We start from the raw sequence: 237948 nt of genomic DNA, 5'->3' as shown, positions 1-237948 counted from the left end.
TGGCAGCCCCCCCCCCCGGGGGGCTCCCCCGGCGCGGCGTGGGCACGGGGTGGCACCCCCGGGGCTCCGGCCCCCGCCGCGCCGCCTGCTCGCCAGGGGCCCGGGCCTGCGGGCGGGGATCAAACAGAGCAGGGAGGCAGCTGGTTGAAATTTAACCACAATATTCTCGCTCCCCATTGTTTCCAGGGAGGCCCGATATTTCCACAACAGGATTATGGCATCTGATTAACTCGCTGAGACAACAATGAGGGGCTGGGATGGGCTTCCCCTTCTAGCTGCCAAAAGGGGAAAGTAAATACAACACCCTGATTTCAGGAGCGAGGCTTCGCGGGGCCCCCCCCGGTTCTCCCCAAGCTGTGCGCTGGGGAGGGGTCCGGCAGGGCTCTGCGGGCACCCTGCTGGTTCCCCAGGCTGTCCCCAGGTGAGGTGGTGACCTCGGGACATCCCTGCACATGCAGCCCTTGCGGGGATGCCCCCTCACCACCGTGCCCTTTGGTGGGCACGGGGCGCGGGGTGCTCCGAGGGGTACCCGGGCAGGCCAGGTTGGAGCAGCCCAGCCAGCAGCCCGGCTCTGCCCTCAGGTCTGCGCTGGCCTCATCGGCACCAAGAGATCTGGGTAAGAGGGATGCAGCCCGCAGCACCCGTGTGCTTGGGATGCTGCAGCCCAGCAGCCCCAAAAGCCCATTTCCCTTGCGGGAGCAAAGCTGGCCGGGGGTTTCTCCATCTGGGTTTTGTGCTCGGTAGCCACGCAGCCAAAAGCTGTGCCCAGAGCTCTGCGAAGCCCGGCCGCCTCGCATGTCCTGCTGCTGCAATCACAGGTGATGGAGCAGTGAGGGCTGGCCAGCAGCCCCCAGAGCCACAACACTTGCACATCCAACACTTGCACATCTCCTCCTCGGCTGGCTCCTCCAGCAGAGCATCCTCAGGCAGCCAACAGGCAGAGCAGAGACCTGTCCCGGCACCACTCCCCATCCCCGCCTCTGCCTTCCCTGGGGCTGCAGCAAGGGCACAGCTCTCCGTGCACCACAGGCAGGGGACAAGCAGAGCCTGGGTTAAGTCTGCAAGGTCCCCGGGCTGCTTTGCTCACCCATGAGATGAGAAATGAGCCCAGCTCCCCGCCGTGCTCACCCTCACGGGTACCCTCTCCCCACAGGGACTCAGGGCTGTTTCTTCCAGACCTGACACAGCCAAATTCGGACGGGGAGCTGACTTGGCTTGCAACCACGGCTGCTGCCCATGCAGGGCAGCATCCTGCATCTGGCCGTGGTGAGCAGTGGCAGTCCCCTGGATGCAGAGCCCGCTGTGTCCCCATGCAGCAGGGACTGCAGGGCTCCTGCATGGGGACACCCAAAATCACTCTTCCCCATTGACCCTCTGGTCCTGGCAGGGGTTTGGCAGCTGCAGCCCTGGTGTATGGGGAGGAATCACCTTCCAGCAGAGGTGTGAGGGATGCAGGCTCCATCCCTGCAACCCCCAGCACCTCCAGCATCCCTCGGCCACTCTCAGACACCACCAGGACACCCGGTCCCCACACACCGCTCCCGGCTGCGTCCTCACCTTGCCCAAGCCCCTCTCTCCCTGACCCACAAGGGTCCCCATCCCCAAACCCTTCTCCCCCAACCCCACAAAGCCCCATCCCCGCACCCCTCAGGCTGGCCAAGGCCCCGCAGGGCTGCCGGGAGCCGGGCGCAGCGCGGGGCGGGCGCGGAGCGGGGTGCTGCAGGCAGTCTAGGTGGTGCTATTTCTCTATTTTTGCACCAAACGAGTTTGGGATTTTCCTCTCCCTATTCGCTGCCTTGGTCGTCTTCTTCTCCCCTCTCTCTCTCTCTCTCTCTCTTTTTTTTTTTTTTCTTTTCCTTTTCTAAAAATACTTGACAGCGATTGAAAGGTCCCTTTAATCGAGGCCACAGAGCCCTTATTAAGGGCACGGGTCGGGGTGCTGGGCCGTGCCCGGCATAACGGCTTCATTAAACCCTGCGAAAACTAATATTTATGGAATCAAATTTATGGAGGCCGAGGCCGAACTTGTGGCCTTTAATGTGTGTCGGGAGCTCAAATCCAGCCGGCTCCAGGGAGGAGGAGGGGTGGGGACAGGGCAGGAGACCCCAGCGGGACGGGATGGGACAATGAGCGGTGACGCTCCCCGGGGCCGGCGGCAACCTGGGCCAGGCAGGCACCGGTGGGCTCCGTGCTGGAGCCACGGGGGCTGGGGTCCTTGCCCTGCCCTGGCTGGGGGCTGGGGGGCATCAGCAGAGCTCTTTTTCCCCGCTGACAGCTCCAATCTCCTGCTTTCCCCACCCTCATCCCCGCTCCTGCAGCCCGTCCCTCCCCTGGGGGAGCGGGGCAGGATCTGTCCCTGCAGCAGGTCCGTGCCCCAAGCCCCAAACCAAAGGTTGTCCAAGGGGGGGGGGGGGGCAGCTCCTGGGTGCTTTTTTGCCCACGTAAGATGCTGGCAGATGACACAAGCTGGTTACGGCTGTCAGCACAAGCTCCCCATCCCGCAGCTTCCCCTTCCCACCACCCACCCTGCCCCGCACGCTGCTCCCTCGGAGAGGAAATATAAAAACCTCTCGCCCTGGGACTGGCCGGCTGCGGCCCTGCAAAGGCCCTTTCATTCCCCTGCCACAGACACGGGGGCTGCTCCGGATGTTTTTGTTTCCCCCTCGCCGCCCGTGAGAGCAGGCAGCGAGGCTGCGGCCAGCCCAGCCCCGGGGAGTTGGGGGCAGGCAGGGGCAGGGGTCCCTGTGGTGCGCGGCGCTGCCCGTTTTTGGCTGGCTATTTTGGGACCTGGTTGGGCACAGGAGTGGCATCCCGGCTCCAAAGGATGCGTGTGGACACAAGGGCTGGAAGAGGAGAGCAAGGGTTAGAGGGTGGGTGGGTGGGTGGGTGGATGGATGGATGGATGGATGGATGGATGGATGGATGGATGGATGGATGGATGGGGTATGGAGGGGCAGGACTCAGCGATCTCCTTCACGAGCACCCCTGTCTGGATACTGCTGGCTGAAGGACAGAGCAGGAGGGGAGGACACGTCACCCAGACACAGCCCTTTAATGCAAACAGCACGGGAGCAAGCTGCGTAGTCTCCTTGCCCTGCTGGCACCCCCGCAGCAGCACCCTCCCGCTCCCCTCACGTCCAGCGTGGGCAGTCTGGGAGCTGCACCCAAGGAGAGGCACCAAAAAATTGTCCTGAGACATCATCGGGGGGACGAGGTGCCCACGTCCCCATCTGGAGGCAGCTCGGGAGCGGGGAGCGGCCCCGGCAGCGTCCCCGGGGAGGTGCGGACGAGGCGGAGGATGCGCCGTGCTCTGCTCTGCCTCTCGCAGGTGTTCTCGCGTGGTGGCAGCGACCTCTCAGCCGAAGAGCCCCTTCGCTTTCTTCGGCTTGGCCTTGGCCGCGGGCAGCCGGGGCTTCTGCGCCGGGGAGGAGGTCAGCTGGGGGCAGAGGGGAGGCAGCGTCAGTGACGCCCCCCCACCCCCATGCGGTGGATGTGCACCGTCACACACGTGTGCGCAACCAGGGTGCAGGGGGGAGGACGTGGTAAGAAGCGAGCTGAGCCCCCCAGCCTGCCCTGCACGGGCACGGGGCTGGGATGCACGGTGGGGGGGGCGAAAGCTGGGTGTTGGGACCAGCAGGAGCGCACAGGGTGGCTTTTTCCATGCCAACCTGGCGGCCCCTGGCACGGCCAGGCTGTTCCTAGCACCGTGCTCACCGTGGTTCCCTCGCTCGCAGGCGCTGTTTCATCCTCCGGGGACTGCGGTGGCAGGTCGGGGTGCCCTGAGGTTTCTGCAGCGGGTGCCGAGCCCTCGGCGTCCTCTGGTGCCAGGAGCAAAGAGATGCAATTTGGGGTTGAGACGAGGGAGCACGTGGCGGTGCCCAAACCCACACCGGGAGCTTGGGGAGCTCGGCCCAAAGCAAAGGGGGACACGTGCAAGGGGCGGGCTGCCCCCAACCCAGCTCCCAGCTCCCGTTCTCCGGGGATGGGGGCTCGCCCAAAGGGTGCCCCACGCGCCCCCGCCTCGCATCCAGGAGCTCCTCACCTGAGTGGTGCCGTTTCCGAGCCTGCTTGGCCTCCTGCAGCATCACCGCCGCGTAGAGCTGCCGCAGGGCCGAGGCGAACGCCTGCCCGTCCCCCGCACCGCAGATCTGGGGCAGGCTCTGCGGGGACAAAGCGAGGGGGACACCGTCACCAGCCGCCAGCGCCGGGCTGGGAAACGACCCACACACACACCTGCGGCTTTCCCGTTAGGAGGAGGCCAGCACGGCCACAGCCTGCAAGCCATTCATGAAACGCCGCCGGAGATAAGATCGCACGGGAAGGGCTGTGGCTTCCCCAGCGGGGATAAGCCGATAAGGACCACAAGCCTCGGGCACGGGCAGGACCCCGGGCACGTGGTGGTGACCAGGAGGCCCTGCCTCACCACAGCCATCCCCTATACATGCAGCACAAGCCTCCCCGGTGGCTCCAGCAGCTGCCCCAGCTCGTGCAGGTGATGGTGATGGAGAGGTGCTGGGCGCCCACTGCGCACTGCAGGGAGGGCTCGGGGGAGGGATGTGCACGGGCAGCTGTGCAAGGGAGTGAGCGAGTGTGCACAGGGATGCGTGTGCAGCCGGGCTCCCTGGCGAGCGTGGTTACTGGTGTGTGTTTGTGCGTGTTTGTGCGTGTCAAAGGTCTGGCACTAATCTCTGCCGGGCTCCACACCCAGACAGCAGGAGAACAAAGTGTAACAGATAAGGCCGGTTCCTCTCCCGGCCAGGGGAGCGGGGAGGGGATGGGGACGCTCAGACCCACTCAAGGCCAGAGTCCAAAGCGTGCGCCCGGCTTCCCAAGGGCAGAAAGGGCAGGCTGAGACCCCCCCGGTGCTCCCCGCCGGGCAGGGAGCTGATGCCAGTGCTGGTGGCCAGAAAGGCACCATCCCCGCAGGTCTCAGCCCTGCTGCTGGGAGCAGAGGCACAAAAAACGCTCTGCATCAGGCCACAAATGCCGCTGGGGTCTGCTTTTTTGGCCAGCCTCTCCACATGGACCTCCTGTGGCCCTGCCCGCTGCCACAGGAGGGAGCGATGCTCTGGTGCGAGCGCCCTGCCAGCATCCCTGGGATTGCCAGCCAGAGGGCAAACCTCCCGATTCGGCTTTGCCCGGCCTCCGAGCTGCGAGCAGCACAAGGTGCCGGGGAGGAGGAGGGATGCCGAGCACCTCGGACACCCCTGGGACGCGCCAGCCCTGATGGCTCAGCCCCACGGTGCCAAACTTGCACCCGCGGGTGCAAAAGCAGGCGCCCGGTGCTGGGAAGGCGACTGCACTTCAAAGGCAGCAGAGGGGCTGGCATCGGGTGGCCGACACAGCCCAGATCAAAGGCAGGAGCCATAATTCAGAGAAAAGCAAACAGCAGCTCCCAGGAAAAGCCGGGACCGGCGGCGGGGCGAGCAAAGCGTCCCAGATAGCACCGCACGGGTCAGTGCCCCCGGGCACCACTGCCCTGCCGAGGGGTCCCTGGGTGGGAAACGGGGCCGCAGGTGCAGGGCACCCCCTGCCCATGCCTCCGGGAAGGGCTCGGCTCTAAATGTGGCTACCACAAGCCCGGGGTGGAATTTGGGAGTCACTGGCCAGCTCCGAGCCATCGGGCTGCCGGAGCTCGCCCGCGTTGGCGCAGACCCCAAGGGAAAAGGGTTTGTGAGCGGGGCTGGAAGAGCTCCCCTGCAAAGCCCTGACTCGGCAGGGAGCAGAGCGTGCTGTGCCAGCCACCGGCCGCCTGATGGCCCCGGAGGCTGAGAGGGACAAGGAGGTGTCCCCAAAGCAAGGGGACAAGCCCTGGGGACGGGCACCTGCCCTCCCTTTTTACCCCACAGCCCCAGAGCATCCCTGGAGCAAACCCTGCTGCAGCAACTCGTCCCCGCTGCGCCTTCAGCCCTGGCTGCCGGCGCCTTGTTTTCCTCCCATCCCTTCTCTGCAGGATAAACACAACGCCCGAGGCAGGGAAGAGGCAGGAGCGGGGTGCCTGCAGGGTTTTCCCCCCGCGGAGACGGTGGGGGGCACGGCAGCAGCTCGACCTCTGGTGGTGTTATGACTGCCTGGCCGCAAGGCCGAGCGCCGTGCCCGCTATCAGGAGCCACTCAAGGCTGAGACACCGGCACGGGAGGCTCGGCAGCACGGGCTGAACCGCGATTAGCCGAGCCAGGGGGGGCTGCCCCGAGCTGGGAATGGGATGTGCATCGGGCTGCGCTCGTGGGGAGATGAACCCAACCTCGCGTGGTGCCCCCAGCCCAAGGCTCTGCTCCGGGGAGGTGGTGGGGCGAGGTGGAAGCAGCAGGCAGGGTGCCAAACCCATCCCCAGCCGTCCTGCTTCGCCCACCCTGCCCCGACTCCCTTCTCCGGGGAGCTGGGGCTTCGGATGCGCCCCCGACAGCGTGGCCGAGGGGCTCACGGCCCCCAGCCCCGCGCCGTGCCCCCGGTGCAGGAGCAGCACCGACCCCTGGCACGGGGCTGCAGGCTGGCTGGGCCCCCCCTCCCCGTGCTGGTGCCAAGCAGCAGAGTCTAAATCGGTCGTGCTCAAAGCCGGGGCCTGACCCTTTCATTATCACACCAGACGTTCGAAGCGGTTACCAACATTCTTTGCTCCCAACCCCACATTCCTATTTTTTAATATATTTTTAACTGGAAAACAGAGCGAACGGGGCCCGCTTGGAAATTACAGCCTGGCTGCTGTGGCTTGTATGTCAGATCTGCCCACATTCCCGTGGCCAGCCTCAGCACATGCTCCACAGGGGCACACTTAATAATTCCTGCCGGGGCCGGGAGCCAAGGGGTGTGGGCCTGGGGGGGGGGGGGCACGGCTTCCCCGGGCTGGCGGTGCCGTGGAGCAGTGGGTTGGGAGCAGCACGCTGGCTCTCCGCTGATGGGCACGGCCACTGCTGCCCTGCTGGCACATATGCAGGGGCTGGTGATGCTGCAGCAGCCCCTGGAGGGCAGGGGGATGGCTCCAGGGCTGGGGTTTTGCTGTGCCTGGTGGCCACGCTGCTGTCACCTTCCCTTGCCGCAGGCTTTGTGCGCTCCTGTGGCGCGCTGGGCATCGCCGCCCGTGATCCTCTAAATGTCCTGCAGACTGGGCAGGGAGGGATCCACCCTGGGATCCACGCTGGGATGCAGAGAGATGAGCAGCGAGCTCTGCTAGCCGCTTGCCCAGCCCGTGCCAACACCGAGGGATCCCACCTGCGGGAGGACACAGCTGGAGGGCGGGGGGCTGGATGCTGATACCCCTTTCCACCTCCAACCCTCCTCCCTGCCTCAGAGCCACCTGCAGCACGCCCCGGGCACCGCACAACCCGGTGGGGGACATCTGAGGGACCTGCCCAAGGGTTGTCCCCGCAGCCCCCAGCACCTCGTGCCATGCCAGCCCTTGGGGACGCGGCGCAGCAGCCAGCAGCGCGTCCCTCCTGCAGCGCAGGCAGGGGCAGGATGGCCAGGGCTTCCCAGGCACGGAGCCAGCACCTCGCACACCTGGCAGGAAGCGGCTGTGCCGGCTGGGGAAGGCAGCCCGGAGCTGCCGAGAGGTGACGGGGTCACCCCGGGGAAGAGCGGGCGGCGAAGCCGGGGCAGCCCGGCAGCACGGCACGGCACGGCCCGGCACAGCCCCGGCACGGCCCCGGAGCTCCTCCCGGAGCTGCTCGGGCCCTGCCGCGGGTGATGTTTTCCTTTCCCCCGATTTTCGGGGCCTTTCCAGCGAGCAAATGTCAGGCGCATAAAGAGCGGCACTGTGAGCGGAAGATGGAGCGAGGATGCCTGCCCGCGTCCCTCCGTAAGTGCCGGCTCACACTTCATCAAGGCAGCCTTTGCAAGCGAGGCACCCGCTTAACAACCGGCGGTCTATGCTGGCCGGCGACCGCAGCAGCCTGCCGCTCAATACCCTTTTCTTTCCCCCTCTCGTGCTGCTTTCACGGCTTGGGTTACAGCCTTTCTCGCAGACCCCGCGCCCAGGGGGCTCCGCATTGTGCCGCCGCCGCCGCGCCGGGGAGGCCGCGGGGATGCTGGGGGTCCTGCCCCTGCCCTGCCCTCCCCTCCCGCTGCTCTTCCAGCTCCCAGGGACAAATCTGGGAGAAAAGGAGGGTTGGTGGCAGCGCAGGGGTAGGGTATAGGCACTGCTGCAGCTCCTCCCCGAGCGGCACGACGCTGCGCTCTCCTCGGAGAGGAGCCACGGTGTGCACCAGGGGCACCCAGCCCGTGAGTTGGGTGCTTGCCTGGCAAGGAGGTGCCTAAATCAGGTCCTGGCGGGGCAGGAGGACTTGGGAGGACTCGAAGCAGGACGCATGGAGAGCTGCTGGCCGGGCACCCCCAGTTTTTCCCAGGGGACAGCTCAGGGACCCCTCTCTGCGAGGGAGCCGGGTGGCTCGCGCCAGCTTGTTGCCGGAGGGTTGCTCAACAAAGGTGGACACATCACCCGGGCTTATTGTGGTCGGGTTCCTCGGCGAAGCACGCCAGCTCACGCCGGTTTATTATTGTCTGTCCAGGAAAGCTGGACACGCTGCGCTGGTTTGTTATTGTAGGGTTTCTCAGGAAGGCTGGCCAGCTCATCCTGCCTTGTTGTTGCTCAGGGCGCACGGGGGAACTGGCCAGGAAACTTCCTGCAAAGTGGGGTGATGGAAACGGAGCCACACCTGATGAATCACATGGGTGCCACACGGCGATAAGGGACGGCCACGGGTGGGATCCTGCACCCCAGCTCCACCCGGCAAAGACAGGCAACAAACACTCACAGCTCCCCCAGGGGCTGCGAGGCTGCCCAAGGGGCAGGGGGAGCACAGCCACAGCTCGGTGCCGGCAGCAGGGGGACGGGCACAGCAGCCCCCAGACCCCTTGGAAAGCCAAACCTGGGGGTGGCGAGGGGGACCCAGGGGGACCTTGCACCCAGCGTGGCCCCGAACTCGGCACGCAGGGGATTAGGTGTGATAGCAGGGCTCGGAGAGGAAGCAGCCTGGGGCTGAGCCAAGCGAGATTAGGGGCTTTGGGGGGAATCTGGGCGCGTTCGGGACCGGGCTGAGCTGCAGGGCAGGGGCTGCCCTGCCCCGGTGGCTTCGCAGTTCCTCCCAGGTGCGGGCGCACCCGGCCGGAGGGGCAACCCCTGGGGACGCTGCCCCGTCCTCACCCGAAACCGCAGCAGGAAACGCAGGGGGAGCAGCAGGGCGAATACCCCGGGCTGACTCAGGCGGCTCACCGGGCACACAGGGCCGGCAGGACTGGGTCTGGCGCGCCCCGGCAGCCCTGGCACCGCTGCTGGCACCGCCACTGAGTCACTGCCACCTCCCCCTGCCTGGTGGCAGCCTCAATTTCCCTCCTGTGCAGCCAGCAGCGTGCCCGGCACGGCACCACGGGGCCCGGGGAGGGGACAAGGGGGTAGGTGTCCCCTCCAGACAGTGCCCCGGTGAGGAAGGTGCCCCTTCTGCATGGTGACCACACGGGGCTGGAAGGCGATGCCCCTACAGGTGGGGACAGTGCCCGTGTGTCCCCACGGGCAGCGCTGAGCTGTGCAGGTGCCCAGATGTCCCCGTGGTGCCCAGGTGTCCCCGTGGTGCCCAGGTGTCCCCGCGGTGCCCAGCTGCTCAGCGCAGATGTTGGTCCCCGGCCAGGCAGCAGGATTGAGTGTCGGGCTCGCTCTCGGCGCAGCGGCAGGAGGCCAGGCTGCCCGGCGAGCACACAGCCCCTTCATTCATGGCAAAAAATAGCCCCCCGGGGTGTGGTCCAGCCTGGAAAAGCCCCCTCCAGCCCCGGCCAGCCCATGTTTATTCAGCGAGGGGGACGCGCTGCCCTCCCCCTGCCCGTGTGCCGTCTCCGTGCCAGAGCGGCCGTTCTTGGACACGGTTCCCCGGGTCCCCCCCTGGCCAAAACACACAGGCCGGGGCCAGGGGGGTGGGTAGAGGGGGCGGCAAACCCCTAAAAAGCACCGGGTTTGTCTCCGGGAGGAGCAGCCCCCGGTGATGTCATGAGAGTTTGCGAGCGGCCACATGAAAGGGACTCGCTGCCCAGGAAATCCACGGGCCCGCGCTCCGCCAGACAAGCCAGCAATTCTTCACTGGGCCGCGAAGGAAACCTCGGGGAGCCCGAGCCAAGGCCGATTTTCCCTCGGGGACAGAGCCTGCCCCCTGCCCCACAACCCTCGGGGACCCCAGCCCTGCTCTGCAGTCCCCCCGTACCCAAATCTCAGCCCCACAGACCCCAGCATCCCAAGCCCTGCTCCCAAATCCCTCTGGGTACCGATCCCTGTCCTGCAGTCCCCAGAGCACCAGAACTCACCCCATAGCCTCCCGGCATCCCAATCTCTCACACACAGTCCCTGGGGGCCCCAAGCCCTGCCCCACAGAGGCCAGACCCTCCCTCTGCTCTGTCCTGGGGGACGGCACCCCCATTTCCATGGCGGGAGCATCCCTCAGGCTGGGAGCAGCGGGTGATTTAGGGCCAGGCAGCACTGCTGGCAGACCAGGGGGATGCAGCAGGGCAGGGGATTCTCTTTCGGGAGGGATTAAACCAGGGACAGCTGGGAACACACAGACAGAGACTCCCCGAGAGCCGCCCAGGATCCCGACCCGCTGCGGCGGGCACCGCAGACACGGGCTCTGAAACCGAATCTGCTGCCAGCCCCCTCCCCATTTCCCAGAGCTGCAGGTCCCCGGATGGGCAGGGGAGGCTCTGCCTTCCTCCTCCTCCTCCTCCTCCTCCCCGTGTGGGACATCTCAGCCCCCTGCTCCAGCACCGTGGACCTTGGAGAAGGCTGTGGGGCACCTTCTGCCGGTGCCCACATCCAGCCTCTGCAGCACAGTGCCCGTGGACGGGACAGGGCCAGCAGGGAGGTGACAGCAGCAGGCTCGTGGGGCCGTCCCCTCTCCCCAGCAGGACCAGGGGGTGATGTTTGCCCCTTTCTGTACCTGTCCCGGTGAAGGAGGGGCTCAGGCTCTGGGGCTGCCCATCAGGCACCGCTCGCCAGAGCTAAAAATGCACTCCCGGCAGGAAAACAAAATAAAAACACCAAGCGAAGCAGCGAGGTGAAAAATTCCTTGACATTTCTCTTCTGCGAGTCCCCAGGGCCAGCAGAGAGGCGAGAGCCCCCGGAGTTTGTCAAGCAAACACTTTCACACCCTGGGCCGCGCTCGGCACGCTGCCGCTGGAATGCCAAATATATATTTAAGCCCCGCTCATCAAAGGAGCCTGTTCGGAGTCGGTCTCGGGCAACGTGCGTGTGGGTTTGGCCCGGGGCGAAAGCTCCGGGGATGCTGAGAACATTTCTCGGGGCCGGGAGACGGCGCGCACGCGGGAGATAAATGCCAGCCTCCAAGGCCGTGTGGCTGTAAGGTCGCGGGCTGGGCACGAGATACCTGCCCGCTCGCAGCGCTCGCCCTTATCAGCTCGTGTCGCACAACGGGGTGGGGATGTTTAGGCTGGAGGGAGGCCAGCAGCAGCCCTGCATTCCAGCCCGCCGTAAACTTAAGTCAAAGCTGCAGGAGCCCAGCCAACAAGCGCCAGGGTCCAGGGAGACGAGCAGGAAGCGACGCTGGGAGAGGACAGGGCTGCGGGGACACGGCGCGAGGGCGGAGGGGAAAGGAGGGCTGCCCGGGGGCTGGATATGTGGCACGGGGGGGTGACGAGTGGCCCCCGTGGGCAGGATGCCCTCAGCTGCCTCCTTTCAGCATCGCCTCGATTTGCTGCAGGCAGCCCGGGGAGCTGTGCTGGTCCTGCCGCGCACCGCAGGTGCTGGGCTGGGCTTTCCCATCCCCGGCATCGCTCCAGCCAGCAGCAAAGGGCTCTCAGCCTAAATCTTGCCCCTAATCCCAGCTGACAGAGCCGGGAGCGGGGGAGATCATGGCCCCAGGCGAGCCCGGCACGGTGCTGCTGTGAAATCACGCATTACGCGCCTGTCGCCCGCGGCAGGAGCAGCCCGTCAGGCTGCCGGCACCGCTCTGCTTCCTGGGGGGAACCCTTCCCGGCCGGGGGGAGCTGGCCCCGTGCAGCCGTGCCCCCCGCCCGGGTTCATCCCCAGGTGAGAGGAGGGAGCGCGGGGCCGCGGGTTGGGTTTCAGGCACCTGCTGCTAATAAAACAGCCTGTCAGGGCACCTTCGCCCTCCGGGAGAGGGATGGGGACCCGGCGGGGCTGTCGAGGGGCACAAGGGGGTTTGGGGAGCTGCGAGCCGGGTCCCCGAGCATGTCCCCACTCCTCTTAGCGACCGGGGGGCCCAGACTTTCGCCCCCGGGGCCAGCAGCATCCTTCTGCTGCGCAATCCTCGCGACGCATGAAAGGAGCGCGGAGGAAATCACACCCACCCCGGCATCAGGCCTGGAGCGCTGCCAGCCTTTCTTCCTCCTGCCGCGCGGACGTTTCCTCCCTGCTCCTCTCTCCCGGCTTGTCCCGGTGCCCGGGGCTGCCGAGGCTCCCTGCTTTCTGTTCTCGACCCCATTCCCATCCCTGCTCTCCGGCCCCTGCCCGCTCCGCGCGCCGCTCTCTGCGCTCCGCATTGCCTTGCCCCTGCCATCTCCGGACAGCAAAACCGTGCTGGTTGCCCAAATATCTCTATTTTTTTAAAAAGCCTTGCCATTTTCAGCTGGTTTTCTACCCTGATTTTCGCTCACTGCAGCGTTATTTGTCAGCAGCAGTGCTGCAGAACAGGGCCGTGGGGAGCATCCAGGGCGCCTGCTCGCAGCTCCCCGTGCTTGGGTGACTCTCCCCGCCATCACCACCTTCCAACCTGATAACTGGTTTATCTTTAACCTTATCCTTAACATGCCACAGCATTTACTATCTCCTACCAAGCGCCAGGCTAGGAAGTCCTCCTCCACAGCTCAAAACCCCACCTTCCCCGTGGCCCTGATCTTTGCCAGCTGGGCAAGGCAAAGGTCCCCCCCGGATCCCATGAGCCAAGGCTGGGAGAAGAACCTCTCCGAACGCCTCGAGACTCAAAACACGGCTCCAAAAGCGGATGCCTGCACATCCACGGCCCCAGCCCGAGCAGGAGAGCAGGAATCAATTACAGGGCTGGCAGAGGCAGGGCTGCTTTGGGGCTGGCGAGCGGCACGATGCCGGCGCGCACGTGGCACCGCACCGGGGGCTGCCCGCGGGCTGAGCGCTGCCCACCTCCCCGCCGGCACGCCCTGCGGCCCCCCCAGGAGAGCAGATGTGCAAATGGCTGGCGGGGAAGATGCATGGGAACCACTTGAAAGGCCTGGTATGAACGCCCTGGTAAACCAGGGCCACTCCTCGCTCTGCTCCTCCGGCTCCGCGCGTTATTTATAGCGCTCCGGGTGCCCACCCCGGGGGAGTTCAATCCCCGGGGTGCAAATTCTGCCAAGCCAGCTGTCCTCTCTGCCTTGCGGCTCCCAGGAGCCACAGCAAGGCCTGCAAAGTGCCACCTAGGAGCTCGGATGCTCTCAGGAGGGCTCTCCCTGCTGCACCTGGGACCCAGCACCCAGCACCGGTGCCAGGAACAGAGCCCTCCCGGACTGTCTCCTCGGCACCTGCGAGTCCTGACGAGTGGCCCCAAAGCGGACCCGAGTCCTTCCTCCCCCGACCACAGAAGGGAAAGTTTCCAAATTAAAAACCTAAAAGTGGCAACAAGGTGCCCATGGCAGGAACCTCTTAAACCGGCCATTAAGGTTTATAAGTTAGGGACGGGCACCGGGAGCGCGCGGCGGAGCTGCAGGAAAACAGCCGCCCCTCCTTGGGCAGCCTAACCACGGCTGTCCCCAAAGCCACAGGGCTGACGTCAGGGCATGAGCTCACCTCCGTCACCCGCCGCCTGGCCGGCCCCAGCCCCGTGTTTACCCCTGCCCCGTCCCTCGCAGCCCGCTCTCCCTTCGAGGTTGGCAGCCCCGGGGCCTGGCGAGGAAGAGGAAAAGAGCAGAAAGGAGGAAACCAAACCTCAGCGCCCACAAGGCGGGCTGCAAAACACAGAGCCCCAGCAGCTCCCTCCCGGCCCTGCTGCCTCTCCCGGCCATGTCCCCCCTTTCCTGCCCCAAAATCGTGGGTGCCGAAGGCTGAGAGGCGAGAGGGGGAGACGCACAGCCTTTCCCCAAGCCCTGCTGGTCCCAGCTGGGGACATGGAGACAGCTTCGTGGCACCAGATTTTGGCTAGAAGGGCAGGCACACGAGCTCCCTGCCTTTTTTTTTTGGAGCATGGGAGCGGTGCTGGGACCCCCAGCCCTGCGCGAAGCCAGTGCCGGCCTGACCGACGCGCTCAGCTCAGGGCTGCCAGAAAAATGGGCGAGAGCCACAAAAGCCACAGGGGCTCACGAGGGGACGGCGAGGGGAAGGCCAGGGGCCGTGCAGCTGCCCAGCTGCACCAAGCCTGCGGCACCGGGCAGGACGGGCTGGGAAGCCACCGTCCCCATCTGCTGCCGTGCCGAAAGCCACACGGGGCACATTTTTGCCCGCCGCCACCTCCAGCAGAGGTCTGTGGGTTGCATTTATAGCCCTGGCCACAGCCCCCTGTCCCCACAGTGCCCGTGAGCTGCTCTCCCCCAGCCCGGAGCCTCCCCGTGCGCCGTGAGCGGGTGCACGCACGCACGCACGCCCCTTGCACGCCTCCCCGCCAGCATCGATCCGCGGGGAAGCACAGAAGGAAAACACACACACACACACACACACACGCACACACAAACAGGGCAGCCTCTGCAAACAACTGCTTGTTAAGTTAAAATTAAACTCTGCACAAATATTGACCTTTGGAGGGGACACAAACCCTGCCGATATATTTACCAGCTTTATAAATGGGCCTGACCACAGCGCCCTATATGCCGAGCTGGAGGAGACGAGGGCTGCCGAGGTACCCAGACCTTGTCCCCCCCTCTATCTGGGGGCTCTGCCCGGGGGCTGCCCCCTCTCCCAGTGCGCTGTGCCGGGTGGCAGAGCCCTCCCTGCGACGGTGACGTTGGCACCAGGTATTGAGGTGCCCAAGGGAGCCAGCTCGGTGGCCCCAGCAGCTATGGGGCCAGCGGGGTGTTGGAGCAGAGCTGCCCCTGGGAAGCAGAGTTGGGCTTTGAGCCCCTGGGAAGGAAGAAGGGGAGCTGAGAAATGAGGGGCAGGGATAGAAACGGCACCGTGGGGTGCGCTGCGGTGAGGATTCACACCCCACAGAGCCCTGAAAGGGGTCCTTACGCCCAGCCCAGCGCACTGGGGGACGGCAGCGGGACCGGGAAGGGAGCTGGGGCAAAGTTTGCCCCCAGGGATGGATGAAGCAGCTTGGCTGGGAGAAGAGGCGAGCTCTTCTGATGGGAATAGGGCCGAGCGCAGGAGGCCAGCTGGAAGAAATGGTGGGGCTTCGCAGCCCCGGGGCGCACGCAGATCTCCCCTAGGACCCACCTCGGTCAGCAGGAGGCAACACCACCCCCCCGTGATGTTACACCGCTCGGGGGGCTCTGCAAAACCACCGAGTGCCAAGAGCCCCCAGCGGCCGCCTGGTCCCCGGCCCCGGGGGGCAGGACGAGAGGGAGGGGAGAGCCCGGCACATGCAGCAGGGGATGCCCGAGCTCCAGCTCTCGGAAACAGTGAATAGAGTCTTATTCAGGCTGATGTAAAACACTGTTAAAACACACAAAAATCCTTTGAGTAATGGGCGAGCGGGAAAGAGGCATCTATAATTAACAGTAACTGTTCGAGACGGTCGCTGCCCAGAGACGTGTACTGTGCAAAACCACTTGAAAAGGCCCCGTCTGAAAGGCGAAGCCTGGGGTTTTTCAAGAAGCCCGTCATGTAACGATCCTGGCCCTTCCAAAATAATTCTGCCATATTAAAAAAAAAAAAAAAAAACACCAAACCTCAGCCTAATCGCCCTGCAGCGCTGGGACTGGAGAGCTCTGAGGAGAGGGGAAGGGAAGCGCAACCGGCTTCCAATTAGAGCCTCGTTAGAAAGGAAAGCTGGGGAGCTATTAGGGAGCGGGCCAGGGGCGAGCCCAGCCGAGCTGGCTGCTGCTGGAGTGGGAGGGCTGTCCCCACACACAGCCCTGCCCCTCGTCCCCCTCGGTGGGCACAGGGGGCTGAGCAGAAGGACGAGAGGTGGGCGCGCTCGTCGGAGCCCCCCGGGACGTCCCGGTGCCGCGGGGGGATTTGGGGATGCTCGTGGAGCCGCCAGGAGCTCTGGGATGGGAGAACAGGGAGCTGGATAGGGGATGGGAAATAGGGTCTGGGGGCTTTGGTGCCGCTTGGCGTGGGTGCCTGCAGCACAGGTTCGGCCGCAGCATCCTCTGGCTTCATCAGCTGGGGCTCTAATTGCCCCCCGTGGCTGCAGCCTGGCCCCGGGGGCCGGGCAGGAGGCACAGTGCCCGGAGCAGCCTCCCCTTCCCATCCCACGGCCTGGGACCCATCCAACACAAAGTTAATTTCTAACCATGGGTAACCACCGATGCCCGAGCGGGGATGATTTATCCCCTATCTGCCTGGGTCGGATTTATGAGCCACACATCCCTTAGGCTGCGATAAAGGCCATGTCTGTGCTCCTCGGGCTCCCCCCCCATGCCCGTAGCCCCTCCGTGCGGACTCGCCGCCCCCCCTCACCCCATTGACAAGCCTTCCCCCAGTGCGGAAACCTGACAGCCCACAGAAGAACAGTAAACAGCAGAGAAAATAACACCCGCTGGAGGCCAAGCTGAGACGCGCCGGCCGGGGAAGCCACAAATGGTTCCTGCTTTCGGGACCTGCTGAGGAAAACAGAGTGGGACGGACCCCGGGCTGCCGGCAGATTTGGGAAGGGGCGAGGGGAGCTGCTATTAATAGGAGAGGCAGGGCAGAGCCGGGCTGGACGATGCCACGGCTGTGCCGAGGATGGGCGCGCGGCGAGGACAGGTCCCCGCGGCACCAGGCAGGGAGAGCCAAGAGGGATTCACCCAGGTGGTGGAAAATTCCTCGGCACAGCGTGAAGCTGGGGGACTCGGGGACCAAAAGCAGGGCCCGGTGCTGCCACACTTCCCCGCGCTGATAGCGGCAGCCCCGGTGAGGGAGAGAAGAGAGCCTTGTTCTGGGGCCAAGACTAAGGCGATTCAGTGCGCTGCTCCCCTGAGGTTTCTCGGGTGAAACCTGGCTCTGTAATGGCTGTGTCTGTAAAACGTATGGAAATGCCCATAAAAACCGGTATCAAATGCTGTATGGATATATGTGGATGTATGAAATGAGGGGCACGGAGGGGGGGGGGAATCGGGGCAGGCCGGCTCCCTGCGAGCCGTAAACACGCCCCGGTGAGAGGCAGAGAGGGCAGCAGCCCCCAGGAGCCTGCAGACGGGTCGGCGCTGCCCGGAGCCAGGGGAAGGGTCCCACGGCTCCGGCTGGGGCACAGCACCGTGGGGCACGGCCACCTGCACCACGGGGTGCCACCGGGACACGGGGACCTCGCTGCGGGGACAGAGCCCCTCGTCAGGACCCCCCGGCACCCCAGAGCCTCGCTGAAGGGTGCGGGGCAGGCTGGAGAGGGGAGATGCACAACGGGCTCCACGGTGGGGAGAGCAAGGCAGGGCAGCACCACGCAAAGATTTGGGGGTTGAAAGGCTGGGGAAGGGGATGTGTCAGGGAAATGTGGGCACAAGAAGATGGCACGGCACCACTTAGAGCAAGCAACTTCTAGTTTTAGTCCGAGGGCACCCGCACCAAATACAAAGCACGTGTGCAACCCCAAATGGGCAGAGCTCGAGAGGTGTGCCTGCAGCACAAGGAGCTCTCGGGGTCTCTGCTTGGCATTCACAGCCCCACTGCCATCGGCACCCTGCTGTGGGAAGCTGCCAGGAGCCAGGTGAGACCCCACGACCCTCTACAGCCGGTTCGCCTTTTCCCACAACCCCATGACTCCGAGAGCTGAGGTGGATACAAAAACACCAAATATCAACAGGCTTCGCAGCAAGATGATAAATAAATAGGCAAAGAGCGACCCTTGCCAGGGATTAAGCAATAAATCACGGGAGCAGCTGAGCTGTGGCAGGTTGCTGTCACCACTGATGTTTGCTCCCTGCACAGCACTGAGCAGCACCCCGCAGGCTCTGCTCCTTCATCCCTTGCCCCAGGCACGTCCCTGCTCCAAACCCACGCCGGCAGGGGACAGACAGCATCTCAGGGGACAAGGGCTGATGCTCAGTGATGGGGGAAAGCTCCCCTTTCACCCCACTGCGTGACAGCTGCAACGTGCCTCTGGCTGTGCCGCTGATGGGCACAAAGCGCCTCCGCACGGCACGGCGCTGGCATCTGCCCTGCTGCTCGGGAGCATCCCCGCCACGGAGGCTGCAGCCAGGGCGAAGCAGGGGCAGGGGCAGCGGGGCTGCAGTGCCTGGGACGCAGAGATGCAGCGCACGGGTGCAGAAATGCAGCACGTGCAGGCAGGCGCAGCGCACGGACGCGGAGACGCAGCGCACGGATGCAAAGGGGCAACACAGGGATGCAAATGCAGCACGGGGATGCAGATGCAGCCCAGAAGCCACCCCGCAGCCCCACGCAAGCAGCTCTGCAGGCCACCAGCCTCGTGCTAGGCGATGGCAGGGCGCCATCTGCCGCGTCCCTGTCACACGCCGTGCACCCTGCGTCCCCAGAGCCAGCAGCAGAACCCAGCTGAGCCCGGCTGCATCGCACGGGGGACGCGCAGCATGGGTGGATTTGCCGTCAGCCACCTCCCCGCAGCTCGCTGGCACCCTGGCACCCGCTTCCCAGCAGCGTGATGAGGACACGAATGCCAGCAGCCTGCCTCCTTTGGGCTCCAAGCCCCCAGCTCCGAGCTGGGGGTGCCCCGGGCCACTTGTGGCCCCCTGGTGAGGCCGGTGGCCCCGGTGGCCACAACGCAGCGGTCCCCGGGCACGGCAGCAGGCTCCTGCACCCAGCCGGTGCAGCGCGAGGTCACACCCAGGCCTGTGAACCCCGGGCAGGCACAGGAGGAACCTTCTAGTCGCACAATTACTATATTATGTAGCACTAATAAAAATAAAAATAAAAAAAAATAAATAAAAAAAGAAGAAGGGGGGTGGGTAGGGGGAGGGCTTGAAGTTTTTCTTAGTGCCACATAGTAAAGTATTTATAGAAATCCAGGCGTGAATGGGCCGCTCACAGGCCACACTCCTCCTCGGCGTCAGGATCTCCAGGAATTATTCAGTGCAGTCACATTGTTGTATTCACCCCGAGATTGAGCTTAATTACAGACACGCGGGCGAACAGGCTGTCAGTGTTCCAGCCTCGCCGGCACAAGGGCGACTGAGCTGCCTTTAATGGACCCATTTTTAAAAGGCCCAGGGTTGAAATAGCGGCGGGGGGAGGTGGGCAGGGGGGCTGCGGGGATGCGGGGGGGACGCGGGGCTCTGGGAGAGGCACGGGGAGAGAGGGGGGACGAGGGGACGGGGCTGGGATGCTGGGGAGAGGATGGGGCGGTGGGCACGGGGTTGGAGCATCCGCTGCGAGCGGGGTGGCTGATCCCTTTGGAGACCCAGAGGAGCTTCCCGAAGGAAAAAAAAAAAAATAAATAAATAAAATAAAATAAAAAAGGGGGCCGGGGAGGGCTCCCAACTTATTACAGAGCAGGGTATAAACAGAACAAATAAATATAGAGCTGCTTTATTACAAGGCTGGCCAGCTCTGGTGGCTGGCTGATTACAGGGCAGGCTGCTCCAGCGCTCCCCGAGCCCAGACCTCAATAAAGGCCAGATTGGAGCTGCCTTTTTGCCCCTTTACAAGCTCGGCGCGCTCCCGCCCGTGCCGCTCAGCTCCTGCGCGCCGCCGGCCGCCCCCGGGGCCCGCTGGCAGGGCGCAGTGGACGCGGCAGCGGGGGAGAAGCAAAGTTTAAACAAATAGTGAGTAAGCGATGAGCAGGGGCAGGCGGGATCGGCGGCCTGGCGGGCAGGCACTAAAAATACAGCTTATTTTCCGAGGGAGCCTGCGACGTCCCAAATTGGCGATCGAAAAAAAAAAAAAAAAAGAAAAAAAAAGCCATAAGCGTTATAGATCCATCACGGGGGCGGCGGGGGGGAAAGACCCAAGAACAAGGAAAGAAAAACACCCTGATGAGTAAGACGCACAGCGTGACGTACGCAGACACCCCGGGACGGAAAGGCGTGAGCCTCCTGCGCACCGGTGCTCGGCGGGGATGGATGCTGCCAGCCCTGCTCGCCTCTGCTCTCCTCTTTTCCCCCCCCGGGGCCGAGGGCACTAACCTCCACACGCACACCTCTTCCCAGGGCTCAAAGGGCGCTTTGTCTCCCCACCCGGGCTCCCAAGCCAGCGGCGCAGCCCCGAGGGCTCCCGCGACCACCTCGGTGCTGAAGCCCTGGCGCCCGGCGCCAAGCCCCCGGCGTGCCCACAGCTGCTGAGGGAGGGACGGGGAGCAGCACGCCCGTGGGGCTGTGGGCCGGGAGGCTTCAAAGGAGCTGATTTAGTATTGTTCCACCTGCCCTGAAACGGGCGCTTGAGCGAGGGATGGAGGTTGCCTGGGGTCACCCTGGCGCTGAACAGAGCCCTCATAGGATGGGGAAGGAGAACGGGGCTGCTTTGGGATGAGGCGGCACCGCTTGGGCACCCCAACCACCGAGGTCCCCACGGTGCCTTGGTCCCAGGGTGTGAGTTTGGGAGAAAAGGCAGAGCTGGCAGGGAAAGCAGGCACTGCTCCTGGCTCTTTGGTGGTTTGTGAGGCTCCCCTCCACAGAAGCATCACGGTTTCCTCAGGGACCCCAGCCCCACACCCTGCCCAGCAGCACGGCTCAGCCACGGGGCTCGGAGTGCCTCCAGCCAGCCCCCTCCTCACGACACCAGCCGCCCCAAAATCCCCAGGGAGATGGGATGGAGCCTGATCCCAACCCCGTGGGGTTGACAGGGACAGCGGGGAAGCTCCACGGGGCGAAGCAGGAGGCAGCAGAGCCCCACATCTCCCACGGGGTGGCACCCACCGTGCACACCGAGGCACCTGCCACCCTTGGGTTTCTTCTGCCGCCCTCCGCCTTCACCTGCACCGACGGCGCTGCCCGGGGCCGGGGCTATCGCAGGGCGAGCCCGGGGCAGCCGGGGCCATCACGGCACCCCCCCTGCTGCCTCCCCACCCGGAGAGAGGAAAACGTCCCCCCGCGAAGGGCAGCTCGTGCGGAAGCTGTTCGCATCCCGTAGCGCGAGCCCGGCGGGTGAGGAGCAGGGCAGCCCCCGGGTCGCCGGGTTATCGGATGATAACAAGGCAGCACAGCCCGAGCACGCGACTTCCAGCAATGCAAGGCTGCTTCCTTTGTTTTGGGAAAACAAGAGGGGGGCCAGACCTTCTCTGGCACGTTCTTGCCCGGCCTGAAGCTGCCCCCCACTTGCACCGGCTCCCATCCCAGCGCGGTGGCCGGAGGAGGAGGGGGCCGGGGCCAATCTTCGCCCTTTCCACCTTTCCCACTGCTCGTGCTGAGGCTCGGGGAGGCCGGGATGGCCACGGGGGACCCTACCAGCATGGGGTCATCTCCCCAAAATCCCAAATGCAGGGCGAGCCCGTTACCAGCACCGGGAACAGGACAGGGCACGGGGACCCTCTCCGTACCCCTCGCTCCCCAGACAGCTCCATGGGGCTACGGGAGCCCCCCACACACCCCTTCCCCAGCGGAGGAGGAGGAAACATAATAAGCAAAATAAAATTTATAAGCCAGGCGGTAATTACAGCGTGGCTACAAAAGGCTGCCTCCTCAGGGCCATCATTATGTGGCTAAATTTAACGCCCCGCGTCCCAGGGCTCTGAGCATCCACACAGACGCCGGCTCCTGCTACCTTCCCTCCGTGCCGGCCAGGGCAGCTCAGCTGAACGGCAGCCAAGAAAGCCATAAAGCAGGTCAGAACTTTTTTAATAGTCTATTTACCAAGATGCTGTTTTTACTGCCGAGGTTTCTCTCGTTTTATCTCTGGCTTTTTTTTTTTTTTTTTTTTTTTTTTTTTTCCCTTCTCTCCCTCTTTTTCCCCTGACTCCCGAACAGACTGGGCTGTATTTTCTGTTTTAGGTTCCTCTCTCTCACTTGCTCTGAATACTATTTTCAGAACTCTAATTTTATATGGCAAGTCCCTTTTTTTTTTTTTTTTTTCTTTCCCTTTTTTTTTTTTTTTTTTTTTCTTTTTGGTAAATATTTGCCATGACTAAGCCAGGACACATCCCGTTTAAAAGGCTCCCATCCCACAAAACATCAGCCCCTTTAATGACATGAATCTCATTAGCTCTCCCCATGAAAAGAGGTATAGAAAGGGAGCATCCCTCAGCCCCTCTGAGTTCCTGTATCTGCACAGACGTATATTTAGCCATGTGTACCCTACAGTCACAGGAGGGGACAGTCTGGGCACACGCACACCACCCCATTCAGACAGAGGGACCGAAAGCGGGGGCCCCTGGGGCAGGCTCTGCGGCCAGTGGGTTTTGGGATATCCGTCTGTCTGGGATGGGGCTGGGAAGGCTCTGGGCCCCGCAGGGGTTGAGCCGGGCCCTGGGAGCCCGTGGCCAGGCACAGGGGAGCCTCAGAGCCCCTCCAGGTTGGGCTCTGGGCACCTTTGGGGGCCCTTTATGTGCCCAAGAGGCAGGTCCCAGCGGAGCCCAGGTCCTCAGCCCATGGGCTGGGTCTAGCAGCGGCCTGTAGGTGTTGCAGCAAGCAGAGTCCCCAAGAGCTCGGGCTCTTCCAGCCTTCCTCCCAGCGCACACAGCCTCGATCTTAATTAATCCGAGCCTCCTTCCATAGCAGCGTCCTCAGCTGGCGGTCCCGTGCCCCCCACTGCCCCTTGGGCGTCTTCAACTCTACCCGGGCATGGGCACCTCTACTTAACGGGGTCATTCCTTCCTCAGCACGGCCAGCCCTTCCTCGGGGTGGGCATCCCTCCCTGGGGTGGGCATCCCTCCCTCAGCACGGTCACGTTTCCTCTCGGCTCATGCTCTCGACGGCTGCCTGGTGCCAGAGGGGGAACCCCCAGGAGGTGCCCACGGCTGCCATCTCCCCCCCAGAGTCTGAAAGCAGCAGGAGGCATCCGTGGAGAAGAATGGGGACGTCCATGGAGGATAACGGAGACCTTCATGGAAAGGAATTTGCTCTCTCTTCCCCAAGGCTCTGCTTTCTCCCCATTCCTAGCTCACCCAGGTTACGGTGCTGCTCCTCCCTGCCCTGCCGGTGCCAGGAGTGTCCCAGCACGGTCTCCTCCTCCTCCTCCCACCAGACCAGGTGTGCAAGCTGTGCAAACACATCTTTGAGCCCCACAGCTGGGCTCTCACCTCCCCATGGGTGCTCCTCCATATTTTGGGGGAGATTAGCAAGAGGAACAACCCCCGGCGGGCTGCAGAGAGCAGCGCCGGGCAGCGGCCGGCATCGCTGCAGGCACCACGCCGATGGCACAGCACCCGCTTCCCAGCCCAGAAATAAACCAGCTGCAATTCCACTTTCCCCTTCTTTTCCTTCAGATGGACTTAAAGATTCAGTTGAGGCATTGCCAACACCACCAAGCGCAGCCGAGCCCGGCAGCCGAACGGTAACAGAGCCACACCGGCTGCGCGCTTTGGGGTCCTCTCCGCCCCACGGGGCCACGACCCCAAACTTCTCCACGATCCGGAGCACTGGAAGAGCCAAGACACGTGGGAAGAGTCCCACCTGCCCGAGCACATGGCTCCCAGAGCCGGGGCTCTTTCTGGCAAAGCACAGCCGTGCCGAGCGCGGAGCTGCACCAGGCTGGAGCACGTGTGCCGCGAAGGGCTCCGCGCTCCCCCCTCCCCGCACACGGCAGCCAACATTAATTCATTAACAGTCCCATTAACACCCAGCTGTGGTTTCCCCCCAAACTCAGGCAGGGACCCGCTCCCCTGTGACAGCTGCTGACAGGCCAAGTTTCCACGTTCAGCCCTTCTGGAGTTCTGTATAAAAATAAGTGGTGCTTTTTTAAAAAGGAAAACTCTATTTCCCCTCTACGCACACCCGCACGCGCGCGCACACGTGCAGAGCTCACGGCAGGAATTTGCTCAAATTTCCCCCACCCACAAACACATCTCCTTTGGCCGGAGACCAAACGTGGGCATTCGGAGCCCAAAATAGCCCTTTTTTTCAGCACCCAGGACGCAAGGAGCTGGCGTTAGCCTGAGCAGGGCCAAACGGCGCTCCCGCTCCCCGCCGCCCCCGGCACTGCCGGGCTTTGCCATGCCACACGGGGCCTGATCCTGCCCCACCAGCCCACGCCAGCCTCTGCACCCTTCCCGTTGTCACCCCTTCGGGTTCTGACTTTTGGCCAGGGCCTCATCCAGCATCCCCAGCGCTTTCCGAGGAGATGCCCTCCCGGGCTGTGCGCGTCCTGTTTGGTACCCAGTTTTGGCACCCGGTTGCTCTTTTCTCCTTTCCTGCTTCTCCTCATCTCCCCAGGCAGCCGTGAGCACCAAGGAGATGCCCGGATGAGCACCCCAAAATCCCGCTGCCTATTGTCCCCGTTGCTCATCCTCATCTTTCCCAGAGCACCGTGAGCACCAGCTGATGCTCAGGGGGCAACCCCGGCCCCTCCAGGAGCCCTGGACCACGCAGTGCTTCCAAAGAGCCCAAATCCGTGCCCTAACTCACCCGGCTGCACCCTGGGCACCCCACTGGGGTACTGGGGGAACTGGAACCAACCCCCTGGGGCTGCCACTGGGAAATCATGGGACGGACACCTCCAGGAAACACAGCCCCGGGCTGCGATCAGAGCAATGGGTGTGCTGCCTCGGGTGTGCTGCTAGCAGGGCAGCTCCAGCTCCCCGGAGAGGGCAGGGCAAGGGCCATATATCTCCCAAATACCTGGCCGCTAGCAAAACGCCCCGCATCCCTTTGATACAGAGGTGTTGGGCTCGCCGAGAGCCCTATAACTCCTCGTGCCTTTAAATAGCAAAGCTCACAAACGCCCCACAGGGCCCGGTGTCTATAAGTTGTCTATATATTTGTGTACACACACACACACACACAACACACAGAGATTTATTCGTGTTTTCAGAGCGGTTCAGGAGACATTCCAGGACGAAATTCCAGCCGGCGCTGGAGCCAAGAACATCAGTCGCCCCGGCGCACGCTGCCCCCTCTGCCTGCGCACACACTAAATACGGAAAGGGAGAGGTATAAATAGGCAGAGAAATACATGAATGGCCCTGTTTCCTCACGCAGATAAATAGTACACAAAGGTCCGAGCCGAGAGGGAGCAGGCAGCCTCAGGAATGCTCTGGCTTTGCCGGGGCGTGCGCCCTTGGGGGCAGGATGTGCCCCTAGGGGCACAACGGCCCCAGGTGCTGCTGGCACCACTGGCACAGAGCACAGGGGCATCAGATAGGCAAGGAGCAGCTCCCCAAATGCCAAAATAAAAGGCCACCTTGTTCTCCTCCCCAGATGGTCCTTTGCTCCTCGGTGCCGCTGCCACCTCCTGAGCTGCGGGGCTGGGAACGGAGCTGCCACGACGGAGCACAAGGGCAGGCGATGCCCACGCAGCATCCCCCCACCAGCAGCCCCCTTCTTTTCCCAAATCTGCCCTTAATTCGGCCGCGGTGAGCTCGGTCGGGATGCGGGGCCAGGAGCAACCACGGGGCCGAGAGCCCCAGCACGTGGCAGCGGGGCCGGGGGCCGCCGGGGCGGGGGGCTCGCCCCTCACAAGGCGCTGCAGTCGCTCCGCTTTCCGGAGGGGGAAGGGGCTCTCCCCCTTCAATGCCGCCGTTTGAGCTGGGGCCTGGCACGGGCTCAAACCACCGCTGGCTGACACGAGATCAATCATCCCCCGCGCGCTCGGTGCCCACGCACGGGCTGGGGCCGCTGCCGCACCGGAGGGGCTTTTGGGCCCCTCTGCCTGGTTGCGGCGACGCACGGCACGGCACGATGGCACGCGGTGGCACTGCGTGGCATGGCGAGGCACGGCACGGCACGGCGGAGCATCGTGCGGCACTTCACAGCGTGCCATAACACGGCACAGAGCAGATGAGGAAGCCCCCATCACGCCAAGGAGGGCCTGGCGGTGCTGGCCGGACCCTCCACCCCCCAAACAAGCCACCAGGTGATGCCCATCCCCGGGGCAGGACGGGCAGATGGAGCAATCGGCCCCGCTGCAGGGGGGGGGTTTGTTCCTTGCCCACGGTCTGGGCGCTATTTCGGGCAGCCCGCTGCCCCGGGGCGCCCGTTGCCAGGCTGGTTTTAGCAGCGTGCAGCTCCACTGACTCACTGCTTGTGTAAGCGGGCTGTGGTTGCCGGCGGCAGCCCAGAAAGCGCGCCCTGGCCGCAGCCCCCCTCACCTGCTTGTGCCTAAGCAAAGAAATAAATAAAGCCACACCGCCGCCCGCCACGTGCCTCCGCGGCAAACACGTGGGGAGGGCCCGGTGCCCACGCAGCGGCCGGCCCCCAGGCAGCACTGGGTGCCCGCAATCACCCCAAAATGCTGCTCTGCCCAGCGCCTGGGAAGTGGGATGCTGCGCTCTGTCCCCGTGCACCCCTCGGTGCCGGCTTTTGCACGATGACGAGCGCGGTGCCGAGGTTTGGCTGCGCCCGTGGGCTTCCAAGCATCATCCCAAGAGCCAGCCCCGTGCTCCCAGCTCTGCTCCCAGCCCAGCCTGCCTGGCTTTTGCAGAGCCGTGGCCACCACCAGCCCCTTCCCACCCCGTGCCCTGCACCACGCGCGCGAGCCCCGTCCCCGCGCCCCCACACCGCGCCCGTGCCGCCAGCTTTGCTCTAGCCCGGTGGCAGCCGCGGAGCCGCAGCTACCTTGCGCTAATTAAAACCATCCCTGGCTGGAAGGAGCCAAAAGGCCGCTTCCCCCGCCGCCGCCCCACCGCACGGGGCTGGCGTGGGTTTGCGGGATGGACGCCGTCCCCGCCCTGCCCACCGCGCGCGGCCCACCGCTGCCGTCACCCGCGGGCAGACGGCGGCTGCTCCTCTCCCCGGGCTTATTTTTAGCTCCCGTTAAAAGGGAGAGGCAGCACCGTGCGGGCAGGCAGAGCGCAGGCAGGTGCCGGGCTGCACCCAGCGGCACCGGGCAGGAGGGAGCCGGTGGCCCCTTTGGGCACCCACCTGCGCCCCTGTCCCCTGCGGGATGGGGACGGGCGCCCGGCTCCCCCCAGCCCCGGGAGGGAACAATGAGCCGGGGGCGCTGACCCCCCGCTCCCTGACGTCAGCCCCGCCGCCCCGCCAGCCCCAACCCCGGGGCTCCTGCTCGCCCTCGGGCGCGCTGGAAGCCGGTGTTTGTTTGTCTTCCTCTCCAGCGTGGCTTGTTTTGATGGCACATCCTCCTCCTCGCCGGGCCAGGCCGACCCGTGAACCTTCCACGTCCTGTTTGCCGGGGCCCCGAGCTGCAAGCCAAGTGCACGGGGCGGCCGGAGGTGCGGGGAGCATCCACCCCGGTGCGCACAGGCCACGGGAGATAAAAATACACGGGGTGAAGCATCCTGGGGCGAGGGGGCTATATTTGAACCGATCGTATCTGCGAGGTTATCCCAGAGGTTTCGATTGCCGCACGGCCGGGCCAAAGCAGCCGACACATCTGGTTCAGCGGCGGATGTGCTGGGGAACCCGTGCTGCTCCTGGGCATCTTGAGGGTCACAGCTCACAGGGATATCCAGGGACAAATTGGCCTGGAGGTGCTGGGAGGCGCTGAGCCCTCTCTGGCTGCCTGCTCTTCCCCTCCCGCACGAGCCCCCCGGGCTTGCCAATAAAAGCTGCCGGCTTCGCCTCGCCTCGCGCGCGGCCGCCGCTCTCCCTCCAGCGCTGCCCGAGCCCAGGCAGCTGCTCAGAAGTGAAGCCTTGCCAAAAAAACGGCGTGTGTGAAAGCGCCGTTTCCTAAACATATAAATATTCCCAGGGCTTTGCTGGAAAACTCCCCGCGATTAGTTAAAACGCCCTGGACGGGAGAGCGACGGCAGGCCCCGCGAAAGGGCATGTGGAAGGCGAGCGGGAGGGCTCCCGGCGCACGGCCTTTCCTCTCTCCACGGGGGATGAGAGCTCGGTTTGGGAAGCGGAGCCTTCCCGAGCTGGGAGCGAAGCAGCAGAGCCCGATCCTGCATCCCGCCAGCCTCGTGCTCGCTGCTCCTGTCATCCAACATCTGCAGCTTGCATGGCGGGGAGGGAAGGGCTGGGAGGACGAGCCGAGCTCTCCTCTGACCTCCCGGCCGCGGCTGTCTAACCACACGCACCCCAATATCTTGGTTCTCTTCCCAGCGGGCTCCCGGCCCGCTTTCGGAGACATCAAGGGATGGAGAGGCAACCGCTGCCCTTGGGAGCGCGTCCCAGTCGCTAATCGCCCTCGGAAGCAGAACCATGTGCCTGCGACCTCGCTGGAAATTGCCTGGCTCCGGCTCGCAGCGCCTGGCTCGCCTCCTGCCGCTCTCCGCCAGATGAAAGGCAGCCCTTCGCTCCCCGGCGTTTTCTCCTCGCACACCACAAGCGGGGCGCCTCTCGGTTTTCCTTCTGATAAGCCAGACGCAGCTCTTCCCTTCCAAGCCCTCCCCGCTGCCGGGCTCTCAGCTCATTGCTGTGACTCCGCGCTCGTTGCCCGGCGTCTTTTTGAGGACCCAGGCACGGGAAGGGGGTGGCAGCCTTCCCAGCGCCCCGCTCAGAGGGACCCCTGCCCCTCCAGCCCCTCTTGCAGCTCGCCAACCGAGTAGAAAATGGCACAGCGGCCCCAAAACACCTGCCCGTTTCACAGAGCTAATTAGATCATCTAATCAAATCTTCCACGGGAGCCACCCTCATCCTTCCAGCACCAGCACGGGAACATTTACCCAGCACTTCTGCCGCGTCTGCTTCAGTATCCATCATCTCACCACCTCCAGCTGCTAATGGGCTTAGCCCTTCCCCGCACTTTGGGGTTTTTCTCCTAACGCACGCAACGAAACCCTTTCCTCCCATCCTTCGCCGTGATGTTTCCCCGCCGCCTTTAGCTTCTGTTATCCATTTTCTACACTTCATAATTTCTAATTTATATTGATTGCTATCTGCTCCCGCTCTCCCATTTGTTATAAACTGCTCTTTTATTTCTAATTGCTACCTTCACTTCGCCGCTGAACCAGAACGGGCTTTCGGCCAGCGCTGCCCTCTTTCTTGATTGTGGAATTGTGGCTTTTTGTGGCTTCTGAGATTCTTCTCAAAGAGCTCACAATTTTCATTCACATTTTTCTATCTAAACGTTTCCTCCTAGCTGATTTCACTCATAATTTCCCCCTGCTTTGGGAAATTAGCCCTTTCAAAGCACGGAGGATATAAATTACTGTTTAGGAATGTCCTTTCTTTGCCCAGGGTGAATGTAATCTGGTCGTGATCATCGGTCCCTAGGCAACCTCCCAGTTCCAGGCCAGCAATGAATTCATCTCTACCCATCATAACCAAGGGGGGAGCGAAAGCTGCCCGTGCTGGACGCCTCTCCTGTAAGAGTGGGACCATCTCTGGTTTTCAGAAGCCCTGCAGGCAGCTGGCTGTGCACGACCAGTGAGCATTGCCCCTCTCCAGCCGAGTCCAGCCACCCCCCAGTGCTCCCCATCCAGCCCAGCACGGCACGCACTGGGGCTACTGGTGCCGGCTCTCCTTACCCTGGCCATGAAGCTCTGCAGAAACAGCTCCTCCTGGAAGGGCTCTGTCCTCAGGCGGTCTGCAAGGGAGAGCGGGGATCAGTCCATGCAGGGCTGGCCAGACCCCCCAGCCCACCCTCACCTTCCCCAGCCCACAGGGACTCCCTTCAAGCTGCTCCTCCAGCGCAGCCCTGCATCCCCAGAGCCTGGTTTCTGCCCTGGCAGAGGGTGGTGATCAGATTTTGGTGGCTTCTCCCAGCTTCTGGAGCAGGACAAGGCCCAACCACTGTTACCCCTCGCTCTGCCTCATTCAGAGCATCACTTTTACCCCGTCACTGCAAAGATGCTGTCTGGAGAAGCACCTGGCCAGCAAAGGGATGAGAGAAACGTGAGATGCCCACCAGCATCACTGGGGCATCTCCAGTGCCTCTGGCCACCCTCGGGGATGGGGGACACCTGGGGGACGGCAGGACCACATCCTACAGCAGGGGGGCTTCTGCCTGCCCATCCCTGCTGGCAGCACGGGGCTGTGAGCTGGACGGGGGCCCGCGCACACAGCTGTGCTTCCCACAGCACGGAGCTGGGAGCCTCTGGTTGCTCTCCAGGAGCTGCTGCCTGCGGGAAGGAGCCTGACTCGGCTCCAGGGCCAGCCCCCGCTGGCATCGGCGCAGGCTCCTGGGGAGCAGCCAGGTGCTCTCAGCAAAGCGGAGAGCCCCTTGGCGACTCCCCAAATCCTCCGGCTACCGGTCAAGGGCCGCTCCTCCCCGTGCTCTCCCCCCCCAGGGGCTGCTCCCCAGCCTCCTGGCTACCGGAGCAGCTGGAGATGAAACACAAGCCCGGCTGGGTGATAGCCAGGGGGAGCAGCGCATGCCAGCTCGCTGCTGGCTCCGCGCTTGGCCCGGGCGTCCTTCCTCACCTCTGCTCAGGGCGGCCCCGCTCTCCCTGTAGTCCTCGATCTCAGCATCCTTCTGGAGCAGCAGGGAGCTCAGCTCCTGCACCTGGTGCTGCAGCGCCAGGCTCATCCGAATCAGGGGCCGCACGAGGTGGCGGGACACCTAGGGGGGGGTCCAAAGGTGTGAGGAGGGAGGCAGGAGGCTGCAGGACACGTCCCTCCGTCCCCAGCTTCACAGCCAGGGGCTGCAAAAGTGGAAGAGCCCAGCAGGGACAGGGTGCGGTGGCAATGCCCCACAGACCCCTTGGGATGCAGCAGGAGGCAGAAAGCCCCCCTATACATCCCCCAACCCTCGGCAGGCCCGCCCAAATCCTCCCCACGGCTCTGTGCACCCCAAGCCACGTTCCTACCCAGGGAACAGGCAAGGCCGGGGGAGAAACCAGGACCCGAGACGCCCCACTGCAGCTGGAGGGAGAGGAGAAACCCTCCCAAGGAGCTGAAACCAAAAGCAGAAGGGGGTCCCCCGCTAGGGCTCAGGCAAGATACAGCCCCCCATTGCAGCCCACCTCCTCCCAGACCCCACAGCCGCCCCCTGCCCGCTCCCCCCGGCCCGGGAGCCCCGCGGAGCCCTGGTTTTGGCTGCGGGGCCGGGACGCGGCGCGTTACGGCGGGTGCCGGGCGCCCTCTGGTGCGCGCAGGGCGCACGGCCCCGGGGGGCCCGGAGCTCTCCCGGGGAGGGTCTCGGGGGGCCGGGAACCCTCCCGGGGATGGGCCCCGGGTCTGCAGGCTCGGTCCTGGCCACCCTGGGGTGCAGCCCGGTGGGGTGCTCCTAGGGGGGGTGGCTCTCCTGCTGGGGCACCAGCGAGCGGAGCTGGCAGCGGGCACCTTCCCCAAGCCCCCGCAGGGGAAGGTGCCCTCATCTCACCATCTCCACGGGCGCAGGGCAGCAGTGGAAGTCCCAGTAGAAGGGCAGGCCCGAGAGCTCGCTCTTCAACCTCAGGCTGAGCCCGCCGGCGGTGCGCTGGCAGGAGAAGGAGGTGGCGGGGTCGGGCTGGCCGGCCAGCAAGGGGGACATGAGGTTGGCCAAGCGGTGCAGGAAGGAGGAGACGTGGGCCGTCAGCCGCTTGTTCAGCTCCTGGGAAAGGCAAAGCGAGGCGTTTAGCGGGGCCCTGGGGAGCTGAACCCTGGCAAACCCCGAGGTCTGGGTGGTGGGCAGGGTGTGGAGGTCCCCGCTAGCAGGGGAGCCGAGGCAGCCTTGTTGTGACCTCCTGCTGGAGCTGGGAAAGCTGCTTCCCATCCAGCCCACGAGTGAAAGGAGCCCGCAGGGCACGCACAACAGCCCGGCCGTGCTGCAAGGAGGAGGGCGCAGGGGGACGGTGCTGGGGCGCAGCCACACGGGGCCTGCCCGTGAGGGGTGCGTGCACCCCAATCCGACAGGACCCGAGGGTCGCTGTGCCAGCAAGCAGTTTGGGCCGGGCCGCCAGCTGGCGTGAGGAGGAAAGGAGGTCCCTGGACGTCCCAGACACTCACCTTGGACCTTTGCCCCACGGCCTCCGCGTCGGCACTCTCGTACCAGACGCTGCTGAGGTCGGAGAGCAGCAGGACGTAGCCAGTGTCCCCGAAGCAAGCTTTGGCAATCAAAGCGGACTCGCCAAAGCAAACAGAAGCCCAGGGCTGGGTCAGGAGCCTGCTCTCCAGCTCCTCGGAGCCCTCCATCTGCAAGAGATCAAACAGGTCTCTGCCTCACCCCCCGCCCCCTCTGTGGCGTGGCCTCACGGGGACCCTCGGTCCCCGTGGCCCCCTCTGTGATGCCAGCCCCCCTCCCCACAGCCCGGGGCCACGCAGCTCTGCTGGGACAGGCGTTTCGGGGAGCAGGGTGCAGGCAGCTCCCAGCCCAGCTCAGCACAAGCCCCCCTGCAGCCCGCAGCACCCTGCTCTGCCTGGGGGGAGCGGGTTCCCCGGAGGGCTTTTTGGGCACCGGGGCTCCGCGGGTGCCATTACCCGAGGAGAAGAGGAGCAGGCAGCCCGGAGCCGTGGGGAGACGGCTTTGCAGAGCCGAGCGAGGCCGTGCCGGAGGCGAGGGGCAGACTACAGCTCCCAGCAGGCTGCTCTCTTCCGCGCCGAGAGCGGCCGGGGCACGCCGGGACGCGCAGCGCCACGCTGCTCACCGGCACGGGGAAATGGGAACGGCTCCCCGGGACGGTCAGGGCCTGGATGCGTGGCCGTGGGGCAGGAGAGGGGCCTGTGGCAGCTCTAAAGCTGCCCAAAAAGATGTGGGGAGCAGCCCTTCCCCGCTTTGGCTTGAGCTGCTGCTGTTAAGGAAGGGCTTGGGGGGTGCACGGGGAGCTCCATCCCTCCTGGGGTGGACACGGTGCTCCTGGCTGAGCGGCCAAATCTGGGAGCAGGCTGGGGGGTGTGGGGGATGAGTAGCAAAACCCTGTGCCCCCCCCACGCCAGATCCCAGCACCCTGGCACGGGTTTTGGAGGGGCAACGTAGGGTGACAGCATCCACGGGGTGAGGACGGATCCCTGGCTGGAAAAGAAAGCCCCAGGGCAAAGCTGGTTGAAGTTTTTTTTTTTTTTTATAGCTCCCCTCCGAAGCAGGGAAATGAGGTCCGTGACGGGAGTGTGAAAGTGCAGGGCTCTCCTGAGGCTTCCGAAATCGAGCGGAGAGGTTTTCGAGCTGCCTTGGAGGGACAACCCTCCAGGGGTCCCCCCCACCCAACAAGTCAGGCCCCCGTGTGCCATGCAAGCATCTCCTCCTGGCCTGGCTGCCTGTCCTGCGCCTCCCCGCTGCCGGGCTTCAGCAGCAGCCGTGTCCCTTCCCCTGCAGCAGCAGTCCCCTCCTCGGCCGCACGGCAGCCATCCTCTTCATCTTCCTCCTCCTTCTCCTCTTCCTCCTCCTCCTCCTCCTCCTCACGCCCCGGGCAGAGGAAGCAGCAGGGGAAGGCTTTGCAGGAGGGCAGCAGCCTCCTCAGCCCAGCGGGCAGCCCGTAGACGGAGCTGGCTTTGCCCCTCTCTCCGTCGCCAGCCCCGGTTTTCTGCAGCAGCCCTCGCTCCTCCGGGGTTCCTGCAAGCAGGGCCGTGGGAGCCCTTCCCCGCTGCACCCTCCCTGCCCATCCCCATCAGAGGCAGAGGGCACCCAGAGCACCCCCTCACCTGAGACCGTGTTCTCCAGGAAGAAGGACAAGAAGCCGGTTAAAAAGACGGGAACCATGAGCAGGGAGAGGAAGAGGAGGTCCAGGGGCACCCAGCCTGCAGGGACACGGCCAGAATGAGCAGCGGGGAAGGGACAGGAGAGGTCAGGGGCTCAACGCACACTGGAGACGTGTGGCTGCCATCCCCGGGGGGCTGAGGTTTTGCCCTCCCTGGGGAACGCCCCCAATACCTGTGGCCAAGTGTGCTGGAGCTGTGCCAAGCCACCGCGGCACCAGCAGGGCCATGAACATGGCAAAGCCGACGATGAAGATGTTCCTCCCCGAGTCGATGTCGGCGTACTGGAAGTAGGAGATCCCCGTGCCCACGGCCACTGCGTAGGTGACGCAGAGCACCCCACCTGCACGGGGGCAGGGGTCAGGATGGGGTTGTGGGAACGCTCCAGTGCTCTATAGGGTAGCGGGAGGAGGGGACACGCACCGTGCACCGCCAGCGGGATGCGGGTGAGGAGCGCCGCCAGCCTCGGGGACGTGCCCAGCGCCACGCACGCCAGCGCGCTGACCTGCACCGAGAGCCGAGAGCCGTCCTGGCACCGAGGAGAGAGGGTGAGGATGGGGAGCACACCCTGCCCTACACCTCCCCGTCCATCCTGAGGGCTGGATGGGGGTGCGGCAGCGACCGAACCCCCTCCATCCTCATCTCTGTCCCCCTACAGCCTCCCTACCTGCGTGAGGCCGCCGGCGCAGGCGTTGGCGACGCTGGCGGCCGTGCCCCCCGCGGCGCCCAGCAGCCCGGCCAGGAGGCTGCCCAGCCCCTCGGCGCACAGCCCCCGGTTGCAGGCATCCCGGGGCGGCCGGGGAGCCCTCAGCAGCCTCCCGCAGAGCACGTAGCAGCCCGCCGAGTTCACGCTGCAGCCCACGGCCATGGCGATGCCCACCGCCAGCGCCCGGGGGGTGAGCAGCGGCCACTCGCCTGCGGCGGAGGAGAGGGGACAGGTGACGTTGCCAAGGTGAAACGGCCTCGCCCGGCCCGGCCTCCACCCCACCTGAATAGGGCAGCTGGAGCCAAGGGGGCTGGAAGGTGCTGTTGGCCCAGGGGAAGCGTGCTGTGGTCGGGTCCGGAGAGTCCCAGGGGACGCGGAGGTGCTGGAGGATGGCGCAGACGCCGCAGACGGCAGCAAAGGGGAGCAGTACCTGCGAGGCAGCGAGGAGAAGCTCAGACACCCCGTTCTGCTCCACTGGGTGCCACCCAACCCTTACGGGATCAGAAAGGAGCCTGCGGACAGAGGGAGGAGCAGGGCTCCAGGCAGCCGTACCGAGAGCGTGCGCAGGGTGGGGACGGGCGGCTCCACGGAGCCCCCCGGGGCACGGGGCCAGGCGCAGAAGGGCAGGCGGCAGGACCCCAGGTGCTGCGAGAAGGTGACGGTGAGGAGCATGAGCCTAGGAGGAGAAGAAGAGCGGTGCCACAGAGACGGGGCCCCAAATTCGTGCCTTTGCACCACGGGGACGCCCCGTTCCCACGGAGAAAGGATGCGCCCCCGGGGGTGACCTACAGCAGGGCTACCCCCCAGCTGGAGGAGCAGAGGGAGGCGGCGTCCTTGTAGGCGCTCAGCCCGATGACGGAGAGGCTGGGGGCCAGCACCATGGGCCCGCAGCGCCGCGCTGCCCAGCCGCACACGCCCGACATCCCCAGAGCCAGCTGGATCAGCCCCGACACCACCACAGCTCCGGAGACCTGCAGGGGGAAAGGATGAGACCCAGGGGGGTGGCAGATTCGCCTCGCTGTTCGCAGCAACCCCGTGGCAGGGGTTGGACAGGGAGGAATTGGGGTGCAGGGGGAGCGGGATGGGTTCCCAGCAGCACCCACCTCTCGCAGCGAGGCCGCAGCCGTACCTGGAAGGGAATTTGGGATGGATGCGAGGTGTGCAGGCACTGGGAGCACGCCTGGCACAAAGCCTGCGGAGCACGCAGCACGGCAGGATGGGGATTGCAGCACAGCATCCCCATCCCTGCAAGCCCGTACCCTGGGAGGGTGGCTCCAGGCCCCTAATCTTGCATTTGTGGCCCCAAAAAGGTTGTGGATGTGATTAGGGGGGAGTAGCCCAGGGTGCTTGCCCAGCTGGTGGCACGTTGTTGGCACTGCGGTGCCACGGGCACGGCCCAGGGCCCTGCAGGGTGTGGGGAGAAGGCCCCGGGGCTGCACTCACCGTTCCCGTTCCCGTCCGTGCGGGACAGGTGGGAGCTCAGCACCACGGCTGGGACCAGGTACTCAAACGATGGGATTTGAACCAGCGGCAGGCTGGGGAGGGGGACAGCAAGGACACGTCAGGGAAGGAAGGGGGACTTCGGGGTCTCCCCAAACTCTGGGTGCTGGAGGATCTCCGTGCCCCGGCATCGAGGGCTGCGTCCCCGTCACCCCGTTTTCTCACCGGCTCCCCAGGGAGGTCTGCAGCAGCGCGGAGACGCCGCAGGCGAAGAGGCTGCGTGCCAGCAGCTCGCCGGCGGCCGGGGTGCGGGGCTGCCCCTCGGGCAGGGCAGGCAGCAGGAGCAGGTGGAAGGTGCAGAGCAGGGAGGCCTGCACGGCGAGGTGCTGCGCGGGGAAGAGGACGGGCGGCCGTGACACCCCGTGCCACAGCACCCTGCGGGCGCACAGCCCGCCCCGCCGTCCCTTTTTCCACCCAGAACGCCAGGACCGGATCCCCCGAGCGATCTGGGATCCTCGTCCTGCCCCCAGCCCTCTCCCCTCACCCCGTCTCCTCGCTGCTGCCCCCCTCACCTGCAGGGCCAAGCAGCAGCTCAGCACCCAGGAGCACATCTTCAGCAGGGAGCAGGCCGGGAGAGCGGGGCTGCCGGCCCCAGGCGCTCGCTGGCCGCCCCCATTCATGCTGCTGCCACCCCCCTGCTGCCTCCCCCACCTTGTGGGGCAGGGGCCCACACCCCCGAGGACTCCACGCAGCCCGGACGGGGCTGAACTTCCACCTCCTGCGGGAGCTGCTCCGGGCTTAGCCATTAACCTGAGTTGGTGAGTAACCTGCCCCGGCGGCCAGGAATGCGAGTGTCACACTGGGATGGGACCAGGTGACAGCCACACCGGACGCTGCCCCTCTGCATCCATCCCTGCTCGCAGCATCCCCCAAACCATCCTCCAGCTCCAGCCCGCGCTGGCCCTCCCAGCACAGCGTTCCCGGCCCTCCTGCTCTGCCCTTTCCTTGCCACCACGCCCTGTGGGGCTGTTAAAATCCTCACGGGCACCCCCAGCTTCCACCATTCCCCTCCGTGGGGCCCCAGGAAAGCTCTGGTGCGCGTCCAGCACGTGCCCCGTGCTGGCAGGAGCTCCCGGGAGGGCACCGAATCGCGGGGCCGGGAGGGCTCCCCAGGGATGCCCGTGTTTTGTCACAGGGCAGCGACCACGGCAGTGACAAACCACGGAGCCCTCGCTGCTCGTGGCTCACTCATTAACCGCGGGGCTGGCGGAGAGCAAAGAGCAGCGCAGCCCATGCGCTCCCACGGCCGGGGAACCTCCTCTGCCACCTCCCCAAGGTCCCTCCTGTCCCCCTGTCACCAAAACCCGGGCCCTCTGGGGCCCCGCAGGACAGGGCTCGGCTCTCCCGAGCAGTTCGGACCCGCCTGGTGCGACACAGAAGGAGGCAGAGGGGTTTGGGACGCGACGGGTGCACAGCAAGAACTACTTTTATTGGAAGAGATCCGCACCTACAAAAAGAGTGAAAAACAGGTGTAAAAGCCCCAGTAAAAAGAAGGGGCTGCTCGGCGAGCGGGCGCCGTCTCCCCGCCCCGAGGAGCGGTCAGGCACTGCTGCTCGCAGCCAGCTGGGATTTGGGATGGGGTCGCGGCGCACCCCCGCTGTCCAAGTGGCCCATAGGAAAGGACAAAGCCCAGCCCCACAGCTCCGAGCCCGGCGGGGCACATCCTAAACCTGGGGCTCAGCTTTTTGGGGGCTGCCTCTCGCTGTGACCCCTGAGAATTTGCCCGGCAGCCCCAAGGAGCTGTAGGGCTGCTCAGCTCCCCCTCTTCCTGCCTCCTCTCCCCTCACCTCCTCCCAGAGCCCTCACCGGGGTCCCCACCCCGACCCCTCCACCCCACACACGCAGCCCCAGCATCCTACATGCCACACACCAACCTCTGCCCCGTGCCACACCACCAAGGGCCACTCCCCTGCTATAAGAAGAGGTCCAGCGCCCCTATAACCACATCCCAGCCCCAGGGCACCCCGCTCCTACCCTCCAGCACCCCAACTCTGCCCCATCCCGTCCCAACAACCCCAAAGCTCCGCAGCACCCCAAGTGAAGGACGCCCCCTGCCCTGGGCGGGGGAGGAGGGGACACACAAATTGCTGGTTTGGAATTAACGCAGGGACAGCGAGCCCCGCGCAGCCCCCGGGGATCGGGGATCCCAGAAGTGCAAGAAAGTGAGAGTTGTGCCACGCTAGGAGGGGAGGGGAACGGGGCCGCCCCGCGCTCCTAGCTGGGAAAAATAAAGCTCTTGATTCTGCCGAGATCCAGGGCTGTGTGCAAGGAGCACTGCCTCAGCCCCAGGGGGTCCAGCCAGTCCTCACGGTTGGGGGATTTGGCCCACGCAGGGCCCGCGGGGGCCGAGCAGGAGCGGCAGTGCAGGGCCGGAGGGGCCGGCAGAGCGTCGAGTCCGAAGGGGCCGTGTTGGCGGGGGGCAGCGGCGGGGGCGGTGCGGTTGGATCTCTCGCAGGCGTTGGGCACTTTCCGAAGAGGGGCGTGCGGAGGGCTCCGCTGCGGGGCGAGGTCGGGGGCTTTGGGGTAGGACAGAGCCGTCATCACGCTGCCCCACAGGTAGAGAGCGGTGGCCGTGACGCCGCCGCGGCGCCGCTGCTCCTCGGCCGTCTCGTTGTCCCCCAAGCAGCGGCTGCTGCTGCCGCCGCCGCCACCCGGGGGGACGTCGGCGGGCAGCTGGGGCTGCTCCCGTTCGGGGTTTGGGGCCGGCCGAGCGCCCAGCTGGCAGCCAGCCCCCACGGGGAACGGGGCGGGGCGGAGGGCTGCGGGGCTGGAGCTCCTGGTGCAGACAGCGCGGTGCACGACGGCGACGGAGGCGAAGAGGGAGGCGAAGCCGGTGAGGTACAGCACGCCCAGCAGGCAGGCCAGCTGCAGAGAGGCCCAGGGTTAGCCCCGCAGCCCCCCCAGCAGGCTAAAACCAAACTAAAAAGTTGAAAAAAAAAGAGTCCTGCCCCGTACCCAGCGCCTCCCGGGCCCTACGCCCCTATTACCTTCAGCACTTGCTGGTAGAACTGGCCCAAGGCTTGCTGCCACGCCGACTGCTCCATGAGGACGCAGAGATCCGTGTAGGTGAACCAGCCGCGCCACGTGCCCTGCTTCTCCGCCACGCTGCAGGGAAAAAGGGAACGCTGGATGCGGCACCAAGCTCCCTTCCTGAAGGAGCTGCAGCCCAGCTGGGCTTGGAGAAGACCCCGCTCGAGGCAGCACGGCTGTGGGAGGCTGCGGAGCCCAGCGCAGGCTCGTGGGCACCCCGAGCTCTTCTTATTTCGCTGCAGCAGGGATAGCTCCGAGCAGCCAGGGGCTCAGGGCTACACCTACCGTCCTTCCAGCCAGCTCAGCACTTCAAACAGCTCCCGGGGGTCTGTGTAGAGGCTCCAGTCCTGTGGGGACAGCAGTGACAGGTCAGCACAATCAGCACCCGGCCACAGCCTTCTCCAGCCCCTCGCGGGGCTGAGGGAGAAGCAGAAATCCTGCCCCCTCCCCGCGACACCGAGGGGACGCAGCGACGGCCCCGCTTACGATGGCGCTCAGGAAGTTCATCTCCAGCGTGTTCATGGTCTGGACGTCCACCTTCCCCGCTGCTCCCCACTCGTCGTTGAACACCTCCTCCTCCTCCCCCTCGTCGTACAGGTACTTGCTGGCAACCATCTAAAAACAGAGAGGATTTCAGCCCCCCCTGCACTCCCGCAGGCCTCCCCCCAACCCGCCGACACCCTGGCCCACGCTGCTCACCATGGAGATCAGGAAGAGGTCTGAAGACGAGATCTGCTGGAGGTATTCGGGGTTCCTGTGCCGGAGTCTCTCAATATAAACCAGGGCCAGCATCATGGAGCAGGGCGAGATGCAAGCTTCCCTGCGGGGACAAGGCAGGCCCCATCCCCGAAGTTATTTCCAGGCTGCAAAGGTCCCAGCCACCGCGGCACAACCTGACTGCTCCCTCCCCACGGAGCTGCACGGAGCTGCAGCAAACACAGAGTTAAGCCCACGTGGCTGCGGCACGTCCCGGCCTTGCCTGCTCCATGCCAGCTGTCCTCAGCTGCAGCAAGAGGGTGTAAGCACAGAGCCAGCGCCGGCCCGGGGGACAGAAGCAAGTCACGGTGAAACCAGAGCTGCCACGGGACAGCAAGGGCCAGGTTCTGCTTCTTACCGAGACACGTGGGACACGTATTTCTTCTGGAGCCTGCGGATAGGGCTGGGAGCCACTTTCTGCAGCAGCTCCACCGCGATATCTAGGACGGAGGAAGAGCACAGAGGGTTAGCCCCGCGGGGCTCAGCCCACCCGCACCCCTCCCCGTTTCCCCCGCACGCCCATCGTGTCTCAGTGCTTCCCTCTACGAGGAACAATTTATCCGTGAGTGCAACGGGACTCCCAGGGCACGGAGGCGGGGATGTGGGGTGCCTGCACACCCCACTGCCTCCCGTTTGCCACGTCAGAGCTCGCTCCAGGCAGGACGGCGTGGTTTGGGCACACCTCATTTCCCGTGCGGCTTCCCAGGTACCAATCAGCCAAACAGGCTGCTGCAGGAGCTGGCTCCCCTCTGTGACAAGGAACCACGGAGGGCAGGCTTTGAGGCACGTTTTTGTGCCTCAACCCATCGTGCTCTCCACAAAAGGGACTCCCCTCGCCGCAGCTCCTCCTCTCAGCCTGTTTTTGCACCGCCTGTGGATGCGCCTCAGCGCTCCGGCACCCAACAGGCTGGAGATTGACAGCTGCTGGCAGACGGCGTCAGCAACTCCTGTCTGGCTTCCCGCTGCGACAGGACCAGCTGGGAGCAGCCCCAACAGCACCACGGGGCTGCTGCTTGGCAGGGAGCGCTCCTGACAGGCAGCTCCAGCTCCGTTTTGCTGCTGGGAACAGAGCTTTTTCCAGCAGCCCAGCATTTCCAGCTCCTAAGGGAAGCGCCGCACCGCACCTCTCCTTTCTGCATCACTCCGGCAGCTGAGGGGACGGCACGGGGCTGAAAGGGACCTTCCCGGGGCAGTCAAGCCCCACGACTGCTGGCAGCCACCACCAAGCAGACACAGCTCCGACCCCAACGTCAGCAGCTTCCTGCCTTTGAAGCGTCACGCCACAGAGAGCAGCTGATCGCTGCCCCATCCCACAGCCGGAGCATGCTGAGGGAGATTGAGCTGTGCCCTAAACTCCCCAGGTAGCAGCAGCACAGCAGACCCGGTACCCCTGCATCCTATTTTTTGACAGCAGCTAGCAGAGGATGGCTGAAAGCCCGTGTTGATGTTCCCTGCATGCCTTCCCCACCCCCAGCTGCCGCAGCTGAGGCATTTCCTGGGCTAGAGGCAATCTTGAGAGCTAACAGCCCTTAACACAGCCTGCCGGGAATGCGCCCTTTGAACTTCCAACACTGGCAGCGTCCCTGGAGTGGTCCCGTCCTGCACCGGGGCATGAAGTCAGCCCCGGGGAAAGGCCTCGTGCCCTTGTGTCAGCCACTGTGACTCCCAGCAGTGCCCAGGCAGCTGACAGGAACAGCAACACCCCTTGGTGGCCCCTCTCCCCCATCACCTGAGCCTCAACCCAGCAGCCTCCTTCCGCTCCCTCAAGCACCGCTGGAGCAACAGGAGGAAAGCCAACCACACAGCAGGCACCCCTCATCCCTCTGCTGCCCCAATATTTTGGGAGCACGAGGACGTGCTGAAGGGACAGGGATTAGGGGCAGGGACACAGCACTCATTGCCAAGTGACCCAAAGGACTCTGCACGCCAGCGAGCTGCCAAACACGCAGCAGCGGGCCAGACAGAGCAATAAAACAGAGAACGAGGGCCGTGAGGCCCTGGCACCCTTCCTGCTGTGCTGCCTGCAGCCGGGGGGGAGGGGATTTGGCAGAGGGGAGGCAGCGGGTGCCTGGCGCTCCCGTCTCCTGGGCTGCCTCAGCGCTCCCGCCTGGCACTCACCCGCCACGGGGCTGGAGAGGTTGTCCAGGCTGCAGTCCTTCTCCCAGCCATAGTAGAGCCGCTTGCGCACCCTCTCGCTCAGCTGCTGGTGCCGGGGCAGGAACTGGAAGAGAAAAAAAAAAAAAAAAGAGGGAGAAAAAAGAGATGAGAACGATGAGGAAAGCCTCGAGAAGAGAAACAAGGGGGGGGGGGAGAGGCGTGAGGCGAACACGGCGTGAGGCGAACACCCCTGAGGCCCAGCCCCCCCCCCCCATGAGGCCTACACGGCCGGGGGGCCGCCCCCACCCCGGTGAGGCCCCCAGAGCCCCCACTGAGCCCCAAATCCCCACCGCCAGCCCTCACCGTGAACTCCTGGAAGCCGCTGAGCGAGAAGGCGCCCTCCTCATCCAGCAGCAGCCCGCCCAGCTCCATCCCAGCGCCGCCACCTTCCTCCTCCTCCTCCTCCTCCTCCTCCTCCTCCCTTCCCCTTCCGCCGCCCTCACTGCGCATGCGCACACCCCCCCCCCGCCACCGCCCGCCTCAGCGCCTCAGCGGGGGCTGCGCATGCGCGCGGCGCCCGCGGCCGCCGGTCCCGCTGAGGCGGCGCCGCCCGCTCCCGCCGCCCGCCGCCATGGCGAGCGCCCGGGCTGACGAAGGGCAGGAGGCGGCGGCGGCAGCGGCAGCGGTGGCTGAGGGAGAAGAGGAGGAAGAGGAGGAGGAGGAGGAGGAAGAGGAGGAAGAGGCGGCCGTGGAGCGCTTGGCGGCGGCGCTGCGGCAGCGGCTGCGGGGCTGGGAGGCGGCGCTGGCGGCGGCGCAGCGGCTGCTGGTGTGGGAGAGGCCCCTGCACAGCCTGCTCAGCGCCGCCGCGCTCGGAGGGGGCCTCTGGTGAGATGGGGGGGGCACCGGGAGGCACCGGGACACCCCCGGCTATCCTCAGGGCACCCCCGGGGCTCCCATGGTTACCGCCGGGACGCCTCCGGTTACCCCCGAGACCCCCTCCCCAGGTTGCCCCCGGACACCCCCAGGTAGCCCCAAGGCACCCCCGGGACCCCCCCCCGATACCTCTGGATATCCCCGGGACCCCCCCCTGGATATCCCCAGGACCCTCTGAGACCCCCCCCAATATCCCGGGGGAGCCCCCAGATATCCCCAGGACCCCCCCGAGATTCCCCCTAGTTACCCCCAGGACCCCCTAGGACCCCCCCAATACCCCCAGGGAGCCCCCAGATATCTCCAGGACCCCCCCCAATACCCCCTGGGGTACCCCCGGATATCCCCAAGACCCCCCTGAGATCCCCCCAGTTACCCCTAGGAACCCCCCCAATACCCCTGGGGAACCCCCAGATATCCCCAGGACCCCCTGGGACCACCCCCAATACCCCCAGGGAACCCCCAGATATCTCCAGGACCCCCCCAATACCCACTGGGGGAGCCCTGGATACCCCCAGGACCCCCTGAGACCACCCCCAATACCCCTGGGGCACCCCCAGATATCTCCAGGACCCCCCCGAGAGCCCCCCAGTTACCCCCAGGACTCCCCCCGCCACCCCCGGTGCACCCCTGGTACCCCCAAAGCATCCCTGGATACCCCCAGGGCCCCCCAGGGGCCTGTTTCTGCTTCGATTCGCTCTTTATTTTAAAAAATGAATCCTTTCTTTTGGCTTCGTTTTGCCCCCAAACGGGGCTTCGGTCAGTGTTGTCCATCCACCCTGTCGGATGGAGGCTGCGGAGGGGGGAGGATGGGGACCCCCCCGTGGAAACGGGCCAGGGAAGGAGCTGGAGGGCTGTGAGGAAGGGGCTGTTTCTGCTCTGCCCCTTCCTCCCTGCGGTTTTCTGGTGCTGAACCAGGAGGCTGGAAGGGAGCGGAGGCTTCGAAGCTGTCAGGAGGGGGAGATGATGCGAACAGCGGTGGCTAAAGGGTTTGGGAGAGAAATTTGTAGCGCCCAGAATAATTGACGGAGGACAGAGGTTTGAAAATCGTGGCTGGGGAGGAATTATTTTCAGTCCCATGGAGGATTCGGCCGGTGTCCTTCATCTGAAACCCATAAACAGAGGAACAGGAGGAAATTGTCCCGGAGCTGCTGTCCCATGAGAAAGGATGAAACCTTTGCCGTTCGGGTCACGGCGTGTGGGTGTCCTCGGTGGCCCGGAGCCCCCTGCAGCTGGCTGTGCCTTGTGGAGCACAGCCCTGCACCCCCGTGCTCTCCAGTTCTGGGTGTTTTTGGTGGTGTTTTGAGACGTGTGCTGGTTGGAGAGGGGGAAGATGAAGCAGTGGGGCTGCCCTTCCTTCCCAGAGAGGGGCTCTTAGCACTGGGCAGAGGGCGAAGGCGTCCCCCTTGGAGAAAAAGGGGAATGCTGATGGCCAGCTGGGACCTCCGCCGCTGAGTTTATGAAGTTAGATGTCCTGGACATATCATAAATTGGGGAGATTAGCTCCTGGGTGATGGGATCGCGTGGCTGCGCGAGTGCTCTGTGCGCTTGGCTCGAGCCAACGTGTTGCTGAGGGCCGTGAGAGGTTTTGCGATAGAGTCAAGTGAGCGGCTAAGCCAGCTAAGTGCTGGGCTCCGGATAAACAGCGAGAGGCTCGTGAGGAAAGAGCAGGTGCAGGGGCTGTTTGGGTGCTGTTTGGGTGGTGCTGGGCCTGGCGAGGGGAAGCAGGCCGCGAATTTGCAGAGGAGAGGCCGATTCTCAGCCTCAGGGCCTGCCCCGGCGCTTCGTGCTGCCGTTATCTGCAGCCTCCACCTTGAGGATTTGGGAGGCACTCGTACTACGGAGCCTTGGCCGTGTTTTACAACCGGAGGAGGAGCTCGGCAGCAGGGGAGGAGAGCGCTGGGGGCTGGCAGGCGGCTGTCTGCTCGTGGGCAAAGGCGCCATTTGACAGCGCCCGGGGGCGGGGGGGTGCCTGCAGCGCTCGCTGCGTCGCTCCGTGGCCGTCGGATGCGTCTGCTCTGCCGGATCTGCTCACTTTCCCCCCCCCCTCTCCCCGCTAACCATTTCTCCTTTGATTTCCAGGTTGTTTTCCTCCACCTCCCTGAGACCCCTCTTTCTCCTCAGCATGTCGCTCCTCGGCGTCCTCTTGCTGGAGAGGTGGAAGCCCAGGTTCCTGTTTGACTTCTCAGGTGGGTAGCGCTGGAGCTAGCGACACGGTTCACGGTTCACTTGGCCACAGCCACCTCTCCTAGAGCCCCAATCCTGCTGCAACCTCAGGCTTTGGCGCTGCTGCCTCTTGCCTGTTTGTGTCAAAGCACCAGCAGGCACCCCCTGGGCAAGCCTTTGCCTGTGGGAAGCAGCGTGCCGGGTCCTTGAGGACGGAAAGAATTGCTCGCAGTTCCTGGTGAGCGTGACTCAGGGTGCCCGGGCTGCAGGCGGGGATGATGCGGTGTTTCTGCTGCATCCTTCCTCTCCCGCAGGTGGCACAGGGCGCGAGCGTTTTGGCCCTGAGCTGGGGGAAGGAAACAGGGGGTTGAATTCCTCCGGTGCTAGCTGAGTGCAGCGTGGGCTCGCGCCCTGGAAGAGGCAGAGCAGCTGAGAGCCCTGGCGGCAGGTAGCAGAGCGGGCGGTGAGGTCAGGGCAGCCCCTCTCGGGCTTATCTCCCCCTTTTATCCAAGGCTCTTTGCCAACATCGGGCACAAAAGCAATGAGAGGAGCGGTCTCACAGCGCTGACAGGCATGGCAGGCCGCTGTCTGCTTCGAGTGCCTCCTTCACCAGAGTTTCTTTTTCAACAACTGGACTCAGACCTGCCTACGGCTGCTGTTCAAAGGCAGCTTGGGGCCCTCCATCCTCAGCCCTCTGCTCCGGGGAGGGTTTCTGAATGAAAGCCCCTCTATACGCGTGTTTGTAAGGTGCCCTTTATTTGACCTAGAGGGGTACTGACTTAAAGGGTGCTTTCACAGAAGCCCTGATAAGATTAGATACGTTTCAGCTGTCGTCTCAATACTGTTTGCTTTGTGCGGTTGAGGTAACCAGGCAGCCAAACTGGAATGGCCAATTTAATTTCCTGCTTATTCACATTGTTTTTTTAAGGGAATGGTTTAAAGCCAACCCAAAACATCTCGCTTGAAACGTGGCCAGAAATGCAAAGGCTTGGTGTCCAGCAGAGAATGGTGTTATTGAGGCAGGTAAGGGGTAGAAGCACTCCAGAAAGCACCAGGCCTGTGAAAGTTGTGCTGTCACAGAGGGAATAGGAAATCCGCACTGAAATCCGTTTGTGTGATACAGAGCAGCGAGGAATGGAAACAACAACAAAACAAAAACATCAAAGGCACAGAAACAAAAGCAAGGCACAAAGCCGGGGGTTCCACCAGCAGTTCCTGTGACACCGGCTCTGTAAGAAGGCAGCGCACGGCCTGCTGAACGCACTCAGTGCTGCTCTTCCCTGCGTTTCACTCCCTTCTGGCTCCTTGCTGCTTCCCAGCTGCTGGAAGCAAAGACCGGGGACAGTTTTCTGGTGTACCTGGTGAGCTCACAGCCCCAGATTTGACAGAGTCCCCAGATTTGAGCCCGTTTCCCCAGCCTCCACAAGGAAGGAGCAGTGCTCTGCGTTCCTGAGGGGCCTCAGGAGCTGACCCCGCTAAATACTTAGGGGTTTTTGTGCGCCGCCCGCTGCAGCAGGGCTGTAGCGTTGTGGCTTTCCTCCTCGGTGCTTCCTGAAAGCCTTTCCAGGAGCATTTTGGAAGTAGGTCAGCACCACACCTTGGAGAACTGGCACGTATATACACAAACCTCAGCTTGTGGCAGGTCTGCGTGTCTCGGGTGACTGCTTATAACATCGCTTCTGAAGGAATGCTAAAACCTCAGCATTTATTTGCCACTTACTCACGCTTTGTGAGCGGGGGCACGCTAATGGCACTGAGACGCACAACCTTTACAGGTCCTGTCGGACAGGACTGCGTGTTTCCAGCTGGAATGCAGGGTGTTTTCTCCATATGTAGTCACGAGATTTCCTAAATACTGTTCAGGGACTCGGGAAGCGCCTCCTGTTTTCTCCTGGGATAGCAACCAAGCAGGGCTGGCTCTCACAGCCTTGTCGTTCAGCAGCCGTGGTTCAGGGAGAGTTTAGTGCAGCAGAGCTCCGGCGATGGCTGCGTTGCAGCTGAACGCTGGCACTCCTTAAAAAGGGCCCCTGCCTTCTAGCTGAAGCGTACACACGGATGAAGAATGCTGCCTGGGGAAGCGCTGAAAACCTGTGAGGGCCAAGGAATCCATCCATCAGCGAGGATTTGTCAGTACCACCGTGTGGCTGCGACTCCTGCGTGGCTGACTGCTCTCTCCCAGCGGGGTCTGGAGTGTGTCAAGCGGTTTGCATTAATCCACAGCCCGGTGCGAAGCGCTGCCAGCGAGGTTTCGGCTCGGGCTTTACGGTGGTTGGAGCGTTCCTCCGGCTGGTGCAAGGCCCCGGTGCGCTGAGCCGGGCAGGTCACGCTCTTGCAGGAAGGAGGATGCTGCTGGCTTTAATGACAGGCTGCGTTTTGCCAGGGAGGCGAAATCACGTGAGCACTGCGGCCCGCTGAAACGCTCTGCAGCTCCCAAAAGTCTCTCGGAAGCCTTCGGAAGCGGTCGAGAACCGTTTCGCTCCCTCTGCTGGCATATTTTGGATGGCTCGGACTAAAGCAGGCAGGCAGAGGAGAGGAGAGGAGCTCTGTGGCACCCAGCAGGGAGCAGCCAGCGTCCCCGCACCTCGTCCGGTACAACCAGGAGCTGGTACAACCAGTGTGGCCGGCAGCCCCAGCTGGGCCGAGGCCAAAAGTGATTTCTTTGGTGCTTTATCCCAGCTAAAAGACGAGGCTTTGAGATACAGCCGGGTTGCTGCGTGCTGCCAGTAAGCAGCTTTAGATTCCCACAACAGCGGCGGTTGGGAGAGGGAAGCGAGTGCCCCGGGGGGGGTGCAGCTGCATCCCTGACGCCCTTTTCTCACGTGAGCCTGAGGTCCTGATGCGCCCAGCGGGCAGGGGAGCGGCTGGGAGCGCTTGGCTCCTCTTGTCAGGCCCGATTACTGGAAATCTGGGTCACGCTCTCAAAGAACTGCCTCCTCCCCTCTGCGGATGGCCTCCCGCTCCACTGCTCTGCTGCAGTGCCTGCGGCGCTCGGAGGAGGCTGGCATACTTGGCCCGGCGTCCCCTGCCTTGGGAAAATGGTGACGGGGCCGCTTTCCTTGGGGAAGTCGCTGCTGTTCTCGCCCTCTGATGGCTCCAGGGAGGCTCCAAACCCCTTTTTGCTCATCTTGCGTTTTTAAGCCCTTGTTGTGTAGACCTTGAGAAGCCTTCACGACATCACCGAGGCCTCGCTGTGGGCATCCTCACAAAGATTCTGCTGCTGGAAGGACTCCGGGCCCTGTACATCCTCAGGCACCACTCCGCAGGACACCCGCATCCGTGGGCAGCCAGGCTGGGAGTCCCAGCTGTCATAGAAATATTTGGGATTTTTTTTTTCCCCCTGTACATCTAAAAGCAGAGCATGATTGCGTGTGGCCTGTGCCACTGAAGCACCGCTCCTCCCTTCAGCTCTGGGTTGGGTGCAGAGGGAAATGGGAGAAGCTTTCTTACCCAGGCTTAGCAGGGTAGTTATATCCATGCCTTGCTGGCACGGAGGGCTGTCAGGAGACAAAAGAGCCCTAAAATTAGCTAATTATGCATGAGGCTGCTATTCGGTGCTTAATTCCACGGGAAAGGGCAGAGGCAGCAGGGAGATCTCTGGCATTTGGACGCCGCATCCTGCCAGGGACTGTGGGCTGGGCAGAGGGGAACGCAGCTCCACATGGAGCTCCGGGGAGGGAGCTGACACGCTGCCCAGCTCAGGGACGGTGCCGGCAGTCCTGGGGGAATGACAAGGGCTGGGCAGCTGCGATTGTCTTCAGGGGTGGCTCCGCATCCCAAGGGGATGCCCAAACGTGTGGGGCTTCAGACTTGAGTGAAGCCTGCGCGGTGCAGACTCCAAGCCAGCGATTCCTGCTTGCTTGAGAGCACGGAGAAGGTCCCCAGGGTGCGTCCCTGGCTGAAGGCGATGTGTTTCCAGCTGTGCTCTGCTCGAGTGGTAAAAACGTCAGGTTTTATTTCTCACTTGGCTGACCGATCTCTGTTCTCCCTACAGCGCAGCCATCGGAGGAGCCAGGAGGGGACAGGTAAGCTCAGCGACGTGCTCCCTTGGTGGAAGGGGAGAGTGGAGATGCCTTAACTCAGCGTGGTGATCTCACCTGCCCTCTTTGCTCTTGTCAGGAGACTGCATGGCTCCCGTGAAACCCTGGTAGTGGTTTCTCCTAAACTGTTTAGCAGCTCCGGAGCCACAGTTGGAGACTCAGGGGAAAGTTAATGCTGGTGAAGCAGCAATAAAGCTCAGGTGCTGCTGATGTTAGGACCTCTCGGGTTTCTTTCCTGGATCTATCCTGGGCTATTTTAAGAATCCTCCAGAGCGGAGGAGATCCCTGAGGCTGACTTTTGCAGGCTCTAAGCGCTGCCTGTGGCAGCGGAGCTTGCAGCCTGTGCTTGGCCGTGGTTACAGGTCTGAGCGCTGCACTTCCCTCCCCTCGAAGTGGTGCCAGAGACGGCCACGTAACCGGTGCCACCTCCAGCGCTTCTGTCTGTGTGGCTCGGAGCAAAACCTGCCGTGCATCTTGGGCCTGGGGCACGGGAATGCTGTGGCACGGTGTCTGCTGCTTGGCTCAGCTGCCTCCTGGCTCCCTTCCTGGTTAAAAAGCAAAACACGTCTACAAATCAAGCATCCTCCAGCCTTCAGCTGCAGGTGCAGTCAGTGTGGCCAAGCCTGGGGCAGGGATCTCCACTTCCCCGCGCAGCTGTACCCCGGCACCAAGCAGCCCGTGTTCAAAGGTTCTCTTCTTGCTCTTGTCTGTCTCTAGCGAGGGGGTGACTTCAGGGGCACAGCCTCACCTGCTCAGTGTCCCTGAGCTGTGCCACTGCCTGGCAGAGAGCTGGGTCACCTTCAGGCTGTACCTGCAGGAACTGCTACAGTACAAGAGGCAAAATCCTGCCAAGGTAAGCTGGAGATACCTACTCTTCTGTGCAGGGGCTGTTCTTTCCATTGCCTAGGAGGTGGAGGAATGTCAAATCACTGTTTTTACGGTTGCTATCCCTGCTTAACGTTTGCTGTTCCTTCCTTTCAGACTCTGTGCCACGGGAAGCTTAAATAATGAGTAGTTGGCTCCCAGTGTTTGTAAACTGGAGCAGAACTCGGTGCCTTCTGTGAATGGCTAACTGTAGGTGTTTTTACTCCTTAGTGTGCAGAGAAAGCTCTTAGATTGGGAGTAGGAAGAAGAAAGGGGCTCCTTCTCCAGGCTCTGCCCCTCTCGTAGGCTCCACTCAACCCTTTAGGCTGCTCCTACCTATTTGGCAGGTTGTAGCTAGCCAAGCCCACGTGCAGCAGTGCTCCTGAGTGCACGGAAACTCGTCATGAGCTCTGGTGGCTGTGACGTGTTGTTTGGAACAGGTTTCTAGACAAGAGTTACCTTAGCCCAGAAATAGGACGGATGAGCCACGAGGATTATGTCGAGCTTACTGGGGTCCGGTGCGCCAGGAGTGGGTTTTTGTCTCTGCTGTTAAAACGCCGTCCCTGCAACAGCTGGCAGGGGACTACGACCACAGGGAGCAAAGCCCTTAGAGGGCCCTAGCTTTTGTAGGGCCTCTCCGTTAGAAACAAACCTCCTTATTGCTGGATGCAGGCAGGATCTTAACCCCTACCCCGGCGTGCAGGGTGCCTGTTCTCCCTTCTCCCCATCCCCAGGAGAGTGCAGGACGAGCTGGCAGGGCTGCAGTGTTAGACTTCTACTTTTTCCAGAGGAGGAAGAGCCAGGCCTGGTGGGAGTGTGGGTTCTGCTGCTGCTTTTCCCAGCATTATTGCATTTTTTTATTGCATATTTTATTGCATAGCAGCGGCACATCGTCTGGTGACTGTAACAGCTTTCTGCCTCTGTCAGGACAGGGTGGGCTTTGCTGAAAATGCTGAAACTCTGCAGAGGAGATGTACTCCAAAATGCCAGTTCGTGATATCCCATCCCAGCCTCGAGGAACACCATTTAGTTCAGAAAGGAGCGCCCAATAAAGTTTTGAATCATTTTACTGGGGTCTGGGGTTACCTTGGTCCTTCTGTGCTTGAACCTCTAATGCTTACAGCTTAACCCAGCCGACCCGTCTGAGTTGTGACGACCAGCCCAGCGTTTGAGTGTACTCTCTGCAAGGCTGGGCAGGAAAACAAACAGTTTTAACTGCTGAGGGGAGGGCGGGCGTGCTGACTTTGTGAGGAGCATCCCTCTCTTTGCTCCAGCTGGGTTTCCTGCGCTGGCTGCCTAGATGTCTCTCTGCCTCTTGTCACTTCTCTTTGTTCCTCTCTTCCTTCAGTTCTGCATGAGCGTCTGTTCGGGCTGCCTGATTCTGGCTGTGGTTGGACACTATGTTCCAGGCATCATGATCTCCTACATCATCTGTGAGTATAAGCAGCTCTCCCTTGTGACTTAAGCTGAAACGTGACCCAGCCGTGCTATTGATTCACCGGTAGAAACACTCGTGTGGTTTTCCTGGGGGCATCTGCGCTAGATGACAAATCAATACGAGCAGGGAGCTCTGGGAAGTCTCCCATGAGGTGTGTGCATGCAGTACAACTGCAAAGGCAGGAGAGGGAGCACCATTAAAACGTTGCTTTCCTCTTCTACCCGTGGGGCTGTGCTGCTGTGGTCCCAGAGGAGCAGAAAGCTGCAGTCTCTCATTTCCTAGAGTGGGCAAATCCAGATTGAGTTATTAAAGAAACTGCATGGTTAGCAATTAGGGCTTTTTTTACCTGCATTATCATTCCCTGCTAAGTGTGAAGATGGCTCAGGTGCTCTGCTGCTAGCGCATTTAGATTTGAGCTCTGTGCTGGCTCCTCTTCTAAAGGTTTCGGTGATTTTTAGTTGTAAACGCCCCGTTTCTGGGCCTTTGTTGCACGTTTGGGCTGCGACACAGTGGCTGAAGTGGAGGGCTTGTGCTTCACCTCAACAAAATTGATTGGTTAAGAAAACCTGTCTAATTAAGCTGCTTTGGAACGAGTAAGAACAGCCAAGGGTGAGGATTTTAGGCGGTCAGATGGAGAGCAGATCCCTTTCGACTGCCCGTCCCTCGATGCAGGGTTGCTGGCGCCCTGTGAATTTGCTGCGTTGTGCTCGGTCTGTTTCCCACTCCCTGCCTCCTGTGTTTGCAGTGCTCAGCATTCTTCTCTGGCCGTTGGTGGTCTATCACGAGCTGATCCAGAGGATGTACACGCGATTGGAGCCTGTCCTGATGAAACTGGACTACAGTATGAAGGCAGAGACGCTGCACCACAAGCACGAGAAGAAGAGTAAGGACTCACCTTCCCTCTGACTCCTGCTGGCCCTGTGCTCCCGGGGTGGAGCCTGAGCAGAGGGCCAAGGGGAGAGCGTGTTTGACTACAGTTTGTGTCAAAAGGCTGTGACAAAGCAGGGGAAAACAGGCTGAAACCTGAGGGTCTGGGGGAGAGTAGCTGGGCGGGTAAGTGCCTGTTGTCCTGGGAACAGCAGACAAGAGCAGCAGATTGTGATTGTTTCTAGGAACTCTTAGATTCTGGGAAAGCTGCGTGGTTTTACAGAGGAGTAGCGGATGAGCGATGTGCAGAAAATTCTTTCAGTCTCCTGGCAAGCCTTTCTTCTTTTCCTCGTAGAGCGCCAAGGGAAGAGTGAGCCTGCAGCAGGTGATGAGCCAACGGCAGAGACGGAGAGTGAGAGCGAGGCAGAGCTCTCGGGCTTCTCCCCAGTGGTAAGAGCACAGCAGAGCTATGCAGGAACCAGCCCCTCCTCTCTGGGCTGTCGTAGCTTGAGGAGCAGGGCGTGGTGCGACTGCAGCCACACTGCTAAAGAGCAGAGCAAGAAATCCCTTTGAAGAATCCCGAGGGAGAAGGGATGCTCTGATGAAGGGCACTGTTTCCACTCGGGGCGTTGAGAATCACGGGGCTGGTGAGGCAGGATGGGGGGAGCAACGCTCCAGGCACCTGCTGAGTTGCCTTGATGCTCGTGCTTCGTGCTCAGAGAAGACAGAAGGCTCCGGAAGAAACCAGTTGCCCTGTGTCATGTGCAGGAGGCTGCCCTTCTGCTCACCACGAGAAAAAGAAGACGAGCAGTGCCAGAGTCTCCTACACAGTCCCCTGCTCTCAGCTCAGACTTGGGGGGGACCCTTCTATGCGTGCACCACAGCCATGGGCCCAGTGCCTGCCTTTGCAGGAGTTCTGGGCTTGGAGCTGGGGCTGTGAGGTGGGAAACTGGCTTCCAAAATGATGCAGATACTTGAGCCACTGCTACATGTGGAAGACTTCTTTGGGCCTAGTGTGAAAGTAAGAGGGAAGGGGGATTTTGCTCTTCGGCATTGGCATGAGAAGGATTTGAGCCTTCTGATACCCCTGCAGGATGATCCCATGTTGTTCTGGCTCTTTCAGGCTCTTCACGGAGAGCCAGCAAAGCTTCAGGCAATGAATTATTGCAGGAAAGCCGGTGATTTAAGGCTAACCTTTGCTGGCAATGCAGTGAGCACTTTGCCCAGATCCCTCCTGCTATCATCCTATCCCTGCACAGTCTCTCTCCAGCAAAAGCCAAAAAAAAAAAAAAACCTGCCTGGAAGCTCTGCGTGGAGTCAGACATCCAGGAACTTCTTCCTCTTTCATCCCATGCAGGTGGATGTGAAGAAAACTGCCCTGGCACTGTCGATCACAGATTCTGAGCTCTCTGACGAGGAGGCTTCCATCCTGGAGAGCGGGGGCTTTTCTGTCTCAAGGGCTACCACCCCACAGCTGACGGATGTTTCCGAAGGTACATGATGGGACATTTTGCTGCCTCCCTTCCCCTGGGTGTCCTGTCCCACAACAGCTGCTCCTCTGAATGGGAGGACAGGGAGAGAACCCAGCTGTTTGCAGGGGGATTTCCCTGAGCCCACGGGTTTTAGTGGAGTGCTCTGGGTGCAGAGCGTGAGCTGGGGAAGCTGGTCTTCTCTGGGCACAGAGCACGTAGATGGGAAAAAAAAGAGAAGGCTGCAGGTGAGTTGTGCCACTAGGAGCAGGGAATAACTGCAGGCGCCTTCCTGCTGGGAAGAAGGCTCAAAAGCAAGCCCTAGCGTGTCAGCAGGGAGAAGGTAGATGGGCAATGTCAGTGCTCTGGGTCAAGGCAAGGTGACCCGTGCCTTAATGCTGATCCTAATGCCGCTGCCTTCCAGACCTGGATCAGCAGAGTCTGCACAGCGAGCCAGAGGAGTCGTTTTCCAAGGACCTGGCAGAGTTTCCCTCCGTGGAAGAATATCATTCCAGAGATCTGGGACCACAGAGCGATGAAGATGCATTCGGTGTGCCTCTGGGTCCCGAGCTTGCCCACGCTGCCCGTGAGCTGGACTCGGCAGAGAAGGAGGCTGCGGACTCTGAGCTCTCCATCCTTCGCCTCGCGTCTCCTCTCCATTTTGTAAATACGCACTTCAACGGGAGCGGGCAAGCGGCAGGAGGCGGCGGGGAGCCCGAGACTGTCCCTGCGCCGGGCCTGGGCATCTGCATCGACACGCTGAGCGAGGAGATCGTCACCACTGCCATTACCACGGCGGTGCAGAACACCCTCTCTGCCCTGCTGCGCTCCTCGGAGGCCAGCGAGGGGCCCTCCCTCTCCGAGTTCCTCCCCACTGAGCCCGAAGAGAAACTGAGCTTCCAAGCGCAGCTGTCGGAGAGCGAAGCGGTGGAGACGGAGACCGCAGCTTCACCGGAGGAGGAGGAGGAAGCGGAAGACTTTGAGCTGCTGGATCAGAGGGAGCTGGAGCAAATGGATGTGGAGCTGGGGCTTGGGGAGGAGCAGGAAGCTGAAGAGTCTCCTGCTGCTCCGGCTCCGGCTTCCCCCTCTCCCGCACCCGCTGAGCTGCCAAAGCAAGGAGACGAGGAGGAGGCAGCGATGCCAGCAGCGTCTACGTCTTAGGTCTCCTTCACGCATCCCCTTTATCTCCGTCGTCACTGGAAAGAAGGAAGAGCTCACGTGGCCAACGCGCAGCGGGTTTTCGGTGTTTTGTGTTGACCGGGCTGGAAACGCGTCAGTGTTAATGTGCTGTGTCTGGAATAACGAATCCTTCCCATCCTTCTAGAGCCCGGCCCCTGCGCTGGCTGAGCGGGAGCCACCCCTGCCCCGCAGCCAGGGGGGGAGCCGGCTCCTAGAAGCCTTACGCCACGATGGAAACACCAACCCCAGCCAACGCTTCCTAGTAATGGTGCAGTATTTTGGTCTGTCTTCTGTTTTGTCTTTTCGTTTTTGCACGCCGAGTACCGAGCTAGCTGTAGCTGCTGCTAACACCCAGATCCCCCGTAGGACATATGCAATCTTTTATTTGATTGGGTTTTTAAATGGCTGAAAGTGTAAATAATTTTAACTCCCGTTGGTTCAGTTTTTGGGGGGGGGAGGGAGGCAGGGAGGGGGAGCACCGTCGGACACGGCTCTCGGGGGCCAGGGGCCAGAAGCAGCTGGGCGCTGTGAAGCAGAAACCCCTCCTGCACCCCGCTGGCACCTTTCACATCGCTGCTGGAGCACGGTGTCGGGCGATCGCTGTTTTTTCCCCGTCGGATCGGAGTTGTGTTACCGGGTGGGTGGCTGTGGAGTTTGGTTGGTTGGTTTTTTGTTGTTATTTTTTTTTTTTTTTGGCAATCAATGAAATTCGCTCCTGGCCCCGTTCCGTTGCTGCAGTTTCTTCCTGCCGCCGCCCCTCTTCTCGTGTGTCCCCCCTGGCCCAGACCCCTGCCCAAGCTCCCCTTTTACCTCCCCAACCCTTCCTCGCTCCCTCGGCCACCTTGGCACCGCACCTGCAGGCTCAGAAGCGCCTGGAAGAGAGCCGGGAGCTGGGTGGGATGAATGGAGGGGGGGTGCAGAGACAGGGGAAGGGAAGGAAAGGGGAAGAAAAGGGGACGGGGGGGAACCCTACAATATTTAAAGCAAGAAGAAGCCCTCCCCGTGGCGCAAACCCCCTCCGGCTGCGGGTTGGGGATGGGTTGGGGATACCCGGCACCGCGCCCCCCAGCCTGGGCAGGACCCCCCCGGCGGGGTCTGGGGGGTTATAGGGGGATGTAAGGGGGTGCCCCCTGCGGCATCCTAGTGGGGTGGGTGTAGGATGACCGCGGGCAGGAGGCAGGGACCCCGTGGGGCCGCCCCGTGACCGCGCGGGGGTGGCGCCGGGCGCGTCCCCGCCCCGAGTGACGCCGGCACGGAAACGGCTCGGGGCCGCCATGGAGTTCCCGGAGCTGGGGGAGCACTGCTCGTGGGCCCCCTGCCAGCGCCTGGGTGAGGATGGAGGGGATGGGAAAGGGTGGAGGGGATGGGAAAAGGGGGGGGGGGACACGGGGCTGGGGGTGGGGGAGCGCAGCGGAGCCCCGGTGGGGGGGGGGGGGGCGCGGTGCCAGCTGAGCGTCCCCGTCCCTCGCCCCCCGCCCCAGATTTCCTGCCCCTCAAGTGCGACGCCTGCCAGCAAATCTTCTGCACCGACCACGTCGCCTACGCCCAGCACGCCTGCACCTCCGCCTACAAGAAGGTGAGCGCAAAAAGGAGGGGGCGACCTTCATTCCCTGACCCCCCCCCAAAAAAAACAACCAGAAGGACACCCGGAGAGGGTTGGTTGCGCGGGGCCGTGCCCGGCACCCTCTTGGGACAAACCAGCGGGACGTGGCCACCCACCTACCCAAAGCTTCGTGCCCCCGACGCCTTTCTCGCCCTGCCCGCAGGACGTTCAGGTCCCCGTGTGCCCGCTCTGCAACACGCCGGTGCCCGTGAGGCGCGGGGAGATGCCCGACGTGCTGGTGGGCGAGCACATCGACCGCCACTGCAAGGCCGACCCCGCGCAGCGCCAGCGCAAGGTGGGAGCGCCGGGGCAGGAGAACACCCCCCCATAGGGCTTCGTGGGGTGAATTCGGGGCTGGGGGAGCTCTTAGGGGGCAACGCGGGGCCGGAGGAAGGGCAGGGTGGGTGTGGGAGTGCACCCTAAAAAAGCGTCTGAGGAAAGCTCCTAGCGGGAGACGCGCCCCACAGACCCCAAAAAGCGGCACCGAGGGGCAGCCCCCCCTCAGCGCCGCCGCCGCCGCCGCTCGCAGATCTTCACCAACAAGTGCTTGAAGCCCGGCTGCAAGCAGAAGGAGATGATGAAGGTGATCTGCGAGCAGTGCCACAAGAACTACTGCCTGAAGCACCGGCACCCCCTGGACCATGACTGCAGCGGGGCCGGCCACTCGCTCTCCAAAGCTGGGTGAGGGCGCGGGGACAACGGGGTGACGGGCGAGAAACCAAGTTCCTCCTGCCCCTGGGCCCTTCTCTGGGACTGCTGCACGTCCCGGAGCTAAACACCAACCTCCAGGGCTGGCTGGGAGGAAGAGGATGCCGGGGAGGGGGTATCACCCACCCAGCATCCTCGCCCTGGGTGCTGAGCACCCAGGGGTGCCCCGCGGTGGCGGGGCGCTCGCTCACAGACCCGCCGTCTGTCCTAGGCACGCCGCGCTCGCTAGGGCTCAGGCGTCCTCCTCCAAAGCAGCGAGCACAGCAAGCAGTGGAGCTGCTCGGCCCGCAGACAGCCCCTCGGCCAGGTAGGTTTGGTGGCAACCCCGCTTGGTGCCGGCTCCCCGCTCCCCGTGCCCGCTCGTGCCGGCGCTGACCCAGCTTCTCCCCCGTCTACAGGGGCAGAGCGGCCGCGTCCCAGGCCCCCAGCACCTCCCCGCCGGCTGCCGTGCTGCAGAACGGCCTGGTGAGTGGGCTGGCTGGGTTTTTGGGGTGTTTTGGGGTGGTTTTTTTTTTCGGGGGGAGGTTCCTGCTGACGGACTGGGTTTTGTTTCAGAGCGAGGAGGAAGCGCTGCAGCGCGCTCTGGAGCTGTCCCTGGCGGAGTCAGCGCGGGGCTCGGCGCAGCCGCCCAGGTACGGCCAGGGACACGCGGTGCTGGACCCGAGTCACGGGGCTGGGGGGGTGACAATGGGGCTGGGGGGGTGACAATGACCCTGCGTGGCCTGGGGGGGGGACACAGGGATGAGTCCAGAGCTGTTGCTGAGCTGAGCTCTGTGCCACGGGTGCTGGGGGGCGGAGATGCGCTCGTGACCGCCGGTCGGCAATGAGCACGGCGAGTCCTGGGGCACGCCGCCTGCTGCTGCCCCGGGGGGAGCACGAGGCCCACGCTGCGCCTCTGCCCCCCCAGCACGCAGGAGGAGGAGGACCTGGCACTGGCACAGGCGCTGTCGGCAAGCGAAGCTGAATACCAGCAGCTGCAGCGGCAGGTGAGTGGGGCCCATCCTGGGATCCCCCCCATCCTCAAACCCTCCAGGTTCTGCTCCGGGGAGGGGGCTCGAGCTCTGCCCGTGCCCCTTGCAGGCTGGAGGAAGACTCCGGTCCTGCCTTCCTCACCCGTGCTCCTTCCCCTCGCAGGCGCACGGCTCGAAGCCCTCCAACTGCAGCATGTCCTAGGAGGTGTGCCCGCGGAGGTGGTGGCACCGGGGGCAGCCGTGGCCTCCCACGGGGATGCGGTGAGGACACCCTGGGTGCTGACAGGAGCCCGGCACCATCTCCTCTCCCCAAACGCACACGGACAGCTCAGCCCCGCGTGCAGGGGGTGCAGCAAACCCCCCCGGTGCTCCCCTGGAGGGGCAGGGTTGGGGAGAGCCCAGGCGCACGCTGGCCGAAGCGAGCGGCGGCGCACGGAGGGTGCTGAGCCCGCAGCTGGCCTTGGGGGGGGGCTTCATCCCCTCCTCTAGCCCCAGCCGTGCTGCAGGGCAGCCCCTCGGGAGCAGCAGCACCCTCTGGCCCCGCAGGCAGGAGCTGATCCCCGGGTTGGGGTCGCGTCCTGGCAGCCCCCTGGGGGAGGTCGGTGCCGCCCCGTGCTGCTTCCTCGCCAGCTTTCCCTGCTCCTGCCCGTGGGGCTGTGCCCGGTGCTGCAGGAGCGCTGAAAAACGCGTCCGAGTGCTGCTCGGGAGAAAATAAAAGGCATAGCACGAGGCGCAGAGTGGCTGTTGGAGCCGGGGCTGCTGGCTCAGAGCTGCGAGCTGGAGGGGGGCAAATGGGGGCACAACGGTGGGGGTGGCAGCACGGGGGGGACAAAGCGGGCACCGGCTGCACTGCTCCCTGCTTCCTGCAGCCCTCAGTGCTGGGATGGGGACAGGGACGGGCTGCTGGGGTCCCCCTGGCACAGGCGGTGCCCCCCCCTTGTCCCCGTCCCTGCCCGCAGCGCAGCCCCCAGCCCCGGGGAGCCTCGCAGGCACCTTGCCCAGAGCACGCAGGCACGGAGCTGGGAGGGACCAGGTTTAAGGAGCTCCACACCAGCAAACCAAACGGGTACAAACGCAGCGGAGTGTCCAAGCCAGTCCCTGCCGCTCCTGGCGCACACACGGAGCCGCAGCCGCCGGCGGGGGTCCCCCGGCACCACGGGGACCCCGAGCCTTGCTTCGGAGTCACAGCGGAGCCCCCGGCCCTCCTCACGGCCCCTTCTTGCTGCCGGGGGGCTTCTCGGTGCGCCGCTCCTTGCTCTCGCCCTCGTCCCCAGCCTGCTGCTGCTGCAGCCACATGCTGGCGTACACGCCGCCCTTCTGCAGCAGCTCCTCGTGCCTGCGGGGACAACGGGGGGGGCTGCAGGCTCCTGAGCCGGCCCCAGAGCCGGGGTCCCCGTGGGTAGGCGGCACCAAGCCCCCCCCGGCTCCCTCACTCACCTCCCACGCTCTGCAATCCGCCCGTCCTTGAGCACCAGGATCTGGTCTGCGCCCACCACGGTGGAGAGCCTGCGGGGAGAGGCCGGGGGGGGGTAAAAAGGGGCTTGCACAGCGCCAGGAGCTGCTGTCCCATGGGGTGGGGGGTGAGGAAAGTCCCTGCTTCTCCTCAGCCAGCCCAAGGAACCCTTGGTGATGCCCCAAGCTGGCCAGGAAAGGTGTCTGAGCACCGGGATGCGCTGCTCCAGAGGATGCTGTGGCACATCTGTGGGGTTGCCCTTCCCCATGCCCTCCGAAATCCTGCCACCCCGCTGCAGGAGGGCTTTGTGAGCTGGATCAGCCCCTTCCCCCCATCCCTACCTGTGTGCCACGACGATGCTGGTGCGGTGGGCGCACACCTTGGCCAGGGAGGCCTGGATGTTCCTCTCCGTCTCCGTGTCCAGCGCGGAGGTGGCCTGGGGGAGAGGGACGTGGCCACGGGAGGCAGCTTGCCAAAAAGGGGGCTGCTGCAGGGCACGGCTGGGACAAAAATAAAGGAGTGGGGGGGGGAGGCTTTGCCCTTACCTCGTCCAGCAGGATGATGCGGGGGCCCTTCAGGATGGTGCGCGCGATGGCCACGCGCTGCTTCTCCCCCCCGCTCAGCTTCAGCCCCCGCTCCCCCACCTGGGTGCTGTACCCTGAGGGCACAAGGGCAGGAATAAAATGTGCTGCTCCCTCCGAGGCAGGGGCAGGACCCAGAAGGATTACAGGGAGAGGCAGAGCAGGGCCAGCAGCGCCCACCCCGTGAGCCACGAGGTGCTCACCGTCGGGGAAGGAAAGGATGCGGTCGTGGATGTCGGCGGCCCGGGCTGCCTCCTGCACCTCCTCGTCGGTGGCCAGGACCCGGCCGTAGCGGATGTTGTTGGCGATGGTGTCGTTGAAGAGCACCGTGTCCTGGGGCACCACCCCGATGTGGGTGCGCAGCGACGCCTGCTTCACCTGGGGAGGTTGTAGGGTGGGGGGGGAAGGCTCGTTCAGACCCCACTCCCGGTGCCCCGCCGCCCCCTTTCCCACCCTGCAGAGCTCACCTGGGAGATGTCCTGCCCGTCGATGCGGATGCAGCCGCCCCGCACGTCGTAGAAGCGGAAGAGCAGGCGGATGATGGTGCTCTTCCCCGAGCCCGAGGGTCCCACCTGCGCTCAAAGGATTTTGGGGACACCAGAGGACCCCCCCCCCCAGCTGCTGGATGCGAGGGGCTGAGCGAGGAAGGACTGTCCCGCTTTAGGGCCGGTCCTTCACCCCCCCCCGTCCCCGCCACCTCCCCGCCCCAAATCCCACGCTCCTGCTCTCACCAGGGCCAGGGTCTGCCCAGGCATCACGGAGAAGGAGACGTCCTGCAGGATTTCCTTCCTGGGAGAGGGAGCAGAGCTCAGGGCCACCTCCCGTCCCCCCACGTCCCCGTGCCAGATCCCATGGCTGGCTTCACCCCCGCCCTGCCCAGCGCCCCGTACCCGTCCACGTAGCTGAAGTGCACGTTCTCAAACTCGATGCGCCCGGCCTCCAGGTGCAGGTCTCCGGCGTTCACCACGTCCTTCACCTGCCGGGCAGAGCGCCCCGACCTCAGCACCAGCCCCAGCACCCGGGGAGGGGGTTTGGGATGCAGCCCCCTCACCTCCTGCTCCTCGTGGAAGAGCTCGAACATGTTCTCCATGTCCACGAAGGAGTTTTGGATCATCCTGGAAAGGGGGGCAAAGAGCGGAGGGGAGGGTTTGGGGAGCTCGCCGTGCGCCGTGCGCTCCCGGGGAGGGGGCAGCAGTACCTGTAGTACGTCCCGAACCAGTTGAGCGGTGTGTAGAGCTGGATGATGTAGGTGCCGAAGAGGACAAAATCCCCCACCTGGAAGGGCCGGGAGGAGACGTGGCCGTCACCCCCAGCGGCAGGACCCCCCTCCCCGGGGCAGGGCTGGCCCCGGCCTCACCTGCAGCTTGTTCTCGGTGACGAAGTAGGCGCAGAGCAGCGACCCCGCCAGCAGCCCCATGCCGATGACCAGGTTCTGGGTCTGGTTGAGGAGGCCCAGCGAGGCGCTCACCTTCCACTCGGAGAGCTGCAAGAGGCGAGGTGCTCCGTGAGCCCCCCCGAACCACGGCAAAGCCCCGTCACCGCCCAAAAATCCCGGCTCATCCCCTCCACCCCAGTGCGGAGCTCCCCGTGCCTGGTACTTGACGATGGCCTCGTTGAAGCGGTTCACCTCGTAGCTCTCGGCGTTGTAATACTTCACCTGCGGGACGCAGGGCAGGGCTCAGCACCCTCCCCAGCGCCGGGGGGGTGATGCTCAGCACCCACCCTCGCCCCTCCGTTGTCACCGTCTCGAAGTTGAGCAGCGAATCCACGGCCCGGGACTTGGCCTCGTTGTCCCGCGTGTTCATGTCCCGCCGGTACTTGGTCCTCCACTCGGTGATGAAGATGGTCAGAGCTGTGGTGGGAAGGGGCCGTGTCGGTGCGGGGTGGCCAGTAGCCCGGCACCCCCCTTTTTTTCTTTCCCCGTCGCACTCACTCAGGTAGAGGCTCATGCACACGAAGATGATGAGGCCGAACCAGGCGCTGAAGACGGAGGTGAAATAAACGATGCCGATGACGATGTCGGCGACGGTGGGGACGATGCTGAAGACGATGTAGCTGCAGGGAGGGGACAGAGGGGACATCAGGCGAGGCCGGTCGGAGAGGTGAGCCCGGCCAGCTCCGCGGGCTGGCTCTGACCTGAGCAGGCTGTTGATGCTGCTGGTGCCCCGGTCCACGCTGCGCAGCACCTCGCCGGTGCGGCGGCCCAGGTGCCAGCGCAGGGACAAGCCGTGGAGGTGGGCGAAGAGCTGCACCTGCACCTGCCGGTTGGTGAACTGCTGCACCCACACCCACAGGAAGGTGCGCAGGTTGCTCACGAAGCCGGTGGAGCCTGCGGGGGGACAACGGGGGCAATGGGTGGGGATGGGGTCCCCCCAACCCGCGGTGTCCCCACGCTGTCTGTCCCCAGCACCCCGTCCTTACCGGCGCCGCCGCCCTGCAGGAACTTCAGCCCCACGTAGATGCAGACGGTCCAGGCCAGGGTGTGCCAGGGGGCACCCTCCGTCAGCTCGTTCACTGGGGACAGTTGGGCACGTGTCGGGGCAGGGAGCACCGCTGGGTGCCCCACGGGAAGCAGCCCCAGCACCCAGCTCCAGCCCCAGCACCCAGCTCCTGCCAGGTCCCTGCACCCTCCCGGGTCACTCGTGTCCCCCCCCAGCACTCGGTGAAGCAGAGGGCGGCCGTCCCAAAATGCAGCATCCCTTGGGGTGTGCCAGAGGAGCTCTGTGATGGCCAAATTGAGGACTCCCCCAAGCCTCCTGACAGCGGGGACAGGGCGTCCCTGAGCCAGGACAACCATCCCCGGGCACCTCACCGATGTTCTTGTAGTAGATGGGGACGAAGACGTTGATGGCCCGCTCCAGCCCCATGAGAGCCATGCAGAAGAGCACCAGCCCCTGCAGCAGGCGGTTGCCTTTCGGCCACATGTACTGCGCCAGCAGCCGCAGCTTCCTCCGAAAATCCTTCCAGGTGGAGCTGCTCCTGCCCGCATCCTGCAGCAGCGGCTGGGGGAGCGCAGAGAAAGAGGGGTCACCGAGCAAGAAAACCGGCCCCCATCTCCCGGGGTCCCGGGACTCACCTGGCTGTTCTCCACGTCCCGCTCCTCCTCGTTGACCAGCAGCATGTAGGGTTTGTGGGGCAGCCCCGGCGCCTTCATGCCCAGGACAAAGAGCAGGAAGGTGCAGACGTAACGCAGCAGCCAGAAGCCAAACTGCACCTGGGGGGGGAGAAGGGTTCGAGACGGGCACGAGACGGGCACGAGACGGGAGAGGTGAGGCCCGGGGGGTGGGCGGGCGCCCACCGACCCCCTTCCCTGCCCTCTTACCTTCTGGTTGGTGTCCCCCAGCGCCCACCACCACAGCGGGCTCCTCCAGCACACCAGCGCCAGGTTCTCGGCGGCGAAGGCCAGCGCCCAGAAGAGGAGGAGGACGGTGCCGTGGCCCCGCGTGCGGTCGTGCGCCAGCACCCGCGTGCGCTCCAGCTGCAGGAGGGCCACGGCGCAGCCCCAGCTGAGGGCCCAGAGGCAGGCGTGCAGCACCATGTACCCGTACAGCCTCCCGGGCCCCCCTACTTGCCACAGCAGCCCCCCGAAGGGCTGCAGGGCCAGCAGCAGGGACAGCAGGACTTGGGCACGGTAGAGGGGCGAGCGAGGGATGTATTTGGGCTCCATGGCGCGGCCGAAACGGAGGTAGCAGGCGTACTGCAGGGCGCCCAGCAGCAGGCAGACGCTGAGCAGCACGGCGGGCACCAGGGTGAAGAAGAAGCAGGGCTGGAAGCCCCCCTGCACCCACGCCTGCGCCACCGAGCCGTTGCCCTCGCAGTAGCCCCAAAGCAGCGCCATCCTCGCCGGGCGGGGGGCTGCGGGGAGAGAAATTGGGGGAGAGAGGGGGCTCAGTGTGGGGGGTGGGGGGCACAGGATGGGTGCCACCAGGGACCCACGGGTGGGCTTGGGGGTGACACGGGGGCGATGTTGGGGTGCCCTTAGGGGACGTCCCCCGGGCTGCGCGCACACCGTGCGCCCTCCCCAACCCCAAGACCCCTCCCCAGCCCCCCGGGCAGCCGCTCCCCGTCCCCTCCCGTCCCCTCCCGTCCCGTCCCCGTTCACCTGCCCCCGGCCCCGCCGCCTCCCGGTGTCCCTCCCGGGCTCGCTGCCTCCTCCAGGCCCTGGCACCGCCTCTCCGCCGCTCCCCGCCCCGCCGGGCCCGGCCCTCCCCTCTCCTTCCCTCCCTTCTTCCCCTCCCCTCGCCCCGTTCCCGTTCCTCCCCCCCCCCTCCACCCTCTTATCTCCTCGGGCAGCCGGGCCCTGGGGCTGCTGATAGCCCCCGGGGAGAGGTCGGGCAGGACGGGGTGCGCCCCCCCCTCCCCTCCCTTCCCCTCCCCTCCCCGGCACAGATGGGGTCGGATATAAATAAATGAATTTATATTTAGCTCCCTCCAGCTGCTCTTGGCAACCACGGCAGGCCCTGCGCACCTCCAGGCTCCCTGTGCGTCCCCCTCTGTCACCCCAAAAGCGCCCCAAAAGCACCCCACAGCATCCCCCCCCCCCCAGGTCCCTGGGCAGCACAAGCCCTGGTGCTGCTGGCACCGCAGCATCCCCCCCCCCGGTGCGGACAGACAGACGGACACGGCTGATAGACCCCTGATAGGCTTTTATTCGTCGTGAGGGCTCCCCGGGCACCCCCATGCCCACGGGGCCGAGGAAACGCGGCTCGCCATGCACACGGGACACCGACCACACAAGCACGACATGCGGCGAGGGGCTCCTGGCCGGCCTCTCCCTCCCTCGAGCCCAGGGAAAGGCACAGGGCTTTCCCCCCCCTTGCCCCAAAAACACAGCCAGCCTCCAGCTGCCCACCTTGGGAAGTGGCAGCAGTGATGCCAGGACACCCAGATGTGGCATCCCACAGCCCTCGGGGCTGAGCTTGCCTTCAAGGCCATCCGTGCCCAGCCTGTGCAATCCCTGGAACATCACCTCGGTCACCTCCCTGCCCGGAGGGAGCCCGGGTGGCACAGGCTGGGAAGGTTTTGCTCCCTCTTTGCTCCCTAGCTCGGCAGAGATCGCCACCACTCGCAGGTCCCAGGGGTGCAGGGAAGCCCAGGGTTGAAGAAGGAGCCCTGATCACCGCCTCCACCCTGTCCTCAGTGCCACAGGAGCAGCAGCTGGCTCAGCACCCTGCGCCTGGCCCGGGCTCAAAGGGCAGGGGGCAATAACCTGGCAGGGGAAGCAAGGTCACCCTCTGCGCTCCAGGAATGGGAGATTGGGAGCTCCAGAGCGCTGCTGGGCACGGCAAAAGCAAGGCATCCCTGCCGGAGCCGAGGGGAGCGAGGTGGAAGCAAAGCCTGGCATTGGGGAGCTGAAATGCAGAGCCTCACGGGCTGCCACTGGGAGAGAGGCGAGGGAAAGCAGAATGATCTCGGGGCCTTGGCCAAGGTCATGCTGCGCAGCCAGGATCCTGATGCCTTCCTCCATCCCTCCCCCAAGGGCTGGGCTAGGGTTTGCCTCTCCCTTTTTGGTTCAGGGCACCCCTCCTTCCCACGCGAGGCACCAGCCAGCTGCTTTGCATGTGGCCTCCACAGCAGCTGAAGCAGAAGGATGGCCTCGGGAAGGAAGGACGGAGCCAGGAGCCCCTGGGGGAAGATGCGAGACACACTGAAGCCTTTGTCTGGGCAGGAGGGAAGGCCGGATACCACAGAAATGGCCACGAGAGGAAAACAGACCCATCACGGACCGGGCATAGCGGGCAGGGAATCGATACACAGAGCACAAGACCTCCACCGTGGGCTCCGAGCAGGCTGCGTGCACTCCCGGGTGACACCGGGCTGCACCACGCCAGGGGCTCCTTGGCACTGCGAGCACATCCCACGGGCACTGCGCAGGGCAGAAAGTGCCACCTTAGCCCCAGGACAGGGCAGGGAAGGACAGCAGAGAGCCAGGACTGCCACCCCAAGGTCCCCTCCTTGTGTGCCTGCACCAGGGCATCCGTCATGGGAGCCGGGGAGGAGCTGCAGCATCCCTGCAGCCCGGAGCTGTTCCCAGCAGCTCTAGGTCCCGGCCCGACACGCAGAGCAGCAGCTGGGGGCATCCTGCTGCAGGGTGCTGGGGCAAACGGGTGGGCGACTGCCCCGCTGCTGTCCTGCTCCAGCCGGAGGGGCGCAACATTGGTCCTCTCTGGGAGGGGGAACGCGGCGCTGGGCACCCCCAGGGCTGCAGGCAGTGCCCCCAGGGGACACCAGCTCCCTGCCTTCATTCGGGAGGCAGCTCCCAGCTCCCCGTGGCCGGCTGGAGCTGGTGCCTTCTCCCCGTCTCTGCCACCAGCAGCCGCCACCTCCGCGCCCGTCGCTGCCAGTCCCGTCCCGTCCGCTGTCCCAGGCTCCGCAGCGATCCTCCGGCACAGACGACACAGACGTGAACACAGACACAGGTTATGTACTCACACACGCGTCCACCCCACGAGAGTCAGAGTGGCGCTGGCTGGACACAAGGCGCCGCCGCCGCAGAGCCGCCGGCCCGGCAGCTTTGTCTCTCTCCGGCAAAAGGATGGCAATAAAACGGAGCCCGCGACCACCCGGTCCCCTCGGGATGGGAGAAGAACCAGGCTGACGCCGCATCCTGCTGCCCAGGTGGCCCCCAGTCTGCATCCCCCACGAGATCCCCAGTCTACAAGGCTATACCTGCAAGACAGAGGAGGGATGTGGCCCTTCCTGGGACCGGCACCCTCACCCCGTATCCGGAGCCAGCAGCCTTCACCCCTACCTTGTGGATCTGCGGTGGAAGCTCATCCTCCGAGCTCTCCTCTGGCACGGGCTCTGGGTGTCTCGCTGCCTGCCCGTCCTCAGCCCAGCCTCCCAAGGGGAGGCGGGAGAAGTGCGACGGGGCTCTGTGCACTGTGCCGGGGTCTGCAGGAGGGACGAGGAGGGGGATCAGTTAGCTGAGGGGGGGGCCGTCAGTCTTCTGGGGCAAGCAGGTCGCTCGTGCCAACCCCGCACAGGGCGTCGGTTGTGGGATTTGGGCCTGGAGCTCAGCCCCCTGCTCTGGCTCTCGTACCTGTGATGCCACCGTAGCGCCGCTGGAAGCCAGTCTGCAGCGTGGCCGTCTCCTCGGCAGGCTGCCGCGGCGAGGAGAAGGGGTAGCTGGCAGAGCGAGGGATGGGGACGGGGGCACCCCGCTGAGCGTCCAGCTCCTCGTGGGCGCTCTCCCCGCTCTCGTCGCTCTCCCGCCGGTGCCAAGTGTGCCGCTCGGGCTCCAGCTGGGCGTGCTGCTTGTGCAGCTGCGGGACCAAAACACGAGCAGGTCAACCACGTGGAGAGAGCCCAAATTCCCCCACAGGCCCTCTCCGCAGCTCACTCCAACCCCCAAGGAAGGACACCCCGGTCCTGCCACCCCTCCGGCCAGCCCAGCTTCAGGCTGCTCACCTCGTGCATGTAGAGCGCGTGGAGACTCATCTCGGTGGAGGCGTACTCTGAGAGAATCATGCTCTGCAGCTGACCCTCCCAGGCACTGCTCCCCGAGCTCACCGTCCTCGCATCAGCACTGCCACGGGAAACACGAGTGAGGTTTGCTGCCCAGGGGGCCCCCATCACCCCTCCAGACCCCTCTCTGCTCTAACGCCAGGCTCTCAGACTCCCATGCTGGATAGGAACAGGAGCTCTGCAGCATCTCCCCAAGTCCCCCACTCCAGGAACACCACCACACTGTGCCTCTGTGCTCAGAGCTCATCAGCCTCTCACTGCCAGAGCAAGCAGCACCCAGCACCAGGGCAGGCCCTATTCCATCCTACCCTTCATCCCAGGAAGGCTGCCTCTTCCCCACCAGGGGTTTCTCAACACCGTGGGCCCTACAGGAGAACACCAGAGCCCCAATGCCACCTCTTGGGGACAACATAACCCTGTGGGCCTAACTCTCCTTGTGTAGATGGCCCTTGCTGTCCCAAGCTACAAGTGCTTGGTCTTCCCACCCTGTTCCAGCCTGCAGCTTACCCAGAGGCCGTCATAGCACTGGCACCCCGAGGCTGGGTGCCCTCTCCGGCCCTTCCTGCTGTCTGGAAGCCACTGGGGGGCTGCTGGGCAGACTGGAGCGGGGAGAAGGAGCGCAGGGCCGAGGCCACTTCGGAGAGGTGGCGAGAAGCCTGCCCATCACGGCCCACGTGGAAGCCCAGCGCCGAGGAGCCCGCTATCACATTGGCAATCAGGCTGTGAGGCTGCAGAGTCAAAACGGAGGGAGAATCACTGCCCTGCGCAGAGACCTGGAGGCCCTTCCCTAGAGAGCCAGAAGCAGTCCCAACGAGTCCTGATCCACCACGTTTCACATCCCAGCACAGCCGAGGGCAAACTTTGCCCAGAAGGTCCGATTATTACAGCTTGTTGGCACCCTAGGAACACCCCACGTCCCCCCCCCATTCCTAGGCACCTCCGACTCCGACTGCAGGGACTGGATGGAGCTGAAGAGGGCATTTTCGGGGAGCACAGCCTGCTGGGCCAGCGCCACGCTGCTGTCGCGGTGCACCCGCTCCTTGAGGAAGCCGATGAAGGCCGTGCTCTCGCGGGGCGGCTGCCACTTGGGGTTGGTGATGGCGAAGTGCATGAGGGACAGCTCTGTCTTGCCGTCCTCTGCCTGCTGGTAAATGGAGGCCTCCGTCTTTCCTGCTGACATCCACTGCGGAGCACAGAGAGGTAAAGAGGGTCAGCATCTGCTTTATGCCCGTGCCGAGCCCAGGAATCCCACAGCTGGTTTGGGCAAAGCAACCAGCACAAGCTGGGCCACGGCTCCGTGCAGAAGGCGAGCGCTGTACCAAAAGCCCTGTATTAGTACAGCCCTTGCAGCCCACCCCAAAATATCCAAGGGAACTAGAGAGATGAGGGCCAGTCACAAAGAACGGAGCTGAAAGCCGCAGCAAGAGCAGCTACAGCCAACAAATAACTTCTTAAAAGCTGCCTGCCACAGAGAGACCACCCCTCCCTAGCTCCTGTCCCTTTCACTAGGGTGTCCCTCCTGATGAGCAACCCACATCCCCAGGCACAGCACACAGACCGATCCTCTTTCACTCCAGAGTAGGTTTTGTCCAAAGGGAAAGGATCTCCCATCTCCCCTAGGCTCCTTGTCTCCCAGGCAAAAGCAGCCCAGCTGCCAGGAGCGGTGCTTTACAGCCTTTTCAGTGCCTGAAGGAGCAGATATGATGTGTGGGGCCCACGCTGCCCTCCTGCTCCCTGCGGGACCTACCGCCGGGTGGCCATGCTGGCGCACGTCCATCTGGGCGAAGGAGCAGGTGTCGCCCACACCCACCACCTCCACCGTGAAGTTGCGGAAGAAGTCGACGATGTCCAGGGACTTGGGCCGCAGGCAGACGATGAGGATCAGGGGGGTAATGATGGGGCTCAGGAGCTCCTCCAGGATGAAGACCTGAGCACAAAGACGGCGGGCTCAGCGCGAGGTTGAGGAGGTCAAGAAAGCTGCCAGCCCCAAAGCCAGCTCCAGCCCGTTTTCTGGGGCTGGGGGTCTCTGAGAAAGCTGCCTCGATCCTCTGCCAGCCCAGGGATGGGAGAGAGTTTCCATCCCAGCCCCTCGCGTGCCAGGCTCACCGCTTTGTACTGGAAGAGCTGGGCAAACTCGTCCCTGGTCTCGTAGCGGTGGGCATTGCCCTGCCAGTGGTCAGGCATGTAGTGGATGTGCGCCAGGATGACACGCAGCAGCTGCTCTGGGCAAAACACCAGGTGCTGGTCGGGGATGAAGGACCTGCAGGGCAGGAAAACGTCAGCGTTCCTGGAAGACCTCGTCCTGGGGTGGCAGGGCGACTGGCCCACATCGCAGCTTCACCTGTGGCCTTCACTCCAACCCAACCCCTCCTGCCTGCCCAGCCCTGGGATGTCACTGTCCAGCTCCAGCAACACCCCCACACCATCACATCATCCCTGAAGGCATCTCCACAGTGTCCAAGCTCCCCCTTTCTCCTGCCTGCCCCACTGCGAGCCCCCAAGCCGTGCCCTTCACTCACACAGGTTCACGTCCACTTGTAACCTAGGAGTCCCTCAGCAACGGGGCAGCCCGGACCCACCTCACCTGCACACCGTGATGCCCACCCCCAGCAGGGTGACCGTGGTCAGGACGTGCTCGACAGCCAGCACGTCTTCGTCGTAGATGGTGAGAGCGATGAGCACCGCCAGGATGGAGCCAGCAAAGAAGGCCACGTTCTTGGCCACGATGGTGAGGAGCGGGGAGATGAAGCAGTTCATGTACTTGGAAGCTGGCTTGTAGCCTTTGCTGAGGCGCGAGTGCAGTTCGTGGTCCAGCTCGTTGAAGTGACGGAGGTAACAGCGGCCGTAGAGAGACCAGCAGCGGGCCCCCAGGCTGCCCGGCTCCCGCTTCAGGATCTCCGTGTAGCTGAAGAAGGCGTAGAGGATCTGCCAGATGAGGATGAGAGGGCAGAGGAGGAAGTTGGCGATGCCAATCCAGAGGATGCGAGTGCTGAGCTTCTCGGCCAGCTCCAGGCGGTTCCCAGCCCGCTTGTACTCGGCCTTCAGGCTCCACTCGTTCTCGAAGAGAGAGCCAGGCCCCCAGAAGAAGATGAGCTCGAAGTTGTACTTGAGCCCCCGCGTGTAGAAGACGGTGTCTCCCAGCAGGGGCAGGCGGAAGCGGATGGGCAGCAGCGACTTGTTCACCATGGCCACCATGTAGTTCTTGAAGCGGAGGATGCGGTGGTAGATGTCCAGCTCTGTCAGCTCCTTCTTGTGGATGCAGATCTGGTGCTCCTTCTGGATCTGCACGATGCGGGCCTGCACCTCCTGCCAGGTGTAGTAGGGCAGGTTGGACTGTAGGGGAAAGCAGCGAGGTTAGGGGCAGGCTGGGCTCACCCAAACAGCGGGTCCCAGCACGCCCCTCAGGGCATGAATGAGCCGAAATCCTGCCATCAGGCACCTCTTCCTGCACTGCCTCAGCCTGCAGCAGCGAGCAAACCCCACGCCTTGCCCCAGTGCCCTTTCCCCCTCGCTTTATGGAGGTGGCTGTTTTCCAGCTGCCGGGGAGGCAGGAGCACAGGCCCAGTCTCATGTGGATCCTCCCAGAGCTCACAGTCCTGTGTTTGGAGTCAGCAGCAAGGCACAGACAGGGGAAGGGACTCAACCAGCACCCCAGACGGAGCCTGTGAAAAAGCTGGGGACAACCCAAGCCTCGTGGCTCCACCCCATCTTTCTCAAGACACAATCTCTCCTCAAAACACGCGCACACACCCTTCAGCGTTGTCTGTCAGAGCAAGGACTCTGGACGAGGATGTACGTGCAAGCCTCAAAGCCCAGCTTTGACACACTGATCAGCCTGTCTTCAGCAGCTAGGTAGCTCCACGCCCCAGTTTCCCCATCACAGTTCCAGTAAACGAGGAAGCTGCTGCTCTCTGCTTCCCAGGGAGGCCTGAGGATGCCCTCACTGATGTCCCTTCTGCTGAAAGGCACCGCAGAAAAGGCCATCACAGGAGAATAAACATACTGGGTGGCAGATGGCAGAAGCTCGTGCCAACACAGAGAGGGGTGGAGAGCTGGGCAGAGGGGTTCACAGGCAGTAAGTTGGCTGCTGGAGGGATTGCCATGCAGTCACATAGGCTGGGATGAGCTGAAGCAGGGGGACAAAAGCTCAGCACAAGCCTCCCGGAGAAGCTGAGCACGGAGAGGAGTGGAGGTGAGCTGCTTCTCGCCACACGCCTCCCGCTTCCCTCAGCAGCACCACGTGCAGCCCTTGGCCCAGCTACTTACTTACCATGGGGATGCGGAGGGCGTTGATGTAGAAAGAGTGAATCTCCCAGTAGCAGCAGATATTGTAAATAAATTTGACAAGCCGGTGGATCCAGAAAACTCCAGCTATCACCAGGATGCAGATGAGGAAGCTGTTTGCCTGGATTCTGCAAGCAGGAAGAGCACAGAGTGGGAATCGAGCCCAGGGAAGGAGATCTTAGTACCTGAAGAAGCAAGAGCAGTGGCTCACGTGCCCCTTGCTAGCGCCTACCTCGCACTGCAGACATTTGGAGGCAGGAAGGCATCAGGTAGAGTCACCTTAATGGGCTCAGTTGGATGCTGGCTGTGATTTACTGCCTTGTTGGCGAAGAGGATGTCATAATCCACGCAGCTGATCAGAAAGGTGGTGAACGCCACCACGAAGATGAACTGCCTGTGAAGAAAGGGAGAAGCCGTGAGGGAATCACACTTCTGCCCCCGCAAAACGTGAAGCAGGCAGGACACAGGGTCACACGTCACGAAGACGCAGGGTCACGCACTGCCACAGCAACAGTTCCCCAAAATGAACCGAAGGTTTCGGCACGGGTAACTCTATCGAGGGGTGGACAAGATGACTGTAAAGGGCATCCTCCTGCCCACCCAACTGCGGTAACCATTCCCCAGCAGCTGTCACAGCCCCAACGGAGGGGCAGCCTGCACTTACATGAGCTCAAAGATCTCCCCGATGAGCATGCAGGTGAAGCCATTCTTCTGGTGCAGGTTATAGACGTGAACGCTACAGTCAAGGAGAAGAATCTGGAGACCCCTTCCCTCTGACACAGGACGGAGAGGCTGCTGTCCCACGGGCGACCACAGGCCCTCAGCCAAATCCCTCTCCATCGCCTACAGGCCTCCCAGCCCTCCTCAGCAGGGAGCTGGTTCCCTCCTGGCATGGAAATGCACAATGCCCTGCTAAAGCTCCCTTGGGACAGCAAGACCAGCCCCAACCCAACCCCATTCTTCCCCCACCTAGCTTTCAGAGGATTATGTCCCAGCACAGGGCACAAACTCAGGAAAGCTCTCAGGTGCAGGACAACACTGGGACACCCACAGACAGAGGGTCTGCCACCCCACAGCCCCTCCAGAGCTATGGGGGACGGGGGCAGCCCCCACCCCAGCTCCAAGCCATGCCCAGCTGGGAAAGGATATCCGAGAGAAGAAGAGGTCCAGGTTCTCTATATGGTGCCACGGAGCTGAAGGGAGAGAGACAGGGTGAGCAAGCAAACCAACACCACCCCGCTGCCCACAACCCCACAACCCCACACCCCCAGTGCCCCCCGACCCCAAACCCCTACCCCTGCTCCCCCAGCAGCCTGCCAACCTCCCATTACAGTCCCCTTGACCCCATAGCCTCCCACCCATGCTCCCCGTAACCCCAAACCCCCACCCCCGTTCCTTCGGGCCCTATACCAGCCCCTTTTTTCCGTTCCCCCCCACTCCCCCCGGTGCCCCCCGATACCCCCCGGTGCCCCCATTCCCCCCGGCTCACACTTGGCTCCCTCGGGGACGTGCACCAGGAGGTCTCCACCGCCGGGTGGGGACTCCGTGGAGGAGCTCTCCAGCCTCTGGTACTGCGTCTCCAGCTGAGCCATGGCCGGGACCCCCGAGGACAACCCCCCCCCCCCCGGCCACCACCACCGCCACCGCTGTCCCCCCCCCTTCGGGGGCCGCCCCACAGCTCCGACCAGTGGATGGCGGCGGCCGGTAGGGGAGGAGAAGGATGTGACGGAGCGGGGCGGAGCGGGGGACGGGGCTTAGGGCTGCCATCACCGCCGGGGGGGACCCCGGAGAGCCTCTGGGGGGGTCCCCGGAGGGTCCCCGTGGGGGTCCCGGGGGGATGGCGGCGCCCCGCAGCCTCTCGGTGTTCGTCGCCGCCCAGGACGCCGCGCTGCTGCACGGGCTGTCCCTTGTCACCCGCTTCGCCTTGGCAGGGCAGGGTGAGTGGGGACCCCCGCGGGGGCTTGCTGCTGCCTGGCAAGCCCCATAAAGGGTCCCCGAGCCCCCCCTACACAGCTGCTTTGTGCTTCTTTCAGGGCAAGCTGCTGCCAGCCCCGGCCAGGAGAAGGGCGGCGGGGTCGCCGATGTCCCCCATGTCCCCCATGTCCCCGATGTCCCCCATGTCCCCGAGGTCCCCGAGGTCCCCGAGGGGCTGTGGTGCTCAGCCTGCGCCCAGCGCTTCAGCAGCCGGGACGAGCAGGTGAGGAGGGGTCCGAGCGCCTCGCAGGGCTGCTGGGACGTGTGGGGTCTCTTGGGGTGGGTGCTGTGGGGCTCCGGGACCCCGCCGGCTGACCCCTTTTATCCCCACAGGTCGAGCACTACCGCCTCGACTGGCACCGCTTCAACCTGAAGCAGCGGCTCCTGGGGCGCCGGACGCTGCCCATGGAGGTGTTTGAGGAGAAAAGCAGCGCAGGTGAGGAATGGGGACGCCTCAGCAGGGCCCAGAGCCCATCAGGGGCCTCTCTGGGGTTGTTCTGCTCAGGGGGGAAGCTTTCAGCTGCCTGGGCTGGTTCACAGCTCTGCTGAGGGCTTCTGGAGGCCTCATCGCTGCTCCTGAGCCCTGCTGGTGCATAGCTGGGGGTCCAGAGCCCCAGACCCCATATCTCCCCTGCCCACAGCCTCCTTGTGATATGTAGGGTATTGCACAAGACATATTAGGGCTGTGGGCAGGTCCGTAGGGCCAAACTTTTGGGGAGGCTGTCTGTTGATCTTTGTCCTGCCCCGCTGTCCTATCTCATCTTCCCCGCAGGTGATATTTCCAGCATCTCGGGGTCTGATTCGGAGAGCTCGGATGCAAGCAGCGAGTCTGAACCACAGCCCCCAGCCAGCAGCAGCCCCGGGCCCCCGCGGCTGCCCCGCTCCCACAAGGTGCTGCTGCGCAACGCGAGCGGGCAGCTCCTCTCCGCCTACCGCTGCGTGCTGAGCACGGGGAAGGCAAGTCACGGCCCTGCTGGCTGGGAGAGGGGACGCAGAGAAGAAGGGGAGCACTGGGGTGTAGCTTTCACCTGCCCGAAAATCCCTGGTGGCCCTTTATGGGAAGGGTGGGTTCTGCTCGCCAGGTCAGAGCCCCAGGCGATGAGACGCTCCCAGGAGTGTGGCTGGGGTGATGCATGTGCCAGCAGGGGGGTGTGCTCTGTCCTGGGGGACAGCAAGGGGATCCCGTAGGTGCTAGCAGCAGTGTCTGTCTCAGGGTGGCAGCGAGGAGCCGGAGGAGCTGGCAGCGTCACTGCAGAGCCTCAGCACAAACACCTGCTGGGTTGTGCTGATGATGGGTGGCGGGCACTTCGCAGGAGCTGTGTTCCGGGGGTGAGTACGGGGGAACGGGGCTGGGGTTGCCCCTCTGGGCAGAGACAAGTGGGTCCAGGTGTTGAAGGGGCTCTTCTTCTCTCCCTGAAGGCCAGCACCTCCTTCCTCCTCCATCGCAGTGCTGCTGGCACCCTGGGCACCAGCAGCTCCTCTTCTCTGGAGGGCTGGCTAACCCCACTTGCACTGCAGGAGAAATGTTGACCTGTGGGGGTCCCAGGGAGCATCAGCTCACCTCCTCTCTGTGCACAGCTCCCATTGCTTACGTCTGCCCCTCTCTGCAGCCCCCAGGTGCAGGAACACAAGACCTTCCACCGCTACACGGTGCGAGCCCGGCGAGGCACAGCCCAGAGCCTCCGGGACGCCCAGACCCCAGGGTCAGCACCCAGGTCTGCCGGAGCCTCCCTGCGGCGTTACAACGAGGCCGCGCTGCTCAAGGTGAGGAAGGACTGCAGCCCTGAGCTTTTGGCAGGGAGAGGTGGTCGTGGCCAGCACTTTGTGAGGGTGCTGTGCTGCTGCCAGAGGTCGTGTGCGGGCTGTGAGCTCCGCAAGGAGGTCAGGGCACAACTGGGGCTTCTCTGTCCTGGGTCCGTGCCTGTTCCAGAGCTGCCTGTGCCCACGCTGTGTGCTCAGGACCCCGCGGTGCCTCCCCTCCCTACACAGGACATTCAGGACCTGCTGACAGCCTGGGCGCAGCACCTGGAGGAGGCTCAGCGCATCTTTCTCCGGGCCCCCCGTCACAACCGGGCGCTGCTCTTTGGCGGCAGGAACCCCCCGCTCAGCCGGGGCGACCCCCGCATCTGCCACATCCCCCTCAGCACCCGCAGGGCCACGCTGCGGGAGGTGCTGCGGGTTCACGCCGCGCTGGCCACCCTACAGGTGTACGGTGAGTCGGCCCGGCCCTGGTGCTCAGAGCAGCTGGGGTGCCACGGTCCCTCTCGTGACCCCGTGTGCGTTACGGGGTGGAGGCGCCAGCTCTCCTGCCCTCCATCCATCCATCCATCCCCGGGGTGCTCCCTGTCCCCGGGCAATGACAGGAGCACCCGTACTGCCTAGGGAAGGACACGCCACTGGAGGACATCCTCGGGTCCCCCCGGAAAGGGTGGCAGAAGCAGCAGCGGGCAGCTGGAGCGGATCCCCTGCAAAAGGACGCAAGCGGTGAGTTGAGCTGCGAAGGGTGGTGTGGCTCTGAGCAAGAGGAAGAGGCTGGTGTTAGGGCCAGCAGGTTTGCATCCTTGCAATGGGTCCTCTGTGGAGAGTGGCCTCGTGCTGGGCAGAAGGGGGAGGTGTGCCTGGCTGGGAGCCCCAAAGGATTCATGCTCGGTGTGGGGCTTCAGCCCGTGTCCTTTCACCTCCCTCAGCCCCAGAGGATGAGGAAGAGGAGGAGGAAGAGAGCCCCGCAGGGGAACTGGAGACTGTGGAAGTGACTCTGGGGACCTTAGACCTCCGGGAGTTCGAAGTGATGCCCAAGCGAAACCGCAAGCGGAGGAAGAAGAGGAACAAGAAAGTGGAGAATGGTGAGGGGGGAGAGCTGTGCCTGGGGTGCAGGCTGGGCTGTGGCCCTTTCCCTCACCCCTCCTCTCCCTGTGCAGGGCTCCACGCCGAAGAGACGGGATGCTCCGATACCCAGGGTGGGCAGCCAGGCCCGGAGCTGGTGGCAGAGCTGCAGGAAGAGGCTGGGGCTGAGCCCCTTCCCTGGGCTGGAGGTGAGCAGGGTCTGGAGCTGGGCACTGTGTGCTGGGGCCTTTGCAGCAGCAGGACGAAAAAGCTGTCACTCTGGGTGCCAGAGAGGCTGCAGTGCAGCCACGTGCCTTCGAGGGAGCAGTGTGAGCAGAGCAGTAGCCGAGCGTGCTGTTTCTGCTGGGGTGAGTGGGATTTAGGGAGCAGCAGGCGGCTGTGCTGTGACAGCAGGCCTGAGAGGTTGCTGGTCAGCTCCTTGCAGAGCCTACAAGCTGATGGCAGAAGGGAAAGTACCCAGGGACACCAGATCCGTTCCCCTGGCTCCTGCTTTGTGAGGCAGGCAGCACCTGGCTAAGGCATGGGCGTGGGGTCGGGGTGGGTTTCATCTCAGCAGAGAGCGTGGCTGCTCTCAGCACTGCCATGGTGCCCCGTCACGGATGCTGAAGGTGTGGAGGTCCTGCAGGGCCCAAATCCAGCCGTCAGGACGATGCCTTAAACAGCACCGTGTTGGTTTTCTGGTCGGACCCGAGCACTGCTCTGCCCTGGCAGCCAAACAGCCCTGTAGCATGACTCTTCTGCTGTTCCTCCCTCACAGGAGACCCTCGGACCCAGCTCCGCGATACCCTGTTCACAGCCTGCAAGACGGGGGACGTGGGGACACTGCAGCACCTCCTTGGCGTGCCGGAGAGCAGGGAGCCCCTGGAGGACAGCGAGGACAAGGAGGACGCACAGCACCTGGATCTGCCCCGCTCCCTGCTCAACCAGCCCTTGGACGAGGACGGCTTCACCCTGCTTCATGTGGCTGCACGTGCTGGGAAGGCTGAGGCTGTGCGCCTGCTGCTGGAAGCTGGGGCTGACCCTGCGCTCAGGTAAGGCCGCAGGGCACAGCGGGGTGGGGATGTGCAGCCTTTCCCCTTCTTGGCTGCGAGACGCCAGCCCGCTGTACCCGTTGGACACCTTCAGGGGCTCGCTGCGCTCACAGCCCGGTGGGCCACGAGGCAAGGAGAGGGCAGGGCTGAGCTGCTCTCCCTGCTTTTGCACAGAGACCGCCAGGAGAGGACCCCCTACTGCGTCTCTGCTGACAAACCCACCCGCAACACCTTCCGCAAGTTCATGGTGGACCATCCGGACAAGTACGACTACGGCCGGGCCAAGGTGCGTGCCTGCCCTCGCCCTCTGGGGGACCCAGAGCAAAGCGTCCTGTTCCTTACCCACTCGTCCTTTTGCTCCTGGGAGCTGCTGACTAGCCCCAACCCGTGCTGCCCTCAGGTGCCGGGGCCCCTGACCCTGGAGATGGAGGCCAAAAAGCTGGAGAAAAAGCGGGCGCAGAAAGCCCAGAGGAAGCAGAGGGAGCAGGCGCAGCGGGAGGAGCGGCAGCGCTGGGAGCAGGAGGAAGGGGAGAAGCAGCGGTTCGCAGCCCTGTCCGACAGGGAGAAGGTGATGCCTGGCACAGGGAACGGGATCCAGCCTGGCTGGGGCAGCGCTGATGCTGTGGGGTCCAGCACAGCGGCTCTTGGGGTGCTGACCTATCTTCTGCTCCCCAGAGGGCCCTGGCTGCTGAGCGGAGGCTGGCTGAACAGAAGCAGGACGGGGCCACAACGATTTCCAACATCAGGTACCAGCCCAGGCAGCTTGGATGTCAAGAGGAGGGTGGTTGCTGTCAGTCCTGGCCAGAAGTGCTCCCTCCAACCAGGCCCTGGCCCTTGCTTTTAGTGTGATGTTGGTCAGCACAGCCGTGCCCTGCCCTTTTTGTTCCAGTTCCTATTCCCAGTCTAAAGCTATCCCTGTCCACTCTATTCCCAGCAGTGCTTTTATAAAAGCTCTCTCACTTTCTTCCCCTGCCCCCTAAAATATTTTACGGACGACAGCTCGCTCTACTTGCAGCCAGGCCCCCAGCCTCCCTTCTGCCCCTCTCTCACCCCACCTGCAAAGTCCCTTCCCTTTGCATGTGCTGCTCTTGGAGGGGGTTTAACAACCCCATAAGGGGCCCAATTCCACCGTGTTCAGCCTGCCTCGAGGTGCCTCGTGGTATTTCCACAGAGCAGTTCCTCCAGGGAGCGTGCCGCATCCAGGCCGCTAGGTGAACCCTGCGCCTGCACACGCTGGTGCTGTGGGACTGCTCCTTCACCTCCCAGTCCCTAGCTCAGCCACTAAATGTCCCTCGTCTGTCCCCCTGCTGTTCTTGCAAGCATCCCCTTCGCTCAGGGCCACCTCTCTCTTTCCTACAGTCGCTGCTGGCACTGCGGGGAGTCCCTGCTGGGCCGGATTCCCTTCCACTACCTCGACTTCTCCTTCTGCTCCACCGCCTGCCTGCAAACCCACCGGCGGGCCCGGGCTGCCCACACGTAAGCCTGGGGCCATCTTCCAAGGACCAAGGCGGTGGAAACACAGCTGAGCGCTGCAGGAGAGCCAGGGAGCAGCGCTGGGCAGGGACTGAGGTGGCCACATCACGCTGCAGCAGCTATGGCAGGAGTGGGTGTGAGTGTTGCTCAAGGGAGGACGCTACAGCAGGGAGGCCGGGCTGGGTTGGTGCGCAGGGACAGGGCTTTTTTGGGGCCTGGACCCGGCCAGGGAGTCCTGCTGCTCTCATGGCTACCTTGCAGCTGCTGCCTGTGGCCAGAGGATGGATGGGGTCCTGAGCCCTCGTGCCTGCAGGCCCCCTCGAGGCTGTGCTTTACCCTTCCCTCTCCTAAACGCCGCTGGACCTCAGCTGCATCATGGTGTTGGTAACTACCTCTTCTGCCTGCGTTGTCAATAAAGAGGTGCCTTGAACCCTGCGTGTGTGTGTGAGGGAAGCTGTTTGGGTTGTGTTGGGGGATTAATGCAAAACACCCTGAGTCTGGGCTCCTTTCCTCCCCAGTGCAGACCCTGTCCGGCCTCAGAGGGCGAGGTGCTTTGAGCTGTGGCTGCCCATGTTCTCCAGGAGCACGTCCAGCATGTCCCCGTCCTTCCAGTCACACGCAGTGGGGTCTGCCTGTCCTGCTCCAGCGTCCCCTGCTACTCCTGCAGCCACAGGGTCAGCACTGCCTGCCTGCACCCCAATCCCAACACCCCAAATGCTGCCAGCACAGCATCCTGCTGCCTTCTCCCCCCAGAGCTGCCTGCTGCCCCCAAAGGGACACAAAGGGGTGCTCCTCAGGGGCTCTCAGCCTGTCCCCAAGGTCCTGGCCCAGCACGTCCCTCCCCAGAGGGACTGCCTCTATCAGCAATTCTGCCAGCGTTGTCCCCTCCTCATGGCTCTGCTCTCTGTAGATTTGATCTATGTCACTCACAGCTTTACTGGAATAAGAGGATGTGATAATAAATCTAGTTCTTTACATAGGCTTAGACGCTCTCTCTTCTTGAGAAATGTCTTCTCCTTCACCCATCAGATATTTGACAAATAACACATTAACTGACTAAATACTAGCTGATGTGACACAACGCGTAAAACAGATGGATGTGCAGTAGGCACTGAGAAATCATCCCAACAAACTCCCTGCCATGCTTGATCCCCTTCAGAAAGGTCAGAAACATTGCACCATACCTAGTCGAGCACATTCGTCTTCAACTGCTTTCCCAGCACCTTCCAGAATTGCTTTAGAAACACCTTAAATGAGAAGAGGCACGTGATTCTTCTGTTACTCCTGCTAAAGCCCTATCTAAGGCAGAACTGGGTACCACTTACTCTCTGTCTTCTGGTAACAGTGCAGGTTACCTGATAAATTCAGCAGAGCCAAGAACTGTTAAAAAGTTGGAGGTGCTGCAGCACTCTGCTTTCTCAGTAGATCTCACACCACCCGATGCTGTTGGAAGTATTTTTTCATTCTATCACCATGCTACAGAGATTATATTGCTCTGATTCATCCCCGCCCCCAATGAAACTCTGAACTTTGGCTTGGTTAATGATTACTTCTTTGAAATAACCCATTTCCTCAAGCCTTATCAAAAAGGCCTTAAACCAACCAAACAAACACACAAACAAACCTCCCCTCCCCTCTTCCAACCCACACACCCCTTGCCTTTCTTTGCCCTGTTCTTTTCTCCTTAAGATCACAGGAAGAGCACTAGAGGCAGTGTACAAGAGCAAGAACACCCTCCTTATATTTATTTTCATGGCTCTTTTAGGCTATACCTAATTAATTAGGGTATTAACCAATTTCTGAAGGGGTTGGGTGAGGTTTACAGAACCTCTTACTGACGTGCCCAGGAGGGCTATCATGTTAAAATCAAGCAACACCGTATTAGAGAATTCAACCCCCAAGTAGCTGCCTGAAAGTGAACTTTTGAAAACCAATGCTAAATATCTCGAGAGATTGTTTTAGGCAAACACAAGCCATTAACTACAATTAGTTCCTTTATTGAAATCCACAGTAAATGACAGTCAGCATTATAATTTCTGATAGAGTATGAGAAGCTACCAGAAATGCAACACCATGCAGTCAGTGGTTGAGAGAATGTCTCTTTCAATCCCCCAGCAGCACTGCCCACTCGTTATTGCAACTAGGATGGCCAGAAGGCTGCATGGAAAGGCCAAGATAGCATGAAGGGGGGTAGACAGTTGTAGGATTTCTACTGAGAACTACTGTTAGGTTACATGTCAAATTGAACTCCTGTTAGATAGGTTCAATGGCTCCAAGTGGAAAAAAGTAGTCTATGGCAGTGCTATCAAAAATTGCCAAAGGTTGATAAATATAAACAAGCTTTAAGAAATTAGTTTGATAAAACTACTTGTTTTCACTGATCTATATATATGTATTTAATGTGCAGGACAGATTTATGAAATGAAGAGACATACAAACTTTGCTGCAATCAAACTGCTCATCTAGTTAAAGTGATAAGGTATTCTGGGTAAGCCTGAATGTCATTAAATATGATAAACATGGATGGGTGGTTTACGTTATCAGTTGAACTATCATACAGTTCCACGGAGTTGCCAGCACTTTTTGCTGCTGGAGTAATTGATCCTTTGGACCCTTGAGAATATTCTCCAACAAGTACTCGGGCCAAGTACATGTACTTCTTTCCGTCCACATCTGGTCTAGAATAGGTGTCGTGGGCAGAATAGCTGGCATGAACAGCAAAGTAAGTTCCATTTCCATAGTTTGCAGCTACAGTCGGAAAAATAAATTGTATTTCATTAATAACACTTATCCGCCAAGAGATTCACAAGTTCTAATGATGGCAATAGGGAGATTTAACAAAACAAAACACTTTGCATGCAAGGCAGGACTACACATGAGTTATTCCTAGCCCTATTCAGGGAAACAAGCAGTTTTGAAATTCACATTACCGTGCATTCCAGCATAGCTCCGATTAAATCCAGTACTGTTAATTAAGGTTAACGACTCTTTACTTGTCCCATGAAACAAAAGCTTCTCATTATCTCCATTGGTATTTTTTTCAGCCATTTGACGCTTTTTCATTTGGTAGGTCTTCCACAAAAATGGGTTCTGTATCCTTTCAATCTGCAAAGTTTGAAAATAAGACGTTTTGAAAATAAAACTTCTTTTTTAAGCTTGTCATCATAAAAAGCATCAGTGTATCAACGATTCAGTGTTCCAAGATTCTACTCCTAGCTACAACACATGTAGGCTACGTTATAAAATAACTTAGGCACATCACTCCAGATTTCAGCACAACAGACAGCAGAACCCAACCCAAAATGCAACAGGGAAATAATATGGGATAGTTTTGTGTATGACCCAGAAACTTGCAAAACACCTACCTGCCAAGCACATATGGGTTAAGGCAGAAAATGCTCTGCTCTACTATAGCAAAAGTGATCTAATGAAACTTTAGAAGCAATTGTTTAAGACTCTCTCCAAATACTTTAGCTTGATGCAACATCAAATTGATGCTGATTAAAGTTGGTAAAACAAATTGTATTACTGCCACTAATTTCTTATTCTTTGGGGAAATGTCCCGAATAACCTCTCGTGCAACTTGACTGCTGAGTAGTAGATGTCTATGTAAGTGACACATACACAGATGTATGTAGCCTTGCCACTTTAGGAGTAGCTAATGCTTGAAGCTAACAGTTTGACTGCAGAAAATTCACTGGATACCGACATAATGTCAAAACTGGCTTCATATAATCAAGCCAGCTCAAGTCAGGGTTACCCTCTTGAGGATTAACACACTGGCAACCAGTCTGTTGCATGCTCCTATGCTACCAGAAGCAGTCAGCCAGCAGTGCTGAAACAGGAAGATTTTAGGAAGAGTATTTGTGTAGACCTAAGCAGTAACAGCTTTCATTAACAAATTGCTTTTCACTTGTTTCTGCATAGGGAATCCCCTCTGCTTACTGAGTTTTGACACTTGAATATGCGGAAGAGTGAAATGCATAGTAGCTACATGAACACAGACCATACACGCTTCCATTAAAATTACCCTACCTGACATGTTTTCAAGCATCAGAAGTCTTGGTGTCAGAAGCAGCAGCTTCTTGAGAGTGGAGATATTTTGCAACAGGCTTGAATGTCATAAACATCACATTAAATACCTGTGCAGGTACTTTTTTGTGCGTCCTCTTCAGATAATTAATTAAAAACATATTTTAAGTCAATTAGGAAAGCAGATGAAACTGTGCCTGTTTCTTTTTCCATAGAATTTTGTCCCACAAGTCCTAACAGAATTTATTTTTCCACTGTTTACTAGTCACTATTCATGAGTTGTTTTCAAAGTATTTATGCTTAGAAATGATGACATGCTTTTACCTTTTCAATTTTTAGATGCTGACAGGTCTTCAGAAACCTTTCTGCCACCTCTTTGTATTCCTTTGTTTCTGGCTTTAGTTCCACTACCCTGACTTGCAGGTTTTGCATATCATCCCACGTTTCAGGGAGCACTGTGGTTTCTTGATCTGCAGAAGAAACACAATCAATTACCCAAATCCCCTACTTAATGAGAAATATGCTCTGCTACAACCCCCTCTGAAAACTTGTACACCTAGCTTATCACTAGTGCCTGTTGGCATTTGTCACCCAAGAATATTTCTTTTAAAACCAACCAAAGGAGTGGGGCGTTTCAGTTCCCAGGTTGTCATTGCATTGGCAGTTGATGTGCCCAAATAGGTAGCTCCTAGATGAACCTGTTCTCCTCCACAACTGAAGAGGAACCATTTGCAGTACACCTTTCGCCAGTAGCCTTCCATGCAAAACAAGTTTTCAAGGACATGGATCAAATTCAAAAATACGGAGTACTTAAAGGGTTTGGGAATGGGCACAACACATCAATCAATCCATTCTTTAGTTGCTTTCTGCTCACATTAGGAAGGAAACAGGTACTGTTAATTCTCAACTAGGAACAAAGCATCTGAACAAGGGAGACTTTAAGTTAAAAACTCCAAGAAAATACTGTCTGTAAGGTAGAATTCTTCCCCTCTCTCATTTCATGAGAGGCCTGGTACTGAGCTCTGTTGTCAAACACTAACGTTGATGCATATGCTAAGAACATCCTGCACATTAGGTTCCATCAAATGAAGAGGGCTTTATCCTTTCAAGAGTGACATTTTTTGGTAATAAAACAAAAATAAATAGATATTTGAAAGAACGTGCAGGCTGAATTATTAAGGCACTGGGAACTGGATGGCTACTTAAACCTGTCAACTTTCATTTTCCAGTGTTGAATGGAAAATAAATTGTTCCTGTGAAGATTAAAAATGTGCCCCTGGAAAACTGAGTGACAGCAGGATGAACCTCTGAAGATATTAACTGTATTTTTAACAGTTTTAAATATCTGCATGATTCTTTTATTTTTGTTTCCCACTAATTCCTATCTACATTCTCCAGAAATTGACCCGCACAAAGCTCCTAGCAGTATTTCACATATTCTTATTTCTTACTCTTACTAGGCTAGACGCAACCTGGTTTCATGTTTGAGTATCAACCTGTCAATCTGCTTTTACTTACCTTCAGATTTATCAATACGCGTAATGGATTTTTGTTGTCCTTGGTCATCAATAGCATATTTACCAGCTATGTTCACTGTGTATTTTTTGTTTTGAATCGTGACTGAAATCTCTTTCTTCTTTTCTTCCAAAGCATTTTCTAAGTGCATATTTGTCAGTCTGTCAAATGGCACATAGGTATCTTTTTCTAAATATTTCCACTCAATTAAGTTTTTTAAAAGTTCTGCTTTGACCTCTTCCTGTTTAGCAGCTTTTACCCTGTGGATCATGTTTTGGATACTTGAATAAGCAAACCAGACGTCTGTACTAACGCCTGAAATTTTAATGATATTGTTTGTCAATGAAAGAACAATATTTAGACTTTCCTGTAGCTCATATAGTTCCTCATACTCTGCTTCACCAAAATCCAAGATAGAGTCATCTTTGATTTCTCTGTGAAACTGTTCCTTTAAAATTGCACTTTTCAACCAGGCTTCTGTTTCTTCCACCTGTTTTTTGTTTTCACCACAAATCTGAACAACAGCCTGATCAATTTTCTTTTCCAAAACTCCTTTGTGTTTTCTCTTTGGGGACTCCTTCTCAGAGCTCAGGAATGCTACAATGAAATACACAAATACTGTAATTAGTACCAGCTGAGAATGGTAAACATTAAAGATTGATCTATAACCTCTATTTAGGAGCGACATCTACTTACATGTTAACTTGGAAAAGAACGATTTGGATTTAGTTTTACCAGGACTTCCTCTTTTCTTCATGCTTGTATGGAACACACTCAGCAGATGTGGCTGAAAGATGACAACTTTAATAGTTTTCACAGATGGAGTGGTGTTACTCTTTGCAAAGTCAATTATTGCATTCATCATCTGATCAGCTGCTACATCTGGAAGACAGCCTGCCTGACCTGGAACAAGTCATAAATATTTTGCCTTTAAAAACAATTAATAACTTACAGCAGACTAAAAGATCTTTAAAAGAAGAGTTACGTTCATACCCACAATCATTTATATCACAAATGACTCACAAGTAACTTTGGGCTGGCAATTTAAAAAAGGTTTCAGTCTATCAGGAAGAGGAAGTTCAAGACCATCTTTCCAGCAAGGGAAAAAATGGAATTTTACTATTATTGACATGGCAACTGATAAGGTTATGATGCAGATTATGTGGCTTGGCTGTGGAAAGGCCAGAGGGCCAGCAGGAAAATCTTTGCTCCAAGAACAGGTCTATTTTCATTCATGCAAGAGATCCACTCAATGCAGAATGGGGATTTTTACTGAACTAACTGAAAACAACATGAAACAAAAAAAGGACAATCTGCCTTTTTTGATAGGTTCACATTCCACCTGTATCAGTCCCACTTTTGCATCAGCTAGAAGGAATTCTATCGTCTATGGGTTTCACCAATGGAGAATTAGTTCCCTGGATGTTCTCTGATGAGCTGCCCACACATATCAGGCTGCTGTGACAAATATTTATGGCTCTCCATAAAAGGATGGACATACCTTTGAACCTCTGTTAGCAAGGGATCAGCTAAGGAAGCATCAGCTCTAGATCACTCATACTTTTCGTGTATGAGCAGACTGCAGAGTGAAGCTTTAAGAGTTCATAATATTCCAGTGACAGTTTTAATGTCTGAATGCTCTCGTTCTTGGCTTTTTGTTTTTAAAAACAAACAACAACCCTTCCAGACAAATCAAACTCATCGCTTGAGTCATGAGATCAACAGAATCGCACGCACTGAACCCGTTCTAAAAGGGAGACACAAACCTGTTCCAATCGCTGGGAAGGTGACAGAGGCATACTGCTGGAGTTCACACTCCCGAAGCACTTTGGAGACTGACACCTTGATGTTATCTTGGCTAACAACATGAATTATTTTTTTGCATGGCAGGCCTCCTGCTTGGGTGGTTATATAACCATTGTTAGGTTGCAAGGCTGAAACAAGGAGGAGAAAGGAAACAATCAACAATTATCTACAATGTAGATGTGTACCAATCCTCATTAGGAGAAAATAAATGATGACAAAGCCCCAGGATAAGCTTCAAGTCTCCTTCCACACACGATCAAGCCCCCTCTCTTTATTTTTACTTTCTAGGAATTCACTTTATATTTAAGAAACGCTTGCCTTGTTAGGCAAATAAGTTTTGTGTGCCTTTATTTGTCAAACTTGCTCTGCAGATGCGAAGGTATTCACACAGACTAGGTACTATACTCAGTATTTACACAAAGAAGCATGCCACCTACCTTCAGGCTGCCTAGCCTGAATTGTCTGCACAACAGGGGTTTAACTCCCATCTCAAACCAGGCTTTCAAACCACATAATTTTTCATCCTTACTCCCCATTCACTGGGTTTGCTGTTCACTAGCTGAATTTGGTCTACAAATAAATGCCCCTTCTGAGGCAAGAATCCTAATTCACTATTTTTCCCTCTTGGTCACACAGAGGATATGGCAGTGGGTTGCTAGTGAAGACAACAGTAAACATTTATTTTCACACTCAGGGAAGAGGAAAGAAGCTGCAGGTGGAGAGTTGCTCCCAGTGAAGAATGACTCCTTCTATCAGCAATTCTGCCAGCATCATCCCCTGCTCATGGCTCTGCTCTCTGTAGGCTTGATTTGCCTACGTCACTCAAAGCTTTACTGGAATAAGAGGATGTGATGATAGATCTAGTTCTTTACTAATGCCTTCCAGCAAACTCCCTGCCATGCTTGAACCCCTCCAGAAAGGTCAGAAACATTGCACCATACCTAGTTGAGCACATTCATCTTCAACCGTTTTCCCAGCACCTTCCAGAATAGCTTTAGAAACACCTTAAAAGAGAAGAGGCACGTGATTCTTCTGTTACTCCTGTTAAAGCCCTATCTAAGGCAGAACTGGGTACCACTTACTCTCTCATTTCTGGTAACAGTACAGGTTATAACTGAGAAGCATTTTTGTCTAAAAGTTAGGCTTATGCTTTTCAATTCAAAATGTCTAGAGCACCAAAAAGCTTCACTGTGATCAAAACCTCAGCGAGGTTAGTCTTCCTTAGTGCAAGAGATGTTCTATAAAAAGATTCTACTGAAATATTAACGTTATTAGTTTCAATTTCCTGCAAGTCTTTATCATGTTATCCTGTAGCACAGGACAACAAAGTTTCAGACACTTCCTAATAGGACTTTTGGACCCTAAGAAGCAAAACTGAAACCACACTGTGAAACAAGAGGTTTTGAAACATTGACAAAATAAATAAATAAAAAGAAACCACGCTCCCTGCTCTCCTTATTCAGCCCTTCCAACCACAAGTACTGTTTCCACGTGTGATACCTGCTTTGAGGCTGAAACTTTGGTTTGTTATGTTTACAATGACGTCTCCCTTTTCCTTGGTAATATCACCAGCAGCCACCTGGAACACGATGGAGCCAATTGTCATTTCATATACATCCTGTGCTGGGGTTGAAATGGGACCAAAGAAAGCTGCAGAAAAGAGATACAGACACTGAGCAGAAGGGAGCAACAAGGTAAAAGACAGGGGACTTGTTCATGGATACAATCCCTACAGACCACAGTTTGGCTTTCTGGAATATTCAAAAGCAAAATAAATAAATAAAACAAGCCACCGTGGACACAATTTCTTTAAAAACAAAAACAAAAAACATTACCTGTGCCTTGACTAGTCTCATCTGGAGCTGTCTTGTCTACACCATTCCCGTATCGGTTCTCATATTCGTTTGAAAATTCCTAGAGAAGGAAACTACAATCAACTGCTGTAGAAGTTTAAGTTACACAGTAGAAACAAGGGCTTGAAAAGTAAAGTGAAAGAGACATTTAGAAAGAGCTTAATGCAAATTACTTCATATCATCTGCCACAATGCTGATGGCAAGTCTGGACACACTGTTGCTCTCAGAGAGCATGGTTATTCTGCGTGAGCAACAGACAGAATTGATAGACAACCAAGTCAAAGCAATACATCAACAAATGTCATCCTTACATTGAGGGACTAATTTACACTCTAACTCAAGTCCTGCAGCTAATTCCATTCTTCTCTGTGCACAATAGCTCAGGCTTTGGCACAGCAGCCTTCAAGTTCAGCCTTTGAAAAAGCGTTAGATACTGCACTAAGTGGCAGAACTCATCAGATACCAAAACATTTACTTGGATGTTACCTCACAGCGTGACTGCTCTCTTTTGAAAGACTGATGTGTTAAATGGGCAACTTGAGCACAGACATCAAAAATCTATACTAACGTGATACTGGAGAAAGAGGGATGCAGAACACTGGTATGTTTTCTATTGGAGAAGTTTACCTGCACACAGTCCTAGCATAATTATTCTTCCTGAAAGACATTAGTTAAACCCACAGAAATCACTCCTTTTTCCCCCCAGAGTGAAGACATCTATGCAGAAGCTGCAGCAAATTTGCCTGTAGGTGAGCCCTATGTGGCTTCACAAGATAAAGAGTAATTACTCTTTCATCTGTATTACTGCCAAGGAATGGGAAAGGACAGCAAACAAGCAGGGCTGTTCAGGACAAGCAGGTGACTACCAGGAGAAGCACCATGAGGAGAACTTTCACTATAGGGTAGAGAGACCGTCAGCAAACTGTGCTCTTCTTTATTCTGTGAGTATGAGAACAAGCAGCCTGAAGATTCTTTGGAGAACACCAGATAGCCACGTGTCGTGAGATAGACCCAAATAAAACAGCATGTAATAGAGAGAGAAAAACATGGTAACTCACCTGAATATTTTCTTTGTCTTTTGGATGCAACAGAAAGTGAACCTCCTTAAGAGAATTTACTTTATTTCTATTACTGAATTCAAACACTTTGTCAAACAGCAATTTAGCAACAACAGACCTTGGGAATCCCAAGTTCCCTGTCCCAATTGCTGGGAAAGTAATCGACTTTAAATACAGATCCTCAGCAGTCTGCAGGCATTCTGTGATGATGTTGCCCAAGACCTGCAAAGCACAATTAGTTTTTTCAGTTACTGAAAGACATTTTTTCCAGAATACGCAATTTAGCACTTTACCTTTTTGCTATCTCTTGGTATTAAACTGCAGTGATTATACACATCGAAAGGAATGTATTAGACAACAAGGGATAAGCTACACAGCTAGAAAAAAAGTATAACCCAAACTCACTCATCTCCCTCATTTCAAAGGAGAGGTTGCATTAAATCCACTACAAAGCCCAGTCAAATTAAGAGTTTCGGCAAATAAAGACTCTCATACCTTCTTTGGAGATGCAGTTTTCTGTGACCATCCAGGTGCGACAGCGTGAAATACAAATTTGCAATCTAGATTGCAACCTTTTGTTGTGAACACAGACCCTTCATCAGCTGTTTTTTGTAGGCCCTCTTCATGTAAGCGCTCCTGAAGCACTGTCCCTGCCTTGCTTAGCAAAGCTTTGCCAAGTGGCCCGTTACTAAGCTGTAGATCTTTGGCAACAGTGACGACGACAGCATCCGTCTGAAAGACACACAAGCAAAATCTCCAGCTCTTAAGTGTCAAGTTAAAAAGTTGTACATTGATTAATTAAACACAGCCTGCCTGCTGATTTACAAGGAAAAGTTTTGGGGCAGCAATTGGAATGAACAAAGCTTTGGAATAAAACAGAAGAGTTGTGCTCAGTTCTAATCCCATGAGCTTACCTGAAACAGCATAACAGATGAGTTAACAGTGAAATTTGTTTCACTGGACAAGGAAAAATTAGAATCAGTAGACCAGGAATGCAGAACTCTACCTCCATTCGAAAGACATTCATGCAGGTTTAGTCCCTAAGAGACTCACAGACCAGAAGACTACATTCAAGTTGCCCTCCTCCCAGCATCACAGAGGTAATGCAGGACAAAGCTCCAGCTCAGCCCCTGTGTCTGCTGAGCCTGGAGCACAGCTGACATGCCTGGTCAGTGCAAAGAAGGAGAAGCTGAGAAAGAACAAGACTGGAGGAAATGTAAGGAGAAAGAGAACTGAGAAAAGCACTCATTTAGAAGGGAGAGAAATAGAAAAGGCATTGTGTCAAGCACTGTATTCAGCTCTTCAGGAAAAGACCTCTCTATGCATTTTAAAATATTTATTCTGCTCTGGACAACTGGAGGAGCTGTATGCACAAGCTGTGGGACGCATCTGCTCCTGGAAGGATCAGCTGACCGCTGCAGAGAGGATTCTGTATCTGTATTTTGATGGCAGTAGAGTAGCTCCCAGGCCACTTAACAGCACATCAATGCTGGAAGTAACTGAATGAATAGCAAAGCTGGTTCTTCACGGGGAAAAAGCAGCCATACACAGCATACCAGCCTTCACCAGTGACATAGTGGGCAGCAGTTCCCCAGATCAATATCCTACAGACACCGGGCAAGCCTGGCTGGCTTTGGGCAGAGGGCTCAGTACAGGCACAGGATGAGATGTGCCTGGCTGCGCTGCCTCGGGGACACGATGGATCCGATGGATCTGAGAGCAGCCAAGCCACTTGGCAGGGCATTTGTGTTAACCAGCACTGAGCACCCCGTTTTGTTTCTGTGTGAGCACCATCTTTTTACTGCAATTTTTTTCATTTGTTTGTTTCTGTTTTATTCTCCCCTCCCTCCCATATTTTAAAATGTGCTTTACTTCAAGCTGGACAAACAGCCTACCACTTAAAATACTTACTGTAGCATCTTCAATGCTTCCTTTTTCCAGCTTGATGTTAAGCCCCTCCTCAGTTGTTACCGATAAGAAGCTCGTGCTGGTCTGAGCTTTCCTTTTGGTAGGCAGACGAACTGCCTTGGTCTCACGCACTGATCTGGAAGAAGGTTCAGAACCCGGAAACGCTTTTTTCAGTGCCTCGGTGAAAGCCTGAACCTTATCCGCTGTGATATCCACAAGATGAATCTCCTTCAAGCTGTTTTCCCCCCTGGATTCTTCCAAGGTTTCCTTGATGGATGACACGATTGTCTCTGCACACTTCTGCAGCGGGAAGCCAAAGATCCCTCCGCTTACAGAAGGGAAAGCTATAGAACGATGGTTGTACGTTTCAGCTAGTCGTAGGCTCTTTTTAACTGCCTCTTTCAACAAATACATGCACTTTCCTGCTTCATCCCCTTTCCACCGGGGCCCAACAGCATGAACGATGTTTTTGCAGGGGAGTTTCCCAGCACCTGTGATAACCGCACAGCCGGGCTGCAGTCGGCCGTAATTCTTCACCAGCTCATCACACCTCGTTTGCAGCTCTGGACCAGCCGCTTGTAAAAGCGCCTCAGCAAGGCCACCGATGTGTTTCAGGTCCTCATTTGATGCGTTCACCACAACATCAACATGATGAGTGCACAGGTTAGCTTGATAAACCCCTATTGAAACTCCATGCATGGTCACCTGCATAAGGGGCTTGCCTACGTTACTGTGTTCTTGTTGTTCTTCCAGCTGTTCTTCTGGCTCTTCTTCCAGCTTGATTAGACAGTTAAAATCTTGCTTCGAACAGGCAACAAAGAAGTGTTCTTTTTCTCTGAAACACGACTTGGCTCCTGGCTCATTAATTACCACACGCTTATAATGCAGGCTGGACAGGATTTGCTCAACTACGGCGGCTCCCTTCTGCACTTCTCTTCTTGACCCACTCAAGGATATAACTCTGCGTTTTGCCTGCATGCCAAAGTCCACTTTCACACCTTTATTCTTTAAGTCATCCCGAACAGAGGTCTTCTCTTTCTCAAAGTACATGATGACTACGGTGGGCTTCCCTCCGATGACCTTTTCTATTTGTGTGTTTTCATCTATGAAGTCAAAGAGTTCCTCATAGGCTTTTCCTACTGCTTGAGAACAACCAGCAACAATGATCTCACTCCCTATCTGCGTGACCACTACAGCTTCATTGGAGTAGTTCTGCTGGGTGAGCATTTTCCATTCCTTCTTCTCAAGGACTGACTCATCCTCCAAAGCAATGCTTTTATAGTCCAGTTCCTTTTTCATTTCTTCCTCTGCTTTTAACAGAGTTTTCGCACCATTCCCTTTCAAGATGACAGCATCTGTGCCAAGCTCATAAAAGGCACTAATTTGTTTTGACATGAACAGGCTCTGTGACAGGGTTTCATTATCAACACTTTGTAAAAACTGGAAAATGTAAGGATGGATACTAATGGTTTTCTTTGCCATTTTGTGCATGTTAACCAGTATTTCCCCTCTGACTTTATAAACTTCCTCGGGCACTCCACACAGGTTAATTATCTTCTGCGTACTATCGTAAGTTACCTGCAGAGCTGGGAATTCCATGTGAATTTTTTCTTCAAGACCAGTACTCTGTAAAATTGCAAAATCCCCTGGATTTAGCACCACTATATCTTCAATTCTTTGCTTTTGTCGTTCGATTTCTCTGGTGGTTTTTTCTATGAGAAACTTCAGTTCCTGTTCAACATCCTTTAGAACATCTTTGTCACCTACTAGGACAAGGATATCCTTGGAAACACATGGGATTAACAAAAGTTCATCGTGGACAAAGCTTTTTTTAATGGCTTCCCACACCTCTGCACTTACTTGGTATTTAATGGCTACATACTTCGATATGCTACGTGAAAATGCTGTGGAAACCGTTTCATTCCATGTCCTGATCAGTCGAGCCACTGATCTCTTTGGTTCAGACAAAGCAGCTGAAGACAACTTCAAGATAACTTCTGGTTCTGCACAACTGGGTTTAGGCCATGTTATCTCACAGTTATAATTTGCCAGTTTGGAACTTATCGCCTCAGTTAGGCCATTTTTTCTCCGTAAGAACTGACAGATGTAGGGATCCAGGGGCACTGAAACCGGATCTGGCATCTTTATTGGTGGCCCTTCCTTTCCATATAGAGCTGTTCCCAGTGACACGTAGTAAGGATAGACAGAGATGGGCGTTTTGTTGAGTAAATGCTGCTTTTCCAAGACATTGTTTACATCTAAAACAAGCAAAACAGACAAAAAAAAAAATAACATTAGCACCTAAAACCAAGGATCTTTGAAAAATAGTAAAGCAACAGTTAAAAAAAAGTTTAATATGTATTAATGTTTATGCATAAGAAGAGTCTTACACGAGTTTTCCTACCTTCCCAGATAAAAAGAATTCCGAATTATTGAAGAGTTACTAGTGTTAAATGCCAAAAACTAAACTAGGGAGAGCCAGTTAAGAACCAACACTGTCCATCTCCAGGAGGAAACAAATATAGCACAGGGCTGTTTTTGTCCCCATCTCTGTTATGCTCTACTCAAAGTGGCCAACTCAATAGTTTTCTGGGCTATTACTCAGCAGTATCAAATCACAGATACTTTTTTTGGGTGAAAATTGAGGAGCTATCTTCTTTTCTTCCACTTCCCTTAGCTCTCCTCTTCTCTGCAACTCCTCCACCTTTCCCCTTCTCCACCTTCCACAGAAGCTCATGTTTCTGGCACTGGCTGGACAAGCCACGTAACTTGTTGTCTAGCCAAAAAAATGTTCAATACATTGTCCTCAGATGAGGCAGACAGCACACACTGCCATTGGGCAACCAGTGATGAAGACTCTGCACTGTGTGGGCTGTGCTTTCCCCAAATGAATTTAAAATGTAACCTGAACTCTGTAAGGGGAGAGATCTGGGTGAAAAACAAACTATATAAGAAGAAGAGTTCTATACATCATACCCAGCTGGTCCAAAACTTTAGTCTGCACTTCTGGGTGGCAGAGATCTGCTTACAAAGCAGCAGATCTGCCGTTTTATGAGGGCAAAGTCGCTATTTCTTCAGCAAATCCGCATTTTGATTGCTAAGGGAGAGGACTACAAGAAATAAGGTTTTTGCATTTCTGCATTACCTTTATGATCGCTGAACGTAATGACAGCTGCTCCTTCGTCGTGCAGTTGCTGAACATCCACCACTTGTGCACCTCCATTCTTTTTGCTTTCAAAGTAGATAGTTATGTAGTCACTGGGTGTGTTAGGGGGTATATTTTCAGCCCTAATACTTTTTGTTAACTCAAGGCAACGTGCAGTAATATTTTGTTTCTTTACTCTTTGGTTTTGGTTTAGCTTCTTAACAATTTCCTCTGTATCTGGAAAGAGAAGAGAGGAAAGAAACAAGATCAAACCCATAGCTCATTCTCTGCTCTGATGTGAGCAGACTATCACTGTATGCACTGGCCACAGAACTGAATTATGAAGCATCTGTCAAAATGGTGGTGCCCACAAAGCTAACTTGCTTGCACACACTCAGCTTCTGTCACCTATTCCTCACCAGAAGGTTGATCACAACTGAGGTACAATGACTGCAGACAGAATTCATCATTAGTTTTCCTAGTGAGTAGCACTTGGTCTCTTTAACCCCAAAAGAAAATAAGATCAGGTTCATTTATACACAATGAATCAGACAGAAGTCAAAAGTCAAAGAATCCAAATTTAAACTCTTAAGATAAATACATCCTATTATTTTGGCCCTTCTCCACCCTGATATCACAATGGTAAGAGACAAACAAGTCACTTTAAGGTGTGCGTTTGCCTGACAGACCTGTATTTGAATGATCTACTTATTCCCTCCAGGCTACACCAGAAATCTGGGACCAGACCACAACGAGAGGCGAATTCTATCCAACTTCTACAGTAGAAAACTCCATGCCTTGTCAAAACTTAAAAGCTTATTTGGTTTAGTTACACCATTGACTAATCCCTTCACAACTTTAAGATTTCTGAGCAACTTCATTCTTATATATTACCAGTACTACAACCGCTCCCACGAGCTTGATTTAAACTGGCACGTAACTTCTTTTCATCACATTCTGCCTTCTAAAGAGACTCCCAGCTTTTCCTCCACAGAAGAAACAGTTCTCTCTTCTTTCCTGTCCCCCCTCCTCACCCAAACTCAAGCGCATGTGAAATCACCTTGTCCCTAAGCGTGCTGAAGCACAGCAGCACTGACAGAAGGCTGCAGCCAGTTTCCTGCTGTCAGTTTAATTCATTTCCCCAGGAAATGAAGCTTTGTTTTCTCGACATCATCAGTTATGGCACTGGCTTACACCCCTTGCTGTTGCCCCTGTCCTGGGATGGGATTTGTTAACGGTGTCACCCAGAAATCTTGGCGGGGACCACTCCATGCAGCCCAATATCCTGCAACAGCCACAGCAGGTATCTCAACAGCTGTAAGATGCTGCTGCTTCCCTAATCCTCGACCAACCTCCAACTATTTCTTAGCACAGAAATTTCCCAAGCATGATGCAATCTATTTAATTACCACAAAAGGGTCTGTTCTAAGCAGTTGTTTGATTTGCCCTTAAACCCATGCAAACTTATTACACGTAGCACCTTTTGGCAAGCAGAACCTTGACCATTGATCTATTTTAAGACACACCATATCTTTTTGTTGCTTTCATACAGTTTATTTTTAGCCCTACCCTTTCTGTTCACTCTCCTCATTTACACAGGCCTTTATACCTTACAGATAAAGGGTATCATCAACATTCCTAGAGCCACTACTCATTTAAAATGACGCAGGATCAGATTTTTTCTCAAGCCAATGACAAAATATTCTTCACTTCCCACTTAGTCTCCCTCCCACAGACAGAAAAGTAGCTCGTGAGAGAAATCTGCAACCCAGACTTCTCCTTACCTGTACTTCCAGTAAAAGCAACTACAGCAGCCTGTATTTCAGGTATCATTTCCACACTGAAGTGCCCATCTTCCTCTGACAAGCCACTGATGTTCTCTACCAGCATAATTAACATATAATCTTTTGTTGTCTCCTGCACATTTTCAAGCACAACGAAGGGGGAATGCAGGGATGCTTCAGAGTTTTCCACTCGGAAAGGCTCCTGGGTAGTCTCCACTTGCCAAGGCTTCACGAACAGATTGATCTTCTTCACTGAGTGATGTTCCCTTTGCAAGACTTCTTGGGCATCTAGTTCCACATGGAAACAAACAAGAAAGATGTGATTTTCATCTTCCTCCTTTCTCCCGAGAGCAGACCAATATTGTAAAGCTATACTCTCAAGTCTGGCCAGCCGTATTTTCCTCATATGAAGAAAAGATAAAAGAAGAAACAGAAATAAGGCCAAAAAAAAAAAAAAAAAGAGGGGGGAATTATTTTTGAGCACTACCTCCTTCCTGTTACTGTCCTCAAGTGCAAAAAAACCTGTTTTCTAGGTATCTGTTTTAGATATAATAGCAAATAAAGAAAGGGGTCTTCATCCTGCTTATCTGTGCATTTAACAGATATGACTATTTCTTCTGCAGAAACAGTTTCATCTTTTTGTACACGTCCTTCACTTGCTAACAAGTAGTCAACACTACGTTAGCCTGGAGCAAAGCATAGGAAAACTACAGATAAATTGAGGCTACTTTAAACTTTATTTATTTATTTATTTTAAACAGAGGTGAGCATTCACCTCTGTTTTACAAATACCTGGAATTTACTGCCTCTTTTCTTCCCAGTCTCCAAAACCCTGGCAACTGAAATTAATACGTAAATACTTTTTCTTTTCTTTCTTATGATCTGCAGTTAACTTATGCACTATGCTTTATCCTGTCTCCTGAGCAAGAAATAAAGCTGACTTGTTCTGCAGTGCTCCTGACATGAGCTTTCCTGTATTATTCTCTGTAAACCTTCATCAGGCATTTGGGACGGGTCTAGAGAACCACTTCTTTCCTTGTAATAACCATTACAAACACTGCCAGAAACCATATCGAAATTGGACAGGCAGGCACACCTACTGCTTTTACATCCTGTCACTCTCCAGAATAACATTTCTATCATAGAAATGCCCACAAAGAAATCCACCACCAGCAGAGGTCTGTTTTTAAAAGGGATCATTATTAATATAACAGCCATAAGATACAACAATACCTTCTTTATCATGAAAAGTGATGAAAATTAGCCGATCCTTTCTGACCAAGGACTTGATGGCCCCCCCACCAGACTTCTTTTTATTTTCAAAGTACATTTCCACAACTTCATCTTCTATTTCTTCCCCAGGGGCAGTGGTTACTACTATGACAGAATTCCTGGAGTCTGTTTCTGCTTCCAGATTCTCACGTGTTTCTAAAATGAAAGATCACACCCTGATGCCTTTAGGCAGAAATGAAGAGAACAAATAACCAGTAATTCAGTTTTGTTACACAACATCCTTTAAAGCCCAAACAAACCCAGTGTATCAGTGCTGTGAGTTTTCCTACCAACATAGCAGGAGAAACGGCTTCCCTTCTCTGGGCAGCGACATCCTTACCCTGAAGGGGTCAGCATCCACTGCGTGCTTCCTGAGGAGCTGAACTTTCTGAGACACTCAGTGAAGTAGGAGAGTTTCTTAAAGAGACTTGAATATATATATATATATTTTTTTTTTGATTTGTGTGAGTCCCTTTAGGAAGTCATCACCTTGGGAGAAGAAGATCTATGTATCTTTATCTTTTAGTCTAAAATAATGATTTCTACACTAGATTAGACAAACACCAGAAGCCATCGAGGTGACCGAGGCACTGCTGCAGCATAAAGCTTGATGAAAACCCCTGAGGTAAGAACACGCTGGTCTTTTGATAGGTGGCATCCTTACCTGTTTTCTCCTGCTGAAGGCACACAGAAGCATCTTCATTCTTGCCAGTGGGAAGAGACGCGCAGGGCTCATTAACTAAATATAAATAGAGATAAATGACAACACTCGGCTACGGTGCTGCTGAACGTGGGACCTGCAAGACCTCCCTCCTCTGGAGGGAAGCGCCTTGAAAACCCAGGCGCTTCGGTAAGGTTTTCCTGGTGAGCTCCCTGCCTGCTGTTTGCTTTAAAACAGCAAGGGATGCAGCCAAAGGAGAAGATAGAGATGGCAACAGACATCAGACCCTCACCCCCACCCTGCGCATTGCCCCACAGAGGAGCATGTCCCAGAGATGGGCGTGCAGCTGAGGAAACCCCATCCTGGAGGAGCTGATCTCGGCCAGAACCTCACCAGCTCCTTCCAGCTATGCCTGGCGAGGAGTTCATGGTTCGGGGCAGCGCTTTGTGACCGAAAATCCCTTCCAAACGCCACCCAGGGGGGACACAAAGCACGGGGGGGGCTCTTACCTCCTCCCGCAGCCCTCCTCGCTGGCTCCTCAGCCGGGCCGGGCTCCTGAGGGCGGAACGAGAGGTTAAGGGGGGGAGGCAGCGGCTGCAGCCCCCCGTGTGTGTCCCCCTCGGTCCCTCCTCACCTGCAGCAGGTCCCCATCCACCGGGGGCTCGGTGACGAGCAGCGACAGCCTCCCCCGAGCCCCGAGGTCCAGCTCATGGCCCGGCCGGTCGAGCACCCGCTGCCTCACTGCCAACACACAGCACACAGTGAGGGTGACGGGGGCGGGCAGCCGCCATCGCGTCCCCACCGCCCCTCAGAGCAAACCCTCACCGTCGGGGTGGGCGAAGCAGACCAGGAGGTGGCCGGGGCCTCCCTGCAGCTCGCACTCGCCGCCTCCCGAGCGTTTGTGGCTCTGGAAATAGAGGAGCAGCTTCTTGCGCAGGGCGGCCGGCGGCTCGCCCGCTCCCCAGTCGCCGCGCACCAGCAGCGGGAAGGCGGCCGCCCGCGGCCCCGCCATGGCCGCCCCGCAGCCTCGTCCCGTCCCTCGGCCCCCGCCGCTTTCGCTTTCATTTCCCCGGCGAGGAAAAAGCCACCGAGCACGGCTCCGCCCCGCCACCGGGGCGAGGGGACGGGACGGGGCGGCCCTGAGGAGAAAGGCGGCTCCCGGGCCCTTTCTCGCCGCGCGGAGGGGTGCGGGGAGCTCCAGAGCCGCTGCGATCGGTGGCTGAGCTTGTAGTGGCCATGGGGTACCGCAGCTCTTCCTCCTCCTGTGAAGTGAAATCCCCTGCTAACCCCATGCTAGGCAGCAGCCTCTCCTTCTCCTGACCCATACACAACACCCACAGATTCACAGAATCATTAGGGTTGGAAGAGACCTCCAGGAGCCACCCCCCTACCACCAATGTCACCCACTGAACCATGTCCCTAAGCACCACGTCCAACCTCTCCTTGAACACCCTGAGGGATAGTGACACCACCACCTCCCTGGGCAACCCGTCCCAACGCCTGGCTGCTCTTTCTGAGAGGAAATGTCTCCTCATTTACAACCTGAACCTCCCCTGGCACAATTTGGGGCCATTCCCTCTGGTCCTATCACTAGTTACTTGTGAGAAGAGGCCAACCCCAGCTCCCCACATCGTCCTTTCAGGCAGCTGTAGAAAGAAAGTCTGCCCTGAGCCTCCTCTTCTCCAGACCAAACACCCCCAGCTCCCTCAGCTACCCCTCACAGGACTTGTGCTCCAGGCCCATCACCAGCTCTGTAGCCCTTCTGGACTACTCCAGGGCCTCGATGTCCTTCTTGTATTAAGGGGCCCAAAACTGAACACAGCACTCAAGCTGCGGCACCCAGTCACAGAGCTTACAGCTAAAGGAAGCTTCTCGCTGTGTATTTTATTGTTGTGCCCAAATATGAGGCACTGAAACAGCAGGTAGGGAATAGAAACACATTCCCTTAATGTCACTGAGGATACATCTAGGAAGTTGCTAAAAACCAAATGTCTTTAAATATGACAAACACAGATGGATGTCAGATACATATAGGTATTGTCACACACACCGCCGAGCAGACCCCATGGGAATTCCCTTGTCTCTCGGTGGGCAAATAATCTTTTGTTTCCTGTCATGCTGGTCTTTCAACAGGTAGCCTGGGTGCATGCTCTCCTCCCTTGCCAGAGCCCAGACAAAATATCTGACTAAATCAGACAGATTTATTCCTCAGCTGCACAGGTATGATTCAAAGATAAAGGTCTTGTGCAGCTCTAATTACAGGATAAAGGCTTGGCAACTTTCCCTGGCAGCTGGCAGGGCTCTTACTCCTCTGTTGGCTCTCAGCCCGTAACACTTTGCCATAGATAAAATGGAGGCAGGTGAATTTTCAGACAGGGGTCTAACGCTGATGAAATGGCTTATTGGGCTCAAAAGTGAAAAGACTGTCCTAATGACAAAACCAAGGAGATCTGAACTTCACAGCTGGTTTCAGTGTGCAGATCCACATGAAAACATGGTCATTTAGAAGCAACTGGTATATTGGTATCTTAGGGCACAGAAAATGGAGAAAGCTTGCAACAGCATTAAATGTGAAACTAAATACAGTAAAACAAAACACAGTGGGAAAGTCATCTCAGCTCACATGGGAACCAAACTGTCCCCACTGCTAGGAAATCTGAAATTCATGGTGGTAAGGTAGTGCTGCCTATTAACCATGGAAAGAATTTACTTACTTTTAAAAAGAGGATGTGTGGGGTCCAAATCACTTTGGAGAAGTTGCTGAGAAACTCCCAAATCAAAAAAAAAAAAAAAAATACAGAACTGTATGTCTCTAAAACAGGAAGAAAAACTTGTACAGAAGAATGCAAAACTGATCAGGTGATAACTATATATTTTATTTATTATATGTAATGTCTTACACAAATAGTTTAACTCATTAAAATTAGGGTACATCAAGTGAAACCTATTTGTTTTCTACCACCACAGAGGTAATTGGCCAGCTATTTGGACTGCTCAAAGCAGTGTGACAAAATTATCTTCATGCTAATATTTAAATCAACGTTGGAAGCAATGGGAAGTATAGTGTTGCATGCAAAACTGACTTAAAAGCAGTATTTTAGCTTCAATACAATGAAAGGCATGGAGCCAGGAACTCATTACCAGAGATGACCACAAACAGTTTCTGTTTGTCCCAGCCAGACTTTCAGCATTCAGCATTTCTGGACAGAGGTGAAAAAATAGCAGCATCCACAAAACCTATCACACAACATTATCCACGCCAATTTCATGTTTAAAACCCAAACCATTAATGCTGTATCTACCTTGAAAAGGAAAAGAAACAAAAGATCATGGCCATATACAGCTGATAATGTAACAGCTGCACAAAAATCCTCCAGCACAGATTACATGATGCTATCCATGACGACTGGTATAAAAACATGAAGCAGAAGTATTTGGTCAAAGAAAAGCTAGTAATGGATTTGCCACTTTGGAGGTCAGACTGAAGACTTGTAGGAACAAGTACAGACAAGATTTATTGGTAAAATGAGAATAAGATACACAAACTGCTATTTGACAAATGCTAGTACAGATGCTGCACTCATGAGACCCAAATTCTGCAAAGAGGAAAGCATATAGGGAAGCATTGTTCACAGAAGCAAATAATGCATGAAAACAACATCTATCTTTTGATCAGAAGAGATTACTTTTCTTAGCTGACTGTGAAATACAAGCGATTTAAGTATAGCAGTTGAACAAATTAACTTTCTTCTTAGAACCTGATTGGTGAATTAACTGCTGCATGTTCAGTTATGACACTTAAAAGATGCCAACTGGTACGTTTCTCTATTCAATTCCTCTTGCTTTCAATTCTGATCGAACCCGCTTCAGATAATCAGGATCAGGGTAGCCAAAACTAGAAGAAGAAGAAAAGACTTGTTTGGGATACTTGTGCAAAGAAGCACTTGACAGTTTTACAGAACCTTCACATCAAAATCTCTTAAAATACTTTACAAATTTCATGCACACACTTCTCACCCTACTGAGAAGGCAGGCCTTGCAAATTATAGGGCACTCAGATATGCATCTTTCTGAAAAACAGACTAGAAGTGTCTCCAAGTGAGCATTCAAAACACGAATATAACAGCATCTCTGAATTTTAAGTAGCATGTCACCGAAAGGATATACACAGCAAGTGGTAAGAAGGGGGCATTCAGCAAAGTGGAGGATAAACCAAAATTAATATTTTTTGCTCTTTTATGATCCTAGTCCTGGAGGGAGTACGTATCTCTAGGCACAGATCTTTAGAGCTTTTTGGAAGATGCCTGACCCTGAGAGGCTTCAACAAGCTTAAAATGAGTGTTCCGAGCTTCCTTCTAAACTCTCAGATAGAGCCTGAGAAGTGAAAGCAAAATACTTTTGTTATCTGTATTACAACATGATTAGAGCTTTGTCAAGCAAGTTTGCATGTTACTACAGAATTAACCAGTAATTAACCAAGATGTTTACTATTGTACACATAAGCTGTGAGTGTTCAGAACAGAAAAAAAAAAAAAAAAAAGAAAAAAAGAAAAAGAAACCCAGCATCCAGTTCTATATTCTGAGCTTTGACAACATTATTTTTGTTTATCTAGTTAGAAGCATTTTGCTTCAGTTGCTAGTTTTCTAATCAAGGTGTCCCTGTACACATATTCAAAGCACCAAAGCCTCTTACTGATGAATGATTCCTTCAACATTGGTCACCAAGAAAAGGTTAAAGACAGGAGGACTTAAAGGCAGAAAGTGTCATCAAAAAATGGGTTCTTCCTGAGACATGCGTGAGGGGTGCAGGATTGTTTAATCTACTTTATTTCATTCTAGAGACAATTCAGTCCTGGGCTTTCATATTACTCACCACGACAACTGCCACATTCAACAGACAGCTGTGCTCCAATGTCTGTTTTCATAGGCAACAGCATTAAAATAACCCAGAAGCATCATATTTTTATTTACAGAGTGATTCTCTTGGGAAGATTCAAAATTTCCTGGGAACACAAGAGAACACCCTGGAGGGCTGTAACTGCCTGCATGACTGAGAATGCATTGGAGGCTGATTTGTAGGTGCAGCAACTCTGACCAGCCAGTGCTGTGTACAAGCCTTGGCCACAGAATTAACTTAGCCAGTTAATTGTAACAGAGGAGCCTGCAGGCAACTCCCCCTCGTTACCAGCAGCCACACCACGTGTGTGTCCTTGCCTTTATCTAGAAGTGCAGCAAGATTTCGTGTGAACATTCTTTCTGTTTTACAGCAGAAGTGCTCAACAGAGTTGCCTTCTTGTAAGAAAATCCTGCAATGGCTTGAAAGACCAAAATGCCATCCCATCTCTGGATGGGGTCTGCGTGGCATGCCGTGCCCTGACTAGAGGCCCAGTCAGTGCTGCACAACTCAGAGTTGTGAAATTTGGTGAAATTTGCATCACAATTGTTGAAGTGGACATGGAATGAGGGGTACGGCCTGATGGCAAAACTTCTTTGTCGGTCCCAGCCCTCCCATCACTGCTACCCTCCACTTATTCTTGCAGTCAGTATTTGTTTTACTTGTCATCTTTCTCGTAGTGTTATTTACAGCAACTGCCTATAAATGTATTGAAAACTAACAATTTTCCAAGTAGCACCAAACAGCTTCCTGATATAATCTCTAATTAGGCACATCTTTAAGAAAGGACAACTGTACGTGCCTCAAGGGGTGGAAGGTCGTGATCCTGACCAGAAGGTCGTTACAGATTGAGGAATTAGTGATCCATGTACCAGTGCTGCACGTACAGCACAGCCTTCAGTTTCTGTTGTGCCATGCACATTCCTCAGCCACAGGATAACCTCAGCCAGCAAACCATAACAGAGGAGCCTGAGGGCAGCTCCCACGCAGAGCCAGCGATTACACCACCTGCGTGGCCTTGCTTTTATCCAGCAGCACAGCAAGACGTTCTCAAGAAATGCTGGAGAGTTGTTTTCCTCTAAGAAAAACCTGTTTTAGCTCAAATGGCTAAAATGGGGAAACCCTTTCTAGAGACAGCCCGCGTGGTGTGCTGTGCCCTGATCAGAAGCCTCCTCGATGCTGCACATCTCAGGGTTTCAAGTATTTAAAGGGGCATGACCTTATCGATACTACTGGCTCTTTCTTTACACCTTTAATTCCAAGTAGAATGTCAAATGATCCTTTACAGAGTCTGAGTGCCTTTCTTTCTGCTGTTGTACTGGACCAGCACCTCCTGGTAACAGCTGGTAGCAGAAGAGGCTGAGATCAGGAGCCAAGCCTTAGCTGCTCTCAGCAGAGTGCTGTCCTGTCCTGTACCACAGATAGTTTCTAATCATAGCAGGCATTAGCTGATTAAGTATCTCACACAACTGACTGGTGAATGAGTGGCCTAAGGGGCAACAGAAAACTAAACTCATCCTTGTTCCAACTGTCAAAATTGTCTCTGTGATGCTTATTGTTGCTGCACGTAGTGCTGGCCGTGCTTTTCCTATCACCAGTTGCACTAGCAGCACTCAAAGGCTGCGAAGGTGGTTCAAGTCTGAATCCACAGAACTTTCCACTATCACTTTTTTTAGCAACAAGCCAGGTCAGATACATCAGATTTGCCCGTGGCTTGCAGCACAATGAAAAATCTGAAAGCTCTAATGTGGAAAGCATACAGGGTAGCCATCCTGCCGCATCTGACTAGCATTATAATTACTTAAAGACCACTTACTTTGTAGGTCCACCATACATGGAGGTTTTGTGGTGAATATCGTTCCATGTGATAACACCTTGTAAGCCAGTAGTGCGTGACTGCCCCACTGTGAAAATCAATTTTTGCTGAAAGGCTCTTTGGAGGAGCTGCAGAATTTCTCGCCCTTCCTTATTATTAGGTAAATACGCTGTCCGAAAAACCGCTTGATAAGGTGCCCCTGGGTTCGGATGGTCCTTCTGTTTTGTAGAAAAACAGAACAAAAATGCATCGTGTTACCATAAATTCTTTCAAAGTGTGGAAATCACACATCCCAGCTTTCGCAGTACATTTTATCTCTCTTTGATCCATTCAGAAGGACACAGCATGACTGATTTTAAATGTTTTTTTCTCATTATACAACTTCTTTTATATACATTTCATTCACATTTTCTTTTCATCACTCATACATCCATCCCATTGCTGTTGTTATTTTTCTCCTCTTTGATTTCCCAAATACTCATCACCCCACCCCTGACTTACTCATTCATCCCATTTTCATTCCTAGTCATGACCCCAAACATGGAACATAAGCTGGTTTCTCAGCTGGAAAATTTAGAAGCCAACCTGCTCTTCAGTTTTGTCAATTGTTGTCATTTGCTAAGAGAATGGCTCAGAAAAGCCTCATTAAACATACCAGATTCTACTTACATGTTACCACTCCATAGATTTGTAGCGAACAAATAGAAAAGATGGAGAACTACAAAATTTTACACTCAACATTGGCTTTGCTGGGGGGACAGTGTATTGTATGGACCTTTAAATATACTTACAGTTTGAATCCCGCCTTTCATATCATAGTGAATCACAATAGTACCACAAGTGGGATATCCAGGAAGATGTGAAGAAATAAATTGAAATGACATTTCTCCCTCGGGTTGATTTCCTTGCATGACCCCATAGACGGTATTACAAACAGGACAAGTTTTCTTGTAAGTCATGGCCTTTGTGATGCAACCTTTGCAAAATGCATGCTTGCACTTTGTCAGTATTACTTTATCATTCATTCCCTCCATGCAAATAGGACATGTACTATCGGTGTCTTCTTCTGTCTTTGCCTTAGCCTCCTCTTTGGAAGAAAAACTACTCTTTTGCCTGTCACCGTATTTCTTCTCAGACACTCCTGTAGCTTCTTTGTTGCCGAGTGGTGTCCTGGTTTTAGTTTCTGCAGAGCCTCCAGCATTAAGAAGTTTCATGATGTGCTTTTCAGCAGCATCGAGATGGTTTGGTAAACCATATAAAATTATTTTGTCTTCCTTCTTCTTAAATTTTACGTGCAGGTCTTCCAATTGTTTTCCATCAAGCATATTTAATCTTTGCTCCTGATACTCTGAAAGTTTACAGCTGATGAGTTTTTCTCTTAACATTGCAAAGGCATTCTGAAATGCACTGATGAAAGCTTCAATAGCATGGGAAAACGTATCAGAAATTTTGGACCTTGGCCTAAATATTATGAGCATCTTCTGGCTATCTGAACTGTGTTTCTTTTCCATTATAGTATCAAAATTTTCTTTAATGTCCTCAATTTCTTTTCTTAATGCTGTTTCCAACAGATTGAACACAGAAGCATCAACTGCAATTTCGTTCCTGTAGGTATACAATTCACATGGTATATCCACATTCTTTTCAGTTTGGCTGTTCTGCATTTCCTCTGCTAGAAATTTTTTGGCATTCAAAATTTCTTTTGTTGGACCACGGAGGAGTAGTTGCTTTTCTTCCTGTTTGGCAAGAAGATTACTGAACCTATTATTTAATTTCATTATTGTCTCATTTAAGTGGTAACTGTTCTTTAGGGAAATTTTTTCCTGTTGCACATCTTTGATATTTTTCTGAAAAGCACTGGTAAAAAAATCCTTAGCTTTTTGCATTGATGCAGAACTTTTAGAACTTTTATTAGAAGTGAAGCATACTATTGTGTACCCATTGTTACAATCTTTATTTCTTAAATGCACCCCAAAACATTCATTCAGTTCCTTAATTTGATCTTTGCAGGTATGACAGAAATATTCATAGAGAGCTGATGGAACTGTAAGCTCATCGCTTTCTTCATTTTTCAGACCATTCCCATCTTCTAAACCATTCTTACTCCCAGTATGTGAAAAATCATGGTGTTGGTCGTAGCCTGCAAGGATATCTTTAAAGTAATGATAAGCTTTTTCAATATCTGTGTAGTCTCCTGTTAATTTCTCATAGCCGTCAACATCAGGATTTCCTTCTCTTTTTAGGTTTGGACACATAAGAGCAATTTTCTCCCTTTGCTGTTTAGTGAACATACTGGTATTCAATATCGCAGATACTGTAAGAAAAATCTAAAGAGAAGACAAGAAGACATTTATTTTTTTTTCCCTAAGGTTCTCAGCTTGGTGCTTCTATAGTTTGAGTAATGAAAACCTTGACACAATTCTGTAGGGCCAGATTAACATAGAGAAATTTGCACAGTGTTTCTTTTATGCCATGTATACAGACACTACATCAGAGTAAAGCAATCTGCTTCTAAATCAGCAGCAAAACTGAAGTTTGTTAATGTCATCAGTTTTATGGGAACAAAGAACAAGGAACTTTGCTACTTAGCGTGAGAGGCTACACATTTCAACAGCACAGACATTACATTACATTGTTTTTTTTTATTACATTAGACTTCCCAGTCATTTTCACTCCTTAAAAAAAAAAAAAATCCAAAAGAAATGATTCAGTAACTCAGGGTTAAGGCACAAAGCAGGATTCTGAACAAACACGTTCACATCTCTACTTTGCACAGAAAGAAGAGAATTTGCATTAAATGCTACAGATATCAAATAACCATTAAGTCAGCACGTGACATACCCCAAAGCTGCATCTATGCTACGATGCAGAACAAGACAAGCTCTCTGGGTCGGGTGTCAATGTCTCAGTTGAGCATCATTCAGCATCATGTAAGTTATAGACTCGCCCTACAGCTTACACCATGGCCCTAAAGCACAGTTGACCTTTTCCATATGACTTTTAGTTCAAAGTGTTAGAAACATTCGTTGCGCTATGCCCCATCAGAGCAAATTTTTGTAAGACTGAGGTATGGGATGGAAGTAATTAGAGCTGTTTGAGGGAAGCAAACCATGCTGAAGTAGTGTTGGAGGTCTGTGTACCAGGAAGAGATCCAAACCTCATGCAATTCTTCCACCTTTTGGCAACAGTCCTTGGTGCATGCTACCCCCTGAAACCCACCAGGGCACCGCTTATGGAACAGCAGTGCCAAAACCATCAAAAGCTGCTCCCTACCCCAGTTTTATTGACTAAGGCAGCATGATTAACATCTGTGTGGTATGAAACACTGGAGTGTGACAGGAAGCAGCGCTGTTTGGCCTTTCCCAAAGGACTCACGGGACCACAAGCAGGGCAGGCTGTGATGCTGCTTTATACCTCTTCCTAGCCTACCTTTTTGGTCACGGTTTCAGCTGCGGTGTCTCGCTGGCCTTCAGCAGCCTGCTTTTCCCCAGACCCCCGAGGCGGTGGGGAGATGTGGTATGGCTGGGAGCAGCTGGCGGTGGCTTGCGACATCGACTGGTCCCCACTCAGGCCCCCTTTCTCGGGCTGGATGCTGACCTTCAGGCACTTGCCACCCATGTCCACGACGTGGTCAGTGCGGGACTCCACATTCTTCTTATCTGCGGGCAGAGGGACGTTTGGGCGATGAACCCCATGCAGCCACAGCCACCCCTCGCCCACCCGCCCCACCACAGTGGGCACAAGATGGTGCCTGGGGGCGGCCATTTCACGCCCCCCACCCCTACCTCGCTCCTGCTGGAAGTACACCAGATAGGTGCCGGGCTCGGGGCCCGCCTGCAGCTCACACTCGCCTCCCCCCGAGCGTTTCCCTGACTGGAAGTAGCTCTGGAGCTTCAGCTTCGCCTTCTCGCCGTCATCAGGCGCTGGGCTCAGCTTCACCAGCAGCGGCGCCGCCATGGTGCCCGCCGCCAGCTTTCGCTTTCGCTTCCCGCTCCGTCGCTCGGGGCTGTCCTTCCCTGGCTCTGAGGTGCTGAGGAGCCGCCGCCTGTGGGGCCGGGACCGGAGCTGAGGGAGAGGCTCTGGGGCACAGCCGGAACAGCCGTGGCGTGAGGTAAAAGCTTGGGGCAGCAGCCGCCTCCTGGCTGCCTTCTCCCGTCCCAGGTCTAAAGGGCGGCCGGCAGCAGCCCCGGCCCCATTTCCAGCACCGAGAGCCTGAGGAGAGCTTCCCTGGCGGGGTCACCAAGTGAGTGCTGGGCGAGTGCCGCTGTCCTCTGGGCTCAGGATGAGCTGGAGTTGGCCTTTCATCACCCACTTCTCTCGGTTTGTGCTAGGCGAAGGTGTGGATGCTTCAGCTGCAGCGGGCCGCTCGTTGTAAGTTCATCCCTTGTAAGTTCCTCTCTGAGTGGCGTTTTAGGTGTTAGGAGGCTTCCTACGTATTTTTTTTAAAGCTGGGGGTGCTGGTTTGGCTTGAAACAGAACCGTTTCTGCAAGAACCCCGCGCATTCAATAGTAATGTGTTGTTTTCTCTTTCCTGTTTTCCCGATAAAGTCATCAGTCGCTGACCCCAGAAGACTCTCAGAGCTCAGGTAAGCCTTGCGTTTCGCTGTCTGGAAAGCAAATTCCTGCATTTTGTTTGCAAGTGCAACTACAACCAGCAAGCTGGAAAACTTTGGCATGGGACAGCTAAAAACAACCCTAAACATATAAGTAGGTCGTAGCCGTGAGTCAACGTTACTGTTCGTTACTTCAGCAGGATTTGCTTGCATCTCTTTTATCAAGCAGAGCTCAGAAGTGCCTTGATGAATTGGTGTGCATGCTGTTAGACTCTTTTTATAAGTAGCATACTCCAATGAAAGTTTAATTAAACTCATACAAATTGATTTACATTAATTAAAATTGCTACTGCACGCAGTTCTGTTGACACCTGCAATCAGGAGACTATATAGCCCTAGGAACAACACAAACACTTACCTACTCTGTTACATTAATTTGTTTCCTAAAAAAAAGTGGTTTTAAAAGCGCTTCTGAATTCCTAAGCTCCTTCCAAAGAAAGAACTCGCTCTCAGGATGTAAGTGCAGACCGCTTGATGACAGAATGAATGGGCTGACAAGCCTTCCTCTGGCAGCGTGGCTGTGGGTCAGACTCTGCAAGGGCCTGAGGTGCTGTACAGACCCTTGGACATTATTGGAAATCAGTAACAAAATGCCACGAACGCCCTGAAGATGGCAGAGAAGGGCCAGCCTTCAAAACAAGCTCAGAGGGGAGAAGTGTTTTCTGCTTGTGCAGGCGTTTTGAAGCCTTGATTATGGCAAGGCTTTTCTCATTTGCTTTTTCAACTGGAGTCTTAGTGGTAAATGCATTGATTCCTTTGCTTAGTTGTGCTTACTCAGCCTCTGAAAAAGGAAGAGAAAAGATCAGACTATAACAAAAATATTAGTAAGCAGTGAGACTAAGATGAAATTCAGAGCTCTAAAACAAACACACACATTATATATATGTGTATATATAATATATAATATATATTATATATATGTGTGTGTGTATATATATAAAAGTTTTTTTCAGAGGTTTCTTGGATTTCACTTTATATTATTCTGTATCCTAGAGCCAAGAATGGACAAGGACAGCTTGATGATCCCAATCAACAAAGATGCTTATGAAGTTCTTAAGAAAAGAGAGCAGTGTCTAAGTAATCTCATTGACAAAAAGTTTGCTTGTACGTTCACCTTTGGAAGTGTAAAATCCACTGCTGAAGTGTACAGAACAATACTAAAGCAGGGAATTCACATATCAGTTTGTAAAGATGATCTTACAAAACACAAAGCCGATGCTTTGGTGAATGCAGCCAATCAATACCTAGCACATGAAGCAGGCCTTGCTCTTGCTCTTTCAAGTGCTGGAGGGCCAGAAATAAAAGAGGAAAGCAGTATTTATATTAATAAATACGGAAAACTCGCAACTGGCAAAATAGCAGTGACAGGTGGAGGGAAGCTTTCATGTAAGAAAATTATTCATGCAGTTGGCCCAAGGTGGTGCATGTTTCAAAAGGCAGAATGTTGTGTCCTGCTTGAGGAAGCTATTGTGAATGTCCTGAAATACGCTAATGCTCCAGAAAATGGTATAAACTCTGTGGCTATCCCAGCAGTGAGTTCAGGTATTTTTGGCTTCCCACTCAATTTGTGTGCTCAAGTGATTGTAATGGCTATAAAGGGATTTTTTGAGAGTAACCCACCAGGAAGTCTCAAGGAAGTCCGTCTGGTGAACATTTGTGACGAAACAGTAGCAGAAATGAAAAAGGCCTGCGAAAAGTTTCTGGGCGATAGCAATTCGCTTCAGGAAACTGCTCCAGCTTCGCTAAGTGATCTTGTACCTGTCATAGTTGGAAACTGTCGCTTGCGTATCTTAAAAGGACACATTGAAGAGCAAGAGGTAAGTCCATCCTGCAATATATTGAATGTGGGGTTGCCTCTGAGTCCCTACGGGCTTTGGGGGCCAAGAGTACAGAACACGTTTTACTGGTCCACGAAATTGCCATCTCATCTTGATGAAAATTTATGAAAGATAAATAAGCTATATCTGCAAGGAGCTAGATTTTTAAATGGGTTAGAAAGCTTTTTTTTTTTTTTGTATACATGCTACTGTGGGATAATAGTAAGTAGCTAAATATTGGATGATAATATAATAAATAATAAGTAATAATATATCCATATGTTTTCTCTTTCTATTGTAATATCATAGGAGTTCACATTTTATCATGCATTCTCTAGAAGTCTACGCTTTGCCTTGTCTTTTTTTTTCCTATAATTTATGTTGTCATAGCTGTCAGCTGACAATAACTTAAACAGTTGGTGTGAACCTTACCTTTCAATGTTGCATCATTAAATGATTAATTGATCAATTACATGATTAAAATCATTACAACTTCTGAATAAAAATATATACCTTTACTGCCACTAGTAGGTGTATACTTTGATGTATTCCAGCACTGTGCTTAGCAGTAGTGAGAGAAACTATCAAAAAGCTGATCTGCTGCAGCTGGGATTTCTTAAAGGAACTGTGCCTGGAAAGAATGCTCACTGTTGTAGCAAAACTTGCAAGTATAAAACTCAAGGTATACTGAAACTTTGAACTCTTTTCTTGCAGACTGTAGCCATTGTTAGCTCCGTGTCTTCAGATGGCATGTTTTACTCTCCAGTTTCATCGCCAATGATGCACAAAGCGGGTCCAGCTCTTCAAGAGGAAATTCTGTCTCAGCTTAGGCATTCTTCTTCTTACAAGGAGCTCATAATAACAAAAGGGTATAACCTACCCTGCCAGCATGTACTGCACATTGTGTGGCAACAATACAGACACGTGGTGTTACTGTGTGAGGTGATGATCAGTTAAACTGGGTTTTAATTGAAGATTTTCATGTTGAGTGATGCGAGGACTAAAACACTTCTTTTTCCTGCAGCAATTAAAAGAAGCAGTTACCAAATGCTTGTATTACATTCAGAATCTGAAATCCCCCTCAGTTTCTTTTCCGGCAAAGGGGATTTGGTCAGTAATGCTACCGGAGGAAACAGTGGCGGAGATCATGATTGAAGAGGTTTCAAATTTTGCCAGGAAATTCCCCGATATGTTAGATGTGCAGTTTGTCCTTTGCCCAGATGACAGTGCTTCCTATCAGGTAATAAATTTGTTAGCTGCCAGTAAGGTGACCCCAAAACAATTGTAAAAAATACTTCAATAGATGACTACAAGTTAAAATAATTTGAATTCCATACTACTTACAGTATTGGTGAGTGGCAGTTTCCCTATCAAACTATTTGTCGTTCATCAACAGGTATTAATCTTTACAAATATTTATTTTTTTCTTCACTAATCCAAAAGTCTTCACCCTGTGATCTGATAGCAATTTACCAGATGCCAAATCCACTGCCTAGCAGAGCAGTGCTTCTGGGGCTTTCCAAGTGAGATCAGGAAGAGGAGCTTTGGGGTAAAGGTAGGGAGATAGTTTTAAAACTTAGTAAAGATTCGTCAACATTAAATTGCAAGTAGTGGACACCTTCATCTACTGAATTTCACATGTACCACAGCCACAAGGTATTGGGAAAGGTGTCATTCAATGTGTAAGGTGTCTTACCTTAGGAGACTTAGAAGAGCAGAAATGCATTTGATAGCCAGGAATAAAATTTTGGCAAAAGCTGATAAATACGAACTGTTAACATGCTATCAGAATTTGTTGCATAATTAGAACTGTAAACTGCTTACCAAACAGAGTTTTGAAGAGACTAATTGCATGTTCGATAACAGAGCTTACAAACTGCTCCTAAACTTTTCTCTTTCAAGGCTTTCCAGAGAAAACTTAATTCGGTAGAAAGAAAAGAGCAAGAAAAGCAGTATAACTATGGAAGCAGTCATCCAAGTAAGTCATGAACAGAAGGGGTGTTGCGAGAGAATGAGTGGTCCTGGTTTGAGGATCTGAAATCACATTTCTTTAAACTTCACTTTGTGTATGTGTCATGGGCAAAGGCAAAAATGCAGGAGAACTTTGCATGTTGATAGTTCTAGTGTTTGGTAAACACTAAAAGGGGTGTAATGATCAAGGGAGAAGGTTACATTTACTCTGAAACTGTATTTTGTAGAAGTTACATGAAGACTTACTAGATTAATAATTTAGTCTGCTTTTTACTATTATTAGGTTACTAAACTTGGCACTTGTAGTTCCTTTGTAAACTCCTCAAACTGCAGTGTTTTGTCTTCTGAAGTTAGATTCAAGATGGGAGATAATTATGTCCGAAATGATGTTTCCTTAGATTTGAAGTTTCCTTAAATTTGAAGAACTTATCTGTGATAGTTACATATTTTCTTCAAAGTAGTCATTTTTCATCACAATTTCCACCATGCCAGGAACCAGTGCGTATCATAAAAATTGAAGGAGGATTGTTTCAAATTAATTTACCAAGCTAGACACAAATTTGTAGATTGCTTCCATCAGCCTGCTCCTCAAGCTGCATCTCTAAGCGATGACTGCCGCTCCTTCCTGCTCTGACAGATGCTTTCAGATACCTGTGGGCAGGCTCAATTCAGTGTCTCCCCTCCGTGTTTGCAGGGATTCATGTAGAGGATGTGAAAGTATCTGTTGTAGATACCTCAAAGTAGTGATTGTCAGGTCTGCTGAGTCTGACTGTGTTTCATGGATTTGCTTGGGATCTGTTTGTTACACATACTCATTTTTTTTTAGTTATTTTGAGAGCAAACATAGCCAAAATGGTATTGCTAAGACAGCTCTAAATGGAAGGTTTTCTATGCCTTTTTACCAGTCTCCTTCTTTTGGGGTTTTAGCATTGGAAACCGTTTGTTTCTATAGATTTTTTTCCAGATTTTTTTTTTCCCAGATATTTACTTCTGGCTAAATTTAAAAAGAAATGCAATAAAATTTAGGCTGGCCCTTGTTGACTACATTTTAGGCTGCACGTATAACTGCGTTCCACACCTTCATCGCATTAAGCAAATGTGATAAGATTTAGTGCCAAGAAGCTCGTCCTTTGTGTTCTTGCTACTGGGTTCCATCGTAGTCTAACTTTTGGCTGGGACCTTGCTGGGAAGGCAGGGGAGTTGAGGATTACACATGATGGAGCTTATGGCTATATTTTTAGTTCAGGGGAGTGGAGTTGTTCCCCTAGGCTTGGAAATAGTTATATATGTTCAGGGTACAAGTCACCAATGTGCCAAGCCTATGCAGAGAAGCCTTGAATAATAACTAAAGTGATTATACCCACTGTAGGAAAAGTTTGAAAAGTTTGAAATCATACTGTCACTTGCAACATAACCATGTAGGATATGCATGAATAAAATATATAATGGCACTGATTTACTTCCTGCTTAGAAAAAAAATCTAAAACGTACCAGGTAACTTTGTTTTCCAGAGCAAAATTTCAGAAGGATATGTTGCCATTGTTACTTTTGACATTACTCGGCCATTTCACTTACAAGATTTGCCATTTTGACATTGATAGGAACGAAACTAGATGCGCCCTTAGAAAATGTGCAGACAACGAAAAATGACAGCCAGTGCTAAACTTACTGGAAATCCTTTAGAGGAAGACACAACAAATCTACTTTTTTTTTTTTTTTTTTTTTTTTTCCTTCCAGTAGAACCTCTGGTATCTAATCTTTTTTTTGGGATGTATCAGAGTAGTAGAATGCTTTTTGCACTGAATGTCTTGGATTATATATGGGAATGTGTAACAGTACTTGAAAGTTCCTCACTCTTCCAATGCACTTACATAAACAATTTGTGTTCCAGGTATAGAGTCAGACAGTCAAAGCATGAAGAAGACTCCCAATAACAAACCGGCTATCGAACTTAAGGGGAGCACACACATTGCACTGAAAGCAGCAGAATCGTGGGTCCAACGCATAATACAAGCTCAGGAGAGTCGCTGTGCTTGTATTGAAAACAACTTCATCTTTAGCCTTGGTAAAAAGGAGCTTGCAGAACTATCTCGAGAGCAGCATTCTGGTGTACGTGTATTAGAAAAAGTGAGAGGTGGGAAGGCAAGCCTGGAATTTCACGGCCCCCCTGATGCTGTCATTGATGCAGTGCTTACAGCTGAGAAATTGCTGCTTCGTGTGCAAGATAAGACTACAGCCAAACAAGAGGAGCTACTGCAGCTAATAGGTGCGTAAAGTAAATTAATGATTAAGTAAATAAGCACATAAATAGGGTCAAGTATGAAGCACCTGGGTATTGCTGAGATGTGCATTCAGTGCACACATAGACTGAGCATTGCTTTAATTACTGGTATTTCTGTACTGCTATCGTACAAGCCCTTGAAAGACCATTTGTTAGCTTACTGCCTTCAGTCACTTGCTTGGCAGTGTTCCCAGCAGGGCACCGTTTATCCAGGGGCTGACCATTGCTGCACAGCCAGCCGTCACACTGGCTTCCTTCAGAACAGCTTAACTTTAAAGCCTGACCACGGGAGACTTACAAAATTCACACTTAATTAACACGTACTTTTTGCTGAGCTCTTTGCTAGCTACAGTTGTACCACTGGGCTGCATCCTTGACTTCCATTAACAGTCGACAGAATTAGTGGAATTACAAAATGCTACCGAGTGATCCATTGTTCCTTGTGTTTGTATAGTAATTTAATAGAGACACCACTGTATGAAAGTTTGGCTGTAGAGAGATGTAATGGAAAAGATAACATTATTTTATTTTGATTCTCTTTTTCTGTTTCTTTTTTTCCTAATAAACACAGCAGTAATATGAATATATATATAATTTCCTCTCGATATTAGCCTCTGGCATTACTTTGGAGACTATCCAACATTCTTTGTTCTTAACTAAACTACCAAAATAATGCATTGGATCCTTCTTCCTTTTCTTTGCTTCAGATATTACGATATATACAAATTTTACTTCCTTATTTGTTTCCAGGCCAACCAAAAGCAGATCAGCTTTCAGAAGGACCCCTTCACAAGACAAATGCTGCTAAATGCTTCCAGATTTCACAGGTAGAATCGCACCTTCAGGAGTTTAGGGACAGACAGAAACAGTTTGAAAAGGCTGGGCTTCACGTTCATAAGGTAAAGAGGGTATTCATGGCAAAATTAAATCTCAACTGATATATTTGAAGTAACTTGTTTAATATGTGCTTTAAAAACTTGAACTATTTCAATATATTGCCTTTAAAATTAAGATCAGCTTGTCCTAATCCTTAAAATAGATGTTGTTTTATTCCCTATAAAAAAATACTTTGAACATACTGCAAATAATCACTGAAAAAAGGTGTGGTTAAGTTTTGAGAAGTCCTTTTAGCTGTTCTGTATGTTCTGTCTCATCTTTCATGCTTCAGATGTTCCTCAAAAGGACTGTAGAGAAATATGAGATTGGAATGTTACATAAGTATAGTATTCCAGGACACCTTAATGCAGTATCTCTGTTTTCTTCCTGTGATCTTGACCTCCAAAATCAGCATTTGAACTTGTCAGAGTTATGATTCAGTGAGTAGTTTGCTGAAGTTGGGATCTTGTTTGGTTATCACTGCTTTACTTCATGGAAGGAGCATGAGGTTGTGCAACACAGGGAAATACGTGAATTTGTGAAGAGTTGTCTAATGATAATAGCAGGTAACTGGAAAGCAGACTGCCACAAGCCTAACTGCCTTTCACATGGGGAAAGTATCAGCATTGAAATCATAGCAACCTGCCTGGAGTTCTTTGTGGTGCTCCTCATGCTGCACGCATGCAGCTGTGCATTCAAGACACGAGCTAACATAAAGGCTGTCTTATCAATGGAACTATTTCCCTGAGAGTCCAATTTACATTAGCTGTAAAGTTCTGATCACTGAGAGCTGAGGTTCTCTGTGTCTGCCAGGACACTTCCAGTTGCCTACAAGATTAGGCTGTAAGCACCCACAAAGCTTATTCTCACGTATGGTTGATACTCAGTCTGCTCAGCACAATGTAACTGCAGGAAATCGGTACAGTAAGATACGTTCCTGCTGATTTCAGTGAGAGGCATTGGATAACAGCATGGCTCCTATGTGGTCAGTGCATGTAACTTAAATCTAAAGTTCTTACATTGAAGAACGTAGCCTGAACAAGAGCTCTTGTGCATGTCATGGATACAGCTCTGTTTGCTTACGCTAGACTTATGTTACAGATTGAAAAAATCCGTAATCCTCTCCTGTCTGCTGCCTTCCAACAAATGAAAAAAAATATAGAAGAAAAAGGAGGTTCCTCCAACGTATCCCACAAGCTGTACCAACGCGTTCCTGCGGAGTTCTGTACCTTGGTATGCCAGACAGGATTTCATAGAATGTATTCGCCACCAACAGGTAATGTAACTTGTACCTTTGATCAAAATGAACAGTGACTTACTGTTGAACTTGGATTGAAATCAGAAAGAATGGCGCTGTCTTACACAAGAAGTGCTTCTTACCAGGGTTTTACGAGATTATTTTTTTATACACATAGCCAAGATTTTAGTGTTTTCCCTTCCTGATACTGTAGTCAGTAAAGCTCTGGGAGGATAAACCTGGATTCCTGTCTAGCCCAGCCGCTGCTGGCAGAATTGTTAATTTACATGTAACACCATGTCCAAGTTTTGTTTTGTTGTATCACTCTGTAAAGGTCCAAGTCCATGTTGACTTGCTGCAAAGTTATCAGCTCAATGCTTTAAAACACGTTCAAAAGTATCACAGAATTGAGGCTGGGAGGTACTGGTGAAGGCCTGGTCTGATGCCCTGCCCAAGGCAGGTGCGATCGGAGGAAGCAGTGACTGAGTGGAGTACCAGGCAAACTAGAGCAGAGGACACTTAGGAAGAAAGTAGGTAAAAACACTCAAACAGAAAGCTCGTTGCCACCGCTTGTATGAAATGGTCTAATAGATGGTGTTCAAGATGACTTCAGAAACAGAAAGAGTAAGCTTTTAGTGCCTCGCCCTGCAATAGATGAAGGGCAGTAGCATGTGATATGTTGCTTGTCAAATGCAGAACTGGGATTTCAGGCAATAAACTAACTAAATAAATGTGTATTTGATTTTCCCTGTCTATGCAACAAAAATAGCACATAGTCACAGTTTCAAAGTAATAAATATGAAGGTCTCATTTATTTCTCTGCATTTTTCCACAACATAGTAGCGTTTTTATGCAGTACTCCCCGTATAAATCCCAAAGCTTTTTTGCAGCTTACATTATTAAAGTCTTACCTTCTTTGGTGCATATCTGAATCCCACTACATGGTGACATAAGTTTTGATACAAATACATTATCCCTTCATGTTTCTATTACCGGCTTACCAGTTAAATCAGAATAGTCATCACTGGAGTAATAGTAAATCAGAATGGCCACCAGCTGTCATTGCTTGTAATTTCAATGGGAATTCAGCGCTAGCCTCAAAAGTCACTTAACATAAATTTACTTCCAAGAGGCTGACATACTGAGCAAAAACATTAAATGCAATACTGAATAAAAAAGCAGTCTTTTAGCACTACCGCCCCAAAAGAACCTATTGTTAATGACCTTTTTCTCAAAATATTTTTCTTTTCCAGATCAAAGGTACGGAGCTGGCATTTACTTTAAAAGGAACCCAAAAAGCCTAATTGAGGATGGAGGGGATTGGGAAAAAGACTCAAAAATGTATGTGTTTGAGGCTGATGTGTTAACAGGCTTATACACTGGAGGCAGGCAGTCTTACATTATCCCACCAGCAGTGGAGGGAGATGCCACTAAGATGTATGACAGCTTAGTAGATGATGAAAGCAATCCTGGCATCTTTGTCATTTGCAACAGTGTTCAGGCCCTTCCACATTACTTGTTGACTTGCTCCCAAGTGAAGTAGAGGCATGTGGACCCCCGCAGAAACCAGCAGCATCCTGAGTAAGCATTAGGCAGAATGCTAGCTGTGGTGAAGTCCCCCTTAGAACAAAGTCTGGTACTTAAGACCTCAAGAGGGTGCCCTACCTAGTAATGCCTTGTGACCAAAGAACCTCTTGACAGCTCTGAACTATCTATGAGGACAAGTAAGCTGGTACCTTAAGGAGCTCAGAACAATCTGAGTTCATCTGTGTATGAAAATAGAATGGAAAGCATCATAAAATAGTTCAACATTTATCTTAATATTCTTAGCACGTGACTACACATGACATGTTTGTATAAGTTGTCTTTTTTTCTACTATACTTTATTAATCTAAGATATTTCATGTAATAGTGAAATCCAAAACACTGAGGTTGATTTGATTCTTAAATCTTCTTTTGACTGAAATGGGCAATGTATCAGGTGAATGCTGTCCTAGGTGAATGCACCTAGGGCTGTGCTGTTAAATACACACGACAAACATGAAGCAACGCTTCAGGATTTCTAACAGTAGTTGCTATTACAGTTTTGGTTAAGAAATTCCAATCATTGTAGATTCTTGTATTCAAAATAAAAATTATGAATGATACTATCAGCTAATATATTTTTTTCCTTATGGTACAGATTTCTCAGTGGCGTTCAATCTCTTTGCAAGGCTACAATGAAAGTAGAGAACTGGTTCAAGTTACAGTTAGAATTGTTCTTTAATAATCTGCCTTTACCGATATCTTTTTAGAGATTACAGCGTCAACATTGTAGCTAGCCATGTCCATACTGCTGCTGCAGTGACCTGAAGACAGTAAGTGGTAAAACCTAAGAACTATGAGACTCATTTCAATTTAGAAAAGGATTTTGTCCAGCTCTCAGGTACTCTAAAACCTTCTGCAGTAAAGCCTGAAATTGTTTTAAACCATCCTGATATCAGACAAATCCATTATCCAAAAGTAAAAGCTACTAGCAGGTTTGTACAATCCAAAGCATTTAGAACCACCATTTACATCCACAATTGAACATTTTAACAGGTTGTAACAGTGATGCAATACATAAATAAGAGCTCAGCTGTCAATGTCAGGTCTGCTTTTAGACTGAGGAGTTACCTGTGGTTAAAAACTGTAATTACCTGGGGAGAAGGGCTTGCACAAAACTATTAAAAAAAAACAAAACACAAAACAAAACAACAAAAAAAAACAACAGTGAAATTATCATACAAAAAGTGTTCCATCTGCCTGTGAAGCACTGTGCTAACTGAGCAGGCTGAACCCTAAAATACAAATGTAATCGGTGTTTAACAATTATTTTCAAATGCTTTGTTTAATGATTTCCCATCTGTACCTGGAATTCCCAAGGTAATATTTCCAATGCTAGGAACAGGTGAAAAGCCCCAAACAAAATAAGTTCTAAAAACCTAATTCTGAACTCTTAAGGCTGCTGCAATTGGAGACATGTTCCTTATGTTTCCTTAGTCACACCTTACTGCCAGAAAAATAGAGCGCTCTAGATTTAAGATTAGACAGCGCACAATAGACTCTTATTTCAGCTTCCTTCAAGAGGTTTCAGTTTTAAAATGTTTCATGGGAGAAAACTTGCTATTGTGTTTTTGTGTGTTTTTTTTTTTTTTTTTTTTTTTTTTTTTTGGTGGTGGTGGTGGTGGTCGTGTGTTTTGTTTTGTTTTTTGAGAAGCTCAGCCCAGAGTTTCTGAACTACTGCAAAAATTTCTAACAAGCATCAGTTTTCAAAAAAAAACTAGTTTTTTTTTTTTTTTTCATAATGTATCATCTTTCCTCTTGCTCTAGATAAACAAGTTTTCATAGCACAATACAACTTGAATACAGTTACGCAAGAACTGGTACCAACCTTTAATAACCTTTTTATTGATTTATGTAACTATTTTTCTAACAGCATCTGAAAAACACTGGAAGTCAGTTTAATAGGAAAAAAAGTAATTACTGAGAGAACTTTAACAGCTCATTCTGATGCTCAGTATGTGCTTTCTCCCTCCAAATACACGTGTTTAAAGGATTGCATCTTATTGAATATTAAGCTTGCTTTTTATTATAGCAATTTATTATAGCAAGGTTTTTTTTCCTAGTATGTAGATTTGCATAACTGTACCTGCCTTCTCTGCACTTAGTGTCACATGTTTTCTCTATATAGCTTTTTTAAAAAAATGGTAATGTAAGAGCTTGTATACAGTTGTGTTCCTCTGGTCCTCAAAAAGATTAATTTCAGGTACAGAACCTAGAAACTAAACCCAGCACCAACTAGGTGTGCCAAGTACTACGCACAGAACAGTTCAGTTGGAAGGGACCTACAACGATCAGCAAGTCCAACTGCCTGACCACTTCAGGGCTAATCAAAAAGTAAAGCATATTAGCGAGGGCATTATCCAAATGCCTCTTATTCAAATAATTACCACAGTAATTGGAAATTCCTGATCTTAGTCCTACAGCCAGCGGTTAAGCAGAGGCTACTCCAAAGCCTCTGGGATTTCTCTGTCATCCACAATAAGAGTATGAATAATTCCTTCCTTTCGTTTTCCACTACTGACAGCCTTAATGTAACAGCTGTGGTCACCAACAGTGAAGTGAGTTTCAGTCCCATCTTCTACAAATTCACCCTGGGAGAAAGGAGACAAGAATAAAAACAGACGTGGTATTTCGGTAAGAATAAAAGCTCAGTGCATCAGACTGTTACCAAGGTCACGACCACTTGTAGCTCCTGTAATTAGAGTAGCCGTAGGTGGTTGCTGAAGAACGCTGCAGAATCGCAGATGCAGCTTTGCCAGTTAAAGATTTGTGAAAATGACAATCAAGATTTCATGTAAGCAGAAATGGAAATGTTTGAGTTTGTGAGCTCTGGTGAGAAAGCACATCCTTCGAGGATGGGGAAGTCTGCACAGAACCATCAGAAAATAAAGGCACCAAATATGTGAAGCCTTTGAACAGCCCATCTGCTCTACACATTAATGCTGGTGTGGCAAGAAGATTTTATTTATTCCAACAAAATTACCTAAGCCCAAAGTGTTAGGGACCATCTCTAGATCGACCAAAATCGGCACCCATAAAAGAATACAGGTGTTCAGCTCCCAGTCACCGCTAACATGAGCGGGTCTGGATGAGGTGGTTCTAGAGTCTGTGACAAACTTGAGTCCCTCCCACTCCCCTCTAAGTGTTCTCCCTAAAAACCTTGGACAACTGGCCCAGAAGATTTGTCTAAAAAGCGTAAAGCATTGTTTATCCTTATACGGCTAGACTTTTGGTATATTAACAGTTAAGTCAGGATATAAAATGTTCTTGGTTATAAAATACAGCAAAGGAAGTTCAGGACAGGCAATAGCACACTGTCTATCTCAATGTATGCTCATACTCCCTGCTGAAGTGCCGTGCTCCTCGCTGGGGCTTAGCTAGCCCGTTACAGATACGTGCTGTGGCTGATTTTGGTCAGCTTTGGTCATACAGCCATAGCCTAGGAAAAGCCTTTGGGAATGATCACGTACCACTGTTTCCATTTTTTTACCGTTGCACCACACGTCCATTGTGTCCTTTTCTGTGAAGGAAAGGAGAACAAAAAGTAAAAAGAACAAGACTCTCCCTCCTCCCCCCGCAGACAGGGAGATCTGAAAATTTTTAAAATTTACTGTACGTTACTCTTAATTCCCCAGAAAAGTTCCTAGTTAACCGCAGTACCTGAGCTACAAGTTTGTTCTAACATCAGAAAGATGGGAGGCTCTGCCATCAATGGGCAAACTATTTTTGCTGTGAATACACATTTTTACCTTTACCTAGCCCTGGCGGTTAGCACTGCATTGCTCTCAATATTGTAAGCTATGTTCTGACATTCTTAAACAGAAAATTTTGAAAACAAAAATGAAGCCATTTGTGCTAATTATTTGAGTACTGCTTATTCGATGAAGCTAACATTTTTTTCCAGATAGGCTTAATTCAAAAGCAGCATTATTGAACATCTATTTGTACTGTTTGTATTTTTAAAATACCTTTGAAAACTGAAGCATCACTTTAAATATGATTCTTATTTTCATTTGAAACAGTACATTTTTACTTTTCCCAGCAGAACCTCCTAAATTACGTTGCTCTGGAACCTCCTAAATTACATTACTGACGCTGTTGTCCACAGACCATCAACAGAGAGTTGAATATTGCTTGCCTTTTAAGTAAGTACAGGGAAATTAAAATGTCTTTGAGGAGACCAGGTTATCTCTGTCATTAAAACTGCCTTTCTCCCCCTCAACATCGTCACCTTGGGGCAGTTCATTCTGTCCTTAGGCTTAGGAAGAAATCAGAGCCCAGTATCTCTTGTATCCAGGTTTAACCATACAGCAATACCCAAGAGGAAGTTCTCCTGATAGATGCCATGGACAAATTCCTCAGTGGATTCCCTCCCACCCATCTTCTTATAATGTATTTTGGAAAGGGGGGTGGAGGAAAACAGATGTACTGCCCTGCTGCTGAGAAAGTGAAAAAGTATTATCTGGAAATTCTAGATTGAATTTGCATTTAAAAAGTGCTGCAGAAAATATCAAGCCAATTAATGTATCAAAAAATGAAGGGTAACACCTTCATACTCCTTCAGTTAAAGACTCTCTGACTTTGGCTTATGGTTTCTGAAAGGAAAGCGTTGTTTACTGGTTACCTAGTTAACAACGGTGCTGCAGAACAGAAAACTAACAGCAGGCTCCCACAGACCTAACGAGACTGCTATTTTTGACTGTCATTGGCATCTAATTCTGAAGTTCCAGACCACCCAGGATTTTTCTCTCCAATAGTGTTAGCCACTGAACTATGCGTTCTCTTAATTTTCAGTTATTTAGTGCACACAAGTTTATTGGAAGGCAGCAACATGAAGTTATTCAGTATTTACTTACCTAGAACAATCCTATAGTCTGTACCACCCAAGCTCAGTACCCACGTATTTGTTGTTTTTGACCTGTTCTCCATATATTTCTTGAGGCTTTTTCCATTGATCTCCAAAGTATATTCATATGCAAAACCACTGACTGCATCAATGTTAATAGTAGCTTTGGTTTTGGCTACTCCGACAGTAAATGTTTCTTTACCCACTAATTTAAACATCCACTCTTTTCGTATTTCCTCCTGGGGAAAAGAAAACAAAGACCATGGGTATTCATGGACAAACCTGGAAACACGTTTTAGTATTAACACAAAACGAACCAGAACTGAGGAAATAGCTCAGTACTCACACCCTAACACTAACTGAAATGATGTAGTTCATTAAATTAGGCAAAGTTAGCCAACTGAATATACCTCACTTGCATGTATTAGTCTTTTTTTGTTTGTTCTGATGGCTTTTGAATGGAAGTGCACTTAGATGATCTGTATCTCAGCGAATTTTGAGCACAGAGCAAGCTCACCTTGCCATCAACATAGACAACACGTTTTCCTGAAGTGGTCCCGTGTTCGAATTCAATCTTATGGACACCATCGCTTAGAGCTACTTCCCAAACAGCCACCAGGTCTGTCATCTTCTCCAAGTGGCTGTACCGAGACCTACGGAAACACAACAAAGTAAATCAGTTGTCACTGAAAGAGTTCTGCTGACTACAGTTCAAAGCTTCACTGCTTCAGGCAAGTCGCCTTTTACAGCTGTGAAATGAGACTTGAAAGACGAAGCTTACACAATTACTTACAATTTCATGTTTTACAAAAATATCACAAAAAACTGGTAAATAAACTCACTTTGACAAACGCCGTACAAAGACATATATCCGTCTAACCTCTAAAACATCCATTTCAGGTGACAGCATAGCTAAAAAGTTGTACTCAGAGCTCAGATGTTCCTTGACAATTATTTCTTGGCAGGCACTAAAATGCAGTATTTTATTTGGTCTCTGAGAAACTGTTTTAGCTTCTAAGCTTGAAAAATAGTTGGGATGACCAGTTTAGCTATTATAATTTACTCTGTTTTAACAAATTTGTCTGTAATCTCTCATATGTATTACCTATATCATTCATAGATACAACTCTGCACACACGAACACACACAGGGGAGAAGATTGGGAAAGATATCCTTCCATTTAAATGATTTTAAAGTTTAGATACAGTCATAAGCAACTGCTGGAACGGTGGATATCTTTCCAAAAGCTGTTCATACTCAGTTCTGATATTTTACCTTACTTCATCTTCATAGACAGTAATCTCCTCGCGGGATGCCATAGTAACCAAAACGGCTTTTAATCCAACTAGCAGCAAGAAAAAAAGAAAAGCAGAATAGCAGCAGGAAAGTGCTGACAGCTAAATTTTCCTTGTTTCTCCAGGTAAGGTCATGGTTATTTTTTAAAGTGTCATGAACTGTCATGCACTACCAGAAATATAAGCAGCAATACACTTTTGGACTAAAAGGCAGATAAAAGTATTAATTTACAAAATCAGTATGTGCAATTAACTCTGCCTTTGGTAGCACATCACAATTTTGTCACTTCTCTGATGGAAAAATGGTTTGCCTGACAAAAGCTTGGAAGGAAACAGCTTGACCAAAGCAGGAACTAAAGCCAGGCCTCCACACCTCAGTCACAAACAGTAACTAGAGGCTACTGCCACCTTGGGACATGAAATAGCAGAGGAGAACAACTTTCACCTGCTGTTTTTTCTAAATCATCGCCGAAGTTTTCAACAATCATTGGTAGCAATCCAACCTGGCAATTCTGTGGTAACAGCTACGTTCATCACAAATAAATCACTTGCTTCTCGCTTAAGGGTTTTGTTTTGACAATGACTGTGGTTTTACAACACTGCTGGCTTATTTCTAATACATTGCTTTGACTAACCAAATCAGTTTGTGCTAGACCTATCCGTGTTAAGGAAAGGACTCAGCTATGCTGCTAATTACACAAGCCATAACGAAACTCCCATGGGTTGTCAGGGAATCGTACTTTCACACTTCACAAGCCGAAGAATACCGTAAGGCACTTCTAAAGCAAGCTCTTTTGCTCTAACCCAATGGAGTTATTAGTTACCAACAGCTATAATTAAAGTGACAACTGATTTTTTGATAACTGTACTTTCTAGTGAAAAAATGAATTAAGGTTGTAAGCTTTAGGGTCTCTTTTCAGCACAATGGTAAGCATGCACTTAAAATTAAACCTCCTTCAGTCTGACTGAAGCATCTATTTTAAAACGTGCGTAACACTGCTGTAGGACTGTTTGTGTTTTTGGCAGTAGTGACAAACGTTTCTGTTTGAAAACGAAAAAAAAATATTTTTTTCTGTTTCAGAGATCATTTATTGTCTTTGATGAGATGAAAGTGCCCTAAGCAAAGGCTGCATCATTCCACGGCATTTCCCGTTGCCCAGGTGAGCAGCCCCCCAAGGGATGCAGTCCTGTACAGGCAGGGGCTTGTTTATTATTTATAAATAAAGCAGAAATAGGGTCTCTGTGAGGAACCCACCCAAAGTGCTGCTGTGAGGTGTGTGGGTACAGCAGGAGGTACTGAGCCCAGGGCACAGGGCTCCCCCACCAGCCACACACACACAGACACAAATCCTCTCCCAGCACCTCCCACATCCCGAGAGCCTGCCTCGTCCTGTAACGTGCCGCGCAGAAGGACAAAAACAAGAATTTATCGCTAAAGATCATTCTTTTGCAGTTAAACCCCGACAGCCGCGTTTCCGCAGCTCCTCCGGCAGCCCGCGGTGCCGCCTCCTGGCAGCCGAATAACGCAGCACGGCAGCAGCCCGGGCTCCGCAGCCGCCCTAACCCACCCCCGGCTGTTGCCCACCCCCTCCACGGCGGTGCTTGAGGGAGAGAAAAGCGGACCCGGATCCGGATCAGAACCAGAACCAGAGCCCGTGCTCGGCCCGGCCCGGCCCCGCTCCTACCTCAGCGGGGCTCCGCTCCCTGCTCCGCCCCGCGCCTCAAAATGGCGGCAGCCCGCCTCCCTGCCCTCCCCTCACGGCCACCGGGCGGGAGAGCGGGCGGGACGTTATCCCCGGCCCCATCCCCATCCCCATCCCCGGCCCCATCGCCTCAGGAGCCCGCCTTCCATCTCGCCGCCATCCCTCCCAGCTGCTCGATCCCTTCCTTCTCTTCCCCTTTTCTCCGCCGTCGCCCCGCTCCCCGCACTCGGAGCGGCCGCTCCTCGCCATGGCTGAGGTACCGGGGTGAGCGCGGGCTGGCCCGGCTGCCGGGCGGTGAAAACCAAATAAAAAATAAAAATAAAACGCGGAGCAAAACGGGTGCACGGCTGCCGAGAAGCTGTGCCCGGCCGGGAGGTAGGGGGTGAGGCAGGGCTGGCCCTGAGGCGCTGCCGCCAGGGGAGAGCCCGAGCTTGGGGCCTGATCTTGTATTTTTCTCTTATAACAGTGATCAAAATAACCTGGATGGTCTGTGTGTTAAGTTTAGCGTTTTTATTTCCCCAATGTTTTTTATGGATCTTACAAATCCACCTAGAGCGACTGTGGCTTTTGTGGCTTGGTGTGACTGTGTGTCCGTTACTTCTAGTGCTTTTGTCGTTGTGCTGGTTTGGGTTTTTATTTGGGGGCATTGGGTGTCTTCCACTGTATGCACAACCAGAGGAATAGGAGGCCACCAGCTTGTCTTCAGGATTCATGTTTCTGCCTCTTCTCCCAACTGTAGCAGGAGAAAGCCGAATGGGAAAACTTAAACAAGCTATTAATGCGGCATGGGTTGAGACCAGTGAGTCTTGCTGCCCCCCAAAACAGCAGAAATGTATCAGGTAAGGAAAAGCCAATTTTACAAGTTCTTGCATACCAAGCCAGAATTCATAAGGTATTTCTAAAGCCATCACTTCCATTTGGTAGTGGTGATACAGTCTTCTTCAGTTATTAAAAGCCTTTTGCTAAGACTTTGCTTATTCTGTATTTTTCCAGATATGATCGTCATAGATACTCAGTCTTCTCTGGGAATAAGGCTTGCATTAACAACACTGGTGGAAGACACTGACCGCCACCAGAGAATGATGCAAGGCCTCATGGAGGCTAATCGTAATCTGAGGTGAGATGTGGCAGAAGGAATTTACTCGCTAATGCAGAGCAAAAGCTCTGCCAGGTGGAGCTTGTCACACCCAAGGCCTGAGACCTTTTCCCTGAGATTTTTGTCCAGTATGCAGCAATGCTGGCCTAGATCTGCTTGAGCTTTTGTCTTAATTAATCTGCTGCTTTGTCTCACAGCAGCATATTTACTATATCTGCTGCCGTAGGCTATTACTGGGTGTTATCAGATAATGTTTGTCGGGCCTGCGCATCCTTCACTGTATTTAGTGAAATGAGTTTAATTTAAATCAAGGATTTATCTTTTTAGAGATGAGATACGACAGGAACGAGGTCGGGCATCTCGACAAGAGCAACGGGCTAATGAGTTGGAAAACGTGGTGAAAAACATTAAATCAAAAATTTGTCAGCTGGAAGATGAGACGATAGCTAAAGTTTGCCAGCAACAGAATCAAGTCAAAGAACTTCAAAAAGATCAGCAGGTCTCACAGGTAATTCACACAGTGCTGTCTGAGGACTCAAACTTTTGACTTCTTTTGAAAGCACTAGAAATATTTAAATAGGTCAAGATAAACACGAGTCTTGTGTCAGAGTTAATATGTTATTCATTGGTAAGATTTTACATTTTTTGAAGCATTTTCTTATAATAAATTGGAAAAAAAATATGAACCCTTCTTCCACTGCCTCTTCAGTATGTCTAAAAAGCAAGTGCTAAGCTTCCTTAGGACCAAGTGCTACTTGGGCTAGTAGAGTGCAAAACTTGGGCTAGTAGGTGTGCAAACTAGAATAATTTCAGAATGCTCCTATAATCTCTTCACAGTCAAAATATCAACAGCAACAGGAAAAGCTGCAAGAACAGGAAGAAATTATTGCCCGTTTGCAGAAGGAGCTGTGCAAAGCTGGGATGGAGGAGCAGCAGCGTGTTGCCACTCAAACCAAAATGTTTTGCCGGTTTTGCAAAAGAGCTCCCAAGTCGCTTCTGGATCAGCAGTAAGAAATTTTCTTGTATTGGCAAATGATCTGTAGCATTAAACGAAGAAACAGATTTTAGAATAATTGTTCTTGATACTTAATACAAAGAAAGTTGGATACCTTAGGAGTGCAAGCTGAAATATGAAGCCTTGTAAAGGTACATTAATGCAATAATTTGTTGTAGCATGATAAATGTGAGCTGGATAAATCCATGGCAAAAAGTAAAACTTCTCAGCCACTGCATACGCTAGGTGTCAGCAAAGAGAGAAGAATGATTCACTGTGGACATTCAGCATCTGCTAGGGTGATTTAATTCTGGGATTTAACGTTTTAAAATGTAAATTTAAGAAACAGTGTGGGAAAGCAGTCTTTGCAACTGCTAACTGCAGGCATGCTGTAAGTTTTCCCAGGTACTTTTGTGCAAGTTATAAAAATATATTCTAAGCATATGTTTCGTGGAATAAAATTTCTACATGTCTACTATAATCAGAGATTAGACAGTTTTTAGGCCTAGTGTACCTGTCACTTAGTTGTGCTGGTGTGGCTGGGTCATCCAAGTCTGACTAGTAATGTTAACCTAGGAAGAATTTCAAAGGGTTTGTCTGTGCTTCTGACATTTTCTTGCTGTGCCCTCACTAAATGAGAAAAAGGATCACTGAATTTGGTTCCCTGGGTCTTCTCACCTGTATCTAAACAGAAAATCACAGAGTGGCTCAAGAGGAAAGGCAGTTTCTCAGCTGTCCAGTTTTCTGTGGCTTTATTTTCTTGCAACCACTTCTTGGAAAGCACTTGCAGTTTTTTGGATATCCCTGTTCTCAGGCTATGTGGGACCCTTCGTTCTGGTCACTGTAGCCCTAGAACTGAGTGTGCCATGCTGTTAAGTGCGCTGGGAAAACAGGCAGAAGGCAAGCAAGCTGTCAGAAGGATTTAGCTTTTGTCTTGTCTTGAGTAATTTTAACACTTTGAGTCTAATATAGGGTTAATGCCTCTACATTTCTTTTTTGGATATGAGGGAGAACCTACTGGTTGATGCAGTCACTTCTGAAACAGTGCAGTTGTGCAAGATGTCCTCTTCCAATGGGCTGGTTATAGTATCTTTAGGACATGATTATTTTTAAAAGATCTGAAAATTATGATAGCATTTTTTCCCTTTTTTTTTTTTTTCAGGTTTCTTTGTCTGATTGATTACTATGAATCACAAATTAATCAAATGAAAAAGGAGCTAAGGTAGGTCTCACGTAATGCCTCGTGGTCCAACTGCTCAAAGTTTTTTCTTTCTGCTTACTGCTCTGAAAACTTGTGTAGGTAAATGTTCTGTGTTCCAGATGTCATCACTAGCATGTAAGAAACAGCAAGGAACTCTAATGGTCTTGGAAGTTTGGATTCATCCCGGGAATAACTGTCAGTTAGTTTAAGCAGCTGCTAGGTCAGGAGGCCAGTGCAGCTAGGAGTGCTGGTGTATTTAGCCGTTTGAGCTACAAGCCTTTGGTTGCTTTTCCTCTTCCCTTCTTGCAGTGGTTTACAGGAAGAACTACTGCATTAGCTGTGCTCACTCAACTGGGGAAAAAAAAAAGTTCCAGATTCTTAGCTCCATCGTGGTGCCTACGTGATACAGAGCAACCAGCAGATACCTGAGAGACGTTGCTGTAATTTGAGATTATTATCTTGAAAGCTGAAATGGGATTTGCTTGTACTGGAATTTCTCTGGAGGAATAAGTGTACTCAATTAGTAGATGAAACAGCTTCACAGAATAAGAGAGGAGGAGAGCAGTGGCTCTTAGGGCAAAATTTCTATTCTGATTATTTTTCAATTTATGGAAACATTATCATACATAACTGCTAACTAAACCAACTTAGAGCTTTGAGGTAATTGAATTGCAATAAACTGTGAGAGTTTATTCTTCCTAATAGGCAATATAAAAAAGATGAAGATCATGCACAGAGAGAAGTAAAAAGCAAGGAAGAGTTTTTAAATCTGGATGCTACTCCTAATTATAGAGCACTGCTGACGGTAAGGAACTGCTAAGAATAAGTCCATGCAGATCTCTAAATGGTAACCCCTGAAGATCCACACAGAAATACATGTGTCTTTGATTTCTATCTGCTTGTTCTTGTCTTCATAGTTTGTAAACTCTCTGGGCAGGGTTCACTGTCTATTTATGCAAAGATTCAGTGCTATATTGTGAGTCGTTGCTGAGCACTGCAAAGACCTCTTTAATCACAGGTTCTCCACCTGTGGTCTCCTGCAGCAAGCTCTTGATCTTAGTTGGCTGTTTCCTCATCCGTGCTGCCTTGCTATGTAAGGCAAATGGGAACCTCTCTTAACACATACATGCTTTAAAGTGCTTGAGCTTGTTATTATGGAACGAGAGAAATAAAAGAAATAATGCAGTCTATGTTGCAGTCTTTCCAGAATCAGCTTGTTGAAGCAAAAGCCAGGAATGAACAGCTTGTGCTTGAAAATGCAAATCTCAAGAAAGATTTGGAAACAAGGTGAGAAAGGATAAATATCGTCCTTTGTAAAGGCACTTCAGTAGACTTTGCTTTATAAAGACAGAAATTGAACGCACCAGCAATTGTAAAAGCGTAGTGTGAAATCTGCCTTTAAAAGCAATTTGTAAAAGAATTCATATTCTAGTAGGCCAGCAACAATCAACCTGCCCTCCTTACGCTAATAATAGTATCAGTTATTACTGTGCAGTGCATTGTGTTGGACAATTGCATCAATATTTGCACTTTATTTAGCAAAAGCAGTAAAAATGTGTACGAGTACAGCCCGGGTTGGTGAGCTGGCTGACCCAGAACACTCACAAAAACGTAGTCTTTCCACTAATAGCATTACTGCTAAGCCTGATTTCCACTTTAAAACCTGCTGGTCAACATAGAGATGCAGACTCCTTTAGTAAGAAAGCCTGATCCAGCAAAAGTGGTTTTTGGTGGCGCACTTTATCTGCATTACAGTTACTGCCACGTGGAAATGTTGTAGAATTTCCTTTCCAGAATGACATGGCACTGGCAGAACTTTCTTACTTTTTTGCTTGGATGAGTTTTATAGATGCCTTCAAGTGCAAGACACATAAATAATATGGACCTTTTTCTTTCCAACAGGCCTACTGCACAGGAATTAAAACTTTACAAGCACCGAGTGAAGAAACTAGAGAAAATTTTAAAGAAAACTATCCAGTAAGTGTTTTTCTTCAGTAACTTCCACGAATCCTCTGAATTTCTAAAGGCAAAGATACTCTGCAATCTGTAATGTAGAAAATACTTTGTAAAGCATGTACCTTATCGCCATTCCCTAGAGCCAGGTTTATGGACAACAAACACTTGTGCATCTCTGAAGACATCCTGTGGATTCAGGAAGTGATGGCGTGGTGCCCAGGTGGGGGCACAGCAGCGTGTCCTTGTAATTTCATTTTGTCTTTTGGGATTTGAGTGTTCCCACAGGCAGTATGGGCAGGACCCAACTGTGGTGTTTGCTGCCTCTGTGAGCTCCAAAGCAAGTTACTGGTTGTGCTGTGGGTTGTGAATGAGGGAGTATTATGAGAGTTGGCAAACCGTTGCAGCTACATGAGGTTATGTCCATATTGCCCTTAGAATTTTTTCTCTTTTTCTTGAACGTTTCAAGAAAGTACATTAAAGGTATTAGACATCTAGTGTTGACAAAGTGTCTTGATCTGGAATTTCACTTAAGCATTCATGCACATGCATACTGAATGTTACATATTTTGTAGCACAATACGTAATCTGAAGAAGATCCTACTTTAAAAATGTTTGGTTCTTCATTTTACATTGTGTATGTCTAAATGATCATTTCTCTCATGCGTTGGGTGTAATTTAGACGGTAGTTTTAGACTGAAAGTCACCTTAGAATTGACAAGAAGGGTAGTGAGTTACATATAGTAAGGCAGGAAAGATGTTCATGCAGAAGTAGATAAAGACTGTGCATAGAATTTCACTATTTTGAGTAAATTTCTGGGTTTCACCTCTAAAGCCACTGTAGAACTTCAAGTAATAACTGCACATCTAGTATTGTCCCCTCTCCATTAGCATGCGGTCTGGAATAACATCAGCCTGGAGACTTTAGATAAATTTCTGATACTTACATTAGCTATTACGTTCTTAAGCTAGCTCAGTTTGAATGAATGGTATTGGCAGGCATTTATAAAATGGAGACTTCACTTTGTAGGTGTAAGTTTGTGCTACATTCCTGGTTCTTTGATCCATTTGAATGTTGTATCTCTGCTAAGGCTATTTGTGTAACCTACTGTATGCATTTGGCATGCAGGTCTTCAGGGAGTGGTATCGGAGAAGGAACAGAAGAAAAGAAAGAGCCTGAGAGTACTGCAGGAGCAGACCAGCTGCAGGCAGTGAGCCAGCAGTACTTACAGGTATGCAAATTTCGTCGTACTGTGTGTATCTAGCACTTTCATAATGAAATATAATGCATTTGTTTTGTTTAGCAATGTAAACTGAAGCTTGCTATTTTGAATCGAAGAGTTTACGTAAAGCCCTGTCCATAACATGTGGAATGTTCTGCATATGGCGGTTAATGTGGGCTTAGTGTAAACTACCTGAAAATACACCAAAAAAGCAGAGGCTAGCTTGGTAAACACCAAATCAATGATTTAGTCCCAAGTCCTTTTAGGAGAGGGTATCTGATCAAGGTCCTGTGTAAATCACATCCTGATGTTACAGTTCTAAAAATGCCTGAGGAGGTGGTATCCTTTATTTCACCTTGAGTAAAGAAAGAGCAAATATAGTAAAACTTAGCAAAATGTAAAGTGGAAGTAACAATGTTGCAAGGAGATGAACATCAAGTATCTCTCGGTGGGAAATCTTATTTGCATTACTTTCACATATCTTTTAGCTACCATATTTTAAAACCTTTGACTCTGTTATGTATTGAATGCATCTATAAAATTCATTGATAGTAACTTTTTGGAGATGTTTATGATTTAATGTTTAGATGATCACGATTCTAATGATGAGATTTTATTATAAAATGTTGTATTTGAGCAATAACTTTTTTTTTTATTGAAGGTGTTGTCCAATATTGATTCTATTATACGAAGTCCAAGAGCTCCTCCATTAATATATAGGCGCAGTAAAGGGCCAGTGCAAAATTATGTCAAAGAGAACGGACAGGAATGTGGATTTGAGCACCTTCCACTCACTATAGAAATGTGGGCAGATCAACTAATGGCCCTAAAGGTAAGGAACCATCACGCTTGGCTTTATATTCTTCCTTTCATCTGCTGACAACCCCTCAGTGCTTCCCTGTACGTAGCTCTTTTTTTTTTTTTTTTTTTTTTTTTTTTTTTTTTTTTGTGTGTGTGTGTGTAACCTTTGTTGTTGTCTTACTTGGTATTAAACGGACAGCAGAAAGTTTTAAAAATGTTCATACCACTGTAAAGCATAGTAAAGTGAAAAACATGCAGGCCAGATGAATTCTTCTGTGTATATTATGTAAATGTTTTCATTCACTGGTTGAGTTCCTACGACCACGTGTAGGCTTTGGAGTTTTTGTATTCGGCACGTAAATGCTGACACATTCTCCTTCCCTTTTGCCTTACCAGAACAGTAACTTTTTGATTTAAATACAATTGAAGTAATCTTGTTTAAAACCAAGCTTTCTGTGACCAACACTTCTTATTTCACCGAGGCAGTAATATATGAAGTATTTTTCACTTTCAGAATATCAGTGTTTGTTTGAATTCAGAGAATGTAAACAAGAAAATGCTTAAATTCCATGAAAACTAAGACCTTGCTGTTTCTAAAACTGAAATACTTCTGCGTATGAGAAACAGAGGATCAGTCTATCTCTGTAGTAAAAGCAACTCTAGGCAGTTACTATAATAAGCTGTCCTCCCTCCCTATCTCCCTCCCTCTTAAAAGGATTTACACAGGTCATTGAGAAAACTGACTCTGGAACTGGTGCCCTGGCACACCACAGATCCACAGGAAAGCAGAGAATCCATACGAGTTCAAGACCTTCAGTTCATTGTAGATACAGTTTTGGAAGAAATAGAAAACAAGGAAAAGGTAATTCTTACCAGAGTCCTATAAACAAAAGTTACCTACTAAAATGCATTCTCCGCATGTTGATCAGACCTGTGTATCTGAAAGCCCTGTGGAGTTTAAGAAATAGGTGTGTGAAGATGTTCAATAGTCAGAGACTATTTTAACATAATGGATAAATTCACCCTGGGGAAGACTGCTTTAATCAAAGTCATTTGGCCAATGATGAATTTGCATTGCCCTGTAGTCTTGGGTATTATCCTGTTATGTCTGTTTCTCTCTGTCAGCATTGAGAATATATAAACAGACATAATAAGCAACAGAAAACTTTCAAAAGAGTATTTTTAAAGAATATTTTTGGTTTGCTGGATATCTGTCTGAAAACCCTCTTCAAAATAACTCTTCGGCTTTAAGAATATTTGAAATGCCTTGGTTTAATAAGGGAAGTTAACACCTGGTTTTCTTCACAGACTACTTTTAAGAATGTTTCGTGGTTTAGAAGAATCCTTGCTAAGCAACAGCACTGCCAACTTACTCTTTCTGCTTACTACAGAACAGCCAGACACCATCCTTACCAGCACTGTATGCAATAATCTCGCACTTCCAGAAGCTGTTTGATGTGAATTCTCTGAACGGCGTTTATCCACGAATGAATGAGGTTTACACAAAACTGGGGGAACTGACCAACGCTATGAGAAATCTCCACGAGCTCCTGGAACTAGGTAAGGGCTTACTGCCTGGCTTTCCTTCAGACTATTTCCAAAGGAAAAAGATGATACGTGAAAGGCCAGCTCTGTACAGAGGATATGTCGAGCTGCTGAGTAATGAGAAAACTAGGTTTATCCTTCACTGAAATATAAAAATGGGCAGTCAGTTATTGGGAGTTGGAAAAAACTTGTAAGCCTTTAGGAGCTACTGAGAAATGCCAGAGAGGAAGGAGAAAGGAACAACATGAGATGTCTTTTTTTTTTTTTTTTTTTTTTGCTGTAGTTTTGTTTCATTTGCACTCACTTAGTAATTCTCCTTTATCATCTTTCACTCTCTACTTGAAAAATAAGTTAAGAATGGTGTGTTGCTTCTTTCAGTAATTTTGGAACAGCTGTTATCTATATAACCTTTGCTATATATTTCTCCTCAGTAATGCATTCAAGGGTAAGTACGTCCAGTCCTCAGGAACTTACCTCTAATGCTCCTAAAGTTTTTGTTTGTTTGTTTTTAAAAAAAACCTTGTGGTGTTGAATGTTGAGACCTAAGTGCCAGTACTCAGAAGCCTGCAGTAGTTACCTCCAGGTGCCCATTCTTTTCTGGTTTTGTAGTTCTGAAGAGCAGCAGCTGTTAATTTTCCCTGAGCTCATGGGTTTAAAGGCTTGGCTGTGCTGCAGGGTGTACAACCAGAGGGCAAGGCTCCTGGACTAAGGTCTTCAGAGCTTCAGTCAAAGAGAGCAGTGAGCTTCCTGCCTGCCACCAGCACAGAACTGAGGAGGCTTCTCATCTCCCTAAAAGTCACAAAGCAATGGAGCTCAGCAGAAATCTCCTCCACAAATAGTTCTGAAACTGAGTGAGAGAAGGAAAAAGAGCCCCTTACCTTTCATCACAGTAGTCAAGGCAGGTTAAAAACAATACCCAAGCAAGTTCTGGCTGTTCACAAAGTGTGGATGAGCAGGTTCCTTGTTGGCCTAGCCCCCTACAGTGCACTTCTGTCATGTTACAGGAACCTAATGAATAACCTCTTTATATTTTTCAGTTGGCTGCTTTCCACTGACAGTGTAGGGAAGACTTTAGGACTATCTCAGTTGTGAGAACGTACGGCTCTGACAAGTGTTTAGCTACTAAAGGATTAATGAGAGATTCCCTCATCCCAGTAACATTAGTTTATTTCTGAGCATAGGCACTTTGCTTTCTGTGAATGATGAAACTCATAGGCCAAGAGGTGTGAAAGCTGAGTAAAATCTGGGTACTTTTAAGAGTTGAATTGTGGCTTATTTTCCTGTTTTTACTGTTACCAGAAACATGAATGTTTGTTTTCCAGATAGTTCAGTTCCACCCACTGTGGTAGTGGATACTGTTGGGAAACTGTGTGACATCATTAACGAGAATGTGAATGAGCAGGTACAGCAGCTTCTGGGGACCCAAGACATTCACAGGTATTTAGGGCTGTTCCATCTACAACAATTCTTCAAACCTCAAACTTGCTAATTGAGAGACCTGTCTAAGTCTGATACTGCAAGTGACTTTAATCACTTGCTTCAAAATCAGTGAGCTGTGACAGTTCAGGACTCACTACTATCCTACATGGAACTGTGTTTCAGGAGGAGACACAGCAACTACTGCATGTTGGTGGGGAGCTGAAAGTGTTTCAAGGCTTCAGGTCTAATACTGACATGTATTAGTTGCTGAGAGAATGTATGCCTCAAACTTCCTACACGTGTATTTTGGGAACTGGACAAATCTTACTCTCATCGTCAACAGCTGGGAACATACACGTGGTAGCAAACTGTGAGAGCTTGCACTGAGAACGTGCTATACAAATGTTCAAAAAGATTAATTGCAGCAGTAAATTTGACACAGTTAACAAGGTGACAGTACTAACTCCCTCAACTTCTCTATGCTTCTCACAATTCTGACTAGAGATGAGCTGCTTGTAAAATATTCCTTGCCTCCACCTCTGAAGCAGTTATATCAGCCACCCCCAAGCAGTATATTTAGCATACAGGGGCTACTGTTCCCATCCAAAAATTACATGGTGCTATGTAAGGAGGAAAGGAAGGATGTATATAGGGCAGAAATAGTGAAATTAGAGACTTTAGTGAAATTAGAAACTCTTTTGACAATTAACAGTTGCTGCCTGCGGTTTTCAGAACTTGAGAATGCATTTTTGGTGTAGATGCATTTACATCCTACGAAGCAGCAGTGTTTTCAGAAAGCAATGACACAGTGTGGCAAGACAGCCAACAGAGTGAGCTTAAAATGGTCTTACATCTTTGATCTGATATTCTTATTTACTAATTTCAGTATAATCAATAAGCTAGAAGAACATGAGTGCTTCTTTCCACCCTTTCAAGCTCTCATTCAAGATTTGCTCCGTCTTCTAGGTGAGTAATATTTGTAGCAGCTGTAATTATCCTCATGCCAAAGCTTCCTCTTAAGACTTTAAATAGCTAACACCTATTTTGTTTACTCCTGGTGTGCAGCAAAACACAAAGTATGACAAAAGGTGCTAACTTTTGCCTCACTCTCACTCTTTCCTGAGAAAGTGGCCAACATAAGTTTGTTTTCATTAAAAATGGGGTTCATTTACATTCAATTGCATTACTCACAAACTATTTTTTTTTCCTAAAATCATTAAAAGGTTTGAGGAGCTTATTCTCTGTATTTTTTGCTCACTAGCTGCATATCTAACATTAAGCTAGAATTTTGGCTGAAGTTGAGGGTGTTCTATGTACGTGTCTTACCATTTTGCTTTTCATTCTGTTCCAGAGATCAGTAACCTGGATGATATTTTACCTACTGTACAAAACTTGAAATTGGCAGCTAGTTAAGAGTTAGTCTGGTCTATTCTAGGAAGACTTATGTAACCCGTGAAGCAGCCTGTTGACGAATACCATTACGGCTACCTCTAATCTCTGTTATCCTAATGAAGTTTCACACTTTTTCACATAAATAAAAACTTGGCTTTGCCGCTGCATTCCTTCATTTCTCTGAATTCTTGTTTCATGGTCAATTTAAGAGAAGTTTAAATAATGACAAACAACTGGTCTGTGCAGTCCCAGAGAGAGAACCAACAGACACTATTGATCTAGGAAACTGAACACAGCACAAAACCAGAAAACAAACACAGTCACTAACTACACCAGCTGCAATCAAAAGGGTAAGCATGAGGTGCAGGTGCTCTAATTGCCTTAGCAGTGACACTTCCATCATTACCTTAGTTGGTTGGAGAGCTCATTTTAAAAATACTGCTTACCTCTTCAGATAAGTTTGGGATTTGAGTTAGTGACTATCCTCTTTTGAAGTACTTCCATAAGTTCAGGTTTCCTGCTTTGTGTTGCAAACCGCTGTTCAGTGAGTGTTGTTTCTGGTTATGGATTAAGACAGGCTGAATTCATGTAATCTACGCTGAAAATATTTTAAACCTGCTTCAGGTGGTGACTTATGTTTTTTTTTGCCTAGCATGCAGTTGAAGTTACCATGTTCATATTCTATAGAAGGGCATAGTTCAATTTCCTTAAGCAAGACATTTCAAAGTTTATTGTAAACAAACAAATACACCAAGCTTCCAAAAATATTTTGGTATATTTTGCTCCAATATTAATAAAGCTTAGTTTTACAAAACTCTGCTGTTCTGCAGGCAGAATGCTTTACTATCAAGGCTTATGAGATGTTGAAATGTAAGAGAGGGATAACAAAGAACAAAACATGTTAAGGCATCACAAACTAAAACCTTAATGATATCTTGGTAACCTAATCTCCCTGCTTTTGGAAGCTCATAGCAGGTTGTGGCTGTGGTTTTGCATAAGATGCTTTTCAGAAGTGGAACATCAATTTTTTAGCTTCTCAAAAACAACTTCTTAATAGTCTTAAACAATTTATTTGAAGGGGTCAGATGAAGGATGCTGTTTAAAAAATTATTCTTCTAAAAGTATAATGATTTCAGATATTGTTAAAAAACATGAATAGGCTCTTGTGGAAATGAAGCTATGAACAAAGTAATCACAGATAGCTGGCAATCTGCTCTAGGTACAGTGCTTCCTTAAGAGCATATTCATATTTACCAGTTCTTTAGGGGGATACACCAGAAACAGCAAAAATAAATAATTTGTTATTTAGAGAGAAGTTATTTCCACAACTCTTTTTTTTTTTTTTTTTTTTACATCACTAAGAACTAGTCTGAGTAGGATCGTTAAATTTACATGTCCTAAACAGCAGCTGGCTTCAAGTTTGCAGTTACTGTTTTAAAACACTTTAATTACAAAATATATATATACAGTCTATATAAATTTTAAAAATTAGTAACTTATGTACATGAGAAGAAATCAGTTTTTCTTGCGTCTACTTCTTGTCAGCTCATACCTGCAAAACAGATAAAATAAGCAAACAGTTTAAGGCTTTGACTTTTTTAAGTGGCAGTGAGAGAATGTGGCTGCTTTACTGCTTGCACTTCATAGGCAGCATGGTGAAGGAGGCTTCAGAGATGGCCTCAAACTTCAGCTCTTTACAGGGAATGTTGAATGAGTCAGTTTTCTCTTATTACCATATGCTTCTGTAAGATGCACACGAGCTGGGCATGGGGAACTTGGTTTTCCTATTCTGCTGCCCACACTAGTGGCAGGCTACTAGACTACACACACCACATTCCTTGGTCTCCTTCACTGATGGATAAAGGAGGAAATGTGACTGGTACTAACTAGAGACTTAGAAGGACGAAGCACTGGTTCTCAATCTTTGCCTCAGACCAATACTTAAGGTTGACGTCTGAACTACAATGACCATATAAGCAGAACTGCAAGTGGCTTATTAAAACAGCTTATATAAGTGCTTTGTAATTAACGTTTTATCATACATACATATTGCTGATCAGAGTGTTAATTTAGTTAAGATCTTTATCCAAGTTATTTGTTGCAGGTTTACTTTAATAAACATAATTCTTACGTGTCCCAGTGGCTTTTATGTAATTTAAAATATGCTGAAGACTGAGAATAATTGACATACAGACCTCTTATTAAAACCGTTTCACAGGGTAGGGATCACACTGCTAACCAGATTAACATAAACTTTAGATAAAACTATCAGATTAGTTCAAGTTAGTCCTGCGTTTGCAGGTAAGCTATAATTGTTGCTCACCAAAACACGCAGCCCTTCCACCACCACACCAACTCTGAGCAAAGCCATTAGCAAGGGCGTAAAGTGTGAAGTTGAACAAACTTACCATTGTGCAAACCCTTTGATTAAGTCCTCCTGTGACAAGTCAATCCGCACCTTTAAAAAACATTTATTTTTTAAAACAATTATATATATATATATTTAATACAAGTTGGTTAGCTAATCTAGCACTCCAACTCAGTTCCACTTTTAAGGTCTAGGGCTGCAGCCCAGGCTCAAGGGAGACGAGCTTCCTGCATTCTCAAGACAGTCATCAGCCAGCCTCACCTCTAAAGCTCAGTTTCCTAATAGCATTTTTTGGAAACGTATCTATCACTGAAGAAAGGATTCATGTTTACTGTTCACAGAAGCAAAGCTGTTCACAGAGAACTTGAAGTGCTGTTGGCAACTTCTCTGTTTTAATCTCATCTTTCTCAGCTTCATGTTTGAACTCCTGGAGCTATTCCCCCAGCAGGCAGCAGGGGATCCCAGGAAACATGTATTTCAGGAACACTCCCAAAGGAAGCAGGGTGGCAGATCAATCACATGAAACCACGTCAGCTTCCAAAGGGATATGGCCTGATATCAGAGAAAAAATTGGCAGGAAGTTGTTTCCAGGTTGCTAGCTCTGTTATTCATAGTAAGTCACCAGAACTGCAGTTCAAGATTACAGGAATGTCTCAAACTCTTGATCTCGTAAACAAGTCGTGCCACTGGTTTAATCTTACCTTCCCCAGCTCCTTTTTTTCTTGTGAAATGAATGGCCTGCTGTTTTTCACTGCAACGTCTAGTGTCCTTTTCTTGACATCTTCCAAAGATTCAAAAAATTCAAACCTAAAAGAAAAAAATTGGAAAGGAATGTTTTAAGTCAAAACTTGAAATCCTGTAAGCATCAGTGGCCAAAATACAATTCCAACAGAGAAGGACTGTAGCTTCAGACAATGACCTTTACAGGAAGCGAATCACGCCTGAAGTTTAAGAAGTCATTACGGCCCAATTGTAAGCCTTGAGAACATTGTTGTCCAGCCACAGCATATTTTAGCACAATTTTGGAGGGCTGATTACAATCTACATGTGAACACAGGTTACTTTCCATGGAACAGAAAAGGTAATTCTATAGTTAGTTTTATCAATATTTAAAAAAATAATAATATATATATATATACACAGATTTATATATATTTCTTCCAAGCCTTACAAAAGACTATGACACTGCTGGTCAGACTGGTCACCGTGCCAGTGGGATGAAGGAAAACGTGCATCCATAATGAAATGCCATGTCCAATCGGTTTTCCCCTTCATGGAAGATGAGCATATTTTCCATGCAACCTTTATTACTCAGAGGAAATAGCTGAGCCACCCCCCCCAAGTTTACAAAGTAGGTTTATACCACATTAAGAGAAGACAAAGAAAGAAACCTGTGGCAATTAAATTCTTAATGGGGCTGACTCACGGCTCTGGCACACACCATCAAATGCCAGGTCAGTTTTGTCCATGCTAAATCGTTTAGGTTCTGCCCACCCGAATAGTTTTTCCTCAAGTCAGAGTTGTAAAACAGGTAATGTGTTTTGGAGCTAAGTATTGCTCAACCTGTTATAAGTAATAGAGGATGTGCAGGACATGCCAACGGGGATGAGAAGGATGCTGCTCCCAACAGCTGCGCTGGCACTAAGTGGAGTACCTGCCAGGGGAGCTCAAGAGGATAGGCTGAAGCAGACCCCACAACTGGAGAGACTGGTGTTTGGAGTGCTAATAGGAAATATTTAAAAGGTTTTTTTCTCCATTTCTGACCTACAGACATGCATAGAAAGGACCTAACAATGAAACAAGAAGTTAATTATCCAGGATCACCCAATATTTATGTATTTGCATGAATTATTTGTACCTTTAAATACTGGACTAGCACCGCTTCTCTGACCAGGTCTACTGTGACTGGCTTTGTACAAAACACATTCCTTTACCAGGGCAGAGCTGCGGATGTGGCAACTGGCAAAGAGGTGGCAACGTTTTAAGTTGCTTCCACCAGCACTCAGAACTGTCTCTGCAGTGAGAGGGCATGGTTAGGGGAATGTCTGTGAGCAAAGAAGCAAGAGCAGCCTGCATCCGCTAGGATCAGGGAAGGGGGTGGGAGGATGTGACAATACTGTATGTGGAGCAAAGCCAGCCCTAAGGACTTGCAAATCACAGTTAAAATGCCATTTTTTTTGAGAAGACCTGAAAATATTCATGAGAAAATCATTCAGGTGCAGCAGGTGCGTAAGGTATGTGAGCCCTTCCTTTTTATACAGAGATAGTAACTATTTCGGCCGCAATCATAATTAACATTTTCTTACTTTTCATCATATTGGGGGTTCAGAGTTTTTTTCTTAACGGAAGTCTTCTTCCTGCTCGTCCATCTTCTATCTGGAAGCAGGTATATTCGGACATACGGATCTACCCCACGATTGGAATTGGGTACTAAGTTTCTGTTAAAAGAAATACAGTGTTCAGCTTTGCTGAATGCCTGCCGCAAGCTCAGGGAGCCCTTCCCCTTCCCTTTACAGATAGAGGCGAGCAATTGCTGGCATTACCTGCAGCCATTCACCAGCACAACGAGACTCTGCCGTATTGAAGCATAACGCACCGTGAGCTGAATCTCTCCCAGAGGCATTTCAGTCCCGCTGTAAGACAGTTGCACAGGAAAAGCTTTTAAACACAGCTATTTAACAGGCCACATGCACAGACCTAGCAGCACGAAACAGCACATGAGCTCCAGAAGCTGCTGATGCATTTTCCACTAGAAGCAGCTTTCAGGGCACTGTTCCTTTCTGACAACTTATGCTTTACTCTCTAGAAAGCAGCTGGACCCCAGAAACAACACTCGTTAGTGCCAGCACTGCCCAGCCCTACTTCTGCACAGGTACCTGCCCTAAGACCCAAAAGTGTAGACAGCCAAAAACCCACCTATTTGGCCTGTTGTAGATGGAGCAATAAAGTACAGATCAGCATGCGTTTTGTACGTTTTTGTACACAACTCCTTCAAGGATGCTTGTTTATATAAAATGGGACCCTTTTTATATCTCAATCTGCATGTTACCAAAGTGGTTTCAAATCCAAGACATTGTTTAAAAATGTTTTAACAATGGCTTATTCTCTAGCTCTGAACAGGACCTCACTCACATGCCAGTATATAAGTATTAAATTGAACAGCTGTAGCTGAGTTTGATGTTCAAGTTGATAACTGCTCTGATGCTCTCCTAAACAAGAGAGACCTTCCTTGCTGCTTCCATTCATTAAGAATTCTACTAGCTCCAGTCTGCACCCTTGGAGGGACAGACCAAGCTCTCCAACCCCCTTTGCAGAGCAGAATACCTGCAGCCTGATACTTAACACTATAGGAAGGGCCCACACAAGCAAATCTATCTAGGAAAAGTTTGTTCACAGCATTGTGAGTCTCAAAACTTTAAGCATCCAAAACTTGAAGCAGCCAGATATGCTTATCACAGGTTTGTGTTTGTGCAGCAGTGGGACAATGCAGACTTCCAATCTCCTGTTGAAAGGCACCTTCGGTACTAAACTCATGAGTGTTATAGGACCTAGGATATTTTGTATGACAGCCTCTTAAACAAAACAAAACCAACACGTGCAGCACCCCTTAGGACAGCCAGAGGAGGACACACATTCACTTTACACTCGATCTGACAGCACCCCTGTAATTGTTTGCTGTTGACTTAGGCCAGTTCTTTGTAAAGTGATGTGAGACTCAAGACTCCAAATGACTTGAACTCAACTTATGCAACAGCAACCTATAAACACGAAACCTTCTCAAGAGAAGAACAGTTCAGCTGGGAGAACCACCTACTTATGAAGGTCCAGATTGCTGCTACTTAGTTCAAAGCAAGAAGAAGGCAGAGAACCCAGGGAAGTAACGCTGGGTGCAAGCCTCAGTTCCTCTACAATCGGCAAGGTAGGCACTACCACAGCTCTGGTATGCAGTGCTGATGACAGGTGATGCTCAGGCTTTTGCTCGCTCTCCGTCTCATTAAGGCCAGCAATAGTTTCACTTGCTACAGGCACTGCTGAACTGTCATTTGTGTCCAGGTCTTCACTGCTGTCTTTTTTTGGCAGGGATTCAAGCATGGCAGTGTCTTTGCTCACAGGAGGTACTTTTGAGACTTCTGGTTTCGGTGGGGAGACAAACTTCTGCTGGTTTCCACCCTTCTCCGTGACATGCACCGGACCTTGCTTCGAGGCATTGCCACCAGCCTTGATGCTCTGTGGATCGGGTTCCTCAACATTCAAGGCCTAAAAATCATGAGGGAGAGAAATGAGCACTGCTCCCAAAACACTGGTGTTCACACCAGCATTACCAGCTAGGATGAATTTTCGCCACAACATTACTGGTGTTAGAAAGCAGGAAATGCCAGTAGAGATGAAGGAGGCCTACAGGACTGGCTATGGCACTGTGTTCCTTTTTCCTCCTGTGTATATATTTAAGTGTCTGAACACTGAACCAGAACACCGTGAGAAAACAATTCCTAAGCATTAGTGCTTCTCACTACCTTGCTGGTTTGATTTCCCAGCTTAGATTTTCTCAGTTCCACTCCTTAACATCATGAAAAGGCTTGTGGCGATGCCACTGCACTAAGTTTTAGGAAGCCTCAGGGGAGAGCTCTCAGCTCCAACCTGCACTTTTAACTGCAGTTAAGGATCTTGTCACACTTCTACCCATCTGTGAAGCAAGGCTGCATTTCTCCTCTCCCACGTTTTATCTCTTTTGCCTGGTTAGAATTGGAGACTTCCGCTGGGGAAGTCAGGTGAATACAGGAAAGAACAACTTACCCGCAACACAAGTTTCATCTTAATGAAGCTGTCTGAGCTGGAATGATCCAGCTGAAATCTCTGATCCAGAGTCATGTTTGGGTCCTTAAGCAAGTGGGAGAGACATACCACTGAAGTTCCCAGGGCACTATCCCGATCTTTGTCTTTTATCTAGGGGAAAAAAAAAAAAAAAAAAAAAGTTGTTTTTATTAGAAGACAAGCTGGAAAGCTGGGAACAGCAAAGAAGGTATTTCAGACAGACCAAAATAAGCTCATTTACTTCAGGACGTATTATCAAGAGTAGTTACTTCTGAATAAGTGACGCCAGTATTTCAGAAGTATAACAAATTACTATGTTTGAAGTAAAAATTCCACCTCTAACTACACAGAGAAGAAACTCCCCTAGCAGAAAACATAGGCCCTAGAATTTACTTGACTTTCCTTACTTGCCCTGCAGAAAATGTTCTAGGCAGCTAGGATGACAACTGATCTACACCCTCACAAGTCATTTTTCTGACAGTAATAGTTCAGCCTTTCTAGCCTCAATATGCCTTCTAAGTTTAAATCCACTTCTGCAGCCCAGAGAACAGCCACAGAACTGGCTGTGACTTTAATGTAAGGCAGTGAGATACAGGACTTCATAAGGAGCCTAAATGCCTAGGTGCAGAGATACACTCTGGCTGAGAATTATGAGCACTCTGATTTCTGACAGCAAAATATTCACGGCCTTACTGCATGCAGATCTGTCTAAAACCTCCTTTGCAATTTTCAGTCACAAATGTCCCATATTTTGTACCAAGATATTAAATATTATCTGATCCTAGAGTAAAGGTAGATAACAGCATCACCCAACGGAATTGCCTGTGCAAAACCAGCTGCTCCTTCCAATTTTTAAGTAGGAGGACGCTGGTATATGCAGACAGAAACAACCTGCAGTGAGATCACATCCACTCTGAAGGAGGTGTCTCCCTGTGAATGTACACTGGGTTTCCAAAGGAAAGGCTTTTCTCTTACCTCAACATGCAGTGACTGGGAATCAGCACTGTGGACAAAGAAGGTGAAAGCCTGGCCCCACGTGGGATCTTTGCTGAAATTGCAGGTCTGCAACGAGAAGATTGTGGCATTTGTATTAGCTTATTCTGTAAGCAGCAAAGAATACTGTCACACTGATCACCGGAGAGGGGCACAGTGACCTCCTTGTTTTATTCAGTGATGCTATACCCGAGCTGTAAAAAGAGAGTGAAATTTCCAGGTCAGAAGTGTGCAGAAGCCAAGTCTCTGGCAAAACCAGAACAAGCTCTGTGAGGTGTGGAAACGCTGATGAACGAGTCTGGCGAGCTGCAGTTGGCCCCAACCGGTGTTGCCTGGACCAGCAGCCTGCCCCACCTGCAGCAAGGCACTGCTCCCTTCCTCCCACCTCTCCGCCCAGAGAGTCAGCTTCCAGCCCGCAGACACCCAGAGCCAGCTCCCAAAACTGCAGCGAGCTGGCAGGGAAGGGTAAGAAAGCTAGAGGGGCAGTTTGAGGGGTGCAGAGCTTGTGGGAAGAGTGGGAGGGGACAGCTTCAGTGCCATCCACTTAAAGGATGAAAGAGCACAGAAACCACCCAGGGGGCTCCGGCTGAGGCTGCTCCATGAAGCAGTTCCTTCTGCCAGGTGACAGGTACTGGCAGCAAGGGAAAAGGAAAGCTGAAGCGTGTGCTTCCACATGTGGGTTGTTTCCTGCCTCCTGGCCTCTGCAGTTATCACCACAACCTCGGCTGTTCACAGAGCTACAGTGGTCCTGTCCCCTTCTAGGGGCTACTTGGAGGTGGTCACCCATGAAATAGGTGGTGTTTAAAGCAAGCAGAAGAGCCAAACAACCTCACCTTGCTTTTATGAGTCTTGCTTCCTACTGTGAGCAGGACAAAGGAGGAAGGTTCCCTTTCTGTCTTCTGTCGTATAATATAAGGGGAAAAAAAAAAAAAAGAGGATTTATAGTTCACAGAAAGCAAAATCAAACTACTATTCTTACTTGAAATACATTGCTGGAAAGCTGGCAGTAGTTTTCAGATGAGAGACATCTGAAGAGTGCAGCATGCAGGGCAGACTCCAGCCGTAACACAACACAGCCTTACCCTCTAGCATCAAGAGTTCACACTTAAGCTAAAGCTCTACATGTTTAGGTCTCAATAGGTAAATATTTGTCAGAAGCTGTGAGAAAACGGATAGAAAAAAGTGTTGAAGACACTGTGGGGGAGTCTTCATCATTTCTTGGTGAAATAGGACTCTCAGAATTGGTTTCCTAGGCTCAGAACATGCTGTAAAGCAGCTACAAGTGAACCTTTGGTACCAAGTAACAACTCCTTTTCAGAAGTAGTAATACGGAACCCCTCATACTGTGCTCCTTTGCACTAACATTACTGATGTTAACACTGAGGAGTTGGTCTTGAGAAAACAAGTGCTTACAATGAAGTCCAGAATTAAGGACTATTGATTGCCATGTGTGTGGCGTAACAGTGCTGGTAACTCATCTGAATTGTAAAGATCACATTTAGGAGGGGAGCTACTCATTGAAGACAGGCAAGCTTTATCCACAGCTCAGAGCCATGACTGTGCGTAGCCTGTTCAAGAGAACAGGGTGAAAGACATTCTTTCCTACATTCACAATTTGCATCATGGCAGTAAAATCCAGTATTTGAGGTGTAAAACGTAACCATAAGCAAAGGGAGAGGAAGCATGAATGACAGAGTTGCTTCTGAATTAAAAATCAGGGGGAAAGAATCCGGTGGGTCAGGTCTCCAACGGACGGGAAGGGTACCACAAACAAGCACAGCCCTCTGCTCCCTCCTCTCCCATCTGGAAGAGCCCTGCAGCAGCAGAAAGGACACCATGACTTGCTCTGATGTTTGGAGCCTCTTACTCTCCAAAGCATAAAAAAAAGACAACCCACACACACAATCAAATATTCCTGTGCTGCATCCCTCCTTGGTCCTCCTAGCCTTGCACTGGGGGCGGGGGCTTTCAATAACTATCTTGAACCAGCGGTCACAGATTTTTGACAGCGGAGAAAATATTTCTTTTTAACAACAGCTATTTTCAGTTGCTATGATACAGCATAAACCAGAAGGTGTTTTTGCAGGCATGGGGGAAGAATATGAAATTTTACCTTGAGGTACTTGTTATTTTTGATCTTCTTTGCTCCACATTCACCATTCGAATACTCAAAGTGGTTTTTCTGAATTAGTAAAAAAGAGTTTAAAACCAATTAATTTGTGGGCTTCAGAAAAAAAAGGGTTAAGAGTGAAGGCTGTCTGCGTGTTGTTCGTACTTACTGGAAGGTTGAAAGCACTGTCCAAGTAGACTATCAGAATTGCTGTAGACAGACCCTTCTTATCCTGTGAAGGCCAGGAAAATAAAACAAAACAAAAACAAGGTAGGCATGATCACTCATCAAGGACAACATACAGCACAAGACAAATTCAAAGTTTCCCTAAGCTAAGCAGCTCTTCACCTTTCTCCTTAAACTTGCAATTTAGAGGAGCCAATACCCTACAGCATGATGGTTTCAAGCAGACCAATAAGAAAAGGCACAAGTCTCTGCTATTTGCTCACTTTAATGCCCTTCAATTTATTTAGTGCAGAACTGGTCAAATTCCCAGGTGCTGGCAATTTGCCTAGACTAGTACAGGTATACAGATGCTTGGGGTCCTGCACAGATCCTAGATGAAGAGGAAAGAGAAAAAGGATCAAAGAAGGGAACGAGAGGCCACTTTGCAGTTGGCCAAACAAAGTTTTGCTGGTTTAAGTAAAAAGATCTGCCAGATTTTAGTGGCTCCTGTGTTACCAAGGCATGTGGGGCAAACAAACACCCTTCTTCTCTAGGAGAAACAGGAAAAAAAATACATCAAAACTTTGTCAAACAAAAATAAACTCCTGTGAGTTTGCCCGGGGATCCTAATTTTACATGCTCCTTTATTGATCACTGGCCAGGGATCAAAGCATCTGAATCCTTTAGGCAAATATACTCACCTCATGTAGCTTTTCTTGGTCATTTACTAGTGAAAGCCACTCCAGCTTTAAATGCAAGTGCCCACTTGTTGTCTTGCTCAAGGGAAACCACTAAACGGAGACAACAAAGCGTAACTTCAGAACTGTGAGGCAGAATAATTTGTACATGTTGCAGACTCTGGGACTTAAGTACAGTAGACAATACAAATTGTACCTTGAGCTTCTTAACTTCAATTTTTGAGACTTAGATTGCAGCATGGCCATCTACTTGGGAACACAACCCAGAAACACTGAAAGTAAGATACCCACACACACGCAGTGCAAATAGATATCTGCAACCAGCAGCAGCATCAGACAGGCACTCTGGCATAGTTTGCAGTGTTGGGTTGCAGGATGAACCATGATACAATCTGATTATTTCTTCCCTCAGCAATCAGACCGCTTCACCAAACTTTATCTGTACCCTCACAGAAATATTTGGTACACACAGGATACATGATAGCAACCCACTGCTGGCTCAGCATAACCTCAGGGCTATCTGAGGTTGCCAGCCTGATCGTTAAAATTATTGTAATGGCTACTTCAAGTTTTCTGAGCAAAGAAAGCTTCACAAAAAGAAAATACCACAGTGCGAGTGTGCAAGGAAGCTTCAAGCACACAGAAACAATGTAGTAGCATATGGAGAACATGAATGAGTACAGATAAGCATACACCACAACCACATTTAAAAATAAACTGCGATCTTTACCTCATCAACAGTTCTGTCATTCATTATATCCACAAGGCTTATAAGCAAGCTGGAAGACACAAAGCAAACATTTCAGCATATGTTTACACAGACGGTGTGTTGCTGATTAGTGGACAAAGGGAAGAGGAAAAAAAAACAAAACAGAAACCATGGCTACTGAGAAAAAAAGCCCACATGATGTTCCAAATAGCAACTGCTAGATATTACCTGTGTGCATGTGTGGTGGCGCACATAATTCCACACACAGTACCTTCTCCCTCTTGAAATGCTTCCAAAACCGAAATATATTCTAAATAAATCTTAAGTCATGTAGTGACCACCAGCTCTAATGGTGGTTAAGATTCCCTGCAAGAGTCAGGGCCCATTCTCTAACTCATTCAAAGCTAGTTGCACTAGGAACTAATAACTTGATGACAATATTTGGACAAAGGGAATAGCTTCCTTCAACTTCAGACTTTCTGTATAAACAATCTTGGTGTTCCGTTTCAGAGATCACTGGATCTGAGCAAGGACTGGATTGTTTTGTTTCTTTCTTTGGGTTTTCATTTATTTTAAATCAAACAAGTAAGAAGATAACTCGTCCTAAGAAGCAAGACCTGACATACTCTCTCTGGAGGTGATCATGACCATCTCTGCCTTTCCCTAAGTGCTGTTATTGAGAACATCAGACATGTCCCACTTGAGAAATCCACAGCTTATTCATAAATGCCCCTCTCTTATCTGTCATCTGATATGAAGAGTGCTGTTTTCTGGCCACCAGTCATTTCAGGTCGTTTGCGTTTTCTGTATTAAAAACGGATGCCAAATGTCACTATAAGGATATTTCTCCATGACAAAACAGCAGCAAGACCTTATTCCAATTAGACTGCACTTGGTTACGGCTGAAGATATGAAAGAGAAAGGATATAACCTCCAGAATTGTTTTCTCAAATCTATTGAGCAGACTTTTCAGAACACTAGATCCTTTTGAAGAGCAACAAAAAGAAAGTTTCACTGATTTACCTGCCCATAAAGTCGTCTTTATCTGGATCTTCATCATATAATTCGACTTCTAAGTCCTGACCAGGCAATTCATGAACAACAAACTGGAGGAGAAAGATGTATTTATTAAAAATAAAAAGCACTCACACGGGTTCACTACTCAGGCTGTTGACAAGAACATGACGCTTTACAGCTGTATAATACATTAAGGACATTCCCTGCTGTTTTGTGGCTGATCTTGTTACAAATACAACTGGTTATAGACAAAAATATTTTAAAAACAGTTTTCTTGGCTTTGAATTAAAACTTAAACCGGTCAAACTGATATCCCTAATAAGCACTGTTGACAAAAACAAAAAGAGCTCAATATACCCTATACAAAAAGAATACCAACGCTAGAGCAGAATACAGTTGCACAATCAGACTGCTGCACTGATTGATATTTAAAGAAATGCTTTGCATGTCCTCCAAAAACCCACATACGTAAATCAGATCAACCTGAATTCCATTTCAGGTTTGCAATTTAGATTTGATTTGTTTAAGAGACAGAAATGCCTCATCAATCAAGTAACAAGGAATTCCACTTGCTCCAGTGCAGTCAGCTAAGAGTAGGTCCCCCAAACACAAGGATGTAAACAGCTGTGCATCCTGTAGATGGAAAGAACAAAAGATTCAGTACCTCAAATGTCTCATTCCAAACGGGATTAAGATCTCGGGAAACTGTCTTGCTTCGATATTGCACCACGCCAACTCGAAGAAGAGCATACGGGTCAGATTTCCCCCGGATGGCACCAAGAAAATTGTCCTTCTGGACAAGGTTTTCAGCTTCTAGCAGATGAACCCTTATTACTCCCTGGATAAAAAAAAAAAAAAAGAAAGAAAAAAAAAAAAAGAAAGAAAAGAAAAAGAGATGAAATTGGTTGTGAAAATGTGATCTTTGGATAATTATAATATGTTACCTCCTAAAACTAGTTATTTCAGGCAACAAGGGTAGTCAGCATGACAGGTTTTCAAAGACATGTATTTTGAGACATTTCAAATGACAGCTGTGATAAAACAATCACTTTTCTCATAATTTACCTAGAAAAAACCTTAAACAGATACACAATTCAATCTAGACAGTTGGGTAGGAAATAGCCTTCAACTTATTTTGAAACCAGAAACATACATATACACTCAGGATCATACACTGCAGTTAAATTGAGTGTAAAGTCAAGAGCAATTCATACTGACTCAAGATGGAACCAAGTATTCATTGGCAGATTCATATTTTATTGCAGAGAGGCCATTCAATTTCAATTTGGTGATGGAAGTCTTCAGTAGGAAGCAGCCCTTCGTCATTCATTTATTATTACTCTCATTCATGAATACATTAGGTATTTGACAGAAGGAGACCAGGGATCTGGATGCATCAAACATTTAGGAGGTTGGGGCTTGTTTGGGTTTGTTTGTCATTCAGAACTTTTTTTTTTCTTTCATGAAGAGATGCCATACTCTGAGCTTCCCATTTACACCCCTTCACTGCATTAGTAAAGACATTAAGTAGCCTGACACTTAGTGCTCATGCATTTACTTTCTCTAATTGAAGACCTGTGGTATTCTCAAATGAGACTAACAGCTTAAACTGGTAAATATCTGTGTCTTAACGGACTTCTTATGCCATATACAGGGAGCTAAGTGCCTCCCTGCACCCCCACCAAATTAAGAACTACCCAATATTTGCTTTTGTATTCCTGAAATATTGCCTACAGAAAGCCTACAGTCCAGGCTGAAACAGCTGATGAGAAATGGATGTGCAGGAACCCAACACTCTAAGTTTGCATGCGTCTGCATTGCAGCAAATGCACACTCAGGTAGATTAACATCCTCACTGAAGAAGAAACAAAACCAAAAAACCCTCACACGTGGGATAGGGAACCTCAGTTGGGCAATGTTCATGTTCTTCTTCAGAGGCACCGTGATCCTGTTTGGTAGAACCAGCCGTGAAGCAATGTAATCTTGAATCAGCGTGTCTGACATTACACTGCAGGTGAGGAAAACAAACAAACAACCTAAATCTCTACAATCAAATCACCATTTCAGTTAGAATGAAAGAACATGGCACAGCACAAGAAACAAGAGGCACTGCAAAATGAGCAATACAGACCACCTTCCCCCAAAGAGTAGGGGAAGAAACTCAGGTTTGTGACATTTAGCTTAGACCAAAAGGATGGGAGACAGCAGTTTAACACCAGAATTGATCACCAAGGATCGATATACATCACTGTGGAAAGTTCAGCCATCTTCTAACAATAATTCCAGTCCAACTGAGCTGCTGCAGAGCAGAAGATGAGCATGGACTTTCCAGTCCGATCTAACACTTACTCATTTTTAGCTTTCTAGTTTTAAATCTTTTATTTGGAATTGCCATGTTTGTTTGGCAGGGAAAACTAATTTGATCTGTTCTTCCTGTGCAAGAAGTGTATGGCTACCACAGACCTCCAATATTCTCTGGGTGATTAATGAGAGGAATTCAACATGCTACTACAACTCAGAATGAGCAGCAGATAATATTAAGAGGGAGACCTGAGCACACCAAACATCAGATTTTTTTTCATCCTCTTGGTAGATCTAGTGCTTGTAAGGCATTTCTCAGGGAAGGCCATGCAATGAAATTGTCCCAGTTCATGGATGAAGACCGATTCACAAAGAAGGAATTTTTGTGAATCTCCTACTCCCACTGTCAAGCCAGGAGTCTGAAAACCCTTGTTCAAACTATTGGCTTTCCTGACAAATTCCTCTGCAGGAATATCACAAACTGTCCCTTCTCTTCAGTCTTATGATATACTCAGCTACACGCAGCTTGCACATGAGGACAGATATCTGCATCCAGTATCTTTACTCTTAAGTAGGTGAATAAAGAAAAGGAGAGCTCTTACTCAACCTGTATTTCAGCCTGTTCACAGCACACATGATTTGCTCATGGCTTTCATGTGCTGTGTTGATGAACAAGCAAAGGTTTCTATGTTCAAATCCCTGTGAGAGAACCAGAGAGTGAACATTTAGGACACCAAATTTGCACTTAATTATATGAGAGGCTGTAGGCTGGAACACCTACATACCTTCTCCCTGCGAGGATTAAGGAAAGCTGCATCAGAAAAGAACAGATTAATTTGCCTGATAAAAACTGGAGCTCTGAGGGCAAACTTCAGGTCTTGAATTAAGTAAAAAACAAAACCAAAAAAAAAGAAAGCTTCCTCTCACTTGACATCAAAGGTCTTCAGAGGCCCTTTACTGCATAAACTGACACCTAAAGTAGCCAGCCATTTCCTATGTATCTGCAAAGCAAGAGCTGCAGTGGAAGGGAGGGAAGCATTGGTGTCTGTGTTCACTTCTAAAGGGAGAAAGGCAGTGGCTGAGTAACCAATGTATATTTTGTTCTTGTGTGACAGAATTTTCTCATTATACCGAGAAAAAAAGGAAAATGTCAATCTCCAGCCTGGAGGAGCAGATTGAAACTTACAGCAGTGAAAACCCATGAGATTTTCATCCTTGCTGTGCAAGTTTATGTACAAGATCAACCTAAGAAGCCCCGGGGAGCAGCTAGGTTTTCTGAAGAACCTAATGGATGAGCAGATTACTTAGAATGGGAGGAACATTTCTCCTTTTGAATATGTTGCAGTTTTCTTTATCACGGATTGGATTTCAGTTCATCAGAGGACTGCAACCCTGTGATACTTAACCTTTCTTTTCACTTCAAGGTAAGTAAACATAAGCACAGACTGCCAATTACCTAGATCTGCTCAACTACCTTTATAAGTAACCAGCACATGAGAAACAGAAGGGCTTGTTTTTCAGTTTATAGTAAATCCCCAAAACTACAATGGTCTAATTCCACCCTAAATCCCAAATGCAGTGAAGTGAAAAAGGAATTTTGACATAGTGTACGAGCACCCTACTCAAGTGTTTGTGAACTCCACAGCCAGATGTAATGGCACGAGTATCAGCATAACTCCTTCCACACATCACTCTTGAGAATAACTTTGAAGATTACTGGAGAAAGCCTTCCCAGTTCCCAAAGGTTTTTTAAAAAGGAATAAAGTGAAACAAAACAGACACTTACTTAATTCCTGGGACATCCAGGAGGTTGCTCATGCCTGCCCAGTTGATTTCCAAGTGCTACAACAAGGACAGGGAGAGAAATGATACAGGACCATTAAAATTTATCTCAGGACAAATGAATTTAAAGAGGAAGTAAATGCTTCTGAAACAAAGCTGGCTGTTTAAAGAAAGCCAAACCTGCACCAGCAAATGACTATATTTATATATTAAAATCAACAGCTGATAGCAATTCCCTTATCTATTTTACCTGCCATACCTGAAATTAAGGTATCACTGGGACTTATCCTGCAAGCACGGGAAAACACAGCACTCAGCCCCTAGCAATGCCTGTTGGCAGATGCCCCAGGGTCATGCGCAGTAAATCCGGCAGCTTTACCTAGACTGTGAAGTTGTTTCCTCACCTTTCACTTAGAGGTTGGCCTGTGCCCTGAAGCAGGGAAATTTACAAACACCACTGGAATCTGTATTTCTGTTCGCATAATAAACAAAGGAGTTTTTCATCTGTTTACATAATGCTGCTACATACAAACTCAAAACTACCACATTCAATATCAAAAGCAGATGACAGCCAGGAACTCAAGCAGAGCATAACCCAGAATCAAGCAGAGTTGTGTGCTATAACTGTTTAATATTTTTTTTAATTATTTTTTTTTAAGCAAGGCTAGAAGGTTTATCATATTTTATTTAACCACAATTCAACTACAAAGCACTTGTGACCTTAAACAGGCAAGCTTTCAAAGCATGGCCATGACCAAATGGTTCCCAAGATGGCTTCATTTAAAATCCATGTCTGGGAAGACTTTAATTTCATCTGCCAGGATCCTTCCAGCAAAGGCCTATGAAATGGCTGCTGTGCTGTCAACATCAGAAATTCCTCCCCTTCTTAGACCAAAGAATAGAAATAATTCTATAGGCACTACTACAAGAGAGTAGGGCAAATTCATTCCCATCCTCTAGGGGTTTAAGACGAGCATTTAGCAACCAGGAATCTGCTGTTCAAGTACCCACACTGCTGGGTATTCACAGGTATGCAGTTTGGCTTGCTAGCAATGGACAATTTGTGTCGCTCACTGAAGACCAAACCATGCACTAAGACAGCCCTCGAATCAAGAAGGCTGCAGAGTACAGTTCACTAGTGACTCACCGGTTTCTGCATAAAAAACAAGGTCACTGCTCCAATAAAAGGGGCATCAGTTAGAAGAGGTTCCAGTATCACTCGCAGTGTCCCGTACAGCTGCAAATGCAATAGACCAAGGAGAATCAAGTCTGAAGATACTCTCAGAATACAGTTTCAAAACTGAGCTTTTCAGTGATGGAAATAATTTTAAAAACCCTGCTTGAAATCATTTTACTTGGAATTTACTAACAATAACCTCCTTCTCTCTCAAACCATTGCTACTGATTGATACTGATACATAGCTTTCAGTATTGCAAGGCCAGGTTGTTGGTCTAATCTAAAACAGGTTATGAACACCCTAACAGAATTGTTTCGTTTGAAGTTCTCTACCAACGTGCAATTTCCTTGAACTCCAATGGCAGAAGCTGGCCCTTGTGAGTTCAATGCTCTAGCAATGAACCTGTTTAAGAGTCACACTAAGAACCTATTTTTAAGAATTATTTTTAAGGCGTTTTCCAAGACACCATTTCCCCAGCCAAAACAGATAAAGCCTTTCATCCCATGTCTACTAGTCTTTGGTTTTCCAGTCAAGAGTCCTGCCCACTGGGACACCCCACCTCCTGCTGCACGTGGCCTTGAAAAGAGCATCAGCACGGCACGCACCTGTACGCCTTTCACTCCAAGATTAAATTTCGATATGTCCATGTGAATCTCACAGTCTCCTGCATAACTGAAAGAAAGTTCTCACGTTACTCCACAGTTTGCAATAGTTCGATGAGCAAATTTGGGCTGTACAGAGTGTAAAGGAAATGAGTTACATGATTGGCAACTTGACATCACAGGCAGGGATTAATTTTTAAGCATCTGAAAAGGGAAAGTTGAGCACGTTGAACAAGAGTAAGATCTTCACAACAGAAACCCTGCAGTCAGCTGGGACATTGATTATCTGCAAAATGTCAAAGCAACATTTTTCTAGGTTACCTTCCCATTCTTAAGACTGGCAGTTGGCTGGGGCAAGCTTGCTCTTGCTCCCTAGGAGGGGAACAACTGGCTCATTGGAAATTCAAAGTCAGGGCAATTGCCCTCTTGCTCCCCTCTCTGCCAAAGGCCTGATCCCAGCTGGGTTACAACCCGGTGACCCAACTCCTGAGCTGATGCAGAGCCACACTGTCATCACAGACGGGGCCCTGTACATTATAGCTCACCCCTGCCACAGCCAAAAAGCCCATTTGAAGGACAAACGCATCGCTAAAAATAACCTGGTTTCCTTGAAGCTGAATTAAAAGACAATGGTTTAAGATGAGATCTTGGTCAGTTGCCATGGAGAACATCAGACCTTAAATAAAATGAATGCCAAGTGTGGCACTGTAGCAATTTGGAAACCACCTTAGACTTTAATAAAAGTGCAAACATCACCTTATGCAAGAAAAAAAAAAAAAAAACAAAACAATAGCCACTCCCCTAGGAGCAGAACCCAGCAGATTTGTTGATGCCTCTGGCAGAAAACAACTGAAGGGAGCTACCAAGTTCCTTTCCAGTCCTCTGAGAAATAGCTCTTTTTGGGTGCAAACACAAACACCCTGCAGGTAAAGAGGGGTGAAAAGTACCACAGCACAATGAATGTGCTGTGCTTGCTGCCTGGGTGCATACTTTCACCCCACAATCAAAGGAAAAGGCCTTTTTTTTTTTTTTCTGCTCTGACCACAGGTATATGGGCAAATAGTGCAGTAGTTGCTGCTAATTCACACTGTAATTTGCACAGACAGATTCCCCCACCACCAAAAAAAAACCCTTGCCAAGAACATGCAGCTCTGTGAATTTGTCTCCATTTCTGCAAGCAAAGTTCCTGAATTTCTGTTTAGAGAGCCACTTAGCAGAACCTAAGAAGTTCAAAATGCTCAAATTAAAGCCTTTAATGTTGGAGCATTCTCATTTTTTTTCCCAGTAGCCAACCTCACAGGCTATGCCAACTCTAACACAATCTTCCTTATAAGCTAGTCAGATAATTAAACACACTTATTTTAACATTTACACAATTTTGATATTATCTTACAGTTCATTACACTGAGCGCTAATAGAGCTTTGTCACAATAAAACATCTAAATGAGAAGCCAAAACAAGTCCCTCAATTTGCATTAATTAAGCGAAGAGGATTAATTGCCAGTGTCCAACGCAACAAATAATGCGTGTGGTGTTTCAATTTACAATTTTTATGCTTCTCCACAGCCAAAAACTCTTCCCACCCAGCCCTAGACATCTTCCTTCCCTAGTAACACATCAATGCGTGCAATCAGGTTTGCAAGCCTGGATGTCAGAGCAGCCTTCACCCCTTTTATCAGAGCCTGAGCCTTTAATCACCCTTAAGTCTGCTTCATACCAGCACCACTCCCACAATGGGGTGCCTGGAAGGATGCCTTCTGCTCTTCACTTTTACTCCTTATTTCCAGTCCACGTTGCTCCTGCTTTCCTTTGTCCCCTCTGCTTGGCATAACCTCGCTGGGCTCCCCCAGACAGAGCAGCCTGAGCTGTCCTGCTGGGCTTCAAGCCTTGGCACTCAGGCATGTAGGGCTGAGCCCTTGTGCTGGTATCCCCAGGAGCACGCTTTGCCTGCCTGTTGGGGGTTGGAAGATGAACCTGTTTCTCTCCTAAGTCCTGCATTGCGCACGGAGATGTAGATAAGCACACCTACGCCATGGATGAGGAGCGGGGAAGCTTGCAGAAGTGCCCTTATCTGCATTTCTTCTGCGCCCAGCTGGAAAAGCTGGGCCCATGGTGTTTGTGATACGAGGACAGCCCGCTGGCTGAAGGCACGGATGCTACAGGAGCGCATACTGACGAGTTTGTGGACCTAGGACAACGATGAAGCAGTAATGGGCAAATAAGAGACAAGAAAGTGTGACCAAGTACCACAAGATATGAGAAACAACAGCCCGTGTCTGCCTTTCCCCTTCTGTCTTTGAAGTCAGGCTCCTGGCAGCAAGCGTTCCTTTTCTGCTCAAAACTGAGAGGTTTCCAAAATGCTTTGTTTCTCGAAAAATCCCACAAGCTCAGTTAGCCCAAACCCCACCAAAGCTCCAAGCGTTGTTGCGTGCTTCTTTTGACTACTTTATCCAGTCCTGTACCAGATGACAGAGACCATCTGGATAGAGTTGCAAACTTGCCAGTTACAAAATTCAGATACTCTTTTTGAAGAGTAAGCTTCAAGGCATATTTGTATTTATTTTATAAATAAATAGTCATTTTTCTATCACATCTCATGCACTGTAAAAGCCATGGAAGAGCAAGGAAATGAACGCTCAAAACATCTGCAATAGAAGTTATGGTAAGAGTAGTAAATCAGATTAACAAAACACGTAGCAGTTGGATTGCAAGACACTCTTCTAATGGTGCCTTCAGATACTTCAAATCTCTGATGACTAGAGCCAAATGATTACATGGCTTCACAGTAGCTCGGGGAATTGCAGGATTAGTGGGAAGAATAACGATTGCAGGAGGTCAAGTGGCTGCACTTGAGAAGTCCCTATTTTGAACAAGGCACTTCTGGAGAACATTTCTGGAAAGCTTTGACACTGATTCATCTGGAGAACACAACTGTCAGCTCCCCATGCTCAGGAGACAGATTCATGACTTCAATCTAGGGCAAATTATTTGGAGAACCAAGAGCACAGGAAAGTTTTTTTCTACCTAGGATTTCAGATCCCAGTTTGTCTGGATCTTATATTGCATTTAACCACTGCAAGATCCCTGACGTGCCATGTGAGAGCTGTAGATCAGCTCTGTTTGTGCAGCGAGTGGATACACAGACAGAACAGACAGACACCAGGACTTTCAGACAGATAAATGACAAATTTTATCCGTACAGAAGATCCCAGAGTAAGCAGCAATTATCTCAACATTTCCGCTCGGTCCCATGAGCCATGACAAAACGTAAACCACTTAATTTACACCAATTGGGATCATTACTTCAGAGAGCAAGCGAAAGATTTTACAAGACAGCTTAAGTGCTCCTTCTGTGCTGCTCACAAGCACTCACCACTGAGCCTTGGTTTGCCTGTCAAAAACTCAGGTGCAGTCTTCTCATCTGGGGCAGCCAAGACTGTAATGACAAAACCATCCCCGGTGCTCTGATGCCAGAGATACGTAAGCTGTTATTAACAGATTTAATTAAAGCAGCTTCTCGAGTTCCTTTTGGTAACTCCATGTGATGTACTGCATCACTGGCTCTGCTGACGGGTCTTGCCCATACAAATCAGGGACCTCCTCCTGTTCTGCTGCGTTTACTGAGTGTGATGAGATCTCTGGAGGCAGGATGCTGCCTAACGCAGAGGGTTACTCAGTGCTGGAGCGGGGCAGAGCAGGAGCTTGGATAACAACATCCATGTGACACAGCAGCTCAGCCTTTCCCACTGCAGCAACAGCACAGGAGGAGTTTTTGAGCGGGGCTGCACACAGCGATGAGCCAGCCAACAGGCCAAGCTCACGTGGGCTCAGCAGAGGGGAAACTCCCACCAAATTATGCCTGCAAGCACCACGGAGTCACGTTAATAACATGCAGACGTGTCAGCTCTTTAATGTCCACTGCGCCACAGCTCCATTTCTCCAAAACCTAACCCAAGAGGGAAGTCAGTCCACGTGCTCTCAGCATTGCCAAGAGTGCTACACTGGCACCCACAGCTCGTTACTCCAGCCTCCAGAGCTGGTACGCTGGGGCTCAGCTCTCTGGATGAGCCCAGCCATTTAAATCTCACCTTTGTCCTTAGAGGGAACACGAGAAAGGATGAGGGGCCAGGTGAGAGTAGAAAGCTCTGCCATTAGTACTGCTCAAGACTCTGTACATAAAAATGAGGCAGCTGATGTGCAACAAATCCAGTGAGTTGGTCAGGCAGAGGGTCACATCCTGCACTCAGGCAGCAGAACAAGCTCGAGCTTGGCCGAGATTCTGGCTGAAGAAGAGCCAGATGGAGCCAGTCCCTCTCAGCATCATCAGCACAGGTCTGACTGAAAGGATCATCTTCCCTCTCTGCTAAGTGGGAAAAAAACAGAGGACTCACACTGGTGAGCAGACACCCAAACCTGACTCACTGGCACGTGATGACAGAGGTTGTGCAAAGGGCTGCAGCCTCCCATTGGGGCAGCTTGAGTCCATCTCCCCTAACCAGCTCTTCTCCCAACACCAGCTGCGTTAACACAAACACTCACAACCATTCATGTAGCTAAGGGCGACTGCTTTGTGATAGGAGATTGCCTGGCTCCAGAAAAGTAGAGGTTGCCAATTTCTTTGATTAAAGAAATAGGGGGAAAATAGTTCCTTTGGCAACCTGGAAAAAAGCAGGTCAATAACCACCACTGCTCACAGATTTGCTTCTCACCATTCCTGCAAGTAGTACACGACCTTCTGCAGCAACTGTACAATGCACTCTTGCAGAAACCGATGTTAATTTGTTAATGCAAGAGAAGCTGAGCCTTTAACACAGCCCAGAAGCTTTCCCTATCAGAGAGACAAGGTAGGCTGAAGACTCCTATGCGAATACAGAAAGCACTTGGGTTATCTGATAATAAATCAGGTTAAGTTATTGTCAGGAGGAGGAAAAGAAGTGAGTGGCCAGTTTGGAGATGCTGCTGGGTCTGCCAAAAGGACAGGGATGAGGAGGTGGGGGAATCCCTCTGCAGATTACTGTTGTTAAAAGACAGTGAAAATGAGTATGTGGGAGAAGCAGCCTGCAGAAGTAGTTTAACAGAGAACAGCAGCAACCTCCCACAGAGCCTTAAAGGTATCGAAACCCTCGATCTCTATGTGGAAAACACAAATGATTTGCCACAGGCCCTAAAACTGGTCTGGCTATTACAAAGAGCACTTCACTGACTGTGCTGAAGCACAACATTGTTGAAAACCGAGCACATTGTCTTGCAGGGAGCACCAGTGCCCTGCCAGGGCCGGGGATGCTGCCACATGAAGCAGCAGGCACGGTCCTGAGCAGCTCTGTGCTGTTGCCAAGACAGCCCATAGTTTCACACTGCTTTTTCCTGGCACTACCATGAAGCAAAACCATTTCAACTAGGTGGCCCAAAAACCCACTGCAGAACTACAGCAGCACGCAAGTGGTAAATCCCCCAGTAATTCCATTCTCCAGGCAAAACCAGAAGAAAGTTTAGCTCTCTGGTGGCTTCAGTGTTAACAAAACACAAAAGTTCATTCAAAACAGCCTGGAATGTATCAAATGTTTTATCTGGTTTTGTTGTTGTTATTGTTAATAGAGCTAGAGGCAGTTTTCTGCTAAAAGAACAGCTGTAATAAAAAATAAAATAAAATGCTGGGTGGCACAAGGAACACATAGCGAGTAAAATAAGAGGATTAATCTTAAGGAATTTAAAAAAAAATAGTGCAAGTAGTTCCAGAAGAACTATAGATGTTGGACTGAAGAGGAACCACATGGGGACATCCAGCTGGGGGACAGATTATCTCATATCACTCTGGGCTGATACAAGATAAGCAGCTCCATCTCATGCTGACCTTAGCGGACCATGTGTCCAGTCCAGCATGACAACTCACGCGCAGGTAGGCAGTGAATTAAGAACCACTGACATAGGCAAGGACGGAATGTTACCATATCTGCAGCTCTAGGACAATTTGTCTTCTATCAATTTCTTTGGTGTAGGCTTTTATTCCATTGATTCTAGGGCACTGAAATAAAGACAGACAAGATAGGGCGTGGTTAATACCTCCTAAGTCTAAGAGAAGAGTCCTACAGTGTTGCAAAGCAGTCACACTACCTTCTCGCCGAAGTGGATCTTGGTAAAGGTGCATGTTTTCAGATGTACGCTCTTTGCTCTGATTTTGGGTTCAAGAACTTCTTTAAACGTTTTTTCCATGATTGTCCCAAAGTACGGCCAGGCCTGTATGAGGACCTAAAGTACAGCAAAAGCAAAAACACACTGAAGATTCTTTGTGTAAGATACTCTTAGTTGAGAAACAGGCAAAGAAAGAACACCTGGCTACCAATGTCTGCCCTTTTAAAATACCAAGTAACGTCTGTGCTCTTAAGACATCGTTAGGGAAAGATTCATCTCAGTTCCTCAGAAAAGGAATATGTTTTGGGAACCGAAGGGTGAGTTTTCAACAGCACAGCGCTTGTTGACTGCTTCTAACCACAGTGGCTGAGCCAGCAAAGCCCAGGGTTAAAGTTTCTGAAGCGCAGTAGTCTCTAATTACTCGGAAGTGTCACAGAGTTCCCTGCAGATAGGTTTATTTAGAGAGGAAAGAGGTGAGCTTTCACATCCACAAGAAAGTTTGCTAAAGAAAAACAGGAGAGTTACTAGATACTGAGTTACACGTTCTGCTGTTCTGCTTTTAAAGTCCCAGAGTCAGTTCCAGTGAGAGCTTGACTACTCCTGATAGGAGCACCTGGCACAGAGCTTTCCAGGAACCTCTCTAGCAAGAGGAAATACCATTACTTTTGCTAAAGTAATGCATATGTACACACATGCAATTTTGTTTTGTTTTTAAATCTCACAAGCGCTGTGGTTAAATTTATCAAACCTACATCAGCCAGGCACACACTTGGCTTTCACCAAAGCCTGTGACAACTCCGCCTGCTCCAAGACTTGGACACTGATGTGGTTGTGATGTGTTGTGGTGACGTGATAATTTTGTCAGGCTTGGCCAGTGGAGTTTGTGCTGGGATTCAGCTCAGAGCAGAGGGCCTCAGAAACTGGAGTTCAGAGCTCCTCACCTTGTTCAGCCACTCCACTCGCTCGACGTCAGGGAAATGGACCTGGAGGCGGAGAAAAATAAAGTGAGTGCCACATGCAACCCGTTTCAGTATACTGCATCGTATGCAAAGGATACCACAGAGCACAGAACAGGATTTAGAGTAAGCTGAGATCTCTCTGCCCTTATACACACATCATTTATAATTTATTGCGGCCTTGAAAAACTGCGAAAATAATAAAAGGTAAAAGAAGAGAGGTGTGCTGATGCAGCAGCCTGCCTCTGGGCGCATTTATGTGATTAAAGCAGGAGTCACATCCTGCTCCTGCTGAACAGCAGCGTTAGATTCCTAACCCCTCTTGGTCATGCAGTGGGAAGAACCTGCTTCCCTTCAAGACCACGAGGTGTACAGGACCTGTTTCCTGTGCTGGCTCACCCCATGTGCCAGCTCGCCCCAGCCAAAGGGCTGCTGAGCAAAGAGCCACGGTCTCCTGACTGCAATCCCCCATTAAAATCTTCCGGGCATGGTATTTTCAGCCGGTGCTCCAGGCTGGCAGAAGGATATTGCACAAGGGAAGGACTTGTCGAGCTTCTCAGCTGCTCAGCTCTCCGAAAGCACTCAGATGCACAGGGACTCCTTATCCCAGCATCTAGCCTGATGCAGGAATGGGGTAGGACAATGCACTACCTCTGTACGTGAGAGCTGTGAATTGCACCCTTCAGGCAGAGGTTTGCTGCTTTATTTAGCAGCATTCGGAGAGGTGCTCAGAGACATTCGGATGGATCCGACAGTAGCTTGCTTTTTTCCTCTAGCCTGATGTATGATTTCAGAACCCACTCCCCTTGCTCAAACAATGCTTCAGATGATCTCCAATTACTACATTATAAACCAAAGGGATGTTACCACATTCTTTACAAGCAATTTCTTTTGATACTTTAACTAGCAGCTTTTCCATTGAACGGGAAGGTGCAGGTTCCCTGAAATGCCTTCCTACCTGGCTCTATCCGCATGATAGAGCGGGAACACAGCACCAGAAGGGACGATCAACACCACCACAACGCAGCTGATGTTTCACATGAAGGAGGGTTATGTGAATCGGGGGACCTCCAATTCACCTGCCAGTCTTTCATCTTTCCCCACAGGGCCCTGTGCCAGCGTGCATAAGTCCTGGGTACCCTGAGGGCAGCTGCTCCCCAGCTCCAATGTGACTGGCGAGCCCTGCAGCGCTCCACAGCACCCGCAGGATGGTTCTGCATCAGTCCCAGGCAGGGCAGAGCAGGGATGGAAGTGGTTCAGTGAAGGAGAGGTGGCCCAAGAGGACAGACCAGGACCCAGGGCACCACTCAGGCCACCAGACTCCAAAAAGGAACTCTCAGCCCACTTGTGAGACCCACCAACATTAAAAGGAGAAGTGTAGCACCATATAAACCCCTGAACTTTGCCAGGACTGTTCACTAGGGCCACAGCTGCTGGAGATGTAGCCACAAGAAGTATCCAAGAAGCAAAACCAGTGGATAGGAGCTGGAGCATGAGGAAACAGGCAAAAACCATGAGATGGAGGTGGCAGCCAGACCCACCACAACGAAAAGAGAAATAAAACCCACTGCTTGAGCCACAGATGCCCAACTGGGCTGCCGAGGGCAACCCCCAAAGCAACCACAGTGAATCACAGATCGCTGTGGCACACCTCAGGTCACCCAGACACGAGCTCTGAGCACAGCCTGTCCATAGGGCGTTATAACAATGTGCACGTCCTGCTAGGGTCTACCAGAAGACGAGTTCTGCTCTAGGTCAGCTCGGTGGCACCACCAAGCTCTCCTCCTGACTCAGTTGCTTACTCAAGCAACTTAAATGTACTAATATTTTTTTGGAAAAAGCACAAAAGACAAAAACATAACCCAAACCATCTCCAGTTCCATTGGGAGTTCAGACTCAATGCCCACCCTTGTTACTAGCAGGAGCCCTGGCATCAGGGTTTTGCTCCCAAGCTTGCAATCGGTACAGCACAGACAGGAGAAGCACAAAATATTTCCTACTAAGCCCAGAACCAGCCACCAAGAGCTGCCAAAGTTTGCACTGTCCCAAAATAAGGCATACTCCGTGCCCTTGGGCAAATCTCACTATCAAAAATCATCTACAGAAGCAGGCATACGTCTTGCCAATATTTCAGGAATGCTGCAGAAATTACTTAGCATCTGAAAAGAGCTTTGAAGATCAAAAACCCCAGGTAAGGGGCAATTACTAGCGAGTAAAGGAGAAGTGTAAGTTTCTGCAAGGCTCCACCCTGCCCCGGAGGAGGCCACACCAATGATCCCAGCAACAGCAAAAACCATGTGAGACACGACAGCGCCAATCCATTCAAATACAACAAAGGAATGTATCCTTCAGCATCACTGTTTTTTTGTTTTTGTTTTTGTTTTTGTTTTTTTTTTTAAAAAAAAGGAGATGGATTTCTTAGCTCCCAGTGCAGGGACAAAAAAGTGTGTCTGAAGTCTAAAGAAGCCTGAGCAAGAAACTGGCAGCCCAAGTTTTAAAAGGACTGCTCTGTACCTCCAATACCAAATTCTCCTGGCATGAGGCGTTTGGCACCAGGAGGAAACCCAGCACACCGCGATGTTCTCACCTGCAAGCTGCTGCAGCTGCAGAAGCAGCACAGAGAAGCCGCCGCCACCACCACCACCACGGAGCCAGAACGGAGGTGGAAGCAGCGCTGCCTCTGCTCTGGGCACCGAGTGGTTTTTACAAAACCCAAGGTAAATGCTGCCTGGGCTGAAGTCAGACAGCCTCACCTCTCCAAGACATAGATCTGACTCTGCCTGACCCCAGCGGATTTCCAGCCACCTAAGATGGCACAGGAATGCCTCTCCTCCAAACTCACTGGCAGGTTTTGGCCAAGAGGCTGCTGCTGGAGCACTGCCCTGCAGATTCCCTAAAGCAGCTGGGTGGGTAGACAAGGGAAACCCTCCTGGTGTCCCCACTGAAGGAAAGGCAGCGACACAAACGCATCTCCTTAGATCTGGTACCAGGACTCTGCAGAGCCTGAGCCACAGCTGAAGGAGCCCCTGTGCTGCTGCTCCTACGGGCACAGCGCTTAACCAAGCGGTGCAATCAGCCACTGGCCTTAACTCCTCGCTGAAGGGATCCTCCTCATTTCACTCCAGGGCACCTGAGGAGACAACAATTTACCAAGCCCCTAAGACAAAGCCATCGCTCCGCACCTCCAGCGCCTTTCCTAGCGTTGCACTGCAGCTCCAACCCATGCTCCCACCTGAATTTTAATCCTACTCCCACCCCTGCATGTCAGGAGAGAAGAACAGAAGGGACTTTTTTAGAGATATTTCAATTGAAGGCTTGTGAACACTGAAGTCAAAAAAGAAAGATAAAAAACGATGACACCAAAGACAATAAACCGAACAGGCAGCAGGTGAGAAGCAGCCTCCAGGACTGGCACAGGGGAAAAGAAGCAGAAGATCAAGCTGATGAAGGGAATAAAAAAAAATTAGAAAGGAAGTTAAAAAAAAATTAAAAAAAAAAAACAAGTATACTGTGTAAGCAAATGCCAGCTGATGCTGAACAGAAGTTATCAGCATAGGGGAGGAGATGTGGCAGTACTGATAAAGGTCAGAACTAAAAGCACACGCACTGGTACGGGCATTTCCAACCACAACTAAAGGCTTGAGACTGTGTTTGTGTGTTGGGGCTGACCCTGGTTTTTCGGTGACAAGTAAGGGATCCATTTTCTTGCTCCTAACACCCAGGGTGCTGGAGGATGTCACAGCACGGCTCCCGCAGCACCTGCCCGAGAGCCGATAGCACCACGCTGCTCCTTGCTGCTCCGAGGGGTGTTAAACACGCTGTAAAAACAAACAAGCAGAAAAACTTCTGCGTTTGGCAGGGGGAAGAGGAGTGGGGAGCTGTGTGAGCTCTGCCGGGAGCTGCTGGGAGCGCTGCCTGCCTTTCACACCGTACCAAGGAGCACCAAGGGCTGCAGATAACAACGCTGACTGTCCATCGCTGCCTCACAAACAGAGCTCTTTGATGGTCTCTCCCTGCCAGGAAAAGCACTTCCCAACCAGTTCCTGGCACGTTTCTTAATGCTAAGCATACGGTGGTTAGAAACAAACCCAAGCCACTAATCCTTCCCCATTAGCCAACCGAGGGCACCGAGCAAATAGCCCCGGACCCAGAAGCAGCAGCACAGCTGGATTTACAAGTTTCCTTGCTTTAAAGCCGGGGATGGCTAGGAATAAACGCAAACAAGTGGAGGGTGGCTGTCCACACCACCAAGAGATGTCTCTTTGAAGGTAAGCACCTGTGGCTTTCAGCAAGAAGAGTATGTTATGTTATAGATTTATTACTATTATCGCTTTAGCAAGCAGAGTGCATCATACTATAGATACGTTTATTATTTATTTTAAATGACGGCAGGGAGAGGAGGAGGAAACTTTTCGGATGAGGTCTCAAATAAGCATCTCCCCAGACGGGAACAGCCACAAAGCAGCAGCACGCATTCAGAAGGTTTCTCTGAGGCACAGCAGCCCATTTTACAGACACACTCAGAACCACACACAGCTTTCCTGACCAAAACTAACTTTGATTTTGGTCCCTGCTCTGCCAGCCAAGACCCGAAAAGACGGGAGGATGCTGCGGGGTCCCAGGTGCTCCCCTCAGCTACTCCCCACACGGGGCACCCCTGGCAGCCCCCGGCACCCACCACCACCCCCAAAACCACCACAAGAACCTCCACAACCCCCACAAGAACCCCCACAAGCACCCCCACGACCCCCACTCACCCATGCCGGCAGGTGCCTGGCCGCCAGCCCCCTGCACACCGCCTGCCTCTCATCCTCCAGCAGCGCCGCGGCTGCCTCCAGCCGCTGGCGCTTCCCCCGCCGGTTGTGGCCCCAGCAGAAGCAGAGGGCCAGCCCCAGCAGCACCCAGCTGCCGCTCAGCCCCAGGTACCCGGCCAGATAGACGGGACCGAGCCACAGCAGCGCCCGGCCGGCGGCCGACAGCAGCGCCCGCGGCGGGGAGGCGGCGGCTGAGGGCGCTGAGGCGGCTGAGGGCGCTGAGGCGGGCTCCATGGCGCGCCCCGGCTGCCAGGGGTCGCCCCGGCAGAGTGCGCTGCCTCCAGCCGGCGGCGAGAGGAGGGGAAGGGAAAAAAAGGGAAGAGAAGAGAAGGGAGGGAACCCCTCCGTCCCCGCCCCGCAGCTCGGTGCTCAGGGAGCCGGCTGCGGGCAGCCCGGAGCCCGCTGCGGGGGAGGGATGGGCGGCAGGAGCCGCCTGTCGGTGCGGGGCGCCTGCTGCTGCTCCCGAGTCGGGGTGCTCCTCGGTCCCGGTTCCTCTCGTTTTGAGGGGGGCACCCGGGGTGTTCACCCTTTGGAAGAAGGGGAATTATGCGTTAGGGGGTGCAGAGGTATTTGGGAATCATGAGGCGCGCTTAGAGATGCGCTTCCTCTCAGCAGATTAATCCCATACCACCCTACATATGCCTTAGGAGACACGCTGCGATCCTACAGACAGGTCCAGGCTGTGCTTTCCTCTGCAATTTCCCCTGCATCAGGCAGAGGCTACGGTTTGTGTGGTAGATGAGTCGAGAACATCCGTGAATGGTGCCAGCTTTCACCCCGGCCCCTTTTCATAGCAAACAGTGGGCCTGGCTCCAAGAAAAGGAGGCCCTGTTGCTGGATAACAGGGTTTGGACCCCAATTTTGCCATGGAATTGGCGTTTAATAATGGGTCAGTCAAAAAAATCAAACAGTGCTGCAAGCGATCCTAGTTTGTACATTACTCATCACACATGACTGATCTCGGATAGAAATCAGTTCAGGCATCTGAAAACATTTGGACTCAAATGCCTCACATTAGGCAAACTCATGCATGAGACATCTATTAACAGGTACTTTGGGAAACAAGCCCCAAATCTTCCCCTTCTGCAAAAGGAGGATGACTATGTTCATCTTCCTGGGGGTGGTGCAAAGATAAATGTGCCTAGAGCATGGATAAGGACTTTGTGCAGTGGGCAGTAACTCTCCAGAAGCTGGAGGCTGCAAGGCAGACAGTATCAGCAGGTTCAAAATAGGATTAGACAAATTCTCAAACAACAAAGCCAACAAATGTACTCCCCACAGCTGTGGATGCAGGGGAGGCTTGAAGGAAAAGGACTTCTGAAAACAACCAGGCTCGTACTCTCTCCCAAAACAGCAATTTCTATTGCCACCAAGAGCAAGCGGACCAGTGGTCTGACCACAGAGGGCATTTCTCTTCATAAAACAGAAGAGACACCAAAAACCAACAGGTCTAACAGGTGAAGGAGCCTGTTATCAGCCTTCTCTGATATCATACATTAATAAACATGCAGTGCTGAGTTTGCACAATTACATCTATCAGGAGGTATGTTCACATGCAAAAATACACCTGTTTTTGTTCTACCCCTGACCAAAAACTGAGGCTGACTTGTCATTTACTTTTCCCCACTGCCATTTAGAGCATTGTAAAACATTTTCAGTGTGACATTTCAGCCATGGAGTGAGCCTTCTCACAGTTAACCCCGAGCCTTGAAGTCTGACCTTTCAGAAAAATAGAATCATCTAAATTAAATGGGGGCTTCGAAGACTTAAAAGTTGCTTTTGCTACCAGGAGAAGCTGTAATAAAAGGTAAATCCATCGTTTTCCTCCTTCAAGTTACTACTCTTGTAGAGTTTGAGATATTTAGCTCAAACTCAGAGAACTACATGCAGTTTAGAAGCACCGACAGGTGGCGGCTTTTTGAGTACTAAAACAGTGGGGCCACAGTGAAATACATAGTGGCTAATTTCATGAATAAATTACTTCTTTGTTGTTTTTCTTATTCTTCACTCAGCTGATAACAAAAAAAAATACGTTCTAGTTAAAGCAGAATAAGAGAGCTCTCTGTAGAAATGAAAAGAGCACTTTCAGTCCTGCAAGACATCCAGCAGCTGCTGTTTAGTGAAGGAGATGCTTCCACGAAGGCAGAACTCCATGTTCCATCATGTGCTGTCCCCCAGGACCCCAAGCTCAAAAATAACCACGCTTTAGTGGGCACTGTGTGTTCCTTTGCTGCTGCCTCTTACCTTGTGAAGAGACAATTCCTTTCTATATCTAAAGAGGTTCTAGGAACTTTAACAAAAATTACACACACACAAAAAAAAAAAAACACAAAAAACACAATACTTCTTTAAACTCATACTACTAAAAATTTTAACTGAACAAAAGAAAAAGAGGAGTAAGAGATGAAAAATTGCTTTTATCAAAACAGGTTTCACAGAAAGCTCAGACTAAGTACTGTGCTCATGAGAATGAGATAAATCAATACTCTGAGACCTTTGTTAACTCTGTATATGATGGATAGTAGTTACCTTTTAAAGAATAATCGTTTCCTGCTGTTTTATTAAATGTCAAAGGAAATACTGAATCACCAATCAAGAGGACAACTTAAGACCTTTCCTGTTGGGGAAAGTATGATCTTGACTGTGAGCAGACTGCTTTCAAGCATCAGATTTTTGAGCCACTTGAAGCTAGTCTTATTCTCTAGTACAAGGAAATTACACAATGTTTCTCCCCATGTGCGCAGGCCAGTCATTAAGGTTGTCACCCAAACTTGTCTAGCTTGACCTCTGATTTAATCTGACTAGCTATCACCACCGTAGTTTATTAGCACTATGATAGATGCATACGTTGTAGCTGATTATGACACAGGGCTTTTACAGAAAATTGCAAGGCTTTAAAAATGTATTAGTACTAAATTTGCTGTCTCTCAAGCTGGCCATGGTAACTAAGGCAACCCATTTTAAAGGTGGGGAGTTATGAAAACCCACTGCCAACGCTTTTTCTTTTAACTAGAGAGAATATGCAAAGGAATTAATCTGAAAAATCCATACTGCATACTGGTTTGATATCAGGGTTTACTGACGATGACTTTCTAACTTTTTAACTTTCTTGTAGCTGCAAGGCTTGTGACCAGTGTGGAAATTCCCACATTAATGCAACTGAATACTAAAGGTGCACTATGTCTTTTCTCTATGCATCCGCAGCAAAATAGAAAACACTTATGTAAGGATAAAACCTTATTCCTTGCATTAACAGAATGACTTCTGTACCAAGACCTGATTAAAGCAGTTACTCCCTTATTGTTTAGTTTCCCCTGGTTTCATATTCTGTCCAGGCACTGTTCATCCTGTCAAGCAAAGCCATACCTGGACTCTACCCATCACAGGGCAAAACCCCTTGCGGCTGCTACTCCTGTCCACTCTTGAGCAAAGACTCCGACTGAGAACATCTTCCCAGGGAAAGCTGTGGCTTCTCCATTCTGTTAGGTTCTGTTCAGAAATAAAATCTGAGCTATACAACTCAAGTGAACCTGTGCTACACTGTTTGGTCAAGTATGTTGTTCTGGCTGGAGACAGGGACTTCTCATGGGGGAAATAATCACATGCAGAAGGCTGGAAGACAACATCATTATTCGGGAATATGTGAAAAGTGGTGCTGGGATTAAATGATGCTTATTTTTAAAGACTGCTTCACTGTGCTGCCTCCCCCATATCGTGCTTTGTGTCTGCCTGGCTCATGGCTTCTCTCGCTGCTTCTGTATAAGGGGCAGTACAGAGAGGCACTGATCTGATGGCACTTTTGGCAATATAGTAGTGAAAGCAGTAAGAGCAATTTATTTCACACATCCACTTGCTGTTGCTACAGAGGGGTCACTAGCGTGAGGGCAGTGCAGTGGGATGCAGAGTACGTACCCCAGGAGGAAAAAAGTGGCGTGGCACAGCATCCTTTGTCCAGCCTCACTCCTCCTGCCAGCAGATCCCACACTGCTCTGACACTGGGATTTGCAGTCTGGGTTAGCAGAATGCTGAGAGAAGCTACATCCTTTATACACAAATTATATAACTGCAGATAGGCACAAGAAAGTGAAAGAATATAAACCACGATCTACAACTGTAGGGTTGGAATGAAAAAATAAATTTCACTTAAAGCAAAGAGAGCATTTTCCACTGCTTCCAGAGATGTCCTGTGAGTTGGAGCTGTCACTTTCCTGGCTCTGGTGATGACTCAGATTTCCTCACAAGTGACATCAAAACACTTCTGTGTCATCTTGGAGCCTGCACTGACCCATAAGCAGTTGCTGCCACCTGCTGAACAGAAAAACTTTTACGTCAGGAAGAAAGGTTACAACAAATGGAGCTAGAGCAGAAATTTTTTGAGAGTAGTTATGACCTCTCTGCCTATGACTTATCCCTGGATGTTATCACAAGGTAGCTTTGCATCCCATCATTAATGTTAGTATACAAACCCAATTTGGCAGGTAATTTACAATCTGAATTGAATAAAAATAATTTCTCAGCTGAAAAGTCAAATCTTGCTGAAATTTGACTGTATTTCCCATATAACAGAATCAGCAGAGAGCTGAAATAAGCCAGGGGAACTTCAGTTTATTTTTAAAAGTCTTCACAGAAGTACGACTTCTATTATTGCACTATACACTTTAATCTCAGCACAGTCAGTTAAATATATTGTTTCTTTTCAAGTTTTCCCTTGTCATAACATAGATTTATTCCTTTTGTTGTTGTTGTTTGAACAATTGTATCTGCAACAGGATCCGTGAGCACAAGATACAATGTCTACAGCCTAAAAATAGTTCGACACATTTCTTGGAGGATAAAATATTTTATAGATTTTGTTATGTCAGTTGGTGAAAAGCAAGCAAAATACCCCTGGGAAAAATATGTCTCCACATCCTTAAATCCTTTTCTACTTTGCCGTGTGAAAGAGCATGCTAGCACAGGCTACTGACACTGTAAAAATTGCCTTTCAAGTGCATGACAAAGTTACAGAACAACCTTATTAATAATTTATAGTTTAGCCTGTAATCTCTACAGCTTATGTTTTGCTATATATTAAATGCTTAAAGACCTTGACTGAGCTCACAGAAACCTCTTCTTTAAGGAATTAGTGCTCAACCTTTGCAAAACACATTAAAAGCATCAAGCAGCAGAGGAAGCAAATGTACAAACCACAGAACTGCTGTCCCAGTTGGTACCTCCCCGTCAACGGTGAAGCCAGGAAAGAGAAACTTCTTGGTTAAGTTTCTTGGAGGGCTTTTTTGTACAGCTGACACTTTCCACAAATCCATTTAAAGTGAAGATCTCCCAGAGCACTATTCATGCCTTTGGTCTGTATTTGACAGCACAGGACACTGATCAGATTGGGGCCTGCAGAGCAACAACAGGAGCAACACATGTGAAACCACGAGGAACGCCGTTTGCATTTTTGCCTGCCCAGCCATCCCTTCATCGTAATGGATCCTGACACAGGAGCACCTGCCTGTCGTCTCCCACTTGGAGCATGGCTGCCAAAGCTGGCACAGGCACAGTTTGCAGCGGCGCAGCCAGGCTGGTGCAGTGCTGGGAACTCAGTCGCTCAGAAGCCACTTTCCTAGAGCCAAGTTATTGCCGAGGAGCAACGACAACATCTTGCCTCCCAGCTCCTGCTGCGTTTCTGCTTAGCATGTTTAGCCTTTTCTGAGGAAGGGAAATGTGCACAGCCTGCCTGCCTCCCTCTGAAGAGCTCCTACCACCTGTTTTTGGGGCGTGCTTTCAGGAAAGAGACGATGCTCTAAGATGAAGGTCTGGATTTTGGGAAGTGCTGCCTTCAAAGCTCTAGAAAGATCAGTGAAAAGCTTGTGCATAGCAGAACAAGTGCTGAATCCAAAAGCATCCTGAAACCTCCTCATGCAGGCAGTTCTATTCTGTGCTAGGGTTTTGGACTTCAAGACATGCACTGGGTGAATCTTCAGATGAATTTTCTTAGCTCATCATGAGTATCCGCAGCACACAAACTTGAGACTTAAAGGAATTGCCTACTAGAGAAAATTGGATCTCTTTACCCAGCATGTCTCTGTGTGCAGCAACACGTACCCTAAACCTGGAAGAGCTTAGGCACAGAATGATTATTTGTTTGGACTCAGGAAAGGCACGTGATGGCACTTAGTGTGTTTTATAAATGCAAAGGGACTGAGAAAAAGTTGAGGAAAGATAACTTTGGAGAAAGCTAACACTGCAGCTCACAAACACAAAATCCTTACCAAAAGGACTCCAGATTGCCCTGAGCTTAGCAGATACGAAGCCCACCTCAACCACTTCACCTCATCCCTGTGACACAGACAGCTGGGTGCAGTGGGCTACATCTGGGCTTTTATTATTGTCCATCCAAAAGGGATGGTAGGTGACATCTCCTCTTTACCCTGAAACCCTGACATAAGCATGCTGACAGGCTGTCTTCATCCAACTGTACTGAACTGCACACTGTAGTTACAAAGCCCTCCCTAGCACTGTGCATACAGAGAAGGGTATCCCGGATCTCATTTTATAAATAGATTTCCCTGTGCATCTGCTCCAGCTCACTGCTTGCACGTACCAGCCCACTCAGAGCGCAGACCAGTGGCAAAAGGAATATTCATCTTAAGATTACTTTCAAGATCTTGGAAAGTTCGACAGTCTCTGCAAGATTCTTTCTTTTTAGCAAAACCCCCAGCCCAGATGCTATTTCTCCAGCAAGGTGGAATGCTGAGTGAGGCCTCCAGGGTGTTTTACAACAGCTCTTCCTATAATCATTTAGTGGCCTCTGCTGGCCAGGACTGAGAGCCTGGCAACTGGTTAAATGTCAGCAGTCCTGCACCCAGCCAAGAGTTACGTAGGTAGGTTACTGGTTACAACAGCAGAGACACCACTACAGCTCTGCATCGATCCGTAAGCACCCCACCTCATGCTAAGCGTGTGGCTCATGTCAGTCGCTGACAGCAATAGAATAGTAGGGGCCTTGCAAAATAGCTCAGGTTCTCCGAGTCTTTTCTACCAGACTCCTGCAAGTAGGTGCTTGTATCCTTGTTGGAGGCTGCTAAGCTATGTCCTAGATAAAACTCTTCCCAAAGACAATTTTCATCACCCAAATCTTCCATAAGTATTACTTCTTAAGGTGTGTAATGGGCATAAGGGGTATATCGAGATCAGTACTCCTGGGTAGACGAGAAGTAAATAGCAAAGTAAGTAAACGCTTAGCACTGAGGGATATCACAGTAAGATCATCAGCTGTTGCAAATTATTTTGGCTCCATTGCATTTAGTGGAGACAAATTAATACGGTGGAGTTGATTGTCTGACCTGCAGTTCAAGATACACAGCACTAATGCTATTAAAGCCCATTTCCAAGAGCGGAAACTAGGGTAGAGAAGTTAAACGACTGGCTCACTAATACAATGAGGAATCCTAGCTGGTCTCTGGTTTCCAAGACAATGTTTGCAGTGTGTTTGTGGTCTCAGTCTTATTCAGGCAGCAGGAGAGAGTGTTATTCAATCAGGGAAGCTAGCACTACCTCTGGGGTTGCACTAACTGGAATTATCGTTTCCTGCTCTGGTGCCTACGCTTCAAATGTTAAACAAACAAACAAAAAAAAAACAACAAAAAATTACACTGTCAAATAAAAACAGTATTTTCTGCTTTAGGAAGAGGTAGCTGTTGATGTAATCTTGGTCTGTTATGAGTTTGATTTCAGATGGCCAACACTGTTCATTCTCAGAGTGCATTCAGTTGCTGCACATGAAATGCAAACAAATGGGTGTTTAGGGAGCAGCATTTGAATGTGACCACTTGGAGGCCCGGAAATCAAATTCACGGGTTTTCACTGTGTACTTGCACTAGAGAAACCCTTTGTCTGGAAAATTACATCACATCAACTGCTAGCTTCTGCCACTCTGTTTCTAAAACTTCAGACTCATGATATTCATTATAACCATTCTTTACCAGGTAGGTTAAATTTAACACACATGAAATTTAAGGAATAAAACATTTTATTTTTTTTTCTGAGGAAGTATTTGTCAGTGAGAGATTAAATTATCCCCCTGCAAGGAAAAGGCACAAGTGAGGAAGGAAGGAGGGGCAGTGTCACAGGCTGAAACAGTTTCCTTAAACCAGATGTTAAGGGAATATTAGGGAACATTATTAGTAGGAGGGCTGCACTAATTTTTGCACTTTTTACTTTTTGCACAGTGCAATTCTTTTGTGAATTTTAGTAGACTCTAGAAGGACTTGAGAAAGGGAAAAAAAAGTGAAGAAGTCACCCACCTGCTGTCTGTGAAGTGACAATTTGTATCTCTGTGTCACAGTACACTGTGTAAGAGTGGAACAATTTGGGGAAGGGACTTTGTGTCCTCAGTTCTGTGGCTTGGAGCTAGCTTTGTTCACCTCCCCCCCTTTATTTTTTTGGCACAACGAATAAGATGCCATTTTTTCACCTGGCTAATTTCCTCATTTCAGCAGGAGAGAGGACTCAGAACATCCTAAGGCTCCAACTCTAAGACACTGCTCAGTGAAGTGGACAACCAAGCCATGGAGGCTTGTACCACTGGTGGACTGTACGTGCAAGATGGCAATGTAAGTTAGGAATAAGCAGGAAAAGCATTATTGCTAAAGATAAAGGATGGAAAATCAGGCCTATAAAACCTTCAGCTTTACATGGAGCTGTAGGAATACCATAAAAGAAGGCACTGACTGGGAGTGTGCATAGCTGGGAGCAATCTGCTCTTCCAAGAACAGCAGTTTTATGACAAAGGTGTGAACAGAAGTGCGCCCAAGGAAATAGAAAATATCATTTTGATTACTCCGCACTTCAGCTGAAAGATCTTGCCAAAAAGATTGCAAAAAGCATATGCCCGCTATTTTCCAACCATCAGAAAAATAGGACTGCTTTCCTAGTGTTCTCCCTAACTTTGTGGGAAAAATTCAGCTTTCCAGCTTATCAGGTTTTTCTTCATACTCTCCCAATACTAGAGAGCATAAACTCTGTGCTGCTGGAAGAATCTTAAGTTACCCTGTCCTTATAAACTGATATTCTTCTGTTTGTTACTCTGTGGGCATTGGTGGTCTTCCACTGCAGGAATTCTGTTCGAGATACAGTCGCTCCATGTTCTTTTCCCTACCTTTCTATCAGTTCCCAGTCTTTTATGGCTTCCTGATTCCAGTAGTTGCTTACAGAAAAGCCTGCTGATACAAAAAAGAGAAAGATTGATTATTTTATTCTGTGAGAAAACAAAACAAAAATCCTACCTCCTCTTCCTCTCAAAAGAGTTCCTACAAAATTTGGGGTTCACGTATTATAAAGAAAAAAAAAAAGATATCTAGATTGGCTAAAGTTATCTAAGCTATCTATTTACCTCATTTACCAACAAAATCTGGTGAGATGGGATGCCCCATTCATTACTGAGTGTGAAAAAGCCAACAGTTCTGTCTACTGAGAAAGTGTTCCTCTTCTGAGCTCCAAGTTCAATAAAGTCATGCAGATCTCAAGCTGGAAACACAGTAGTAACTCTGTCTATTCTGTCCGTCCAAACTCTCTTCCATTTGTTTTATTCCTGAAAATTATCTTATAGGTGAAAAACCTCTTTTGTTCAGGGGAGCAAAGTAAAGGCTCACAAGACTTAATTATTTCCTTTTTTTTTTTTTTTTTTTTTTTAAAGTACTGCTTTTCCTTCTCATAGCAAACTAAAGTCAGATCAAAGTGTAGAATAATGCATCCACTGGAGGGCAGGCCTGAATCTGGCAGAAAATGCTGAAAATGCCTTGAAGGAAAGATTAAAATGTTATGGTCAGCTGCATGGAAGCTGTCATGAGTCATTCAAGACTCATTAGTTAAGAGCAGGTTTTTTTCTGAATGAGTAGTCCTATGTTTCAGACACAAAATCCAGAAATAGAGGTTCTCACTGTTCACGTCTAATAAGAGTCCTAAATGAATCTCTGAGCTTGGCTCTAATTAAAGTTGTGACATTGTTAGTTGAAGTCAGCAAACCTCCAGAGGACTTTCAGCTGCTCTGACAATCACCAACTGAATTCAGAGGCGCTGAGACCCAGGACTGAACTTGGCCCACAGGATTTGTGTGTTCTCACTGCAGCACTGCCTTCCAGCATGGGCACGCAGGACTCGTGCTCTGAGCTCCCTGGAGTGAGAGGTACCTCACAGAGGGCCCTTCCTGTGCCTGCAGTCCAGAGGCATATTTGATGTGCACAAGGAGAGGTGGCGTCTGGCTCCACCTCAGCCTCACAGCCAGACCAGACCCTAGGCACACGCAGGAAGGGATGGTTCTGGGTGTGCACCTGATGTCCCACTGCCTGCCCTTGCAATCTGTGCACACTCTACTGCCAGGTCCCCCACCACTGTGGAGATGGCTCTGCCCTGGAGTTAATTACATGCCACTTGATCAAATACTTCATACTACACTTATTTCTAGCAGGGACTGAGCTTTGCTAAGCAGTTTGAGATGCTAGACTTTAGACAATCTAGATATGTTTTGGATTAAATGCCACATATATCATAACAAAAGGAAGGAATTTATTTCACGTGGCAGCTGAAGATCCCATATTTAATATTACCAGATTTTTAAAACACCCAGTTTTCCTTCTGACAAACTGTAAACTCAATTTCTCCTCGCAGTTTTCATGAGTGCATATTTAATGAACTTCCTCCTTTCACCAGTGACTCACTCCTTGAAAGGCTATTTCACAAATAGTATCTCCATTCCAAAGGAAACAAGCTGTTCCCTCTTACATTACTCAAGTAGCTGCAGAAAAATACATTAAGTCAAAAGATTTCAAAATGCTTAAGGTACATAACTCAAAAATAGTAAGTTTTTAATCAATTAGTTTTATGATACAACTTACTGCCTTTTAATTAAATGACACAAGCAATAATTCTAAAATTGACTAGAAATTCTGGGTGCTTGGCTGGAGACACCTTACAATTGCACGGAATCTGTAAGTTCATGTCCTTCTCATAGTATCAAACAAAACATCTGTAGCTTTTTTGAAAATCTTGCCTATAAACAATGCAGCTATCAGGAGGTAGAAACTAGCACAGTTCTATAGGAATTCTCTCAGCAGCTGGTGTAAAATCAGAACCAGGATCTAAATTAGAATAGCCATTGGCCAAATAGCCAATGCTAGCACCCACTAAGACATCAGCTACACTGCATCCATTAGGACAACTCTACAGCTGCAAACTTTTTAAATAAATTAGGATCTGTTTTCTGCCTTACCTTGACATGTGAGTAAGGTGATGACCCAGGTACTTACATTATTAATGGCTAGCAATGCATTTAGAGTTGAGCTGCTGGTGATAATCTCAAAGAAAAGATACTAAAAAGCCTCCAAATAAGCAGTTGGAAAACACATTATCTTGACAGAATGGGCCTGAGAAACGGTCATGCCTTTCTTCCTGAAGAAAACCAGAAGTGTAATCATATCTTTAAGGAAAGAGAAAAGAAAGAAACAAATTTATAAGAAACAAAACATCCTCCTGGCAGTATCTACTATAAGATAAGAAAATGCAAAACTGTCATGTTATATGTCAGTCACAGAAAGAATGTATTTGAAAAAGACTTGTCAGGGGAGTATTTGTAAAAGCCAGCACTCCTTAACATATTCAGAGGTTCAAACGTTACGAAGGCACAAGGATCCTTCCAGCTGAAGGGAAGTCCATCAGAGCCACGTACATCTCTGAGATCTGGCTACCATGAGTGAAGACAAAGAACTAGTAACACCAATATTAAATTGAGTGATAAAATTAAAACATTATCAGGGTCTTCTCCACTCACATCTATTCTCAGAATTTGCCTCAGGTACATTACCTGTAAACAGACCTTCCAAAACTGCTCCACGACAAGAAGGTGTTATCCCGTTGCTGTCAGTGGAAAGCTTTGTGCTGTTAGACTTCTGTTGGGTGTTTACAGACACAGCTTCTGTTAAACATATCAGTACAACAGTTACTAAATGGTACCAAGATAAAGACAGGCAAACATAGAAATTATGAAAAACAAGTAAGAGTCCATACACAAGTAAGACTTTTCAGTGTTAAACTGTATATAAATGACTTCAAACTGGTCTCATTCTCCCTGAAGGTTAAAAAAATAATTTGTTGTAAATAGTTATTTTTGTGTCTATTGAGACAAATATTGTGTCAAAATATTTGACACTATTTTATACTGTCTGGATTTCTTTATTTTCAGTGTCCTGAAATCAAGCTGTGAACATCACTTCCTCACATTTTTAAACTTTAACAGAGACAGAGTGGTATATTCACTTGTCTGAATGATAAGAGACTATCATGACCTCTCACATGGTCAATGTGTTCAGTTTCAACCAGTAACTTCTGTTTAAAGCCAAAAAAGTCTGTGACCAAACACAGGCACATCTTTCTATCACAGGTGCACCCCTTGGTTTTCTTTATCAACACTTTATGAGAGTTGGATTGTTCTGATTTGATGCAGAGCCCATTTTGGAAAATATTTTTCAACTAGATTCTATAAGACAGATCCATCTAGTTTCAGTTCATCCTTTTGGCACTTTCTTCCCTTACCTATTCCTTCTACCTGAATATTTTAATATTTTAATATATACAATCCACCTTAGCAGTCACATTCAATTGTACATCAATTTCCAATTTCTGGAAGAGTGTCCAGAAGTGTTCTAGACACTTACTTAAATTACAACCATAATCACAATAATAATTCATCACATCTTTCCCCAAGGTACAGGAATTGCTCTATTTCTGTGTGAGATGTTATCACTATAAAGGGTGGGAAATTTCAATAATTTTGTAAGTGCAATGAAAGACATGTTGCCCTGTTTCATTAAAGAGGAGATTTTCATTGTGATCTGGCATGTTTGTGAGGTTAAGAGAACAGATAGAACAGTTGTGCTTTTCCATTGCCTCCTCCCAGATATTTTTTCCAGAGCTTTTCGGTTATTTTTAGAGTGATTATTATAAATTAATAATGTCACTCTCTCCCTTTGGCAGTCTAACACACTCCAGAGCAACAAGCATAAACAACCTGTGGGGCCTGGAAGACTGAAAGGAGGACTGTCCACAATCAGCGAGTTGCTGCAACGTCTGAGGTTAAAGATCCCTTTGTTTGCATTCTGGCAAAGCTCTCTGGCTCAAACCTATGAAGATATTTGGATGCTTCACTGCCCATGGCACCAGAGGGAGTTAGGTACTTGAATGTCTTGCCATTTGGTCCCTCAGTGATTCCCAGCAGCATCTGATGCCATTATGAACGGCATTTAACAGAGAACATTTAACAGCATTTAACAGCTGAACAAAGTAAAGGCTCTTCAAGGAAAGCAGGCTACAGTCAGGCTCCTCCTGTGCAATCCCAGGCTAGGAGGATCAAGTGCCCTCCCAGGCACCAAGTTCCAAATTATCTATCACCTTAAATATACATGTCTTTGGAGCAAATGTTGAATGTAGCACAGAAATGATTAGCCTAAAAGGGCTAATACTGATTTCAGTGACAAAATGCCTGTTGTTTTCAGCCAAGGCAAATCAGAGCTAAAATTCCAAACCTCTGAAGAAAATTCAGCATGCCATTTCTGCAAAAGTAATTTTCCTTTTATCTGCCTACTGGTATAAAAAGAGTCTAAATAAATACATCAAGATAATGAACCCAACAACAGCTCTAGACATAGCCACAATCCGTACACTCAGTTTAGCTGTGAGCCTGAATTTCTTCTGACCAACAGTGTTTGAATCTTCAAAGGAAATACAATAATAGTAGTTTAATGATAACACAGACTCTGCTGTTTACAGTTTCGTTCTTATAGATACACTGCTGAAGTTTTTTTGAGGCCCGCTACTCTTATTACAACTTCTTCAGACCACAAAGCACCAAGGATGGCAGCCAGCAACTTCAGACTACACCGAAAGGCAGAAGAAATCAAATAACGTCAAAGGGGGATGACTTTTTCAGAGGCTTGATTATTCCCCTAAAAACAGGACTAGGCACGAAACCAGTGTTGAGGTGAAGCTGGTTGATCTTTGCTGATACCAGGAAAGATTTAAGACACCTACAAACATTTCTGAGTCTCACAGCGTCCAGCACTGTTACAGATGACCCTTTTGCTGATAAATTAAGAACCGTGTCACTTAATCATTTTAAATTGTTTCAAGCTTTCGTAATTTCAGAAAAAGCTTGAACATGTACTCTGAGCATAAACTGCAGCTGAGAAACCAGAAACAAAAGAGAAAGAATAGCAAATTGATTTTAAAACATTTCAGACATTATGGAGATCTGGCTCATGAGCTTTAAATGTCTGCATTTGGCATTACCGAGCACACTGGCTGAATATCTGGCCAGCAGTCTTGCCTTCTGGCACTCGTTTGTAACACTGAAGTCATATGAAGCTCTTCTCTCAGTTCCTAAATGCAGAATACTAACAAGACGTTTAAAATTCTGTGCATGTTCAAGAAAGCGCTGGATCAGTTTACATCAGCTGAAGTTTCACCCTGATACCTAGGGGTGCCCTTTCAGATCTCTATTCTGTTGTTTGTTGTTTTTTTTCTGCTGGTTAATCAGGTAATCAGGAACACTCATTACATATAATTGTCATTTTTATTCACTTGTAATTCTATTTTGCATAAAGTTCTAAAATGCATGAGTCCTTACGCATGTCTCTGCAAAGGCAGGAGGTCTGCAACACAAAAAAAGCTGTGCATGCTTGTCTTAATCAAGGTCAATTTGGATGTGGACAGTGTGAGCCCACCTTCAACACAGACATCGGTGATGAGTCTGAACTGAAACCTGCCTTTTCTGCAGAATTTTAGCTAAACTTGAATCATGCTTCTCAGCAAGAGCGTGCATAAATGCAGCATGAATACAAGTCTACAGCTTCTATACAACCTGCTTTTGGCAAGGCAAGAATGTGAGTGTACTCACAGAAAGCGACTGACTGCAAAATGATGGGTGATGTGCTGGAATCAGCACCGAAATGCCCCTGGCTCCCTACACTGGTATTTCCAGTGGTGCAGATCAGCAGAGAGAGATGTGGAAGCAGAGCCTTGCTGGGCTGGGACCCCAGCTCTGTGTTTCTGGAAGGCAGGTTTGAAGGAGGACTTATCAACAGGGTCTTCAGTGCTTCCCAGGTGGAAGGACACATTGAGGAAGTGTATACAAACAGTTGGAGAGCTGACTGCAGAAAGGATAAATGAGTGACTAAGGTGGATGTTACTGTTCTTGCACTCGTAGCTGCTTTGTTCCTTTCCAGGTGTTCCACAGTGCTTCCAGACAGCTAATACAAATTGCACTGTGTTCCAGCACTGGATGGAAGTATTCCTTGCGCTGACATGAGGGGTTATTAGCAGAAGGAACTAAACTTCACAAATTTGAGTGTCCCTGGTCTGTTAGCTACAAGGGAACTCAGAAACTTTTGGGCTACTACCCCTGGTGGTGGGCATTGTGTGTTCATCAATACTTCTCAGCATCCTGAGCTGCAGCTGGCCTTCCTGCTCAAATGCATTAAATGACTGCCTGGGGTTGCCGACGGTACCTGCATGGGGCCATCTGTGCCTGCTGCGTTACTCGGAGCAGCAAGTTTGCTGAAACAGGATGCTATTTGCAGGGAAGGGTGCTTCAGAGGCAGGGAAGCAAAGAAAAAAAAAAAAAAAGAAAGCAATTTTCTCTTGATACTTGATGTCCATTTCAGGGTAACACACAGAGAACTAATCATGCAAATCCAAACTCAAGGGAAATAAGCCTTCATTTCTTCATCTGCTGCTCTGAAACTCAGCCAACAATACATACAAGCAGTATCCCTGAGGTGACAAAGTGCATTGTTGATTTATAGGCAACGCATATTGGATTACTGGAGACTCCACACTGTGAAATGATTATAAACCAGTAATTAGCTGGTGAGAAAGGGATAATTTGCTTCAGAATTCTGAAGCCAGATAAAATCAGCCGATTAAAAATAAAGCACAGTTAACTCAGTCCCTCGTGCAATTAAAAACTCATAAAACCTGACTGGAGTAGTAGGAAAGGCCTTAAACAGCAGGAAAAAAAAAAAAAAAACACATCTAAGAAATATGCTCAACTAACAGTAGGGTTGGATCCTGGAAGTTTTCTTTAAAGACAGAATAAAGTGCTATTGCTCTTCACCCCGGAGAGCCCTCACTCAGACACAGCTTAACCTTTGGATGGGAAAAATGAGTGTGCTGGAACTAAACACTGTCTGGCACAAGGAGAGCAGCTCATCAGAAGATGTTTTTTTTGATGTACCATTGCTTTGGAAAAATACTTCCTGCAGGTGTTCTGAAATCACCTGGAGTTTTTCAGGAGCTGCTTGATTTAATTTTTGAGTCCCTGCTGTGGTCACACAGACAAAATCTGGAGAGTCCCTCACAAACAATTAGCTGCTGCAAGTGCTAGTGGCACAAAATAGCCCTATCAGATGTGTCTGGCTTTTTGAGAGGGCTTTCTTATCACTGTATTCTGCTAGCCTGAAGAATAAGACTCATTTGAGCAACAAGTGTGGGTAACTAGCACAGAGGTTGACAGCAGGAGAAGCAGGGAACAGGAGTACAAAACAACTTTTACAACAATTCTGCCTTAAAATCACCTCTACAAAGAGCCAAGGTGTATCAGCAACAGCTCCGATTTTCAGAGGTAACAGGAGCCCTCAGAGCATCGGCTGTTTGAGGTCCCTACAAGAACTGTGTAAGTTACACACTTACTAATTGCTGGGCAGCACTTCACAATTACAACATTTACAAAGAAATTTACCCACAATAGTACAAAAACTCCTGGTTTTCTGCATTTGTCTGACTTCCTGAGGAAATGACTGTTTGTGTACATCTCACCTGATGACTTCTAAACCTGCTGGCTCTTTCCAACTAAACAGAAGGAGCAAGGGAACTCTTAGAGAGAACCAAAATCCTCAGTGGTTATACAGCTGGAGAGAAGCCTTTAAAGTGTCTCTGTAAGGCAAAGGCTGTCCTGTGAGCATCACTTTTATTAGACAAAAGAAACCCTGAGCAGGAGAAAGACCAAACAAATGTCCAAACCACAAGAAAACTTTAACTGGAGCTTGGAACAACTGAACCTTGTGTTACAAATCCAGAGGTAAAAAGGTTTCTGTAGTTTGAGGTTTATGAAACTGTTCCTGTGCACTGAAAATATGATTTCACCCACACAGACACTGCTGTTTTTCTCCCAGCCATTTTATAAAATATAATTAATCTACATTTTAAAGGCCTTGATGGGTTTTCTCTCATCATGGAACAGCGAGATTGATACCCAATTACTGAGCACTCAAGCTCACAGATCATTTCCATATAAAATCATTACTTTTTTATTAATTTTTAAAATCCACCTTTTATTTGATTTAGATGTTAATGCTCATTGTTTATATAATAAAAGGAGAGGAGCTAAAGCATGAGTGAGTGTTTATTAACCTTGCTAATAAGACAGGCTTTTTGAGTCAAGATGGATAATATCTTAATTGGTAAAACAGATGCATCGTCATTTAGCCAAGTAATCCTTTCCAAACAAGGTTAGAAGCAGCAATTTTGTTTGTAGCAGATGGAAATAAACTTGTCATGTTCTGCACATCAGTTTACACACTCTTACATTCCCACTTAAGTCAGTAAGAATGCAGCCCTTTGATTCCCCAAGTAAGGTGACCCATGATGAGAATATATGGGAATATGGATGTATAAAGCATATTAACTGATCTTAATTTGCAATCTTTATCTGTATGTGAAGTACTGAACACAATCTGAACATTCTTGTAATTAATCTAGAATAGAATGATACATTTCCATCAAAAGTTATTTGCATCTTTAATATCAGGATAAGAAAGTGCATTAAAAGATGCCTCAGTGAAGAATTTTCCATAATGTTTAAAAGCATAGCCTTATGGCTGACATTTGTGCACATGCTGTTGTAAATGGCACTGATGATGAATGTTGACATTTCACACTATTGTGATTGAATCCTGCTAGCTCATCCTCAAAAATGACCCTATTAAGCATCTGAGCATTTATTAACAGGTATGAGCAGTCTGTTACAGCCAACCATACACACCTTTTATATGTAAAAATACACTCCAAAATTTGTGCTCTAGTTGAATCCATTAAAAATGATAATCTAGATAAAAAAAACTGTCAAAATTATTCCAGTGCTCTAAGTAATGTTACACCAAAAGCACTTCTATTACTTCATTCCTCTTATGAATCCTTTTTCTTTCAATTTATTTTCTGTAATCTCTCAGTCCTTTTCACAAAGCACTGAATCAGAACTGAACTGTGAATACCCATCAGCTGGAGGTTGTAATTCTTATAGTTTATTTTCCATTTCTGAAAGTGTTCTGTAGTCAACCAGAATGCCTAAGGGGCCTCCTGTATGCAAATCTAAGGCTTCTAAATATCTAGCCAGATTTCACATTCTTAGACACCATTGGATTTCCTCCGATTATCACCTCAAGTAGGAAAGTCATCCTCATGTTATGAAGTATCCTGGGAGGAAGCATGGACAGAGGTCTGTGCATTACTGGCAGTTAAAATAGTCCCTTGGGACTTTAGGAACAATTTAGATTAAATGTAAAGCTTTTTCTTAGCTTCTGTGTACACTGAAGCCTGGCCCATAAAAGCCTTAAAGCACAGAAAGGAGGATCACTTACCTAGAAAGGAAGTTCATTTATTTGAAGGGCTGGCATCTACCAGTGGAGAATGGAGAAGCGCGACTCATTTCCATTGGGATGACCATGAAACTCTGGAGGAGATACTCCTGTAAGAAATACAGATCAACTCCAGTCACTCACCATTGTTTCTGAACACTTACTCTACCTTTATTAGGCATCAAAGTTTAGCTGATGCTTGACAGTTCCTAAACATCATCTATCATTGATTTTATATGGGAGTTGTAAACTGTGAATGCTTTGACTGTCAACTGTGAAAAAGTTTTTGTCATGGCCGTGTTAAGAAGCATGCTCAAGACTTAGTGGGTCTAAAAAGATCAACTGCTTTCCTCAGGATTTGCAGGAGAAAAAAATGCAGTGTATAAATATTTAAGCTGTTGTTTGTAGTCAGAGAAACTCCACAGATGTCTAACCTGCATTCTGGACAGTTTCTTGCAATTACACAGTTGGCAGAAACTTGTTTTCTATTCCTTTGAAGTGAGAAGAGATAGTATGTAGTTAGCACACGACAAGCTAATTTGTGCCTTTATTTTCACCCTTCTTTGCCATTTTCTATTTCCTTCAGCTTTTTAGTCTAAGTCTGATGTCCAGCTTGCCCACAAGAAAGTAGGACACATCTAAGTTGAAAGGTGACGTGCTGAGAAATCCGCTTTCCTAAAGAATATATCCTGAGCATCACAGGTCTCTCATGAGGCCCTGGAGTTCATCACCCCAATCCATGCCCCAGTTCCCAAGAAACATGTGCATTGAATTAAACACCTAACAGATAATTAAACCTGCTTGGACATTATCTTTGTGGACAGAAACAGTGTTCAGGTCCTCCCTTTCATTAAAGATTTCAATTGTATGATTTACAGTCAAGACTGAAATGTAATGACTTACCTGCAAAAATTCAAGGACAAGCCACAACAAACAAACAAAGCAAAACAACAACAACAAAAAAGAAAACACCAACCAACCAAAAAAAAGCTGAAGAATTTGGTCATCGGGACTTCTCACTTTTTATTTGAAAGTGATGGACTGTAAATTAATTACCAAACTATTTACAAAGTAGTACTGGGGTTTTCTGATCTTTCACACCAGCACAAAGGTAGCAGGCACATGGCTGAGGATTCTCATTGGAGCAATGACTGTGTTTCGGGTAATGGGCACTCGCAGAGTCCTTGACAGAGGTGACATTGCTGGTGGCTCTCTTCTCTTTGCATAAGAAGCAGGTGACCTCACTGAACACGCAGTGTAGCACACAGTACACGCAGTAGCTGTGATACAAGAGGCCTCATTCGTTAACAGGATAAGCAGTACCAAACCACGACCTTTATAAAATTATTCTTAATCCAGAATAAGGGTTTTATTATGTGCTTTCATCCTCATCTTCTCCACGTGTTTTTGAACCTTCTCTCTGAGCCTGTTGTTTTGAGGTTGAAAATGCTCATCTGGATGGTGTTGTGTGTCTCTGCAAGAAGTTTAAAAGATCATTTGTACTTAAAATAGCCAGGGAAGCTACTTAGTGCTGACAAAAACAAAGGAAGAGACACAATTTCTCTTTTATAGTGACCACAGAAGATATTCCATTATTTATGCAGAACTGGAAAGCAAGTGAAACTGAAAAGAACATTCACTTTTGGCTTGGTCATTTAGGAAAGTTAACTGTCTGATAGGTAAACACATACTAGGCTGAGTTTCTACATTTTATCTGTGAAGAAACATATGCTGTAATGGCTAGAATAAGAGAATCCACGTGAAAAACTGATTTGTCAAGGATAAAATGCAGAAACTGCTGTGGAGGAGCAGTAAGATGTCATCCAATTAAACAGTAAAAAAGAAGAACCTTCAGTGACAGAAGAAAGGATTTGGACTTCACTGTTTGCTAACAGATTTTTGTTTCTCACTTTAAAAGGCCAAACAAATAGTGAAGCTTTCAACAAATTTAGTTAGCAGCAGAAACTGAAAGTAGACCAACCCAAACCTGCTAAAAGATTTTCTTCTTCCTCATGTCCTCAGTCCTATTAGGAATCAGGGCTTGGAGGCTGATTCCATATAAATATCCCATCTGTCCCTTCCCAGGGCCACCTTCTGTTCTCTAGTGGCCATTCTCAGACACCAGTACAGCCAACTTTTATTAGGCTGGAGTTTATTTTAACCTTTGAGCTATTTCCAAAGTCCCATCCTTAAGCAGAATTGCACTTTTCTTACAAATTCTTTTATTTTTGCTATCAGACCATAACTTTGTTTTCTAAAAGTAGAACATGGACACTATTTACATACACAGAGGTGTAATCATGCTAGTAGAAAACAGTAACAATGACACCAGAAAGCACATGAGGTGGTGCACATATGTCCTATTAGATGTAACATATGCTCCATAACTGGAGTTACTAAGAACATCAACTAAAGGAGATGATTTGGAGTTAGGTAAAACAAACTGCAATGAACGCTTGAAATATAGATACCTACAAGTGTTTAATATAGAAAAATATTTTCAACTTTGAAGAAAAAATCAAAAGAATTAAACTTATGGTTATAAAGCTATTTACCTAGAAAAAGCACCATCCAACACTGTACGACTGTGGAGAAAAGTGACTTTAGTTACATGAGCTACTCCAAATCCTCACATTTTGACAAGCAGGGTGTCATAAAATTACAAGAGCAATGCTGAGTCAGACACAAGTTTGTACAGCAAATTATTTTCAATCAATGCTGTAATAATCACAATACCGCAATCAATGTTTTGTCAGAGACCTCATAATACTCAGCACTGTTTTAAAGTTTAATGAATGACAGAGTTGCAGAAAATTTGAACATCAGTCATTTCCCTCTAAAATTAAATAAAAAGACTACAAGTCTCTTGGTGGCTCTGAGAATTTCAGGCTATTATACACAACCTGACTAGCTAGGTGTCTAATCATCATCATTATCACTTTAAAGAGATGGCAACTGTTGAACAGAAAGGTTAATTCATGTGTTCAAAGCCACACGAGATATCTGGGAAAACACTGGGTTAGAACTCAGCGCGTTCTCCTGTGTTCTTCTGCAATCACTTATGTCACCCATATTGCCTACTGCTCAAGTCCATTGTCTTCAGCGTTCCACCTACCAGCTGATACCTCCCTGCATCCTTCCTGTGACATCACGTACCTCCAAGCTTCACACAGAGCACGTACTTCTACTTCCAGCCCCACAGAACTGCTGGGCAGCCTTGCACGCTCTTCTAAAACCATGGTGGTAATCACCAGCCAATGCTGATTTTATTCAGCACTACCAGCATCACTAAAAATCTAACCAAAAGGGTCACTGGAAAGCCACTGGTCCCAGAATGTTGAATAGCTCTGAAGGCAAGGGGACTGCCTCCGATGCGAGATGATACCGATAAAACTGAAGTCAGAGACATCCAGGCTAACATTCACAGCTGTTTTAAGTCCAATCCAGAGATCATATCTGCAGCACAAAATATAATACATGAGACTTCTGCTTTGCTTGAAGTGCCAGATCTGCATCTGATGCAATGATGGAGCCCCTGGAGCATCTCCATATGACTTTCTACATAATTCTGAAGGAGATGCTTCTCTTCAGATTCCTTCCCATTCCTCTCCCCTAATTTCATATTACACTTACCTTTCTTCTTTTAATGATTTCATTTTGCCTTCTGTGAACGCTTGCCCAATTTGTGGAAATTCAGCTCTCAACATTTCTGGAGTAAGAATCACTTTGAACTCAGTTTCATCTGTCTCACTAAAATCAGTAAGATTAAGAACGATCAGGTTTTATCCTTTTAAAATTATTTTTTAAGTCAACAAACCTAGAAATATATCTTATGCAAGCGCAACTTTGTGCTCTTGCCTTGGAGAATCTCTCAGATGTTCAGACACATCCATACAAGCATTTAAGATTTAATCAAATCACACTGAACACAAAAGAGAAGAAACTTACTGGTCAATTATGTTCTCTCTGTCTCTTTCAGGCAAGTCATACAGCACTGGTGGTGCATCTCTTGGAAGCATATCTGAACTGTAAGGATCCCTGTGATGGAAATGGAATTTAAAATGGGCAGGGAGTAACTGCAGTCAATAGTTACATTATGAAGCTTCACACTAGTAGCTATTGTTACAGAGAAGATCATGTAATTTTAAATATTCCGTGAAAAAAGATTGGAAACTACTGTGGTATGGAGGAACACGAGCCTGAGAGATGCTGGCTACCACTGGTGCAGGTGTCCACATATTAAACATTTCGCTATTCATACGTCTGCTGGACAGAGTTTGTACCTCCCAGAGTCTTCTGGCACTGAAGCAAAATGCATTCAGGGCAGATGTCACTAGAAGTCTACAGTAAAACTTCCTTTCCAGGACTAGGTATTTCCTCTAGCAATATTGTTCTTAACTCACCCTCCAAGGAGAGTGATTTTGGATTGGTGAGAAGTAAATAATTCCACCCATATGCCCAGAATTACCTGTAGGACTAATTATTGGTCATGTAGTTAAAGACAGCAGAAAGATGCACAGGTTAGAGGCACTGTCTATTCAATTTCTTACCTACATATTGTATTTGCCAACGTGGGAGTGTTTGAAAAGATGGAATACACCACTGGTAAGAATTCTCTCCACTCCATCACTCCACAGATCACTTCCTGAAATTATAAGTGCTACAACTTTCAGACATCTAACACATAATGCAGTGGGGAGAGAAACTTGCAGGACAGAGCATCTGATTTCTTGGTTAAGAATTGAATCTGGAGAGCTGCAGTTCTCCATGTTTAAATGATGCTTCCTCCACTGCAAGGTCATGAAAATACAACAGACTGTTAAAATGGAAAGAGCAGAGAAATACTTCAGAGATCAAAAAAAAAAAAAAAAAAAAAAAAAAAAAAAAAAAAAGATACAGACAAAGCTTAATAACAGGTTATTCTGACCCACGTACTGGTTATTTAGGTGCCTACATAATTTTTATTTGAAAGTGTTTCTATCTAGGATGACTCTTCATTTTCCCTCATAAATCCTTGGAGCAAACTCTCAGCAAGAACACACCCAAGGCAGGTACTCATACAATAAACCCAAAAGGCCATACCTTGTGATGCAGAAATTTCTTTTGTGTGACTGGAATACTGGATCCTTTGGGGCATTCCTTGGTAAAGGTGTATTTTGGAAGAGGACAGAGATGATATTCAATATTTGTTTCAGAATAAGCTAAAGGAGGTAAAACTGGAAATAATCCTGGAGTGGGGTTCTAAAAACAAAAGAGATTATTTTAGAAAATCATTCTGAGCACCACAAAGAATTGATGAAAATTCAGGCCTTACAGTTAACATTCTCCCCAAACTCATACATTTGTCTCATAATGACTCTTTTGTTCAGCGTAACCCTTCGTCTCCTGACTCTCCCCACGTTGCAGCCCCATAATCTGCTGGGCTTATCCATGTTCTCTGCTGTCCAAAATGCTGGAATTTAGGTGTTGTTTGCAAGTATAGAAGAAAAAAACTTTTGCCTGATCCCTCCAAAATCCAATGCTGTTTCTCTGAACAGTTCAGAAACCAAGAAAGTGAACTGGCCTTGCTGTTGCAGAAGTTTGTGAGCATTTAATCATTTATTTTTATCATTTTATCATCTATTTCACTGTGCTAGCATTTGCTTCTGCCTTCAGTTTAGTGCTGTGTAGCATGGAATCAGGCTGTGCCTGCCTCTTACACTGACACGACAGAGGGATGAAAGAGATGCACAGAGGATCTCATCAGTAAATCCACCAGAGTCCTAGCCCCGTGCAGTGGGGACAAGTCTATATTGTGTACGTTGTGCCAAGACCACCAGCGTGGCACACTGGGCTCTGGGCCATTTCAGCTAACTCATGCTGAAAGACTGAGCCACCCAACTCAGGCCCTGTGCCATGCTGGCATGGAGACACTGCCTGTGCCCACACACAGCACTTCATTGAGCTAAAAGCTGTCTCTGCGGGCTCAGAGTCACCAATGGACCCCCAGGCTGTGCTGCACTGTGTGGGAAATACCTTCTATAGTTGGTGCCAAGTAGCACAATCTACATGAAAATTAAATAACTGAAAGTCTTCCAATGCACCTGGTTGTGATTTTTTGAATCCCTGTGCCTAGTAACTAGGAAATGAGGCTTGGGATGTAATGAGAACTACTAGAAACTCTAAGCCAGCAGGATGCAATGTGAGCAAAGAGCTTGACTTCACTTTCCTCACTTGACTTAAGGATTAGGCAGAAGCACAGTTCTTCAGCTGAAGAAGACTGTACCTGTCCTACTTACCTGGGTAAGAGCATGAGGTTATAGAAGGACTGAGATGCCAAGTCTGTGGCTTTTTTTTTTTTCCTACCATGCAACCAGGGAAACAAATCAAGAAGGGAGGGTCCCCAAGGTGTTTCAGGAAATCCTGGAATCAGTGAGAATTTGTGGAGCATGGGACTGAAAGGGAAGACTCCAGTTCTCTGCCATCACTGGCAACTTTGCCTTATCATCCCTCTGCTAAACTGATCCAAATTCCACCTTAAAGTGGAACAGAGTCCCTCTCCGTGGGATGAGCTCTGTGGCTCCTACCTACCAAGGCTTGCAACTTGAAGGATTATTCACGCTCTGGAAGATAGTTTTGTATACCAATCTGAGTAACAGAACTGCCCACCAATAAACGTCTTTTCCCTTCCTTTCTTAGGTTCTTTGTTCAAGCTGACTTCTACTTACAAAAATGCGAAGTGGGTTGCTCTCTGTAGGGTAGACTAAAGCTTGGGGAGGAACCAGGTTTAGGAGGCTGACATTTCTTTCTGCCACTTCTTCTGGGGGTGGTTTGTCAAAATCCATCCTGTGGGAGACCAGGTTAAGTTGCCCCTCAGGAGAAGGAACTACTTGAACCAACTCATCCTTGAAAAACACAGACAAAGGTTTTCAGAGTGTAGCAATCCTTTTGTTATAAAGTGTTGGGAAAGAATTAATCAAATAATTGCAGAAATGTAGGGGTGGGAGTGACTTCAGCAAAGGGAGTTTGTATTTGAGATTACTTGTTACCTGGGCTCCCTGCCTCAGCGGCCGGCAAAGTTTTCGAGGTTTGTAACTTGTGGCTGCATGGTGTGTACAAAATGGCTGATAACCCATAATCCTGAAATGCTGAGGAACCTACGTGCAAAGGAAAAAGACACACTGCAGGAGATGACAATAATCACAGACATATCACATCTCATTGGTAAAGGATACTTTGATTGCTATTCTGGAATGTAGTATATGATCAAAACTTTGAGAAGTTTACAAGGACAAGCTGAATGAGTGTATAAAGAAAGTTCATTCTTGCTGTTCTGTGAAAGATCATGGATTTAAAAGGTTGTTTTTGTTTTTTAAATCAAGTATACTAAACTTAATGGGGTTGAGAAAGGTTTTATTAAGTATTAAAATTAACACTGGCAGATGAAGCAAAGACACTAACAAAAAGATTGTTATACCACGTGAAAAAAAAAAAAAAAGGAAGAGAAAATAATTGAGCCAAAACCTGCATTGATTTGAACCTGAGGAAATATTTTTGCTTTGATCGAGTGCTGAATGTGATCTTTTGCTATTCAAAAATTTGAGAGGAATGTCTTCAGAGGTCAGGAGAAGAAAAAGATCTGTACATATAAGTTGAAAAAATAGCACTATGTATTTCAAGGAGATGTTTCCATTTCCTAAGTAGGAATGCAGGAAGTGAGCATACAAAACTAGACCCCAAATACAAAGAAAATTCAAATTACTTTCTAAAAAGGACACTAACAATTGATGGTATTTTTGCTCTCTAAAATCAAAGGAAAAGCTGTGTGTCACACAGGGCTTGCAGTATCCTCATTCATAGATGCATCTTGTTGCTTGAGACATAATATTTGCAGCTGAGACAATTCATCTGTGTCTGAAGAGAGGAGAACTGCTGACTACAGGCTTGCTACTTACAGAAACCGGTGAGATTTGTTTTTAATAAAAGCACGCTAATCACACAGCCTTATTAAAACAACATTTCTAGTGGGCTGCACACTGGGGCCACTGAATAAGGCACAAAATGTTTAACTGGACTGTGGAAAGAAACATGATATAGCTGAGGGAGCTGTACTGACTCACCTTCAAGTCATAGAAGGGAATAACGTGTCTGATTTTCACATCTACAGGTTTGATAGGAACGAGGCCAAGAGCATCAGGTTCCTGAAAGAATACACTATTTAAAACCCAGTAATATGGTGGGCATTTTGTTTTGCATTGGCAGCAATCCATCAGTACGGCTACTTGAAAAGATATGGAAATAATTATGCAAACATTTTAATATTTTTCCAGTCTTTTCTAGGACTTTAGCATTTCAGTCACTTTTTTATTTATTTTCCTGTGCAAAATCATGGATTTTAACTAACTTTGGTCATTAATGTATTACACATAATTTTAGAACGTAATCAAGAGAATGCAAACTTTTAACTGCTTTTTAAGTGCTTAGCAGCACTCTCAATAAACCTGAAGTCCTGAATTAATTTGTTGGAACTCCAGAACACCGGTCACATTGTAAAGTACAAAAAAACCAATATGGGTTCTGGGGCCAATGCCTTCAACAACATTTTATCTTTACTGTTGGCCACCATTTTAATTACTATACCTACCAAATCACGGCACAGTTCAAGGGAACTGTAGAAGGGGAATTCAAAAGGTAATATGCGATCTTCAGATATGCTGGAAGAAATGCCCTTATGTTCTTCACTCTTCTCTGTTTTGCTGAAACACCTGTTTCCTGTCAAGAATGGAAAGCAAACACTAAGATTTTGTAATGTAACTTAATTCACTGCTTCAAAAAATAGAATCAAGACACAAAACATATTTAACATCTTCCTTACACAGGATGTGTCAGTTCATTTTAATATGGAAAGTAAGGTACTGTTGTCTAAATTTTTTAAGCTACCCCATCTACAAGACAGCATACTGGGAAATAAAGAGCGCCCACTTACACAGGCAGAAGGCCTGATATGGAAAGTTGTCAAACTGCATGTGTATGAGGTGGTGTGAAATAAGAAACACGAATCCTCTTCTGTCTGTAGGATAGCCAACTGTGACACACATCCAAGGCTAGTTATGTTCCATAATTGTTAAAGAACAAGTGACTTTTCCAGGCCAGAACTGACATTACAACATAAAGAAAAGTGGTTGCTTGAAAGCACTTGTGTGAGAAAATGAGGAGGGACACTCAACCCAGTACTGGCCACTTGGCTGTGTATCTCACAGTTCTTTCTGTCTCATTTCACTGAATTCAGATATCTTGCCTTTTTCACACTTTATCTAACTGCTTGGGTTCCATCTGATCTGATTACCTACTCGTCTGTTTCTCATATAATCCCACCTGCCCTTTCCTTGTTGTTTCTCAGCCCTGTAAGTAGCTGCCCTATGATTAAGTCACTAAGTTGCAAGGCTCCTAAGAAGAGAATCACATTTTTAAAATATGGTAGATAATGTCTGAAAAATAGATGTATTTTGACTACAGCCATGTCCACCTTTGTCACACTTCTTTTTTGCTTGTAGACTCCTTTGTAGGGACTCTTTCTTTATGTAACTATCATATATAGGCACGCACCTGACAAGCCACAGTACAACCTGAATTATCAATAATTCATTGCCAGACTATCAACTTGTTCTTCTGCTCCTTACCAGATGCAGAGCCTTCCTCCACTACTCTGGCTTCTCTTGTTAGCCCACGGAACAGATGCAGTAAACGATTTAGTCGACTTTGAATCACAATCTGAATGAATGATTTTAAATTTTTAAAGTTTAATAGTAAGTTTAACATTCTAACATTTAGAGTCATAGAAATAGACATACAACAGTATTTATTCTACAAATCTCACTCAGACTTCTATTTCAGGAATTTTGCTATAGTTTTCTGTTCAGAAGGGATAAAATCGGGAAGGAAAGATTTTGAATGGATTTCAACTCCGGTGACACTACACATAGAAAACAGATCAGCCGTTTGTTTAGCCTTACAGTTTAATTAGACTTTTTCACTAGATCTTAATCCTTCAGCTGTGTCTACTGGCATATACAGATTTAACAATAGGTAAACAGTCAGCTGACCATGGCCATATGAATACTTATGGCTCTGTGAAAGAGAATACGTAGTAACACTCACTGTGAGATCTGCCTAATGCTATTTATCGCAGGGTAATAATGAGGAGTCCTAGGTTCAAATACCAGAAGGAAGCATTTAGCCGCCACCTTATTTGTGCAATACACATTTCATCTCAAAGCATTTGTATGGAGCCTATACTGGGGGCTGTGGTAAAGAATAGATTTGAGAAGAATACCTGAAGTGGGCACTGGGAAAGAAGGAAGGTTATGTATTGCTTACTGCATTTATATTTACTTAGAGATGAACAGTAGAAATGCAAGTTAATACTTAAACTCAATGGAACAAGTGATTTTATAGATTTAGTCTTTAACTTCCAGGCTGAGAAGGATCTTAGGAGACCTCCAGTTCAATCTCCTGCTCCAGGCAAGGTCAGCTGTGAGATCAGACCAGGTTGCTCAGGGCTTTATTCAGTCTGGTCTCGAAAGCATTAAGGGATGTAGACTGCACAAACTCTGGGCAATCTACTCCAACGATTGTCCTCATAGTGAAAAAGGCTTTCCTTACACACAGACTATAGCTCTCTTACTGGAATTTGTGTCCATTGTTTCCCGTGTTCCCCTCATCTTTCTTGTACTAGGGTCCCAAAATTGAACATCATATTCTATATGCATTTTGAAATCTTTTCATTCAGAAGTATTTTGTGCATTAAAAAAACACTAAATTCTTCTACATTTGCTTAGTATTGATTGTTTAAATAAATTTACTCCAGATCCTTAATTCCTGGTGAAGCAGGGACACATTTATCAAACTGTCAAATCCCTGGCTAGCTGTGAAGACTGTTACGTGCTAGTTTGCATGTTCTTTTGTGCTGTTTCCAAGGTGACATACCATCACACTGCATTCTAGTTGTTCACATTACCTTGTATGCTGCTTGTTGGAATTTCCTCAACATCCTGTTTCTGTTGTCCCAGGGGTCGTTACGGAGCAAGTTGAATGTGGGATGGACATTTGGATGCTGCATGGTATTAAAAAAAAGAGGTACCACTTTTAAAACTAGTCAATGGTGGAATTTTCTCCAGCCCAAGCAATTCCTTGGTCAGAATCCCTGAGTTATTTCCCAACACTAAAATTAAATCAAGTAAAAATGTTGAAGTTGAATTATTTCATTCCATGTCCATGTCACCCTACTGGCATTTAAACAGAAGTCTTCTCTGTAGGGCTTAATGGGAGGTAATCACCAAAAATCTGCAGATGCAATATGGGAAATGGAGAGGTAATGTTGCATGGTCTGCATCCATAAGTAAATGGCAGCCACATACTATGGCAGAAGTCCAATATGTGGGCAGTCAGTGGGGAGAATGGACCAGGTCTCTGCTGAGCGCACACTTCAGCTTGCACAGATGTGAAGTTGGAATAACTGTAAGGGCTCAAACCAGAGACTCAGAAAATTCAGTATCCTCTCTCCAATAACAGCTGACAGCATAGACCTACAGCAGGGTGAAAGACCAGGGTAAACTTGCTGTGATTATTCCCCAGAATAAACTCCCAACATCTAATGATCTCTGGCTTTGGACATACTTGAGAGGGGGGCGATGTCCCTATATTTAATGACTTGAATTGTCTGAATGCTCTTTGAACTCAAGTAAATCTTTCTTGCTGCATTGATCTCTCCAGTTTTAAACTGATGTGATAGAAAAATGTAGCACTAGAAGGGACTCCAGCGGCACCATGGTACCAATCTTCACAGGAGGGCAGCTGCTCAACTAAAACGTAGGTTAGGAAGGTCCTCAGAACCAGCTCCACACAGCCCCATGCCACACTCACCATACGATATTCAACACTTCAAACGGGCACAAAAGTACAGGAAAAGACCAACTACCACAGCTATGATGTTCAAGAAGAAAGCAGCAAGGATCCTTTGTGTTGCTAACAGCCAATGTTCCTTCAGTAGCAGACTATTTATTAAACAAAGCTTCCAATAATCCTAGGAAATGGATCCTGGGAATTACCTCACACCACACAGAAAGACAAAAACCCTAATTACCAGAAAGGTTCCTGTCAATCAGACCTGCAAGGTAAAGTTTGCAAGCCTTGTGATTTACTTAATATAACATTTAGGCATGACAAAGCTGCTCCTGAGAGAGCTTTCAGGAACAAGCAATATGAATCTCAGGTTAGGCCTGTACATTTCCACTTGTCTTTCATATTAGAAGGTCAGAACATCAGAGCATGAGTTGTGCATGCAGCTCATTGCTGGTCCTAGTGTAGTAAAACAAGAAGTATGACACTGATACAGAAATGGCCACATTAGGAGGAAAAACATTCAGTGACAAATAGTTATGGTTGGTTGTTAGCTTAGTGGGTGATAACATATAAACAAACCTGCTCAACAGTCCGGATAACACGTCTGGAAGAAGTTTCCACTTTGTTCCTTTGAAACTCCTTTTCTATGATAGGTTCTCCTCTTTGAATCTAATTTGTCACCAGGAAGAACAATCTCATTAGTTCAAAGCATTCAGTGATTTTTTTTTCCTTATTTATGATTAGCAGAAATTCACTTACAATGTACCTATTCTGGAGGTATGTTACAAAACAGACTTCACCCCCTTCTAGGGAGTGATTATTGCAACCCTTTAGGAAGTCACAAAGTAAAATAGTGTTCTTTTAGGTCTGAGTTTCAATCTGATCCCTGCCCTAATGAAACACAGATTGCTTTGCATAGGCAGAACCAGTAAGAGATTACAAAACCAACCACATAAGTCAGCACCTGAACAGCTCTATGCAGGTAACAGCATTACAAAAGTTTCCTGCAGTTTTCCTATATTTTGTGAACGTCTTCTCCATCATGGTTTCCAGTGATGCCTGCTCTTTGATCTGTTCATGTCTGCAACAGTTCACTACTGCTTTCACTTCACTTTTCTGAGACTCTCTCAAAGCATTCGGGCATACTGTATGAATACCAGTGCTTCTTCCACCACACTCCTCCTTACCTATTGTTTCATTCCCAGGGTACAACTATGTCTTTAACCTTGACTTTATTATGGGGAGTGAAATTCACATGATTTTGATGGACTGAAGTTTTGGTTAAGACAATGAAAGACAGACCAATTAAAGGTCTCCAGGACACCCAGTGCCAGGCTGTATAACGCAGTGGCCAGTTGAACAAGCGATGGAGGAATAATAAATACTTTGTGAGGCTTAAAGGCACCCAAGGTGAACAAGCAACAAGGACAGCACAAGCAAAGGTACACCTCTGCCAGAAAGTCATGGGGACAACTGTGAAATCACCCCAAAACCTCCACAGACAAAAGGTGGCCAACAGGTAACTAGGTAAATATTTCTAGACAAGGTGAATATGCATCTAATTCAATGATACACCAATCTCACATTTTAGATCATTGTTTTTGTTACTTATTTCCTCCCTTACTATCAAAAATAATGGTTTAATTAATTCATGCTTAATTTAGTGTATAACTTAAGCCTTGACCTATTTATAAATAACGTGACTCCCATAAACAATGCCTTAGAAGTCAGTAGGATGTCAAAATCTACTTGAATATCCAGGAGGCAGGATAAGAGGGAGAAGCCCATCCTATCTTTGAAGGCAGTGCCACATGGGGTAGATATTTTATGCCACTGCCTATTGCAGCTCTCACCTCTACAAAAGACCACCTGCAGTCTGGGGTGACTGGAGGAAGCCAAAAAGAGTGAGGGTGACAGTAGAAGAACCTGCTGAATTATCTCCCCGTGGCTCTGCAGGAGAGGACTGACTGGGTTTAGCCCTTTGATTGTGAGCTGTTTGAGAGGTACAGAATAAACAGAACATTGGATGCAGGCACAATGTTGACAGGATTGCTGCAATGCTGCACTGTGTAGCTAGGTGGAAATCTACCAGGTTGAGCAATACCTATTGTAACAGGTATCTGTTTACATTTCCATTAATAACTTAGCTTTCTGTCTACCTCCCAGATAAAACCACTTCAAAAAAGTGATGCAGAGAAATAATAAATATATAACTGTAGAAACAAAGATGTAACTGTAGAAACAAGTACAGCTAGTACAGGTTTATATCAATGCATTAAGAAAAACTGAAGACATAAAGAGCTTCATACAGTCCTCTAGTGCACTGCATGTAAAATAAAAGTATAAGTTTGACTTTAAATTTATAGAAAAAAATGAGCAAAGGCTTACCTTGTACCACTCCTCTTCCCTTTGCCGGTTTTCAATAACCTCTTTTTTAAATTCCACAGAGACTGGATCTTTGCCTTTATGAACTTGCCTGTATTTACAGTAGAGGCAAGAAAATGCTTTACTTAATATACAATTTGTTATATTTAGAGGTTGATAGACTGATTCTCCTCTTACTAAGGTGTCTAGGAGCCCATAATATTCAGCATAAGAGCAGTTCAGACAAATGCAAGTGAAACCACAGTATGCTTACACATTATGTGCTCTGCTTTACACCATTTGATGTTTAAATGCAATTCTGTTCATTCCATTATACATTTTAGCCTTGATTTATTGACAACTGTGACAAAAACTCCCTTTACCTTTAGGTGGGATGGAATGCATGTGGTTGGATGAACAAAGTTTTCAGCAGGTTTCTTTCTAAATGCAAGTATCATACAATCAATAACCTCACTGGGTACACTCACATTGCTCTCAGGCAGAATGGAAAAAAAGTGAAAGCAAAACAAAAGTATCTTAACTGTAAAAGTTAAGATCAGGACATGCCCATCAGGAAATGAAATAGCAGCTTTATGCACCAGTAAATTTGCATACATCATTCACAGAGGCCTCAGCTAAGCAAAACTCCATGTCTTTAATATGGTTAATTAACACTCACTTCAGATGATTTGCTTCCTCTTCCTGAATATTTTGTTTGACTTTATTTTCAAATATGGCTTCCTTCATCTGTCTTGTTTTTATCTCTGCATCGCCTTGGCAAAGGACTGCAAGAATATCAGAAAGACATATCATACCGTATCATTCCCATTTTTAATTGGGAAATAAGACCCACAGTGATAACTAAACTCAATCTGTAAAGCTAAGGTGAATTTCTTACAGAAACCACGACTGTGTTACATCAGCAATTCTGAAGTTGAGTTTCTCAAGAGAAACCTACAAATATTGATAAGATTGTGTTTACACTGCTTAATTACGTTACCTTCTTTCAAGTTCCTAATCTTCATTTTGCCTGGTTCCTGATTCAAAACAGTGGCTACAGCATACGGATTTGACAGATCTGTGGGGAATCTGAGGTTCTGGTATTCAATTTCCTAAGAGATAGGAAGAAACAGAAGTGAAAAAGATTTTCAGCCCAGAAAAGTACTTGTGATTATTCTCTCGTCACACCCTTACCTTTTGAATAGGCTGGGATCGTGGCTGGCTGAACTGGTGTTTTCTCCACTGCACTGACTTTCCCGCAGACACTGCTTTTCTCTGTGGACGACTTTGTTGTTTTTCAAATTGTTCATTTCTAGATGTCAGAAGGAAAGATTGTTCTTTTAAGTACTCTGTAAATTGTATATAATTGTAGCACAAGTATATATATCTCTTCTAGATATAAAAGAAGATCAGAAATTCTTTTCACAATTTTAAGAGTGGAACCAAACTTTCTAAACTTGCAAACTTCTTAGTTCACAAAAAATAGGTACAGCCCAAAAGACCTTAGTGCTCAAAAAAATGTATCTGGCAAGGCCTTAACAATAAGAATAAGGTAGATCAGACAAACTGAGGATGTTCAGTATCTCTTTAAGAATATTTAGTATCATTATTTTTATTTTGGTACAGTGACAGTGTTAGGTCATACAGAAGACGTGCACTCTGAACAGAAGATGTAAGAGAGCAGGTACGTGTATTAACACTTGAATGACATTAGTGCATTTTATGTCACCATAGATACAAATGCTTAAAATGATTACAGCAAAATTGCATAAAATCCTATTACACATGTACTTTTTAGAACTGGACAAAAATATCCAAAGATCAGTCAGCCACACATACATTAGACCCAAATGGGGTGTTGATGTTCCTGTGAATACACATACATAGGGCTTTGAGCGGAACTGTGAAATCCACAACTGCATTTTCATTTGTGCTGTTCCATACTCAAGTGGGGAATATTTCACAGTTACTTCCACTTTCCCATTGCCTGGAATGATTCCTGTGATTAGAGAAGAGAAACAGTAAGAATCCATCTAACGTGAGCCCACTTAAGCATGCTGAAATGGATTCTGGACTGCATTTTTTAAACAATATTACTGTTTGAATGGATGGCAGTAAGCCTCAAAAAAAAAAAAAAAAAAAAAAAAATCAGGTTTCAAAGTGTCTTTCCAGAATGAAAAGTTACCAAATAGTGGGAGATATTTCGCAATAGGAAAGATTTGACAGTAAGAATATTTCGTACTGTTGTGAAAACAACTGTTTTTTTTATGCAATAGTCCTTCACTTACATCTGCTGGTCTCAATTCTCTGGCACATCCTGCTCTCTCAAACAAAGCATTATAGACATATTTCTCTGCATTCTCCCAAGTTTGGGAAATTGCCTGGACTTGGTGCATTAGTTGTTTCTACTTGGTCTTATTTCCTTATTACCTATTTCATGGTTTTATCAAATAATAATCCCTAAATGTCCCTGAAAATCATACGAAAATTATATAAATTCCCTTCATGTCCCTAAAAATCAGTGCAATCCCAGGATACAGGTCCTGATACTCCTTGGCTTTTCTGCACAGGTAGTAACAAAATTGAAGAGTTTGTTCTGGGGGAAAAAAAAAAAACAAAAAAAACAACAACTCATCTGGGGAAGTAGGACCCCACCTTTTCTGAAAGTCCAACCTAAACCATTTTTACCTTTATTACAGAAGAAGGGGAACAATTCTTAAGGGAAGTTTGACATGTCAGGCCAAATTCATGTCATTCTATATAGAAGAATAATAGCAACTTTTATTACAATGTGTAAGTAACCAAAATTCAAATTCCAGTGTCACAAATGCCAGTGACAGATTTATGAAGGTTTTTACTTATTTAAATCTTTATGTATCTGTGTGGAATTGACCAGAGTGCTTAAGTGAATTGCACAGCCAGGTCTCACTCACCTACACATTTTTGTCAGCACAGCTGGGCTCTGACATGCTTCTGCTGGCACCTGGCAAATATCACAATGATAGCAACTGACCTGCAAATAGTTGCCTGTCTCAAGACAGAGCCCTCAACAGCATTAGGCATGAAAATAGCTTATCGTGTAGCCAAAAGTCCCTGTCTCTTGTAAAGCCTGTACACAGAAGTCTAGACAGAATCTAATATCCACTGCTGTAACTCATTAATGAGACAGGAGCCAGGTAGCCCTTGGGGAAAGGTGTGATAAAGGGGTGAATGCTGGGCTATACCTTACTGCCTCTCTCCTTTCCAAAGGCTGCACCAGCAGAGAGCAAAGACTGGAAGGACTGCTTGGGAAATCCCATATTTTGCAGAGATCTACAGATGGACATTGAGAGGAGAAACCCACCAGTCACGGAGGGCTATTTGCCACGAGACTGCATATAAATAAGATTTGTCAGCTTGTGTTTACCTAGAAGCACTCTGAGGCAAAGTCTTTATCTTTCTACACACACTTTTGTACAGCACTGAGCGCACTGTCACGAGTAAGTACACTCAATAAATACAGATTTATCATCTAGAATGTTAAATAAATGCAATTTACCAGATGTTGGCTGGACAGCGAAGGCTCTGTGAGACTGAATAAAATCAATGTGGAATTCAAAATCTATTGGGCAGCTGCACTGCAGTGGGATGACATACTCCTTACTGAAAAGGGAGAAACAAAGAAAAAAAATAATGAAACTACAGGCAATCACCAATTACAGGCTGGAAAATTGTATTAGATACAACATGCCCTGAATATATCTGTCCCAGAGAGATGGCTTATGTATTAATGTGAAAATAGTCATTTCCCATTGCTCCAAAGCAGCAGAATACTTCAGACCTTTCACTCAATAGGGAAATGAGACCTACATCTTGATATGACTGCTGGGTATTTTATGTCTTGACTTACTTTCTCCAACCCCTACAAAATCTGATTACAGAAAAAAAAAATCAAATTTCCTTTTCAGAAGTTATTTATGCGTATACTTACATTCTTGTAAACTTCAGTATCTAGTAAGCACAAACAATCCAAAACCAGAGCACCATAAGTACAGAACCAGAAATCCACCTCATCCCACAGCTCTCCTTGTGGAAGAGGATGAAAGAAGACTCTGTGCACTCTTCAAAAGCGTTGAATACTCCAGCACATCAGAATGACTGGACTTTATCCACCACAGAAGTCATCACACTACAGCCTGATTTTCATAAAAGCCTTTTGTGTCTCACACTGGTTGTGTGATGGTACTCAGCACACACCTTTTCAAGCTGCCTTGGAAACTTCTCTCATCGTTTAAAATGGTGTTCTCTACTCTGCTTAATCTTTTGTTTTCTGAGAAAATATTGTACACTTTCACAATTGCTAAAAAATGGAACAAAAAATATCACTTTGGATTTACTGATGCTAAAAAGACATAGTACTTGGGAGTGGACAGATTACAAACAGCAAGCTAGCATACAGCCATATTTCTTCACCATATAAGTGAAGTGAATCAGCACCAATTTAGACCAGCTGAAACCCTTTCCCATCTATGTATATGTTTAGTTTGTACAGCACCCATTTTCCTGTGAAGGTGTGTCTGGAACTGTTTTGCAGTCCAGATGGTAGCTGACTTCCTTAAAGTTACCAGGACTTTATGATGTACAAATAGAGGAAAATGAGATTTTCAGGTTTTATGCATGTACACAAAAACGGGCAAATGTACGTCTTTAACTCACCTCTGACCAACTGATACATCAGACATACTTATAAATGATGGAAATTCCACAACATTCACAGCAGGGTAAGCATGCACAGGAACAAGCAATGTATCCTCTCCCTGCAGAAAAAAGAAGAGGGTAAATATTTATTTATTGTAATGAATAAATGTTATGCAAAGTAAAAGCTTTTGTAGTGGTTGGTCAGTAAGTGGGCATGAGATGCATCCAATATCATCCTTGTGGCTCCTTATGGCATTGACATTCTGCTTGCTTGTAGTATTCATCTGTCTTTCCATACTTTCAGTAGCTACGTAGAGCACCTCCAAGACATTACATCAGTGTGGCACGAAGATTGATATATCAGCAAAGTATAACAGAAAAAAAAAAAAAAAAATTAGTCTACCCACAGCTCTGGGATATTACGGAGAATAAAAATAGATGCTTAAACCCAAATACTCAAATCCAGGCTTAATAGGAGAAAACATGGGGCTGTAGGTGATTAACTGTGCCTTTACTTTATCGTTATCGTCATGTCCTAACAGTTGTTCCATTCCATTACAAATTTAAGAATATTTTCTTACAATACTCACCTGACAATGAATTCGGATGCAGTCATAGTAATACCGCCACTCATCAGGACAGAAATCAACGGTAACAATGTATGACAAGCCAGGGACAAGCCGATGCTAGAAAATGACACAAAATAAAATAGAAGACATGTAAAAGCTGCCTGTGTGCACACAGAAACAGTGCTGCATGCAAACAGCAGTGTGAAGGCTTTCTGACACTTACAGTTTTGTTGTATTTGATCTGAAAATACTTTGTCTGGGGTGGTATAATGTGAAGGTTTATTACATCACTGGAAATATTTATCAGCTTCTGCAGAACAAAAGAAAACCAAAAACACGTTACAATATAAGATGACAATTGGAAACACATAGCCAAGAAGGTGTATTAAACGTGGAAGTAATCATTTTGACTTCAGTGGAAAAAATTCTGAGTATGCTCTGAATTTAAAAAGAAAACTATTTAAACCTTGCATCCTGCGTTTTTATGCTTTGGAACCAAGTCACAAGTCCTTAGTTAGAAAGCAATGCATCTTATTTTTTTACATGAAACCCCCTGAAATCAGCGAGACTAATTACTAAAGAAGATGCTACTGTTGAATCAAATTCTCATGCTGCTTTGCTTAGGAACAAAAAAAGCAAAAAAGCATTTTTTTTGTTCCTTTGCAACAATCTATTGACTTCTCTTTTGCAGGGGTCTGAAACAACAGAAATGATTTAATATAAGGTTTTGTTCTAGATCACAAAGTCACAAGCCTTTGGACTGTGACCGTCCACCCTGCCAAGTCTCCCGCATCATGGAATCATTTAGGTTGGAGAAGACCTTTAAGATCATCATGTCCAATCACTCACCTAACACTACAAAGTCAACTCTACCTTTAGCCGGGGCAACCCCTTCCAATGCCTGACCAGCCTCTCTGGGAAAAAATTCTTCCTAAAAATCTAATCTAAACTTCCCCGGCACAACTTGAGGCCATTTCCTCAAGTCCTATCTCTTGTCACCTGAGAACAGAGACCGACATGCACCTTGCTGCAGCCTCCTTTCAGATAATTGTGAGGAGGTGCCCAAGAAGCTGGGAGGGGACAGAGTGAGGACAGCTGATTCAGACTGACCAATGGGATATTTCATACCATGTGGCATTCTGCTCAGCAAGAAAAACTGGGGTAAAGAAGGAGCAAAGGGGGGACATACAGCTGAAGGACCAGGGTGCTTCTGCCCTTGGGTGGGCCAGCAACAGCACCTGGGATGCATTAGGCAAAGTGTTGCCAGCAGGTCAAAGGAGGTGATCCTAATTTATTTTCATTACACCTGGTGGACCTTGTCCATCCATCACCCAACTTCTTCCTCAAAACACCACATCAACAAGGAGGTACTCAGACTATTCACTAGCCAAGGAAACCAAACCCATGTCCTGACTTTCTTTCCTTAGGTTATGTTGCTCCTGGAAGGCCAGAGGTGCTGTCAAAGTTCTTGCAGCAGGGAACCCAGTTACAGCCACAGAAATGGGGCAAGTACACTTTGATAACAGTCCCTCATGGAGTTAAAGCATGAGTCCTTCATCTGTGACTTGCAAGTCACACATCACTCTTACACTGCTCACAGACACAGGAAAAAGAAAGACAAAAGAGACCGTAAAGGGCAGCGATGTGAACAGCATGGCACTTGTCTGTTTTGTTACCACAGGGACACTGATTTTAAGTGCTGCTCTTTACAGCACTCACAGAGTAAATGGCCTCATGACCACAAGCAGTCTACTTGGCTTCTGTTATCCTTTTACAAGCCCCAAGAGGATCCCTGCCCTGACACTTACCAGCGTCTGTTGGTGATGTTTTCCAACTTCATACCCTCCGTAGTGTAGCACAGCAGGCTTGGCCTGTACAACATTGCTCCTGTAACGTTCTGAATAAATCTCTACGAAGAAAGATGGTGAGACAGGGAGATTAGGAAGGAGAGCAGGTGAAACATACACGATGAGTGTTATTCACATTTAGCAAGTATGTTGATGTAGCACCTAATGTATTACAGAGAGATTGTAAAAAAAGGAAACAGGGCTCTTGTTAGGCAGGCATGACTCTTAAGTGGAGAGTTAAGGTGGCATCTATGACCCAAGCAGATCCACGATCCTTTCACCACTTTATCTCTTGGCATCTCTCTCTTCATGGCTTCCACAAGCCACCACAAAACTTTAGGGTCAGTCATTTAGGAACAGTCAGAGAGCACAAACGTACTTGATTCCAGCAAGTGATGGGGGACAGCACGTCTTCTTTTAGGTTCCTCCACTAGGCTGTCCAGAAGGACGCTGGGTATCTTCTTGAGGGGTTTCTCAGCAATCGTGTTTTCCGTGGAGGCTGATTCAATCACATCCATGTTAGGACACAAATGGAGTCTGAAGGCTACTAAAATTCATCAGCACCTGGGGTCAAATAAAAACAACATAATGACAGAAGTGCCTTCCCTTACACTGCTAACATCTGTTGGCTAAAACTGCTTAAAACCATTTAGGAGAGAGAGTTTTTGTTGTTCCCTCCCAAAGTAGATTACAGAATAAACCAAATCCCAAGACCAGTTAAAATTCTTCCCCCTACCTGAACAATGGATTTACTGTCTCACACTCTGGACTGTAACTGGCAGGCATAAGTACCAAAGAGCTAAGTGCCAAACATGCCTCAAGGAGGACAAAAATAGAAAGTAAACTTCCGATCACTTAACAGAGCCAAGTGTCAAGTCATCAGGCAGACTGGCATCATTATTCCTACTGATATTATCCACTCTAGGTCCACTGTGGAACAGAGCCAACAGCCAGTTCCTCAGGACGCCACGTTCTGTGCTACTGCTGATGTTACGTGGCCACTGAACCCCGGGGAATCCACACTCAGCCAGGATGCATGGGTCTCATGGTCAGGTGTGGGCACATCCACAGAGCTCCAGAAGTCAAGCCAGTACACAAGGTAATAGTTTCAGCCAGCAATAACTTCCAAAGAAAGCTGATAGCTACGGTATCCATCCCACTGCTGGAGAGGGCATGGCTGAACCAGGAAAGAGGCAAGCTGTGGAAGGAATGGCATACACCAGAACTCCACCACCTCAACCCAGGTCAAGCTTGTGACCAGAAGTCTTCATGTAACACAGCCCATTTTGCACAAGTGTGCTCCCAACGCTAGACATCTGCTTGTTATTTACCTCACTGATGTGCGCAATTGCTTAAGACCCTTCCACAGGATTTTCAGATGCCATACCCCATCCCTGCAGACAGTGATCTTCAGCTGTGCCGTTAGCAGCACAGGCCTGGCACCCCAACAGGGCAGGACATGTGTGAGCAGATAAGCTGGGCCCAATGAAACGTGGCTCACCCCAGCTTTCTACAGCAAACCCCAAGGGGTCTGCTGCAGAGACAGCGCACTAACACATCTGCAGGACGGGGTGATTCCAGGAAACCTCACTCACGTGAAAAAGCCCTAGCACTTAGGGCATCTTCAACTATTCCAGGGGTTACTGGGGATGTTTGGCTTTCAGGACATCTCTCTCCTCCTTCATGTCCCCCAGCATAGACAAGAAGAGAAGACTCTTCTGATAATCCCACAATCCAAACTGATTTCTGCAGAGATGTTCTCCCAACATCTCCCGAGTGTTTGGGTTATTAACTTCCAGATTCTTTTTTAACTTTTAAATATTAATATGAGGGATAAGAAAATTGGCATTTCAATCTTTTGTTTAGATAGCATCAGTTGGGTTATTTGTTTAGTGAAGATAACTGTAAACCCAGAAGGCCAAAGGCATTATAGATCTGGTGTTAAGTAAGCACAGTTATCAGAACATAAACTTTTCTAATGACAAGAGCAAATATTGCACAATCAGGACACCAGACACTATCCATCCGCACAAAATTATCTTCCTAAATTCAGCACATGGCCCTTGGCTCTCCTATGCACTGCGTGGAGAAAAAGACAAGATACTTTTGGCAAAAGTATTGAGCTCAAAGGCAGCCACGCTTGGTTTTTCATCCCTCGAGATGCTTCATTTTGTATTTGCTCTTCACAAACGGGAAAGTGGGTGCACAGCTCAGGATGGTGATGCCAACAGCTCCCTGGGCAACCCCTTCCAGTGCCTGACTGTTCTTTCTGAAAAGAAATGTCTCCTCATTTCCAAGCTAAACCTCCCCAGTGCAACTCGAGGCCATTCCCTCCAGTCCTATCACTAGTTATCTGTGAGAAGAGGCCAATCCCCAACTCCCCAGACCTTCCTTTCAGGTAGTTGTAGAGAGTAATAAGGTCTCCCCTTCTCCAGACTAAAATGTGCAAAATCATCACCACAAGATCTCTGCTGGCCCCAAATCAGCCCCTGTTAGCCCCTGCTGGCCCCCGCTGGCCCCACGGCCCCCTCAAGCCGGCCCCGCTCACCTCAGCGCCGCTGGGGCCGCCACGGTTGCCCGGCAACAGGCAGCCCAAGCGGGCCGCACCACTCCCGCCTCCCCGGGGGGAGACGATGAGACCCGCAGCCACCAGACGCAACCGTTCCGGAGAAGAAAATCCCCTAGAGGGAGGCTGCGTGCTTTATATGATGCAGTAAGGAGAGGATGAATCTCAGCGGGATGAAGAGGGGTACGAGGGCATCCCACCGCCCGCTGTGGCCCAGGGACCCCCCCCAGCAGAGGCAGTGGCCGCGTCCTGGCGGCGCTGCACGGCGGGCTGGGCGCTGGGCTCCGCAATATGGCGGCGCAGGGGCCGCCTCAGGGAGGCTGGAGTTTGTGATGTGTTTCTTCGTAACACCCAAACGGTTCTGGGCTAAAAACGCGTTAATAAAGGTGTCCTGGCAGTTTTTGTGAGTGTTTTCATTTGGGGCCCGCACCTGTTAGCTTTCCAGATTCCCAGCAGAAGAGCCGAAGTGGTTCATACCACAGCGATCTGCATGGCTGTTCTGCATTAGGTGAAACAAGCATAACAAAATGGGATAACAAAGGACGTGTGAGAGAGCGGTGTGCCCCAGCCCCTCCTGCCAGGAGCTCATCACGGTTGTCTTGGGCACCAACATGCTCGTAGACCCTCTGTTGTCTCCACAGTGGTCTGAGGGCATACATCATAGGAAACCAGAGGTGTTTCCAGAACTGGGTTTTTATCCTCTGACATTCTCTAAGAATAAAATTATCCTCTTTCAGCACTTCTAACAGGTGAAACATGACCAGAAGTCGTGCAAAACTCAGTTGGGTTGGAAACCATCCACCTCCTGCCCACTCAGTGCCTGCTGGGGTTTTTGGGTTCTGGCACCCACAGCTGCAGCTCTGCTTCGTGCGCAGCTTTGGTCTGGTCAAGTATGAGAGGAGAAAGGCAGCCGGCCTTTTTCCAAGCTATGCCTTCACCTCAGCTATGTAAACAGCCGCGGCTAGGGCTGACAGCAGTTTGTTCTCCACCTGACAGCCCAAGAGCCAGCCAGATGGCTGAAATTCTTCCCCCTGCAGGACAGATCTGTGGGAGAGCTGCGGCCGGGCTGCCTGTGGCTCTGGGGACAGATCTCTGCAAAACCTGCCTTTTTTGCATGGTACGATTTGGTACGAGAACAGAAGCACCAGCCCCAGAACTTAATCACAGTGTCCCACACTGAACTTATTTAGCTGTACTTTTTTTAATATTTTTTTATTTTTTTCCTCTCCCAGGAAAAATGGTGTGGGAATATAGTGGAGCAAATAGTGTATTAACATATTTCTCCTCCCACGGAAACATGATTCACCTGTGTGTCTCTCTATTTGCACGGTCATAATGGAGTGTGCAACTAAATCCATCTCCACTTCCACAACAGAGGAGATGAATGTGATGCACCCCTGGTGGAAAAGCACTCTGTAAGGTTTCCTGAGAGGTGGGAAATAAATAAAAAAGTAGCTGGAAATAGAGGATTATTGGCCAACAAATCTTCAAATTTCCTTGGGATGGCTATTGTAAATGAGGATTTTGAACTGGGATTTAAATAGGTGAGTCTCACCTTGATTTTATATCTATATTCCAAATATCGGAGGAAAAATGCATGGCCTGGTTGTCAAACTGTAAAACAGGGATTACAAACAATTCTTTAGCAAAGCAGGAAGAAAAATGAATGATTAGACTGAAGAACTAACGGAAATTTTACGTATTAATAAATATTTAATATTGAGGTTCGTTAAGGTACTTGATAAGTAAATAATCCTATAATCAAAGTAACATAAAGCAAATTAATTTATTCACTGCTCAAGTTACCATTTGAAGTATTTCAAGATTGCATGAACAAATTCCAGTGTTTCATTTCTGGTTTAGATTACTGAAACAAATTCCAGCTGTGACAAAGTTAAAATAGATATGCTGGGTAGGGAAGTGCATGTAGCAAATGTAGCAAAGGAATGTAGCAAAGTGCAATGCTATTCTGTTTAATAGAGCAACACCTTGTTTTGGGATTTGTGTGTTCTTGCTAATAAATCTCTACTAATAATTCTCTGCTAATAATAATTCTCTGTAGTCTGCTACTGCTTGTAGGTTTCCCAGCACAGCGTGGCCCTCCCACAGTGCTGACATCAAGCAAGGGTTTGCACAGGTGAGAGTTTTCCAGGTCTTATCTTATATCCATCGTCTTTTGAGCCCTCAGCCTGCACATAAATATAATGCAAGGGTCACAAAATATTGGGTCCTCATTCACTCTCTTGGTGTTTAAATCCAGTATTGGCTCTTCAAAACCCCTGGGCAACCGTTGCCTCTATCAGAAAATGCACACACACACCCCCATCTAAAAGTGCTTTCAGAAGCAAAGCTGCATAGATGCCACAAACACAAGCATGAGCGGTGGCTTTCAGGGGAAGCTGTGTCAATAACAACAGAATAATAAAATTTTATTTGAGCCAAAGGAAGAGAGAGAATGACTTAGCAGCCCACTGAGATGATGCAGCACTGCCAATGCGGTTTCTTCAGACTACTATAATCACGTTGCTTGGCTGCCTCTCATACCTCCTTTTAACAATCTGTTTAACCCTTTGGCCAATTTGGCTGGGCAGGACAGCCATAGCGTGGTACCTCTTCTCCAGCCACAGCTTGGTGACTTTGGGGATACAGGGAGAGATGAGGGAAGTGTGTAGGGGAAGCAGAGCGCTGCAATTTAGCTGTCCTGGGGAGCACATGGAGAGATGAGCTGGAGTTCATGTGGTTGGAGTGGGCACAGGAAAGGGGACAAGACTCTCTAGGAAATCTTTGTTACGCTGCTTGGCAGGTGACTTGCTCAATCCAATGACGGGATTTTCTGTGCACAGGTAACAAGTTAGATGTCTTACAGTCACAGCCTTTGACTTAAATAGGAGCTCTAGAGCACACCCCAGCAGACCGGAGAGCAGACCCGATGTCCTGGGGAGCCTCTCGTCACATTTGGCCTATGTCTGGAGTGACAGGAGGTGGTAAACTGGAAAAGGTAGCAAAAGGTGATTTGAGACACTTTAGCATAGCTGAGGGTTGCAGTGCTCTGAGAGTGGGCACTAGTGCACTCTGCAAACTTCAGCTCTTTCTTGAGGCCGTGCTCCTTTTTGTGCTACAAGTAAACTTGGCAAGCCCAGTTTGGAGTGCCTGCCTTGGTGTCTGGGTGCCCATGCCCTGGGTAAGCACACCTTTGTAGCAGTTTTTCCACAGAAACTAAACCTGTAGAAATAAAGCATGCTCTGCCACCAGGGAGTACCATGAGGACCCAAATGTGAGGCTTTCATAGCCCGTAGCATCAGGACCACATGCAGACCGCCTGTTTCTCTGGATGCTGGATGAGAGGCTGGAGTCCAGGGGGCGTTTGGAGCCCCCTTTGGCAGCGGTGAAAAGACCAGATCCTCTTTGCACCCTTTCTGTGATAGCCTAACCCCAAAATCTAGCTCACCTCCAGCACCGGTGGCTGGGCAGGAGGCGTGTGAAGCTGGACCTGCTGCAGCAGGCTGTGCCAGCTTCCCGATTCCCTCTGCCAGCCTCCCACTTCCCAGCGCCCGGGGATGTGAGCTCGCTGTGGGAGGCACGTGCAGAGCCGCCGGGAGCAGGAGCGGTGCCGGCAGCCTGGATCGCATTCCTCAAACCCTGTTTCCCAGCAGGGCGCTTATTCCAGGGCTGGGTCCTCCCCGGGCTGCGCTCTGTGCTAATGACTATTTCCCCTTGATAGATTACCCGTGCCATTGTGGGGCTGACATCTTACCCGGGAGCCCTGCTTGGTCCCTTATCATGGGAGCATGAGGAATGATCCTTCCCTCCCGACACCCGTCGATAGCAGTGAGTAATAGCCGGGAAGGGAGGCAGACGATAGTAGGAACATGCTCAACAGAGGTGCTGTTATTCTTGGGACAGGAGGCAACTGCGGAGGAGGAGGAGGAGAGCTTGGAGGGCGGACGGGGGGGTCCTGTCATTGCTGATGCTCTCTGGGGCTCGGCAGCTGGAGAGAAACGTTGACTCGGGATGGTCAAAGCTGGGAAGGAAAAAAAGCAAGGAGGGAAAGGAATGAAGTGAAAGGAGCTGAGAGCCAGGCTGGAGAGCACACAGACAGCCTGGTGACCTCTGGTGCATGAAGGATGAAGGAAGCAGACTGAGTGACTATGTGGACCGTCTGGGTGATCATCTTCTGGATTTCAACCGTCCTGGTAGGTGCTCGGGGCTATTTATTGCGAATTGCATGGAATCGTGGTGTCTGAATAAGTGCATCTCTGTGCCGTTAAGTTGTGGCATCGTAATTTTAAAATGTCTGTGTATAAGCTGGGATTTTTTTTATTATTATTATTATTGCTTCTGCTGCTTCCTGCACTAATTGACGTTGTCCAGACAGCCAGATGCTGGGTGCCTCAGTTTCCCCGGCTGCACAAACTGCCTTGGTAAACTCAGCCGGTGCTGGGAGGAAGGAGGGAAGACTTGATGCTGTTTCGAGAAACTTTGCTGGTTTACACAAGCAAACAATCCCCTCAGGAATGCCCACCATTGCCAATGCCTCACTTGACTCAGATTGAAGGAGTGTAAGGTGGTGTTGGCCCCACACATTTTGGTTCCCTTCTTTTGGCTTTACCCATTTACTGGGAGTTTAGGTGATGGATGGCCACTGCTGTGCTCCGGGCGCCCAGCTGAGCCTGAGGTATGATCTCTGAGCTGCTCGGGTGTTTCAGATTTTGCAAAACACAGAAAACCAAGACTGAAATATGCCCAGTTCAGCTGTAAGAAGCTGGGAGATGGTTGAACTCTTGGTCAATACAGAGAATTGCTGCAACCACTTGGAAATTCACTCTGTCCCAGCAGGGGATTCAGCTTGAACTCTGACAAAACCTGAGCGCTGCCAGGGCGTTTTAATTGCACAGGGACTGCAGCCTGCATTGCTTTACCTTCTGATTGCATTCAATAATTAAAAAATGACTGCTGATTTTCTTGTCATTTGGGTTTCTTATTCTTAGGTGCTACCCAAAGGACTCTGTAAATAGATGTCTTCACTCGAGGTGCCACTGAGACCACCTCCTTCTACTTGCTCCCTTTCTAGTCCTTCAAAATACAGATTTTGTTTACAGCATTTAGCCTGGCATCCTTTGTTCTCCCTTAAGCACTCTCATTAAACTAGGAATACGTATTTTCAAATTCAAACATCTGGGAATTCTGTGGCTGCAAATACTATTCATATTAAATTGTGTTTAGATCCACTCATTCACAGGTTAAGAAATGTAGTTGGCTGTGCCAGTGGTATCACAAATTGCAGATTTCTGTGCATTCTTGACATCTAATTAGCACAACTATTTCTGTTTGGAATGGTTTCGATATGTTACATTTTCTTTAAAGAAATAAAAAGTGTAGAAAATAAGAGGATGCTTTGTCAAAATCTGACAACCTGGGAGCTGCTTCAGGGAAATACTTAGGAAGAGATGGAGAATCCACACCTACGGGAGTGGATTTTCCTTCTGGAGTAAAAGGTGCCCTCAGGACACGTGCGGTGCCTGTACACGAGCAAACAGCGGGACACACACGAGGAAGGCACACACGTGTGTGGAGGTGCCAGGGCAGAGGCAGGGCCAGGTGGCCCATTAATGGCACATTTCAGGGTGCTCAGCAAACAGTTGTGGCCCATCTGGTCGGACTTGCAGAGAGGAGGGAGGCAGGCTGTGGGAAGCAACGTGCCTGAGCCAGAACCTGTGGGCTCTCTGCTCTCACCGGGGTTAAAATCCAGTTGCCACCAGGTCTGGTGTCAGACAGGGGTGTCTGATCCAGAGAGAAAAGTTGACATCCTTCTGCTGGGTCAAAGAGTAATGGGGAGGCATTGATTACACCATGCTCCTGCTTGAGCAACATTTTATTAAAAAAAATAATTGTCTAGGTGGTCTTCACCTCTAGATATGCTACCAGCATGCAGCCCCATTCTAGAAGGAAAATAAAGCAGGTGTTAAAAATCTTTCTGAAACAAAAGCTCTCTTAGGACATACCTTTCTAAAAAGGAAGCAGCACCCGCAGGATATTTTTTTTAAGGTGAAAAATACTCCCGTTACTGAGATCATCACTCAGGTGGTGGCTAATGTTTATTTTTACATGCATTCAGTATTGTGATGAGCAACCCGCATGCACACCAAACAGGTTTCGTTGGCTGCTTTAAATGTTTAACGCTAATATTGATTTTTAACACAATTTCGAGGTAACTTTTGGACAGTTGCATTTGTATTTGTGTATTATGAAAATGTAGTTAATTGCTTTACTATTGGTAATCAAATACATAATGACAGAGAGTGATAAATAATACATTTTGAAAGATCTGTCAATATTTACACAATGATCAAATTCAGTCTTCAGCTAACAACTGAAACTACTCAATGCAGTTACCTTTCTTTAGCCGTGTTACTCCAGCTGGACATTTCCAACTTTTCAAAGATTAAATGGATTTAATGTATCTAAATCCTGGTATCAGAGAATAGTTTATTTAATCTGAATTCTTTGCATGAGTGATTCAAGAAAATTCATTACATCATGCACAAATGAATGGTTTTAAGTTTCTTTATTTCAGGATGCACAACGACGAAGGAGAAAGATGGTGCAGTAAAATAGAATATACCAATTAGACAAGGCACAAAACACTGCTGAAAATATCAAACTTTGTTCAGAAATGCAATACCCCAAATACTTCCAGCTGAAAAAAAAATGTGAATTTGGTCTGATTTTTCTTTTTTTCCTAAAACTAATCAGAATGTGATCAGCAATTCTACACGATTGGTTAGGTTGAGCAGTAACATGATGCTGTCGGGTTACCTCTTCCCACTCAAAATGTATTAAAACAAACTGTTTATAAAAATTTCAAATAATACAACCCGATGACTTGTTTTTAGTCTTTTAAGTATGCATGTATATATACACTTGTATGTATATATCTACATACAATTTCTATAATGGGAATTTATAAAGTTTTGTTGTTGTTATTTTGTTATAATGGGAACCTGGCTGTATTCAATACTTTGATTGTCATAAATGATGGAACAAGGCAAAAATAGCGAAAGTACTTTTTTCCACTCACTGGGGACCACGCAGGTCTGTTACAGCTGGAAATCAGATTTATGGGTTTTGATTTGGACAAATACAGATGTTAGGGGTGCCTGATGTGCCTGGAAGAGCGTCCCACAGTGATTCAGGGTGACTTTCTGGATACTGCCTGAAAGTTGAAACATCCCAGGCTCTGAGGACAGTTTTCAATAAACATACTGTAAGATATTAAGACTGGGATCTTGTCCTACAAATCATTTTGCACTGGTTTTTAATACATGCCATGTTAATGGTGGATAGCTGTTTTGTACATTCATTTTGGCCCACCTACATAAAACAGTAACCAAACATTTAATTGCTGCTTCAGGACCGAGTTAAGACTAACATTTCAACCCTTCCTTGTGAAAAAGGAGGATGGAGAAAGAGGAATGTGGCATGGTGTGCTCGGGCCAATTTACGATTGGTTTCCTCACAAAAAAATTCCCTGAGACTCTGCTAGCAGTCAGCTTGGCTCCTGCAGCTCCGTGATCGGTAGCAGTGAAACAGGCTTGGGTGGTCTGCAGCCAGTGGACATATTTGGGCCAGCCATGCAAGTAAATGTCATCCAGGGAAACAAACTGCAAGGGTCTGCGGTTTGATACTGCCAGAGATGGATAATTAATTCTCTGTTGCTCCAGGAGCGTCCAGCAGTGCCCTGGATGCTTCTGCAGGTTTGGGGAACAGCAGCATGCTCAGGTACTTTATTTAGCAGAATAACAGCCTCATTTCTCTCAATAACAACCTCAGCAAATGGGAGCAGACAGGAGCTGAATCTGTGGTTGCCTACTGCTATCATAAAAACGCAGACTTAATTAAGAAAATTGACTGTATTTCAAGGAAATACGCTCCACAATCAATTGACGGCATTGCATGGAAAATGTGAGGACAAGGGGGGCAAATCCTGTTGAGGGAGCGCACGTTTTAAGAGGAAAAGTGATTGTACTGCTTTTCAAATTTGCAGATCAGGGCTGCCCCACTTATCTGTGACCTCCTGAGCGTCCTGAAAAAGGAGGAAGAAAACTGTGCTGAGACTCTGTCCCTGGAGGCGAGGAACAGGACACCTGAAAATGATCTGCTCCTGACATCAGGTAAAGGGTGGGGGAATGTGCAAGGTGAAAACCATTCTCAGGTCAGCCGAGTGGCCTCAGTACCCCCACGTTCCTTCCCACAGGAGGCATGCACCCCATGCGTGCCTCTCAGTGAGGAGCAGAAAAACAGGTAAGATGTGTTGCAAGGCTCTGAGAGCAGGATTCAACCTTACTGTGATGGCAAATGGTAATCATACGAGACTTCAAGGTCAGTGGTTTGACTGCAGTCTTCACAGCTAGAGAGCCCATCACCAACAAAATGTGAATTGGAGAGGATTTGGAGTTATTCTCACCTTAGACAAGGATATTTTTATAAAGTCAGCCCACTAAGTACAAAGTTACTCAGGCGTATTTGCCTTCAAAAACAATGAGTACCTGAAGATCTTCCTTGCTCCTATTAGATATAGATCTATTGCCTGTTTTCGTAGCATGCCTAGCCTTTTTCTCCGTCTTTGTGTTTTCCCTTTCAGCCTGATGGGTGTGAGACTGCCCTGGGGCATTACGCCCATATAGCTGAAGTTACAGGGTACTTCGTGGCAGGCTGGCAGATATTCCGGAATGCAGATCTGACTCATCGAATATAAAAAGAAACTTAATCTAGTTGGATTAAGTTGGATCCAAATGTTAAACATCCCCCTAGATACTTTAATACAGGACATCCCTACTCTCTGTGCCTTTCTCCCCAAAGAAACAAGTTAAAACTATAGCTCCATGTTAAACCTTTGAGAAAGCATTTCCAGTGGCCATCAAAATGCCTCTTTAACCTCTGCAAAACATATCAAACAAGTCACACTGGCATGAGCTTGGGGCTACCCACGTAGCAGAAAGCTTTAAGCTGGAAGTAGCCAGAGTGACTAAGCCCCTCTCCGTTGCTGTAGCTCTGCAAACACATCTTCTCCTGACAGTGAACCCCTCCCAAAATAAAGAGGTGGAAGATGCCCAGCTGTCCCCAGGTAATGGCTTCTGAAGAGAGAGCACAGGAATTTCCTTCTGCTAGTCTTTACTGAAGGAGGGTTTGTTACCTTGGTGAATTATAGAATTACGCTTTTCTTCCAGGAAATAATGCTTTTATTATACACATTTCTCCATCCTTTTTTTTTATCTGCATGTCCGAGGTCTGCATGGAGAAAATCCTATACAGGGACTTCAGTCTGAAGAAGAGAAACAAAGCTCTGGGGATCCAGTGCCTGCCCTTGGTGTACCATACAGGGAAACAGAGCAGGGGCTTTGCAGGGTGTTGCTAACCCTCCGTACCCCATCCCTCCTGCACCTGCTGCCCCAGAAGCTTTGCCTGGTGTGGGCAGGCAGCACCAAGTGGAGGAGCAGGAAGAAAGGCAAAGGAAGGGACAAGCTGCCACAATGCTGTCTCTGCTGCACGCTCACGTCCTTAAAGAAATGGCACAAATGAACAGAGGATTTACATTTTCCCCTGGCCTGTAAATGTGGTGATCTTCCCTTCACAGCCTTGGGGAAGAGCTCAGTGAAATTTTGCTCTCCGACAGCAGAAGAGCCATTGATACCTGCAGCTGAACCCAGTCCGTGGTTTATTGTTGTTATTCACTCCAGCACTGTCTGGACATAATGAAAGAGATGAATTAGAGGCAGAGTATTTATGCTTGTACAATGCTGTTCCTCTCTGCCCTTTCCCCAGTATCATTCTGAAGCTGTTTAAACTCCTAGTCACGTTGTGCCTTTTTGTGTTTACACAAGGATTATGTAAGGAAAACATCAGGCTGATTCAAAGTGGAAGCTTTAGAAGGGTTGAAAAGTGAGCTAAATTTTTGACATCTGGTTTCCTTCATCTTTCCAGGGCTATTCACTAGTTACCAGAAGACAAACTGGTAGCCAAGGGCCTGGTGCAAGGCTCCCCATGGCCCAACTTTCTCTGTCCAGCTGGTAGAGACCAGTGCAGTCAAGGACCTGAGTGGGATGGGTCTGGAGCCTGCAAGGGGATGGCGTGAAGCCAGCAGGACCTGTTCTGTCCCATATAGGTCTCGATAGGTCTCAGCAGGACTTGTTCTGTCTCATCCAGCTTGCTTTTCAGGGTACTGAGTATCTCTGTTCCCATAGCTGCCTTGGTCCTTGGGAGATGTTGCGTGCTGTTGCATTTCTGGGAGATGTTTCACGGTGTTGCATTGCTGGGAGGTGTTGTATGGTGTGTCCTCGCTGGGAGAAGTTTGATGGTGTTTCCTTGCTGCCCCCAGGCAGATGTGCTGGAATGTGGGATAACATGAGCTGCTGGCCTTCATCAGCTGTGGGACAGACTGTCGATGCTCCCTGCCCCAAATTCTTCCAGATGCTGACTGGGAAAAAAGGTAACGCTAAAAACACTCTTTTCTTGCTGAGATGTCTTTTGTTAAACATGGTGTTTACAAAAATGTCACCGTCAGGTCTGAACTTGAAGGAAAATTTGGCCCTGCTTCTTTTAAAGACCAACGGCCACTTAGCAGCTCCATTTCCATCACTAATCTAAACGTGGGAAAGCCTGGAATTAAAGTAGCAAGATGGTTTAAGAGTTTATTTCTCTTAGACAGGCAGAGAAAAGTGCAGGAAATAAATGCTATCCTGAAAAGCAGATTTAACACGGTTTCTTGAGGGAAAGAGTTTTCTTCACACAGTCTCTGTTTATGTATTTCCGCCTGTCTTTCCCCTTCTAATAATTCTTAGGCGGCTGATCTCAGCCAAGCTTGACAAGAGGGCAAAAGTTCACACAGCATTAATCTCACGCAAGTTTTGGCAAAAACAACCAACCAGGTAAGGGAAAGAACCCCTTTTGTGCCTCCATCAAGTGGAAATTAAGGGGGTTCACCCATAATGTGTGACGGTCTCCACGCAAGGATGCAGCACAAATGCACAAGAACTCAAGCTTCATTAGTCCCATGGCTCACCAAATCCCTTACTCAAAAAGATATGAGTTCAAGCAACATTTGTTGCCCATTCTTTGAGATTTCTCAGCTAGAAATGAAGTGACATTTATTCCCAATATATTACAGTAATTGTGAGCCATTAAGTAGTAGTTTCTGCCTGCTTTCTGTTAATTTTGACTTTTTAACAATGCCTGAGAAATGTGCTTACATTTCTCTTTGGTGAGTTAATGATTTGAATCAGAAGAGGGCTCTCCTTTCTTTGGTTATAGGACATGGATTAATGAGACCTGATACTCACAGAAAAGCAGACAGATTGATTTTATGGAGGGAGGAACAGGAGGTAAAGTATTAGATTGTCTACTAAGGATTAGATAAGTAGGAAGAAAAGCATTTAGTTCTCTTTAAATAAAATCAGACGTGAACCATATGCATTGAAAGAAATACCATGCTGCTTTCTGTACACAGAAACAGTAGCTGCCCATTGAGTCCTATAATCTCGTCTGAAGATAGAAGAAAAACTATATAAAGACACAGATCACTGAGAAAATCATCTGTCGGGCATGTGCTCACGAATTTCAGCACAGTGGTACCGAGCCTTACTGTGTGCTAAAGGAAATCCCTGCTGGTGCAGCCACTAGAGGGAACTGCTCCCTGCCTCTGCCCTCGCAGCCAGCACCGGCCAGGCAGAAAAAGAGGAGTTTGTACATCCAAAGGTCATAAATTACATATCAAATGTGCATTGCATTATCTTGGAGATAGATAGTCTAACAGCTTTAAACTTTGGTTGCCCTCCTTACTGAGAAGCTGAGAGCTGAGCCACTTCTGATAAGCACTAATCAAAGTGACAGTGTTCAAAACAGAAACCCAAGACATGGTTCATTGGCATTTACAGCTTATTTCAGTCTCTTCATCTGGCATTTTGGGTACAAGTCAGCAATAGTTTATTCTCATTCTCATAGCCACATTCTTCTCTGATTTTGCACTGTGGCTGGCTTTTGACTCATGCATTTAATTACCGCTACAGTTGTTGCCCTGTTTTCAGCAATTTTGCAAAAAGAAAAACAAATATCATTTTGTTTGAAAGAAAAGCAAAAATTTTATTTCCTTGCCACTTACAAAAGAGATGGGCAGCCACAAATGCCAAAGACCCATATGTGCAGAGATGCAGATAGCTCTGAACCCAAACGCTGGTCTCTGTGAGGCCGAGCTTTGTGCTGACATCCAGACTTGTATTTGCAGCCCAGACTGTCTGGCCTCTCCTCACATAACAGACCAAAGAAACAAAACAATCTGAAACCAAGTAACATACCAGAAGTTCACAACCCACAGGCAAGAAATGGGGAAAGGTGTGATGTCTGTGGGGAGTCAGAGGCAGAGGAGAAAGCTGCATGAAATGGCCCCAGTCCCACAGCCCTCCCTTCAGACATTGCTCCCTCTTATCCCTGAAGTCCTCCAAGGCACCCAACATTAGATGGGCTGCAGCCCCTGAGTCTGCTCTGAGTGGGGCATGCTGCAGTTTCCCCAGAATGTATTTTATCATAAAAGCAGCATTGTTAAAATTGTGCTCATGTCCATCCATATAATAAGCCCTGCATAATCTCGTATGGTTTGCTTGTAATGCAATTGCAAGCAGACACCAGCACAGAACTTCACCTCTCCTTGTCTGATCAACTTTGACATCCTTAGGCGATGCCCAGTTCTGGACCTGTTTACAAGCATGACACTCTGCTCCCAGTACATGGGTCTTTAATTGAAGCTGAAGTAGAACATTTGCCACCATACCTCTCACTTGCTGAGTGCCAAGGCAGGACCACAGAATTACAGAGCAGCTGAGGTTGGAAAGGACCTCTGGAGGTGACCTTGTGCAACCCCCTGCTCAAGTAGGGCCACCTAGAGCAGGTTGTCCAGGACCATGTCCAGATGCATATGAAGATCTCCAAGAAGGAGACTCCAGAACCTCTCTGGGCAACCCATGCCATTGCTTGGTCACCTGCACAGCACAAAGCGCTCCCTGAAGTTCACAGGGAACCTCCTGTGTTCCAGTTTGTGCCCATTGCCTCTTCTCCTGTCCCTGGGCACCACTGAAAGAGCCTGGCTCCATCCTCTTTGCACACTCCTTCAGGTATTTACAGACACTGATGGGATCCCTCTGAGCATCCCCTTCTCCAGGCTGAACAGTCCCAGCTCTCTCAGCCTCTCCTCATAGGTGCTGCAGTCCCTTGGTCAGCTTGGTGGCCCTGTGCTGGACAGAGAGACCCATGGTTGGCTGGGGAGAGCTCTTTCTCTTCCTTTTGTTGTTGCTGTGCTGCAGCAGCGTACAGAAAACCTGGCTTAAAAAACAAGCCCGGCCCTTCCAAAGATGCTAAGCTGGAACAAAATGTTCATAAAAGCATCAGAATAATAGTCGGGTATGGACACACCCAGAGCTCTCCCCGCTTGGAGATCTCAGCATGTTTGCTGTGCCTTGCTGTTTTACAGAGCTGAGGGCAAACCAAGTGTGGACATGCTCGGAGGTCTCCAGAATTAACCCGGAGGTAGCAGGAGCCCTGACTGTCCTGACAGTCCCAGCAGGGCTCCCAAAAGCATAAACCAGTGCCAAACACTGCTGCATATGCATCTTCCCCTGTTCCCTCAGCGCTGCAGGGATGTTTTGCAGAAACTGGATGCCCTAGAGTCCCTGTGGCTAAATGCGTAGACAGGAATAGACTTTTATGGTGCCTGCTGTCAAGGCTTCCACTAAGGACTGCTGATTTCAGGTCCTAAGTCCTTGCAAGTACAGCTATTACTGCAGCAGAGCCAGGGTTTTACGCCCTCTTTCTAAAGGGTGGCTCCGACTGAACAGATGCATGTGATTAGGACAGCAGGCAGTGGCTTTATTTCTTTGTGGAAGTTTCTCTTCTCTTCAGCCCGTAGCCTACCTGCCTGCTGGGGCCATTTTCTTCGGGTGAGATTGCAAGGTGTGTTGGTGCTGGACACGAATGTGAGCGTATTCAAACCTGTCCTGTTTAACCACGTGCAGCTTGGTGGTGACCCATCTCACCCAGCTTGAGGAGTCAGATGTCCGAATAGAAGTAGGTCAGACAAACCACCCTGTGCAGATGTCTGTCTGAAAATGAGATGATTTCTTCAAATGGCTCTTTTTCTCCACTGACTAGAAAGATGGCTGCAAGGGACACGCTTAAACTCAAGCATTTTGCTTTCAGAAGTCTAACTTAAGTGAGGGAATTCCCATCCTGGCCTCTGATTTCCAAGTAAGCAAGAAAATCAACTGCATAAGATGACGCCTGAACTTGGCTGTGGGTATAAGCCTTTTAGTTTCCATTTAAGTCTCCCCAAAAAGCTGTGCCCGTCTAACGTTTTGTGTTCTCCTCAGACTGTGACAAACCACAGTACAACCCTGAGGTGGTGAGAATGTCCAAGAAAGTATCAGGCTTGTATGGAGTATGAATCCATGACCGAACAAGTCATATGTTTGCTGATCTTGGAACTCTGGCCAAGAAACACCAGATGTACCGAACAGTATTATTTATGTTGCAATTAATAAAAACACATCCGTCACAGTCATCCCTGAGCTGGCAAACAATATTATGACCCACACAAATACACTGGGCAAGTATCAACACAATCAGCTCAGCTGCATTTCACCTCCAGCTATGCTGAGTACACTGCCTGGGGAAAAAATGTTCTCCTTGCTCTTCGAGGAACCCTTCATGTTGGTGATGGTAAGGAGAACAACGATATGATTGGAAATAGTTACACCTGGTTTTGTCTCTTTTGTTGTTGTTACCATACAGGTTTTGTCTACCGAAACTGTACCAGCGAGGGTTGGTCAGACCCGTATCCAAGACCAGATATTGCTTGTGGCTACAACGTCAATGACACCACAAATGAGAAAAGAGTGAGTCCAAGTGCCTGTGACCACAAATCTGCAGCTCTGGGGCTCTGGGAAGGGACGTGCTCAATCTATTAAGGAGAGACTGAATAATGTGATCTACCCCAGGTGGGATTGTGGGTATAAGTGTTCTTCAGCACAAATGCTTTCGCAGTGAGTTTTGCTCAGTCTAAAACTTCCACAGCTGATTTTACAAGAAAATCTACTTGATAAGAAATAAGGGATAGCCTTCATTTGGTATGGGCCAATTTCTACCAGATAGTGAAAGGTAAAGATGTGTATATCTGTTCCCCTGCAGCAAGCCTATTTCATGACCCTGAAGACCATGTACACCATTGGATACTGCACCTCCCTTGTGACGCTGACAATAGCCTTAGTGGTCCTGGCCTCTTTAAGGTGAGGAGAAGCATCGCTGGGTTGCCTTTGGGCAGGACGTCTGGTCATCTCAGCTGACACAGACCCTTCTGTTGGCTTTCAGGACAAGTTAAACATTGCAGTATTTCTGAAAACTTTCACATAAATCAGTGATGGAAAATGAGCTGAGTCCTGTCTCACAGCAAATGTCAGGGCTGTTCCTCATATTGTGCACTCCTGTCCTTTCCAAAATATAGTTTATGCTATTTTGCAGACTGGAGTTTGCACCATCTCACTGCTATGATTTTGCCATGATTTTGGTGTCCCTGGAACAGAGTGTCCTTCCTCCTAGTGTTTTTTACCCCACCCAAGACTGTGGCTAAAACTTTGCTCTAAGAACCAGTGCATTGACTTCTACAGAGGTGTTGCAGGCTTACAGCAGTGACCTGACAGTAGGTTTATCTTCATACAGCTTTATAACCTGGAATTTGCACTTTGCTGCTTATTCAGTGAAATGCATCTCCCTTACAGTAAATATCAGGGAGGCACCTCTGGTCAGAGGAACCCCAACTACTCCACAGACTAGTCATGAGGCTGCAAGGCCTCCTAGCTTGAATTATCTGGAGACATAATACAGAAAACACTGCAGGCACAAATGCACTGTTGAGACAAACCAAAGAAATTGACCTCAGTGTGGATAAACACAGCTCCTTGGCTTCATGATGCCCTGGGAAGGAGAGATGGGAGCTAAAACAAGCATATTGGCATGAAATTTCAGTTCTTCTGGCAATGCTCAGCTATTTTTAGTACCTGAGTGGAGCAGATGTGACTTCTGCTTTTCAAGGTCTTCTATAGGGTATTCCTCTTTGGAAATCCATTAGTCTTCCTTTCACAAACAGAAAAACAGTGTTCTTAAGTTGTCAGTTCAGCATTAATAAGGACTGAAACCTGGTGGTTACAGCCACAAGCTTCCTGCTTTGTCTAGGAATGTAACTTCATAGAAGCTCTCTCTTTTCCTTGCAGAAGACTTCGCTGTACGAGGAACTACATCCACATGCATCTCTTCACATCCTTCATTTTGCGAGCCTCATCTAACTTCATCAAAGATGCTGTTTTGTTCTCCTCTGAAGACACAAACTACTGTGAGGCACACACGGTAACCCTTTGCCTTCCAGCTTATTCCACACTTCAGCTTCCCAGCAGGATCCCAGCCATAGTTAGTGTGCAGGGAAGAAAATCTTCATCCTAGGTTTCTATTTGTCATACCAGGGTATGGGAGGGGAAAAGTAGGCCCTGTCCCTTCTCTGTTGCTCAACTCCATGCATTAGTTGTTCCAGGCTGAGATTTCCCTGTTTTGGGAGGATTCTGAATGGGTGAGGGAGGTATGAGGATGTAAAAAGGGGCCCAGGCTGGATGAAACACACAGAAACAGAGGTGCAGCTATAGATACCCATACGCAGGCATCTACAGTCCCCTCAAGTATTGACACAGAGGGTACCCAGGCAGGTCTAAAATAGGTGTCTGCATTCATCAGCTTGACTGCATTGACTAGATTGCTACAGAAGAGACCAGGAGTTCAGCACATGAACGCAGAGGCACCTAAATGCAGGTGTCAGAGTCCATAGACATGGGACACACCACCAGGGTGGAGATTCTTATGTGGATTTTAGATCCTGGTAATGGGGCTCACAGATAGAATATAAGAACACATTGAACTTTGAAATATAAAAATTTTTCTTTGTTGTTTGTATTGGCAGCAAAACATCTTGTAAATATTGGGGGGCAGGGCACTGGAAGCCATGTTCAGTGCTTTAAACTCTGTTTGAAAAGAGATACAAACAGAAGCAGAAGTTAATTATCCTCTGTTTCCTCAGGCTGGATGCAAGCTTACCATGGTCTTCTTTCAGTATTGCATTATGTCTAACTACAGCTGGCTTCTCGTGGAGGGACTGTACCTCCACGCTCTCCTGGTAATTTCCTTCTTCTCAGAAAGGAAGTTCTTCTGGTGGTTCATCACCCTTGGATGGGGTAACGGCTCTCCTCTTCATGTGCATAATTGTCACTTTGTTGTGCCTCTGGGATGGATTTGTAGAGCAGTAACTGGCTTTTCCAATTGCAGGTGCCCCGAGTGTCTTTGTGGCTGCGTGGGCCACTGCAAGGCAACTCCATGAAAACACCGGGTAAGTTATTTGGAGGGGGGAGTGGAGTTGTGCAGGCTGCTGCAGGGATTTCCTGCTCATTCCTAACCACTGACAGCCAAGCAAATCAACTGCATTTCAACTGTGGTGCTAGCCAGCATAGGTTCCCAGCATAGGCAGGGAAGAAACATCCAGCTGAACAAGCTGAGAGAGAGCCTCAATTTTAATTTGACTATTTTCAAGGGTGGAAGATGTCCTTCAAGAGCAAATTCTGCCCATGATGTTATAAACACCTGCATTTGATCAGTGAAGCTTTGTTCCTTTCTCTTCTCCCTTGCAAAATTTTGAAAAGTGGATGTAATTCAAGGGCAGGATATACTTTTGTCCAGTGGAGGTGAACAGTTTTCTGTCAGGGGTTTCCCAAAATGTTGCACCAGCTAAGTGGGAACAGGAAATTAATTCTGTAGAAGAGGGAATGGGGGCCCATCCAAAGTACAAAACAGACTAAATCCCTTTGAAAAGACACTAGTGCTTTGATAACTGAATGCACCTTCTCTTCTATTTTTGCAGGTGTTGGGACATTAACACTAATGCCAATACCTGGTGGATCATTAAAGGCCCTGTAGTTTTGTCTATTTTTGTAAGTCTTTTCTGGGACAAGCACATTCAAACTGTATTTTCAAATATTGTGAAGTCAGAGATCATCTACTCAACATGCTTTAGAAGTGTGTTAATGAACTGATCTTAGACATGTGCCTGAACTGGCGTGACACATGAATTACTGCTTAAGCAACTTCTGCTCAGCATGATTTTGTCAGTAACTAATGCCCCAAAGCTAAGTTGCAAGGAAAGCTAGAGTGTCCTCCCAAGAAGCAAGAGCCTGAAGAAGATCAGGTTTCCACATCCTGTTGATTTCATATGAATTTGGCTGGCTTGTGGAAGCTTGTTTTGGACTGTTTCAAGAAAGGCTCCAGAGGAGAAACCAAGTGGCTGTACATTTCAGTACAATAGCCTTTGTGTCTCACGGTCACTGCCCCTCTTAGCAAAGCCAAAAACAACTTGCCTTACATGATCATTAGCTTTTGTTTTGAGCAATGAGAGCAGCTCACAGGCTTCATGCACCGTCTGTTAGTAGACTGCAATTAGGCTATTAAGGCATTGCTCACTGAAATGAGACGTAGGGATTGAAACTCAGTGTGAACCTGCCCAGTATAGGATAGAGGAGATGTTAACACTTTGGCACAAATAATATTCAACACCTAGGGTTTGAGCATTTGCTGGTGCTCACCTTTATAGTTTTAAGGTACCAAGGGGCTGCAGCTGCTTCATGGAGATAGTTCTGCCCAAGTGTGGGCCCTGGGGGTCTGCAGTGGTTAATTTGAAGCCTTACTAGAGAACCATGTGAGCTGCTAGCTACTCTCAAGTGACCTGCTGACACTGGGTAAGAATGCAGTAACTGAGGTATTCGTGTTGCCAGTAGGCTCCATTATGTTTACAAATCACAAACTGCAGCACTCGCACACTCTCTTGGAAACCCAAGCATAGGTGGTGGTTTAAACCCTGCTCCCTTTTACCACTGAGCAATTCTTCACCCCCACAAGACAAACAGAAGACCACACAAAGTGATTCAGGATCAACGAGGCCACAGCATTTATTTTCCCTAATGAAAAGGAGCTGCTCAGCAATATTTAAATTCCAACAAGGCCCAGAAGTTCTGCAAGGTGAAAATCACAGTCTTCGTTTATCTTTTAAGGGCCACCCACTATCCCCTTGAAACCCTGATCACATCTAGCCAGCTGCCTCAGGCGGGAGCCGTCTGCAAGGCCCTGCCTCCTTACCTAACAGAGGCTTTTCTCAAGCCCATAGCTACAGATGCAAACAAACAGCCAGTCCTTGAGAATTCAGATCTAATCTCTTTATTCCTCACAGCACACAGTCCTTAGCAGTTCAAAGGGCAGAAAATCAACACTGATAAGCTCCTTTGTCCTCCCAGACTAACACGCTGGCTGTGCTGCCCACTGGCAATTCCTCCCAGCGGGAGTCCCACAGTCCTCCCATTCCCAGTGGATTTTCATCAGCAAAAAGTCTTGCACCGCCTACAGGGCTTAGGTCTGACCCACTGGGTTAAAAAACCACCAGAATCCTCAGACCTGAGCCCCATTTTCCCCCAAGACTCCTACCGTATCTCACTGCCTTTCCTTCACACTCCCCACCCCAGCTCCTCACAGCTCTGCTCCTTCCCTCACCTCCAGCTCCCAAACTTTAAGCCTTCCCCACCCTCCCTCTCCAGCCCAGACCACACAGCCATGCTTGCTTCCTCCTCACCCACTAATTTCGGGAGCCCCTGCCCCAGGGACACCCTGGGTCTGTCCTATCCGATGTTGATCCCTGTCTCCTGAGGAAACCCACCAAACCCACCACCCCGGAGCCCTGCATGCACAGGCTGCCATGAGGCGGTTGCATGCCTGTAATGGCGCTTGTATGTGTTAATACACATAGGGAAGGGTTGAAGGCCTGGCATGGGAGCTTGTGAAAAGGTGCTGTGGGCGTGCAGCCAGGTGCTGCCTGCCCCACTGTGGTGCAGATAAGGCCAAGGGTGGCTGAGTGCTGCTGTGGGAGCGGGCATGGCCTCCACTGCTGCTCCTGCTCTGTGTCAGGGGCTCGAGCCCACAGAAGCAGCCATTGCTTCACCTGCGCTCAAACACAGCCGTAGATCAGCATCTTTATGTGGGATCCACCCTCAGAGAGGGGGGGTTGAAGAAGGAAGAACTGCCCCAGCTCTCCCCTAATCCCACTGTTAATGGCTTTGCCTCCGCCATCTGAAACCATTCTGGTGTTTTCAGCAGGGAGCAAAGGGTGCTCGCAGGTGGTGTTGGCAGCCAAAGCAGGGCCTGTGGCCTCATCCCCCAGCACACACAGGGGCTCCCCAAGGCCTTTCCTGGTCCCTTTGCACTTCAGTGATTTCTCCCATTAAAAAGCCCTGACCATAGCTAGCAAACTCTGGGAAAACCAGGCAGTTCCCAAGCCCTGAGTGGCTGGGCAGGCTGGAGAGGCATGGGACAGGTTAGGGGACAGGGATGGGAACAGGGAGAGCTGCAAACCCACAGACCAGCCCCAGCCCCTCAGTTCTGCCTGCTCAGCCAAAACACCCCTAACTGACTCTGCTGAGACCTGGCAACTCGCTTTTGGTTATGGGACACTTTTGTTGTTTGCTTTTTTTTTTTTTTTTTTTTTTTTTTTCCCATATCCTTCATTTTCTTTTTATTTCTTTCTTTTTACTTTCAGATTAATTTCATTCTTTTCATCAACATTTTAAGAATCCTGATGAAGAAGCTCAGCTCACCTGAAAGACGGAGCAACGATTTCAACCAGTACAAGTACGTCCTGCACACCGTAACTTTATACCACATCAACACACCAGACTCCTCTTGCCCCTTCTACACTGGTTTTCCCCTTTGTTTCCACTCCCAGGAAGCTTGCCAAGTCGACGCTCCTCCTCATCCCGCTCTTTGGGGTTCACTACATCATCTTTGCTTTCTTCCCTGAAGACACAAGTAGTGGCACAATGGAAATTCAGCTGTTTTTTGAACTGGCTCTTGGATCGTTCCAGGTAATCGTTGACATGCTACTCTTTTCTTTAAGTAATATGAGGTATAACGTGTAGCTCTGCACAGAGGCCCAGTGGCAATAACAAGTTGTCTGATTTCCTTTGAGATATATCATCTGAATTTAAAAGCTGGAACTGCAGTTCTAATTCTGTGACTATGGTGCTTTTTATCTTTCAGGGCTTTTTCGTGGCTGTACTTTATTGTTTTCTTAATGGTGAGGTGAGTTTTGTGTAGATAACATTCTTTTTTATTGCTCACGTATATCTCATTAATTAGTAGGGTATGTTTTCTCCAATGAATTACATGTTTTATCTGACAGTTTTCTTCCCAGCTACTTATCGTCACTCCTGAAATACCTCCTAGACCTGGCAAACCTAAGTAATCATACGCCAGATGCGAACTTCATCTCTCATCTACTGCAACCCTTTCCTAAATCAGATAGCATTATTACTGTCTGGGAGTGGAGGGTGGGAGAACCATCCCGCACACAGTCACACTGAAAATCAGAACCTGATTCTGATGTATGATGGTATGATCTGTCATCCTGTGTCTGTTTTTGTTGCTTGATCCTTAGGAGGGAATTTAGAAAAAGCTGTAGCGAGTCCAAATTTATTAGGACTCTCATAAGGTAAAGCTTTTGGAAGAAGGTCTGTTGCCTTTGTGGTCCTATAACTCCCAGGCTCCTGGGCTAGAACTGGCACTCTAAAATACTGCTGCTGGTAGAGGCAAAGCGAAATGTTATCCAGACCTGGGAGAAGAAAAGAAAAGAACCCAAACTGTTAGTTCCTAAGTTTGGAAGGAAAGTTGATTTGAAAGGGAGAATGGGTTTGAAAAATGTTGGATGGTGCTTTAACAGGATTTCAGAAAAACAAAGTTGTTTTGAAAAGAAAATCCGCATTTTTTTCACCTTTGTGTCAAAATGTCCCATTTTGATTAAAAAAATAAAAATCTTTGACAAATCCAAACCAGACACTATGGCCAGCTAGTCTACACAAACAATTTCAACATCAATTAAACAGAAAAACAGGTTCACAGAAAATTGTGTAGCTGCAACAGCCGTATCACTAGAAGTGACAAGAAACAGGCCCTACCCTAATCCCTTAAACTGGGGGTTAAATAAATAAATCCAGACCTTGGCAAAGGTAACCATCTCTCCTTTTCCTGTTATACTGCTCTCTGCAATGCTGGGCTCCAAGATAAACTAGCTGAACCAAGTATTTTGTGATCTTTCTACCTAGGTTCAGCTGGAAGTTCAGAGAAAATGGAGGCAGTGGCATTTAAGCAAACACTTGCATCAGCACGTTAGCACCTCAGCAAGTAACGGAGGAAGTGGCTTAACTCAGGAGATGCAGGTAGTGAAGTCGAGCCCACCACAGCACAGGAGAGCAACCCTCCAAAGATCAAGCATGCTTTAACACTGCACCCTTGAGGGATACCTCCGTGCTCAGATACACGTGGTTAAATCCCATGGACTGTGCTGGGAGTCTTGTGTATGTATCCGAGACCGGGACTTGGCTGTGGATCAGCAGTTCTTGAAGCACATCTGTTCGTCTATATCCTGTGTAGCACCAAAGTTATTTTGCAAGGCAAAATGGGCCAAAACATTATGCTCTTCCTTGGGTTTCTGGCCACAGTCATTTGTGTTTCTTTCCACACCAATATTTTTAAGCTGCTATTTCTACCTTAAATGTAGCCTCTCATTTTCCACGTGGCTCCCTTCCAATGCTAGGCCAGGCGGGTGAGTTTCAGATGTTTTGTATTTCTTCTGCTGTTGAAGCTAGGAGGATATTCAGCTTTGTAAGATGAAGGTTGAATACCGTCCTTCAACACAGACTATGGGTTTGAAATACAACGTCACTGTACCTAGAGTTCACTAAGGTTCAAAGTCTTTCTGTTGATGATGGACGCTGAGAATATAAAGTACATCTGAGCTCCTCCTTCCACTGTGATTGTATACCCATTGCTCAGGTATTCTTCAGCGATAGTGGCAGCATCAAAGTTTTCTTCCTTTGCCTCTTCTAACAATGGTGATCTTGGAAACAGCTGTGGTCCTGTTGGGGTTTCGGTATGGTTTTTGAAAAGGTAGAAGCTATTGTCGCAAATTCCAAGAGTGGCCATGAGAACTGCCCTGGTTTGAATTGCAAAGGGGTGAAAGAATTCAGCTGACAAATGCAGTCAGTCAGGTCTGCTATTTGATTTTTTATCTCTATTTACCAAGTTGAGGCAATTCTTGCCTAGCTTTCCTTGAGGGCAAAGATGACTGAACAGAAAGCAAGTGGCATTTATCACCTTCTCCCCGCTCCCGGTCACCCATATGACATTGGCAAAATAAGCACAGCTCTGCCAAGCACTGACTGAGCGGCGCTCCCCAACTGCTCTGCCAAAACCACTCAAACTTCTATTTACAGCAAGCCCTCATGGCAGGCTTCTGCCATTTCGCCAGAAGACAAACATGCAGAGAGATTCAAAGGATGCCTTCAAAGTTGAATTACCTGCACCGAAGCGATTTGTTGAGTGCTGTTATTAGCGCTGCTTCAAACGGCAAGATTCAGGACAGGAAAAATACCATTATTTTCTGCTGGTGTTGATAGATTGCACAGCCTGTGTTCTCCTAATCAACTGGGTACAGTGGCTGGGCCAGGACTGATGCCTTGTCAGGGGGAAGGGTTTTGTATTCGTTCAGCCTCCTCTGCCTGTTTGGCTTTGCCTGCCGATGCTTGTCGCCCTGCAATGGGAGAGCTGAGCCTCTTAACACCAGAGGCGAAAAAAAATCAAGTACAATTCAGTGAACTGGCAAGAGCTCCCAGGAATTAGTCCTAAACTTACGTTTTTTGGAAATGGCAAGGTTTTGAGTCGACCTAGTCCTTTAAAACTCAGCCACAACCAGTGGAAGGAACAGCAGAAGCAGGATCAGTCCTGTGACGGAGAGAAAGGAGATCCCTCTCTGTATACCTTTGGGTAAAAGCTCTTGCTTCTCACTGATTTTCTCAAGCCATGCAGATCCTTCAAATATCTGCGAGTTTCACTTAGTCCCAGGGTATTTAGCAAGTCAGATACTTCCAAAGAGAGATGACCATTAGCCTAATTTCCTCTGTGGCCCACAAAAGCTACTGTAAGACCACGAAGAGTGGAACAACCTCTGTGTTCCCTGTCTGAGAATTAAACGTTTATAATTGAAGCCAAAGCAGCTGTTTGCTTTAAACGCAAATGCCTTCTTCTGGCATGAATGAAGAAATATATATCCAGAGATCCAATCAAGCTTAATTAAGGAGCTCTGATGCAATTATTTGCTATCCCACAAGAGCCCAGCCCAGCACTGATGGCACAAGGCTGGGTGGAGCTACGGTTGAGTGTGTTACCTATTTGTACAGAAGTCCTGGCCAAACAGCAGGAACCACATCCCCTGGAGGAAAATGCTGCGTTTTGTATTTTTGTTTTTGGTGGTGGTGGTTTTCTAAATCTGTGCTCAAGCATAAGCTATTGTTTTACACGGTCACTTTGGTTTTATTTGACCTTCCTGAAATAAACAGATAAGAGGAAGCTTCCCAGATTGCCATATTGCACATTTACTCCAGGCACTGAGCACCCGGGCAGCAAGCACTGCCTCCATAAAACCCCTCCGATGTCACATCAGCTGGCACTGGGAGTCCTCAGAGCTTTAGGAAGAGCAGGTCCATGAGGTCAGGTACCAGAAGCAGACATTCCTGCACCTTATGGTGCTGGGACCTGGATGTAGAAAGCTGCTGCCAAGCACCACCATAGCAGGTGATGCCACCTCTCCCATCTTCTGCAGCAGCAATGTGAAAGCACTCTTCCCTGCTGGTGTCTCCATGATTAACTGTGCTGGTGAATAGTAGGGGAAAGAGGTGAGATGAGATGAAAATCAGGAGATGGTTGGGTGCAAGGCACACAGACTCAAACTTCAGCGTCCTGAAATTACCGACAGAGGCTGAACGAAAGCTCCATGTTTACTGTGCACCGATTTTTCCCTTCTCAGTACTCACTCCTCAGTATTCAGGGTACAGCAGGCAGTTGTTAGCAGTAAATAGGACTGGCACACCATCTTTCAGACAAGCAGTTTAACATCCTTCTGCGATGCTGTTGTTAGACTTGGGAAACCTGTGGCTATTCTCTCCTAGTCCCGTGGGAGGCTACTTGCAGCTCCGCAGGCAGCAGCTCCTTCAGCCCCAATGCCAGCGCTCAGACATAAAGCTGAATTTAAGAGGAAGTGATTAATGATTTTTTTTTTTTTCCTTCCAACACAGCAACGAGGAAGTTCCAACAAAACTGTCAGAAGCCGAAAAGCTGTATTGTTTTGCAGTGAATAATGACATTGTGCAACATTTCTCTGAGCGCTGGGGGAGCTGCAAGGAACTGTTTCAGAAGGGGGCTGTGCCAGTTCACAGGGTCTGGATCTGTGGCTGGAAAACAAGTGAAACCCCATGAAGGTGGCTGTTTAGAAGAAGGGCAATTACCTGCTTAGCACAGGCCCCAGCTGAGGGAAGGAGAAGCCAGGCAAGTGCAGCAATCTTCCTGCAATCGCCTTCTCCAGAGTCACAAAAACAAGCAATGCTCAACCCCCAAACCTGACATCCCTCAAAGCACAGACCGCAAAGCCACTGTAGATTTAAAATGAAAATACAGCAAACAGTCCAGGATAAGTCCCTAGTTAGTATGCCCTAGACCATGATTTCCTTATTCTTATCCACAAGCAGTGGTTTGCGCACACATTTACGGGTAAAGTTAGGAACTGGACAAGTCAGAACAGCTCATCAGCAGGAGGTGGTGTTCATTACCCTGCTTTTAAGAGAAATTAGACCTTATGAGGCAGGCCAATGGCCTCTCCCTTCAGGAGAGCACCAGCTGCTAATTAACTTGCTTGAGATTACATAAACTAATGCAGTGGTGATTTGGAAATTTACCTTTCTTGCATTTAGCTAAGCCTATTAGTACAGCGAGCTTTAAATAAAACCTGCACAAATCCAGCTGAACCCAGACAGCACTTCTGCAGGCCAAATGAGCAAAGCTGGGGGTAGAGCAAGGATGCTTCAGACAGGGTGCGGTGTGGGAAAAGGGAGGCAAAGGACACAGGAAAGAGCTCTTTAGCTGGTAAACAGAGCCCATGCAGCAGC

General features: G+C 49.6%; 16 protein-coding genes and 1 long non-coding RNA gene across 32 annotated transcripts; 6 read left to right on the top strand and 11 right to left on the bottom strand.

The window, feature by feature from the left end:
- Positions 1–3033: 3033 nt before the first annotated feature.
- On the bottom strand, positions 3034–32448 carry NHEJ1 (non-homologous end joining factor 1). 3 transcript variants are annotated; one of them, XM_084523269.1, is made up of 8 exons: positions 32350–32448; positions 31879–32064; positions 31274–31483; positions 30373–30511; positions 29478–29536; positions 4043–4160; positions 3669–3818; positions 3034–3436 (listed from the first exon to the last, which is right to left on the bottom strand). In XM_084523269.1, the coding sequence occupies exons 2-8, from the start codon at positions 32062–32064 to the stop codon at positions 3132–3134; spliced, it is 1167 nt and encodes a 388-aa protein (XP_084379395.1). In that variant the 5' UTR covers positions 32350–32448; the 3' UTR covers positions 3034–3131. The 3 variants fall into 3 exon arrangements, with proteins under 3 accessions (XP_084379395.1, XP_084379396.1, XP_084379397.1); XM_084523270.1 differs by having other exon boundaries at positions 3715–3818; XM_084523271.1 differs by lacking the exons at positions 31274–31483; positions 31879–32064; positions 32350–32448 and adding an exon at positions 30759–30912.
- A 629-nt stretch (positions 32449–33077) lies between these two features.
- Positions 33078–36408, bottom strand: SLC23A3 (solute carrier family 23 member 3; the record flags this gene model as incomplete). Its single annotated transcript, XM_084524426.1, has 12 exons — positions 36280–36408; positions 35933–36093; positions 35711–35802; positions 35371–35396; positions 35057–35238; positions 34820–34943; positions 34550–34697; positions 34229–34476; positions 33985–34090; positions 33737–33904; positions 33508–33603; positions 33078–33418 (listed from the first exon to the last, which is right to left on the bottom strand). The coding sequence occupies exons 1-12, from the start codon at positions 36385–36387 to the stop codon at positions 33078–33080; spliced, it is 1800 nt and encodes a 599-aa protein (XP_084380552.1). The 5' UTR covers positions 36388–36408.
- A 767-nt stretch (positions 36409–37175) lies between these two features.
- CNPPD1 (cyclin Pas1/PHO80 domain containing 1) lies at positions 37176–42132 on the bottom strand. The gene is made up of 8 exons (XM_084523016.1): positions 42014–42132; positions 41672–41774; positions 39912–39993; positions 39497–39617; positions 39284–39412; positions 39083–39144; positions 38755–38872; positions 37176–38632 (listed from the first exon to the last, which is right to left on the bottom strand). Exons 1-8 carry the CDS (start codon positions 42080–42082, stop codon positions 37982–37984), a joined length of 1335 nt encoding a protein of 444 aa, XP_084379142.1. The 5' UTR covers positions 42083–42132; the 3' UTR covers positions 37176–37981.
- A 124-nt stretch (positions 42133–42256) lies between these two features.
- On the top strand, positions 42257–55021 carry RETREG2 (reticulophagy regulator family member 2). The gene is made up of 9 exons (XM_084523267.1): positions 42257–42535; positions 44663–44769; positions 48738–48768; positions 49501–49636; positions 50996–51080; positions 51831–51968; positions 52308–52402; positions 53310–53445; positions 53846–55021. Exons 1-9 carry the CDS (start codon positions 42282–42284, stop codon positions 54580–54582), a joined length of 1719 nt encoding a protein of 572 aa, XP_084379393.1. The 5' UTR covers positions 42257–42281; the 3' UTR covers positions 54583–55021.
- Positions 55022–55544: 523 nt separating this feature from the next.
- ZFAND2B (zinc finger AN1-type containing 2B) lies at positions 55545–58611 on the top strand. The gene is made up of 9 exons (XM_084523268.1): positions 55545–55929; positions 56082–56176; positions 56367–56498; positions 56733–56884; positions 57123–57218; positions 57310–57376; positions 57467–57543; positions 57819–57897; positions 58046–58611. Exons 1-9 carry the CDS (start codon positions 55875–55877, stop codon positions 58082–58084), a joined length of 792 nt encoding a protein of 263 aa, XP_084379394.1. The 5' UTR covers positions 55545–55874; the 3' UTR covers positions 58085–58611.
- Positions 58612–58902: 291 nt separating this feature from the next.
- Positions 58903–64090, bottom strand: ABCB6 (ATP binding cassette subfamily B member 6 (LAN blood group)). The gene is made up of 20 exons (XM_084523265.1): positions 64019–64090; positions 63239–63771; positions 62993–63130; positions 62729–62918; positions 62338–62430; positions 62053–62245; positions 61850–61971; positions 61659–61768; positions 61508–61573; positions 61274–61399; positions 61115–61191; positions 60968–61031; positions 60807–60892; positions 60648–60705; positions 60384–60488; positions 60120–60294; positions 59881–59993; positions 59677–59771; positions 59320–59388; positions 58903–59218 (listed from the first exon to the last, which is right to left on the bottom strand). The coding sequence occupies exons 2-20, from the start codon at positions 63752–63754 to the stop codon at positions 59089–59091; spliced, it is 2526 nt and encodes an 841-aa protein (XP_084379391.1). The 5' UTR covers positions 63755–63771; positions 64019–64090; the 3' UTR covers positions 58903–59088.
- A 455-nt stretch (positions 64091–64545) lies between these two features.
- ATG9A (autophagy related 9A) lies at positions 64546–73301 on the bottom strand. The gene is made up of 14 exons (XM_084522857.1): positions 73157–73301; positions 72817–72860; positions 72332–72396; positions 71900–72061; positions 71654–71795; positions 69968–70716; positions 69490–69643; positions 69131–69310; positions 68321–68566; positions 67891–68111; positions 67327–67444; positions 66959–67181; positions 66668–66810; positions 64546–66585 (listed from the first exon to the last, which is right to left on the bottom strand). The coding sequence occupies exons 1-14, from the start codon at positions 73257–73259 to the stop codon at positions 66580–66582; spliced, it is 2556 nt and encodes an 851-aa protein (XP_084378983.1). The 5' UTR covers positions 73260–73301; the 3' UTR covers positions 64546–66579.
- A 67-nt stretch (positions 73302–73368) lies between these two features.
- ANKZF1 (ankyrin repeat and zinc finger peptidyl tRNA hydrolase 1) lies at positions 73369–79424 on the top strand. Of its 2 annotated transcripts, none has more exons than XM_084522858.1 (15): positions 73369–73604; positions 73701–73864; positions 73975–74077; positions 74414–74598; positions 74855–74970; positions 75252–75405; positions 75631–75853; positions 76024–76125; positions 76305–76484; positions 76560–76673; positions 77243–77516; positions 77691–77802; positions 77917–78084; positions 78192–78262; positions 78876–79424. In XM_084522858.1, exons 1-15 carry the CDS (start codon positions 73505–73507, stop codon positions 78994–78996), a joined length of 2187 nt encoding a protein of 728 aa, XP_084378984.1. In that variant the 5' UTR covers positions 73369–73504; the 3' UTR covers positions 78997–79424. The 2 variants fall into 2 exon arrangements, with proteins under 2 accessions (XP_084378984.1, XP_084378985.1); XM_084522859.1 differs by having other exon boundaries at positions 73370–73604; positions 76329–76484.
- Positions 79210–80451, bottom strand: LOC311438469. The gene is made up of 2 exons (XR_014694126.1): positions 80315–80451; positions 79210–80236 (listed from the first exon to the last, which is right to left on the bottom strand). It is a non-coding gene; the product is annotated as an uncharacterized lncRNA (long non-coding RNA).
- A 523-nt stretch (positions 80452–80974) lies between these two features.
- Positions 80975–99051, bottom strand: LOC311438466 (protein mono-ADP-ribosyltransferase PARP14-like). Its single transcript, XM_084522856.1, has 19 exons — positions 98850–99051; positions 98659–98765; positions 98534–98579; positions 98028–98102; positions 97325–97519; positions 96092–96379; positions 94308–94544; positions 91166–93420; positions 89750–89986; positions 89255–89476; positions 88178–88256; positions 87843–87992; positions 87284–87346; positions 86303–86470; positions 85233–85439; positions 84540–85133; positions 83346–83491; positions 81920–82094; positions 80975–81737 (listed from the first exon to the last, which is right to left on the bottom strand). The coding sequence occupies exons 1-19, from the start codon at positions 99034–99036 to the stop codon at positions 81448–81450; spliced, it is 5721 nt and encodes a 1906-aa protein (XP_084378982.1). The 5' UTR covers positions 99037–99051; the 3' UTR covers positions 80975–81447.
- Positions 99052–100879: 1828 nt separating this feature from the next.
- On the bottom strand, positions 100880–108817 carry DTX3L (deltex E3 ubiquitin ligase 3L). The gene is made up of 5 exons (XM_084524384.1): positions 108520–108817; positions 108164–108393; positions 105526–107061; positions 104735–104952; positions 100880–101919 (listed from the first exon to the last, which is right to left on the bottom strand). Exons 1-5 carry the CDS (start codon positions 108689–108691, stop codon positions 101850–101852), a joined length of 2226 nt encoding a protein of 741 aa, XP_084380510.1. The 5' UTR covers positions 108692–108817; the 3' UTR covers positions 100880–101849.
- Positions 108818–108836: 19 nt separating this feature from the next.
- On the top strand, positions 108837–119684 carry PARP9 (poly(ADP-ribose) polymerase family member 9). Of its 3 annotated transcripts, none has more exons than XM_084524382.1 (11): positions 108837–108977; positions 109066–109105; positions 109283–109320; positions 110341–111164; positions 111879–112106; positions 112189–112404; positions 113067–113142; positions 115027–115401; positions 116167–116315; positions 117394–117568; positions 118783–119684. In XM_084524382.1, exons 4-11 carry the CDS (start codon positions 110349–110351, stop codon positions 119070–119072), a joined length of 2325 nt encoding a protein of 774 aa, XP_084380508.1. In that variant the 5' UTR covers positions 108837–108977; positions 109066–109105; positions 109283–109320; positions 110341–110348; the 3' UTR covers positions 119073–119684. The 3 variants fall into 3 exon arrangements, with proteins under 3 accessions (XP_084380508.1, XP_084380509.1, XP_084380507.1); XM_084524383.1 differs by having other exon boundaries at positions 109066–109120; XM_084524381.1 differs by having other exon boundaries at positions 108972–109105.
- Positions 119685–120931: 1247 nt separating this feature from the next.
- On the bottom strand, positions 120932–126996 carry FAIM (Fas apoptotic inhibitory molecule). Of its 2 annotated transcripts, none has more exons than XM_084524390.1 (5): positions 126940–126996; positions 124477–124612; positions 123970–124198; positions 122584–122633; positions 120932–121704 (listed from the first exon to the last, which is right to left on the bottom strand). In XM_084524390.1, exons 2-5 carry the CDS (start codon positions 124585–124587, stop codon positions 121555–121557), a joined length of 540 nt encoding a protein of 179 aa, XP_084380516.1. In that variant the 5' UTR covers positions 124588–124612; positions 126940–126996; the 3' UTR covers positions 120932–121554. The 2 variants fall into 2 exon arrangements, with proteins under 2 accessions (XP_084380516.1, XP_084380515.1); XM_084524389.1 differs by lacking the exon at positions 126940–126996 and adding an exon at positions 125235–125339.
- Positions 126997–127012: 16 nt separating this feature from the next.
- Positions 127013–138748, top strand: CEP70 (centrosomal protein 70). Of its 4 annotated transcripts, none has more exons than XM_084524386.1 (16): positions 127013–127221; positions 127697–127796; positions 127951–128074; positions 128381–128561; positions 128891–129060; positions 130210–130269; positions 130954–131053; positions 131447–131535; positions 132151–132225; positions 133331–133433; positions 134086–134256; positions 134941–135087; positions 135617–135785; positions 137093–137207; positions 138076–138155; positions 138541–138748. In XM_084524386.1, the coding sequence occupies exons 2-16, from the start codon at positions 127736–127738 to the stop codon at positions 138600–138602; spliced, it is 1707 nt and encodes a 568-aa protein (XP_084380512.1). In that variant the 5' UTR covers positions 127013–127221; positions 127697–127735; the 3' UTR covers positions 138603–138748. The 4 variants fall into 4 exon arrangements, with proteins under 4 accessions (XP_084380512.1, XP_084380513.1, XP_084380514.1 ...); XM_084524387.1 differs by having other exon boundaries at positions 127014–127332; XM_084524388.1 differs by having other exon boundaries at positions 127037–127221; positions 128906–129060.
- A 540-nt stretch (positions 138749–139288) lies between these two features.
- On the bottom strand, positions 139289–169480 carry ESYT3 (extended synaptotagmin 3). Its single transcript, XM_084524374.1, has 23 exons — positions 169159–169480; positions 164387–164428; positions 163428–163562; positions 163262–163338; positions 157320–157386; positions 156684–156773; positions 155541–155596; positions 153341–153461; positions 152118–152291; positions 151460–151542; positions 150458–150506; positions 149731–149820; positions 149034–149096; positions 148868–148936; positions 147588–147653; positions 146737–146823; positions 145744–145893; positions 144764–145206; positions 143493–143582; positions 143256–143387; positions 141651–141756; positions 140990–141039; positions 139289–140133 (listed from the first exon to the last, which is right to left on the bottom strand). The coding sequence occupies exons 1-23, from the start codon at positions 169447–169449 to the stop codon at positions 140097–140099; spliced, it is 2568 nt and encodes an 855-aa protein (XP_084380500.1). The 5' UTR covers positions 169450–169480; the 3' UTR covers positions 139289–140096.
- A 3549-nt stretch (positions 169481–173029) lies between these two features.
- CFAP221 (cilia and flagella associated protein 221) lies at positions 173030–212116 on the bottom strand. 7 transcript variants are annotated; one of them, XR_014694538.1, is made up of 31 exons: positions 211769–212116; positions 209600–209784; positions 209182–209282; positions 207597–207683; positions 207395–207490; positions 206823–206923; positions 205666–205769; positions 203967–204126; positions 203322–203439; positions 203128–203239; positions 202807–202912; positions 202152–202239; positions 200343–200432; positions 198880–198975; positions 197543–197633; positions 196507–196634; positions 195983–196063; positions 194912–195019; positions 194591–194767; positions 192966–193124; positions 192434–192528; positions 191832–191921; positions 191517–191633; positions 188940–189357; positions 188318–188374; positions 187887–187993; positions 181061–181171; positions 180507–180676; positions 178361–178424; positions 174403–174600; positions 173030–173520 (listed from the first exon to the last, which is right to left on the bottom strand). XR_014694538.1 is itself a non-coding variant. In XM_084524375.1 (24 exons), exons 2-24 carry the CDS (start codon positions 209736–209738, stop codon positions 189234–189236), a joined length of 2568 nt encoding a protein of 855 aa, XP_084380501.1. In that variant the 5' UTR covers positions 209739–209784; positions 211769–212116; the 3' UTR covers positions 188882–189233. The 7 variants fall into 7 exon arrangements, 5 of the variants coding, with proteins under 5 accessions (XP_084380501.1, XP_084380502.1, XP_084380503.1 ...); XR_014694539.1 differs by lacking the exon at positions 188318–188374; XM_084524375.1 differs by lacking the exons at positions 173030–173520; positions 174403–174600; positions 178361–178424; ... (2 more) ...; positions 187887–187993; positions 188318–188374 and having other exon boundaries at positions 188882–189357.
- Positions 212117–215644: 3528 nt separating this feature from the next.
- SCTR (secretin receptor) lies at positions 215645–234687 on the top strand. The gene is given in 16 exon segments (XM_084524373.1): positions 215645–215816; positions 215818–215874; positions 215877–215926; positions 215928–215979; positions 219831–219957; positions 222162–222272; positions 226619–226722; positions 227015–227112; positions 228094–228226; positions 228945–229098; positions 229190–229250; positions 229779–229848; positions 232494–232585; positions 232680–232818; positions 232994–233035; positions 234055–234687. Coding segments are annotated over 16 exon segments (1530 nt in total). The 5' UTR covers positions 215645–215753; the 3' UTR covers positions 234232–234687.
- Positions 234688–237948: the final 3261 nt, after the last annotated feature.

Source organism: Aythya ferina, assembly GCF_964211825.1.
Source record: "Aythya ferina genome assembly, chromosome: 6".
NCBI lineage: Eukaryota > Metazoa > Chordata > Aves > Anseriformes > Anatidae > Aythya > Aythya ferina.
The sequence above is the reverse complement of the archived record's forward strand: the minus strand, read 5'-3'. Positions and strand labels throughout refer to the sequence as shown.

Excerpts from the sequence above, each read along its gene's own strand:
- ESYT3 (XM_084524374.1), bottom strand. The coding sequence starts at position 169,449 with ATGGAGCCCGCCTCAGCGCCCTCAGCCGCCTCAGCGCCCTCAGCCGCC. Across the intron at positions 163,339-163,427 it reads AGATCCACTTCGGCGAGAAG|TGCCCTAGAATCAATGGAAT; the intron begins GTAGTGTGACTG and ends TCTTTATTTCAG. Across the intron at positions 148,937-149,033 it reads ACAGTGCTTTCAACCTTCCA|AAAAACCACTTTGAGTATTC; the intron begins GTAAGTACGAAC and ends TTACTAATTCAG.
- PARP9 (XM_084524381.1), top strand. The coding sequence starts at position 109,017 with ATGAGCTGGAGTTGGCCTTTCATCACCCACTTCTCTCGGTTTGTGCTA. Across the intron at positions 115,402-116,166 it reads GGAGCTACTGCAGCTAATAG|GCCAACCAAAAGCAGATCAG; the intron begins GTGCGTAAAGTA and ends ATTTGTTTCCAG. Across the intron at positions 117,569-118,782 it reads AATGTATTCGCCACCAACAG|ATCAAAGGTACGGAGCTGGC; the intron begins GTAATGTAACTT and ends TTTCTTTTCCAG.
- RETREG2 (XM_084523267.1), top strand. The coding sequence starts at position 42,282 with ATGGCGAGCGCCCGGGCTGACGAAGGGCAGGAGGCGGCGGCGGCAGCG. Across the intron at positions 51,969-52,307 it reads CCACAAGCACGAGAAGAAGA|AGCGCCAAGGGAAGAGTGAG; the intron begins GTAAGGACTCAC and ends TTTTCCTCGTAG. Across the intron at positions 53,446-53,845 it reads GCTGACGGATGTTTCCGAAG|ACCTGGATCAGCAGAGTCTG; the intron begins GTACATGATGGG and ends GCTGCCTTCCAG.
- LOC311438466 (XM_084522856.1), bottom strand. The coding sequence starts at position 99,036 with ATGGCGGGGCCGCGGGCGGCCGCCTTCCCGCTGCTGGTGCGCGGCGAC. Across the intron at positions 98,766-98,849 it reads CTGCTTCGCCCACCCCGACG|TGAGGCAGCGGGTGCTCGAC; the intron begins GTGAGGGTTTGC and ends GTGTGTTGGCAG. Across the intron at positions 96,380-97,324 it reads CACTTTTCATGATAAAGAAG|ATGCCCAAGAAGTCTTGCAA; the intron begins GTATTGTTGTAT and ends ATGTGGAACTAG.
- NHEJ1 (XM_084523269.1), bottom strand. The coding sequence starts at position 32,064 with ATGGAGGGCTCCGAGGAGCTGGAGAGCAGGCTCCTGACCCAGCCCTGG. Across the intron at positions 30,512-31,273 it reads GCCCTGCGCCCGTGGAGATG|GTGTCCCGCCACCTCGTGCG; the intron begins GTGAGATGAGGG and ends ACCCCCCCCTAG. Across the intron at positions 29,537-30,372 it reads CGGGGCCGCCCTGAGCAGAG|ACCGCCTGAGGACAGAGCCC; the intron begins GTGAGGAAGGAC and ends TCTCCCTTGCAG.
- CEP70 (XM_084524385.1), top strand. Across the intron at positions 135,786-137,092 it reads CCACGAGCTCCTGGAACTAG|ATAGTTCAGTTCCACCCACT; the intron begins GTAAGGGCTTAC and ends TTTGTTTTCCAG. Across the intron at positions 138,156-138,540 it reads AGATTTGCTCCGTCTTCTAG|AGATCAGTAACCTGGATGAT; the intron begins GTGAGTAATATT and ends ATTCTGTTCCAG.
- FAIM (XM_084524389.1), bottom strand. The coding sequence starts at position 125,278 with ATGGCATCCCGCGAGGAGATTACTGTCTATGAAGATGAAGTAAG. Across the intron at positions 124,199-124,476 it reads TTGTCTATGTTGATGGCAAG|GAGGAAATACGAAAAGAGTG; the intron begins GTGAGCTTGCTC and ends TCTTTTCCCCAG. Across the intron at positions 122,634-123,969 it reads AGACTATAGGATTGTTCTAG|AAAAGGACACAATGGACGTG; the intron begins GTAAGTAAATAC and ends TTTCCTTCACAG.
- DTX3L (XM_084524384.1), bottom strand. The coding sequence starts at position 108,691 with ATGGCGGCGCCGCTGCTGGTGAAGCTGAGCCCAGCGCCTGATGACGGC. Across the intron at positions 108,394-108,519 it reads GTACTTCCAGCAGGAGCGAG|ATAAGAAGAATGTGGAGTCC; the intron begins GTAGGGGTGGGG and ends CTCTGCCCGCAG. Across the intron at positions 101,920-104,734 it reads ATGTATGGTGGACCTACAAA|TTTTGGCTACCCTGATCCTG; the intron begins GTAAGTGGTCTT and ends TTCTTCTTCTAG.
- CNPPD1 (XM_084523016.1), bottom strand. The coding sequence starts at position 42,082 with ATGGAGCTGGGCGGGCTGCTGCTGGATGAGGAGGGCGCCTTCTCGCTC. Across the intron at positions 39,413-39,496 it reads ACCTCTTCCTGATCTCCATG|ATGGTTGCCAGCAAGTACCT; the intron begins GTGAGCAGCGTG and ends CTCTGTTTTTAG. Across the intron at positions 38,633-38,754 it reads TCTACCAGCAAGTGCTGAAG|CTGGCCTGCCTGCTGGGCGT; the intron begins GTAATAGGGGCG and ends GCCTCTCTGCAG.
- CFAP221 (XM_084524375.1), bottom strand. The coding sequence starts at position 209,738 with ATGGATGTGATTGAATCAGCCTCCACGGAAAACACGATTGCTGAGAAA. Across the intron at positions 205,770-206,822 it reads GATGTATCAGTTGGTCAGAG|TAAGGAGTATGTCATCCCAC; the intron begins GTGAGTTAAAGA and ends CTCCCTTTTCAG. Across the intron at positions 196,064-196,506 it reads TTGAACTGTGCCGTGATTTG|GAACCTGATGCTCTTGGCCT; the intron begins GTAGGTATAGTA and ends GTATTCTTTCAG.
- ANKZF1 (XM_084522858.1), top strand. The coding sequence starts at position 73,505 with ATGGCGGCGCCCCGCAGCCTCTCGGTGTTCGTCGCCGCCCAGGACGCC. Across the intron at positions 74,078-74,413 it reads TGAGGAGAAAAGCAGCGCAG|GTGATATTTCCAGCATCTCG; the intron begins GTGAGGAATGGG and ends TCTTCCCCGCAG. Across the intron at positions 78,085-78,191 it reads CCCTGTCCGACAGGGAGAAG|AGGGCCCTGGCTGCTGAGCG; the intron begins GTGATGCCTGGC and ends TCTGCTCCCCAG.
- ABCB6 (XM_084523265.1), bottom strand. The coding sequence starts at position 63,754 with ATGGCGCTGCTTTGGGGCTACTGCGAGGGCAACGGCTCGGTGGCGCAG. Across the intron at positions 61,972-62,052 it reads AGCATCAACAGCCTGCTCAG|CTACATCGTCTTCAGCATCG; the intron begins GTCAGAGCCAGC and ends CCCTCCCTGCAG. Across the intron at positions 59,994-60,119 it reads CATCCTTTCCTTCCCCGACG|GGTACAGCACCCAGGTGGGG; the intron begins GTGAGCACCTCG and ends TTGTGCCCTCAG.
- ZFAND2B (XM_084523268.1), top strand. The coding sequence starts at position 55,875 with ATGGAGTTCCCGGAGCTGGGGGAGCACTGCTCGTGGGCCCCCTGCCAG. Across the intron at positions 56,177-56,366 it reads GCACCTCCGCCTACAAGAAG|GACGTTCAGGTCCCCGTGTG; the intron begins GTGAGCGCAAAA and ends CCCTGCCCGCAG. Across the intron at positions 57,377-57,466 it reads CCGTGCTGCAGAACGGCCTG|AGCGAGGAGGAAGCGCTGCA; the intron begins GTGAGTGGGCTG and ends GTTTTGTTTCAG.
- ATG9A (XM_084522857.1), bottom strand. The coding sequence starts at position 73,259 with ATGGCTCAGCTGGAGACGCAGTACCAGAGGCTGGAGAGCTCCTCCACG. Across the intron at positions 71,796-71,899 it reads CCAAATGTCTGCAGTGCGAG|AATCCAGGCAAACAGCTTCC; the intron begins GTAGGCGCTAGC and ends TCCTGCTTGCAG. Across the intron at positions 68,112-68,320 it reads CCCTGCAGTCGGAGTCGGAG|CCTCACAGCCTGATTGCCAA; the intron begins GTGCCTAGGAAT and ends TTGACTCTGCAG.